Source organism: Osmerus mordax, chromosome 18 (genome assembly GCF_038355195.1).
Source record: "Osmerus mordax isolate fOsmMor3 chromosome 18, fOsmMor3.pri, whole genome shotgun sequence".
NCBI classification, from domain to species: domain Eukaryota; kingdom Metazoa; phylum Chordata; class Actinopteri; order Osmeriformes; family Osmeridae; genus Osmerus; species Osmerus mordax.
The window spans coordinates 8,143,504-8,416,356 of record NC_090067.1 but is presented as its reverse complement, the minus strand read 5'-3'; the positions used below and the strand labels follow the sequence as shown (position 1 = coordinate 8,416,356).

The window sequence follows — 272,853 nt, the reverse complement described above, 5'->3', positions numbered from 1 at the left end:
TTTATTACAGGTTGTAATAAAAGCCTTTCCTTGTGGCCAAAGGCAGCTGTATCTTTGCCCGTCGTCGTGGTAAACATTTCAGAATCATTCCCTGCAGTTTATGTTTATGGATACATTATGTATGACCATTTAGAACCAAGGAGTTAAGTTATCACAAATGTATGGTAATTCATGCATTTATTCATGTTAATTTGTGAGTTAATTCCTATTCATTGATGTACACTCATTTAAAAAATGTTACCTCCAGGAGTAAAACGCTGCTGCTTTTACACCAGAGTTTAGGAGTGACTCCCAACTCCCCGAACGGAAATGAAACTACCAGTCTCAAAATCCAGCCTATTTCATCTACCCAACGACCCATCTATCTACCCAACCAATAAGAGTTTGCTCTAAGTAGGTCAAACTACGTGAATATTGATTACCGTCCGTGAGGTGCATTTGATTTGTTTTAATTTCCCCATTTAGGAATGCACAGAACTGATCAGAGCTTCAAAAAGCCAATTGAGTGCACTTTTATGTTAATGATGACAGCGAACATTGTTATTCAAAAAGTATCAGAGAAAATTGGTTTGCGTCCCCGGAGTGCATCTCCAGTTAATGTCTGCGTCATTCATATATTAAAAACATGCCCTCAACTGGACTCTGTGTTTTTGTGTGTGTGTGTGTGTGTGTGTGTTCTTCTGAGTTCTCAAACATTTCTCTTTTCCCTCTCCTTCCTAAATAGTTCTCACTTTTCTCCCCCCACCCCTCCTCCACCCCTCCCCCACCCCTCCTCCACCCCTCCTCCACTCTTTCTCACTGGTTGGACAGGTGTAGATAATGAGAAACTTCATTCCTCCCACGCTCTCTCTCATACCCACGCACAATCTACACACACCAAGCCTCTCACAACACTTTGTAGGCATGCACACAACCACCCAGGAAGATACAATTAAATGGTTAGAATCCCTGATTTCCACACGCTTTTAGTCACACTCCTCATCCTCACACACTGTTGATATACTGCACACACTAAGAAGACAACACCATCTGGGGTTAGCGTCTTTATCCATCCCTCTTCCAAGTCAAACAGATGGAACAACAGCACACGAGACTCAGTCCTCCCAGAGAAATGCGAGTGACACACGTTTACTCTGTGAAAACGTTTTTACTTTGGAGTGCTCTGAGAAACAGGCTCGTCAGGCAGCATCCAGGGGCCCTCTCTCTCTCTTGTCGTTCTCCTTCCCTGGTGTGAAGTTGAACCCACATTTACTCTGGCAAGTTTCCAGTAATGGGTAGAGCACACAGCTGGGCAGACAGGGGTTTTTCTTAGTTCCACCAGATCAGCTGGTTGGCGAGCAGATTTTGGTACAATTATAAACATCAAGGAACTCTTCTCCACAGCACACTAACCACCCGCACAGTACAGGCCACAGCATTCTCACAGTCCGGCAATTAAGGAACGAGTTGGAGACACGAGTCCAACGCCGGTCTTCCCTGGCACACCTGGCTCGTTAGGAAACAGGGATTAGGCCTAATTAGTGTCTTATTAGTGCCTGCATCGGAGCCCCGCCCTCCACAGGTGCTGACTCCAAACAGACTCATTAGTCCCCGTGGCTCAGCAGGGCGGTAGGATAGATCAAACACACCCTAATTGACAGAAGCTTAACTTGATAAAAGCTGATAACTGGAGGGGTTGGCTGTTATATATCCCAAGACTGGAAAAGTTGGAGAGTATCTAATATAGACTTCCAGTCAAAGACAATAATGTACTACAATAATTGGGGAGTATCTATCGATCAGTGTGTTTGAAGGCCTACGGGAGACATAGAATGGGAGAGACTCAGAGAGGGAGAGAGGGAGAGAAGGAGGAGAGAAAGAGTTTGAGGTGGTGGGAGGAGAGAGTGAGAGAGAGCGAGAGAGAGAGAGAGTGAGAGAGAGAGAGAGAGAGAGAGAGAGAGAGAGAGAGAGAGAGAGAGAGAGAGAGAGAGAGAGAGAGAGAGAGAGACAGGGCAGTACTGCAGACAGCAGTACAGTACTCTATTTGGGTTTTATGGTCCATCATAAAGGCATAATGGTTCTCAGCAGGCCCGGCTGTTTGGACTGTCTGGTGTCTGGCGAGAGTTAACCCTATTCATGTCTCTGTCTACAGCCACACAAACATAGACACACACATACACACGCATACACACACACACATCCTGCCAGGAACCTGACCTGGTCCCGGACTCTATAAATGTCTAATTATAATGGTTGTCCCTTAGTTACCGGACCGTATAGAGAAGGGCAAAGTCTACTTCCTGGCATATGTCTTAAATGTCCAGCAACTAGACAAAACATTATGCTTCTTTCCATCTCTGCCTCACCTTTCCTTGGATATAATTCCTAAAGTTGAGAAATTCTATATCTGCACACACAAACAATGGCGCGAGAGCAAATAATTGATCTTTCTTGGTGCACGTTTTGTGTGTATTTACTTCCCTCACACCCGTCTGTGTAGTGTATGTTGCAACATTACAGTTCTCTATATAGGTGGATCAAGATAACCTTTGACCCCCTGGCCTCCTTCAAAAGTCATGGCTATCCTGCTCATTCCACCAGCCCTGAACTTGACACACACGCGCACACACACACACACACAGATGCATACATACACACACAGAGGCCCAGAAGGGAACACACACAGACGCGTGTGGCTAGTGGGCGATCTTAATTAAAGCATGAGATCCCCCACAAATCAGCTGGACAACCTTGAGATGAGGCAGGGACTTCTGCAAGTGCAGGCTGCCCCAGAGTGATTCGACTGTCGGGGTGAAGGCCGGGCAGCATCTACTCCTCCTCCTCCTAGTCCGATCCCCCTTCCCCACAGCATTATCCTGTTCTGATCCCTCACCCCTGCCTCCATCTCTCATCCCTAGCCTCACTTGACCTCCTGATTGAAATGGGAGTTGGAGAAAGAGACGGACAGACAGAGAGAGAGAGAGAAAGGTAAAAGAGAGAAAAAAAGAAACAGAAAATTGGTATTGAGAAATATGAGGTGGGGGTGTTGCGGGGAGTGAGGGCATAGAAAAAAGATATAACAAATAAATGAGAGGGAGGATGAAGCAAGGGAAGGGGAGAGAGAGAGAGAGAGAGAGAGAGAGAGAGAGAGAGAGAGAGAGAGAGAGGGGGGGGGGGGGGGGGGGGTGGATGGGGGGAGAAGAGAGACAGGGCACCGCAGACAGTGTAAAGAGATGGAAGGTAAAAACCCAAGGTGCGTTTCTTTGAAGCAGTGAGCTTGGACCATGGTGTTCAGCAACAGACAACTTTTCTCTCCGAAGCTCATCTAAGTGGTGCAGAGCCGCAGTGAACACCATGAGAGTTGTACAAGACTACTGAGACCAGGCCCAGAACCCCAGCCTGGCCTGGCCCAATCAGAACCAGCTCCAAACACCTGCACAAAAGTACAAGTCTCTTCCTCTCCTCTTCCCATCCTCCCTTTGCACTTTTCAACCCAATCAATTTCCATCTCCATATCACCCCCTCTCAATATCACTCTGCACCGAGCCCGGCGTATTGAGATTGATTTTGAAAAGAGATGAAATTGGAATTGAATGACATTTTGGGCTCAGAGGATGGGGGTGCAGGGTGGGGCGTGAGAGAGGAGGGAGTGGGGAGGGAAATCAATGAAGATGTAGGGAAAGTGCCCCACTTATGAGATTAATTAACAAATTAACTGATTGACGATAGGTTTGGGAAGGAGAAAGGGATAGGAGAGGAGACGAGACGAGAGAGAGAGATGAAGGCAGAGGGAAGTTCGGCTACCCTGTTTCAGGGTGTTTTTTGTTATGTGTGTGTTGACCGTCCTCCTGTCTCAAGGGTGCGGGGAATGCAGGTGAAGAAAAAGAAAGAGAGAGAGAAGGGGAAGGAATAGCTTAGTGGTTAGACTGCAGATCAAGAAGCCAAAGGTTCCGGTCCTTCGTGCTCCATGTCACTTTGGATAAACGCTTCTGCTAAATGAATAATTTTTTATGAGAGAGATAGGGGGGAGATAACGGCGTGTTTGAAGGAGGTCAGGTGATAGCAGATGTCCTCTGAGGTCGATGTAGCTGTGGGATTGTGGCTTGTGATGTTTGTGTGAATTCATGGTGAATGCTGGTGTGTGTGTTGGGGGGGAGGGGTGGGGATTGACTACTGCCAGATTTATACCTTAATCTTCTCTTAAGCTGACCTCCATGTCTGCTTCTCCTCCCTAAAAAACAAGTTGGAGGCCACCACACACACACACACACAAACACACACACACACACTTAGACAGGAAAACCCGGGCACGTGTACAACCCACATGCATGTTAGGGGAAGAAGAGAATGATAGCAAAATGGATAAGACAAAAAAGAGGGGAGGGAAGGAGGAAAAGAGTGGAGGAGGGAGGGAGGGATGACAGCTGCAGCGGGGGAAGGAAAGAACGAGATAGACAAAGAAAAAGAGAGACAGAGGGAGATAGGGAGATGGACAGAGGGAGATAGGGAGATGGACAGAGGGAGATAGAGAAGAGATAATGGATGGGGCTCATGGAGGGCGAAGTGAGCAAGGGAGAGCGGAGAGAGGGAACAGATAAAGGGGGGAAGGAGGATGGACTGATGAAGACATTGAAAGAGACAGGCGGCAGATTGGTATTCCTCTCACGTTGCCGCACTGTTTGACTTTAGGAGAGGAAGCAGATGTAGATTTCCCACGCACTGTAGCTCAGGGGTGGAGAACTATATGGAAACCAGGCCGCTATTCTGCTACATAAGTAGCTCATGTCCTGGGACACACACACACACACACACTTGGATAACAGGCACTTCACCATGGGTGGCTAACGCAGCGAGACATCATTACAGCAGGTAGGCTCACTAGCTACATAGCACACTGCACCATGTGTAGCGGACACGCATAGAGATAACCAATAGAGCAGAGATACAGTGTCCTAGAAATGCAACATTCTAGAGATGTAACATCCTAGAAATACATTGTAGAGACACCACACTCATACAAATCCTAGAGATACAATATCCTAGAGGTACACCTGATATGAAATGGACTGTAAAGTTTTTTGAATATTGGTTTCCAGCTATGCTAGCAGGAAGAGCATGCTGTCCACCAGCCAGCTACCTGGCTGATACTGCTACAGCCTGAACCCACCTCAACACCAGCCTGCTGACTCACCAACATCTGCTCTCACTTCAGGAGGGATGGGATGATGGAGGGAGGGAGGGGAGGGAGGGAGGGAGGGAGGGAGGGAGGGAGGGAGGGAGGGAGGGAGGGAGGGAGGGAGGGAGGGAGGGAGGGAGGGAGGGAGGGAGGGAGGGAGGGAGGGAGGGAGGGGAGGGAGGGAGGGAGGGAGGGAGGGAGGGAGAATCTTGCACTATAAATTCAGAATGGAGAAGTGGCAAATAAGTCAAACATGAAGGAAAATGACATATTGCCTTCCCTCCATCCACATCCCTCTTTCCCTCTGCCCTTCTCCATCTCTCACTTTTTTCTCTCTTTCTCTCTCTCTGATTCTCACTCTCTCACCGCCCTCCTCTTCCCCCACGTGCCCCTCATTCAATCAACTTAAAAAAAAAGTTAGACTGTGTGTGTGGCCTGGATCCCCTACACAAACACAACATAGTGTTACACACACCCAGGGGGGCCCAGCTTACAGGCCCCCTCTACTGGCAACATGGTGTGATGCTCTACTTCTCCATCCATAATACACGAACAAACACTTTCCTCATACTGCAGTAAGCGTGGAGAAAGAGCGGAGCGAGAGAGAGAGAAATATTGCAGTAATGGAGGGAGAAAGAGAGAGAGAAAGAGAGAGAAATATTACAGTAAGAAAAGGAGAGGGCTATACAGACAGAAAAAGTGAGGGAGAGAAAGAGAGGAGACAGAGAGAAACATTGCGGTAAGAGAGATAGTTAGAGATGGAGAGAGAGGAAGAAGAAGAAGAGAGAAAGATTGCAGTAAGGGTTTGAGAGAGGGGGAGGGATAGAGAGGGGTGAACTCTCTCCCAGCTTACAGATATTGAATGACACACAGCTCAGCTTCCCCAGAAGTGCCTTAATGTTGATGTTCAGTGGAACTGTCAGCCACAAACACTCCCTCTGCAGCAGATACCACACATACGCACACATGCACATACACACACGCACACACACACACACACACACACATACACATACATGCAAGCACATAGCCAAGCACACACACAAATAGCAGGTGAATGCACACACACGCATTAATACACATGCAAGCACACAGACATGTGTGTGCGCGCACATTAACGCGTACACACACTCACACCCATTCGACCACACAGATGAGCGCAGCCACTCTCATGCACATGAACACACACACAGAAGAGAGAGAGTTGATTTCACGAGACTGTGTAAAGGGTTTTCTTCCCACTCTGGAAAACAACAGTAAAACACGGTCATCTGCTGTGTGTGAGGTGGACGTGTGTGTGCGTGTGTCTGTGTGCACGTGTGTGGGTGTGTGTGTGTGTGTGTGGGTGTGTGGGGGGGGGGGGGGGGGGAGGGGTGAGGGAACCAAACCGTTTTCATGCTCAGCAGAAGGGCACATTACTCCCACAGTGATTGGGAAGAAGAGGACATTAGTGAGAGAAAACAAGCCCCTCCACGGTTCTCTCCGTTCCCTTGCCCTCTCTCTCCCCTCTATCTTTCCCGCTCTTCCCTCCTTTTCCGTGAAACCAAGGCGAAGACACGCCGCTCCCCCCCCCTCCCCCCCCTCCCCCGCCCCTCCCCAACATCTACCTCCCAGAACCAATTTACTGTCTCTGCATGCCCCGTCCGTAAACACACATACTCACACACGCACACACACACTCACACACTCACACACGCACACTCACACACGCACACACACGCTCGCACACAAATACACACACATACTCACGCACACACACACATACACACGCACACACACACACGCTCACACACGCACACACACAAATACACACACATACTCACGCACACACACACATACACACACATACTCACACACACACAGTCCGCATGTATCCCCAAGCTAACATATCATCTGGGAACAACTGTTTATTCCCATTAACAGGATCATTCCCCTCTCTCTCCCTCTCGCTTTCTCTCTCACACACACACATATACTAAGACACACATACAAAGACACACGGAAACACAAATAACTGTTGTACACTTCCCCTTAATGCCACCACCCCCCATTTACACAGACACACACGCAGACAAACACATCTGTATTCAGGAACATGCATGCCACATATTGCAGCTTCTGATACAGACCATCACAGAAGATAGGTAACATCTCCCAGCCTCTGTAATAACACAGCACACACACAGGGCACAGACCTGGGAGAAGTAGAAATGCTGTGTGTGTGAGAGTGTGTGTGTGTGTGTGAGAGTGAGATGAGAGAGAGAGAGAAAGAGAGAGAGAGAGAGAGAGATTAAGGTACGAAGTAAGGAGAAGAAAGGACAGTCCTGACTTCCAGTCTGTCTCAGACTTTTTCCTAGACTAGACAGCTGGACAGACTGCTTATGCAGCAATACCCTTCCATGTCTGCTTTCTCCCTGTCTCCACCCTCTCCTCCCTGCATCCCTCTCCTCCCCCTCCCCCCTCCCCCTCTCTCTATCCCCTCCCTGGCCTGTCTCCTCCTCTCTCCTCCCTGCATCCCTCCCCCTCCCCCTCTCTCTATCCCTCCCTGGCCTGTCTCCTCCTCTCCTCCCTGCATCCCTCCCCTCCCCCTCTCTCTATCCCTCCCTGGCCTGTCTCCTCCTCTCCTCCCTGCATCCCTCTCCTCCCCCTCCCCCTCTCTCTATCCCTCCCTGGCCTGTCTCCTCCTCTCCTCCCTGCATCCCTCTCCTCCCCTCCCCCTCATCTCTATCCCTCCCCTGGCCTGTCTCCTCCTCTCCTCCCTGCATCCCTCTCCTCCCCCTCCCCCTCTCTCTATCCCTCCCTGGCCTGTCTCCTCCTCTCCTCCCCGCATCCCTCTCCTCCCCCTCCCCCTCCCCCTCTCTCTATCCCTCCCTGGCCTGTCTCCTCCCTGGCTGGCTGTGTCCTCCCCGTCTCCCTGTGGTCCTCTACACAACTCACCTGTCTGACCACATTATATCACAGAGGGAGAGAGAGGACACACACACACCACACAAGACAAGATGCACACACACCAGACAAGACAAGACACATACCAGACAACACACTCAAATCCTTCACAGATCATGGTGGGGCTAACATAATTATTGGTGTGGCTGTAGTAAAAAAGTTTCCAAAGGTTTTAAAAATGTTTTGAGAAACAAAAAAACTCTACTGTACTCTATTGTACTCTGCTCTGCTTTACTCAACTCTGTTTTAGGCTTCTCTGTTCTCCACTCCCCTCTCCTCCTCTCTCCTCTCCTTTCACTTTCTTTTTCCCAAAAAAGTTTTGAAAGGTTGAAAAATATTTTATACAAAAGAAATTCTACAAGAGAGCCTACGTAATATACATTAGCCAACTTTCAAACAGTGTCAGAGCGGGGCATGTTCAGACAGCTTTACTATGAAGCAGCACAGTCCCTGGTCACAGAGCCTCTCCATTTTGAAATATGGCTTTGTTTATGAGTTATTACTTTTACTGGTCTGTAAACATGCCCACCCAGGTAAGAGTAGAGTTATTTTCAATTTTCTTCATTCAGGTCCTTCTCTATCTCTTCCTCTGTCTCTCTATCTATCTCCCCTCCTCTCTCTCTCTCTCTCTTACTTTCTCTTTCTCTACTCCCCCACTCTTTCTTTTTTGAAAAAAATCTGGTGTGGTGAGAGTTCACCCAAGGGAACGCTTGTTTGGAGGTAATTATGTGTTACAGCTGGCAGAGAGGAGGAAGGAGATGTGTAGAGTGGAAAAGAGAGGAAGGAGGAGGAAAAGTAGTGAAGAATATGACGAGGAAGAGGAGGGAAGGGAAGGAGTAAGGGATGGAAAAGAAGAGAAGCGAAAAGAAGAGAGTAGAGCAGAGGAGAGGAGAGGCAAACAAAAGGCGTGGAGGCGGGCAAGCAGTGAAGATCTTTTCGAGTAACAGCAAACATGTAACTCCTCATGAAAGATGAACAGTGTAAGATGCTGCATAGCAAAAACACAAACATTGTGTTCAGAGTCAAGCATGTACAGTATATAACTGCGATGGCATAGTAGCTCTGTCCAATTACTCTCCAAGCTCAACCAGACAGCACTGATTCAAACATCAAATGCCTTGTGTTCTATTTGCTTGAGAAGCCATGTTTCATTCTATATCCTGCCTGTAATAGGAGGTGATTCACTACATCTGCAGATGTAGAGCTCCTTCCCCAGTATGGTATGCACACACACACACACACACACGCACACGCTCACGCACACGCACACACACACCAGTCTTCCTTCTGATGCAATAGGATGCCAATAACAAGTCAGACATCCCCCCTGTGTCTCAGCCTTCCCTCTCTTTATGCCTTCTCTTCGTCCCTCTCTTCCTCCCCACCTCCCTTCCTCCATCGGTCCTTTGTGGCCCCTTGAACGCTGACAAAGCCTCCCAAGACCCTTCAGGTGAGATCACTCACCTTCCTGCTCCTCCCACCTACACACACCCCTTCAAAGGCAAGATGGGGAGGAGGGAGGAAAGGGAGAGGCAGAAGGGAAGGAAGAGAGGGTTGAAAGGAGAGAGAAGAACAAGCACGGCGTGAAAAGGGAGAGAGTGCGCGGGAGGGAGAGAGAGAGAGTGCGGATAGGGCACTGATGAAGAGGCTGCCTATAGAGATCACACACGCACCCCACTCCGTGAGCAGGGGTAAATGTGGTGGGCATGATGTTGGCTGTGCTGTCTTGTCTGTCCTCCTCACAGCAGAGGGGGAGAGAGAGGGAGAGGGGGAGTAAGACAGAGGGAGAGAGAGGGAGAGGGGGAGTAAGACAGAGGGAGAGAGAGAGGGAGAGGGGGAGTAAGACAGAGGGAGAGAGAGAGGAAGGAGTAGAAAGATAGAATGGGGTGGGGGGGGGGGGGTAATTTACGACATGCTAGTCACATGCCTAAGAGGCATCCATAAATTAATCTCATCACTGCTAAAGCAAGGGGCACACCAAGGCTGAGAGGAGAGAAGAAGAACCAAACAAACTGAATAGAAAAAGAAAGCAAACATAAGAAAAGACCAGCAGAGCGGGCTGGGATAAACTCAATCATGACGAGCAGCCAGGAGCTGGATGAGTGGATTATCAGAACATTATCAGTGGAGATCTGTTTAAGTGATAGTTCAACATGCCTCCCCTTTGGCAATGACTTGTATTACTTCTGATCCCACCAACACAGCATAACACAAACACTGGTGAACATGAGTCCATCACAGGGCACACGGCACAGCAGTATACTCTACAGCCCCGGACCCCACTTTTTAAATTATAACATTTTAAAAATGGTGCTGTATCATTAAAGAGTGAAAAAAAATATAATAAAATACAGATGGGTGACAATTTGCACCCATAAAATAAGCATATTGTGTCCATTTAAGAGCACAATAATTATGCTGAATGGGTGTTACAAGAATGTGGGGGGGGGGGGGGGGGGGGGGGGGGGGGGGGGGGCAGTCCTTGGAAAAATGTTTTCCTCTGTAAGGGGTCCCTGGCCCCAAAAAGGTTTGAGAACCCCTGCTCGACAGACTATAAGGTTTTGTGTGGATTTGGTCTTGTGGCACTACAATTTGTTTAAACAGGAAAAAAGTTCAGAGTAATCAACAGGATAAAGATTAATTTTCAAATGTAGTTAAAAAAAATAAATAAAACATGCCTGTGGGATTTAAACTTGTGTGGATTTGGTCTTGTGGCACTACAATTTGTTTAACAGGAAAAAGTTCAGAGTAATCAACAGATAAAGATTAATTTTCAAATGTAGTTAAAAAAATAAATAAAACATGCCTGTGGGATTTAACTTTGCCCTCCCCTTCCTGTGAAGCTGGGTAGACATAATTGCATATACTGAATGCAGGCCTGTATGGAACTAGCTAGGGATAGCATGGACACTGCTAGCATCACTGGCTAAAAGCTTAGCTAATCCGTGGGCTAATTTACCTCTGAGATAGTACATGCAAAGAAAGTGCAAATTTAGTCATTTAGCAGACGCTCTTATCCAGAGCGACTTACAGTAAGTACAGGGACATTCCCCGAGGCAAGTAGGGTGAAGTGCTTTGCCCAAGGACACAACGTCATTTTGCACAGCCGGGAATCGAACTGGCAACCTTCTGATTACTAGCCCGATTCCCTAACCGCTCAGCCACCTGACTCCCAAATGAAATCTACAGCATCTTCCACCCGATCCACTGTGTTCCCACTAGACCAGCTCTCCTGAAAGCATCTCTCCACGATCTGGAGCACATTACTGAAGGGCGCTTGATTTAAATTGCATGTCTTTCACATGCCGGCACACACACATGCACATACTGACTCGTCATTTGCATTTTCCCATGTGTCTAAATAGGAGATCCTAATGAAAAGGAGAACAATAAATGACTGGGATTTAGAGACCAAACCGTCTGCTGTCAGTTTTCTCTCCTGTGGTGTTAACATGCTTTATCACATCTTCCATTAATTCCACTGCTGTTAGGCCTATGTAAAGGACACCTACCCTAACGCCTATCCTAATTCACTTAGAAAAGGGACATACATTCAGACAACTCTAGATTTTTACAGTTGTGAACTGATGAGAACTGATAGGGTGTGAGAGCTTATTCACGTTCACATGCATAATTGCCAGGGTATCAGATATATTTCAAGGATGATTGACACTTGTAAGGACTGAGAGCTAGGGCCTGGGAAACGGTCATACGTGCGATGGCCGTCAGACTTCTGTAAAGGTTGGTTGTGATTGGTGGACAGACTGGGTGGTGATAAATTAAAGTGGCCTATGATGAGGATACTCATGCCCTCACACACACAGACACACACACACACTCTTTCTGCAACATTGGGCTCAGTGCTCTCCTATGGTGAATGATAGGGCGAGGGGAGGGCCTCATTTGACAAAGTCGTGGTGTGGACTGATTGCACCTTGATGATGAATGTGTGATAGAGGGACTCGCCAGGGGGCCGAAAAGACAATTAGAGCCCATGTTGATCTCCCCCACCTACCCTCTCTCAATCTCTCTGTCTCTCTTTTGCACCCTCTGAAGCACACACATTCACTCAGTCTTTTTACCTCTCTTTTTCTCAGTCTCTCTCTCTCTCGCTCTCGCTGTGCTTCCCTCTCTCCCTCACTGTCTCTCACCCACTCTGCTCCTCCTCTCCTGCTCTCTCCGGTAGGCTTGGTGTAAATGAGTCCAATGATTGTGGTCCTTAGCACCATTAGTATTAATAAGTGACGATGAGAGGAGAGAAGAGGAGAGGAAAAGAGAAGGATACATGAATAAATGAGAAAGTAAAGAACAAAGGGATGAGCTTGCTCGACAAGAACACAATGAAGTGTCTGTCCTCCACAATACTGCTGTCATTAGTATTAATATGGCACACTGACAAGGAGAGAAGGGATGAATACGCAGAGGTAAAGATGAAGAGACGAGGCCACGTGCAACAAGGGAGAGGAGAGTTGGAGTGTGTGCTTGTGTGCTCGTGCATGTGTTTGCTTGACAACGAGGTCAGAGTGATGAATGACCACGCCTCCCAGGGGCCTGGCCAGGGGAATCTGTTTGTGTCTCCGGGCCCTTGGCGACATGATGACACCGCCAGTGGCCATAGCGGCCCTGTGTGGTAATTAAGTGACGTGCCGTTGATACATCCTGGACCCCAGTCATCCATCACCAGGCTGGGGATGACACTAGCAGGGTAGGGTGAGCTAGCAACACATGCAGGGGAAGGGTGTGAGGGTGAGGATAGGATGAGATGACAAGCAGACAGACAGACAGAGACAGGCATACAGACAGACAGACAGACAGACAGGCAGGCAGGCAGGCAGGCAGGCAGGCAGGCAGGCAGGCAGGCAGGCAGGCAGTAGAGACAAACCCGCAGCAGAGACTGACAGACAGACAGACAGACAGACAGACAGAGGTAGAGGATCAACAGACAGAATGGTGTTGCGTGCTGATAGCATACTGACAGTGTGCACTAATTCCTCCCACTCCACTGGTTCATTTGGTGCCATTCAGCAGTCCCACGCATTGCTTGAAGAGAGCAGAGGATGTATTTAACCTAATTCCACAGAGTGAGAAGAGAGGGGGAAGGCAGACACAGACAGACATTGGTGGAAGATTTTCAACTTGAGTTTCATTTGTATTATCTTAAAACCACTCATTACACAAATCATTTCTCTCCTTCATTTCATCCTGTTCATTTCCTTAAAGTGCAATATCGTTAAATGAATCTGCTGTCACTTTTTTGTGCCGTCTTTAGAAAAGCTCAGTTTCCTCTGAGACACCCAGACATCAGGCAGCTATCTCAGACACACCCGGCTTCAGATGGTCTTCAATCAACCCTCGGATTATTAAAACCATCTCTGAAGCCGTTCTCCTCCATATTAAACACAAACCACTCAGTATTCAACTCAAACCCTAAACAATTAAATGAAGCATTCTGGGCTGGCAAACTTCAGACCGATACTCATCAACAAAATGGTGGTCACTCAAAATATTGATAATCATCTCATCAAGATGGATCTCGTATTCATGGATGCCTCCCCATCTCCTTGTCCTTCAGAGGAGTTGAGATTGTCTGCTCACTGTGAGGAAACAATAACGAGGTTGACTAGGAGTTGGTGTGTGTGAGTCGGCCGTGAAGCCGCTTTGCAACACTCAGTATATCCTTGTGTGTGTTAATAGTTGATACAGGGAACATTGTCCCACACTGAGGCGTGATATCCTGCCGCAGCCGACAGACAGCGATAGAGAGACAAAGAGCGAACCAGGCTCTCCCTTCTAGAACTCTCTTATCAGATCTGGGAGCTTATCACAGGCCTACACAGTGACATTAGCATCGTGCTAGCGTGCTCCACTGGCTTCTGTCAAGTAAGCCTTGATAACATCAGACACACACACACATTACATTTTCCTCACTGTTTGGCTGGCTGAACAGTTTATACATTAAAAAGGATAAAAACCTAGTAAGAAGAGAGGGAGAACATTTGGCTCCATAAGACAAAGACGAGTACGGAATGAAGAAGTAGAGGAACGCGTTAGAAGAGTTCACTTTCAAAATCTAGACCGAACATCAAACCACAGAAGAAGACACTTGGCCACAGGATGTTGCTAGTCAGAGGGAGAGAGGGAGAGAGATAGAAAGAGAAGACAAAGAGACATACGGGAGAGGAAGAGACAGAGGATAGATTTATACTCCCGTTGTCATCTCATGTCTTTACAAAAACAACTCAGGGTGCTTCTGGTGATAGAGAGAGTGTGTACGTGTGTGTTGGGGGGAGTTGAGGAGGCGTGCAGGTTGGGGTGGGGGGTATAATGGAGTTTCCAGGTGACCATTGCATGATGGTGGCAGACACCATGTCCCTGGACACCACGGGAAGTGTGAAGACCTCATTCACTCTCCACGCCACAACCGGCGGAATATACACACTGACACACACACACACACAGTGTGCGTGCTCACACACACGTACACAAAACACTTCAAAGTGAGCAAAAAGTTGCTCAATTCACAACAGCCCTGATACACACTCACACACATAGTTTCACACATCCACTCTCCTCACACACACACACACACACACAGTTAACCACACACACACACAAACACCTAATACACCCCACATTGCAGTGACAAGAGTTCATTTGGAGGTGCCCTGAGGGAGGCACAGTGGAGACATCACCTGGTAGATGAGCTACAGAGGAGATGGAATTCTAACAACACAGACCGGACGAGAACCAGAGGAGAACAGCTCTCTTACTCTCTCCTTCCACTCTTCTCACTCTCTCTCTCTCTCTCTCTCTCTCTCTCTCTCTCTCTCTCTCTCTCTCTCTCTCTCTCTCTCTCTCTCTCTACTCTCTCTCTCTCTCTCTCTCTCTCTCTCTCTCTTGCTCTTGCTCTCTCTCTGTCTTTTCCCCTTTTTTCTCTCTGTCTTTTCCCTTTTTTCTCTTTCTTTTCCCCTGCCCCTTTCACTCTCTCTTTCCCCTCATCTGTCTCCTGTCTTTGCCATGTTCCCTCTCTCTTTTTTCCCCCTCTCACGTTCTGTCTCTCTCATCCTCTCTTTCTCTCATGTTCTCTCTCTCTCTCTCCTCTCGTTATACATACATTCAGCATCTTTTTGAGGCAGTACATGTAATCAATTGCTCCAGCGTCTCACTCACTCACATCCACACACTCTTCATCTCTCTCCCTCTCCTCCCTCTCTTCCTCTTCTGGTTTCGCTCTTCATACAACGGGTTATGTAATCCACCGTGGTTTTTTTGTGTTCTGCAGGAGGCGCTCTGAATGAACCATGTTCTCTTCTAGAAACATCACGTCTAACTCTGACAATTTGAATCCTTGGTGAACACACATGCCCTCTTTCTCATAGCAATTTTCTAATTTTCACAAATAGCAGGATGATAAAAGCTCCTGTAATCTTTCTTGTGTGTGACACCTCACGATCTCTCGTGAAAGGAGGACTAAAGACAAACACACACACAAATGTACACTTATGCATGCACAAATGCAAACCATACAACCATACAACCACACAACCGCACAAACACGCAGACTAATGTCTCTGTAGTCTCACAGCCTGGCTGTCCAGCCTTTGTGTGTTAGCTGTCTGTCCCTGTTACAAGGAGTAGGAGGAGTACAGCAGGCCATCACAGAATGGGGGGGGGGGGGGGGGCAGATGAAGAGATGGAGGGAGGGAGCGGTGGAGAGGGGGGAGGGGTAGAGAGGGAGAGACGGGGAGAGTTGGACAAGGAGGAAGGTTTTGATGGAGAAGGTGTCACACCCTGGTGAACCCATTGTGTTATGGATGCTTCCTCTCTCGGTCCAGGGGACTGATGGTTCCTGGCTACATCCGACTCCTCATCCGTCTGTCCAGGTTGAGACACACACACGCACGCACACACACTTGCAGTAACACACACATACAAGAGGGCACCCACACTTATCACTGAGACAAAGGCACAAAGAGGCACATGCACAAACACACACACACAGAGTCATGGATGAAGGCAGGTACAGGAACATGATAATGTGATTTCACCCTGATTAAAATCGCTTGTATTCTGATTAAAATCGCTTGTATTAAATCTGTCGTAGAAGGCCATGTCAAAGAAGAGGTAATGAAATTAGGACATGGGGGCAAGATGAACGACAAGACTCGAGCAAGGGGGGGTTGAGAGCGAGAGACGACGAGAGAGAGGACAAAGAGAGACACACAGACAGACAGACAGACAGACACAGGCAAGGCTGTCAAGACAGCGTAAATCATTACTAGCAGTGATGAATGTGTTCCAGTCTAGCATGTCTCCCACATGTGTGACCTAGCAGTCTCCCCGACAACAACTTAGAGACAAACCATGTTTGACAACTCACCCATGCTCCATCATGTGACTGTATGTTGCCCTATGTGTGCATCTTTTGCCATGACATCTCTGTCTCCATCACGACAGGCACTCACCGATGACACTGTCTCTGTGTGTACACTGTGTATGGTATATTTACTAAACAACTCCACTCAACAGTGCCTTGCCCACATCCAACCCACACTGGAACAGATGTGAGGTGCGCAGTGTAAATATTCTGACCATGAAGGAAGAGAGTCCAGGGCGAGGAGACAGAAGGAAGGAAGGAAGGAAGGAAGGAAGGAAGGAAGGAAGGAAGGAAGGAAGGAAGCGAAAAAGAGACACAAAACAGGCACAATTGAGTGAGAGTAAAAAATGAAAAAATAATGAGAGAAATAAACAGAGAGAAAAAGAGGGAGGGAAGAGAGAAAGAGAAAGAGAGAGAGAGAGAGAGAGAGAGAGAGAGAGAGAGAGAGAGAGAGAGAGAGAGAAAGAGAAAGAGAAAGAGAAAGAAAGAGAGAGAGAGAGAGAGAGAGAGAGAGAGAGAGAGAGAGAGAGAGAGAGAGAGAGAGAGAGAGAGAGAAGCAGTAAATGACAACGGCCTATGAAGCGAGGAGTGTATGATGAAAAGCAGGCTGCTGCTGAAGGCTGCTCTGAGCAGGTAGACTGGACACACATGGCCGGGCTGCCATCCACCCTTCCAACACTCCCTTATTCACCTCCTCCACTCCTTCATTCCTCCCCTCCTCGATCCCTCGATCCCTCCACTGCTATTCAGAGTTCTAGGGGAAGAAAACACCCAATCTCACCTGGAGAGAAAGGGAAAAAGAAAATTGAAAGGAAATGGAGAGAAGAAAGCGAGTAAATGGTTATGGCCTGAGAAACAAATAGAGAACGAGGAGAGAAAGAAAATGTGATGGCAAAGAAATAGCGGATCACACAGAGAGAGAGAGAGAGAGAGAGAGAGAGAGAGAGAGAGAGAGAGAGAGGAGAGAGAGAGAGAGAGAGAGAGAGAGAGAGAGAGAGAGAGAGAGAGAGAGAGAGAGAGAGAGAGAGAGAGACGGCTGAGGAGGTGAGTTAGAGGAATAAAATAAAAAGGACTATGGAGAAGAAAATAGGACTGAGAACGAAGTATGATTCCTGCAATCTGAGTAGTCCTAAATGGAGCCAGACAGAGAGTAGTGAGCGACTGTTGGGTTCGGTCTACTCTCTACACCACATGCATGGCCACATTAGCAAAGTTAGCATCTCTCCCACGCTCCACTGGGCTGAAGCACTGCAGCGGCAGCCCAAAACCTCAGCACCTTTTTCTCCCTGTCTCTGGTTCTCTCTCTCTCCCTCCCTCCATCTAAGAAGCTCTGTGTCTGTTTAGCCCAGGGCTATGCCACTTCACCTCTTCCCTAAAACATGTAAGGTATCATCCCTCTTTCTCTCTCTCCCTCTCTCCAGCTCTCCCACTCCCTCTCTCTCTCCCTCCCTTTCTCTCTCTCCTCTCTCTCATTCCATCTAAGAAGCTCTGAGTCTGTTTAGCTCAGGGCTATACCACTTCACCTCTTCACTTAAAAATGTAAAGTATCACCCCCCCCCCCTCTCTCTCTTTCTCTCTCTTTCTCTACCTGATGACTAGCACTTGCATAAGCAAGCTCAGATGTTCAGATGTCCATTAAAAGGCTGACATCACAGTGAAGGAGGTATCATCATCGTTGACGTGTTGTCTTGGGGATGTTGATAGGGGGGTCGTGACTGGAAACGTTGTAGGAACATGGGACAAATGTTCAGAAAAGGTTCAGATGAGATCTGCGACTTTGTTTTTTAGGGGAATGGTTGATGAGAAGGCTGTTAGCAACAGAATAGTCTCTCTCTCCCTTCCAGGCAGGAGTACGTGTGCATGTGACCGAGTGTGTGCGTGTGTGTGTTTTTAGGTGTGTGTGTATGTCACTGGTTGTGTATGATATTTATGCAGCACAACAGGGTCATCCGTCAAAGGAAAATTGGCTAATTACCAACCCTGTCTAAATGTGTGATTTGTCCTCTCTGCGGACACTCTCCCTTCTCTCCCCCTGCCCAATTTACTCTGTGTACAAATGTCGTCTGCATCTCCATCACATCCAGCCAGGCCAGGCGGGCCCTCAGAACCACCCCAACACCCAGCCAGAGGATCCCATAGCTGGGCAGCTTCTCCCGACACACCACAGTGGACCGCTGCTGCTCATGATGGATTCAACCCCCTTTCTGTGTGTGCATCGTGGTCATCAAATCTTAAAGCATGTACTTGGGGGATTGACCCCGCGGTAGTTAGCTCGTCAAGGGCCGTTGCCATTAGACAAACAGAACAACCTTGAAGATCATGAGGGAGGGAAATTTGGGCTGTTCCAGTCCTCCATGCCTTGTTAAACAGCAGATGTCTCCTCTCACCAAGGCCAAGCAACCATGATTATAGGTAATAGGTAACCATGATTAAAGAGTTATTACTTCTCATTTGTCTGAATAAATCAAAAGAACTCATATTTAGAGTATATACGTGCACACACACACACACACAGACACACGCAGGCTCACTAATAGAGATGGACATGATGTGCCTTATTACTCATTCATCCATTCGGTCTCATTTGAAAGCTATTTTAGGAACAGAGAGTCCTTCGACTAATCTCTAAGACTCGACATCTTCTACAGCGTCCGTGGACCTCTCCATGAGAGGGATAGGTGTGTGTGCATGTGTGTACGTGCGTGTTTGTGTTTAGACTGGTGCACAGTATATAGCCGGAGTGTGTTCAGTGACAGTCTGTGACAGTGTCCTGCATGGACTGGAGAAGGTGGCCCTCTATGGGCAGAGTGAACAGATGCACTTACACTGTGAGACATCTTCTGGTTCTGGAGGTTAACCCAATGGAGAGATGGAACACGGATGAGGAAGGGAATAAAAGAAGGATAACATGATGATATGTAAAAAAAGAAAACACAAAGGTCTGAGACCACATTCAACATTTAGTCATTTAGCAGATATTTAATGGAACCTTTAATGGACATTTAATGTGACTTTCATTTTGGAATATCTTTGGAACATGGTCAAGTCATGCTGGGATGACGTGGGTCATCAGGTGTTGCACCCACGTGGGGAGCATTGAAGCAACAAAGAGGGGCGATTATATTTTGACATTTATGTACATTTTCAGGTATTCCACTTTTCATTCCAATTGTTGAGCTGCAGTTATCATTTTTTATGAAAACATTAGTATAACGTTTGAAACAAATGCTAAATAAAAGCTGACTTGTGGACCCTACTGTGTGTGAAAGATAAAGAGAGCGAGAGGTACAGTAAGAAGAAGAAGGAAAGACATGCTAAAGGTTTAAGTGGATAGATTATCTCTACAATTAAAGGGGGGTGTACTGGGGAGGGAGAGAAAGAGAGAGAGAGACAGAAACAGAGAGAGAGAGAGACACACACACAGAGAGAGAAAGAGAGAGAGAGAGTGAGACAGCCAGATTCGACTCGTCTCGGGGGCTTGCTTTCCCCCCCCCCTCTACAGATAAACTTGACCCCTCCAGGTCTGAGAGGGTCTGTCTCTTGTTAGGGTATTGCCCGCCATGAACAACCACCCCCCATGGAAGACACTCTCTCTGTGAGCTGTAAGCTGTGTGTGTGTGTGTGTGTGTCTGTGTGTGTGAGTGTGTGTGTGTGTGTGTGTGTCTGTGTGTGTGTGTGTGTGTGTGTTCTGAGGTGTTGCACTTCTAAGTCTCAGTGGAAAGAGCCAGGAGGCCCCTGCTGATATCACTTTGGCTCTCTCTGGCTTCTTATTTCACATCAAATACATTGGATATCACACCAACAGGACACAAAACCCACACACACACACACATTCCCCCTATTTCACACGCTCTCTCTTCTCCTCATTCAAAGCGCCAAGCCCTCTCCACATCCTTTCTTCACAATAATACATTCACACAAAACCTTTACTGAACTGAGCTTCGAATGTGCTCTCTCTCTCTCTGTCTCAGGTTTGGTGTGAAGATGGGGCCTGTGACCACCAGGATGGGGGAAGGGGAGGGGATCAATTATCCAATGGGAGCCATCGACCATCTGTCAAGCAAGGCCAATTAGTTAACAGTGAGTCATTGACAACTCAGAGGATTCCCAGAGTTTGAGTGTTCCCAACTGAGCTTTTGTGAAGAGAAACGTTTCAATAAAGTTTGATTGAAGGTTGTCTGTATTACATATGTGGAGCATGCGAGTGAGATGAATGGCTGCTAACGATCTTCACAATAGACGGTAACGAGCGGCACCTCGACTGTCTCTGAGACAACCACAGTGATCACAGGGGATCACACAGTCGAACACGCCTGTGGAGAGTTGATGGAACTCCATAGGCCCCCCAGCTTAAATGGAACGAGGACAATCAAAAGTTTTATAGACTGAGGGAAGTTTGTGTGTGTAAGTGTGTGTGTTTGTGTGAGCTGGAAAGCCAGACGGAGGAAATCCCCACCCAGCTGGGTTTTACCACAATAACATATCCCGTCTGTGTCAGCCCGGTCAGACAGGTTCAGGCCCTCCTCCTCTCCTCTTCTTCTCCTCTACCTCTCTCCCACTACACCGCTCGGTCCTTTTCTCAGCCTTCATCATTCTTTCTATACCTCCTCTGAACCCTGCTGTCTCTCCAGCTTTCTCCCTGCCCTGCTACCCTCTCGCCACTCTCTCTCTCTTCCTCTCCTCTGCTTCTTTCTCCCTTCCTTCTGTCACCCTCTGAGCCCGTTACGTAGGAGAACAGAGGTATGTCTCTCTCCTCCCATCTTATTTCCGTCTCTCTAGGTTTTTGAGTGAGCAGAGGAAGGGTAGCGACTTCCTCTGCTTCCAAACTGAGCATGTTTACTTCTGCTCTAGGCAGAGTTCACACAAACACACTCACACGCCCCGTCTTCCGACCTATTCTCATCAGGGAGGATCTGATCAGTGGACCTCCACCAGCGCTCTCACATCCCCTTGAAAGACGGCAAACCATAACTGTTTGGATCTTTCCGCTCTGCCTTGCTCGTTGCAAATAATGTGGTACGGTGGTTTTGACCTCTGTTAAGTTTGCACTAAGTCAACAAATCTGCAACTCTCTGTGTCTCTAGCACGTTTTTTTCATTCACTCTCATTCACTGCTATCCCCGCCCACACAATTCAGTAATTGCCATTTTCTGAGTGATTTATTGGAGGAGACAGAGTGGGAGAGAAGGTGAGAGCAAATGAAGACTAGGAGGGAGAGAGAGAGCAAAAGAGAGAGATTAAAGAATAACGTCAATAGACTGCTGCGTACTTCAGTAAGGTCAGGTTGATCTGTTGACAATTGCTGAGCTATCACAGTATTGAGAATACACACGTTCTGAGATGTCCACCTCGCACCATGTTGACCAAACAACATGCACATGATAATCATAATCAGACACACACCTCCACACACACACATCCAGACGCACAGACAATCGCACACCACCAACACACGCAGACAATCGCACACCACCAACACACGCAGACAATCGCACACCACCAACACACACAGACAATCGCACACCACCAACACACACGACACACACACACCCACTACACACTGTTAACACAGACCTCATCCAGCAGTGACAAACATCTGCACGTTCACCAGTTCCCAGACATCACCAATATTTTGCCTACAAGCCATCAATCACCACCAGGCACCACCAACACAGGATCAAAGAAAAACAAAGCCAAAGACACATGTACACACCAGTGTTGCAGTCAAGACCACCTAAATCGAGACCAAGTCATGACCAAAACCAGAGTATATCAAGACCGAGTCAAGACCAAGACCAAGGCAGGGCAATACCGAGTCAAGACCAAGGCAGAGCGAGACCGGGATCAGACCACTCAAAACACACAAGCAGTAGGGTTTGACAAGGTCAAAAGTTAGATTTGATCTGTAACTGTGTATTTGAACTCAAAATCAGCACTCTTAAAGTAGTGCCGTGTGCTGTGCTTAGGCAACGCAGCCTATTTAATGTCTGTTTTTTCTTCGAAGTAGTGGAGCCGTATTACTACTCGGTCTCCACTCTGTCTCTGGTTTCACATCTCTCTCTCACCCAAGTGAAGGAGCGAGGTACCGCAGCGTTTAACTCAACTCTTAAGACGGAAGAGGTATGCAGCTGTAACGTTGATGTAACATAACTTTATATTCATCATAAGCTACATAGCTTCATGTGGCCTGGCTCGTTATCACAAACTAAATCTGGCAAGCAACTGAAACTATCGCCCAGAAACATACAGTATAACATTATATAGGCAGCTACTCGCTAAATCTCTTTGTGTAAAGGGGGTAGAGATTTATGCATAGTTTTGGGACAGGGGCAGATTGCCAACGTTAGGTAGTTGCTTTCAAACCCTACTTCCATGCCAAGCCTACCCGACAACTTTCATTTTCAGCGCCACTTACTAATTCAATTACTTCAGCAATAAATTCAACAGACACACTGACTTTGCAATGAACCCCCCCACCCCCAAACACCATTACCACCCTCGCTGGCGAAAAAAGGCCCACATTGATTCTAAACCAGACGATTGGTAAAACACCTAATTCTGTAATTCTGACGGCGTGTTTTACAGAAGATCGGTTTTCTGCAAGTCTACTTTTAAGGCGAGATCAGAAACAGAAGCTACGATGAAGCCTCTTCATCTGAAGCCAGAATCAGCTATGACGAGGGTGTCTGAAGCTTCAGTCATTCCCAGTCTTTGAGCAGACAGCACCCGGGACATAAGATTCAATACCAGGCTTCTGAGGAGACATTTAAGACACATGCTTGCTCACAGGCTGATGCATATGCTTTGCCAGCATGCGGACAGAAGAGGGATGGAGGGATGGAGGGATGGAGGGTGATGAAGGGAGGAGAGCTGCTAATGGCTTCCAGCCTTTTTAGCGGGCATGTTCAGATGAGCCCCTCCCCCCCTCCACTACACACACACACACAAACACGCACACAGAAACACACACGCGAGCCTGCCGCTCCCTAAGCGCTCCTCCCCACCTTCACGTGCATTTTCTCCCTGTTCCTGTCAGGTGTACAGCATGATGAAGAACGAGAGAGGAGAGGGAGAGAGAGAGAGAGAGAGAGAGAGAGAGAGAGAGAGAGAGAGGGAGAGCAAGAGAGAGAAGAGGGAGAGAGCAGTGACTGACAGGCGGAGTAATACACTTGCAAAGATGACCAGACGGAATGATGCAAGGCGGGCTATCAGAGAAGCAGCTGCATGTCTAGGAAAGAGATCTAACGCTGCCCTCTCCCTTGGCCTGCCTCTCCCCACACACCCCCAGCCCCATGTGACGCACACATGCACACATGCACACATACACACGCATACACCCACCATGTTTTTATGATCTCAAAAGCGTTCTCTTACATTGTATGCAATTGGTGGCTTTCCTGATTGCCTATGATTATGACTTAAAGATGAGACCACACCCTAAATCTATCTCCTTTCTTCTGGCACTTCCTAACACCTTCTCCCTCTCTCCTATTCTCTCGCTCTCTCCTGCGTTGTGCGTGTCTGTGTTTGGCTACACTTGACTGATGACGAGGAAGCCTCGCCAAGGACAGGAGGCTTGTTAGAGCCAGACGAGGACATCCACACTGGCTGGCTGAGAGGGACAAGACATAGGGGAGCGGGAGGGTGAAGAGGGGAGTAGGCCGAGGGAGGGACGGAGGAGAGGAAAAGAAGAAACTGTGGAGATAGTTATCTTCAGAGCCCAAGTCTCAGCCCCCAGGCCCCTTAGCATCTCTCTGCTGAGAGAGGAGACCCTGTCACTGGTACCTGGAGAGGGAATTCAAAGGAGTCTGGGGGAAGTGGGGGGTTAGGTGAGCCCTCTGGGGGGGCTGAGGTGTTGTGGAGGCTGAGCCAGCCCCCAGACAGACGGTTAGGGGCTGATTAATGAGGTGGAGGCTGTGGTATTCATCACTGGCCCCCCACCACATACACACACAAACACAGTCTTACACACACACACCTCTCCATCTCTCTGGGACTAGCCCTGGCAAAGGTTTTTGCTGATAGATTTTTTCTGTTTTTCTGACTGACTTAAGGCGGCGGGGGGCTTTGAGATGGTAGAAGGAAGAAGGTAAGGAGGGAGGGAGGGAGGGAGGGAGGGAGGGAGGGAGGGAGGGAGGGAGGGAGGGAGGGAGGGAGGGAGGGAGGGAGGGAGGGAGGGAGGGAGGGAGGGAGGGAGGGAGGGAGGGAGGGAGGGAGGGAGGGAGGGAGGGAGGGAGGGAGGGAGGGAGGGAGGGAGGGAGGGAGGGAGGGAGGGGAGTAGAGAGATTAGAGGCAGAAAGCTGAGTGCAACTGAGGGACCATCTTTGTGAAACATTCTAAAGCAATGCAAAGACCTTGAAAAATTATAAGTTCATAATATGATATGGTGTCTCTTGTGGTAAACCTAAAATACTTCTTAAAATATTTAGGAACTGTTAGCTATCTGCAAAAAATGTAAATAGCTGTAAGTGGGACTTACACAGTGTCTAAACACCTGATTAAAGCTGCAGTGTATATATGCAACACTGACTGTTATTTCTGTGTCTCCATAGACACATACACATTCACACACACCCATTAGGGGCTATTGTGCCCTTCTGCATATGGTTATCATCTCTCTCTCTCTCTCTCTCTCTCTCTCTCTCTCTCTCTCTCTCTCTCTCTCTCTCTCTCTCTCACTCTCTCGCTCTTTCTATCTATCCCTCCTTTTCCTTTTCTCCTCGTAGGGGTGTAGGAGCTCATAAGATTGAAAATCCCTTTGATGAGTAGAAGCCTGTGTGGATCTCATCAGTCAGGCTCTCAAAACACACTCTAATAATGAGTGTGAGAGCTGCTTTAGCTGCCCGGTTCACCAACCAACATAACTGCTTTAATCCTGACCTCCCACACAGCCCAAACACACACACACCCAAGGCTCATGCACACACATACAGTACATGTAGCATGAGAGACAGCACACACATACAAACCCACTAACACACGCAGATTCATCCAGAAATCAAAGCTGGGTCTGTCTTAATTGAAGTCCACATGCTTCCCCTGCCCTGTAGCAGTCTCGTTCTCAGTCCAGCTCAAAGAGCCCCTATTTACTTACATGAATAACTTTGACATCTCAATCAGTAACAAGAACGGAAGTGACCCTCTGCATGCTCTACGCCCCTCCAGAGGATTTAAATGGCTGTGCACACTGTTTGAATGGCCTTTGAATACACACTGTTGCTGGAGAAACACAAACGTGTTAGGCAAAAAGAGAGGTTCGACTATAGCAATAAAGTGGTATAGCGTGACCAGAGAGATCCCAGCAGTGCAGCTAAGGACTGATGGACCTTGTACGAGGACATTCTTCTGAGAGGAGCACGCGTGATAGCGTGGGAAGGAGAAAGGAGATGATTCTGAGGGCAGCAGTGTAGAAATGTGTTAATAAGTGAAGACGGCCTGATTTTTTACGAATCTGTTGAAGGCCTAGGATGTGTCTCAGAGCGAGTTGGTGACGTCTGTGGCGGTGAGACGGTGAGAAACAGACCCAAGCAGATTGCGTAGTTCATATTTAAGAAACTCTTTTAATATTTTAGCCTTTTGATTATTTTCAATTGACCGCTTTAAGGAAACGGCTGGTTTCCTTTGTCTCCGATCAGCCTTTTTCACAATTCACCACTTAAGTCATTTCAGCATAGCTCATAGGCTATTAGACTATCCTTCCAGAAAGCATTAATATTGGATAAAGTGAATATTGTAATATTCCATGCCCTCCACAGTAATCCTACTTTAGTCTGGTTCTCTCATCTCTATCAATGGAACAAACCAAACAAGGGATAGTCTATTACAGTAATTGCACATTGTCTTCAGGTTGGTTTCTTAGCCTACTGTGAGCGCACTCTTTCCCATAATTTTTCTCTCCATTTTACACAACCACACACATTCTCCCTTCCGTTATCTTTGTGGTTCTCACTCTTTCACTTATCTTTCTCTACGTCGGGATGTTTTACTGTTACATGCCTTTCAGTTAATGCGTGTCCATACTGAAGGACAGAAAAAAGGAAAGATCGAGAGAAGGGAGCAAAAGGGTGGAGGGAAAGAGAGAATAAAAGAGACTGATTTCCAGCAGTTAGACTCTGTCACATTCTGGCCATTCTCATTAAAAAGGCATTAACTCCCAGTCCCAGGTCCCAGCAGAGAGTGTCTGCCTTTTCGCCAGGGGGTGTAAGTGGGGGGCGGGTGGGCTGCTGATGTTTAAACTGCCATCAGGTGTAAGAGATGGTGAGGTGGCGGGATGGAGACGGAGCTAACTAGCCCCACCTGTCCCCACAGAGTTCAGGTGTCAGCTTTTAATTGATACTGGCCAATTAGATAGACTCTTCTGACCTTGGCGAGGTCATGCAGGAGGGGGTGATAGGGGTTTGAAATGGAAGGTGAGAAGTCCATTGGGGACGGTTGGTGTTGTTGAGAGACTGGTTATAATGCGGGGTGGTGGGCAGAGGGGGGACAATGAGAGGGGGGAGGAGAGGGGAAGAGTATGAAAAAACTGGAGTAAGCGTTTACTGTAGATCATTAGTAAATAAAGCCTGTTAGTGGGGAGGTATGTGTGTTGTGTGTGTGTGTGTGTGTGTGTGTGTGTGTGTTGGGGGACCTGCCCTCCGGTGGAGAAGGAACTGCTGCAGGTGGACTGGAGGAAGAGAGGGGGTGGCAGAAGAGGGAGGAGAGAGGGAGGTTGAGAGGAGAAAGACAAAGGAAGGAGAGACTGGCATAATGACAGTGGAGAAGAGAGAACAGTAACGGGCCCTGGATGATGGAAGGATAGACATGCACAGAGAAGGATGGGTGGGTGGACATGAGGAGGAAGGGAAGTGAGGGGGTGAGACATGAAGATGGCATAATGGGGGGGGGGAGGCCTGAAATGTAAGACAGGCGAGATAAGTTGACGTAGGTGTGTAGAGCAGTCGTGTCCTTAATTAGCTCTGCACCTTCTAACATCAAGACACTACCCAAACAGAGACTGGGGGGAAAGAAGAGAGAAGAGGGGATGACTCAAATAAACGAGTGGATACCTGTCACCGTGGGCAAGGGGCGTCTGTCAGGGTTTGACAGGCTGGAGAGTTAGTGAGCTGTGTGTGGAGACAGGGTCAGCTGGATGAAAGAGGACAGGGTCAGAGCTCTCTTTTTTCCTCCCCTACTCTTCTCTGCTATCCTGTCTTCTCCCTTCCTCTCCTCTCCTCTCCTACCCAGCCCTTTGCTCTCCCAGACAGACTCAGCTGTTTCCTTTGAGTTGCTAGATGAATGGGCTACGTTCTCAACAGGAAGATGAAACAGAGAGCAGATTCAGTAGGCAGGCCCACCCACGGAAAGCAGGCGGCCCTCAGGAAGAAGGAAGGGCAGACTGGAAGGCTGGATCGAGTTGTACAGAGTGTGTCAGTAGTCCTTTCCTGTCCTGACAGCAGGAGGTCGCTAGAGGCTGAATGGTCCTACAGCCTGCTGACAGTGTGAAGCTAAAGGCTGAATAGGCCTTTAATGTACTGAACTGACAGTCAGCGTGAGACCAGGGATGTTCTGAGAGAAGAGCCCAGGTAGAAAACGCCCTGCATAAGCATCTCTCTCCTGGACTTCCACAATTGAGGAGCAGAGAAAGGATGAGAAGGCGAGAGGAGAGGGGAGGGTATAGTCCACACACCCTCCTCTCCTCTGGATCTGTGGGAATAACGGCCTCTACCAGCAGACACCAGGAAGATGCTGAATAAGTGGATGGTAATAAGATGACAGAAGCACCTTTTGCTGACTCCTAGGAAAACCTAATTTCCCTTCCACTTAATTAATACCCACCTTTTCTTTCTTCCCCATCATCATTCCATCTCTCCTTTCTTTTTCTGATGATGTTTCTGTTCATTTCTTGCTAGGGGGAAAGAAGAGTCCTTTGAGGATTTCCACAGACACCATATAAAGGTGAAAGGTCATGAACCCTGAGCTCAGTCTTTAAGTGATGATTGACTAACTGTATATGTATATAGTCTGGAACCCTGGGTATGATGGCATGGGAACATTTGACAGATTAAAGGTCACAAATGCAGGCTGAGTAACCACTTAGGGTCTTTGACATGGGCTGTGTGTGCGTGAGTGTGTGTCTATTTGTAGAGGCTAATTTTAAAGTATGAGTGTGGTGGGAGGGGGGACTTGAGATGACCTCTTACCTGGGGGTCATTGCGTGGAGGAGTGTTGGTGGATCAGTAAGATACTGCATGTTGTTGACTGACATAAACTGGTATGTTAACTATGACTCTTCTGGTTCACAACAAACCCTCCCCATCCATTAAATCTGCTATAAAGATGGTATATGGGAAATACGACATAATGAAGGTGAGGTTATAGAGATAACGTCAAATCACACGCAACCTAATATCAAATTATTAGACCCATGTGCACATTTGTTATCGTTTTATTCTGTGACCACAAATACATAGCCTTTCTATTGATTCCCTTTCTGACAAAGAGGCCAAAACAGGTTTACTAAACCTAAGCTGATGATCCATAATAACAAATATGGTTGTTGCAGTAACATGGGCGATAACAATGGGTGTTTATGTGTTGCAGTAGAATCTATGTCCGCCATGGGAAAATGATTCCCTGTGTTTGACTCCGGAGCTCTGTAACATGGTTAAGCCTATAAATCATAGCTCTGATAGATCAGACCCCTCGGGAACCTCCTCCTGCCCTTGAAGCAAGGTTAGCGGCAGTTGCTAATGTTCTTTGTCTGCCTCTTTTATTAGTAGAGGATCTTTTACATGAAGGACAGGAGATGAAATGTCAGTGTTTTGGTCTGGAGTTGGAGAGAGGATGATATTCATCTGAAGTACACAGAGGGCAGAAAACAGCCATTTGTTTTGAGCAAAGAACACACTTTCCTAGGATTGAAAGATCTGTTCCAACACAGCTATATCTGCAAAAAAATGCTTGACATAATCCTCATATAATTCTAGAAATCTCTGAGTGTCTGTCTGTGTGTCTGTGGCTCGATTATCTCAAGAACCGGACACTGTATGAAGTTGCAAGTCAACTGGTGTTTTGCTCAGCACCCCAGGATGTGCAGTGGCGTGTGTGGAGTTGTATGGATGTGCTGTTTGCATTTGCAATAAATAGTCGATGAATATCTTAACGTGCCACCACCATTTTATATGAACGGGCACAAACTCTGCATCATAGCCATGGGCATCACGGGCACTGCACTAGTGATCTTAATTTTCCCAAAAAAGGATCTGCTAAGATCCGGTTAAAAGGATTAACTCATGGCTTCTTTTACAGTAACATTACATATTTATGGAACACAACTGGTATCATATTCAAATTAGAAGGGGTTGCAGGCTTGATGAAAACACACCTGAATGAGTTTATGTTCATGTTTTTTTTTGGCATGTTGTTGGAAATATAATTTAACACTTTGTAGAGTGCAGTTATTTCATCTGGAAGGAAATAAAGGTGTTACTTATACCTTTCACAAGCCACTTGACCATATGAGATCAACCCTCAGGCACTATACAGGAACTCTAAGGCACCTAAAAATGCCAGTAAAACAAGGCCATAATCATAATACATATTGGAGGGGACACATCCCCCAAGAATGTACAGGTAGTGTAGTTTTGGGGGGGCTTAGATAAGAGTAAATAAAGCCTTTATTGCTTTGATTTCTGGGAAGATAGATTCAGCTGGGTAATATAGCAAGTCTTATCAGAATGGAAGTGTAGATGGAGAGAGGGAGGGACAAAAAAATAGCTTTTCATCAACCCAACTGAGAAAAGACACACCTTGGATGAAAAGTAGTTTCTGATCATATAAATTGTGACAGTTCATAACACATGTATTCATTGTACTCATTGTTTGTGCATTTTTTGTTTGTCATGTTGGCAGCATGGAGTGAAGCCACATGGAACTCTCAGGTCAGTCTCACACACTGTGTATTAGCTACCTTTTACTCCAATCCTCCTGGCCAACATGTGGCTGGTGTCTCTCATTATTTTTTTTCTCAATCTCTCTTTCTCTTTCCCTCTCTTTCATACATGAATATGTACATGAATATGTATGAAAGAGACGATATGATATGAAATCGCCGCCCGCTATGCTGACACGTGCCTAATGAGAACAGAGTGAGTGATTGAGACACAGTCATCCAACAGCAGGACGGAAGTGATGCTGGATTGGCCTCAATCCAAAATGGTTGCCCTTCGCCGGCCATGTCTCGCCCACTTTCCCTGGGTAAGGAGGAGAAGAGCAGAAACTGAGAAACAGGGAGGCAGGCGGGCAGATGGTGTGAGAGATGGAGGGCTCCCTGGGTAGCCAGCAGGTCTTTTAGCTGGGCCTGAGCCTCAGACTCGGACCGCCGTCTGACCCCTCCCCTCTCCAGACTCAAGCTGGTGAGCCTTCTGTGGTCCTCCCATCCCAGGTCACATGACCATTCGAACACGCCAGGTTGGTGCATGTTCAGACTAATGATGTGCAGTCACCTGCTGTAGGTGTTGACAGGTGAGTCTCTAGCTAGTTTGGGTTGGTTCAAGACCGCACTATGGCTGAAAACAGATAGAGAGATGTTATAGAGAGAGCAAAAAGGATTCATGTACCATCAATTTACAAAGGAGTCATTTGCCATCAATTACTCATTCATGTGCCACCAATTACACCAATTGAAATCTGTTGTAGTACACAGTTTTCATGTTTTAATCAAGCACATTGTGCCTTGTTCTGCCTTGAGAGGGATGAGGGAGTCCTGATCATGCCTGGAGGTTCTTTCCAGTTGAGGTCATGACTTTTGTACAACCTTGACAGTGCATGATCTTTGTGATGAATTTACATTTTAAGTGGATTATGTGTACCTGTCTACCTATTGTAAATCACAATAGCACCACAAGGAGCCCAACCAAAGTAAATACAATGGTAGAGATGAGTCGTTGTATGAACTGGATGCTTGAATGCACACAGGTCTGCTCTCTCCTAACCTTCACCTGCCATGGTCACACCACATTCACAATGTCACCGCAACTGTTTAATCTCACTGACTTACTACGCATAGGTCAAAAGGGACCACCAAATAAGGAAATCCACTTGAACAATATCGAGAAATGTCACCCATGCAAAACAACACGTACTTTTTACTATTAATGATAAAAGTTGATAGAAGATTCAATCTATGACGGTAGTCTCAACAGGGGTGTGTTTCTGCTGAGGAGAGGAGGGTTGAAGAGAGGAGCAGGCACTTGGACACTCCTAACACGTCTCCGGGCTGACCAGTCGGGCACAGGGGTCTCAAGGTTGACAGGTCTCTGATGCATGACAGTGAAACAGGCCTTCCGTCTGCGTTGGGAACAGCAAGGTCAGCACTTCTGCCCACACACACTCATACACACGTCAACTCCTGTTCTGGTTTCCTGCTCCTGGAACACAGAGACAGCCACACTGATGGACTGTCTGTTGCAGCAAACCTCTGTGCGTGTGTGTGTTGGGTGTTGTGTGGCGAAGGAGGGGTACTTGTTTACCACCCATCTCCTCTGACCTCTCCCATGCAGACTCCAACCATCACGAATAATAACACTCCTATCTCGTCAGAATCTACCATCTCCAACTACCTTCTCCATCTCTCAAGGACTGTTTAAGAGTTATTGAATGAACACTGTGGATAGTCTCATGGAAAAAAAGTATTGAAGTATTTCAGAGTATAGAGTCTTGCACATACACATGGCAAGAAATTCAACTTGAATTATTCTATTGAAGGTGAATCAGCATATATTGTATATATATATATATATATGTATATATAAATTGTATTATTTCAATACCATTGAGATGACCATGAAAACAGAATCCTCCATGCCTCTCTCTCAGTGCTTGTCCCTGATCCAAGCATTAGCCCAATGAAAGGCAAGGATGTGGGTTGGACTGAGGCTCAATTTGGTGTGTTTAGTTCTTCTTTAAATGAAAAATGATCTTTTATGTCTTCTTATGTTTTTTTCCTTTCGTTTTCAGTTATTTCCATGTATTTAATATTATACATACATCCCATACATATTGTGCATATTGTGGCCACGATTTAGTTGTAGTCGTAAATCATGACGAGGTCTACATTTCACACTGAATATCAGTTTAAAACATGGCAACAAGGTTAGAGTTGTCTCTCTCCAAGCCCCCCAAACTCTGATTTACCTCAGATGCCATATAGAAAGAGAACCTAGTCTTGTCTCTGCCGTCTCCTAATGAATTGGTTTTAGCCTGTTTTGGAGCAAATTACCCTTCCCTCCCCTCCTAATTTTCCAATTTGCTATGTCATTTATATGTAATTGAGGATCGCATTGGACTGTATTACTCCCACAAATAGGGTGATATACTTTATTGAAGTGCTGCTTTATAAGAAGGTGCTGATAAACCAAACATCAATTGTGGACCGAGAAGTAGACCAGGGGCCGTCCCTGCAGAATGGGCGGAGATTGTAAGAGCCACTAATTGTTTCTCAAAGCAATCCAAGATAGCACATCAGCCATTTTGGCCCCTTTATTTTTCAATGGATGCAATAACTCACTTTGTTTCTTTATTCCTGCTGAGTCGCCCTTGCAAGTGTTTGCATCTCATATTCTTAAACAAATAGGAAAAGCTTGTTTTCACCTGCAGGGGCCTGGGAGAGCATAGGCATGGAGGCTTGAGCGTCAGTGTGTTCACACATCAGAGTCCTGAGCACGCACAGAGCGTTCCCTTGCTGTTAAGGAAATGTAACTTTGTGCCCTTGAGGCTCAGCTGTTCCCAAACTTAAAACAACAAGACACAAACTCGGCTCTGTCTCGGCCCAAAACCACTTTTAAAACATTCAGTCGGGGGTAATGTACCTTCCCCTTTGTTTGTGAATCACACCAAGCCTTGTCTTTGTCTGTCTTTCTTTCAATGTGTCCAATCAGAGACAAGGTTAACCTCCCGCCTTCAGACAAGCTGGTGGTTAGTTTCTAACGGAGGACTCTCTGGCGGCAAATGTTCCTCTCCGCTGGTTGACAGGGCTCCTTGGCAACAGAGGGGGATGCCCATCAAAACTCCATCATGCTCCGGCTGCACATGCACACTTCCACACCACAGACACCACCGCCAGACGAGAGTGTGCCCAGACTACATTAACTGAAGCTAACTTAAGCGGAGTTGATGCCGGGTCCGTGCCAGTCATTTCCGCCCCCAATTCTCACCCCATGTTCTATCCATCACCCGGACAAATACCTCCACAACAACTACATTATGAGAATGTTTGTTTTGCTTGTATGTTTTTTCTTTAGTATTGCACCTCAACGCTGCAGACCCAGACAACCGGTAGGTTTGGGCCCTTGGCTCGAAGCTGAGCCGAGGTGAGGGGCAACGACGGCAGGCGGACAGACGGCGAGGGAGTCTGCTGTGAATAAATCGATTAGGGAGCGTTTGACGGATGGGCTGTATAGGGGAGCACGACACACCAGAGAATTAATTTGGCTGGGTGAAAAAGGCCCTGCCAGGCCCATTCATCTTGGCACAAATTTGGCAATTTCCTGGGTCTGGGGGCTCAATTAGAGAGTGTTTCCAACAGTTTGGGGGGATGGGGAAGGTGTGTTGAGAAATACATGGCACTGATGTGTCAGACACATGTTAATGATGAGGGATTTAAGGAGTATGGAATGAGATAGGGGGAGGGAGGTGTAGGGAGGAGGGACAGGAGGGAGGAAGAATAGAGGTATAGAAGATTAGGACAGGAGATTAACTAAGAGCTTTCGAAACCCAACAGTTGTTGATAGAGTTGATAGTGTTGTTAAGCATGACTCCTAAACTACCAAGAAAGTGGCCTTCCGTGTAATAACACCGAAATGGAGTTTCCTCCTGAAGCTCCCTGTTCCCCTGAACCCCACAGCTGTACAGGAGCTTGAGCCTCTCCTCCCTGTCACCTCCCCCGCCTCATTGCCAGTGCCACAGCCAGTCTCTCTGTGTGATTTATGTACCAGGACCACGGTGTGACCTCCAAACACGCCCCATCCATGCAGCACCTGTCTCCACTCAGCAACCTCCTCTTACACGCCACTTGCTGAAGACCAAGCCATGCGTGCAAAATGGCAATTTTTTAAAAATAATTCTAGCCAATCTGGCGAACGGGGGGGCGTTTGAAAGTGGGGAGGAGGGAGTAGGAATCTGCGCAGAGTAAAACAGGTGTGTGGGCTCTGGGCTTCACTAACGAGGGAGCTGAACTGCACGCGTGGCTGACCGCAACATCTGCCGTGCCTCTGAATTAGATTCTACCACTGGCACAGTTTCCACAGCAAGAAGCCACAATGGGGGGTTTAAATGGGATACAAATGCAGAGGGCTGAATGGGCAGGGTGAGCCCCCCCCCCCCAACACAGGGGATATATGATGATGAAGGAAGGGGGGAGTTGAGGTGTGTGTGTGTGTGGGGGGGGGGGGGTCGGAGTGGCATTTCCATGACCGTCAGTGCTGCTCTGACCCCGCCCTCCTTCCTCTGGAGCTCCTAATGAGCACATCAGGCTTAACGAGTTCTTAATTGGACGTAGACGTGTCCCTGAAGGCTGGAGGGCAGGGTCCAGTGACAGAGGAGGGACACCTTGCAACTTCCTGCCAGAGAAGGCCACATGACCTAAACCACTTATAAAGTCAGAAGGACAAAGAGGAAGTTACATAAGAACATTGCGGTGGAGTGTCCATTTGTTCAATCTTGGAAAACAGGTTCATGGCTACCAGTTTATTTTCCGACTGAATAGAATGGGATTTTGAATGCCCCCCCCCCCCATTTAGCACCATGATGAAAGGCAGGAGCCAATTCTCATTTCTTGAACAGAGTAGACAAAACCTTGACACACGTGGCACTCAAAACAAGCTTTACAAACTTCAGTTGGGTTATTTTTGAGTTAGCCACCAATCCACTTTTATACACACACATTTACAGCCACTACACTTAAGAACCTGGGAATTGGTCCATTTATGCCAAACGCTACTGGGCTATAGTGTTAAGATGACAACAGAGAAAGAGACATTGTGCACATGTTCGGGTCTGAAGTGGGTATTTCTGTTGAGAGTCATCATCGCTCATCAGCGATGTGAGAGAAAACGGGACACAAAAGGTTCCACACAAGTACTGGGTTTTATGGTGCTGTTAAGTGGTGACACATTGCCATCTAGTGGAGAAAACAGGTACTAACTTACTTTCTCTGGAAGCTAAACCAGACCTCAACAGTAAGCATGTCAGGTCCAGAGGTTACCCAATACTTACAAACCATGGTTACAATATATGGCTTATGACACTTGTTATAATATACACATGAGAATATAATGATATATTCTCATGTATAAATATCTGTGTATGGTGTAAAGGAAGAAAGGCATTCTTTCAATATAAAAAGACAGCCAGGCCAGGTCCAACAAAATGTATTAAACTATAAGGAATATTTACAGAAAACAGGGAACAAATTGTGTCTTGACAAAGACCAGGACCAAGATTAGAAGGCTTTGCCATGAACGTAGTACGGTAAATATTCTAGAGCATGACTGAAAAACTCCCAAGTACAGCTTTCCATGTGACCAACCAATAAAAGTACTTTATAGTCTTACTGTAACTTGACTCTTAGCTGAGATGTGATTGAGATTTATTTACAAAAGTACATCTAAAGAGAATAAAAGCGTCACCATAAAGAAGACTGAAGTTCTTTTTCCGCATGCAGTTGCCAAGTGACTTAAATCTGTCAGTGTCTCCCACAGACAAAATCATCTAGACGAGTAAAACTATTTACCTGTGTTCTAAAAAGTCTTACAAACCACAGTCCCTTTCACTGCAACAGCATAAGAACAAATACAACATCATGATGCAGGTCAGACATCTACAAATGTAACTTAAGAATTACATGAGATACAAGATAGGAAATATGTATATGGAAAAGAACGTGAAGGATTAAAAAATCTCGGGGGGGGGGGGGGGGGGGGGAGGTGGGGGGGGGGGGGGGGATTAAAATCTTCAACCAATAAGGCTTGTATAAAAGCAACCGGGGCAGCTGGATGGTTACACAGAGGGTCCACACAGTGATGTGAGGCGGTTCTGGAAAGAAGAACAAGAAAAAGATGAGCCTGATGACGTCAGAATTTAACCTACAGTCAAAGAACCCATGTGCGAGCTCACTTGAGACATCACTGAACATGAAGAACTGTCCTGCATAAACATATAAAGGGTGTACCTGCAGCAGACGGATACTGTGTATGGCTGTCTCATCCAGCTGACTCAGATCTACTGTGTCCATCTGACTGGCCAGAAGCTGAATAGACTGGACACACACACACACACACACACACAGACAGACAGAGTCATGGAACAGGTCATGATGACGCTCTGTGGGCTGGAAGTGTTCCGGTGCATGTGCTGATAAGCTGGGCTCGGCTGAACTTATGTCCAGAGTGCAGGACGCTCACCTCTCCGTTCCCGATTGGGACGTTAATGACGATTTCCTCGCCGCCCGCGGCGACGGGCGAGCCGTTGACAGAGATGCTGTACACCCTCTCCTTGTGGCGGGGGATCCGCACTGCCGGGGTTTTGGGCAACCTGGACGGCAACGGAAAGTCCTCTTACACAAGGTGCTAATCTTGGCCAACAGGAATCAAGCCACGGTTGAGTCCTCTAGACCCCACATAACTTGTTAGTATTTAAATGACACATTAAGGCTTGACGGGCCTTATCCTTGACCATTAGGGATACCTATTAGAACGTTTACACGAGGATGGAAGCAATACTGGCGAGCGACGCGGTGACTGCAGAAGCAGCTTTACCTGGGGTCGAAGCGTGGGGTGACGAGAGGGGTGGGGCCCATGAGAGAACAGTCCAGCATGTTCCTAGCAGGCGTGACGAGAGGCCGCCTGCTGGACCTTAACACAGAGAGAGACACATTAGCACGTAACTTTGTAGCGCTGAATTAGGGGGTACCTAATTCACTGGCCCATGGATTGCCAGACTTTGCATCTTTATTCATAATGCTGATGGGGGAGGGGCTACTAAGGCTACTCCATAGCTACCATAGACTACCAATACTAAGGCTACTCCAATACCCTTAGTAGTGAACTGCCATGGTGAACATGCTTACATTGGGATTAAAGGGAACAGTAAAACAGTCAAAGGGAGTTAGATAATGAGTTGATTGCAAACAGTCCTCCAGTTGGGGATGAGCAAACCCAAGTGTCGCTGGCCTTGCAACATTCTAGGATTCAAAATAGCAAAGAGGTTGGATACGGTGTCCAGACTAGAACAATACAGAACAGATAGGTCATGTCAAATGAAATGTGAATCCAGGTGAGCTTTGAAGGAGGTCTTACCTTGTGACGGAGGTGTTGTGCTTGCTGGCCGACAGAGCTTTGGCCTTCTTGGACGTAGTGGGGGGCTTCTTGGCTCTTCCCTGTAACAGAAGAAAAGAGTTAACGTTATTTCTTGTTTTGTTGAATGTTGGATTGTAAGGAGGAGGTACAGTACATTCAACACATGCGGAGAGTGATGTCTCTCTCTCATGCTGATATCTCAGGGTTTCCATACTTCAGGTCATGTATGAGCTAGGTAAGACTTACCCTCTTTACAGTGCTGGGAACTGTGTTCTCCTCGTCCTCTGAGCTCATCCCACCCTTCTTCTTGGAGGCTGAAAAGACGGAATAGAGAAGAAAGAGAAGAGGTAAAAAAAGAAGAGATGGTATGACATTAGTGGAGATGGGATACGTTTAGAATAAAGACTTTTTAGGATTGTAACTTTATGTACTGTACTATATCGCTTTGAGTGCAAGAAAGGCGCATTACAATTATTATTATTTTTGGAATTGGTAATGAACACAGAGTGCGCTGGGCCGACTGACTTACACTTCTTGACCGTTTTGGTGGCAAGGGTGTGGACCTCAGCCAGGACACTCTCCACCTTGGCAGCCACTTCCTCTTTCTGTGGGACGGGACAAGACGTGAGAACTGGGAGTGATACTGAGGTGAGGTCAAGTGCACTCGCTATGAAGCCATGGGAGCAGGAATGTGTGTGCAATGACATGAATAAGAATTCTGAGAAAGCCTACCTTTGACTCCTCTATGACTGGGGATTTGGGCTTATCCATTTCTAAAAGCACCCAGGAGAAAACATGAGGTTAAAAGATTTTCAATACTCCTGTGTGAAAGAAATTGAACTCAATTACTGCTTTCATTCCCTCTATACATTTCACTGAGCAGTGACCACAATGGCAGCTACTTAAATCATCTGTCTTACTGGTTTATAACTTACTGCAATGTTCCAACCAGTTCATTCGCCTCACAGCTGTAGGTAGCTTGATCAGGGCCATGTTGTAGCAGTTGTCTGCATCTTTAAGCAGGTGGTTTCTTTTCTCCTTCAGTCTCTCGACAACCGTTTTCACTGTAAACAATTACAACATTTAGTTGCAGCAAGTTTCATTCTTAAAAATGTATAGACAAGTCACACAGCTGTAGTACTAAGCACTAGCTAGTGTAAGTTATCAAGAAGGATTTGTTTTGTGCCGTACTGACTTGAATTCAACTGGCAAAGATATGTAATGAAGGCAGCATATTTTACAGTTACAACATTAAACTTCACTAAACAAATTGAGTCTAACATCAGTGCACTGAGCTGTATACATCACTATTTATAAATAAAAATACAAAATATTACATTTACATTTAGTCATTTAGCAGACGCTCTTATCCAGAGTGACTTACAGTAAGTGCAGGGACATTCCCCGAGGCAAGTAGGGGTGAAGTGCCTTGCCCAAGGACACAACGTCATTTGCACGGCCGGGATCGAACCAACAACCTTGTGATTAATAGCTCGACTCCCTAACCGCTCAGCCATCTGACCTCCCCATCTGATTACTCATAACTTACAATAGCAAAATGTACATGAAATGCTAATGCTTTTTATACCGCAGCCTATAGAAAAGATAATTACTGACATGACCAACAAGGGAGACGAGTGCTTGGGAATAGTTGAAAGGAGATTCCCACATGCCATTTCCAAGCTTACATTGGGCTGCTGATACTTGCTGGGGCATGCAAAGTCAATGAGGCAAATTCTATCATGGGACCTATTTTGTTCATCATTAACCTCTCATAATCTAATAATATATTGCTGTTCTGTTCATCATATTTATATATTTATGTGCCCTTTTAAACTAAAACAATTTCAACATTGTAGCACTAAATCATTGTAAATTAAATGTGGTCTAAGGTACATCAAACATTAAAGTATTTATACTCGTTATGGATGAATAATAAATTACCTAGCGGATCAATTGTTTGACTTTGAACACAATACCAGTAAGAGGGTTAATCAGACATTTTTTTATGGAACTCAGTAATCAAACCATGAAGCAATGCCTTCCATTTACAAAAGCAATGTAAAATGTATATTGCGTATTCAAGCACTTTCCAGGTTCATGTAAAGTTTTCAAAAACTTCCAATGACGTATTTTACCTTTCTAGATTTCACACATTTTAAAAGACTTTCAAAGCCCGTGGGAGGGAACTCTGGACCAGCAACATATACAACTGTTTCATACCCTCGCAGTCGAAATCCTCGAGGAAAGCTTCCAACTTGTCCATTTTCGGGTTGTTTTTGCGTTGTTTCGAGGTCTTTTTTCTTGGTGCCATGGTGGCTGAGAATAGAAAGCCAACAAAAGATTAACGCTATAGCTAACTTGCTACAGTATTAGCTGGAACCATTTGATGAACAGTGGCGAGATTGTCTTGTCTAGCTATCTCGCTACTAGTACAGCTAGGGCTAGCTAGCTCGCCATTCTTGACTGACAACTCGTCGTTAGACTAAAAACGATGGCTAACGGGTTTTCGATTTTGGCTTCTGAGCTGTTCTTGCATGCATTTATAAAGAAAATACAATGTTAGTACACGTTATTTGGATAAATGAATTACCTGATTATTTTTATTCCGAGTTAGCTGGACAGCTTAATCTGTTGTTCTCCCTCTCTTTCCACAAAGTATTTTCAAATTTACACCGTCGGAAGAGAAATCAGCCAATGAGGACACTGGTTTTCCCAACGTCACTACGAAACGCACAGTAGCCAATAGTTCCACTAAACGTCAAAATGTGTGGCCGGAAATCAAGCTCAATTCTATGGGAACCTCGAGGAACGCAGAACAATGTGTAGAAATTTGTGATTATAACCAAGTTTTTGCAGTTTTGATGTCAAATTCAAGTTTGTATAAGACGACACAAATATAGCGTTGTAACATAATCATTCCAATAAATGATTCTTGTACTGGAGGATCGTTTTAATCATGTCGAAGCCTGCACTGTTATCACTTCAGCAAGTATTGAAAAAGTGTTTTCAAAGCTTGCAGAACAATCAGAAAATATTGAACTCCGTGCTGTATGAATGCACTCCTTTGATGGTTTCACTCGGTAACTTAACAGAACAACTGCGGGCTCTCCAAAATATCAACATCGCCAACACAACTCTTCACAACTTCCCTGACCTGCAAGAGCGTCTGCATTATAAACTCGTACAGGCAGTGGATATCGTTTTGGGGAAACTGTCTGAGAAAATGTAAGATGCATGCTGACCATTGTTGATTCAGCAGAATCTATGGACTTATTTCACATCAAGCTCGCTTAAGTTCTACGCATCATGTGATTGTTTTTTTGGTTTTGATTTTTGTTATAGGTCTCTGCTCCAGTCTGTGAGAGATTCTTTCAGTAACCAGGTATCTGGTGCTTTCCAGTTGTACGAGCAGAACTCAGACAGTCTGGACATAGCTACCTGCTGCCAGAGATCGGCTACAGCTCCATCCATCTGTGATATGCTGGAGTGGCTGCAGGATGCCGAACGCTACTATCGCCAGCAGTATCCTTTCAGTGTCTACTGTCAGTTACGGTTCACAGACACAATGGCTATTCATCTGTAACTCAACTTCATTTGTATTCACACACTCATGCATTCACACACAAATGTAAAATTTGAGAGTAGTCTTTCTTCAGCAATGCGTACAGATTCCTGAGGAGGAAGGTTCTGTTACAGACGCTTAAACCAAATCAATTCGCTCTTCTGGAAACTGCTGCTAAGAGATGGGAGTCTTTAGACTCACCCCGTGGACAAGACAACATATCAGGTGAGACAGTCTACCTGTAAGAGCCCCACATCCAGGATTTTTACTCATTCTCTTTATACTCTCAATAATAGGCCTTGCCTCAAAGTGTATTCTCATTGTTTTCTGTCTCCTTTACAGATACATTGTTTAAAGTATCCTTCTTTGTTGAAGCCCAATGAGAAGAGGACTTGAGTGGAAATTAACTATATTGGACAATTGGGAATACAGTTTATGGGATGGCCAACTGGTCTACAGCAAATGGACAGTGTGTACATCTATTGGACCCAATGAGCAAAGAACAAAATGAAACAACAAATTAAGATTTTTCAGGACAAAATCATGACAACGTATTTATTAAAGCATCCTTTTACAAATCAGTTTATTTGTTTACAATTGTGTGAACATATTCAAACCCAAACATGAAATGGTTATATGAGGACAATTGTGCAAGAACACCACTCCTCACCACAAAGTCACACGTATTCAGTGTGTCTGTTGACAGACCTAGAGTGCATGGAGGCTCTCGTCAAAGGCTTGTCAAAGAACTGAGGAATTCTTAGAAATATTCAACTCAGGCACTACCACTATATTTTAGTGCATTAAATACAATCAGAAAAAGATATATATACATACAAACAATAACTTACATTGAATAAATACATCCAGCATAAACGTCAATCTAAATCCATCAAACCAAGAGAGTAACTGAGAGAAGAATTCTATATCTCTTGCTTCACTTCAAGCCCTTCAAGTCACCGCTTCCTCTACCCTCCCACCCTCCTTACATACATACACAGTTCTGTCAGTCTTCCTATACAAGTCTTTTTCATGAGTCACCCCATCTTCGCTGTGTGTAACATTCCCGCCACATCACCCCCACTCAGCAGTCTACACATACTCCTTCAGGGGAAGGCTGTTTGAGGAGATGGGCTTAGGAGGCTCCGGCGCCGAGGGCCGTGAGTTAGCAAAGCTCCGGCCCATGTACCCCCGGTGGTAGCCCCCCGCTCCCCTCTCCATGTGGGGGCAGGTGCTGCTCAGCACCGCCCCGCTGATCATAAGGATGACCGCCGACGCCCAGCCCAGGTAGATGGCCTGGCCAAGCTCTCGCTTGTGCATAGTGGGCACGTTGGGGTTGTAAAAGTCCTGGACCACCGTGTTGGCGGTCCAGGAGACGGGCACTAGGACACACAGGCCTGTGACGATGAACAGGACTCCGCCGGACAGCGCGATGCCCGCCTTGGCGCGACGGTCGTCGCCTGCGCAGGTCGTGCACTTCATGCCACAGCAGGACACGGTACAGGACAGCCAGCCGAGGAAGATGGCCACGCACATCAGGGCGCGCGCGGCCTGGATGTCTGGAGGCAGGGCCAGCATGGAGTCGTAGGTCTTACACTGCATGTGGCCCGTGGTCTGGTAGATGCAGTTCATCCAGATGCCCTCCCACTTGATCTCTGATGTCAGAATGTTGCTGCCAATGAAGGCCGAGACCTTCCACTGGGGCAACGCCGTCACAGCGATGGCCATGATCCAGCCTGTCACCGCACATGTGAAGCTTATCAGCTGCATACCTGTGTTGACCATGGCTGCGGTTGTCTTTGGACTAAGGAAGCACCCGGATCAGATTCGATTCAATTCGATTCTTCCTCTCCTCAGTGTCCTGTTTTTTTGTTTTCCTCTGTTAGGATCACCCGTCTGTCTTCAACCACCTTCTCTTCTCAAGCGTCTTTTGGATTAGTTTTTCTCTTCAACATCTAGTGCTGTGTTTTCAACTTTACAGATTTTCCAGTCCTAGTCTTTCTCCCTTTTCCAAAGATCCTCCTTTTTTCTCCTCTCAACATCCGTCGCTCCTCGTCTCACTTACTTTCTCCCCTTCTCTCTCTCCGCATTGAACTTGTGAATAATTGAGTAGCCAATAGCAGGGCAGCCACTTGTGGCAGCGCACCAATCCTGGATTGATTAATTAGCTTCAGAAAGGCACCAATCGGTCCAGTGGGTTGGGATGGAACGGTCTAGGTCCTTGGTTCTGATCCTGAACTCAGTCTCTGAAGGGCTGATTACGACTTAGCTGGTCTCTATTACTCTCCAGGATGGGTGTAGTCTTACTTAGATGTGTGAGGCCAGTACAACCTGATACTGCCTGTCAGGGCAGCTAGTGAAGCTGTGTCCTCCTGTCACTTTAAGGCAGCAAAAACATAAACATAACAGTCTACAGTAGACGATGTGGGGATAAAGAAGTCCACATCACATAAATAAAGCCAAAAAAAATAAAGAATGTTTACGTCAAGCCAATAAATATATCGAATGAAGGAAATGAAATCCTGTCTTTGTTCAGCTCAGCTCCAAAAAAATATGCAAAATAAATGATTTTCCTGCCGTTGCCCGGCCACACAGTCAGCAATCACGTTTTTCTTATAACTGTTGTGTTTTTAAAGAGATATTTCTCTCCCTCAGTCCAGCAAAACGTAGAAAAAAAGAGGTAAACCTCGTCAAACGCTGGAGCGCGGTGAAGTGTCTCCTTGTTACGCCCAGCAACAATGGGCCCTGATCCTAAGGAAGGCCACTTCAGGCTCAGCACAGGATCTGCCCTCCCCCCGTCTCTTACGCAAACCCCAAATAGGTCAGTCCACTTCTTTTTAGAGTATAAATGGTAGGCAAGGCCTCTTAGTCAGACCAGGCGGTAAGCAGTCGACCGCCCATCATCAGTTTAAAGAACAACCTGTGTGAGCTCAGCGGCGCCGGGCTTGAAAAGAGTGAACAAGAGATGGGGAGAGGATGAGAACAGAGGTGGGAGGGAGGGTGCTGGGTGTGAGAGTGGTGTCTGTAGATGGACCTGCTAACACAAAGACCATCTAGGGGGCCTCTACAATGGGCCTTTAGACCCTGCTTCACACCAATGTTAAAAATGAGCGTTACAAAAATTCACCTTTCATCCTTTTTGTCTGGGGTCTGTGTTGAAAGAGAGACACTGTTTAAAAAAAGAGGGGCTATATGGAGTGACTTTTGTTTGTGGGGAGTTGGGGTTAGCAGAATGACCTCTGGCAACAAAGCTGAACACCATGCACAAATACAGACCAGGTACTTTCAAGCCCACTTCCATTGTAAGAGGTTATGAAGAACAGTGCCACGCCAATAACAGATTTTTTTTTAAAGAAATCGGGTAATAATAAATGTTAGACCATGAGATGTTTGTCCAAACTCAATGTCAATATTTAGGGGAAAACAGTCATGGCTAAATTATTCCATTTACTTCTTTGCCTTCAACAGTCACTTGAACCATTAGTGGAATCAATTTACTGTGGGTTTCTGTGGGATGAATAAAAATGTGTCCTGTTAATATCCAGAATGTTTCACTTGAACCTCCCAGTCGTCTTTCAGTCCTTGTCGGTCACATCTCATTCAGCCTTAGTGCATGTGTGCTGATGAATTAAATATTATGGCAACAGGATCTCCAGTTTGAGTTTCCTTTCTCATGTGGCCTCCTCTCCCTAGCAACGGTGGTCATGGCAACAGGACGGGACACAGGAAACGGGAGAGGAGCTGGAGATGATCCACAAAGAGAGAAGGGGGTGGGGGAGTCACAGAAGGTAATGATGGCTGCCCATTGTAAGTGAACAGAAAATATTTGACACATGGAAAACACTGCCATGTAAGGGAATTGTGCAAGAATAGAAGATAATAAAAAGATTAGAAATGTTGATAGAAATGTTAATACCCAGATACCAGATAATTCAGCCAACAGGTCAGGGTAGGACAGCGGGTCTACAGCCTTATTCATTGTTTTGTTTTTAGCACAACCCCCTTCACCCAGGCCTGTAGTATAGATACTGTCACAGAAGACCAGACAAACATACGTCATGCTGGTCAATAATTCACCCATGAGGACATCCCTGATTTACTGGATTTGTTTCTGACGGCCAGCTATATCAGCTGACCATTTGACCTGTTTTGTCTGGTCACACCAGACAAACACCACCAACAGTCAAGTCAGAACAGTTACTCTTAACATGAGGGGAATGGGGACCTTTCTCACAAACTAGATTAGACTAATTGCTGATCTTAACTGAATAAGTATAGATGAACGTCTTGAGGGAGTCTACCTGCCCCGCTATTGTGCCCCAGTTGATCTGCGAGCTGACCTGTGTTTCCTGTAAACAATGCTACGCCACCTAGTGCCCCAGACAGGTAAAGTTGAGGCACTGATGAGTGAAGTATTTCCTTTACATGGTGTACTGGAAAGCCCACAAGGCAATAATAAAAACGAAATAAAGAGAACACACCAACAGTTTATGATATAGGCATAAAATACCAATTTATTACTTTGCACAATAACACAAATATTCCCTGCAGGCTAAAAAAAAGAAAAGGACAAAAAAATACAAATATTTTTAACATGTCGCATAGCAATACAGCGAGTGATTGGGCACCCCTTGTAGGAGGAGCCAGACCACGAGGTCCCGCCCCTCCCCAGCAGGTCTGACAGGCTACCATTCTATTGCTATTGGACAGTAACACACAGCTCAGAACACTAGCAAAGGAAAAAAAAACGGCAGAGCTACACACCGGAAAAAGGAACCAAAAAAATTAACTTACACTGTCAAATAACAAATCTGTAGAGATATAATATCAAAGCGGAATTAAAAAATAAATCATGCTCGCTTTCAATCGGGGCACGGAAAAAGAATGGATCTTTTAAAAAGGTTAAAAAGAGGTAATCCCGTTGCCGTGGACGCCTTGGGCCAAAGGCCGCCTCACAGAGAGGAAGTGCGCTTGTGAGTGGCCACCTAGGCGGCACCACGGACGGGACAGCCCCGAGAGGCTTGGCAGGGGCACAAGCCAGGCGTTAAACTCCTAAGTGGACGTTACGACTGGCCTGGGCGGGAACTAAAGGTCGGGTCTTGACGGGTCCACATTTGAAGAAAGTACCTCGTTTGAGCTTGGGAACACTGTCAAGACTTAACCTCTCCGCCTCCGCCAGCTTATGCCTCCGGGTTTTACTGACATTTGTGTAGGAATCTTTAAAATATGTCTAGAGAGACTGGTACAATATTGCTAGCCTAAAAACAGTCTTACTAAATTCATATACATTGACCAAGAAAACTGACTTAATTTTTTTTTTCTCTTTCTCTCTCTTTAATAAATATGATTCTAACAAGTTTTTAGGACAATACTCTGGCATGCAGACGAGCAAAGTCAAAAATTATTTTAACTATAAAAAAAGACCCTAAAGAGCCAAGTCCACCAAATGCACATTCCCACTGATTGATACAAGCAAAAAAACAAGTACAGGAATACAAACGGTAGCAATAGCAAGAGCAGACCAACAGCCACATCAACAAGAAGAATTATAGCTTTTTTCCGCATTCGAAAACTGGATTTGGGTTAATATTGCTTTGCAATGTTAATATGTTCAAAACTGGAGTCATCAATACTTGCCCCCTAGTTAGGACCCCCACGCAGACAGCATTCCGTTGGAAAAAGTTGCTCCTCATGTGAACAGTTTTCCTTTTCATTCATTCTTCACGGATTTCAATAGTCTGTAAATTGTTACCACCTTGATATTTGCACCAAACTAATCCCACAGCTCTTATGAAGTAAAGAGTGAACAAGGGGACATGGAAAGGAACCCCTTCCTGTAACAGAGCGCTAGTCTAGCCAAACCCCTCCAGAAGGGGAAACGGGGCCCGAGCACCTAGCCAACCACTTCCTTTTCTCAGCTTTGATCCGAAACGTATTGCATGCTAAGCCTGGATCCTACCCCCCTTATCCCCACAGCCCATGCATCTCTGTGATAGGCCGGTGCTCACCCCTAAAGACCAACCCTCTCCCCATACTTCTCCGCTACTGGCTGTTACCTATTCCATGCTTTCCTCTCATAGGCTGGTGGCCTCGCACTGCTCGTCTCCTACAGGCCAGCGCCCACGCCCTCGGCAGGCAGGTGGGCTCAAACTCGTTCATAGCAAACCTGCTGCTTTACGGGTGGTTTATTACAAACGGGTTTTTCGCTGAGCTTTCCATCCTGCAGGGGCGTGCACGTCGCCCACCCATCCCTGTCACCCCCCCCCCCTCCCCCCCCCCAGCCTATAACCGCAACGAGAAGAGGTACAAGGTAACCCTGCCTGCACTACCGTAACCATAAAAAAAACAATCATAACAGTGGTGATAACCGCACCGATGATGGGACCTGGCCAGATGACCGGTAGTTCCAGACGGGGGCAGTGCTTATGCTTACTGTTAATTCATGTCTTGTTTGAATCCTTTCCTCTTAGATTAATAAAAAAACACTATAAGTAGAGATAGGTATACTTATTCAAATACACACAAACAGTTATAGAAATTTTTGTAGGTAAAAAAAAGAAATCATTGCCTATTGCATACCTCTGAAGCATTCAACTCCCTCAAATCCCAGTTTTCTACCAGCTTAGACTGTCAACAGCTTTCTCCTCAAACCGACACCCCGATGCCAACACTGCCCATTACATGGGTGCGCTGGCAAACATCTGCTTGACCAGTCGGGGTACCGTCCTGGAGAACACGATCAAGCCTTCCCACTAACACCAGATCTCACTACGGAACAACTGAGGAGGATGAGGGAGTTCAAACCTGACACACCTTGGGGCCCAAACCATGGCCAGAATGCTACCAAGTCCAGGAATCTCCGAACCCTGAACCCTCTCCTGCAGCTCCAAAACCTAGCCCTGATCTCCTTCCAACCTTCAGGTCCGCTGCCTTTCTGATAAACATAAAAAAATTACCATCATAGTACTAACAACAACTTCAACAACAACAACGATAAGAACGTCAACAACGGTAAAGTACTGCTCTAAACAAGTTTTAAGATCGCCACAGAACATTATTTTATATTAAACTCTTACAAATCTGTTTTGATGATTCTTATGTATAAATGCATAAAGGTTCGAGAGAGAGTGCCCTCTGTTGCTTCGCCTGGTGTGCTGGGTCAGTGCAATGAATTGGCCGGTGTGGCAAAGGAGACCTCAAAAAACGGACCTCGTGTTTCCTAACCCCCCCCCCCCCCCCACCCCCCACCCCACCCCCCCACTGAAAACCAGACGACTAGCGCCTTACAAAGAAAAATTAAAAATACAAAAACAAAAAGCTACTGCTACTCCCCACTCCCCTAACCAGGATCATTGCCACCTCCTCACACCAACAGAGGGTTAAGGATGGACCAAGCAGATCCGCTCTTTCCCCTCACACAGACGTCAAGGCCAGTTAGACGGCGCCCTGTCTGTGCAAAGCTCTCGGCCATTCAACAGGTTCCAATGCCTGGCCAAACACACAGGCCAGACCACGGTTACTACTGCTACACATACACCCACCAGCCTCGGAGAGAGGCCTGGAGAGTTCATCTGTTGCTTTTATAGATGTAAATATTTATATGTATATTATATATGTAATGTGTGAATATAAAAACATCAAATCTGAGGCATTTACAGCAGTTATCTCCTTGATTTCCCTTTACAATTCAGTGGCCTGCCATGACACACACACACACACACACACACGTATATACACAAAACAAACGCACCACACACACACACACTTATTCTTTCGCTAAAATGGGAGAAGAAGAGTAATGGGCGTGGACACCCAGGTCACCTCGCTTGTAAAAGACCGAAAAAGAGAAAAGGTTAAAACACGGTCATAAAAAGAAAAAAAATCTAAAAAGGTCACTGCCCCTTTTCCCGCCCCCCCCCCCACCCCAACTTCATCCTCATGCAGTGCCCCAACACCCCAACCCAAGACCTTGTGACAGATTTCGCCCCAAAAGGGCTTTGAGGTAAAGTAGAGTCCTGCTTAGCTGGGAGAGCTAAAGAGCTGCCCTGGCGGTTAGCGCCAGTCCGCCCCGCGCTCAGTGTATATTACAAAAACAAACAAAAATAGACATTCAAAACCGAAATAAATGATCGATAACTCAATAGAAATGGCTCAACTGTGTAAGTGTGGGGATTTTACTCTGCGCAGTGGCGACCCAGGCGGGTCCTGTACTGCCTGCTTTTGCTGGTAGAAGGCGACTTGATTGTGGGAACGCCAAACGTTGTTTGTTTCCCACCCCCGAGTGGGAAGTGGGGAGGACAACGAGGCCGAATTCCACTGGCTTCTCGTCGCTCAGGTGCAGATCAAGACGCAAGGAAGAGAGAGAGAGAGAGACTGGCAAAAAAACAGAGACAGAGAGAGAGAGGATAGAGAGGAAGTTGCGCTGTCCCTGCTGGTGTGGTTCAAGCGAAGTACATGGTGTGCTGGGTGTCATAGTGAATCTGGACAGCCTTGGCCAGGGCCTGGGGATCCCGGCCGTTACTCTGCCCTGACACATGGCTGCCCTCCGCACTGGAGGGGGGGGGGGGAGACAGAAAGAGAGGGGATGGTTTTAAACTCAGTCGACACCAAGAAACAGACACCAAAATGAACAACCCTACCCAAGACATTCGGCCTATGGTGTCGTTACATTCCCGTGTGTTGAGGAAAACGTTCCCTCTGAGACCTCGTCTCGACCGCTCACCTGTCGTGGTCTTTGTCCACCAGGTGGTAGCGGGCGCGGAAGGCCACCAGGCGGGCGTAGTAGGCTGGCGCAGGGATGGAGACGGAGCGTGTGCAGCGGACGTAGGTGTGGCACAGCTGGTAGGTCAGCAGCTGGAGCTCGTCTGCCGTGAAGCAGTTGTCGTCCCACAGGACGTGGTAGTGGGAGGGCCGACTGGTGCCCTGTGTGTGTGTGTGTGTGGGGGGGGGGGGAGATTTCAACAATTTCTTGACTGCCACATGATTGAAATCAGTCATCTGTAAGCGGTGTGCATGTGCCCACACATTGTGTGTGTGTGTGTGTGTGTTTGTGAATGTGTGCGTGTGCGTGGCTTGCACTCACCTGGATCCCAGCATGGCTGCACAGGTAGAAGTCAAACTCAGAGGGATGTGTGATGGTGCTGTCCACTGTGGTGCCGGCCGGAACGTTGCCACTCTTGCCCACCTGCAGGGGGCGATAGATGTTCAGACCCGCTCTTACAACAAAAACAACACGAGCCTGGGACCAGTAGCCATTTGAGACCAATGGGACACCAGTACTTACTCTCTCAGCCTTGTCGGAGCAGAAGAGGCGGGTGTGGTGGCGTTTCTGCACCACGATGTAGGTGATGCCCGGTCTGTAGTCCTCCTCCAGACTGATACACGCCTTCCTGATGGCTATCAGCTCTGGCCAAGCCACCTGGACACAGGCAATGAATCACAGTTTAGCGTTCACCAACTGCTCACCAACTGCTCAGCCAATGAAGCCAGATGAGGAGAATTCAAATGAAACAGTTCAATTCTCCAACTGAAGAGCAGGGTGGTAGTGCTCCCGCCAGAACTGAACTCCCGGGTGGCCCACCTGTTTCATCTGGCCCTCCGACACTCCTCCTCGGTAGTAAATGATCCGTGTGGGCTTGAAGCGGGTGGACTTGTAGAACTGAATGAGCAGCTCTCTCACCATGTTGGTCAGGTCCTGGATCACCTGGTATGGACATGGGGACTGTCAACATGTAGGCGTGCACGCATTCATGTTGACCCCTGGCCATGGGCCAGAGTGTGACGCATGTCTTAATTCCACCTGTGCCCCCAAAATCAAAAGAAAAATTCTACCAATGAACTCCTAAGCCAATCGGATAATGAACTAATCAATCAGCCTACTTCCTGGCTGTAAAGCTGCTCCTGGGACAGGTCCTGGCGGGAGGTTTGCACCCGCACGGTGGCACAGTAGCGGCTGGGATGGCCATCCATGCTGCCCACCACCGCTGCGATGGACGGCTTCTTACCGTCACCCGCCGGGGGGTGGGTAACGTCAGCGCCCAGGAAGATGACGGGCTGCTGGAACACGGAGGGCCTGGGGGAAGGAGTGGGCGGATGGATACAGTTCAAAGGATGGTGAGGGAGAGAGAGAGGGAGGGAGGGAGAGTTGGAGAAAAAGTGGAGGGGGAAGATGGATGTGTGGAGGTGGATATAAAAATTTAAGCGTAGCCTCAGTTGGTTCCTTCAAGATTCGTACAACTAGACCCCCCCCCCCCCCCCCCCCCCTCCCGCGCAAAAAACTGAAGGCCCCCCCCTCACCTCTGATGGGGAACGAGGACGTTGTTGATGCCCCCCAGTTTGGCGTTGATCTTGAGGCAGAGGTTGGAGAGGGTCTGGGGGGAGGTCTTCACCACATTCTTCACCTGGACACACTGGGTGGCCATGCCCAGCAGAGTGTCTCCTACACGCTTCACCTCCGCTGGAGAAAGAGAAACACACACAGGTCGCGTTCATTTCTAATCAATTAAGTGATCATTAATTGAAGCTGAAGTATCATAGAACCACAACAATGAAACTGATGAAAGCCAAGCAGAAACAAACAGTCCTTTTCTCTTACCGTAGACAGGCGTTTTGCCGGGCAGGATGACCACAATGAGCTGTAGGCCAACATAGGACATCTTGAGGTGTTTGAACATGGGCTCCACGCTGTCTGCCCCCTGGGCATACTTGCAGAAGCAGGGCTGGCCCTGGATGGGCATGCCAGCGTCCTTAGAGATCTTACGCAGCTGATCTGTGAAACTCCTTGGAGAGAGGGTGAGGGCGGGGGGGGGGGGGGGGGGGGTTAAGAGAAACTTTAAAAGCCTTTTCTTAACCATCGACATCTGGAGATCAAGTCACCATTCTTCAATCTTCAATCGAAGGATCTCAAAAAGACCAGAAGAGAGGGCATTGAGACGCGCCCGACAGAACAGATCAGAGAATGCTGTACCGGCATGAAAGGACGTGGACAGCTAGGTTAGAGAGACTCACTTGAGCAGGTCTTCTCTGCACTGTTTCTGCGGGGCGAAGCAGGCCACAGCCCACACCTTGATCTCGATGCCGGCGTAGAACTGCTTCCCCCTCATGTCCCACACGCCCTGGTTGGGCGTGGCCACCGTCTTATTCTGCGGAGAGAGTCCCTACACTCTTAGTGAACCCCCCGGTTTGACCAGCCGACACAGTAGATACTAGATAGTACCATACACACCCTCCTTGTACATCCCAATGCGTACGTTTCTGCTGTTAAAGACCGTATCACGTCATTTTGAGTAGGAACACATGATTTGAATCTTCAGGGGCCATTTTGACGGCCTGTGACTATGTCATGATGGCAATAAACATTCATCTTGAAGAATATGGCCTTTGTCTTTAGCCATATATTAAAAGAATCATGCGTATGAATATATGATATACAGCATGAACACAGTGCAGGATGGCATATCTGAGATCGTATGTATTAAATACAAAAACTAAATTGAGAGCTGCTTTTCTCCTGGGGCTGTAATTCACAAATACAGCCCTAGATCTCACCAAATGATTATCATTATCATCGTGTGCACAGATGCTTTCTCTTCCCCCCCCCCCGCATTTCAGAGGACAACAATAATACTCCACTTCCCAGCATGCAACAAACACTCAAGATATACTTCTTTCAGATAAAAGTTCAAAAGATTCCTACTTGGTGTTTATGTATACTTATGGTGACAGAGGATCTAATCCTCGTGTTAGCTGGACAGCTCATCGTTTGGCCATCTTAAGAACATTGTAAATCCCAAACTGATCCCCAACCCCTAACCCATGAGCGAGTGCACATCCCAGGATTGGAAGAATCAGCATGGTTGCCAGTAGGGCATGAGGCAGTCAGCTTCACCTATGCTTAGATCAGGTGGGATTTTCTCCGGTCCATCCAATCACTTTTGGGCCTGTATTCATCGTGCTTCTCAGATTAAGACTACTAATCTGGCATGAGGTCCGTTTAATTTAATTTGAAAAGAAACAAGATCATTCCTAGTACACTCCTACGTTGAGACAATGAGGGACACAGGTCCTGGTGTACTCTTGAGGGTGATTAGCACTAGCTAGGAGATGATTTGGCACTAAGGGGTTGAATCTCAACGGTCTTTCAACGCTTACTCCTCTACTTTGCTTTATTCTTAAAAGACAAGGAAGGCTAATTGACTTAAAGCTACTACAACACGAGGAACGAAGGATGCTAAGAACGGCTCTAAGCATTACCACTAACACACACACACACACACACACACACACACACACACACGGCTTCCGTACCTAGCCAGTCCCCCTGGTACTCACCCTGCCACAGTCCCTTCCGGTGTCGGTGCTGACCCGGCCCCCATACTGCAGCATGGGTGCTGGGAGCACACGGCCTGTCACCTCCGTCATGTCGTTGTGGACCACGATGCCAAACTCCTTCAGGTAGGGGTCCGGACCACCCACCATGCTGTTGCTTTTGACCTGGGGGACAGAGATTGGTGGTTAGACGTCGGACAGTTCCGAAATATTTTTTTTCTTTAATTATTTTTATTTATTTTTTAAAGGTCGAGAGCATCCTAGACTGTTCATTTTTTTTTTTTACTTATGTTGCAGTTACACACCGGCTTTTAGAGGCCACTCTCACTCACCAGTCGGCTGATTTCTTCCTGTCTGTCGGGAGCGGAGCGAGCGGTGGCTTTGATCATGGTGGACGTCTGGTTGTCTGTTAGTTTCTTGATGCAGCGCTGCCCTGCCACAATATTACAAACCTGGAAGAAAGGGACATTGCATGACTAATATGCCACAGCTGTCATAACAAGGATACCTTTCCAAACTTGTTAGATATGACGGTAACTGAGTGTGTTGCATTCTGGGCATGCACGTTTCCGTCTCGTGTCTGGATGAGTGTGTTTATGTTTTTATGTGGAAGTGTGTGTGTGTTCCTGGCCTACACCCCACCCCACCCTCACCTCCAGGGGCAGATAAGTGTGCTTCTGTTCTTGCCCTACTTGCAGACAGGGTAGGTGGGGGTATTTGAGCTGCAGACTGTACTTCTGCTTGAAGTACTGCGCTACAGTGCACTCCATGGCTTGGCCGTTCTCTAGCTGCAGAGGGAACCTGCACATGGGGGAAAAAGATGCCATTCACCCAAAATACATGACTATATTGATAAGGCCCCAATCTTTAAAAGACAAACCTGCAGTATTGGAAACTACTTGTGGATTTCTTCAACAAGGTGTCCATTTATATTTTAGGGCTAGTAGGTTAAATATTCAGTAAGCTTGTGAGGAATTGAAGTTGTTTAAAACGGAGAGAGAACTTACGTTTGGTGGCTGGCAGGGCGACGTGTGACATTGCACACACGGTATTTCCTCTTCATCTGGCCACAGTGTGTGACCTCTACCTTCAGACCTGCTCACACACACGCGTACGTACACACACACACACACACACAGAAACATATTTCACAACGGGGGGGGTCGCATACACGTGAAACAGACATCTTGTGCATTATGAATGAAAACTGCTGCACCAGAACATCACTGTAACCATGCAGCATTTGCTCATTGACAATCCATCCTTCAGTAAGTGTTGTGTGCGTGTGCATGTGTATGTGTGTCTGTGTAGAAGCATGGCTTAAACATTGGTCTGACCTGCAGGTCCCCACCCACCTCGGATCTCCTTGGTGAACTTGACGCGTTGGGAGTCGGTGAGTGGCTTTGTCTGCTCGTTGATGTTTTGGATATCCAGGACCTCGCACATGAACTCTATGACTGGCTGGGCTCGGTAAAACGCTGTGGCTGAAACTGCAGGGAGGAGGTGGAAAAGAGCATGCATGTCACGACCACACAACATCAGCCAATCAGTATCAACCATCACTAGCATACACAACATATGGCTATGGGAATGCCCCCAAACCCGTTTGCATCCTCACAAACACACGCGCGCGCTCGTCTTACCATCGATGTTGAGCATCATGTTCCACATGGCAGGACGGACGGACTGGTGGAAGCCGAACCACACCTCCCGGCCTCCGCCCAGGGGGTGGTAGTAGCCCTCTGGGGGGGAAAAGAAGGAGCGGCCCACTGGGGTGTACCTGGAGGGAGAGAGACGTGCCGGGGACGCAAGTTAGACAACACAGCCTCTCAGAGCAGGTGTCCAAATGTACAGAGCGGAAGTCCAATACATCACTGGCTGACTAGAATTTCTGGGCCGGATCCAATTAATGATTCAGGTCTGAGTTCTGAAGCTGTATTGTCCAGTGGTCACTCAACTAAGCCGTCTGGTGTTTGTGTGAGCAACACACTGCTGGCTGGCTCGCCTATGCCGGCTTCATGGCCATTTAGCAATTCCACCAGTGCATTTAACTGCCAGCTCAAATGAGAGTTCAACAAAAACGGTTACACTGTCTGCATATGAAAGCCAGGCACAGAATAACACCAAGGACGCCTTGCATTTGAGGGTTCATATCACTGCTTGGGGCTCGTTCCGTACACAGACCACTGATGGAGCATGTATACTCGAGCTACGTATAAAATTGACATGTGGTGAAACCTCCCGGGCACGCGTGTTGGTACCTCATGGAAGGCAGGTGGCGTGTGATGACGTCCAGGGCCTGCACGGAGTCCTCAGGGACCTCGTTCAGGTGTCCAGACAGGGCATCCAAGAGCATCTGCAGGCTCACCACTGACACCCACTGCAGAGACACTTTGAACGTCTGGTCCTTCCCCTCCCCAGGGAGGGTCACTTCCAGGTCCACCTGGGGGAGAGAGAGAAAGGGAGGGAGGGAGAGGAAGACAGGATGTCCTGATGTCAGATGAAAGTGGTTCTTTCTTGGAGATTTTTTTTTTTTTTTTTTTACATACAAACTAGTTTTCCCAAACTAGGACAGGATTTCAAGTGTGAAATTGGTTCCTCCTTCAGGGCTCTACGCCAACTTTTTTTTGCTGGAGCACATGTGCCCCCAAGTGAAAAAATGTAGGGGCACAGTCAGCTTCTGTTTAAACATTACATCATTATTACATTACATTTGCATTTAGTCATTTAGCAGACGCTCTTATTCAGAGCGAGCCACCTGACTCCACCTGACCTGACTTTTATTAGACTATTGAATGAATTACATAAAATTGACTGGAAACAGGATTGGTTATTTATTTATTCATTACATATTCATTTATTACTTTTTTGTATTCATTGTAACATTGTTTCAAACTGACTGGCTTGGCCAGGCTTTGTAGCATGGGAGTCTTGATCTTTTTTCAGCTGACAGCAAGTTTTCAGCACATTTAGAGGCATCAAACACTTCCACTGCCTCTATACTGATCCGAATGAGGTCATCTGTGGTGGATGGGTTCAAACTACTCATTAAACGGAAATGTAGTTTTTATGTTGTATTCGCACCGGTGTTCATGTGGGGTCGCAACTGCGCTCTTGGTTTTCAGCATTGCTTGCGGTAGGACAAAAGGGGACTCAGTTGGGGGGTTGATTTTGTTGACGGAAGCATTGTTTAAGTTTCTATTGTTGAACTTGTGTTTATTTTGGTATGTGTAGTGTTGGACGTTAGTTTGCCTAGTTCGATTGTTCACACTGAGTGTGAAGGTTAGCTAGCTAGATCGCTAGCCAGGCTGTTACAGCGCAGGACAGATGCAGTAGGCTATCGCAGGACAGATGCAGTAGGCTATCGCAGGACGCAGCCTATAAGGTTTATCCAAGTCACGATTAGTAGTTGAAATCTCTCTCAAAAAAAGAGGAATAGACGTTTCCCGTTGCAAATAATGGTTTGAGCATTTTCGGGTTCCTTCATCTCTTTTCACGTAACTGACAGCTGCAATAGGTTAAAAACATAGACTGTATGTCTATGGTTAAAACTCGCTCGCACCCGTGCGCCCAAATACTTTTCCATGCTTGCACACATCTATTTTTACTTGCATAAGCGAGTAGAATGGGCGCACTGTAGAGCCCTGTCCTTGTGTTGATGTAGTGTTGAGTCAATGGTGTGTGAGCGCTGGAGGTGTGCGCTCACCCTGTCTCTCCCTATGGGCAGGGGGTGAGCCGTGTACATGTTCCTCTTCCCATCATAGCCCGGCTGGCGGTCTCCAAAGATCTGCATCTTGAAGTGCCGTACCATGGTGTCCACCACCTCCCTGTGGAGGGCCAGAGAAGTATTGGTGAGAGACACTTCTAAATTGTAACATTTGAACAAGCAAGTTTATGCCAGCCAATAAGTGTCTTACCGGTTGACCCTCCGAGGTCGTTTCTCAGGCTTGATGTCGATATCGTAGTGGTAGACATCAATCTTGGGAATCTGCACCTGGAAGTGGTTGGCCAGGAGGCGGATGGGCTTCCCCACCGTGCCCATGCCGGGTCGACGGGGAGGCTGGAAGAGGGAGGTGGGGGCAGGGGGGCCTGCAACAGTGAGAGAAACATTAGTTATGTTTAGGTGACAAGAGTGGATGAGAAACAGAAAAAAAATATTGCCGGTGTGTCATGTTTATTTTATTTTTTTATAATCAGTGGCTAAGCTAGCTAGATGAGGAAATCAATACAGGACAGATTTCAATACAAATAGATCTGATGGTTATCTGTCCAATCACACTGCGCCGCCTTCCCGCGTTAATTTAGAGGCCTCTATCATTTTGCCCAGTGACCCACAAAGGGTCAAGGGGGCAAGCAAAACAATGACCCTCAATTACCCGCCTCTCCACCCCTAACTCCACCCACGAGTATATTGGGGTGCACCCAGACAAAGGCCAGCATGAAGGAGACAGACAGCAGCAGGACCCGATACAGCGAGTGGGAGGGGGGGGGGGGCAGAGGAGACACTAGGATTACCATTACACACACACACACTTATAGCTACTATGCCCCACCCCATCTTTACAGTAATCCACTGATATCAATGATTTCTACAGTATATTTATTTTCTACATACACCCTCTCGTTCTCTGTCTCTCACTGAGGAACCTTATCTGTGAAGTCACAGATAAAAGAGACCTATCCTGTCTGTTAACTGACAAGCTACTACTTGAGGAACATTAGCAAACATAGATTTAAATTACACCAAAAAAAAGTACCCTGGCACATTTATGCAAGATATTGTAGAAACTAAGAGAAGGGAAGTCCTTGGCGCTTCATGATGACAGGGTAAATGATGGAAGGAGGGAGGGAGGGGGGATGCACACTGCTTTTGTCAATTGACAAGGGGGCTGCGGGGGTCCTGAACCCGATGCACCAACACGCTCCAGTTAGCAAACAACGTGGAAAAGAAGGACAACCGGGACCCTCCCTGCTTCTTAAAAACATGTTCCTCGCTTGCCCTCATCCACCCCTTGACAACCCAACCCCCACCGCCCCTTGTTCTCACCCCCTGTGAAGTACAACGACAGGACCTATGACAACAGCCCGGGGGTCCCCCACGAGCGTTTACGCATGTATGAGTTACAGGTTGGGTTCGGGAGACTCAACTCACAAGGAGCACAGTGAGGTTTGGTCACCCACTTTCACCAAAAACAGAGTGGGGAGGGTTCCAAATATAGCTCTCTCAGCTGCTACACTAGTAAGGTGGTGAGCGACTGAGTGGAGAGACGCAGAGAGAGAGCAACAGAGAGGGAGAGATAGAGAGAAGAGTGTAAGTGTGTGTCACCATGTGGAATGCCAGGACCCCTCCCTTTCCCACAAACCAGCACGTACCCCTCCTCCTCCTCTCCAACCCCCATTGAGGGGGTCTAGCGTGTCCAACTGGTACCTCTCAACTTGAGGTTAAAAAAGATGACATGCAACCCCACCCAGGTAAACCTGTGGCCCCCATTGACCCACTGTCTACTCACCCTCTTGTTCTTCTGAAATGGGCTGTGTCCATTCCCCTACATGACATAACATAAAACCCATTTTTATTTTCTACCAAGACATCTTTGTGAGGCATCAAAGAAGGCCAAAGAACGTTACAAACTAACTGGGCGACTTTAGCGCCTCGAATGGACACACAATACATTGTCGCCCAGATTGGGGAAATTCTATTTTGTCCATTTAAATTAGTTTGGTGAAAAATGGCCAAGAGGATTTGGCAGTTACATGAAGAACCAGTTGTAGTTCACAGGCTGCTGGAGTCAGGTGGCTGAGCGGTGAGGGAATCGGGCTAGTAATCCGAAGGTTGCCAGTTCGATTCCCGGTCATGCCAACTGACGTTGTGTCCTTGGGCAAGGCACTTCACCCTACTTGCCTCGGGGGAATGTCCCTGTACTGTGTCCCTGTAATGTAAGTCGCTCTGGATAAGAGCGTCTGCTAAATGACTAAATGTAATGTAATGTTGCATGGCTGCTTACCAAAACCTGCCATAAAAAACAAGGATGCTACAGGCCTATTTAGGTTGTTAAAATTGGCTTCTTCAACTCAGCCACAAAAAGATACTAGTTGTTGTCAAAGAAAGCATTTTACTTGTTTTCAAAAAGGAAGTGCAATCAATTAGTAGAGGATTTGAGGTTGTGTTATGCACACAAAGCTGTGGCCGATTCTGTCGCCACAATACATTATATATTTTATTCATTTATCAGATGCTTAATCCAAAGCAACGCACGAATAGTGCATTTGACCATTTATATATGAACTGGTGTAAAACCTCCTGGCATTTGAGATGTGGATTTCACCTAAGCATGTGTTATAAGGTCAAGTTTGTTTCTATCTGTTGGAGGGGGGAGAGAGAACTGCTATTGGCTACCATAGCTTGTGTACAATGGCATGATTTGGGGGATTAAGATGAAGAGAAGATGGAATGGGAGATTAGTCAATTATGACATTGAGACATGAGACTGGTTTTGTGATTTACAGGTGACTATTGCCCAATCAATGGATGATTGTACTGATGTTGAGTACAATATACTTCCAAAGCAAATGTAAACGTAATTCGCAGTGCAAGTTTTTTTTTGTCTGCAAATTGTGTCACTCGGTTTGCCAGCAAAAGCTCTGATTTAGAGCAGAGCTGTATATCTAAACTGCATCTGTGTAATTCTTTTTAATATATATATATACACACACACACATTACTGCTTTTGTGTTTATATCGAGTGAGGATGGACGCATCAGCTATAGCTTGCAAGACAGATCGATAAAAATACATTACATTCAAATGGCAGGCCAAGCTCCATTCTGTGCATGCACGAGCGCGTGTTGTCTGTTCTACTTCACAGGCAAAGCAACAAGGAATCAGTGGCGCGTAAAAATAATAGGTTAACACTGGAACGGTGATGGTTTGGTGTTCATCAGTCAAAACATAGTTGTTTGTTGTCAAAAAAATAAAATGTGACGTTTGTACAGCTATATTTTTTTCTTAGCCTGTTCGCTAGTTACATCGCTAGGATAGGGAAGCGAGCTCTCGAATGTCCGTAGACGAGTCAGTTAGCTTGCAACGTTAGCAGCTTCAGACTTCCACGTTATTTCATTGTATTAGTTTCTGATGTAGGCGACTTGTTATTCGTATCGGTGGCACTAATTCAATAAGAAATATACTTTTCTGATACAAAAAAAAACCTCGATAACGGAGTATAACAGACGTGATCAGCGTAAACACACGACACGGAAGAAACGTCCTGGTTAAATCCCCCCACACAATGCCGTCCAACCCTCTCAGCACGAGCACGGACATCAGAAAGAAAACAACTGTAAAAATGAACCAATTAGATTACCCTTATTTGTGTTTTCACGTAGCATACGCTTATTACACGGTACAATTACGGACATAATGTCTTAATTGTATTAATGTGTCAAACGGACTGGGCCCTGATATGATCGTTTGTTTTTCTGTGTCGTCGAGGCCTAGCAGGTTACAACCACGGCCCCCAGTAAAGCAATGCATTTGCGCATACACACTCCCAACACGGGCTATTTGTTTCATCCTCTTACCGGGTCCGAGCGCTTCCATGGCCGAGGGCTCTCTCTCCGTCTCTGTCCCGGCCTGGCGGCTCCGTACCGACACTGAAATTGGGGGCGGTATCTCGAAGCTTAGAGAGGCTAATTTAAGAAAGGGAATATATTCTTCGCTGTCCGGCTGTCTTGAGGATGCGTTGTCTTCTGAGTGATTTAAGGCAGATCCTGGGGATTTGTAAGTGAGCATGCGCGGGGAGGCGCAATTAAAGTGACAGACCAGTGTAATTCCATTGCTCAAGATGTGCCCCGACTTCAAGTTGAAACAGTATGCAATAATAGAAAATAATTTGAAGCAACGTCAAGTAAGTGCACATATGTGTATTTAGAGAATTGGTGCGCAAAGTCACCATGTTGGAAACATAAATAATGACATTCTTCATACGCTACAAACAAGTGTAGGCCTAATGCATGCAAAATGGCTTGGCAATATGTCAAAAAGAATGTAAACACATGTATTCATGTTTTGTATTGTCTTTGTGGCGGTGAGCTGATGGGCAGATTATAACAGTTTTGGGCATAAATAGGAGACTACACCTTTAATTCCGTTGCGCCTGCGTAACCAGACATGACAGCAGTGACAAAATGCACTCATCCCACCTCCTTGACTTTCCCATACATATGACAAAGCCATATACACAGTACACAGAAGAAATCCTATACTTTCTATGTTATATTGATGTCGGTGAAAATGGCGGTCTGTGACTTTTATGTAGTATCAGCCAATTAAAGATCTACTGGCACCACTACATTGATTTTTATATCAAATCAATGGGCTTTAGATAGGGTAATAAGGGATTTAATATTCTGTATTGAATTCCCACACTGCACCATTAAAATACAGCATTTAAGTTAACTTAGTTGTAGATTACGTGCAGTTAAATACATGCAGATATATGCACCTATCTGTCAATGGTTACGACATTTGACAGTTATCTGTACTAACAATTACTTTCCTCTGCAGCAGTGGCAGTGGTGATAGATGCTGATAAACTAAAAACATGACAACATCTTTTTTTTTACAATGTTGTTAATGTTGACATTTTAAGTAAGTTAAACAATGTCTGTGATATCAGGGGATGGTATTAAAAAACGTTTTACTGAAAATTCACAAAAAACGCTATAGTTTTCTGAATGACAAATACTTCATCGAAAGCACTTGCTGTCGATTATGTGTCATGTGAATAGACCAATCAAATGTTGTTACTTTATTTGAAGGCGGATTCTATTTAGCTTTTCAATCCAATAGAAAACCAGAACTAAACTGACTGACATTGGCAAGGATGTACCATCTGTGTCAGCGCGCGAATTATCAAAATTCCTTTCTGTGTTCTTCTGACACTGTTATAGAAGGAGCGGGAGGAAAATAAACCAATCGATAGTTATTTTAATATATAGAAATATTACCACAAGATACGTTTTTACGCATGTTATGTTTGGGAAGATTTAAGCCAACACGTCCTTGTCTCACCGTTTAAGAAAGATTTCGTTCTGCGTGTTCAAATCAGGCGGTCGAAGATGAGTCTCGTCTCCCAACCTGTAAGTTTTGCTAGCTTGCTAATCAAAGTTAATGTATGTGTATGTCAATGTATTTAAAACGGTTAATTAAACATTTTACAACAATCTCTTCCATAATCAGTACCGTGAAATGTTGATTGGACTTGCAAGTTAGCCTGCCTTAGTCTTGGAGTACTCTGATTAGAACAGGCGGGAGGCTAAGCTTGCGGCATCATTTTAATGCTACACAGCACAGCTGGTTGTTGATTGTGTTGGTTCTTTATTGAACGTTAATATGTATTTAAGCACAGTGATATGTTAAATGTACTGAGTTGTTGGCTAAATTTACGTCAAGAAAAATATACCGCAGGTTGGTTAATATTGAAGTATTTAGGAGCTAGTTTTTTGAGTGCCGCGCTAGCTAGCTAGCTAACAAAGTTCATTGTGTGTAGGCGCCACCATTTGGCAACCTAAACAACCAGCTAACCAGCCACTTTACAAGCAACTACTGTTTTACTAGCAATTAACAAGGGCCAAACAAATGCAAGCCTTGGTTTAAACAACTGACTGAACTTTTGATTCTAGTTGTCGTTGTCTGTTTAGTCTCGTCCTTCCAAACCATAGCAGCCTCGTAATAGGTTATCAATATCTAAACCCGAGCTAAACATAGTTAATCATGATGCTCCATCGAAATACTTTTTTTTCCCCCCCCAACAGGTTGTGGATCTCCCAGTGGTAGGCCAAATCGCAGAGAGTGACTCAGACAGTGGAATGGGCTCCCCAGTGGAGGAGATGATGGTGAAAGAAATGACTGAAAATATAAATTCTCTCCAAGGTGAAGGCACATGACAATAGTGCATTCTAAACTAAATACAGTCGAATAATGATATGTCAATTATGTTTTTAAACCCTAGCTGACTGTCAATGCAGGACTTAAAAGTTAGTTTACTGAATATATAATGATGTGCAAGTTCACTGCTGGCTAACCTAATCTATCTGCAATGTGTTATTGGTATGACCTTGTTACAGACGTCACTACATATGTATACCATTTCCCAATCGCATGTTTCTCAGATTCAGATGATGAGGTCACCATAAAACGACGGCCTCATTGTCGGAAGGCGCTAAGAGACAGTGACAGCGAGGAGGGGGAGGAGGAGCACGGAGCCGGGATGGTCGACGCTCTCATCCTATCAGCATCCAGTGGAGAAGACGTGCCTCCTGGGGAGGAAGAGGAGGAGGACAAAAGGGTCAAGAAAGGAGAGGTTAAGAGCAAGAGGATATCCCGGGCCCCCGTGGACAGTGATGAGAGCGAACCAGAAAAAGAGAGTAAGGAGGATACACCAAAGAGGGTGTTGAAAAAGAAAGGGAAGAAGAGAGAGAAGAGTCAGCGACACAAAGCAAAGGAAAAGAAGCACAGCAAGGCCGTGGAGCTTCTGAAGAAAAAAGAGAAAGCTGAGGTGAGTCGGCAATATAAAATGCTGGTCAAATAAATGTTTCAATACCAACCCAGTTGTTTGTTGATGGAATATATTTCCAATTTTATAGCACACTGAGTTCCACTGATGTACCGTCTTTGAAAGGTTTGTGTGGACTCGCCTCGTTCTGATTGCAGGAGGCCCCCATGCCCCGGGTGCTGAACGACAGCGGCTGTCTCCTTGGCGACCCTGACCTGTTTGACACGGGTCTGGAGGAGGAAGAGTCTCTGGATGCCATCAGAGCAGCGGTGAAGCAGAAGGTCAAAAAGCACAAGGTGAGTAGCAACTTGTGGTTGAAGGTAAAGATGTTCTTTAGGTAGGGAAGGAAGTGTGGTTGTTGGGGAGGTAGTATTCGGGGAGGTAATATTCAAATAGGACCATGATGGTTGAACACCTGATTTTCTCATTATTTTTTTAATATGTTGTCAGAAATTGTAATCTATCAAGCATTGCACAGTCAGTCGGTGAAGAAGTTAAGAAAGCTTTATTACTTGTGGCCAGCCCACAAGGAGACAAAACATCACACGCCATGGTGATACAAAGTTTGTCTGGTTCCCAAGTCGTCATGTACGACTATTTAAACATGTTGGTGAGAAGTCCCCTCCCCTGCATATCAGCTGTCAATGTGATTGATCCCAGAGGTAGAGTGTGCATAGGTCATGTGGGGAGAGGGTTCTCTGCTGACAAGAAATGCTAAGCCACCAGTATTTTCAGAAAATAACTAAATTTCTCCGACGTGATTAAATCTTTTTACCTTTCCTCAGGAAGCTCTTCTGGACGATGAACCAGAGAGTGGGGATGAAAAGGATGAACCCAAACCACAGAGACAAGTATGGCGTACATGTCTTTTAAAAAAAACTTTAATTTACTCCTCCCTTTTCTTACCGCATATCCAGATGAATGTATACATCTGACTTAAAGCTAATGCTGTCCTCCTGCCTCCTGTGTTTGGTGCTCTCAGGAGAGAAAGGCGGCAAGAGCCAGCAGGGAGGCCATAATGCTGCTCCACAGTGAGACCCAACGTCTAGTCAGAGGTTAGTCGTGTATTCTCCTCCTTCAAGTGAGACCCTTCAGTATTACAAGATTGGGGCCTGTTTAATGTACTTTTTTTTTGCCATTTCACAAGTCTGTATATCGTACATAATGCATTGTATCCTGTTCCTAGTTTAGTAATACGTGTGTGAGACATGTCTGTGCTCTCCTTCCTGGCAGAGTCGTCCCTGGGACTGCCCTACCACATGCCCGAGCCCAAGAGTCTCGACCAGTTCTTCAAGAGGAGAACCCGGCCAGAAGGACCCGCCATGGCGCTGCTGAAGTAAATATGCTCACTCAAGTTGATCCCCATCACAAACTGCTAGTATACACATTCAACTCTTCAAACTGCTCAAAACAGTTAAGACATTAACTGTTTCCTCTTTCTTTTGTATTTCTCAGATCTACCAAGTACCAGGATATGATACTGGAGACCACGCCAGCCCCTCCACCTTCCAACCCACCCAATGAGCCCCAACATGACCCTGCAGAGGATAACACCGTCCCCTCCTTCACCCAGGTCCAGACCCTACCTCAGCCATCTGCCACCTCCTCCCCACAGCAGGAGCACCATCCAAGGACAGGCGAGCCTGAGACGGGGGCCCCTGTCCTGGAAGTGGCGGAGATGCCCAAGACATCCCAGGTGGATCATACCAAGCCTGAATCCACAGAGACGGAGGCTGGGCTTCCAGTGCCAGGCCAGGTGGAAGCATCTCGTTCCCCGGCCAGGCTGGTGGAGACCGGGGCTGGGGATGTAGCGATGCCTGCTGCTGGTGCCATTGTGGAGGCTGTAGCTCAAGGTCACCACAGGTCCAGGAAGGACAGACTGGCCAGGCTGAGAGAGCTGGGGCTGGACCCACCACCCATCCCCAAACTGTGTCCAGACGAGGGGGCCTTTGTTAACCTGCTTGAGCCCCCCCAGCCAGTCAACCCAGGTAAGACTGAGAGCAGCCTTTATACTGAAGTATTAGGATTGGAATGATCAGGATAACATCCCAACCACAATTGGGGAAATTGGACAGTGGGAACAATTTCATTTCGAAGCGTACACCCTGTTCCTCAGTGGTTGATCTGTGTGTCCCCCATCCAGGTGTTGAGGCGTTGAAGGAGCGCTATTTCCGACACGTGCATCCTGTGGCCCGGCCTAAGGGAGAGCGCACCGTGCAGGTTGGTCTCATCCGCAAAGAGAGCACCCCCGCTGGCCAGGAGGAGCTGCGCTCGGATTCTGTCAGCGTCACCATCAAAGAGGAGGAGGAAGAGGCTGGGAAGGGTGCGTTCGATTAAGGGCCAAATGCCTCATGGGTGCATCATACGGGTGTACAGGGCTAACTTACGGAGGCTACCATGATTGGATGATCAGAGGCACTATACGAGCCAGGTTTGATGGAGCTGTTATCCTAAGCCCAGTCTCTCCTGCTTGTGTGTGCAGGTGAGAAGCTGGTGAGTCTGCAGTCTCGGCTGTGGAAGGCCATGGCCGTGAGAAGGCAGGAAGAGCGCACTCGCAAAGCCGCCCTCCGTCGCCTAGACAACGAGGAATGCGGCGAAGAGGAGGAGGAGGAAGAGATGACCGAGTCTGAGGGCGAAGAGGTAAGGGAGCGACTTTATGACTTATGAAGTGACGTACAGGTCGTGCATATAGAAAGCACAGCAGGAGCTCTGGGGTCAGAAGTATATAGTACTAACAATATTCCGATGGTCAGTGTCAAGGAACTGTGCGTGTTTACTAGCCACATTGCAAAGTAACTGCATCTCAGCTACCAGGCACGGTGATCAAAAAGAATACAGTACAACCATAACATCTCAATTACAGTAGCTAGGTAATTAAGGCATGGTGAACTAAACAAGAATACTATACAGCGCTCAATATCTCAATATGTAGGTGTTTTGTCCTGTGGGGTGATGCAGCTTCTGTCCTCTGTTCCCAGGGTGTGGATGAGCTGCTAGCGGGTGACGATGGTGAGGAGGAGCAGAGGCATGAAGATGAAGAGGGCGGGGCCAGGGATGTGAGAAGCCCCTCCCCGGGACTGAAAGGCCGCTCCCCTTTCCCCGAGCTGCACAACATGGACGGAACCCTCATGCTGTTCGCCGGCAGCTCCTGCTCTCGTACCGGGTCAGTGTGTATGTGTGTGTGAGCGAGAGACGGAGAGAGAGCTATATGTAAGTTGTAGATTTAGTAATAGGATTATACCATAATGTCTTGCACATCTTTCAAAGGAACAAGTCTTGCATCTACAACATTCAGAAAGTGTGTCCTTGGTGGGGCCTGTGATGAGCTGGGGGTTATTAATGTTGACCTGTGTTTCCTCTGATCCCAGGGATGGTGTGAGGAGGATGGGGTCTGGAGGTCAGGAGAGCGACACTAAGACGGGTCAGTAGACTGGCCTGGATCTGCTCTTTGACCCTTTCTGAAAGAAGGTCCCAAACCCAACTCGGATAGGAACTGATCCATGTTGAGAATCTCTGCCTTGCCAGCCGACAGCTTTCTGAATTGGTTCTCATCAGTGTCTCTGCTGCCGCCCCTTCCAGAGGAGGACGACTCTCTGTCTCTGGCCAAGGACAACAGCCACAACAGCAGCTTCGAGCTGGCCAGCTCCATGCTTCCGTCCTACCAGCCAGTCAGCCGGACCACGGCCCGAGGCGTCTCCGGCTACGCCACCTTCCGCTCCCCTTCGCCATGCCTCTTCAGACCCAGCTTCCTAGGCTCCGCCTCCAAGGTGAGCAGAACGCCAGTCCCAGAGCTGCTGTTAGCAGCGGCATAATCCAAATGTTTACATGTGTCCAATCGACTAAAACGCTAACCACTGCACCCCCCACCACAACCACTCCCCCCAGAGTTCAAGCAAGCTGTCTGAGCCCTCCCTGTCCATGCCCGTGGAGGACTCCCAGGACCTGTACGCGCCCCCGTCCCCTGGCGAGTCGGGCCCCCAGGGCCGCTTCTCCCTGGAGGAGGACACCCAGTCCCAGCTGCTGGACGCCGATGGCTTCCTCAACGTGGGGCCTCGGCACGGCGCGCCGCGCTCACACAAGCGCCAGCTCATACTGGACAGCCTGGACGAGAACGCCATGGACGCCAACATGGGCGAGCTGCTGGGCCTGTGCTCCGGGGGGTTCGGGGGGGGCAGTGGGAGGGCGGCGCTGGGGGGGGCGTCCCAGGAGAATGAGCTGCTGGGCCTGTGCTCCGGGGGGTTCGGGGGGGGCAGTGGGAGGGCGGCGCTGGGGGGGGCGTCCCAGGAGAATGAGCTGCTGGGCCTGTGCTCCGGGGGGTTCCCCACACAAGCTGGGGAAGAAGAGATGGAGGAGAGGAGGAAAGGAGCAGGGGAGGAGGAGATGGATCGAGAAATGGATCAACTGTTAGGGCTGTGCTCTGGGAGGTTTAACAGTCCAGGTGAGTGTGTGTGTGTGTGTAAACTCCCACGTCTGATTGACATAGGCAAAACGTTGTTGTGTTCACACATTTTCCTCCTTGTCTAGGTATGTCCCCTTTCAGACCTGTCTCCAGTCCTGCCAAGCTCACCTTTACAGCCGAGGACAGGTAGTCAAACCCAGTCCACAAACATGTAATCCAGCACCTGATTTGTCACATATAGCAATGTCTTAAACATATTTTTTACATAGATTTTTTAAAATATATTTATATCATGTTTTAGTGAGAAGAAGCTTGTTGATGAGGAGGAGGAGGAGGAAGATTGTGAGTTTCATCTGCTGTCTGATATGGAGAGCCAGAGTGAGCAGGTAAGACGGGTGTGTGTGCGGGGGGGGGGGGGGGGGGGGTAGAATTTCCATGAACACCAGGTAACCTGTTTTCCTTCAGGAGGACAGCGAGGATGAGGAGAAAGGAGAGGATGAGGAGAACGAGGTGGAGGAGGAAGAGAGGCAGGCTGTGTTTGCACCTCACAGAGTCAAAAAGAAGAAAATGTAAGTGAAACTGGAACTCTGACGGCACACGCGCACCTAGAGGCACTGTGCACTTCTGGTCCGTCTGGTTTTTGGCAGTTTTATATGTGCATTTATTTGCATGTCGCTTTGGAGAAAAGAGTCTGCTTAATCAAATGCAATGAAAGGGACGTCCTGTCGCTGGAAGGCCACCGTGGTGACACTTGGTTGTCCGTCCCCCCCCTCTCCCCAGTCGCATGGCAGAGTTTGTGGACTCTGAGGCGGAGCTGTCCGGCAGCGACGTGGGCAGTGACGACGAGGACGGGGCAGGAGGGAGCGAGTACGAGGAGGACGAGCTGCTGGACGAGCTGCCCTCTGATGAGGAGCTGCAAGACCAGGTCAACAAGATCCACATGTGAGTACCCACCCACAACACCCATGCTACTCACTTTACAACTGATGAACGCCATGTTTATTTACTGACTAGTTCTGTATCAGAATGGTTTGAGGATAGGCTCCACTGGTGGGATGGTAAGGGGTGCAGAGTTGTGCCTCCCCACAGGACATTAAGCCCCTCCTCCCCCTACAGGAAGCAGGTTCTTGATGATGACAAGCGGCGCCTGCGGCTGTACCAGGAGCGTTACCTCGCCGACGGCGACCTGCATTCAGACGGCCCCGGCCGAGCGCGCCGCTTCCGCTGGAAAAACATTGGTTAGTGTGTGTGTGTGTGTGTGTCGCGCATGTTCCAAACGTGCCATTTTGAAAAGCTGAATGCTGACCTCTCTGGGTGTCTCCTGTTCCAGATGAGGGTTTTGACTTGAGCGGGATGGGAGAGGAGGGGGAGGAAGAGGAGGATGAGGACGACGTGGACCAGGCAGAGCTGCAGAGGAGGAAGGAGAGGGTGGAGAGAGAGCAGTGGCTGAGAGAGCAGGTGTGCGCCTGTATGTGTGCGTGTGTGTATTTAGCATAAGAGTCAATCCCTCACTAATCTCAGTCCACTTTAACAGTCCAAGGTCAAGAAAGGAAGGGCATCCTGTGATGCTCATAACGATGAAGAGGACAACGAGGAGGAGGAGGAGATGGGAGAGGAGGACAGCCAGTTCATGAAGGTGGCCAAAAAGCTGACGGCCAAAAAACTACAGAAGAAAGGTGAGCATTGGTAGAACATGTAGCGTCTCCCATGAGGACGTAATCCTTGATCTCTCTCTAATCACCCCTCCACGGTGTTCCAGACATGCCTCTGGTCCCCCCGGCTGAGAAGAGTGCTCTGCTGTTGAATCCCTTCCAGAGGCCCTCCCAGCCCGCCCTGGTCAGTAGCCCTTCTCACGCCACAGACTCCACACAAACGCCCTCCATTCGCTCTGCGTCTAAAAAGCTCAGATTTCCTTCTCAGAAATGGATTGGCCTTCTCCGGGCGATTCTAATTTCAAGGCTGGAACTAACCTGGGTCATGGGTCTGTGTATGCTACAGCACCCCAAGACCGTGACTGTGCAGCCATGACCAAGCAAAATAACACATCCAGATTGAAAAGCGTTTGACCGTAAACCCTCCTGGCCTGTGCACCTCTAGATACGAGCTGTGTTAGTATCGGCGTCACCTTAACGTGGTCTGTTACCTGACCCTTGACCCCCCCCCCCTGTCGTCCATCCCAGGTGAGGAGGGGTTCGCTGCTGAGCCAGCCCCGCTCTGTGCTCCAGAAACTGGCTTCCATCTCCGAGGGGAACCCCATGGCCCCCCGCAGCACCAGGGGCTTCCTCTTCCAGACGCTGTCCCCCGAGAAGGAGGCCAGCTCTGACGCACCCAAGAAACAGGTGAGACACTAATAACCAGCTAATAACTCAACCATTAGTCCCTGAATAATATGAAAAATAATAAAGGCCTGGAAGTGCAGCAATTTTCCTTTCGCTGTTCGACAACAAGTAGCCTAAATATAGCCTGTGCCGTGTATGTCATGTGATGACAAAAGTGCAGAAACGCTCAGGACCGGCATGGGAAATGTGCTTCTAGTGGAAACAGCATTGTGTCCAAATGTAAACGTTGTGTAGCTTCACAGCCAGTGTGTCCTTGCCGTAAGGTGGTTGTATGTACTTGTACAAGCATTTCAGACCGTAAGGCACCGTTAGGCCACTAGGTGGTGCCAAAGATCCAGATCAGAGTCTCTTTCTTTGTCAGAAGCTCCATTTGGTGAGATGCTCCAGTCAGCCTTTTGTTTTTCGTCTTAAATCTTAATTGTATTTCTGATTTGATCTTCATAATACAAGGCAAATTGAGTTATAATTTTAATCGGATAGCCAAATTATTATTCTGAACCCATGACAGAGTTGCACACTTTTTCAGACAGATCCATTAAAATAACTAGGGATTTTTGTTATCAACAGTCTGTGACACACATGTAGTTTTTAAAGGTACCCTAACTGGGTCTTGTCTCCCTCACCCCAGGTGAAGAAGCGAGGGCCAGTAGAGAACCTGACCCCGGCAGCCAAGCGTCCCTGCAGAGGGATCCCAGCCCTGCAGCAGGCCAAACCTCCCAGGAGCATCTTCTCCTTCCTGGAGAACTAAGCTTCTTTGCTGTGACACACACACACACACACACCCAGGTGCCAATAACCACTGCTGGATCATCTTTCACTCACACTAGTATACCACACACATTCTGTCACAAACAGGCAATGTCTAGTGTGTATTCATTCATCATATCTGTTGAGTTTGAAATTGGCAGTTCATTCGCAGGCATCATCTGGGTTTTTTTTAACTCAAATTGAATATTTGATACATATCCAGGAAATGTTTCATCATGTAAATAGAATTGTTGAAGATTTTTTTTATACAGTGTATATATATATATATATATAATTGATTTTGAATGTATTTGTAAATTAAAGTGTATTTTAAGATTTATTTATTTATTTTTTTTATGTATTTTAAGGCTACAGAGCAAACCGATGTAGCCTTGTGATGGTATTCTGCTCTCATCTTGAATCAGGGATAATTGCCTAAATTAGCCTAAAGGATTTTATTCCACTACCAAATTTGAGTTCACTTATCCAGAGTTGGACTTGGAGCCTTTTGTTACCAAAGCTACTTGATAAGATTTCTCTTTGCTCCTTGGGGTTCTTCCTCCATAGAATAATAAAATAACATGGTTAAGGTTATAATAAGCTTTCCTTAAGATAATCTGATATTATTCCCTTGATTTGTAATACCAGCCCTGAGATTTGGCTGCGGGTACTAAAAATGTAGTCCTCATTAATTTAAGACCAATTATTGCAGTATTAGCTTATAGCGCCTTTGATTTTGGACTTGCCCACCAACCTGTGTGAGCCTGTTCTGTTCTTGGTACACAATATGAAGCTTCCACCTTCTGACCACTACCTGGCGCATGACTCTCCACTCCTTGGTTATCATTTATAATTGCTGTTTAGACTAATGCATTGATAAGTGGCTAATAATAATGGCTCATTAGGGATACTTGTAATGACCCCTTTTATCTCCCCATCTCATTAAGCTGAGGTGATTAGGAGCAGGTCCTGGGGTTACCAGGGGCACCAGGCCTCATTATACTTCATTAGGAGGCAGGGACCAGGGCTGGAATGAACCCCATGGTTAGCCTTCTCTAGCTTTAGGCACAGACACACACACTGACTTAATCCTTGCTTTGTTTATTCAATCATAACATTCCCCAACTCCCAATGCACTGTTTTCCCCCACCCCCCATGCACTTGAAAGCAAGCGTGAAGGTTACGCATTTTGGCAATGGACTGACCACCAAATATCTAGAGGACAAACGCTATTTTTTTTTTTATTCCAACGATCGGAGGCTAGAATAATTGAGCATGGATACACGAACTCTTGTGCTTCTCTATAATACACCCGAAGGGAGAGTGTGTGAGAGAAAGGTATAAGAAGGGGATTTGTTTTTTATTTAGCATGTCTGGGCCGATTTGACTGTTGCTGAGAGAGAAGGGCTTGAGGTCCACTTTAGTTTTCTTTACAGTGCATGCCGCTATGCATCTCTGCGTGGTGGCTTGACAGTCTAGCCATGGGTTAGCTGCCCTCAGCCACTGTCACAGTTAGACCTGGTGCAGGGTGAGACGTGAAGCTGAACTGAGAGAAGTGGGTCATAACTGCAGGCTGTGTAAAAATCTAACAAGGTCTCATTCACAAGGTAAGTCGTGCTCTTTTTTAATGTCTTTGAGAAGAGGGTGGTTCGGAGTTGGAAGAAGCCTACACATATCTTTTTTTATTTTTTTTACACCCTTAGGGATCCTCGTGGATGACCGTGGGTGTCTGAACATCATCTCCATCTGTGTCTGTCTTAGTCCCTCTGTGAATGTGCCTTTTTGTGCACGCGGGCCTTCTCGGTGGTAGCCTATCGTGCTCCGTATCAATGTCCTCAACGCGGTTCTTGTTCGGGTTGGAAGATGGAGATGATTTTGCATGTGACGGGGCCGCAGGCGGCCGCAGTGTTTGATGTATTTTTCATGTGCTTAGGCTACTATTGAACGATGGGGAGGAGGCGGGAAACAGCCTCGAGGTGCGGCACTTGAATGGGGATGTTGTTGAAGTGGAAAGGAGAGATGAGGAGGGAGCGAGGGGCGGAGGAGACGAGGGGGACGCGCGCATTTCACCCGCCAGCGACTAGGATGTCAGGGGATGGGGAGGGAGTACACTTGTAAAGTCTGTCTGATGTACCACACACACACACACACCTCCCACCCGAAACACAGAGCAACAGTTTTATCATAACTAATAATACTAATAAGCAGCCATCTTAAAGCACCCTTTCCCACGCAAGAACTTGTCTCACTTGAAACTAGGCCCTCTATGTGCATTGGTAGGGAATCCTACAATCGAGTTATGTGCTTACCCTTTAAAGTTAGGATGAAACACACTGAGACTATTTTTCCTTCACGCGCATTGTTTCTTCTCACCTCTGCCGTTTCCCGTTCTACCGTCCCTGCCCGTTTTAGGAAGTGAGTCATTCGGAAGGCTAGTAGTCCGTTCTATCAGCGCGCCAGTGCAAGAGTGGATGGGAGGGAGGGAGCGCGAGCGGGGAGGTTTTGTAGAAGATAGACATCACATAGGAGGGTCGACCGGAGGAGGGGAAAATAGGGAGGGCGCTGAATATTGTTTTTTCACCGAATATTGACTACAACGGTAAGACAAGACCCATTGTCTCCGATCCTATTCACTATTGTTTTCTTCAATCAGTGATTTATGTAACCAGCGAATAAAATCAAGGATGACTTGGTATTATTTGAATTAGAGGGCATAGAGGTTCGGTTGTCGGCCGAGAGAAGAAAACGGATATGGGGTGAGCCTGATAGCGCCGCTGACTTACGTAACGCGCAATGGATGATAAAATAGCTTTATATATTTGAACCATTTTAACAAATCCCGGGTTCCATTTGTTATGATTCTGCTAAAATATTTCTCCGCTGTTTATCTATGATTAGGCTGAAATGCAACTAACCTATCAAAGGTCGTAGATAATCATCGTTTGGCGTTTTCTATCTCACGTTAACGCTTTTTAATGTCATTATTTGGCAACCTAGGCCTATAGTTTCATTTTGACTTATATAGTCAGCTGTGGAACTATGGAATATGGTGCCTTTAGCGAAAACTCATTGATCCAAAGCCTTTACATCAAACAAACAACCAAAGCTTCAATGTAGGCTATATAGGCTAACATAAATTCAAAACAGGCTATCACAGCGCAAATTATCACATTTGGTCCAAATGTTGGAGCTTTTATTAATTTGTGGATGTACAACTTTTGACGTGCACCAATTGAGCGTTAGTAAATTTTCAGCAGTCATTCTTGCGCGACCCCTAGACAGTTGGTCGCTGTCCTTCAGCACCACGTGGCTGCGCGGGGATGAGTGACAGTACCCCGAAGTCAGGATTAGAAAAATTTCCATTCTGAGGAGACATGGTAATATTTGATGTTAATATGAGTGGAGGGCACCGACCAGCACGTAGTTACCAGATTACTGACAGAAAAAAATATGATTGGGGTTAGAGGAGGAAGAATGGTTTAAAATAAACACGTTTACAAATGAGTGAAAGTCTCCACCTTATTCTAATGAGAATTTTGGATATGGATATTTGAGGATTCTCAATAGACCTGATCGTTTGATCGGCTTTTCTCCGTTTGATGTACCGTCTTCTGCTCTCTCTTTCTCTCTCTGTCTGTCTTTCTCACACATTTTATCTCTTTATCCAGTGAATCTCAGTCCAAGCCCAGAATGCTTCACCAGGATCGACCTGCAAACTCCAACTACGGAGGTCAGGGGGGCGGAGTTGGAGGCGGTAGTTCCTCCTCTCTGCGTCTTCTTAGCAACTGCCAGCAGCAAACTAACAGGAAATGTGAGAAGGATGGCAACTTCAACTTCCTGGGTCGAGAGGATGAGGTCCTGACGGGAGACGAGAACCGCAATCAGGTTCGACCCCGGAGCCTCGGCCCGCTGGGCCGGGACCCGCCCCTGCCTCCCCCCACCATCCACTATCATGGGCCAGGCCTGTTATCGCCCCTCTCCCGCCTGCCCTGTTGGAGCCCCCTGGAGCCCCTGCCCGAGATCGAGAGTGGGGACGATGGCTACGGGAGAGTGCCCCCTGACGGCGCCGAGGAGGGCAAGATGGAGGAGGAGACAGGAAGAATGAGTGATGATGACAAGGACAGAGAGCCACGGGCCATCCAGGGAGGAAGGAAAGAGGGAGTGGAGCTGGAGGGGGAGGAGGGAGGGGAGGGGGAGGAGAGAGTGGAGGAGGAGGACGGGGAGGAGTGGGGAGACAGTGGCTCAGAGTTCGAGTTCAGCTACAGGTCCAGCGGCAGCCTGTCCTCCCTGAACATGGAGAGTGGCGGCGAGGGGGCTCTGATGGGGGGGTGGGACCGCATCGGCGTGGGAGAACCCCGTTCGGACCTCCAGGGGACAGATGGCCCCCCAGGCACTGACGACCCCCTTTCCGACCCCACCAAGAAATGTGAGAAAGACGCAGAGGGGAGGAGGTGGGGCAGGAAGACCCTGGCGGCCTCGGCGATGGGGTCAAGCCTCCCTGATGACGACGAAGAAGAAGAAGAGCAGGAGGAGAGGGGGGGGCACTCCTCGGATTCAGACACGGACCCGTGCGGGGAGCTTCCGGAGCTGCTGGACGCGGTCTGGACCCTGAGGGACCGCGAGCGCTTCAAGGCCCAGGAGATGGAGAAGCATCAGGTTCAGCTGACCATGTACCGGCGCCTGGCACTGATCCGCTGGGTCCGCACCCTCCAAGGGCGTGTCCAGGAGCAGCAGAACCGCCTGCAGTCCAGCTTCGACGTCATCCTCACCCATAGGAAGGAACTGCTGCGCATGGGCGCCTCTACCGCAGCAAACACCACTGCAAGCCAATCTTAGAGAGACATAACCAGGAAGTGGTCTACAGAAGCCAGCCTATGACTGCAGAGAGATAACAAGGCAAAGGTCTGATTGGATAGGATCCTACCTTGTTGTGTCCCAGACTTTCCTGATTATAAGACAATCTCCAAGAATCCTCTGAGGTTGAACTCAGATGTGGCGCAATGTTATAATTTCTCCTTCTACCTAACCATACCAAGTAAAGTGCTGAAATGTTTTTTCAAAGCTATTAACTTAGGTAAAGGAGACAATTGTATTTTGCTGTATTGCTGACCTACCCAATGCTTGTCCAAATAGATCCTAAACATTTTCTTGAGAGCAAGCTGTAGTCACCTTATAAGACTGAGTATTAAAATGTTAAACATAAGAGTTATATCAAGAGTATAATACTTTTTTATATAAGGTTCTATAGAAAGCCATGTATAGTGATTATGTGATCTATAATGGCCATATCCTATGTCAATCCATTTGTCTTGTGATGAGAAAAACTTAATACAACACTAAATGTTTGTGAACAAAAATATCTGTACATGTATGAAAATAAGATATACAAAGAAGGTGATTTATATCTTGGAATTAAATTGTATATGTAAATCATATCAAGTTAAATGAAATAAAAAAGACTGGCTGACATGTGCGTTTGATTAAGTTAATTCATAATTAAATGTGAATGTTCTCAAACACACATAAGTTTGTTTATTCTCTAAACGTTTGCTAAATGCATAAATGTAAACGTGTGGAACGAGAACAAGCTTGCTCTTAGAACAAGCGCTTGGAGATTTCTGGGTCTTCACAGTGTGTTTATTAAGCTCTTATGGATATATTGAGGAAGGCTTGGTTCAAATAGGACTAATTTAAGATTTGTAAAGATTTGAGGTTACAAACATGGATTTTATCCTCGAGAAATATGACCTTCCACTTACAATTGGCTCTTTATCAGTGGAACAAAGATTGTTTGTATCGCTCTATCACACGGTCGAGTGTTCTGTGTAGGGTGTGATAGCCGTGTGAGGAACAAGCATCAATCTTAGAAGAATGGTTACAGCGACTTGACAGCCTGCGGGCCGAAAGAGAACGTCCATGTGTGTGTGTGTGTTTGTGCGGGTGCGTGCGTGCCTGCGCCTGCATGTGTGTGTGTGTGCAGAGATACCAGCCTTTGCCACCCTAATCTTCAGTCTGAGTTGAGCTGGTCCTGCAGGGTCCAAGTCCCCGGGGGAATTTGTCAGTTTGCGCCCCGGGGCCCGCGAAGTCCTATCCAGCCCGGTGAGCAGCCGCCGGTCCAATCGCGCAATAGCGCCAAACCCCGGGGCAAGTTTGGGATAATCCTCGGTTATTCCTCCGAACTCCATACGCGCAGGCTTATGTTTAAGCTTATCGCCCCTTTTGGACGCAGGCATGACAGTAAAAGTGTGAGAAAATTAACATATTGATCTGTTGTTTATTGGCGTTAGCTGGATGTAGGCTATGTGGGGCATCATGTGAGGAAGCGGGTGGGATAACACTGTTATTATTGTCCTTGCTGTAGAACCGTGTACTGGCAACCATTTCCTCAAAAATGTTTCAATAAACGGCAGACATTGAAAGAACCAAATCGTCTTTCTGAATTGAAAATTGCCAAGATGTAATTATGGAGTTTGCACATGAATCATAAAACGGTAGCAAAAAGAAAAAAGAAACTTAGAAAGGAATGAGTTTTGAAAACTAAAAGTTTAGGCTTCAATTCACTTTCTGTTTTTGTCATTGTTCCATAAGCCTTTAGTAGGCCAATGCCTTGGTCTATTCATGGAAAAACACAATCTCAATTCCATGTACTCTTTCTCTCTCTCGTTAGAACACATCACTTCGTCTCAGCAACACTGTATAATAGGCGCACTAGCACGGCGGGGCACGAGGCAGAGTGTGACGGGGACCCTGCTGGGCGCGAACAGCGGTAACGTTCAAAGAGCACCGAGCCCGGGGAGACGCGCATACGGGAGGGCTGCGGGACGCGCCACTGTCTCTCTCCTCGAGCAGAGTTGCTAATGCAGTAGGTTATGCGAGCTAAGAGAACGTTTGTAAATCCGTTACAGGCGACTTTCCCCCAAATTAACACGAGCGATGCGGGAGGGGAAGAGAGGTGTGCACAGCTGGGCCTTGTGGCGCCCAATTCGGTGCCAAGTGGCACTGAGGTCTGACTGTGACCCTGTGATATTCGCGATACCTGCTCATTAGTTTCCAACAATACACATTAAAAATGATAGGCGCTTGGTGTTAGACCCAAGTTATATGCCTACCTCAAGCATAAAGCAAAACTTTAATGTGCGCATTGTTTCCTGTGCAATAAAATCCTATATTTATTTTAGCTTTTCTATTTGGGTCTAAATCCCTTCATGAAGTAAAAAACTTAAATAGTAGCCTATACAATGTTTTTAGAGCTTGGTTATCCACATGTTAAAACATGGTTTATGAAGTTCCCACAAGACTGTGGGCCAGCGGAGGCCCAAGAGATGAAAGGCGTTTGAATCCAGTAGAGGGCGACACTCCATCACTCAGCAATGACGTTTTCGGTCGCTTTTCATGAAGCTCTATGGGCCTGCAATTGCATATTTGGAACGCGAGGGGGCTGTCGTTTGCACAGACCAACTAAGTAGCTGCTGTATTCACTGTTTTCCTGGTAGGACATATACCCCAGTTCTGTGTGATGAGTCCGAAGAGCAGACTCTCTCTCTCCCCTCTCTTCTTTCTCTCCCTTTCTTCCCTCTGCCTGATGTAGTGTGACAGTGCACTAGCCCCCAGCACTCTGTTGGCGTGGAAACAATCAGCTTTGACAGAAAGGGGGTGGTGGGGGATTCAGGGGAGGGAGGAAGGGGGGGTTGCGGCCTGCGGCCTGTGTATGATGAACTGGATAGAAAGACCTGTCGCCAGAGAAAAAGTGAAAACATACAGTATAGGAAAAAAATAGATAGACAGACAGACAGATAGACAGATAGACATATAGACAGTAGATAGATAGATAGATAGATAGATAGATAGATAGATAGATAGATAGGGAGATAGATAGCAAATTAAGACGTATTTTGTCAATCAATTTGTATGTGAAAACAGTTGCACGGAATTAAGCTTATGTATAAAACCTCAAGACGGCTAAATTGTTACCTGCACTTCATTTAGATTATACCATCACCATCTTATTGCAGGTCTAACTTGTTGACCGATTTTTGATCCACAAAACTGTAACTGTAAACAGTGGGGTAAACTCAACCAGTAATTCAATAAAGTTGCGTCTTGAGGACCTAAATCACTTGTAAATCTGCTGTCTAGTTGGAGTCAATCCGATGGGAGTTGCTGAATGTGGGCGTCCAAGCTGTTGGTGGATAGGGTTCAGCTGCCTCGGCTGCTTTAACCAGCTAATAAATATGAAAACAGCGGGTTAAAACTTTTATTCGTTCTCTGCTTGAAAGGATTATACCCTTCTATAGAGTCCCATGTAAATCCCGAAACCTCATAATGCCCAATATTGTCCCATAAAACTGTGTTGGACAATAGAAAGAGAATAGGGGCTTTTTCACGCATAAGGGGTTTTCTCAAGAGCACATTGAGAGCAGCCAGTTCGCGACACGCCCATGGATTATCTCGCTGTCGGTGAAAGCGCGGCTGGGAGCGGCAGGTGCGTGTGCCAGGCACGGGGGTCGCGAGGCCGGCGACCGTAGGAGCTGACTATGTCGAATGCGCACAGCTGCCGGCAGGAATTTTTTCAGAGATTGTCAGTTCCATTTAACTTGCTCTTTTTTACCCTCTTGGGATGAAGTGGTCTCTCGTGCCCAGGTTTCCCCGACGTTCTCAGTTCAGAAACTAAAAGGGCCGCTAAACGGTGACACCCAGTCAACAAAAACGAATGGGGGCGCAACCCATCTCGCAAAACACCGTGAAATTTGGGGATTAGGCCGATAAACACGGACACTGACACCAACCCTAAATTTCTTTAAGAAACAAGACTGAAAGCAAAATTGCAGAAGGCAAGATATAACAAATTATTTTAACCAGACCTTATCAGTCTACTCCCTCCATCTACACTCCATTTATCTACTTATGAAATCACATGCTCCTATTGGTTTGTCTGAGCTTCGTGAAATGGGTCTACAATTGTCAATAATTAAATCAATACCATAGACAGCAATCTTGTCAGTGAAAGACCACGCTCCAAACTCATGTCGCCTAAACTCACAAAGGAACTGTGAAGATATTATCTCTTTCCGTCTCAAGCATTGTAGCCTAGGCCTACCTTCTATCCTTGACTGGATTTATCTTTAAACATTAACATCGAGAGCTGCTTTTATTTACCGATGCGCTGGAAAGTCTCTTACATTACGCTGTTCCACTAGGCCCACAAATGACCTGCACCACCTTGATCCCTAATCTCCACCGTTAAAATCGTCCCTCTCCAAAAACACTCCCCTAGGGCTATGGGTGCACGCATAATCTTCAAATCCAACCCCATGTCCCACTGGGGTTTGGCTAAAGTGCTACGTGTCTGTCAAAGCACAGCAACTGCTTTTTCACACCATCTCTGGCTAAACAGGATTAATAGTCTTCCTCCATATAAATACCCATGAGAATAAACTGGTTTTAGTATGAAAGTCTGGTAAGAATTTTGGGAAGATACATGTTTACAAGACAGAGGTGTAAAAAAGGACACTGTTAAAAATCTTAATGGGCTACAGACATTTCATCTTGTGCAGCTTCAACACTGAATCATACATTTTTGTATCTACAGCTGCCAAAATGGACAGTGTAGCACAAGAATATAAAATGAATGACTCAATATGAAATAGTGTGATAAACTGGTAGATAATCATCTTTCCATTAAACTTTCATCCCAGGCAACTTAAATATTCAAGAGCCCAATTACATAGCTTGTATCTTTTCTCTCTAACCAGAGCAGTCAGGGAGAGTGTATCTGGCTTAAGGGTTCAGTGAGAGCATCATTATGGGATGGTCACCGGGGAGATGACCCATCTCTCATCTGCAGGGGAGAAACTAGACCGTGATAGAAGAAGAGAGATAGAGAGAAAGAGAGGGGGGCAGAGAGAGTAAAAGAGAGAGAGAGAGGTAACAGACTGATGGGTGTCTAAATAAAGGATAGACAGAGCGAATGAGGTGTATAGATTTTCCAGGCGGATAGTGGAACGATGTGTGCATCATGATGTGTGCCACAAACTGTGTGCATGTACGGCTCTCTTGTCTGCCTCTGCGCGTGTGTGTTAGAGTGTGTGTGTGTGTGTATGTGTGTGAGTGTATTAGCAGTCAGAGCACTGAAGCCCAGGGGCGATTCCTGTGTGTGCTTGTGATAAAGGGAAAAGGGAGGAAGTATATGGGGGGTGAGGGGGGGTGGGGCAGGGGGAGCGAGAGAGGAGGGGAGGAAGTTGGTTGGAGGGGGGTTGTGCAGAGAAAGAGAGAGGAGGGAGAGAAAGAGTGAGAGGGAGGGAGGAGGAAGCAGAGCAGGGACCTTCCCATGCTGTCAGGGCTCCTGGATCATGTCCCCATTGGGCTCTTTCTCTCTTTTTCTCTCTCCCTCTTTCCCCTTCTCTCTCTCTCTCTCTGTCTCTGTCTCTCTCTCTCTCGTGCTCTCTCTCTCTCACACACACACACTCTCTCACAGACACACACACTTACACACATTCACCCTGCACTCTCTCCTTCCATCTTTCCTTTTCTCCCTCCCCTCTCCCTCTTTTTCTCTCATGAAAAGAGGAGAAGAGTGTCTTGGCAGGGTAATTAAGAATGGCCTCTAAACACAGGAGTATGGCAGCAACGCTCCAGATGAAAGTAAATGATTAAAATAATTACAGGCTGAGAGCTGACGAGCCGGAGTGTGGGCTGGCCGCCGGACATTTGTCTGTAATTAGATAATTAATCTGAATGCAAATGATGAGCCCTAACGAAGCAGTCAAGCTGAACCAGCGACAACTGCCGAGAGTAAAATGGGGGTGGGGTGGGGGGGGGGGGGGGGTGGCGAGAGAGGAAATATGAAAATGAGAGTGGAATATCCAGCTTTCAATGCTACCCCTGCTGCCAACACCAAAGCAAAAGACAACACACATCAGAATTGTAAATCAATAACTTCAGCACCCAGTTTCACTGCAGCTGGTTCTTCTCTGTTTCACTGTTATTCAGCTGTGATTTTCACTCCCTGTGACAAGTTGACATGAATAACTTGTTCAAAATACACAAGTCTACCCTAATTTGGCTGCCATAGTCTGACACTGAACTTTACATATTGTAAATTGTATACAAGGTGCAAGTCAAAACTAGAACCCTACAGGGACTGTATGTGGTATTTTTATAACACTGTTACCCTGTACACACAAACACATGACAAATAGTTGATTTGTGTCTGAAAGAGTTTGACCTCATTAGGAGATTAGGAAACCATAGCTCCCACTACATCACACTGCATTAATACTGCTTATATCTACCTAACTGTTTAACACTTTTCCTTCTCTTTCCTGTAACTCTATATAGGGGTAGGGGGTATGCGTGTGTGTCCCTTTTCATGAGATATGAAAATCTTCTCATTAGGTCTCACTATTAATTTTAAGGAAAATACATCAACTGTGCTTTGGTTTAGCTTGCTGCTGTGTACCCTAATCACATGGGAAGGAAAAGAGCCTCACATACTTTGACGTCAACATCCTGCGACGCTTACTCTAAACTTTTGCTGTGTAATCTGACTGAACGAGCGGTGGTGAATTGACAGTCGACAAAAACTGAACATTTGTACTTAAATACACAATACATAATGGAGTACTTGATCGGGATTCAGGGAACAGATTTTGTCTTGGTTGCTGCAGATAATGTTGCAGCCAGCAGCATCATTCAGATGAAACACGGTACGACATTGCTGTTTTAGCACGTTAGCTAGCCTAGCTTGCTAGCCTTTTGAGCCGCTCGTTTGGTAGCCAGCTAGCTCTAGCTAACTAACTAGCTTGCTAGCTGAAATGGTCGTCTGTACTTAGTTATGCTGGAAAGCATAGTTAGCTCTATCTAGTTAAATAATAAGCTATGTAGTGGTTTTTAATGACGTCATTTATATTACAATGATGAATTAAATTAACACATATCCAGCTATTTCCGATGCTACATTAACTCCTGGAAACCCTGAGCTACCGACAACATGAAGCTATTGAGCTGGTGAAAGTGAAAGTACAGTATGTGGAGTCAACATGACTTGCATTGTTTTTACCTACAGCCAAGTTTCCTTAAGCGTCCTTAAGTATCACTAGTATTACATATGCATATGTATGTTTTCCCTTAGCATGGGATAACGCTGTTGTGTCAATTCCTTAATGAATTTATTTTTGTTCTCCAGATTACGACAAAATGTTCAAACTGAGTGAGAAGATCCTGTTGCTATGCGTTGGAGAGGCAGGAGACACTGTGCAGTTTGCCGAGTACATCCAGAAGAACGTTCAGCTTTACAAAATGAGAAACGGTAAGGAAGAGTCTCTTACACATTTTCAGTCAACCGGTAGTCTTCGTTGCAGAGCTAGGCCATGCTTGGTTCGATTCTGCTCCACCTCAGGCCAATTTGCTATAAGTGGAAGACATTGACCTTCTGCTTTTTGTGACCCCTTCCTTTGTCTCTAGGTTATGAGCTCAGTCCATCAGCAGCAGCCAACTTCACACGGAAGAATCTGGCAGACTACCTTCGTAGCAGGGTAATGAGACTGAAGAGAATCCTGAAACCTCACCATGCCTAGAATTTACATACAATCTCAGCATTCTCACAGTGGTCTGTCATTTTAGTCTTTATATGTTTGAGAAGAGGTACCAAAGCATTTCCACACTAAGGGTGGAACGGTACACTGAAGTCACGGTTCGGTTCATACCACGGTTCAGACATCACGGTTCGGTACGAGTTCGGTACAACGGAGGGAAAAGCAAAACAAACCAGGTCCCTTTACGAGTGAATACGGGCGCATTGAAGATGACATGTAAATTCTGATTGCGTCAGTTATTGGCCCTATTTGTATGTGTATCTAAAGGCTGGTTAAGCACTGTAGGGAGGAGAAGTTGGACAGTTTTTTGGGGGTCTCGTTCCACTGATTGGCACACCTGGGTGATGGCGTCAAATATTTTGAGTCATTTAGCACATGCGCTTATCCAGATGCGTTATATGCGTTAGCATGTTAGATGTATTTCCACTCACATACCCCACAACTGCTGAACAACACCGACACACAGTGCTCGTCTTATCCACAGTCTCGCCTGTACTACTGTAACTGAAGTCTGAGTCAGGTGGCTGAGCGGTTAGGGAATCGGGCTAGTAATCAGAAGATTGCTGGTTCGATCCCCGGCTCTGCCGAATGATGTTGTGTCCTTGGGCAAGGCACTTCACCCTACTTGCCTCGGGGGAATGTCCCTGTACTTACTGTATGTCGCTCTGGATAAGAGCGTCTGCTAAATTACTTAATGTAATGTAAATGTAAACTGAATGGGAAACCGAAGTTTTCCCAAACTTGCAATCTTAAAGAGGCCGGCGGGTCCTCTATCTATACTCGTCCTTAGTGCTGCTAGCTATCTCTGACTCACGGCGGCGCCAATCAGAGCTTCAGAGCTAAAGCGGGGCAACAGATTAGGTATCCCTAAAGAACACGAGTATCTAACAGTAGTTCCGCATTACATTAATTAATTTGCATGCGAGTGTAATTTCATGCCCCGAACCGTGACGCCCGTACCGTTTCGGTTCAATACGAATACATTTACCGTTCCACCCCTATTCCACACTTAAAATCATCAACAGTATATACAAACTCATTTCAAGGGTATACTCTTTGAAGAGCAAATTTCCCATTCAATGTCAAGGTCAAGTCCTTCACCTGACATCTGTAGTTAACCTCCCTGCCTAAATGTTATGCTTGTGATTCCCTGAACAGTTGTCCACTTAACAAATCGGAATGGGAATTCATTCATTTCCCATAGTAAGTAACAGTGTTTGAGAGATCTCTTATGGAGTCCAGTGGTCTTATTGTGACTGAGTCATGTACACGTATTTTATATGTTGTGAAGGCTCAGAACTGTCTTTGTAGTCTCCCGGGAGGAGAAACACCTGTGCCACACACCGTTCTCAGTTCACCAAGTCCCTTGTGTGTGTTGAGTATGTGTTGGTTAGTGACGTGTGTGAGTTAGTAAGTGAGTGAGAGAGGGAGGGTGGGTGTGTGTGTGTGGGAGGGTTTGCATGTTTGTGTGTGAGCAAATGAGTCAGTCAGTCAGTCTGCCTCTATGTATCCACCCTTTGAATCTCATCTGTTTGCGGCAAGTTAATTTGTTAAGAAGAGTGCAGCCGCTGCCTGTCACAATAGCAGAAGGGTGAAAATAATTACAAAAAACAATTAGTGGGACTGAGCAGGGAATGTGGGACACAAGGGGGGAGGGGGGTGAGATGTAGGGGGGCAGGGGGGTGAGACTGGGAGGGTGGGGGGGAGGGGGGGTTGTCCCAGGGGCTTAAAGACAGGCCCAGAAGTCAACATTGCACAGACGAGTGTAAAAATGAACGAGGGAGCTAGCAGAAGTCAGGGTTAGATATGAGACTAGTAGGATCTACGTAGGCTCTGAAATGCGAAGAACGCAATATTTAGGAATTCATTACTGCCATAAACAGGATGACTATTATTTTACCCCTCAGGCTATAGTCTTTGTTTATGTATACAGATACTTTTTAATGCTTTCTCCCAAAAGAGTTGGTAGCTAGTTAAAGCAGTTTCTCCAGTGCTGCTACTACCCACACCTTTCTTCAGAAACCCACACCGACCCCAAAATCCAGGAATACTGTAATCTCTCGCCAGATGGATTCATTTATAGTGAATAAATCTTGACAACATTCAGTAGCGATAGGTGAAGGATTTTCCGTCTTTGTGTGTAAGAAGTACCGTTCACCTCCACCTTAATGCTGGTGAGCGCCTTCGTGGAGCCCCCACCCCCTCCTCTCCTCTCTCTCCCCCAGGGCCCGGAGCCCATGGGTGGGGAAGCAGCACAGCAGGAGCAGACAGGGGGGTGGGGGGCAGCATGTATTGTGTACCTACCAGCAGTCCAAAACAACAACTGGGTCCACAGAGAACCCCAGGAGTAACTGCAAATTCTCAGCTTCACAGAGATGTGTAAGATAGAGAGATAGAGATAAGGGGAGAGAGTGAGAGGGGTGGAGTTGGACGGGTGGGAGAAAAAGAGAGAAACAAAGAGAAAACTGGCAAGCAGAAACACCTGAGGCCCTGAATGTGCTGCATGAATTTGAGAAATCATGCACACAGACAATGCACTGTCCGACTGTTCACGGCTCCATGGATCTGTGTATAGCCTCTTCTGCAACAATACCTACAGTGTTAGGGAAATGATCTCTGTTGATTAATTTCAAAGGCGCATGACCATTTGAGCACAATCCCTTATTTGTGCACAAGACCCCCCCCCCCCCCATTTAGTTCTGGTCTCTCCCAGACTTTCCCCAGAGAGCTCTAGAACCATAACCATGTTCACCAGTTCTAGAACACTAGTTAGCTTCTTCAGAGATGAGATGGAAGCATAAAGGCTCCAGCAACAGTTTGTCTCGTGTGTTGGTGGCCACATATGGGGCTTTCTTCTTTTTTTAGACCAACACGGGTACAAATAATTACGAGTGCCATATTGCATACGACTCCCCTGCTCCAGCACAGATGAACAATTAATACAGCAGATTGAGGAGAAATGCCAATAAAGAGGACATGTCCCGGGGCAAGGAGCCGAGAGAGGAGGGGAGGTGGGGGGGAGGGGGAGCACTGGAACATGGAATGGCTTGAGCTCATGTAATATACCATTTTTAACCTTCCTCCCCTAGCGCTTAACGTGGCGGATTAGCTGTAAGTTGATGCGTTATTGTGTCTGCCTGCGTAACGTCGCAAGAGTGTTGTCTGCTCTGAAATACACGCGTGTGCGTTCAGGGCGTTCAGGCGGCAGCTTTAACAAGCGGCGCTGCCAGGTGGCCTCTGTGGTCACATGGTAAAACGGGGCTTATTTTGATGCCAAGACTGTATTGTTACATTGTAACCAGTGGGACAGGTGTCGAGGGGGTGGGGGTGATGCCTCAGAGGGGTTCCCGATGAGACCCCTCTCTCTCACACGCGCGCACACACAGCCCCTCTCTACAGGGAGCATGACAAGATTCAGCTTCCCCCCCCCCCCCCCCCGTGGCAGATATCTCACACACACACAAATACACAAATTGATTTGAGGGCAGGTGTTCAGATTGCAGAAGGTGTTTTTAGCTCAGGTGATGCATTTCTGCTCACTCTTCAAGTCAAACACCTACTGTCCTGGTTTGAACATTGCAGTATTTCTCTTCCAAGTTTGGTCAATAATGGTGTTAGTGTTGGAACTTCAATCTAGGGCATCTACAGGCACCGCTGCTATGAACGGAACTGCAAACCTTAGTTTTTCTGGTTAGTGGGACACTTAAAATAACAGGGGGAGAGAGGGAAAGGAGATGGATAACTGGTGGCAAAGGAGAGCCGTTTGTTGCTGTAAAGGCTCATTGGAACGAGAGGCTTGGAGCGTTATTGAAGTCATTTGATGGAGGGATGGATGCAGGGAAGGAGGGAAAGACGACTTCAGAAGTTTTTAATGAGCCCTGGCGGTACTCCAGGGCACAGGGTGAAAGGAGGGAGGGGAGGGGGGGGGTGGAGGAGAAGGAGGCAGGGAGCGGTGGGGGTGCTGCCTCCTAGCAGATGTCACACTGCCGGTGACACTGCCCCCCTACCCCCCTCCGTCCTCTGACACCCCCAGACACCCCCCCCCCACCATGTCACGGCAGCTTCACACCCCTCCCAGTCTTCTCCTGTCGTTGTTGTTGTTGTTGTCATCCCCCCCTGTTTAGTTCAGTTCAAACTTCAAGCTGATAATGAGGAGTGCAGATTTGGGGCCCCAGAGTCGAAGAAGGAAACTATTACTGTTACTTTTATTTCGCTCCATCTGCTGGCACTTGGCACAGCCTGGCGCTCGTTCGGTGCACGCATCCAGGCCACGCATCGGTTGTGTGTGTGTGTTCAGGAGCAGCAAGAAGACGGTCAGATGGACACATTATCAGCCGCAGCGTTCGCTAAGACAGTTGTGAAATATTCGGCTGAATAGCTGTTCGCTTCGTCAGAGTTTATTTCCTGATGCGCTGCCACATTTCCTGAGAACTCTTGGTCCAGTATGTGGTGCTAATGGTGGTCTAATGGTTCTAAGCTGTATCTCTGTCCCTCCTCCTCTAGACCCCCTACCATGTCAACCTGTTGCTAGCAGGGTATGACGAGTCAGACGGCCCGGGCCTGTTCTACATGGACCACCTGTCTGCCCTAGCCAAGGCTCCCTTCGCTGCCCATGGCTACGGCGCCTTCCTCACCCTGTCCATCCTGGACCGCTACTACCGACCCGGTACCTGCCACACCACCACCACGGGCTAGATTAGGACTCTCTGACACCTTTCAATAGTCAATCTGGCATCCGAATATATCACTAACCATCTCTAACCCCCCCTGCCCCCCCCCCCCGTGTCTACAGAGCTGACTCGTGATGAAGCTGTGGACCTGCTGAAGAAGTGCGTTGAGGAGGTGAGATCCTTAAAGACAGACAAGACTTCAGTTTGCCTAGTCCTGATGAGGATGGCGATTATGATGGTGATGTTTGTTTTGGTTGGCACACAAGCTAATATTATCATCTTCTTTTCTCCATTCCCTTCAAAATCTCTTCCCCATCCCATCCCTCCCTATTTTTCTTTCCTCCAGCTGAACAAGCGCTTCATCCTGAACCTCCCCTCCTTCAGCGTGCGTTTGATTGACAAGGAGGGCATCCATGACCTGGAGAAGATCACCGTGGGACACAAGTGACCGCACGCCGCTCTCCCTCAACACCCCGCCTTTTTTTTGTACCGTAGACTCCCCTTCTTTATGTTCCAATAAAACGTGACACACTGTTGACATATGTCTTTGTCCTCTGATGCTTTCTCCGTGTCCCCTCCCAAAAACAGAACAGCCTTCTGGCTGTGTGTGCGTGCACATGCACAAAGCCATTTCATCACGCATTGCGGTTTAATTTCAGTTAGCATTGAAGCCTGTCTGTTTTGTCGGTCTGTGTGAGAAAAGAATAAAGATGGAGATAAATAGATGAAGAAAAAAAACTATATCGCTCTTGTATATCTTGTTCTCAACCTATTCACATCTGACATTTTGTCAGAATTAAGGCTAATTAGCCTGTAGTCATAACATTTATCACATATCATTTCTCTGTATGACAGTAAAGCTGGGATAGCAACATCAACCCATATGTGTGTTTCAGTCTCCCTCTCTCAACCAGACAGGTGATTAATAAACATTAAACAATCCCTCCTCTCCCAAACACTCCAGAATCTGACGGGAAGAATAGCATATGTTTGCCTGAAGGCACAGGGAGCGATGGAGAACAACCCTACAGAGTGTGAGATACAGGGGGGGGGGGCAGGTCACAGGGAGATGGAGGGAGGGGTGGGGGAGGAAAGGTGGGGAGAGGCAGGTGAGGTGTAGAGAAGCAAAGATGGTGTAACTGTAGCAGATGGGGAGGATGTTTGCTGTGCACTAGGGTCATGGTGGTCTCCCAGGAAAAGAGTGGCGCGGTGACGGTTACCAGCACGGCCGGGCTGGGGACGAGGAGCTCTCACCTGATCACGCAGGCGTGGACAAGCTCCCTGAATTCAGAGCGGTCTCTGGGGTGCACACTGGCATCAGTAATTATTATTTTGTGTGTGCGGGCGAGTGTGTATGAGGGAACGTGTAGAATGAAGGAGTTGATGAGTCTGTGACTATACTTTTATAACTGTTTAATTTGAAAGGAATTAAGCCTCTCTTTAATGTGAATTTTTATATTTGTCCCTAAAGGTTTTATCTTACACTACTCTCATATTGAATAAATCTGGAATCAATTTAAAACAATTTGAACTTGTTTGGTTCACACTGTAATAATAAAGTCTGCTTCAACACAAACACATGGCCATGTAGCTCCACACTACATTTACAGAGGTGTGCGATAAAACAAACCACACACATCAGTTATTCTTTCATAATATATTACATTTATGCCGTAATACAATAATAATAACAGTAATAACATTAATAATAAACATACACAGAAAGTACAAAATGATTTGTGTCATTTTCTTAATTTACCAACATTTACCCTCCCCTCATAAAAAGAAAAGTATCTCCCTTAGCTGCCTTTGACACGTCTCCCGCCCATGCCCACCCAAAAAAGTCAATTACCCATCATCACCCAGAATCCTACAGAATCCACCCCTCCTATTGAAGCAACTTGAGAAGTTTAAAAGTTCATATGAGGAAGAGCAGGGTAGAGGATGGGTTGTAGTTCTGGATATGGCTTCTTGTGTGCAGCAATGTTTCCATGGTTGGGTCTGGTCCCGACAGTCAGGTGGGTCGTATCATTTGCAGAGCCAGTGGTTGGGAGGGAGAATCGAGGTGAGAAATGCAGTTGGGGGAGGTTGAACGTCATAAATAACAGGAACACATTGTCAGATAAGAACCTTTCTATACTGGCAGCAGGACGTTTGATGTGCTAGAAACCAGGGAGAAAAATCGCTGGCAGGAGTCCGTGTGTCGTGCACCAGGTGGCGTGTTATGATGTGGTGGACACACATACAGTACAAACGCCGCCACAACCTCCCTCTGCCAAACAGAGTGGAGGTTCAGTCTTGGGCCTCTTTTCATAAATAGATTGAAGGAAAAAAGGGTAGGGGGATTCAGCCAGCAATTCAGCTGGCAAGTTAGCCCGCCGGTCGACCAGTATACTAGTCAGCCAACCAGCTAATCAGCAAACTGGTCAACCAACCATCCAATCAGTCAGCAAGCCAGCCGTCTCTATTGTCCTCCATCCCTCTACTTGCGGTGCTTCATCTCCTTGTCATGGTGGCTCTTCCCTCCTCCCTCTCCCTTGTCCAGCATCTTGACGGCCTCCGCCAGGTAGCTCTGGAAGGCTGACAGAGCGGCGCAGATGGCCGGCGTGCCGAAGCCATGGGTCAGCAGGCTGAAGTGGGTGAGGCTGCCCTGCACCCCCGGCTCCAGGCAGGGGTTGGGCCGTCCCGCCCCCAGAGGAGAACGGTCCTGGGACATCAGGTCCACAAACTCCTTACAGATCTCCCTGAGGAAAGAGGAGAGTAGGGGTCAGCAGGGAAGCACGTGTGCTAATACGGCTAGCTTTATACAGTCCGATCCTCACTGTGTATAAACTGAACGTAGGATGTAGTGGGATCTAGAGGGATGTAGTAGGATGTAGATGGATGTAGTGGGATGCATGGTGCATAGTAGAGGTATTAAGGCCACAGGCTGCAGGTTTTTCCTTCACAGATCATGGACAAATGTGAGGTGAGATGGTGTTCTCTGAAGTATATATGTTGGTATGACAGGACAGGGACAGGAGAGATAAAGGCGCCAGACAGAGAGCTCTCACTCACTTGGTGGCCAGCAGCATGCTGCGTCGAGTCGGGAGCTGCTCTGGTTCACTCTGCCGACACAGATACTCTGCTGTGGCTCTGGCAGGGAACTCAGTCTCACAGACGTACCCAAAGTCCCGCGCCAGGTGAACCGCCTCACCTACGAACAGAGAGGTGGATAAATCAATTTTCAAGTAACAAACTAAAAGAAGTGTTTTAAAAAAGGTTAATTTATAGTTGCTTGCTAGATCATTTTTCCCCCATGTTCATTTGCTGTGTGTGTCACTGTAGGCCTCTTACCCTCTACAAGGGCCGTCAGAAGAGTGACGTTGGCTGCCTTGCGTCGCCCGGCGGGCAGATTGAGCCCAATCTTCTCCAAACGCTCTCTCAGACAGCGGCCACCATTCTTTGACTTTGCCCTGAGGGAGGAGAAAAGTGGAGAGAGAGAGAGGGAGGAGAGGAGAGAGGGGGAAGGGGTTGAGAGAGCAGCTTAGAACCTGTCTGTGTGGTGCCATTACAAATCACTGATCCTCTATGGCTGCTTGCCTGCCCTCCTGTCTGGTTGGTTGGCTGTGTAGAAGAAATCAGGGATTTCTTATGTTTTTATGTTGATCACAATCAGTAGCTCAGCTATTATCTGTTTATATATTCTGTCTATATGTATTCCTTCATTCATAGTAGAAAGGGAAAAACTAAGATAATAAACAGGTGTTTGTTATTCAATCAGGCAGATAAATACATCATGGACCTGTGACTATCATCAGAACATAATATAGGTTACAGTAGGGCTGCATAGGTATAAATGAATAATAAGACAGGATACATGAACAGATAATAAGGCAATAGCTCAACTACTGATTGTGATTAACATAAGCACAATCACAGAAATCACAGAACATTAAACACAGAAATCCCTGATTCCTACAGCTACAGGCTAATACTCAGTCCTACATCTTTAGATTCATCCTTGCGTATCTATGTTTTAGGATTTAAAGATTCACCCCTCACCAACAACCCTCACCCCCAGTTACCTGCGCAGGACTCCGCCCAGCAGGGAGGCGTTGAGGCACTCGGGCGGGGCTAGCCGCCGCTGCACCTCCCCCACCGTCACCTTGTATTTGGAGGTGGAGCTGAGCAGGGAGAGACGCCCGGGCACGGAGCAGAACACCTCCCCTGGGTTGGACACGGAGCCCATCCCCAGACCCTCCTTACTGAGGGACAACGCTGACAGGGACGAGCCATTCAGCTTGGATGGCATGGGGACTAAGGACAGAGGGAGGGAGGGGGAGAGAAACAGAAATGTGAGATGGATGACGAGAAGTTGAAGAATGTGATCAAAAATGTTCAGACCATAAATGCCACTATAACACTGTCCCTGAAACCATGAGGGTTGTTAAGTTACACAAGTAAAACATTCAGTGACAAAATGTGTTCGGTCTCACGCTGTTATAATCCTAGCACATTGTTGTTGTTGATTTTAGAACAGCAGGTGGCTTTAAGTAACAGATCTCTTTTATAGACGATCTTCTCACCTCTATTTGTTCATAGTCACTACCCCTCAACCCCCTCCCCAATTTAAATTAAATCTCAAGAATACAATTCAGATATAAACAGTCAGAGTTCTTGTCCTTAAGGTTTGCTTTGGACTGTGTGAAACATTGTATTGTAGAAACAAAGCACATGACATCAGTTAAATCTGTATGGTTTTACCTTCACTTGGTAAATGGCTTTGCGTTCAGGGAAAGCAATCCTTTCGAAAATGATTAAGAATTAAACTGCCAGTCAGTTCCTAATAATGATTTGCATTGACATGGAAAACAGAGTCTCTCTGGCTTTTTTAATTTGTGCTTGAGCATCTTTGTTACATCATCTTTTAAAACCGTTAATTTGTTTTCATGAGATTAGCTGGTGTTGCCCACTAATCATACAATGACTGCTGCCAATGATGTGTGGGCTGGAATTTTCATCTGAATTGAGAGGATTGAATGAACTCCTTCCCTATTCCTGTGTGTGTGTGTGTGTGTGTGTGTGTGTGCGTGTGTGTGTGTGTGTAAACAAGAGAGAGTATGATCCATGCACAAATCTGTCTGTTTTAGAAAACCTATGCTACCTCTTTTTCTCTGTCTCTCTCTCTCTCTGTCTCTCTCTCTCTCTCTCTCTCTCTCTCTCTCTATCTGTACGCCTGCCATAGAATCTTGGCTATGTGTGTTCCCTCAGTAACAGCACCACTGTAGCAGTGTTATTATCTCTCCTCCTGTCAGGCCTGTGATGCCTCTGTGATGCCGGCTCTCCCCGGCGCTCCGTGGGCGGCGTGCGCCCCGCTGTGCAGCACCAATTCCCGGACAGAACAGAGCTCCCACAATCCTCCATTCAGAGCCAGACAGCCTGGCCATGGAGCAGGGGCCTCTAAGCTCTCTCTCCCTCTTTCCTCTTACTATTCTTCTTTTTCTCTCTCTCCCGTATCCCTATCTCTCTCTCTTTACCTCTATGTTCACCACATCTCTCTCATTTCTCTCTCGTTCATTCTTTCTCTCTCTCTTTCTAGATCCTCCAATTCACATGGGCTTTAGGTTCATTCGGTTCTCTCTGATCCAGGTCCGTGAGGACACGCTGTAATTGATACCTTCTCAATCCTGGCAAATGATCGCAATGAGCGTCACTCACTCCAAACACGACGGCAGCATGTACATTAGTAATCATCCTCCTTCATGTAGGGATTCTTTGTTGTAACTGGGAGCTGTGTTTCACAGTTCTGAACTGTGTCTTGTAAGGACGCCTCACTCAAACTTGGTAATGTTACAGTGATCATATGCTGACTTTTCCCCCAAAACTCCTCTTTTATCATGCATTACTCCTTCCCTCCGACTTTCTTTGCCCCACTTCTCTCTCTCTCTCTCTCTACCTCACTCTAATCCCCCCTCTTCCCTCGCTCATATGACCATGAACAGTTCATTAAGAATGACTGCCTTTAGGGTGAAGTCTGCAGCCGAGTATTAGAGGACTTCTTGACTTCAAATGAAATGGCAAAACAGAATTATTTTTAGTGTGTGCGTGTGTGATGCGTGTGTGTGTGTGTGGGTGTGTGTGGGTGTGTGAGATGTCTCTCTATCTCACACACGAACACACACACACATATATTTCCAGAGCTCTTCCATCTCTTACCTTTCTTAATGACAGAGTGGTCGAGGATGCCCAAGGCTGATCCCTCCTCCATTCCCTGTGTTGGGTAGATACAACGGACAATCATCATCACTTATCACCGGGGCCTCACCCATCGCTTCACCAGCCACCTCACCCGCCGCCTCGCCCACTCCCTTCTCTCTATGACCCTGTCAGGGCCAAGCACATTAACACCCACCCTACAGCACCAATGAGTATAGAAGTAGCCTATGATAACAACTGTATCCATAATAGAAAATACAACTTCATATTTAAACGTATTTTGTTGAAGCGAGTTGCTAGGCATCGATGAATGTTGACTGTCTTGATAGTGTATTTACCTCTATATATTGTAACAAACATTTTATAGGAACAGTATAACAAATGTAACATTTTACTGATTAAAAGTATTCCCCAATAATTGACACTTCAAATTGATCATGTTCAAAATATTTTACTAGTGCTTAATGTACTTAATGTATTCAATTGAAATAAATTACAAATTATTACTAACATTTTGTTTTTAGATTGATGTAGGGCTACATTTCAATTGAGTAGTGTAAACCTTATAAAGGCTTCTGTTTAACAAATGTGATAAGACATGGCAAACGTACAGCTCAATAAACATTTAAACAACTTTGTTGCATGCATTAGATCTGTGCTACATGTGTCGGACGATAGCATTCTCATGCAATGAATAGCCTACCTCTATTGTGGAGGAATTATTGCGCAGTTCAAACGTATAGAATTTAATCCATTTATCAAATAAACGTTCTGTCAAGAGCCAGCATTTAACACCAACATGCCCGCGATGACTCCTTGGCTGCAGCTTGAGTAAGTGTTTCTTTTGTATTAATGACCGCGGAAATCAATTGGTTGCGCCTCGATTTTCTGAAGGAGGCAGGATGCTTTGAACAAACACGTCTGCTTCTGCACCTGCTTGCGCGTGGTTGACTACTCAATATTCCATAGCAACAATTATTTTCTCTAAATTACAAGGCAAAGAATACCTTAACATGGCACAATGTGCTCATTTTACAATATAAACGTGGATACGCCTTGGTTGAGCTTGCTTCTTAAATGAAAATGCTGGCAGTTATTTCTGTCATAATTTTTATATAATACCCTAGTAGGCCAATAAAATGGGTAGCCTACGGTTAATGTGATCTTCTGATTCTATTTCATTGTTGCAATAGGATACATTTAGCCTTTTATCTTAAATTTAGCTATCTTAAAATTTTAATAGGAGAATCTTTGATTTTAGGTATTCACTTCGTATAGCCTAAACTACGCATTTTTATCCATTCGTTTGTGCCCTGCATAAAAGGATTTGTGTTCACAAAAAAAGCCAGAAAATATGATAGCTAAATTAATCCGCAGCTTCCTGTAATGTAGGCTATCACGTCGAGGATTATCGCACCACAGAAGTAGGCTAAACTCATTTATAAACTAACAAGACATACAAGCCCTTGTCATTTTGGAGCAGAAATTCTGTTTAACATGATTAAGCCTGTATATCCATCAAGGCAATAATTGCCACTTTGACCGTTTTGAAGTGCCACTGGGGAAAGATGCACAAGACCGTGGAAAATTAGATCGAAGAATTAGGCTCAATTTTAGATAATAATTGTTGTCCCTTTTTATGTTATAGTAGCCTATTTATTTATTTAGGCCTATTAATTTAGCAAATTGATCGGTGAAATTTCATGGAGAAGACTAATTGTGCACAATCATGTTTAAAATGTTCTCCAAGAGAACATGTTGGGCTCTACACGGACTTTTCTGGTATCTTAATATTAAACTTGAAATAAATTGTTATCGAATGATATTCATATTTAACATCAACTTGAAACCTGCTTTAAGCAGGTGCTCGCTAAGACTCATACGGACAGGACTTTTACACACAATCTCAGATCGAGCTGGAAACGAAAAAAACCCACCTGAATGTCTTCCAAACCATGATGTCCGATGTGCATTCCGAGAGGACCGTCTCCTAGTGCAGCTGCACCCTCCCCCAATCCGTGGAGAAGACGGGGAACACCGGGGTATTCCCGTCGAGGGTCAAGGCTCAGAGCCCGGTGTGACTGTGACAAGAGCCCCCCCTCATCTGACCGTGACCGCTGTGAGTGCCATGCCGCTTGCTGGTGTTGATGGATGGAATTGATGGAAGGGTAGGGGTCCGATAAGTGGGAATATGAGTCCTGACTCTGGGAGTATGAGAGTGAAGACTGGGGATATGGAGGAGGAAAGTAAGGGGGCTGGAAGTCGGAGGCCGGCGTGTGACAGAGCGGTGGTGCCGTTGAATATGCTGCCTGATTCAGCGAGGAGAGTTGCGATAGACGGCCACTCGGCGAGGAGCCGGTCAGTCCGTCTGCGCGGTCCTGCGTATTCGACAAAAAAGTTGCGTTAGTCCAACTCTACCTTAATGTCTAAAACAATTCAAACGTTCACGTAATTTGTTGGACAGCTGATCTCAGACTCCAAATAACCACTGTACAGTTAGGAAATCTTTCAAACTTATTATCATTTTGTATCAAGTATATAGGCCTATCGTAAAATAGCCGATATATATTTAGCCTACTAAAAAACTAAAAAGTAGCATATTCAGCTTCAAAAATGCAAGAATTCTATGACTGTGAATCACAGAATCTAAAGGCGTAATCTCATGCGTAATGGCAGAGCCTAGCAGGTGCCCCTGGCATCGCGAGTGGCAGTGTCACCAAGGTCATGACCTACAGGAGCCCATAGAGAACAAAGGACAGGTATAGCTAATATGCGGGACGTCTAGTCCCCCAAGGGCTATAGTAGTAAATTAGCCTATCTATCCCAAAAGTGTTCATTTACAATAGCCTAATAAACTGTGACTAAACTTTTCCAAAGCAGATTGAATTTGAGAGTTTCGTTTTACAATCAACTTTTTGCGAAAATACTTTCGTGATCTAGGATTGTTTTTCCCAGTATCTCCACATGATCCAGGCTGCATTCTCACTGTCTATTTAAGTTCGATTTTCTGAAGCTGGGTCACCGATCAATTTAGTTGTGTTGCAACATTGTCCCTTATTCTCAACGAATGAGCGCCCATTTAAAAGTAACCATCGCTTTGTTATATATATATTTTTTTTTTTATGATTATTAACAATAATAGTAATAAAAATAATAATATATGTGGGCTACAAATGAATAACACATTAATTAGCCACCAAAATAGACTGAACATGCCTTTATTTATTTCAAACAGTTCTCGTTTTTGATTATCCTCAACATTTATAAAGCAAACGGGCATCTTCTAAATAATTATGGTTTGTCATCTCAGTGTCAGAGTGTTTTAGCTGGCCCTCTTGAATCATCATTAGGCTGCAGTGGACACTTTGATGCCTTTGGATTTCCCTCTGTCTGACATTCCGCATACCCAGGCGATCTAACTGGACAGCTGATTGTGACTGCGAGCGCCGCGAGTGCGAACTCAACGTCACATATCTGTGCGCTCTACTCAAGAGAAAGTTAAATCTAATATGACAAGACTTTACGAGAGCTAAATGTAGCAGGATATTGCATAGTAAACGGATGTTCCGACACTCACCATAGCCGAATAAGTGTGGACTAGCATCTGGACTGCTGGTTACCCAAATTCGAATATTGGATGTGGATGCTGTCAACGTCTAAACGATGTCACCAAAGGGTTATAATCCAGGCTATTTTCATCTGTCTACTCGATCCATAAAGGAAAACGGCTAAAATGTTGCTGTTGTTCTGTTATTTGGAACGTCTCCCTTTGTCAAGATCTCGCACGTGCAGTTACGGTCTTTACTGTTGCGCTCAGTCAGAAAGTGTCCTAAATATTCTCCATGCGCGCACTACTTATAGGTTTCTGAACGCGTTCAACAGAATAAGGGGAGGGGTCGGGGGGTGGAGGGGTTCACTTCTTAAAGAGATACATTCATTCAGTCATTCTTACACTCATTCATTCACCAATTCTACATTTGTTTAACTACTATAACGTTAGCATAAACTAACAAACCTGAGCTTTGAAAATTATATTTTTTCTAAATACAGATATACTATTCTATATAACAGCTTCTGATTCATTTCTCTGAATGATCTCACATCCTATTTTTTACTATGATAAAAAAAAGAATCCGTTTACGCATTATGAGATCAAATGTCACTTGTTAAAAATTTTGAAAAGATTTTTCGTATAGGCTACATTTGACATAGACTTTTTTGATGCACTGTATGCTTTCAATTTTTAGTTTCTTTAAAAAAAAACAAAGACATTTGCTGGCTTATGTTTGGAGTGAAGGAACCTATATTTTTTCTGTTTCTAAATCAATTGTAGTTTCACTAATTAGTGTTATTTAGCCTATCGCATTTAATTATTCCAACAAGTTATATATCATTATCATGAGCCTACATCACAAGAGTAATAGATAGCCTACACTCATTAAGTTTAATAAATGATAGCCAATGAATTAACAGTATCGATTTCAACAGTTGTCCATTATTGTTACCTGCAGGCTGTAAGGTTCAGTCTTGTTTCGAGACTTCCAAAGCATGATGATGATAACGGTGAAGCAGGCCGTCCGGGTCACTGGATCAACACAGGATAAAGGGATGGAGGCAAGCTGAAGGTAGCGTGAGAAGTGAGTTAGTTTTAAAGACGATGCTGGAGTTTTGTGGATCAGTCACAATGAAAGAAAGACGAGAGTTAGGGGAGGGGTGCGAGGGTAGGGTGCGATCATTCAATAGACAGCTATGTTTGGAATATTAATAACTATGAATTCATATTAGCGACACTTTGTACCGTTGTCTGTTAATTAGCCTAATCGATTGAGACCTATAAGTCAATAATTTATGATAAAATCATTACAAGCAACTGATATAAATAATGTTTGAAATGTTACATTATTTTCAATAAGGTAGACTTAGGCTATGATTTTCAATTAATCGAAATGAAAGTGTATTCAAACCTGTAAAAACTGTTGAAACCTATAGGACATTTTGGAAAAATGACTGGATTGTCGAAGAAAGGCCTAAATGTGCAAAACTGAAAAAAAAAACAAAGAACGCCTTCTGATTTTAGCAGAGGTGTTAAAACATGTACGACTTTTCATGTTTGTCATGCAAAGGCTTACAATGTAATAAAATAAAAGACAACATTTTAGATGTCTGCAAATTCTGTATAAAATTCAGTGCCAACCATTTGTCCTTTGACATAATGGTCACCAGCAGACAGTCTGAAGTCAGAGTGACATCTTGTGGTGGAAAAGAAGCACTCTCAAAACGTGTTGATTTAATGTAAATAGTTATAAACGAATGAACTACAAATTACTCTTTATTATGCTTCAAATTATTTTCTTTATACAAATGTAAAACAGCTGTGTTCATCCATTCAGAAATCGTTATATAAACAATGATCAGAGAAATACTGGTGCTAAAAAGTTTCTTTGTGTTATCTTGCATTCAGTCATCCTTGTCGATCTCCAAAAGACAATGTTGGCAATTTTTGTTTCATTTTGTCTCCATCAATTTCCTCAGGTTTCCCATTGAACTCAGGGCCCCATTGGCATTACCCTTCATATGGCCACTGATTTCCTTCAGACACAGTGGGCATTGGTCCACCATGGCACACAGCGCCTCCTCTAGCGCCCCTTGTGTGTGGGGGTCAGGCAGTGCTCTGCAAGTGACCAGCAGAGTCAGGATGTGGTGGAGCCATCCCTCCTCTCTAACCAGGGAGGTAATCCAGGGCTGGGCCCTCACACAGCCACCCAGGGCCTGCATACCCAGTCTCCACAGTTCCCCAGCCTCCTCCCACCACTCCTCCCAGGCAGGGCTCACTCTTACTGGGCCAGGGCTGGATCGTGAGTCCAGGGCACCACGGAGGAACTGCAATGCAGAGGAGATAAACCGCCTCTGATCTGCTCCCACTGAGCCTGATGGTGCAGGTTTTAGCCTGCCAATCATAAGCCCAAGTGTGCAGCAATTGGCTGCTAGGACTAAGAGACGGGGTTTATACAGCAAGATAGGAAGTGCTTCACTTAACAGCGACTCTAGAGTTCTAAAACACGAGTCCTTCCTGTAAATGGAGAGGATTAGAAGAGCATTAGGAGCTGTTTTAGTCCACAAAATGAGTGTGTGCGTTTGAGAACGCATGTGAGAGTGAGAGAGAAGTTTGTGTGTGTGTCTTACTTGACTCTCTCTGGCTCTGTTACAGCAAAGTTGAGCAGGGCGGAGCAGGCTGTTTCCATGCTGGGGTCCCGGGCTGAGGACATCCCAGCCTTCCCTCTCAGGATACTCCAGCCCTGGGACAGATAGGCCACCAGTAGGGCTGGGGTGTCCAGGGTCAGAAGCACCTTCCTGGGACCTTCCTCTGCTGAGAGATGACAAAGAGCTGGGAGCAGATACCTGGTGGAAAAAGTGGGATATAGGTGTTGGTTGAATGACTGAACATACAAGGCTCATAAATATGATCCATACATAGGTTAATCTACCTTAGAGGATCTTTGCCCGTCCAGGCTCCTCCCTGTGAGCTATCACTAACAGCCATTTCTGACATCCAACTGGACAGACCCTCATCCTGGCCCTCCCGTTGGCAGTGACTTTTGGCATAGCCAATCAGAAAGGGCAATAGAGCAGTCACTTCCTCCTTCAGACAGGAAGTCTCCTCAGCGAGCCATGAACAAAGGGAACGGAACGTGCCAAAAACAAAGGGGTCACCATAGCGACTTTCATCTACCTGGAGGTAAGATAAATGAATTGTCATAACATTGTCAAGAAATTCTTTGAAATATACTGAACAGTATTCTGATGCTTTCCATGACCTCTCACCTGTTGCAGGTGATAGATGACTGCAGAGAAGGCTTCCTCCAGCACTTTCAGGACCTGCCTACTCTGCTGCAGACTGAGCCCAGTGATGGCACTCTGAGGCTGGGCTTCGATCTGGGAGACTCCCTGGCTGCAGGCCTGCTCCATGGCGGCCTCCATGATGCGATAGCAGGCAGTGAGGGTGTGCTGCAGCTCTGTGCTTAGCTCTGTGCCCGGGGGCTCCTCCAGGCCCATCCTCACCTCCACACAGGCCCGGTTCACCAGCAGGCAGCAGAACTTAGGCGGGCCCACCGGCTCCCACCCATACAAGTCTAACAGACACCCACAGAGGATTAGAACCAGGCCCAACTGGGCCGGACTTAGTTTAGCCTGTATCATAGGTCTAAGGGTTGCCCACAAACTGACCACCAGGCTCTTCAGCTCCCCGCTCTCCGGGGTTCTTGAAACTGGGGGAAGGAACTGGGTTAGCTGGGCACACATGTCCAGCTGGGTTTGGTCTGTGGCTTGGCAGAAGACTTTGGAGACCTTAAACAGCAGGGAGAGAAGTTCCTTGGGATATTTGCTCCAGGCTTTCTCCTTGATTCTACCGGAGAGGAGGCACCCCAGGAGAGGAAGCCCCTTCTCATGGCTCATGGTCTGGTCCCGGTCCAGGGCTTGACACAGAGCTGGGATAGCCCCCCTGGCCAGGAGCTGTTCTGGGCCCCGGGGTAGAGCACACACAGTGGTGAGGACCTGGTAGCAGTCTGCAGCCAGGGCCTTATCCAGCTTCGATGGAGAAGAGCTCTGAGGTGATGGAGCCCCATTGTCAGCAGCCTCTTCAGTCTTCACATCTCCAGATGCACTCTGCTCTGGTTGATCCCCGCTGTCAGTAGATGCAGATGTCCTCTTAGAGTCAGATTCTTTGGTGATGTCTGAGGTTTGTGTAGAGTTTGTCTGGGCCTTTTCTTCACTCTGCCTTCCCTGGTCTGGTTCTGGTATGTTGGAGGTTTGGGCTTGTTTCTGGGGGCTCCAGTTAGGCCCTTCTGCCAGCAGACCCAAAAGCAGAGGGATGGTGGTAAGGAGCTGGGGGTGGGCTGCCATATCTGGGTCTGTGCTGAGGGCTGCCAGCAGAGCTGTACCCAGGGACAGCAGCTCCTCTCGGGGCAAGCCTGAGCTGTCACTACCCCCAACAGCTGTCACCAAAAGGCGGGCTGGAAGATTTAGCCCCACCGCTTCAAAGATGTGCCTAAGAGTTGTGCTGTCTAGTTGGCCGGCTGGACACAATCTTGTAATCTACAGAGACAAGTGGAAAGATTTTGCACAATTATTATTTACTATTTCTCAGGAGGAGTTTTGCATCGATGCATTTCTGCTTTGTTTTGGAGAGTAGTCACAAACAGGTGGTTGTAACTCTTACCAGAAGGAGAGCGGCCAGAGTGTGGCTGTCATTTTTGGCATGGGTGAGAGCGTGCAGACAGCGATCGAGGACTTCTTTCTGTGCTGCAGACAGCCTGCTCGTTCCCGGCTTCCCTTCATCCTCTTCGCCTTCCCCACCTCCTTTTTCGATTGGTGATTGCCGCTCACTGGCATTTTTGTCTGAACACATTACTTGGGTACCCTCCGCCATCACCACAGCTAACCTGTTTCATAGATGCGTAGAATGATTTGAAAGATGAGTTAGTTATTAGTTAAACTTGAAAGTGTGCTACCTTTCCCAAGTTTCAGTCCAGGGTATACTAGCAATAGCCTGTCTAGGCTAGATAGCCTAATACCTGTGACATGTGAAGCCAATCTGATCTCCGATATAGCACAGTGTGGATTACATAAATAGGTAGCTACATATGTATAGCTAGCTATTTAATATTACTAATGATAGTAAGTAACATAATATTTCACTTACGTACGCTTTTTTTTCTGAAGATCTCGTTCTTACAACTCGTCGCCTTGCTCACGCTTTTCTCGGAATTCAGTTGTCAAAACAGCTGGCGTGGCAACCAATCAACACGGTCCAAATTTAATCCTAAACCAATCATCATAAACGTCTTTGCAGAGTGACCGCGCCATGTTGTTTTGTGTGCTGTGAACGTTCATGTTTTCTGGTGGCAAAACAAAAGTCACATTACTAACAGTAAATTTAAACTTTTATCATGGTGGTTGTATGCAGTGATTATGAAAATGATAGGGTGGCTATAAGTATTGCAAGACCATAACGACAGACTGGTCGATGGTGAGCAGAGTGAAAACAGCCTCTGTAAGGAGTCACATTTCCGGTTGATTGCTTCCAAATATTTCAAAATAAAAGGTGTGTGGGGGGGGGGGGGCAGTTGTACCAAAGAGTATAGAAGAATATAAGTTATTTGAGTGTACTGTTAGAGGGGGCAGTTACATTGAACATTATTGTGGTAAGATGTTTGGAGGCATTAACAGGCAAAATACCATGTTTATAATTATTCAGACTACATTTAGGGGGGCCACAAGGCAATCCAAGATTGTTGTCACAAGGGCACTGGCCCCCTTTAGACTTTTTTATTTTTATGTAATGTTAATACCCTCCACGACTTATAATTGCAACAGGGTCTCGGGGACTCGTTTTAAGAGAATAAACCATTTTTTCAATGAAGAAATGTAACCTTTATTGTTTGTTTTACCCGTGTCACACCGACCCGTGTCTTTTTTTATCATATCATTAACATATTTAATTCAGACACTGTGTTTGTGTCGTATTCTGAAGTTATATTGAAGTCTTATTCTGACAATATTGATCTTGGTTTATTAAGTAGCCTAAAGGTCCCATTTCTAAAATTGCAACAAAATAAGGCCACGTGTCGAAAGTATTATATTCTGCTACTGAAGGCTCAGGCCACGCTCTTATTATGAAGGATAATTTGCAAAACCGGATATTCATTTCAGGGCTACCATGGCAAGGTGCACAGAGTTGCAGCGAGGGGGAGTAAACGGAAGTGATCGGATTAAATACGCTCAGGACGTTCGTTTCCGAGGGAAGGTGTAATCAAAGCAAGCAGTGCAAGGCAGGCAAGTAAAGAAAGCAATGACCCAAATAGTGAACAGAAAACTGCGACAATTTATTCATAGCATACAATGGGATTGGAACAAGGACAAGTGACACGACATTGATAAGGTAATCATCTGCAACTCAATGTTCCATGTCATTAAAACGACGACGTTTCGCAAAAGGTTTCGAGATGATTAGCTAGCTTTATGCACTGATCAGTGCAGTTGTCGCAGGTTGTCGGGGAAGATGAACAGCTGTTAGCTGCACCACTGTTGCGCTTGGGAAACACCCATATAAAATACATATTTTCTTAACCTGTCATGCAGAATGTCACTGACATATGGGTCTATTGCAACTGATAACTCAAAATCAATTTCTTAAATCGTCATTGTTGACATATGTCTTGTTGGGGACTGCGTAATCCTGATAACTGAAAGACGACTGGCATTAGTAGGCTAATACGTATTGGCTGGCTATAGCTGTGGTCCTGTATCCCTTGAGAGAGCAAAACATATTTCTAGTTCTTTTTTAGTATAGCCTATTACATAAGTAGACCACCATCTTGTAAATGTCTGTATTGCATAGGTATTTTCGTGTTTTTGTAGTATTTGTAATGTAATCTCGATTTAAAGAATACATTCACGTATACCATTTTATTGTCTTGTTACGTAGACTGGCAGGGTGGTTCACTGAATTAGTTATGATGCTGTCTTTTTTTGCAAGATTTCGAATGGATGTCTTGATGTGAAATGATCAGAAGCTGTACAGAGCCAGAAACTAAATTGTGTAATTCTGAGTGCGCTCCAACCGAGGACTGACAAGTCTGTATTATTGCCGCTGCTGCGAGGGAGAGGACGAGAAGGAAAAAGGGGGACTTTATCATCCCGGATCTACTTTGCAATCAAGGAAAACGTTTTTGTGTTTTTTCTCATGGGAAGTTAGCGTTTCTGAAACGCCGGGTACCGTGGTGACAATTCAGGTCGAAATCCTGGATGAGTCATTGGACCGAGCGCACCTGTGCGGCTGGGAGCTGACAGTGACACCACGTCACGACATATCTTTAGGAGCTTTGTAAAATGCAAATTGCTTTTAAAAAGCGTTATAATAAACGCCCAGTGAAGTAGGTTTAAACGGTGGCGTTTGTCCTACAAAAACTCAACCCATACATAAGGGAGAAAATAACTTGTTGGAGGTTAGTTCTTCGCTGTGCCAAGAGCTGCTGTTACAGCTGTCAGTTTTTGGAAGTGATCAGAGTCGGATGGAAAAAGGCCATCTGCGTTCAGGAATGCGGATCCTGAGAATGACCCCTATCAACCAGGTTGGTTTATAATTTGTCATTGTTTACACAAGCCTGATTCGAACCACAGGTCAGCTGTAGTCATATTCTTGAGAGTAGAATTTTCTCAGTGTGTAAAAATGAGAGAGAAGAGGGGAGGGACCAGAATAATGTTCTACCTTCTGAACAAAATGTTCTAAAGCTTGTATTTTTGTTCTGTCCTTCCTGCATAAACGTGCTCAGGAATTGTCAGCATGAAAAAAATAACGGCCACATTTCTGCATGTGAGGGCCATTCAACCATACACAACAGTTTTACGATGATGATGCACTTGGAAGCTCAAACAATTACATAAAATCTGAAGGATTCTGTTTGGACATTTCAAACAAGGATTTGTACTTTCCTGACAAGCCTAGTTTCATGACAGAGGTCACACTGCTCTGTTTTGATAAGCACATCATCATTCACATGTCAGAAGTATTGTGCCATTTTCAATGTCTTCCATAAAGTGCATCATTATGGAAATGAGTGTTGAAATGATTTGGCCGACAGAAGCACTGATTTGACAGCTGAGCTCTGAGAAGGAAGCTCATGATGAATCAGAGGTTTAAAATACTCCTTTTGCTAGCTCAAAATGTGAATGAGCCTATTGATCCTGTTATAATTCCCACAGAACTGCCTGGGGCCTGCACGGTTGACTAACCGGCTGATACAAAAGTTAACTTTCGCCTGCATAAACATGCACTACTAATTTAGGTGTGCAATGTAGGCAAAAGGGAAGGCAACCAATCCACTCTCACCTTTCCCATTAAAACGGTTTCAAAGAACACTGCTTGCTTGACATTGAACGCTCGGGGTAATTCAATAAGGATAGCACTAGGTTGACCATTCTAGAAATAAAACATAAACGAGGCATCAGTCAGACTGATCTTGCAAAGCTGTCTTTTTTTTTAACAGAATCCTTTTCTCTTCTTCCCTCTAATAGTGTCTTCCTCTCTAAGCAGCTTGAAGGAGCTGTAAAGCGTTAGAGAGAGAGATGTTGAAGCTCCTATATAAAGTGCTGGTGTTCACCTGTCTTCACCTTTTACCTCGCTGCACCTCTCTCCCCACATAAATCCACGCCCTCTGACATCATCCACCACGTCTCACCCTACAGAAAGGTAAATACATCCACCGCTCTATAAGAGCTGTAATCACCTCAGCACCCCTGTGTGTTTATCTTCCGATAGGCCAAGCTATGTTTGGTGATGTGTGACGGAGAGGGTTACAACCTACAATGTGAACATTAGCTTTAGCTCCTGTGATGTGTTGTTATGGTATTGTTCCATGTCATTGAGCTTGTATTGTATGATGCTTTACAAGTCTGACGACAGGGATTCCTCTCATCAGGTCCCTGGTCCTGGTAGAAGATGTTCTATGTGAACCACAACCTGTTCATTTGGAGCCTTCCTCCTCGATGGACATCCCCACATCAACTCCTCGTCCTAATACTGGGCTACCTGTGTTGCTTAGCCCCTCTCACAGGTAAAACTACCCATTAGATAATGGCATAACAGATAACGTGCCATGCTTTTACACAAGCTCCCTTGCTAAAATATCATCAAGCATCAAATTATTTTAGGAAAATAATATAAAGAAATAAATTTGTGAGTTTTCACTGAGAATATGCATTAAAAAAAGACAAATGATGAAATGAGTAAACCATCTGACAGCTCCATTGACTGAGCTCTTTAAATACCATGGGAGGTGTATTGTGTCTGATTAGCATTAGACTGCATGTGTCTATATGTTTTTATGGAACTGTTTATACCGCCTGTTTGCGTCCTAGGTGTGTATATGTGTGTAAACTACATTTACATTTAGTCATTTAGCAGACGCTCTTATCCAGAGCGACTCACAGTAAGTGCAGGGACATTCCCCCCGAGGCAAGTAGGGTGAAGTGCCTTGCCAAAGGACACAACGTAATTTTTCAAGTCCAGGAATCGAACCGACAACCTTCTGAGTAATAGCCCGATTCCCTAACCGCTCAGTCATCTGACTCCCTAACTGTGGCCTCACACCGCTAGGGCCTGTTTTTACAGTCTTAGTGACTGAAATGAAAGACATAATGGAAGGTGGCACAATGGGGTCTCTGTGAGTCAGTGGATGTCAGTTTGACAGGGGGAGGAGGAGGGGGAGATGACTGAACAAGAGCCGAAAGGGTCCTTTCTTCCTCTAGAAGAAACCAAGGGGGCTCCGTTCTTTGGAGGCTTGCGTTACATGCCACACCATCCCATAATATCTGGAACTTTGTAGGAGTGATGGGCATGGGTGTAGCAGCCTTACTGTTTGTTTGTGTCTGTGTCTGAGACATAGATGGTGCTCTCCAGACTCATGAATCCTGTGTTTTGTTTATCTTTTTGTGGGCCATAACAACGGATATCTCTTGTTGACGTTGTACACCATCCTGCTGGCCTGTTCACCTTCCAACTGATATGACCTGAGTCTGACTGTTATAATGTTATAGTTTTAATCAGTGTGTTGTTTAAACAACTAGCTTCCCTTCATTCTCGACTTTGTAGATGTGAAAAGTTGATAATCATGGAATAATAAAGAGTAACCTTTTTAAAGACTCTTCTTCAACAGCTTGTGGGGAAAAATCGAATAGATTGACGTTGTGTTCCCTTTCTCCCCTCATTCCCCCAGGTGTGTCAGGTGAGATCTGCAGGGTGACGGGCGGAGTGTTGGGGATTCACTGGACCAGCGTCCTTGGCCTGGGATGGCGGCCCCTGGCTTCTGGGAGGGGCGGTGCGACTTGCTGGGAGTCCTGCTGTCTGAAGCCCACCTGCAGTGCCGTGTGGAGCCTGGGCGGGCGCTGCGTGCTGCTAAGCTGCTCCCAGGTGGGGGGCTGCTCCATCGCCTACCTCCCCCAGCCCTACCTGGAGTCCCTGGGCCTCCTCCAGCAGCTCTCAAAAAGCACCTCCTCCTCAGCCCGACGCAGGAGGCCCAGGAGGGTGCAGACAGGAAGAGGAAGTGCTGGCCAGCGTCATGCGCAAGTTCATCACACCAGTACGGTGAGTAAGCAAAATGTGGTTTGTTTAGTCTTGGGTGCATTCTTCTCTCCCTCCAATCCGCTCTCCTTCCTTCCTTTTATTCTTTGAGTTTTTCCTTTCTTGATTAAACGGGTTCAGTGATAAAGTGCAAGAAAGGTTTTGCAATACTGGAGAGAAGGAAGATGAAACACTTTAGTGTTCCCATTGTAGAATAGTACCAACACCAATGTCAGAGTAGAAGGGAGACTTTAAATCTTTGTACTCCTGTCTGAAGTTGTTTACACAACTCTGTGTGCAGGGAGGTTTCAAGCCCGCCAGCCACTTGATTCCAACCATCGCCAGCACCATCGCGCTTCATCAAACACCCAATCAAAACACCAGCCAGCCGACCAATGGGAGGGGAGAATCCCCGTCACCGCCCCAGGAGAACTCCACATCAGAGGACGCTGGATCGTCCAATAGCAGCACAGAACAGACTTTTTTTGCTGTCACCACAGTTCCTACCATCACCACGTCGCCAACCCAGGCTGGTAAAGGTCACACGGCCAACACAGACAGCTAACATTAAGAAACAGTCAAGTTTTGTAAGGTGTTTGTCAGAGGCAGTTTTGTCTTAGTCTCTTTTGACTTCTGAATATTTGTTTCAACATATGACAACATTGACTGGCATGTCACCTCCCAGTTGGCAACCTTCTAATAGCAATATACCGTAGATATGTCAAGGCGTGTGGCCAGGTCTAACTAATAATTATTATTGTTAGTGTTAAGTTGAATTGGCAGTATCAGGTATATTAGCATGCAGTCATCATCCAGCTATGTGGGTGAACCACTATGCCATGTCCTCGGTTTAACCTCTGTCAATCATGTGGTTGCTATAACAGTGCGGGAGCTGGTGGTGTCAGCGGGAGAGAGTGTGGAAGTCACGTTACCACGCAACGAGGTGGAGCTAAACGCCTTTGTGTTGTCACCACCCCAGCAAGGTACTCACTGCAGCTGGAAAACTGGCGTCTTCATCATCTTCTACATCATCCTGAGCATTTCACCAGTGTAAAGATTGAGCCTCTTCATGAACTATACCAAATCCAACCAAACTCTGAATCTGTATGTTCTCTCTCACTCTCTTCCACTTCTCTTTCTGTCTTTCTCTCCTCTCTTTCTAAAGGGACCAGCTATAAGTTTGACTGGCGCCTGAAAACTCATCCCAAAGACTACAGCGGAGAGATGGAGGGGAAGCACAGCAGTACTCTGAAACTGAGCAAGGTACAGCACGCTGGATCACTTTCACTTGAATAGCGAATGTTTGTGTTTTTCATTTCTCTTGTTGGGAAAAGAATTGAAGAAACAAGCTGGCTGGATTTGAGTTTTTGACTGAAACTGCCATAAATTGTACACACTTTACTTCACCATTTTTTTCTCTGTTACTCCACCCCTGTTTTACTTTCTTTTCCCAGCTCACACTGGGCCTCTATGAGTTTGAGATAACGGTGGATGGAGATGGGGCACATGGAGAGGGCTATGTCAACGTCACAGTCAAACCAGGTGACCGTCCAAAGCATCAACATTACGTTTGTCTTCTACCTTTTAATAGACCAGAGAACAGGACACAGAAAGCCTTGTACTGGACTAGCATATACAACCTCAGATTGTCCATGATAAGGGCTTCAGGGCTGACACTAGGTTGAGTATTTGTTCTGTAAACTGGTCCTGACTTCTATATAAATGTTTACAGAGAACCTGGCTAAATTGCTGCTTGATTTACTGTATACACTGTTGATGTTGCGACACACAAGAAATTGCACTCTCTCTCTCTCTCTCTCTGTCTCTCTCTGTGTCTCTCTGTGTGTGTGCCTTCTGTTTTATAGCTCTGACGCTGCCTGTGTAGCCAGCCTTTTGGCTCCCAGCGATTAACCTTGTCTTTCTGCCTCACAGAGCCCCGCGTCAACAAGCGGCCCATTGCCGTTGTTTCACCAAAGTTCCAGGAGATCTCCTTGCCAACCAGCTCCACTGTGATCGACGGCAGCCGTGAGTGCCTCCGAGCTCTGTGGTCGTGTTAGAAACACAGATCATGTTTGTGTACAAGGCTGGCCGGTCTAAAGCAGTTTATAGAGGGGACTGTCCAGATGTTACTTTTCTCACACAGGCAGCTAGATGCTAGTGAAGAGTTGATAGGTTTAATCATAGCTGAGCCTCTCAACGCTAAAGCAGAATAGCTTTCCATCAGGGTTTTTTGTAGTCTTTATTCCTATTGTTTTGGTAAATATAGGTGGAAGGCTAGTATATCCAGTTTAGATATAGTTGACCACTTTCTTCACTTCTCTTCCTCTCTTCTCTCTCCCTTGCCCCTGGCCAGAGAGCACAGATGATGACAAGGTAGTGGCTTGGCACTGGGAGGAGGTGAAGGGGCCGCTGCGGGAGGAGAAAGTGTCTGAAGACACACCCATCCTCACCCTCAACAACCTGGTCCCAGGGAACTATACTTTCAAGTACGGCCCCCCACCCACCGTTACCCTGTTACCCCGTGCTCTTTGCCTCTCTAGGTGTAACACCCAAAGCTCTCAGATTACACTGCTGTCATCTACTTCCTCAAACTTTTTTGACACATTCTGTTCCTTCCAACCACCTCCATTCCAGAGGCCTAGCTTGATTATCAGTTATCATCTGAACGGTTTGACAATATTCCACTTCCTTCTTCCTTCTGATCTCTATCTTATCCTCCTACCTCCTAGTCTGACCGTGACAGACTCCGACAAGACCCAGGCCTTCACCCTGGCCACCCTGGTGGTGAACAAGGCCACGGACTACCGTCCGGTCGCCAACGCTGGGCCCAACCAAGTCCTCACTTTGCCACGCAACTCCATCACACTGCACGGCAACCAGAGCACGGATGACCACGAGCCGCTGGCCTATGAGTGGTCCATCACCCTGGAGAGCAAGGACAAGGTGATGGAGATGCAGGTGAGACCCCCCCCTCTCTCTCGGATCTCAGAGCATCTGTCTGAGGGCATCCTGGTGCTGCTCTGCCCCCAGGAGCCATGTCTGGTACTGACCTGAGTGTCCCCCCCCCCCCCAGGGAGTGCGAACCCCCACCCTCCAGCTCTCTGCCCTCCAGGAAGGAGACTACACCTTCCAGCTGACCGTCACAGACACCTCTGGACAGCAGGACACGGCAAAGGTCACCGTTATCGTCCAGCCAGGTAAAAAAAAAAAAACATTCCTGCATGGCCAGCTACCTATTAACTTCACACTGGAAGTGTATGTGTGTACAAGCACCTAAATGCTAACAGCGCTACCAATACCAATGGCATAATAGCCAAGGGTAAGTCACTTGCAAGTGTATGGTAAATATGCAGTCACAGGCTCACATGTAGGAAGTGTTTGCACTGTGTGTCAACACCAAGTCAGCCCCTAATGTAGCTTGTCTGGTTTGTTGGTTTAGCCTTGGTGTGAATGGATGGATTCACAATGTAGACGGAGAGGCTGACCAAGTACTGCAGAGGAACACATGCTGTCACATGAGGAACACATGATGTCACACAAGCTATATACTCACACGACCACTGACCCCCCCCCCCCCCAGAGAACAACAAGCCACCCGTAGCAGACGCTGGGCCAGAGAAGGAGCTGACCCTGCCGGTGGACCGCACCACCCTGGACGGAAGCAAGAGCTCTGACGACCAGAAGATAGCCACCTACCACTGGATACAGAGCAGGTGAGTAGACACACACAGTTCTCATATCCATGCTCATATGATTTGCCTGTGTCTTCTGGCATGCAGACTCTCTTTCTGTCACCCATATGCACGCCAGCACATGCAAACAGGTTCTCTCTCTCACCGTCCTGTGAAGTTGATACAGTCTGGTTCTCCTTCACAAGGAGTTTGGAGTTTCCATCTGAAAGAAGCATTATCTCCCCGTGCCATCTTTCCTGTAGCGAGGCCAGGATCACAGCAGGTTTTTCACAGTGCTCTACTGTTCCTCCTGCCTGACTGAGCCACACCTCTCTCCCTCTCACTCTCTCTCCCTCTCACTCTCTCTCCCTCTCTCTTTCTCTCTCTCACCCTCCTTTCAGTGGTCCGGATGGTGTGAAAATCGAGAACGCCGACAGTGCTGTTGCCACAGTGACAGGGCTGCAGGTGGGCACCTACGGGTTCAGCCTGACCGTGACTGATGAGCGTTTGTTGCAGAACTCCGACACGGTCACCGTCATTGTCCGAGAAGGTCAGTGAGTGTGTGCATGCATGCATATATATACCTCCTTCTGCAAAAGGTTGACAGTCACACAGTGTTTGAGGCAGCCCGTCTCAACACGCTGGGAGAGATCTCTGACTAGGGCCTTGCCGCTCTGCAACTTAAGCAAGGCTGAATTGCTCACCTCAAACCTTTTTTTCACTTGAAAAACGACATTCATTATTAATGCTGGACCTTTGTGAAGCTATAAATAATGAAGTTTCCACCTTTTCTCCTATTTTCATAGTTTGTCGCTGTGTTGAGAAAGTTTCCTGAATCTTGAATTTCACTTCCATCCCAGAGTTGGACCAGCCCCCGCAGGCGAGGGTCCAGTCCAGCCCGGCCATCTCCCTGCCGCTCCGGACCGCCTCATTGGATGGCTCGCACTCCACAGACGACAAGGGTGGAGTCAACTACCTGTGGACGCGTGATGGCAGCAGCCCCGCGGCCGGGGTGAGAGTTTGACACGACTACATCAGCAACGCCACATTAGTATGTCCCAAAGTCAGACACACTTCAGGCGTAGTCCACGTCATGAGGAGCATATCTGGTACCGTGTTTTCTGCTAAGACTTTCACAATGTTGCTCATTATAGGCGGACAATACATTGCAAGAAACTCTAGTTTGCTCTTCATACTGAACAGAGGTTAGTGTGAGAGTCAGTCAGAGTTCCCCTTCCTCCTCCGCCCTCCTTGTCCCACCAGAATTAAGAGGAAAACAAGTGGATAACTACCAAAGAAATGTGGCGTGACACGTTCGGCCTGTCTGTAACCAGTCCGTCCACTTGTCTCTGATCAACATGTCACCAACGGTCACGGCACTACACAGATTACTGGAGTATTATGAACTTGGTAAACTTGGTTATTTAAAAGTTCCTCCCTGCACCCTCCCACAGGATGTACTGAACAACTCTGACCACCAGGCGGTGCTGTTTCTCAGCAATCTGGTGGAGGGCAAGTACAGCTTCACGCTCACAGTGACGGACAGCAAGGGCCAGGCCAGCACTGACAAGGGCATGGTGGAGGTCAGACCTGGTTAGTATACGCGCACACTCACATTTCCAGAAACACACTGTACATCCATTCACTAACTTAAACCAGACAAAACAACAACCCAATCGTCACAATAACCATATATATTCTCTTTTCTTCTTTTCCCAAGTCCAGTCCAGTCGTTATTGTTTGCAATTAAATCCTCCTCCCGTTCTCCTGTCCCCCTCTCTGTTTCTTTTCACCCCCTCCCCGTATCCCTCGCTCACTCAGACATGCTGGAGCGTGACCTGGTGGAGCTGGTGCTGGAGGTGTCCGTATCCCAGGTGTCCCACCGCCAGAAGGACATGCTGCTGAGACAGGTGGGCGTGCTACTGGGCGTGCTGGACAGTGACATCATCGTCCGCGATCTCAGCGCCTTCAACGAGCACAGGTTTGTTTTCTTTTTTTTCCTTCTCCTTCCCTTCCTTTCTTTTTCCCCTTTGCCTTTGCTGTGTTGTTCAGGTTTACCCTAAATTCATTAAGCTTGAGTGAGGTTTGTATTATGTGTTACCTTCTAGTATGGTATTTCAGGAGTTCATTCATTTCCTTTCTGTTCTCAGCACGCGGCTGGTGTTCCTGGTGTCTGGAGGACCAGGACGCCCCCCGCTGGCCGGCCGCAGCGTTGCCATGGGGCTGCGGAACAAGTTACGGAAACAGAAGAACGACTTTCTCATCTTTAAAGCGAGGCGGGTCGACACAATCAGTAAGTACGCTCTGCGCGCATATGTACGTGTGTCTTACTCGTCTGCATTGGATAAAGTGGTTCCTTCTCCTCCTGCAGTCTGCCAGTTGAACTGCTCCAGCCACGGAGACTGCGACACGTTCACACGGAGCTGCGTCTGCCACCCCTTCTGGATGGAGAACTTGATCAGGACGCAGCTGGGCGATGGCGAGAGCAACTGTGGTGAGATGCTCAGATGAAGACTTGCTATTGGCCTGTTCACTGTGTAGCCCCCCCCCCCCCCCCAGGAGTTTGCCATTGAGTGAAAACTATTGTTGCCAATCTAGAGTCACACACTGTGTTTATGAATACGTCGTGGACAGCATGTTTATAGTATTATATTTAAATGTAGCCATCAGTCAGACACCATGATCCTGTGACGATCTTTGTGTATCTCTCTCCTCTGTCAGAGTGGAGTGTTCTCTACGTAACCATAGCATCCTTCATGATTGTGGTTGCCATAGGAACGTTCATCTGGGGTACCGTGTGTTGTTGTCGCAGGTAAGAGTGACTAACATCCAGGTTGCATTGCATCCCGTTAAATACTATGCGTGCTTGCTGATGAATAAATGAGCACACTAACAGGAGTTGGTTTTCTTCAACAGACGCAAAGGCCGAGCACGCCGGAAAAGCCGCTACAAGATGTTAGAGGCTGAGGAGCAGGACAGTCTGGAGCTGCAGGCACCCAGACCTGGTAGGACTTCCATTTACTCCTCCCATGCACTCCTCCCATGTACTCCTCCCACGCATTCCTCCCACACCCCAGTCTCACTTCATCATCTCTGAACCTCTTGCAATTAACTTCAAAAAAACACTTTCACAAATATCTTTCCTTCCCCACCCCTCAGGGCGTATGAAACCCGCCCCACCCCCTTCCTCTTCAGCCCTCATGCACTCGGACTCGGACCTGGACAGCGATGACGGGCAGGGCGGCGTCCCGTGGACCGACCGCGAGCGCGGCCACCTCCTCCGGCCCCAGAACGGTTCCCTTAGAAATGGCCAGGGGCCCCCGAGGACCAAGAAGCAGAGAGATGAGCTGCTATAGCAACAGGGCAGGGGGAACACCCCTTCCACCCTCAAATAACTAAGGAAAACACACAAACTTCACACCTCTCCCCAGATGCTTCTCTGATATATTATGGGTTGTCGAGTAATAAGGAGAGAAACCCCTGCTGGACAACAGAAGGTGCAGCCCCCCCAAAAAAATAGCACATGTATTTTTATTTTTTTTACTTCCCTACATCCACACTGAGCCAGAAAGGGGGAATCCAACCAAGGACAAGACTGTGGCATTTTACTTAAAAAATGGGAAGTTGACTTAAGAAGGAATTAAATGTTTAGAGCCCTGTGCACCACCCCCAGACACGGAGAATGTACTCCTCCGCACTCTCCCAGGGCAACCCTGATGGAGCCTCCACACCACTATTACACAAACCATAGAACTGATCTTTTCTTAAACAAGCTCTACAAACTCAAACACGTACATATGCACACACACACCCACACTCATACCTCTTCTCAGGCAGCCACATGTCAACAAACACTGCCAGACCAAAGACAACCAATGGTCAACTATGTCCCAATAAATAGGTGACAATATGGCTGACGGTGACAAGTGACACTGGAAAAGAAATACTTCCAATGGCCCTGACATGGTTGTCTGTGCATGACACACGGCTGCAGTTTTAGTATGTGTTCAAGTTAGAATGATTGTCTGCATGTGACATGTATGCAATTGAAGGTGTGAATTTGTAGTCTCACCTGAACATCTTAACTTTCTTAGGCCATGGTTTCAAAACATCCGGCTTGAGTTATTTCGAGTGTTTGTAGTCCACTACATGCCAGCAATGAGAAAAGTGACTGTTGTCAGACATGTTGATCAAAGGCAGATGATTTGTGGTACATTTGTGTTTTTCTAAAACGTACGCCACATTGAATACTCACTGGATAACACACTGGATTACACAAAACCGATGCCCTTCACCACTGTGACCATGTTGGATGAGGAGGAAGAAGTGGAACCATTGAGAAACGAAAAGGAAGGAGTGAAAAGGAAGGCGTTACTGAAAATGAAGGCGTTAATGCTCACCACTCACCTCAAGACAAGTTATTGATTGCACCTGGAAGACCACTTTAAAGGCTGTTTTAAAGCATTGTTTTAGTCATTTGAGTCGGATGCACTTTGTTATACATGTGACTCTGTCTGTCTGCATCTACACTCTATTCTCACTGCTTGATAAGGGATTGAACTGATCAACACTTGGTCCCGTTGGGAGGATCTAATTCCACACAACTTTAACCTCCTCCTAAGTGTAGTACCTTCATTTTGCATGCAGCCTGTAAATCTGGCCTCAGTTTTACTTTTAAGTCTCTTTTTATTGGATGTTGAAAGGGTAAAGGTCTGATCCAAGCAGATATCCTACCTGTGAAATAAGCAATCATTCAAAGGAGTGTATCTTACTGCAAGGTCATCTCAAACTGCATTGCACTATGTATTTTCCATTCTAAAACACATTGCTTGGTGTAATGCATTGTGGAATTTTGGGAGTCCACTGTGAAGGCAGGCAGACCGTAGCCTCAAAATGAAGGGATTTTGTCTGTTCATTTAACTGCTTAAATCTAGTGAAGGATTCCCCTCGCAATGTGACCATGAACCTGATGCAACTGGATTATCTGTAAATTAAAATCAAATATGTTTACTTTAGTCCTTTTTTGATTTGTGACTTTTGGGGGGTTGGTCAAGGGGCCTTGATTCGAGTCTTCAGGCCCGTTGGCCCCCATGTCTCGGACTACAACTGAAGCGTGGCATTGACACCCGTTATCTGTCACCGCTTCATTAACTCGTTGTCTTTTATGATCCTACACCTCACTTGTGTCTAATAGACACCCATAAAACTAAACATTAATGTTTCCCCATAAGTGTTTCTCCTCCTTCATACTGCTAACATACTGTATGTACCATATTCATCTCAGTGGACACCAGTGTGTGCGATGCTGTTGTAACACCTCCATGGTGTGGCAACTCCATCACCACCACATCCTCAGAGATGATGGCCACCTGTGTCTTAACGTGATCTCGGCCAGTTGGCCTTGATGTCCTGACAGAGGGGCAGAAGGGTGTAAGTCTGTAATCACCTTGCCTCATGATCTTACCGTATGTGTTGGTGGAGACTGAAGAGACCTAATTGCTTTGAATCTCACCCCCCTCTTCCCACCCATAATGAGATTGAGACCAATTGAATCTTCTTACTCTCCTCAGAGATCACTAGACTAGACGGACAAACAACGCCTCATCTGGGTGAGTGTGTTTATTTGTGGTCACAGCCTCAACAGGATTGTTCAGGCCATAAGATTCCTCAACTTCTAGAGTTGAGCAAGTTGTGACATGTATTTAAATTGTCATGCCACAACATTTTGAGGAGGAAATGTAATTGTAAGAATTTTCAATCTTCAACATTTGTATCACTCAGGTTGTTTCAAACATTAAGTTTGAATATAGACTTAAAGGAACTATAAATAAGTATAGGCTACTGCTTACTTTAAATACTTGATGAAAAAGAGGGAGGCTGCTGCCCGTATGCTGCCTGTGACAGATAAGTGCATTTCACATGATAATTTAAGTCAGAGAAAGGAAGGATGTTGTATACTTTCTTGCGTTTATGCACTGACTGTATCTCTTCTCCTTATATGGGAAAGGAATGGTTGCGCGAACAAGGGCGGAAACGTCGCGCGGTGACAGCTGGGAAGCTCTACTCATACAGGAAGAAAAGCAAGCGGTCTGCAAGCCACCTACACTGCATAGTCCCACAGAAAATTTACGGTGATTAAAGACCAAATCACTGCTTGAACAATTTAGCAGGTAAGGAGCTTGTCTTATCATATTTGATACCATATTTTTATATTTCAGCACAGCTTCGTAATAATGCCAAAATGAACTAACAATGCGCTGCCGCTCCCCCTTTGGCATTGCATAAATCCATTGAGAAATTGTTATTCAATTTCGGCATGAATGATGAGATGCTAGCCGCCTGGCTGAATCGAGGAATTCATATGCAGATCATGTATTCTGTGCAACATTATATCTAACTGTAAATGGCATTGTATTTAATTATTAATGTTGGCAAACCAGCCACCGAATAGAGATTAATAGGAAGTTATTTTTGCAGGCTAGTTCAACATGGCTAGGGAGTGGTAGCGTTTGCATGAAAATACAGGAAATGCCGAAACAGAGCTTGTGCGAGGGGAGAATTGCAACATTTGAATGTGTGGTGGTGAAGTTATGTTGCGTGTATTTAAAATGTATATATGTATACATGTGTGTGTGAATATTATCTGATACTTAGCTTAGCTTTTACGAGTAGGTATGTGTGCAGCCGGTGTAACACCGGTATCACTTTATCGCTAAACGGCTAACGTGCTTGCTAGCATGTATTTAGTCTATTTCCACTGCCAATCCCATTAACACTTAGCTCAAAGTGTTTGACAAGTGTGTAGTAATTTTGTGTTTAGTAACGCTAAACGCTACGTTTTTTGCTGGAAGGGTACAGCGCCGCTCGTTGTTTTGCCCTAGCCTACTTCTTTCTATACTGGCGAGCTAAGTAAAGTAGCAGACATGACCCGTATATTATCCCGTACAAAGCGGACTGCGCCGTTCGTCTGAACTCCTACCAGAAGCTGTTTCGAAACCATCAACCTGCTTTAAATGTCGCTCACTGACAGAAGGCCTGATGTTGTTGACAGTAGTACAAATCAAGAAGCATACTGCGATTGTTTGGTTACACGGGTGAATATTACAGGTTGTCTTAGTGAGAATAAAGTTGACAGTGAGTGCTCAGCATTTGGAATTGCTCCAGTACAGAAGTCTCTAGCTCTGCTGCACTGCGGAAAAGGAGTTTAGTTAAAGATATGTGTACCCTTCATGCTTTTCACCTGGAGACCCAACCCATCAGGTTGGAGTCAGTAATCTACACTTGTGGCACAATACACTGAATACCATACCTTAACAAGCTATTGCTGCAATTTTATCCAGGGCCTAGTCCTATAGGCTACATTTAGGTCAAGGGTAGTCAATGTGTATTTTTGAGACCTAGTTTAATCTCTAAAAGGTGTCATGTTTACAGTTTGTAAAAGCTGTATCTGTGCCACTTTTAGTGTTTGCCATTTGACAAAACATAGTTTTAAGCAGATTTATAGTCAGTTTTAAGCAGATTTATAGTCAGTATTCATTTTGGTATACAAACAACATTCTTATTGTCAACCACTTTCTACAATGTGTGACAAAGCATGCAAAGTGTTTATCAGATATAGGCAATGTGGGTCTTGAAGAGAAGCCATTCCATTCTTTTAATATTACAAGGTGGTCTCTGTTTTAAAACAATGATAGTTTTACTTGTGAACCCTGTGGGAATATCAGCCACGCCTACTGAATGTGTGTAAAGTGTTTCGCCCTTTGTTTACCTGTGAAAGAGAGAGTAGAAGAGCTGGTCCTGGGAGAATAGAACTCTGTGGTCGTTAGTGAAGCTTGTTCTGTGTTTTCATTCAGTATCAGTCTGGTGAAAATACCTGGGAGGCCTGGTCACACAGGTGAGGGCAGTTTCAGGTTTCTGTTCGTCTATGTTAGCTTGAAGTTGTGCATGTATGGATGCATCATGCATTTTGCACGGTGTGCGTACACTAACAAACGTATGTTTTCACATAAATGATATAGGAAGATATAAGTGTTGAAAAACTATATTCTATGTGAGTGAAATGTAAATTGGCCTGAAGGTAGAATAATCATTGGGGCAGCAGCGTAGACAAACAGCCTGATCCCTAGCATACCTGTAACCAGCAGGTCTTGACTTGACTCTCTTACCGCTTCATTCCAGTCATCTCTCTCTGTCTCCTCCACCCTCCCTCTGTAACCAGGAAGTTGACTGTCTTTTTCAGGCTACAGTATCCAGTGTTGCAAAAATCATCAAAAGTTTGCAAATTGGCACCAAATTCTCAATTTCTGGAAAATCGCATGAATGTATTCATTTTCATTCAGCAGACCTATATTCAGCTGTCCTATTCTACTTGACCAGTGGCCTCTGCTGATGTAATCATTCTCTTTCACACTGTCCCTCATTTACTCCATTCCTCATCTTTCTCCCCCTCCTCTGTGTCCTTTTGCTGCTGCTCCTCCTCCTCTGTCCCTCTCCCCAGGAATGGCAGAGTTGGCAAGTCTGGTGCAGAGGCTGGAGGTGGCAGTTGGGCGGCTGGAGTCTGTGTCTGGAGGTGGGGGGGGAGGCTCGACTGCTGGTTCTGGGGGTAGGTATCAGTCTCACACAGACGACCTGTACTGTGAGCAAAAAAACAGCTTGAGACAGGGTAAATGTTTGTTTCCAAGCCATTTCAAATATTTATGTAGGAATAAGAAGCCCTGTGAATAGAAGTGTGACCTGTATAGCGAGTCCTACCTTCTGACCAGTGTTCCAGGTTACACAGATTAGTTTCGCTCTGGCTCTAGCAGTAGTGAGTGAGTCATTATCCAATGGTCACCAAGCCCTGTGTTTACCAGCTCAGTAACATGTAGGCTTACAGCCTGGACTAGTGAAGGAGTTGAAGAGGAATCACCATGTTAGGAAGCCTGTTAAAGCTAAGCACAAGCACTGATATCCAACGTTGCGTGTGTCTGATAACAAACCTATAAATAAAACCTGACTAATTGTTTCAGTAAACAAAACTCCAGAACACTGGTATCTTCAACACATTTCCTTGTTTTTACGTCCTGGTAGCTGTGTCGGCGTACGTGGAGGCCTATGATGTCATCCTGTCTGGCTCTGTTGCTCAGTACACCTCCCTCAGCCAGCAGATAGGGGGCGATGTCCAAAAACATGTAAGTGTTTCCTACAATTGTTTACCCCTGACGTATGAGGTCAGATGATGAGGATGATTTGATGGATGTCAGGTGGCTGAGCGGTGAGGGAATCGGGCTAGTAATCCGAAGGTTGCCAGTTCGATTCCCGGTCATGACAACTGACGTTGTGTCCCTGGGCAAGGCACTTCACCCTACTTGCCTCGGGGGAATGTCCCTGTACTTACTGTAAGTCGCTCTGGATAAGAGCGTCTGCTAAATGACTAAATGTAAATGATTTGAGCAAAATAATAATATAAATAAATAATTCTCTACTTCTGTCCTCCTTTCTTCTCCTTTATCTTTCCTCCTCCCCTCTCAGGCGGACATGATGAAACAGGCGTTCTCATGTCAGAGGCAGCTACTGGGCACGTCGTCCTGCTCCCAGCAGCCCTCTGATGTGAGTCTAGTGTCTCTATTCACCTTGTATGGCTGTGTGCAGTACTTTCGAATTGAACACAGACAATAGTTTTGCGATCCGTAAAGTTTTGTTGGCATTTTGCCAGTGGAGCAATTGGGTCAAGCCATTCAAATAGCATGACACACATGCACACAATTCTATCATCTTGCCATGGAAAGGGAGGCCAACCCCGTTGTGGAACATGTATTTTTCAATGCAAGTGGATGATGGTTATATTGCAGCTTTATTAACTGCGTTGGACTAAAGTGTTTGTGATACATTGGTCTTAATCACACAATCCCAACAGCTCAGTTCTTTTGTAGCATGTCGTGTTAGTATTGTAGTTGGGTATGCATTGACGATGTATCTCCTTCCTGTCTGTGCCCTGCAGGCAGGCCTGACCGGTCTCCTCGCCCCTGTATCCAAGGTGATCCAGCAGGTGCAGGCGTTCCGCGAGCAGAACCGCTCCTCGCCCCTCTTCAACCACCTATCCGCCGTCAGTGAGAGTGTGCCTGCCCTTGGCTGGGTTGCCATGGTGAGGAGGGGACAGGCCATATGGGAAGGGCTTGGCGTCAAGGCCCGAGTTGGACTTGTAGTCGTGTGTGTGCGTGTGGCCTGTTTATTGTGTGTGTGTGTGTGTGTGAGAGGAAGATGGGTGTGTGTTGAAACAGGAGTTTAATTGCCAGGAAACAGGACTCTCTTTCATTCCGTTGCTTCTCTCTGACAGACCGCTCTTTTGCCTGGGATAATGAATTCTTACCAGGCCTGCTCCTGACCTCAGATATAATAATGTCTTATGTTTTAAGGATAAATGAACAAAGCACAGATTTAAATTTTACTGTAATGTGTCGGTTGTTGTTACTGATGCAAATTGAAGAATACGCGAATGGGGGGGGTGTGTGAAAAGTTAATTTTCTATGAAGTCAGCCTTTTCACGGGTTCTCTGCCGTCGTTATCATTATCAGATGTTCAGCCCACTACACCTGCTATGTGTACACTGTAACCATCAGGGATGTCCCCTGTCCCCCAGGCTCCCAAGCCTGGCCCCTATGTAAAGGAGATGCAGGATGCTGCCATGTTCTACACCAACCGTGTCCTCAAGGACTACAAGGACAAGTAAGGAGTCTGCTGCTTCCTCACACTCGCTCCCCTTGTCTCTTTTTTTTTTCTTTTCGTCTCTCTGGCCACATCTCTGCTAATGTTTTCCTCCTTACCTCAGGGACAAGGTGCATGTGGACTGGGTGAAGGCGTACCTCTCCATCTGGACTGAGTTGCAGAACTACATCAAACAGTACCATACTACCGGCCTGGCTTGGAGCAAGAGTGTGAGTCACACTTTTACTGGCTGCTTCCTGTCAAATGGTCACCCTCAGTCTCTCTCTACCTCTCCTTTCTTTCTCTCCTTTCTCTCTCTCTATTCCTCTTTCTCTCTCTCTCCTTCTTTCTCTCTCTCCATCTTCTTCTTTCTCTCTACATCTCACTTCCCGTCATAAAAGACTGGCTTTAATTAACTCTTTTGAGACCTGCAGAGGTAAACTAATGGTTACCATACATGATTAGACAGGTTTAGGAGTGAGCCATGAACTTAAGAGAATTTGTATTGAAAGCCTATGTGTGTGTGTGTGTGTGTGTGTGCCTCTCAGGGCCCCGTAGCCTCAGCATCCGCTGCTCCCCCAAGAGCTCCTGGTGGGGCTCCTCCCCCCCCTCCCCCCGGACCTCCCCCTCCTCCAATGGACTTCAGCCAGACAGGCAAAGACCAGCCTGCCGAAAATCACAACGCCCTTTTTGCCTCTATCAACAAGGGATCTGACATCACCAAGGGTAAGTGACCAATAAGTGTAGTAGTTTATATGAAAATAACTGATTGAATACTGATTTTAGATCCTCCCTCCCAGTTCCACCATCACCAGAGGTCTGTTATTGCTCCTCATTACCTTCTCTCAGGACTGAAGCACGTATCTGACAAAGAGAAGACCCACAAGAACCCCTCTCTGAAGACCCAGTGTGGCCCGGTCCGCACAGGGCCCAAACCCTTCTCCTCCCCTCAGCCTACTGGCTCCACCGCCCCCGCCCGCTCACTGCCCCCCGTTCTCGAGCTCGATGGCAAGAAGTGGAAAGTGGTGAGCTATTTGCTACGGTGGAGAACATGCTTGTGGCTTTGTTGATTATCTGTGAAAATAAGTACATTTTCTTCCCAGTACAAACTGTCGTCAGGTGAACATGCTTAAGATTATCCTAAAAGTCAGCACTTTAGTGTTGTTTATCAAGGGGGTCATGGGAATTTCAACATTTTGGAAACGGCTGCTTTTATAGTACAGGCCCTTTTTATGGTCAGTCCAGGGTTTCCACTCCTTTTTAAACTCTTCTGTCCATCTTCCTGTATCGTTCTCTTATTTTCCATTTGATTTGTTTATCTCCCTTTCTCTTTGACCATCTCTCGCTCTCCTGTCTTAATCTCCCTCTCTGTGCCTCTGTCGCCCCCTGCAGGAGAACCAGGAAGGAGCCCAGGGCCTGGTCATCAGTGACACTGAGCTGAAACAGGTGGTCTATGCCTTCAAGTGCAACCACAGCACCCTGCAGGTCAAGGGCAAGATCAACTCCATCATTATCGGTAAGGGTCTGTCTTCTGTTCCCCAGCCACTGCTGCTGCCACAAGGTGCTGTTCCAATACTTACATTTACATTTAGTCATTTAGCAGACGCTCTTATCCAGAGCGACTTACAGTAAGTACAGGGACATTCCCCCGAGGCAAGTAGGGTGAAGTGCCTTGCCCAAGGACACAACGTCAGTTGGCATGACCGGGAATCGAACTGGCAACCTTCGGATTACTAGCCCGATTCCCTCACCGCTCAGCCACCTGACTCCCTGCATCCTACTTCATGCATCCTTTCTCACTTCCTTTGGGGCTCTTTTTTACTTCCCTTTTTTAACTAAAATACATCCCTTTAGGACTTGATATTCTTAAACACAGATGGTATGATAAGGACAGCTGTTCTAGGCAGCTGTTCTAGTACAAGGGCGAGAGAAGGTTAGCAGACATTAGCACAAGCATTAGCCTAACTTGTCTTCCCCTTTTCCTTTGTCTTAGACAACTGTAAGAAGCTGGGTCTGGTGTTTGACGACGTTGTCGGGATTGTGGAGGTGATCAACTGCAGGGACGTCAAGATCCAGGTGTGTGTTGATCATTACCAACAGCATGAGCTTCGTGTCAAAAACGCAATGACACACAGACTGAACCATTACATTTTGAGTAAATATACAGGACGTTGATCTATTGGTCAACTTAGCATAATATAATGTTTCTTAATCACTTTTCATCTCCTTTTCTGAACCTTTCCGTCCAGGTTCTGGGCAAGGTGCCCACTATCTCCATCAACAAGACAGACGGTTGCCACGTCTACCTGAGTGCTGACTCACTGGCATGCGAGATCGTCAGCGCCAAAAGCTCTGAGATGAACGTCCTGGTACCCGGAAAAGACGGAGACTTTGTGAGTAACGAGCACCATCTGGAGTTAATACTGACCAACGCAAGATAAAAGGGGCTAATAGGCTCATTTGGTTAGCTACAGTAGTAGTGTCCACTCTGTTTATTGCCTATATGTATAATACATTTGTACATACTACTAAATAATAATACATATGTCTGTATGACTATATGATAGCAAAATTGTAGTGTTTTTTTTGTAAGGATGAGTAAATAAGTGTTTTTCCTCCTAGACTGAGATGCCAGTTCCTGAGCAGTTTAAGACTATCTGGGATGGCAAGAAGCTGGTCACCACGGCAACAGAGATTGCTGGATAGAGAGGGTCTTCACACCCCCACCCACCTTCTCTTCTCACTCCCCCTCCACGCCCCTATTCAAATGCCTACCTGACTGATCCACCAACCAACCAACGAGCTAACCCACACGGTAGACCGAGATGCCAACCTCAGTTCGTTTTTTTGTTTTTGCCCCTTTGTCAGCCAATCACAGCTTTAGCTGTGTCTTCCTAAAGCCAATGGGAGGACTGCTTGCTTTATCTGGAACGTTCTTTCAGCCAATAGCAGGGAGCAGCTTGTCATTCCATTAGGCCCTTAAGTGTTCCAGCAAGCGTGTTCTCATGTTTGCCAACAAGCAAAGGGGATGTTCTTTGTTATCGATTTGTACATACCCAAAGTACATTTGTAATGTCTAAATTGACCATATAGATGAGCCAAAATGGGACAAGCCTATCACAACTCATCAATAGTCCTGTCCCTCTCCTAACCAATCAGGTCATGCTATCTAGTTATTTTAACAAATCACAAGTCTTAATAATTTCTCTGGTCAGCAGGTGTTTCAAAGGAGTTCTACCAATTTCGGTTTCATTTATGCAATCCAACCATGAAGCAAGTCAGTAGAACTGTGGTAATCGACAGACAACAATACAATATATCATTTCCAGTGTTTGATGTTCTAAACATTCATGAGATAAATGTAACGTGTGTCATCTACACTCTCATAGTAGAGACAACATAGAGACTAGAACTTAAAAGGGTAACTTAAATGGCTTTTTCATCATAACACTGAAGGTTAGTGATATTGGAAATTTACATAATTGAAAAGAAATCATAAATTAATCATTGAATGTATGTTGACTCAAACCCACATGGCACATTCCTTGAATCATTTAAAATGAACATTCCATGCTGAGAAGAGAATAAAAGAATGAGTTGAGAGCAAGGGATCATGAAAAGGGGAAGAGATTTCTGCAGTGTGGCTCCTATTTATGGCACAAACCGGAATTGAAAGCCACAGAGAGAAGATGGAAAATGCTGATACATTGATCACTTTGTTGCCACTCACTGTTTCTTTCCCTAGTTGAAGCACCTGCTGTAGCGATCTGTATAAATTGTGCTTACTGAGTGGTTGTAGCTTTACCACCATCATTCCATCCTCCTCCTCACTCCCTGTTCTGTGGTTTACCCTGTCCTGAGCCTCCCAGCTCTAAGGTACAGTTTTTGTATCGTCTTTTTTGATTTTCTTTTACCTCTTGGTCCAGAATACAAAATTCTGTACATTAGTACCAGAGGAGTAATCATTGGAAAAACAAGTTGCAATAAAATAAATTCTAATAAATTCTTTGTTTGTGATTGTGACTTCAAAGGTTAATCAAAGAATGAACATTCATGGGTCCATGTGAAAATATTAGTCAACATTGATTAATTTCCAGGACTGATTGCAAATGGAAAGGATTCAAATTTTTAGTACTTAATTTTATTCAAAAATACAGCATACACCTAACCACCTTGCATATCGTTAACATTGCTTCATAGAGCTGTCACCTCAAAATAAAAGAAAGTAAAAGTTACCTGTTTCATATTGTTGTTTTGACTCAAGTCATACAAGGTTCTAAAGTCATAAAAGGTCATACGTTACAGACCAGGAGTAAAATATGGACCATGACAGGAAGCATCAGTGCATTAGAACAGTAGTAGGCCTATAACTTTGTCAACATCAAGCTAAAGTACCCAAGCAGACAGGCTGGGGTGAGTCAGGATTGCACAGGGCCCTTCCAGACTGGAATGTTACAAACAACTGATCTGAGTTCCATTAGTAGTCCAATTGCTTTGTAACATCGCTGAACTATCCTACTAGCCCACTGAAAAGTGTAATTTTAGAGGCTGTGTTATGGGCATGCTGCAGGCTGACTAGCGCAGGTAAGGCAGCAGTTTGGTGTTGAACCACTCTCTGGTGAACTGAAGGTGGTCTCCTTCTGAGGCCAAGAAGACCAGCTTCCCTGCCTGGTCCATGGCTGCCAGCCCCAGTCGGTCCTGAGGAAGACAGACATGAAATGTTTGATCTTGTCTTTCATTGTCTGTTGGCTCTGTGTGTGGTTTCATGACATGTTCATGTGCCTGGCTCGGCATGTGTGTTCAGTGATCAGTAGTCTATCATGGAGAAGTGTTACCTCTTTGTAAAGCACACTCTCTTGAAGGGTCTCAGTCTCCTTTGCCTGGCCAGTTTTCAGAAATCCAAACCACTGCAGGACACAAAGTTAGTCTTAATGGAAATACAAATATAAAATTACGCCTGGAACAATAAATATGCTGAAAAACACTAATATTTAGATAAGAGTAATAAATGAGTGAGAATGTACCTCAGTGTCGACTGGATCTACAACAGTGTCCTGCAGAAATTTGACCAACACAAACTTTTCCAGCAATTGTAGGTTCTTCTTGTAGGTCTCGTTTACTACCTGGGGGGGGGGGGGACATTAGAGACCAATTTAACTTAAAGATGAGGTTGGCTTTAGTTTTTAAACAGTTGTGTGTGTGTTACACTAACCCTCTCCTGATTGATGTCGGCCAGGAAGAGGCTGTGTTTTTTGTATAGGTCGTCGTTCAGAGGGTCATGCCAATACTGAGCCTGCACCAAGCTGATAGAAACAATTTCTAGTGACTTACAACAACCAGATTATTACCAAAAACACAATTATTCCTATCTCTGATCGTTGGTAAAGCATTTCCCATACAATTGCCCTCTCACGCTCACACACACACACTCACTGTTTTTGCACGAGATCGCTGTATGCCCCTGAGTTGAGTTCCTTACGTATCCAGTCACAGATGTGGGAGCTCTCGCCAGGACACCTGGGTAATCCATACACACCTGTGCACAAACAGAGTGACGTCTTATAACCTCTGACATGCAGAACACTGACACGTATACTGGAAGGCTGTGGACAAAGGGGATGACTTCATCAAACAGGAAATGATGTCACTGTTGTCACAGCGCTGTTACCTTGGTGCTGTCCGCCAACGGATATCAGTGTTTTCATTGGAGGAGAAGGACAGCGCTGTGCAACTGCCCTCCTAAGAAAGAAAGAGACAAAATCAAAGAATAGGGAAAAACATCTTTATCATCCTTTGATAAAGAAATACCTCTTCTGAAATGCATCCTCTTTATCTGCCCTCAATTGATCTGAGCTGACTGGATGTGCAAAAGCCAGCACTGTGCAATACTGCTGCTCCTATCCAGCCATGTCAGATAAGTAAATACACAAACAAAATGTTTTTGTTCCAAATAATATTTGAAAAATAGCACAAATCTATATGTGTTTTACATTTAGACCAAACCCTGATTATGCTGAGTTACTCACAGAAACTGCCCCCCCTGGGAGAAACCCATGGCATTATAGCCATCCTTCAGCCTGGTATCCTGGGCCAGCTGGCTGCACACCATGGAAACCTGTGTATTCACGTCCAGAAAGAAACCATTCTCTGTGTCCTGGAGAGGGACAAAGAGGCAATGTTAGGACGTGTCTTTTCTTTTACAACTGTTGGGAAAGTGTAAGAGGCTTTTGCTAATACATACACTCTACTCTATGCCAGGAAATGTAGTCTCTGGTTTCATATGAGTCATACGTGCAAGTCAGTTTGTTTAGACAGCCAGACACAACAGAGCTTTGGGCAGATACCCATTGCAAGAGAATGAAAAGAAACAGGAAAGATAAGTAGACTGATCCAGGAGAAGGGGTAATCACCTGTATAACGTTGTTTCCAATCATTAAAGACTGGACATCAATCCCAGGGATGTCCTCCTCAATCATCTTCTTGATAGCTCCCATGCTGAGAGGGTTACAGCAGCTGTCTCCTGTCAAGAAACAGTATCAGGTTTCAAAACTCAACGAAGGACTAGGCAGGAGTGAGGAGGTAGGATGTGGGGAATCCAACCTTAAAGAGATAGACAAGTGCAGTAGCAAATTACAGGAAGTACTGTATTTACGTCCTTGTCAACTTCACCCCTTAATAAATAAAGCAGCACATGATGTGAATCAAAAGTATAAACACACATTTATATCTGCCGCACTGTTTAACTCCAGACCTGTAAATCCGATTACATTCATAGGGTTGTGGTTGCTTACCCATCCCGTGCCACAAAACCAGAGGCAAAGTGCCGTTGCCAGGCTCGTGCACAGGCCCTGCATGTACAGGACCAAGGACATTAAACATCAAGGCTAACGCCCCGAGGATAAGGTGTAGAAGCCTTGTCATGGTGGGCACTAATCTGAAGAGACAGACAAAAGATAGGGATGAAGTTTCTCAAAGATTATTTGGGGACAGGCCACGTTCTTGACATGCAAAACGTGTAAAGCAAGGTACAATAAACGACAAATAAACGACTTTAGACTTCTACTCTCGCAAAGAACTGCTCAACGACTCTGATGTTAACTCGGTCTGGCTAAACTGGCTACAACCAAAATGACCAACGTTAGCCGGAGAAATCGGTAAATAGAAAACAGAATTATCATATTGGACGTTGGAAGGGATAGCACGAAAACACTAAATTGATAGAAAACACTTGCACTTTTTTCATCCACTGAAACACGTCGCTAAAATAAGTAATTGTTAACACGTACCCTTTCTGAAGCAAGCCACTTAACATTGAAACAGAGAATATGCAGTTGAGCTAGTTTATCACATGATCGAGCTCAACCCAACGCGGAAGATCGGTGTATACTGAGTTATAAACAATGCGGAACAACCTATTGTGTGTTATACCAACGCGATATATCCATCTTTCTGTTGTCGACTTAGGAATTTGAAATCACGTGACTATAGTCTCTTGGTAAAAGGAAATTGTAAACACAAACGTTTCAATTGCTCTGGTTTCAATACAAAACCTCTCAGTTCTGTTTTTGCCATGCCAGTAAGAAGAGTTATGCGTTTACACCTTTCATACATTTTATAACTGGAAGAAACACTTTTGATCCGGACTGTTTTAGGTATGTCATACATTATGTATTCACTATTTGAGCAACATATTCTTTTTCAACATTATTTTTCATTTGTTATAAATGTATTGCGTTGTCCGTGGGTTGTTATAATTGTAGACTACATTATATACTGTGCTCACTCTATAGCCTATGTTAATTATGAATATCAATACAATGTCCATGGATTCACAGTATCAGAGGTTAAGATCGTGGAAAGCAATACCTGAAAAGAAAAAGTAGGCCTACTAGTTTGGAGAAATTACTTTACTCATTAATTTCGCTTTAATCCATCTCTATCATCAGATGATGCCGACTCAGGGTAGCCAGTCTTTAAGAGAGTGTGTGACAACGGTCAGCAGTTTGGTGATGCTCACATCTGCTTTCAGTCACACCATATGCCTCAAAGAAACAACTTCCCACTTATACAGGATTCCAAGTGGGGGAGGGAGAGGCAGACAAATCTATTCATTGTGAGTTTATAATTTATTATATAAAACTAAAATGATCTAGTATGAAGTTTTCAAATAATAAATTTAGCTGTGTGGCAGACCCAATCCAGTTAATCCCTACCACATACTTGTTTGTAATTCACCTTATGTCACATTGTGTGCGTGTGTCAGTGTGTGTGTGTGTGTGTGTGTGTGTGTTTGTGCGTATGTTCCTCCGGGACATTATGGTTCCATGACATGGTTCTAGGCTAAACCTGATTTTCTTGCGTTGTCAGCTGACTGGATTCTATGGCTCTTCAAAATGGATACTCCATCAATGCTGCCCTTTCGGACGAGAGTGGAGATACCAAACCCCTCCTGGAAGATGATGCGGTTGAGGGGGTGGAATCTGGTCTGTGCCTCTTCTACTTGCTTTTATTGGCATAATATTTCCAGAAGTCCATGTGCTTGAATCCCAATGTTATCTTTTCCATCCATTGATCATATGAAGCACTGTTGCTGACTTGCGCAGTTCTAAAAGTGATCAAGGTTATAGTGCAAACTGTCATTGCTAGTTACACAGTAGCTACAAGTAGTGCAGTTATCATGGTGTAGGAAAGTATAACCACACATGACTTTATGAGGTTTCGAGTCAAGTGCAAGCTTACAGTTTGTGTTTGCGGAAGCATGCTGCTGTGTGCGATAGTGTGTAGTAGTGCTGTGTGTGTCTGAGACAATGTAGCTGCTGTCATCTTGTGTAACCACAGTACATCCCCAATGCTGCTCCACCCGCCTCAACCTCGCCGTCATGATGTTCTTCGGCTTCTCCGTCGTCTACGGTCTCCGCGTCAACCTCAGCGTTGCCATGGTAGCCATGGTGAACGAAACCCGTAGCCAACCGACACTCAACGGCACGGCAAGACACGAGTGTCCGGTGCCTTCCCACAGCTTCTCCAACAGTAGTCCGAGCCCAGATCAACCAGTTGGGGTGAGGAAACAAAAATGGAGTCAACCATACAAATGTGTATTTAGACCAACACTTCATATCCATAATTAGATTTGGATTTGGTGCATGGAGATAGTGACAGAGAACTTAGACATGAAACATAGTGACCATTCATTTTCATTTTTTTCTCCCCTCATCACACACACACTTCCCACCCTTACAACGTCTTTCTATCCCTCCACACTTCCATATCCTCCTTTTTTCCCTATCCATCACTCACTACATTCCTCTCTCCGCCATCCTCCACGCCCTCTCCTCCATGTCTCAACCTGTCTTACCCTCCTCCTCCCTCGCTTCATCCCCCTTTCTGTTTCTCCTCCCTCCCTCCCCCAGATTCCCCAGTACTCCTGGGACTCAGGGACTCAGGGGTGGCTGCTGGGAGCCTTCTTCTTCGGCTACCTGTTCACCCAGATCCCTGGGGGCTACCTGGCGGGCCACTACGGCGGCAGCAAGTTTCTGGGAGGAGGGGTGCTGGGCACCGCCGCCCTCACCCTCCTTACCCCCCTGGCCGCCCAGATGGGGGCCTCCTGGTTGTTTGCCCTTCGGGCTCTGGAAGGCTTTGGAGAGGTAAAAAGTCATCATGTGGGGCTACAATAGACTACAAAACAATAACTAATTTTATTGACCTGTTGGCCTTAGGGTTTTCTTATAAGACACTGCACACAGTTAAGTTCTAAACTGTTAAGTTAACAGTTAAGTTCTAAACTGTGTGTGTTCCTTCTGCAGGGTGTGACGTTCCCCGCCATGATGGCCATGTGGGCTTGTTGGGCACCGCCATTGGAGAGGTCGCGCCTGATTACCCTGTCGGGGGCAGGGGCTAACTTTGGGGCCTTTGTTGCTTTGCCCCTAACAGGCTTTATCTGCCACAGCCTGGGGTGGCCTGCTGTATTCTACATATGTGGTGAGAGAGGCACTAACCTGGTTTGATAGAGGTTCTGATCTCTAATCTCTAATATACAAAGCCACACACACTCTTTATGTTCTCCTCTCTTTCTGTTGTTCAGGAGGAGCAGGTTGTCTCTGGGCAGTCGCCTGGTTCATCCTGGTATCAGACAAGCCTCATACTCACCCACGAATCAGCAAACAGGAACAGGATTACATAATCAACACTATAGGCCCCCAGGTAGCAAACAGAACGTTATTTGATGCTCACAGCTTAGGTTTGGCAATTTGTATTTAACAACGCTCTCTTTCACTCTTTTACAATCCTTCCTACTCTTTTCCCCCTCCCTCCCTCCCCTCCCACATCTTATTTAACCCTTTTGTCTCTGTATTTGTCTCTCTTTGCGATCCCCAGGGAGGTGCCCACGGCTGGTCTGTGCCTCTGCTGCCCCTGCTGCTGTCTGGACCCCTGTGGGCCATCATTCTGTCCCAGATGTGTGCCAACTGGTCGTACTACACCCTGCTCACCTCCCTTCCCACCTACATGGACACCGTACTGCACTTTGACCTCCGACAGGTGACACATGCACAGGAGACCAGAGATGTAGAGAAAAGGAGAGAGACTGAGTGTCCCATAACATTTTTTCTTTCTTCCATTAAGTTTCCACTTGTCCACTCCCATATATACATTCAAGTATTAATACGCAAATAATTACACAAAAAGATCAGACCAAAATAATCGAGCCTGTCAAACTTCCACAAATAATAAAAAATAATCATCTCTCACTCAATATCTCTCTTTCTTATCAACACAGAATTCCTTTCTGTCTGCCCTGCCATACCTGGGTGCTTGGCTCTTCTCTCTGCTCTCAGGCGTTGTAGCAGACAGTCTCCTGGAGAAGGAGCTATTGAGCACCACTGCTGTTCGCAAGATCTTTACTATTACAGGCAAGGAGACCTTTATTGTGAAAGGGGTATGACAGTGGTTATAAAAGCAGTATTACAAAAAACAATGGGCTGTATAAGTCTAGGCCTCACCCAGACTCTAAAACTGAAAGAGTGTGCTGTTATCTTGCATCCTCCTTTTGCATATCAATTTATTCCTCTGTGTTGTTTTGAGATCCATAACCTATAAATTTGCATCTGTGGTTGGGACAGTGTTTATTATATAGCACTCAAGTTCAACTATTCTCCCTTTGTCTTTTGTCTCTCACCCTCCATTTCTCTCTCTTTCTCTCCTTTTCTCTCCTTTTAATTGTCACTCCAGGTCTGCTGTTACCAGCAGGGTTCCTGGTGGCATTGGGCTTCTCAGGGTGCAGTGGAACACTAGCTGTGACCTTCCTCACCCTCTCTACCACTATTGGGGGAACTAGTGCTGCGGGGGTATTCATCAACCAGATAGACATCGCTCCACGGTGGGTGTCTCTGGACGCATCTCCATCTGAATCTCCATCTCTGGTTATTTTCTTAGTCCCGAAAGTTTTGTCAATTTTTATTTTTAATCCCTGTTGTGTTATTGTTTCCTTTATCCATCACTGAATTACACTTGTTCACTCACTCTCACCTAAACATACACAAACACATGCTTAAACATCCCCTGGACATCCAACAGCTCTCTGAATGTCTACACCTCCCTTCTACAGGTACGCCGGAGTGCTCCTGGGAATCACCAACACTTTCGGGACCATCCCAGGGGTTGTGGCACCTATTGCTGTGGGTTACCTTACCAAAGATGTAAGCTTAACATCACACCTAATAATTAATCTGTAAGATTAGCAGGTTGTCAAAATAATTGGAGATAGATAAATATCATAAAACTATGTCTCCTTTACCCCCCCCCCTTCCTCCCTGCCCCCACTCCTGGTCTCTCTTCCCAGCACACTGTGGCGGGCTGGAGGAGTGTGTTTTGCGTAGCCGCCGGCATCAGTGCCATCGGGGCGCTCATCTTCACCCTGTTTGGAAGCGGAGAGATCCAGAAGTGGGCTCTGCCTGAAGAAGAGAAGGCCATCGTTGAGGCGGACGCAGGCTCAGTCTCAACATGACCTCGTAGGCTGAACTATGCATACATTTCCCAAAAGATCTCTGTGGATGTAGGCCTAATGGGTCATTCTCTGCCAGCTGATTTGTCGGAGCTGAGAATGTGTCAGGGTAAGATGATATAATCTGCTGGAGAACTTCAAGCAAGCTTATCTGAAGCCTGGACTTTTATATGGGGGAAACAAGAAGCTCATGTGCCATTCACACAACTCTTATATTGTGTACTTTTTTATAATAAAATTTTAAAAATCCTTTTTACAAAGTGGCCACAATAAGATGATGTGATCCTACAGTATCAGTATGCAATTTGATTTAAAATATTTGATGCTGTGTCTAATTGGAGTGTGACATACGATAATGTGATTCATCTTTTAATTTACGTATAATTGAGTCTATGTTTTGGTCATTGTTTTGTCCCGCGATAGTAATGAAAGTAACCGTCTGGGCGCCTCAAGGAGGCAGAAATTCGCATATTTTTCCAATTCCTTGAGAATCATCATTAGAAAGTACTGTTTTTCTGCCACTAGGGGGCACTGAATAATGACTTTTTCTCTGCTTTTGGCTTTCCGTTTTGCTTGGATCTTGCATCAGACTTTTGTTGGTGATCCGGATGTAAATGTTGAGGGGGCGGGGCAGCGCAGACTATGCCGGTGGAGACAACCACAGCCATGAAAAGACTACCTCCTGCCTTTGCATGGAAACCTGCCGGCGCTAGGCGTTTTATGTGCGTTTTTGTCCTTTTAGAGAGAAACATATCAAACAAAATGTCTTCTCATAACACTTGAAAGTGTAATTAACCTATTTATAATTAGATTAATCTAAAGTTCACAATATTTAATGTAAACTTCTGCCCAATTATATGTTGTAATACTACTATTTGTATTTTCAACTTCAGGAATCTGTTATTTCAAGGATGAAAACATAGAAAACAAAACTACAAAAAAGTCTCAGAGGAGCCTATTGGGATTTGTCCATTCAAAATTATAAATTGACGAGTAGGAGACCTTGAGACCCAACACACACACAACATTCCAGCAGCCAAGACTATGGTGTCATTTTTGCTATTGTCTGTTTTACCACCAATTAATTATATGTTGAGTCTCAATTCCTCACACAGAATTTGGTTTCTGGAGACAACTAGACTCATGTGGCTCAAGGCCATATGCATGTGTTAAAACGTCTCCTCCCTCCACAACCCGTCTCGGAACAATCCAAAGAATAGGCCGACCAAATGGGCTGAATTAGCAAGTGTGAAACCCAAGCCCTGGCTTCCTGCTGTTCTCAGAGGGAGGGAAGGCACTGTGATGCGAGCGCATACATTTAAATGTTCTCAGCACTGAGATGGGGAAACTTGCATATTTAAGTGATCTCAGATAGAAAGATAAGAACTTTAAAACAAATCCGGATTTTAATTGGGTAATAATATAATTCTATGTTCAGTAGTGACAGTAGCTTTCGTGTTTGGATCTCATTTTAGATCCCTGGAAGACACTCGGAAAGAGAAGCAGGGTTGCGTGTCAGTCTCGGTGATTTCAATTCAGACTCTCACTTTCAGACCCGATTCCAGACTTCTGAGTCTAAGCCTATGTAAGAAGAGGGAGGAAGGCTTAGTGCTGATGGAACATAGCTCCCTGTATACAGGCAGAGGCAACTGTGTGTGTGAAGGAGAAAGAGAGAGACTGAGCAGGGAGCTGTTGGTAGCTGACGAGCACAAGCCAAGCCTGTGAGTCAACACTGACACTCCAGCCAGGAAGTCGCTCCGTTCACAAGGAGCACCGCCCACCCTCTCCTGTTCTAGTCTGCCTGTGAAATAAGATCCCAGCTGTTGCGCTAAACTGTAGCTTGACCATGTTAAATCACATCAAAACTCGAGAGCATGTATGAAGATCCCTGTCTGATTTCCCTCCAGCCCTGCAACATTGCAGTACTGTGAGTGTGTTCTCTCACTGGGGCACCAGTCATGTGTTTCTCATCAATTGTGCCAGTGACAGCGATTTAGCACCGAACAAAGGTTGTGTGAGCTTCATAGGCCAGTGTGAGCCAACTAACTAACTAATTGGTGAGCCAAAGTATGTATCTAAGAGGAGGGGCAGAGGGGAAAGTGTGTGTGTTTGGGAGGCCTGGCCAGACATGAGGACAGCTACATTCTCTTCATCTGTCTCCAATCTCCCTCTTAGCCAGAGCAGGTCAAGTTCCTTGCTGCTCTTAATGTGTGTGTGTGTGTGTGTGTGTGTGTGTGTGTGTGTGTGTGTGTGTGTGTTTGGGTGTCAACCTAAGAGCTGAGCTCAACTTGGGTTCATGCCAATGCAGTCGTCTCCATGCCTCTGAGTTAGCGGCACATACCTCTGTATCTTTGCTTCCTCTTCTTGCTCGGTCTCTGCCGTGTTTCTCCATCTTCTCCCATTTCTCTATCTTACTAACCACCCTCTGGGACTCACCTCCTGACTTTCACTCTCTCCCCCTGTTTCTTTTATTTTTTCTTCATATCACTCCATATTGAAACACTTGTCCTAAACACTTGTCTGCATTCCACATGCGCTCTTCTGTAGATGGAAGTCAGGTGTTTCTACCATACAGGCAGTTTGATGTGATTGGTTTTAAAGTTTTACGTGAAACAAATACAATCCTAAAATCCACGTTTTCTGCACAACAATAATGTTGTTTGGTCAGACATCAGCAAACTGCCATTAGAGCAAATGAAGACTAAAGAAAGTAAATCCTGCTTATCTAGTTTCTGTGCTACACCCTTTCCTGACTAACACGTACCTTTGCGTTTTGAAGCTGTGTTCCCACTGTGTTTCTTCATCATACCCCTGAAGAACATTTAGAAATGTTTTTGCTGGACACAAATGAACCTTAACCATAACTCTTGAAAGGGAAAAGGGCAGCAACCCTGTCTCCCCTCCCCCTAAAATGCCCAACAGCTGAAACTTATATACAGTTTAGTGAGGATCAGAGAGGCTTGTCCTTTGGAGGTAAACTTTATTTTGAAGAAGAAGAAGATTTCACGTCTGTCAAAACCGGCGGCCTTGAGGATAGTAGAAAACAGTTGCCGTGATTGGTTGTCTGTGGACATAAGCTTTGGCCTTCGAATCTGTCATAGGAATGTGGTTTCCATCTGTCTGGCAGAATCCTAAAGTATCTATATTTTTACTATTGTACTGTTGTACACATGCTTTCATTTCCTGATACTACTAGTGTACCCTTCTCTCCCTTACACCCCCCGCTCTCTCTCTCCTTCGTTCCCTCTATAATATACTAAGCTGTAGCTTGATTGAAAGCAGCAGCTGCCAGCCGACCAAGTGGCTATTACCTGAGCTGGGGAGAGGACGAGTGAGGCTGTCGGGAGGGGAAGGGGGACAAGAGAGGCATATGGGAGAGGGAGGGAGGGGAGGACGAGAAAGGCAATCGTATGGGGGGGGGGGGGGCACAGTCCAGTCGGGGAGAGCTGCAGAGAGATGCCAGCTGTTCTAAACTAGGCATGTGGCAGAGATGAAGGTCTGCCACCAGACGCTGACTCTGACCCTATGACCTCGCCATCAGCAACTAACATTTTTAGATGTTGCATCCACAATTGGACTTTATAGTCAAATAAACTTGACCTCCAGCAAGTGATTGATTCTTTTGCTTTTGTTTTCCTGGCAAGACAACAAATTCCCTTTGGAATACAGTAGGCCTATATGTGCTTACCCCACTGACTTTATTCAATCAGCTTCCCCTTGTTTACATTTGAATGTGGGTGTGGGGTAGAGGTGTCCTCAAGGCTTTTCTAACAATGAGTCTGGGTCCTACCTGGTCAGTACACTGTTCTGGTGTAAATCACATAATTTGAATAATCCTGTTATGTTGACAGGACTATCTAGGGTAAATACTGATTGTGATTGTGATTAGACTATGCTCCTGTGGATAAACTAGCCTATCTGAGTAGTAATTATAGGAAAATCCTATGAATGTACCTTTTTGATAGTATGTCACCTGGTCACTGGGTATTAAACCTAAAGACAAGAAAATAAAATCACTTGTTGTGATGGATTGTTGTGATAAACATGGTTTTAAAATGACAACATTATCAATTGATTTGAAGGTTATGTGAATCTAATGACTTATTTTGGTGACAAGACAGAATGTAGCATCCTATGCTAGCTATTTTCGAAAGAAAGCACTAACTACATTGTTTGATCATTGAAATACTTAAATGGTTCATTGGGTTAATTGTTCCCAACATTAAAGCCTGGTGAATTGCATGTATTTAAACACCATGACGAAAGGTCATGGCGACAATGCAATAAAATGTGTTTATTGACGTATTCATTGCAGAACGTTGGAAAACACAGTATTTCCATCTTTAATTTTTTAAGAAAATGTTGAAAACGAATGACAATGTATGAATCCAGACCTGTCGTAGACAATCCCAAGCCATCACTTAGCAATGATTAAGTCAACGTACAGGTTTCTTACGACAACATGACGTATTACGACAGGCGGGCATAACTTTTCGCTGAAATGTGTGATTTGCGGGTTCGATTAGGGAGGGGTATAGGAAGTGGGGGGTGCAGCGCACCGAGGCCGCCTCCCCTTGTATAAAAACTCAAACTCAACCGTCATTTCTTTCTCTTTCTGTTACCTGACTGGGGGCAGCTGCAGTGGCCGTGTGATCTAATAACACCGGTAGGTGCGCTTATTTTAAAAGTTGGCTTAAATGTAATGTGTTATTTCATTGTTTAGTAGCTGTATGTGGAGTTGAATGTCGTTTATTCATGTTTTCTAGTAACTTGGGCGAAATGGATGGTGAACTATTGATGGTTGATTATGTAATTGGTCAACCTGTAGATTTGATTGGAGAGCCTTCTATGGCGTGTAGCTGATATCTCAAGTTTTAATATACTCTGATGTTCCAATTAAGATGGCTTGTCCACATAAGTTTGTCCGAACTTGCTGGAATTGTGGAAAATCTGACTTGAATTGGGGGAGGGGGAAACCGAGGAAAAGGAACAAAGGATGCTTTGCAATCGGATAAACGATGGAGAGGGCAATTTATTTTCATTTTCAACGACTGCCAAGTCTCCGACAACAGGTGTTGAGTCGGGGGCTGATTCCATTTGGATATTTCGGAATCTTTCTGACACTTAACACTACGTGGCCCAGCAACAACACGTGTCGCGTCTGGCTGATGGCCGACTGAGGCCTAGTAGATAATGACTCATTCACCTTACTAAATTGGATGAGTGATTCATGACCGGAATACCGACAGAGAATGCACATTGTCCCAGGATTTTAAATGAAATGTATTAACTATTATTACAATTATTATTGGTTGGCTCTAGCTCTAGCGGGTCTTCCCAGCGAACTAGCCACCGTTGAGTTGGACGTCTCGTGACCGACGACTAGATAAGTTGCCCGTTAAGGAGCGTCGTTTTAATGTTAGTTTTCTCACATTTCAGAAACTAAAACAATGGGAAAGGAAAAGATCCACATCAACATCGTGGTCATTGGCCATGTCGACTCCGGGAAGTCGACCACCACCGGTCATCTGATCTACAAATGCGGGGGCATCGACAAGAGGACCATCGAGAAATTCGAGAAGGAAGCCGCTGAGGTAAGCGGATTTTAGTCCATCGGTGTCTTTGTGAAGTTCGCGGCTCGCTGGATTAAAGATGGCGCCTCTAGCATGCCTTTCTGAACTCTTGAAGCCGGTAGGGTGTGGGCATCGAGTGCGCGCTCTAGTGGGGTGTGGCTTGCTAGCTCTTGCATATGAATGGAAATGACTGTGCAGTTTGTTTTAATAGAACTCATGCACTACCATGCATGATTGGCATAAAAATTAACATGTTTGGAAAACTGTCAAATATATGAAGGCCAGTTATCCGTGCTGGATACAATTTTTTTTATTTTTCACCCTTAGATGGGCAAGGGCTCCTTCAAGTATGCCTGGGTGCTGGACAAGCTGAAGGCAGAGCGTGAGCGTGGTATTACCATTGATATCGCCCTGTGGAAGTTTGAGACTGGCAAGTTCTACGTCACCATCATTGATGCTCCTGGACACAGGGACTTCATCAAGAACATGATCACCGGTACCTCACAGGTAAAGATGTTGCTGAGAACTTCTTGAAGTAATCCAGATTTGTCAAGTTAGTTCTTACTTAATCCTATATTTTCTCCTTCGCAGGCTGACTGTGCTGTGCTCATCGTTGCTGGTGGTGTGGGTGAGTTTGAGGCTGGTATCTCCAAGAACGGCCAGACTCGTGAGCACGCTCTCCTGGCTTTCACCCTGGGAGTGAAGCAGCTCATTGTTGGCGTCAATAAGATGGACTCCACCGAGCCCCCCTACAGCCAGAAGCGTTACGATGAGATCACCAAGGAGGTCTCCACCTACATCAAGAAGATCGGCTACAACCCCGCCACTGTCGCCTTTGTGCCCATCTCTGGGTGGCACGGAGACAACATGCTGGAGCCCTCCAGCAACGTAAGCTTCCACCCTGCCAAATATGACCCGTGTCCAACTGGCCATGGCAATAGTTATGCAGCGCTCATCGATGGTATCTTAATTCAATTTGTCCTGCCTGAATACAGATGCCCTGGTTCAAGGGGTGGAAGGTTGAGCGCAAGGAGGGTAATGCCAGTGGAGTTACTCTGCTGGAGTCCCTCGATGCCATCCTGCCCCCATCCCGCCCCACCGACAAGCCCCTCCGTCTCCCCCTGCAGGACGTCTACAAAATTGGCGGTAAGAATTGGGAGACATGAATCATTTGAATTGGAGCTGTTGCAGTGTAAGCCTGAGTTGCATTTCTACATTGAGAAACGCTTGTTTCCTTTCTAGGTATTGGAACAGTGCCCGTGGGCCGTGTGGAGACTGGTACCCTGAAGCCCGGTATGGTCGTCACCTTCGCCCCCGCCAACGTGACCACTGAGGTCAAGTCTGTGGAGATGCACCACGAGACCCTGACCGAGGCTATGCCCGGTGACAACGTTGGCTTCAACGTCAAGAACGTGTCCGTCAAAGATATCCGTCGTGGTAACGTGGCTGGAGACAGCAAGAACGACCCTCCCATGGCTGCTGGCACCTTCACTGCCCAGGTAGGCATCGTTTTTAGATGGCTTTTAAACCATTTGATTGCAGGAAGCATTTCACTGAATTGAGTGCTGATTATGAATCATGTCCTTCCAGGTCATCATCCTGAACCACCCTGGACAGATCTCCCAGGGCTATGCCCCCGTTCTGGATTGCCACACAGCTCACATCGCCTGCAAGTTCAGTGAGCTCAAGGAGAAGATCGACCGTCGTTCCGGCAAGAAGCTTGAGGACAACCCCAAGGCCCTCAAGTCCGGAGACGCAGCTATTGTTGAGATGATCCCAGGGAAGCCCATGTGTGTCGAGAGCTTCTCTGACTACCCTCCCCTTGGTGAGTTCTTCTGCCTGTTGTCCTCTTATATGCACACTCGAATATGAGTGGCTCTCATTCCCTTTGCTGTGCCATGATGCTGACTACTTTTTTCTGTTACAGGTCGCTTTGCCGTGCGTGACATGAGGCAGACCGTTGCCGTCGGCGTCATCAAGGCTGTTGACAAGAAGACCGCAGCTGGTGGCAAGGTCACCAAGTCTGCACAGAAGGCCGGTGGTAAAAAGTGAATTCTGCTGCCACAGGTTGCCCCTCAGGTCGCGGGCTCTGCTGCCCAACATTCTGCAGAACCTAAGCACCTGAATTCTGTACTAAAGGACTGGTTAATGCTGATTAAAACCCATCGCAAAAGTTTTCGCAGGAAAAGAACCCAACACGGATAAAAACCTTGTGGTGTTGTCGCTAGAATGACAGTGCCTCTTTCATTTGTTAAAATTTGAGTTGGTAATGGTTTAGAACTGCGCCTGTTGATGCCACAAAGTAATTGGCAAGAAAGCTGCTGGTAACTAATAAAGGTCTTTTGAATTTCTTGACCAACACTTTCTCGTTGTTCCTGACTAGGGGTAGAGGGGGGAATGCCTGCAAGTACATCGTTCTTGCAGCTGTTTAGACACATGTTTTTGAGACTGCTGCTGACGCAGTGTCCAGTGATGGATTTCTCTGCCCAATAGCTGCAGTGGGGTTACTCTAGCAACCAATGGTATATCTTTTGCGAGACAGCAGGGTGGCAGAATTTGCTCTTCTCCCGCCCCCCCTGTCACTGGTATAAAAAGCCATGTGAGATCATATTCTGTCCTTTTTCTCCGGTCTTAATCAGGATACTCGGAACTGTCTCAGGTTGGTGAAATGTATTTCCTTAAATAGAGCTTGATTAAAGCGGTCACTTCTCAGTTAATGTATAATGAATGTGATTATAGCTTATGTATGGTCTGATGGCTAGTCATACATGCTGTACTATAATGACAATCCTTAAGTGACATTCCTAACTTGGTTGAAATGAATCGACTAAAATAAAGGCATTATTAAGCAGACCTTCAGATACGGGTCTAAATGACAGCTGTCTTAAAATAAAGAAATAAAAGCGCATTGAGACAATCGGATCTGCTTTGAACTTGGAAATAAAGTCATCATAGCGAGCTTTGCTGTAGCGCGTTAACCTAGTATGTATCACTAGACAGTAATTGCATGCACGCGCATTTACCCGGCTTCACGGTCATAGAGCGCGTGTCATTAGACAACATGGCGGTCTTACTTCCAGACCGACTTAACATGGAGGCCCGAGTACAGGCAGCATGTGAGAATGCATGAGTCAGTGGATATGTTCAGACGCAGTATCGAGAATGGCTAGAAGTGGCACCCTCCACCACTTTGTCCTCCTGCGTCACCCTCCTATCCCCCAAAAGTCAGAATTTTTATCAAATTTTACATTATTTTCTTATCAGTAAATCATCATGGGAAAGGAAAAGATACACATCAACATTGTGGTCATTGGCCATGTCGATTCCGGAAAGTCCACCACCACCGGTCATCTGATTTACAAATGCGGGGGCATCGACAAGAGAACCATCGAGAAGTTCGAAAAGGAAGCCGCTGAGGTACATACATTCAGTATCCCTGCCTATTGTCATACTGGTATATGTATATATATAACAGTATAAACCATGAATAAGCATGAACATGTCGCAGTTTGTGACGGGCGTGGTTACCTGATAGCTTTGACAATAGCGTCATCTACTGTCCAAATGGGTCAACAGCAATTGTGCATCAAACCATTATATTTTAAATGTTTTGTAATTGAGTATTTTTTCAGTGTTTTTCCTGAGAAATATAAACTATGGGTTCAGATTAATTAAGGGATTGTTAAAGTGTACATTCTACTCTTTAAAGGCCTCAGAAAAAACGTCTGTAAAAACTCACTATTCTGCAGTTGCTCATAATGTCAGGAATATTATGATTATTTTGAATTAATTTTTGTAAATTTTATGAGCATGCACACAGTAACCAACTAATCCACCTAAACTAAGAAGGATCAGCTCCATTTTTGTATTTAATTATTTGTGTGTATAGATGGGCAAGGGTTCCTTCAAGTATGCCTGGGTGCTTGACAAGCTGAAGGCAGAGCGTGAGCGTGGTATTACTATCGACATCTCCCTCTGGAAGTTTGAAACCAGCAAGTACTATGTCACCATCATTGATGCTCCTGGACACAGGGACTTCATCAAGAACATGATTACTGGTACCTCTCAGGTAAATATGCTTTCTGAAGCCTGTGGCTTCTTCGGTTTCCTAATAGAGAATAGGTTCTGTAATCTGCGTTATCCTTCCATGAGATTGATGCACAGTTACACCTTTTAATTTATTTAGCAAATAATTTTATCCAAACAACAGACCAAAAGTGCACATAGTAAGTGAGCTAGATAATCAAGGACTAGAAGTGTAGTTCTTCAAAAAAACGAAAACAAATATTTAGGGCATTTTCTGCTTTAATGGGGACAAATAAAATGAAGAGAGACAGGAAATGTAAGGAAGAGAGAGGGAAGGCTAGGTAGGTAATGGCCTGCACTGGATTAAAACTCAGCCTGTGTTTTAACCAGTTGGGTAAACCTCATGATTTCAACCCCCTCTAGGCCGACTGTGCTGTGCTCATCGTTGCTGGTGGTGTAGGTGAGTTTGAGGCTGGCATCTCCAAGAACGGCCAGACTCGTGAGCACGCTCTCCTGGCTTACACCCTGGGTGTGAAGCAGCTCATCGTCGGCATTAACAAAATGGACTCCACCGAGCCCCCCTACAGCCAGAAGCGTTACGATGAGATCACCAAGGAAGTGAGCGCCTACATCAAGAAGATCGGCTACAACCCCGCCACTGTCGCCTTTGTGCCCATCTCTGGGTGGCACGGAGACAACATGCTGGAGCCCTCCAGCAATGTAAGTAACCTCAACCACCAACATGCAGTGTGGAGCAGACAAATCCTTTTAAAACATAGGATGAGAACCTAAAAAATAAACAGTTTACTATCACCACTTTGGTTGAGGGGTTTTCCCTTATTTGAGAGTAGCCAATGACTTGCGACCCTCTCCTCCCTTTTCCCAGATGACCTGGTTTAAGGGGTGGAAGGTTGAGCGCAAAGAGGGAAGTGCCAGCGGTGTTACTCTGCTGGAAGCCCTCGACTCCATCCTGCCCCCATCCCGCCCCACCGACAAGGCCCTCCGTCTCCCCCTGCAGGACGTCTACAAAATTGGCGGTAAGAACCAAAGGCAGTCAAGCATTGTGACAGTTCACACTCTGGAGCATTCCTAAAGACTAATATTGGGCTTATATTGCTCTTGTATAACAGTTCTCTGAAATTCTCCCTCCCTATGTTTCACCAGGTATTGGAACAGTGCCCGTGGGCCGTGTGGAGACTGGTACCCTGAAGGCCGGTATGATCGTCACCTTCGCCCCCGCCAACGTGACCACTGAGGTCAAGTCTGTGGAGATGCACCACGAGACCCTGACCGAGGCTCTGCCTGGCGACAACGTCGGCTTCAACGTCAAGAACGTGTCCGTCAAAGATATCCGTCGTGGTAACGTTGCTGGAGACAGCAAGAACGACCCTCCCATGGAGGCCGACACCTTCACTGCCCAGGTATGGTCTTTGTTTTGTCTTACCGATACAATACATGTTAGAAAGTGTCCATATGACAAGGACCTATTCACAGAAATGTGACCCCAGCTAAATACATTTCACTTTGAAGGTATTACTTCAACAGTTACTATACTTAGTCATGTATAAGTGAAACATCAGATAAACAATAGCCAATATAAATAATCTTAATTTCCTGGGATTTCAGATTAGCCAATACCTACCTGTGTTAATTATTTTATTATGATCAGTAATGAATTTCTGTCTTATTCTCACATGCCCCCTTTCTCTTTCCCTTTCTTTCTCCTTCCAGGTCATCATCTTGAACCACCCTGGACAGATCTCCCAGGGCTATGCCCCCGTTCTGGATTGCCACACAGCTCACATCGCCTGCAAATTCAGTGAGCTCAAGGAGAAGATCGACCGTCGTTCCGGCAAGAAACTTGAGGACAACCCCAAGGCCCTCAAGTCCGGAGATGCCGCCATCATTGTCATGGTGCCAGGGAAGCCCATGTGTGTGGAGAGCTTCTCCGCATACCCTCCCCTTGGTAAGCATCCAGCATCCAAACCAACACCATAGTGGATCATCGGTCCTATAGAATGTCAGTGCTGAAGCGTTCTCAGAACACACATCAAAGCTACACAAGCTCTCAGCACACTTACACTGACAGTGACCATCAATCACAGACACCATTCCTCCTCTACCCTCACAGGTCGCTTTGCCGTGCGTGACATGAGGCAGACCGTTGCCGTCGGTGTCATCAAGGCTGTTGACAAGAAGACCGCCGGGGGTGGCAAGGTCACCAAGTCTGCACAGAAGGCCCAGAAGGGCAAATGAATCCTTGCTCCAGACGTCCAGCCGGGCGCATGGTCCCCGCGGGCATTACCCCCCCATCTTGCAGAGTCTCACAACCAGAGCTCTATACTTAAGGACTGGCTAATGCTGATAAAAACTCATCGCAAAAGTTTTCGCAGGAAAGGAAGGAAAATGTTCCAACAAACAGCTTTAGGAAATATGATAATGGTGATGATGACACCAAAAATAAAAACTTGACCATTGATTGCCAACGACGTTATTGTGTTTTGTAAATTGATTAGAAGTGTGTGATACTGTGATGGTATTTCAGTATTTGGTGTATTTGTTATATTTTTTTGCCATCATTTCAGAATAATTACAAAATGTATGTTGAGCCTGTTTTGGGAGTGCTTGTCAGATGCTGTGAAGCCTATCCTGAATATGGTGTACTTTACACAGGTGAAATCTGTGGTAGGTTTGTTTTAGGTTCTGTATTGTATTGTAGTTGTAACTCAACCATAGAGGAGCTAATGAAGGTATAAATCAGGGGCGTAGCCACGGGTAGGCTTGGGTAGGTACAGGCCTATCCTGACTAGAACATAATTCTATTGGAGTGGATTTAGCTCAATATAATCCAGTGGTTAATACAGTTGAGTTTTGCTTTCAGTAAAATCCCTTTATTCATCTTAAGAAAGCTAGGAAGCCTGGAACTGAGGCCTGTTGCTCCAGTTGGCTCAGAAACAGCGTCTTCCCCTCAGCTGTTCACCAGTTGAATCTTGGACTCAAACCTTGACCCCACTCTCTAGCCTTCCACCCCACCTCCCAGCTGTGCCTCAAGATAAAACCTTCAGATTCTTGCCCAATCTAGCACGTACATTCATTGCATCACACTGTTTTGCACTGTATATCTGTGTAATGCCCCACATCTTATTGCACTGCAGTATAACCCAAGGTAATTCTGAACAATTACATTCTTAGGACATGACAAGCAACAGCTACGTACGCATATAAAATATTAGTAGGCAATAAAAAAATGTTTTGGAGGAAAGTTACAGGGCATGAATAGAAGAAATACCAATAAACACTAGCAGCAGGTCCAGAGCCAGTACTATGGGGAATAAACCATAGAAAGCTACAACAGAGAATTAAATATAAAAAATATAATCAGATGGACTACCGTAATGTTGCTGTTTGATAAGCTTGATGGCCTGGGTGAAAAAACACCCAGTGAGTCTGGTAGTCTGTGCTTGGATGCTCTGGTACTGTTTACCAGATAGCTGCAGTGAGAAAAAATCTGTAGGCTGGGTGACAGTTCTGACTGCCGCGTCTGATTAGCTGGACCAGGAGAGCTCAACACAAACACAAACAGAACACCAACACAGTAGAGGTTGGGGAGTTTAGGAAGGATATTATGAAAATGGTTAGTTGAAGAGTATTGGTGAATGGCTTGTCCGGCTAGGCAAGCAGACAGACAGACAGACAGACAGACAGGCAGGCAGGCAGGCAGGCAGGCACGCACAAGAGCACAAGAGCACAAGAGCAAACTAGAGAAGTCCAAAGCATTTGAGTACCACTGTGCTGAAGCAGACGACAAGGAGTGGATAAATAACCGGGGTTGTTATTCTGCAGAGTAGATGAGGTCATGGAATGCAGGCAGGTTGAATAAAATCCTATCTAGAGGACGGCTTCCTCTACTGCTGTGTTTACAGGAAATTTCTTCAGGAAACAGAAAGAAGGCAGGGCACCTGGACACTCCTCCAGGTACTCGCAGTAACTCTTTATCAGGAAATGAAAGTGAAAGGCAAAGGTTGGATGTGACCGGGAGCAGCAGATTGTTGATGAACAAGTGTGTGTAATCTTGTCCATTAATCTGGGTTTTGATTGAACACAGGTGAGAGTTTTACTCATTATAACTGTGGCAGAATGTTTAGAAGGTGTTGATTGTTAGACAAATTGTTTACAAATATCGGAGTTATTGAGTTTAGTCATGTAACTGAGAGACACGTGTGTTTTTGTGTGTATGCAGGAGGATGAAGAGAAATTGTTCTCAGAGGCGGTCAGTAAAAACAACAGAAAACACTGCTTCCTCCACTCCTACTCCTCCATACAGACCTATCAACGGGACATCTTTATGCCCACCTGACCAGCACCCAAGCCTGGTAATGGAGGCAGGCGAGGGTGAATGTCAGGAAGGGGAAGTCGGAAGCAGCAACAAAGAGGCATCATTAGAGCTGAATGAAAACTCCACTCCTCCACCGACACCTACATCAAAGCCCAGGCAGAGGCCACAACAGACGAGTAAAAGAACAGTAGACATTTTCTGTTCCTGTTTCACATTATTGTTGACTGTCTGCATTTAGGGTGTATTATTGTCAATGCTTTGTGATGCATTGTGTTTACTTAGGTTCGCTATACTTGTGTTCTATCTATCAATCCATTCACCACAGTTCAGCTGCCCACAATACAGAAGGACACGCCTACCTCCCAAGAACTGCTTCACCGGATCAAACTCAGAGTCCGGGATCTAGTCATACCCCAGAGCAACCGCAAGTGGGCAGTGGAGCTCGTCAATGATCTTCGTGACAACCTGCTTGATTTCCTGAAGAACAATGATGAGCAACCTTTCTTCCAGTCAGCTGATTGGCTGACAAGTGGCAGCTATTATGAGACGGTGAAGGTGGGACCATCCAATAGTATTTCTTCTGTTATATCAATATCATGTACTGTGTTTAACTGCACAGAGGAACAGTGTGACTGTGTGGAACAGAAGGGATGGGGCTTTGACACTGTAATATCTGATTTGGGTCCATTCTGACAAGAAAATGTTTACATTGTTTAACATCAAAATATTGGTTGGGCATGACATTACTTGTGGGTTCTGTCAATGGAAAAATTCAGTCGTAAGTAACTCTCACCAATCAGTAAATATTAAAAAAGTTGTATCTACTATCTTACTATGTTGAATGTATGCTTGCAGATAGACAATCCAAATGAGTTTGATATGATGGTGAAGCTTCAGTCTCCCTCTCGGCTCAACTGGACTGAACTTGACCAATACCAAGGCCTGTTTTACGAAGTGGCCCTATCTAGGCCCACGCGCAGCAACATACGGCCATTTCTATTAGAGAACAGCCCAGACGGGCTCACTATATCAAGCAGCAAGATCCTGAGTGAAATGCATCGGTTGGTTCGGAAGTTCATCTGCACCTATAAAGGTGTGTGGTGTGTCATTCATTTTATCTATAATATTAAGAAAGAGAGTAAAGTTAAAGTGAATGTGGAGCTATCACATGATATCAGACTATTATATATTTCATGATCACACATGATTCATGACTAATTTGGGCTGTTTAATGATGTGGCTTTTATATACTGACTGTTCTTTATACTTCCCTTAAATACTGCACTCCTTGGTCCATTGCTGTACTTTCTATATGTAAAAACGTTTCCTCTATGCGATTGCCAGTTCCTGGAGGAAATTTCCGTTGGGTTGTCAACAAAAAGAAGGTCTACTGCCCAGCAGTAACACTATCCCTTTCGGCGACACATGATGAGGAAGAGTTGCTGTCGGTGGACGTGGTTCCAGCGCTGGAGGCCCACCCATCTCAGAAATGGCCTCAACCTGCTCGCAACGGTCTCAATGTGGATAACTGGCTGGGCAAGAAGACCAGACAGACCCTGACCAGCAAGACCTTCTACTTTGTGCCCAAGAGACCCAAAGGACGCAACCTCAGCCCTGCTGCCAAAGGTTTGAGATGTACACAAAAACAACACAACACACATAGAAAACTGACACACAAACAGTAGATTGTAAACAGCACAAAAAAAACTTTGAACAACTGACATCATTTGAAAATATTATGATGATGTATAGATCAGAAGTGGCCTGACTTGTGGGTACTGATCAGCTCAGTGTAAATGAAGTAGTTTCCTGTCTATTGCTTTTCTCTCTAACTTATAGAAAGCTGGAGGATCTCATTTTCCCACATTGAAAAGGAAATAATCAAGCTTCATGGCAACAAAAAAACCTGCTGCGAGACGACTGCCACCAAATGCTGCCGGTCAGATTCCATAGGCTACTAACCACTGTGACTTCTAAGACGTGTATTCCTAACTTGTAATTTTCTGTTGGCTCTTTGATGGGATGTCCATTCTAATTCCAAACAGTAACAAATTCTACATTTGAATTGCCTCTCACCCCTGCAGTAAAACCAGCTTCAGGCTCCTAAAATGTCTGATTGAGGCACTGAAGAGGCGCTTCCCTCAGGAGCTGGACTCCCTGTGCTCCTATCATGGGAAGACCGCCTTCTTCCACATCCTCTCCCTCCGGGGCCAGGATACCCAGTGGCTTCCTCAGCAGCTGCCCAGCTGCTTCATGCACCTCTTTGGGGCTTTCGAAGACCACGCCCGGAGTGGGATACTGCCTCACTTTTTCATCCCAGCCTGCAACCTTTTCTCTCCCCCAGCTTTCCCTCGCAAAGCTTTGTCCTTCCTTACCAGTGCGCTGGAGGAGCAGAAAAGGTTGAACCTGCCCTTGTTCATGCCCCAAGCTCCTTCCACACCCCTGGCCCTTCATGTGAGCCCTGACAACCCTGACAGACCTGACCTCATCCCCTTACAGTCCCAACTTCCACCAACTCCTCCTCGAGTCCTCTCTTTTGAGGTCACAGTGAAAATAATTTTGGCTGTAATCTTGGGGACTGTTTCCGCCATTTATATATTGTGAATGTGCATCCCTGTTGACTTTATACAGTGTATAGGGTGTAGTTGGGGATACTAAAATGCAGATGTTGTGACACACATGCTCACACATCATGCGTTGATATGTACTTGCAAATTGTACAATTGCTGCCACCCTCCCCAGCTCTGCCCCACTGTCTTCTGTATTGTCTGTACAATATGTTGTTAGTGCCATGTGAAGCCTTTTGACCTGCTTGTTAAAAAAGTTAATTTTAAGTTTGAAATGATTCCTGTCCACCGAGGGATCTTATTTCCCTACCTTGTTATTGTATGTACTTGTGCCTTTTTTCCCCACATCATTCTATATAATTTGTCATAAAGTGTGTGTGAGAATGTTTATTTGTGTGGCTCCTGCACTACATAATATCAATAGCCTACTCAATAAATATGTAGATAAAAAAATGTACAGCCTACGTGATTATTACACGACTTTGTTGAATACTCGATTCTGATCGGTCAATTAAGGCATTCAACGTTCTGTTCTGAATTACAGATCAAATACCGCAGCTATGGACGGTAAATAAATATGTTTGCATTATTTTTGTGCGTAAACGGAACGTTGTGAATTTCCAACAAGTTACCTTAGAGCACGCTTTCGTGAACACGCAGGTATAAATAGTCTGCGCCGGAAATGTGACGTCCTCTTCTAGTGATCAAACATGGCGGTGAGTATAGCATGAACACTTATGATGGCGAAATGTAACAACTTGACGCTTAAATCCACAATCATCAGAGCTGTAATTCGTTAAAACGTGTAGTGGGATACATAAATATGAGTATATGCATGTGACGTATGAAGATAATAGCCTATTTTGTTAAAATAATAATGGGCTGTCTAAGAAATTACAGAATTACCAATGCTAATGACTTGGCTGTTAGCTACGTTCAACCCCGAGCTATGCTTCGACCATTTAATAAGTAAACACTGTTATAGAGGTATAAATGACCCTTTCGGCGCATGATGGTTATGAAGTTGGCTTAAACGCAACTTAACGTAAACATCGTTTTGTCTTGAATTGCTATAAATCCCAAAAACATGAGCGTAACGTTCAACATCCGCCGGGATATGCACAGGCATGTCTGAGCAGCAGACATGGAAACTTGCGTGTTAACTCGTTTGAAACTGCTACGTGCGTCTTGAATTCTATTTATTGGTCCAATGTAGCTTTGGCATGGGTTTCTGTGAACGTTCACATGATACCGCCTATAATGGAATTCTGAGAATTGATTTTGGCTAGTTACATCCTCGAAGCTAGCAAGTTACCCTTTCAGAGCTTGCCAGACTTAGACAGACATCTATGCAGTAGTAGTGAAGGCAAATAATATTGCCTGTTAATATTCCTTCAAGAATGCTAATTTGTTTTCCTAAATTTCTCTGTCAACAGGAACAGGGTGAGAAAAAGGAGAACCCCATGAAAGAGCTGCGTATTCGCAAGCTCTGCCTAAACATCTGCGTGGGTGAGAGTGGTGACAGGCTGACCCGTGCCGCCAAGGTGCTTGAGCAGCTCACAGGCCAGACTCCTGTGTTCTCCAAGGGTAAGCCTTTCCTATTTATATTTGTAACCCTTTTGACAATCTTGTCAGTTTCACAATGAAGATTTGGATGAATATTTGAACTGAAGCTTGGCCTGCTCAACTATATACGCATCAATAGTGTAAAGAACTGTGGAATGTAGTCAACGGCCCTGCTTTTGTTAGAACTGATGCATTGCATCGCAGACTTGAATCTTGATTGGTTTACCATCAGTTTTTTCTGTCAACCATGAATAGCTATTTTCTCAACTGGGGTTTGACGTGGAAAACCCAAGTGAATGTCATGTAGTCATATCCTCCTACCTTTCTCCACAGCCCGCTACACTGTGCGATCCTTCGGCATCCGCAGAAATGAAAAGATTGCTGTCCACTGTACTGTCCGTGGAGCCAAGGCAGAGGAAATCCTGGAGAAAGGACTCAAGGTCTGGATCTTGATGCCCTAATGATTTTACTGAGATTTTCCCACTCCTGGGAAATGACATTTGTAATGTGTTTTTGGTTTGACTCATTTCCCTGTGACCTGCAATGGAATACTTAATTTATACCGATTTCTTTGGTTGATTTATAGTCTGTAGAATATTAGCTTGCATTGCTCTCTGTGGATTGGCCACATAATGGATGTAGTACATACTGAAAAGTGATTTATTTTAAAACAAATCTTGTCCTTACCACAGGTGCGTGAGTATGAGTTGAGGAAGAACAACTTCTCAGACACCGGGAACTTCGGTTTTGGTATCCAGGAACACATTGACCTGGGCATCAAGTATGACCCTAGCATTGGAATCTATGGACTGGACTTCTACGTGGTGAGTGGAAAGGACTTGCATGTGGGATATTCATGCCTCGCCTGTGTCTTAAACAACTGTCTGCCCATGTAGTCAGGTATGCAGGCAGTGTTAATGAGTAATTCAAGGGAAGGTTTGGAACCAGTCTACCCGATGACAGATTCTGGATATATTCGGCCCTGTGCCTCACTATGGCACTGTCATGCCCTCTAACCTCCCCTCCCCTCTGTCAGGTCCTGGGCAGACCCGGCTTCAGCATTGCTGACAAGAAGCAGAAGACTGGCCGCATCGGATACAAGCACCGCATCCGCAAAGAGGAGTCCATGCGCTGGTTCCAGCAGAAGGTAAGGCTTTATGTTCCCCTCCTGAGGACGATGGGGTCTTGCACAGTAAAGCCCACACAACCCCTGCTTTTAACCCTTGTGTTATCTTCGGGTCATTCTGACCCATTGGTCATTGTGACCCACCGTCATATTGCGACAAATTTACCACATACCAAAAAAAAAAAACGTTTTAACCGTTGGGCTGTCTCAGACCCCCCACATTGCAAAGGTTAAAAGAGAATTATTTTTATTTGTTTTTGTATTGGGTAAACGCAACGATGGTTCGTTATGAACCTTTGGGTCATGTGACCTGAAGGCAGCACAAGGGTTAAGGGTCAACAGTTTGTTTTCTAATGTAGGTGGGACAGCATTTATTTTTTGTATAGCCGAAAATGCGATTGATTTATAACTTAATAAAGGGATAGGGGCAGATTTGCAGTTTTCAAAACATTTAATCTGCGCTCCTGCTTTGAACCTATAATTTGAACATCACTATCTTCTGAGGACATTACTCCATGTTGACAAAGGGATGAATATGTATATAAATTCTTATTGCATTCTCAGTTGTCATTTTCATTAACAGACCCCATTCATGGTCATGTTCAGTGAACCCCAGTCATGAGGATTTTACAGAGCATTGCACTGATGTCTTTCTCTGTCCTCTACAGTATGATGGCATCATTCTCCCTGGAAAGTAAAGGACCACCAGCAAGACCTTGTTTATAATAAACTAATAAAATTGAAAAATGCCACTTTGTTTTTCTGTGTTCCTTGAATGAAATTACGAGTAAGGCTTGTGCTTGAACCACCAGAGGGCAGATATCCTCCATGACTTGTGCTGTGAAAAGGCTTCTTCAATTGATGGTATAGTTTTTTTTTGGAGTACTCAAGTTGCATTTGATTGCAAGAGTTACAACAACACTACTCATTCGTTTGAAATTCAAAAGACCTAGTGAGTGTAGACTGCTGCTTTTAACTTCTGACCAACAGTAGTGTGAAGCCGGTCACTGCAAATTCTATTCAATGGTCTGTGGTGTTGGATTGTGACTTTCCATCTTCATCGTTCATGTTTGTGAGGAGAAATACAGGAATGAAGTGTATTGAAACCAAGAAGGTATTAAATTTGATTAGATTGTCTTTATTAAATGAAACCTCAGAGATACATGATGCCACTGGCACCTCTAGAGACCCATAAAAACAAGGCATGATGTCCTCAGTGAGGCATCAATTCAGTGATTTTTCTAATGAGCCTAATTAACATCAAATGAAGTCCTCATTGACTATGCATAGCTGAGTCTTTTTGACCACTACAACTATCAGGCAGATGTCCCCAGTTTCTGTTAGATAACATATGATGGTATCAGAAGGGAGAGATGTCTGGGAGTGACTGCTTCAAATCCCTTTGAGAATGATATAACTGGACTTTCTAAAACAGGATTCCTGAAAGATCTACTTCAGTCCTGTCTGCGTCAGCAATGTCAGATGCTTGGGAGTACTTTCGAAGGGACCATTACAAACATCAGTTATTTTATGGGTCTGGTATGTTGCTGCTCACCATCTCATGCTGTGATTGGGCGGGGCTGTGACGTGTCTGGGGGCCTACAGGCAGGTCCAGAGGCGTGACAGTGGACAACAGGCTAACAGCTGCGTAGCTACATCTGACACAGCAGTAGGTATGCCTATGGCTGCATGGTGCCACATCCTCCCCAGACTGGTACAGGTGGCCATCCACACACATCCTACCACACTTCTGTAGTTACTATCGCATCTTTCTCATACTTCATTAATAAATACTATGCTTTTGTTATGAAACAAACAAAATAAATATTGAATTATGTTACATATGTTATTAATATTTGAATATATAACTACCACTTTATGACAAAAGTTGTGACTTGGATTAGTCTTATTGCAGTAATGGCTGAAAGATGTAATGGCTCAATTTTTTGTATCTACACACCCATACTGTAGGTCCTATAAACGCACGTACGCACACACATTCCTAGATACACATTTAAACTCTTGCACACACACGCACACAGACACACACGCTGATACACAATAATTTCCTCACAGTTATAACATACTTCATCTATGTAACTGCAATAAGTACTGGTTACAAAGCCAACTGCAAATAGATTTACTTTCAACTTAACATTAACCACATACAGCCCTTTCCAGTTAACTTTGTAAATCTACATCATTACGCCAATTTGAGCTAAGCAAGACATCCTCCTCTTCATCTTTCATCTACCTTGGTCACCTTTCTTTCCTCCACACATTGCTCGACCCTCCCTCTCATCCTTTCTCCTCACTTCCATCCTCTTTCTCCATCTTTCCCTCTTAGACGATGGTGGGCTGTGGGGCTGCAATGACCTCCCGCACCGGCCCTTCCTCATGAGCCGGCATGTTGCGGTGTTGCTGCCTGCGCGGTGCATGGCGAGGTGGGAGGGCCAAAGCACAGCACGACACGCCCACTGTCGGCTCGGACAGATCCTCCGCCATTGACCAGCTGTCTGTGGCGGGGTTGTACTTCTGGACCGCAGCCTTATAGCGCTTCTCGGCCTCGTTCCATCCCCCCAGGAGGTACAGCTGCTCCCCGAGGGGCGACAGACCTGCCGTGCTCACCCCCACGGGCAGGGGGGCGGCGTGGCTCCACACCTTGCTCTCCGGGGAGAACACCTCCATGGACAGGACGTCCACGCGCTCGCCGCTGGGCCCCAGCTGGCTGCCGCCCACCACGTACACCTTCCCCCCGAGGATGGAGGAGCAGTGCCAGCCGCGCGGGGTGTCCAGAGCCGCCGCCTCGCTCCACGTGTCGGTCTTAATGTTGTAGCAGGCCACAGAGCGAGAGTAGGCACAGTTGATGTAGCCTCCCGTCACCAGGATGTCGCCCGAGGGCAAGGCTGAGCTGGCGTGGCAGCAGCGTGGCACCTCCATGGGTGTGCGGAGCTGCCAGGCGTTGGCAGAGGGCAGGTAGCTTTCGGTGGTGGCCAGCAGGCCCTCCACGTTGCGGCCACCGATGGCGTACAGGCGCCCGCCAGTGGCCACGAGGCTGAAGTGAGTGCGGCGCTGGCGCATGCTGGCCAGGTGCAGCCAGGTGTTGAAGCGTGGGTCATACCTAGAGAGCGCAGGCACAGACAGGTTTATTATCTTCTATTGTCATATTTTGTGGTCAACTGGCCCTTTAAGACTCAGAAGACCTCATGACTGGAATGTCTTTGTGCACTCACCTGCTGAGGGTGCTGACAGCGTGCTTGGCCTGGTTGCGAGCATCGTTCTGGTCCTCTCCTCCGGCTACATACAGGAAACCGTCCATCACGGCCACACATTGGTTGAAGCTCTTGGCGGGGAGCTGGGACAGGTGGCGCCAGGTGGCCATGCCCTCACGGGGGTCTCTCCATTGTACCTGGGGTGTAGCATTGGTTATCAAAGTCAACACTCTAACACACAGTCACAAAGTACACCTAAAATGGCTCACCTCTCGACTGAGGGCGCGTTCTGTGATGGCGGGGCGCCCCCCGACGGTCAGCAGGGTCGTCTGGGCGCCACGGACCTGCGTGCGGCGGGACTGCAGCGTGTTCTGCTGGTAGGGCAGCAGGTGGTAGTTCATGGCGTCCACAAGCAGGCGGTGACATTGAGAGTCCATCATCATCCTGGCCACAGGCTGCACCTGGCTCACCAGCTCGCTGGCGGGGATCGTCTCGAAACGCACGTGGGAGAGGATCTCAGTGGCGTGCAGCTGGCGCTGAGGGTCAAAGTCCAGCCACTTCATGGCCAACTGTGGCAAGAGATAAAGGAAATGCGGCTATAGTTAGATGGGCTAAATTCACATCTGGTGTAATTTATAAATACTGTACGTTCCTCTTCCTTAACATCCTATGCGAGTCTAAACTTGTGTATTTATAGCTGTGTGATACTGTTTTCAAGGATGGGGGGTTCTCTTCAGATATGAAAAGGGTGAGTGATGTTACTGAGTTGATCTATGTTTGTCACAGCCTTAACAGATGGCCTAAAGCCTGTTTTTAGGTTTGACTGAAAATAGCCAGTGGTTTAGTTCACAGGTCCAGCTGGTCCTGGATGAGCTTCTATGGGCAGTAGGATACAGTAGCAAAGGAGATCATGAGAGATGGTCAAATACAACCAAGGAATGTGGATCTGTTGTCTAGCAACATTAAACAGATGTAAGATGAGCCGTTCAGATCTTAACTGTGGATGTTTGCGCTTGGTCAACATTTCATTGACAGTTAACCAGTGTGTAGATGCTATGGTTAGCTGAGTTGACCTCTGACCTGGAAGGCTGTGATCTCGGAGGGCAGGATGAGGCCGTCATCCTGGAGGAACGCGGAGATCTGCTCCAGGGTCAGCTGCTGGAAGAGCACGGTCTCTGAGAACTGGACGAAGTTCTCCAGGATGAAGCGGCGGGAGGCGTCTCGGACAGGCAGCAGCCCGTAGGCAGCGGCCATGTTCCAGATGTACACACAGGTCTGCACGTTGAGCTCGGCCAGCAGGAAGTCCATACACATCTTGAGCAGTTGTGGGATCTGCAGCGTGGCGGCGGCGGAGACAGTGCAGCCGATGGTGTACAGGGACATGTGGACACGGCCCAAGTAGGCGAAGGTGATCACGTTGGCCAGGCCTGGGGATGGAGGATGGAGCACACAGGTAAACACAAGGATGGATGTGTAGAATATGCCACCGCGGATGCATGGCTGAGCGGTTAGGGAATCAGACTATTAATCAGAAGGTTTCCGGTTCAATTCCCAGCCATGATAAATGATTTTGTGTCCTTGGGCAAGGCACTTCACCCTACTTGCCTCGGGGAGAATGTCCCTGTACTTACTGTAAGTCGCTCTGGATAAGAGCATCTGCTATGTAAATGTAATGGATGGATGGACCATGAAGATGGTCCTCTACTCTCAACTTAGTAACACTGATCATCCCACCCCCAAATATGGTGTCACCTAGGTACAGTATGTGTCTATAAATAACCCTGAGTGACAATACTTTAGTCCAAAGTGATGGGCACAAGGCCTACCTAAAGATGGCTGACACCTGGAGGGTTCATTGTAGGTTAAGACCTACCAAGTGGGGAGAGAGAAGGCAGCTCCAGTCGCTTCATGCCAGGGTCCTTGGCCAGGATCTCTCTGAAGTACTGGCTGATGGAGGAGATGACCAGCTTGTGGACGTCAAAGGCCTTGGTCTTACAGGCCAGCTCCAGGTCAGTCAGGAATCTCTCCTGCCTCATCTTACTCAGCTCCTCCAGGAGTGCGTTCCCGTGCAGGGGACGGGTCAGCTCACTGCCCAGGCCCAAGCCCTTCTCCCCGGGCTTGATGATGGGCGGAGGCAAGGGGATGTACTTGAGGTTGATCTGAGCGATGTCCAAAGCGGCCACCTGCTCAATCTTCTTCACGCCCTCCACAACCACCACCTCGGCACTGCTCACCTCCAACTGGGCAGTCTCCAGTGTCATCTTCTTTTGACGCACTGCCTTCTTCTTAGGGGCCATGGTGTTGAGGTTTAGCCTAACTGGTTACTTTTAACGTCTTCGGAATCAACAGGTTTCTCTTAACCTAACTTAATTTTGGACAAGCACACTGACTTACGTGCTGACTAACCCAAATCAATGTAACTTCCCACACTGACAGTCACACCGAAACACTGAAAGGACAACAGGCAGACTAGATTTTCTAATCTGTTCTGGTTAGGGGGTACGAGACAAACAGGTGTGTGTCGGTCAGTTTCAATGCAGCAGCATACAGCACCTGAAAAAAGAGAAATAAGCACATTAGTATTACAGTCTAAGGTCGGAGATAATTAAAAACGTATTTTTGAAGTGTAGCCTTGTTTCTTATAACAGATTTCATAGCTAAATCAAAAAGGCCCAATTAATTATCAGTACTCTTTTATTTATTTATTTCTCACCCACAGAGCCTGAAAAAGACGGGGGCCAGGGGTATGATTGACATGTGCATGTGTCTGGTGATAGAGGGAGTTCCCTTGCACAAATGGAGTGTCAGGGTCAGATTTAAGCTTCATAGCAGTCATACATACATACGCTTGTACATATATATACACACACACACACACACACACACACACTCACTCACTCACTCACATGCTTACACACAAGCAGTGTTTACCACTGACCATTGGTAATGACATACCAAACATTGATTGAACACTTCCAAACATTGTAAAACTGGTTCATTTAATGCTTTCTTTACATTGCACACTTCTACCACAGCTAAAAACATTCCACTTTCACTAACTATCGGACACACAAGGCAACTCAAGTCACCTTCTAAAAATAAAAATAAGGACACAGTTAACATACCATGTACTCTGTTGCTTGAACCTCTCCCCCCCTTTCCATACACATCCTCAAGAGAATATCCAAGAAAATTGATTTTGCACTTCAATTTCATTTATTTTGTATCAGTTTTTGCTAACAAACATTGAGTGTATGCCTTATAGTTGGTTTTCCTCTGAATATCCAGCCTCTAGTGGATGTCTTGTCTCCTTTTCACAGCCTTCGTTAATCTTTATTGGAATTATTGACCAAAGACTGAAATATAAGTGAACACAATGTTCATGTTCTGTTGGCCTGTGTACTATATGTATCAATGTGTTCAAACTGTGTTTCACTCTGCTGAGGAACAATTCTAGACTGTCTAGATTAGAACATTCTGGAAGCCAAAGGTGACTGTCAAATGACAAGCTGGGTGAGGTTTCTCCCATCACTCAGAACTTGTAAGAGAGAGTATCTCTCCTTTACTCAGCCACAGCTGCAGATGTCAGGTGGCTGAGCGGTGAGGGAGTCGGGCTAGTAATCTGAAGGTTGCCAGTTCGATTCCCAGCCGTGCCAAATGACGTTGTGTCCTTGGGCAAGGCACTTCACCCTACTTGCTTCGGGGAGAATGTCCCTGTACTTACTGTAAGTCTCTCTGGATAAGAGTGTCTGCTAAAAAAAATGACTACATGTAAATGTCAGCTCAGGTGTTTGGATGGTGTGTTTAGATCAGCCCAGGCCGCTGTGCAGAGATGCTGGCGAGTAAGTCACTCTGAGATCTTGTTTCTGTTCAGACAGCTCTTTAAAGCTTACCTACAGTTTATGACGGAGGGATATGTGGTTCACTTCACACCAGTTCAATGTTGTGTGTTGTGCTGTTGTTGTGTTTCTGGACAACATGTAATGTAACTGTTTTTATCTGCCTATGGTTATCAGTGTATGGGATAAAACTATATCTTCGCCAACATTCTGCCAGAGAGATTATTAAGGGCAAATGTGCCATGTCAAGGTTATTTTCATGTGACTGAATCAGGGAGTCACATTGCCAGACACAATGCCATCCACGGACTATCTGCAGGCTCTTGGTGAACAGGGGTCAGATGGCTGAGCGGTTCGGTAATCGGGCTTTTAATCAGAAGGTTGCCGGTTCGATTCAAGCCGTGGAAAATTAAGTTGTGTCCTTGGGCAAAGCAGATCACCCTACTTGCCTCGGGGGGAATGTCCCTGTGCTTACTGTAAGTTGCTCTGGATAAGAGCGTGGATAAGACTAAATGTAACAGAACTATCGGTCTGGTCCTACTGATGACAGTTATAGCACAAAATACTCTTCTGAATTTAAAAAGACTAGGCTCTTGAAAACATAATGCAGCATCTCTGCTCAACTTGTTTACATTTCTGGCAGGGATGCTTTACTCATCATCTTTTGCTGTCTTCACATGGGTGCTGAATGATCACTTTGCCCTGTCGTTCCATAGGCTCCCAGCGAGGCAGTGTCAATAACGCTTAGCACTGGCGGTTTGTGGTCGTTGGTGTTTCTCCGCTGTTTGGGGTGTTGCGACATCTTACTAGGTGGCCGTAACAAAAACCTCACTCACCCAACAGCCTCCAACCTCCAGTTTCAGCTCTATCTCATCTCATGTGACAGCAACAACAGCTGCTGTCGCCTCTGTCCATGTGTGGAAAAGGCCCTGTCACAAGATTCCCAGTTCAATGGAGAGAGGCTATTTTAAACCCCAAGTTCAGGGACAAGGATAGGGAGACGGAGGAGAAAGAACTGTGGCACATGTATGCAAAAAACCATACACAGGATTTGCGGCGTGGTCAGTGGTTTATAACCTAAGGGTTGTGGCTTTTTTATACTAAACAAATAACATGACAATTTGAGAGAATTTTGTTTTAGAAAAACATCAAACAAATGCAGTGAAGAGCCTCAAGGATAGAAAGCTGAGGGGGGCTTGGTGGAATGAATGCCATTTGAAGCAAGTAAATGGGAGTGACAGGTCTGGAGAGTTGGCGAGGTGGTGGACAAACAAACCTGCAGCTCGAGAGAACAACAGTATTCCTGGGCTCCACCATCAGCTGCTGTTGTTTACCATTGTTGATTTAACTGCTTGACCTGGCGTTGCATAGCAGTCCACCCTCCCTCACATACACACATCCTGCATCCTCCCCTCCATAAATTCCTTTGCCTATCTCCTGAGAGTATAAATAGATACATAGCAAAATGGAGATGGTGTGTGTGTGTGTGTGTGTGTTAGGGTGTGTGTGTGTGTGTGTGTGGGGGGGGGGGGTCTGGTGGCTAGAGAGAAGACCACCTCCAGGGTACAGGCACTATCACTACCATCATGAATACCAATGGCGACTACCAATCTTAATTTCCACTCGTAGTTTCATCAGTCTCTGTGATTTAAATTAAGACATGTTAGATGTCTGTATGTGTTGGTGTGTTTGTTCTGCAGCGAAGGTATATAATCAAAATGTGAAAGAACATTGACGTGTGAATATGGTTTACACAGACAAAAATGCAACTTTTAAAATCCTATTGGCTGATGTTAGTAGTAAATGCAAGTATGTTACACATATTTCAAACATACAACAAAGTAATATAAACCTCTTAGGGAATGATTTATACTGATGTTTTTATGCTTGCATTTTTATCTAGGCTTCCAAGAATGTATGAAGTTTAAAACGTTCTAATGGCAAACTTGCTCTGTATGTTCTTTTAGATCAAAACTAAATCTGCATGTCCTTTTCTCACAAAACGGACATGACGACTAACAGGCATACAAGCAGAATAAGAAAAGCACAGGCAATGCTTTACCTCTCTCTTCGCTAACTTCTGCTCGCAATCTTCTTTCTTCCTTATCTTTTCTGAGTTTCTCTCTCTTGGCTTCCTTCTGTGTTGTTGATGTATCTCTTGCAGGTTGCTTTCGCTCTCTTCTTCCTCCTTTCTCTCTCCCTCTGTCCCTCTGTTCTCTGACTGTCAGTGTGCTCTTGTGGCTAGTGTTGAAGAAAGCCATGGGTCCCAACAAGGGCTATGAATGTGACACCCACCCCCTGCCCCCCATCCCTCTGCCCTCACCAATCCATTCCTGATTTCCAACATCCATGTCTCCACCTACAGCACCAAATACAGAAACCCCCTCACTCCCTCCCTCCCCCACCAGAAATACTCCATATGAGGCCTGCCTGCACTTTGAGTACTCTATCCCTTCCTGCTAGAACTGCACTGAGCAGACTGGAGAGGCGCTATTTGCTCTGTTGCTGTGTTCCAATATCCTGTGGTCAACTTTCTGTCATTGAATGTTTGTCTCCATCTGTGGTCTCGTGTTTCTGTGTGTGAGTTTTTTTTAACTTGAAAACCAACCATGGCAACAATGAAAGTATGCTAATTCATATTGTCGAATATAAGAGTGTGATTTCATATGAATTGCATATGGTACCATAGTTGACACAACAAATACAGTACATATACAATACATATACAAATTTCATGAAGACTTTTAATGTTATTATAACTAAAAAGATGACACCTGTCTTAAATATAAATCTTCTCGTCATAAACATAATCCTTTGTCAGCTGTTCTGTGACGTAGTTCCGTCATTCTCCATGTCCATTGCAGGCTAAAGCAGAGGTAGACAAGAAAAGGGCCGACCTATTCCTGCATAGATGAAGCAGTTTCCGGGAACAGGGTACCAGTAATAAATATGGCGGAGGAGCTGCGGGAAGCGGTGGAGAGACTTCAGTCTCGGCTATTGGAGAACCTGGACTCTCGTAAGGTAATATTCGAACGGCCCGGGATGGAACAACACAAAAATGTTTGGAACGGCTCGCGACTTCACTAGTAACGGTGATTTCAGGCCAAGTATGTCGCGTGGCAGGTGGTTTCGTGAATATAGCTACTGCTTTTTTAAGATCACGTCACGGAAATGTGGCTTATATACATTGCAAGACGACTGTTATAACAGAAGTTTAAATTCCCGGCCATAGTCAGTGATCACCTGCCAAGTCCCTTGAGCAATCTCCTCGACATAATGGAAACATTATAGCTTCTCATTCCAAGTTGGCTACAGTGCAGCCTGTCCGCTAGCTAGCTAATGTTGCAGAAATGACAACCACAGCGATTCTAAAAGCACGACCGAGTGACATCAACAGCAGCTAGCTAGCCTAGGCCTCGGTTAATATTGTCGCACAGTCGACTGAACAGTGGGCCTATGTGTCTGTCCAAGTTTATGTAATGTATTTGTGTTGTTCACACTCATGCTAACTATCAAGCTACGTGCCTGGTGAAATGAGGGCATTTCACTGTGTTGTATTGAACAAAGCAATCGCCGTTTTACACCAAGTAGCAGTACATTTCTCAGTTGATCAACAATAAACACGACCCCCTCTTCAGATACGGGTAGCCCTAGAGTTCATCACACAGGCCACGACAACGGATAATCTTGATGTAACTGAAGCCATGTCAGTGTGACGTTTAGATGTTAAGGCCCGTGTATTGTTTTACACTACTAATGAATTGAACACGAATGACATTCGAAGCACTATACACCCCTACTGAGATATGGGCTTTGGCTATGTGCACAATCCACCAAGTCTTCATATTTGTGCAGTTTTGTCATAGTATACAACCAAGTTGTTTTTGTGCTTGTGAGCAGAACCAGTGTCTAAGTGTCTATTCAGCTCTAAACTGAGAAAACCAGTAAATTTTTGCAGAGAAGTAGTAGGAGGGGGGGGGGGGGGGGAGGAGGAAACACGCAGAGAGAAATGATTCCTGCACTATTGTGTAGTTGCTCATCACTTTCTGTTTCATCAACATTTTGAAATCACTGTTCATAACACATGATCCTCCCCTCCAGCTGATGAAGACCCTCCGAAGACTGGGGGAGCTTCCTATGACTGTGGATATCCTGGTGGTAAGATTGGGATTCTTATGCTTGGGAGCAATATGTACTGGATGTAATGTCAATGGTATGTGGTATGGAGACAATGGTAATGATTCCATAATTGCATTGTGGTGCTGTCGTTTTTGAACTTGTGTCGTTCATTTCATTGTGAGCTTTGAGCTTCTGTTCAAGGTATTTCCAACTCTCATTGTACAAATTACGGTAAATGCATTGTTAATTTGTGTATTGTGCTAGGTGTGCCGCAACCAACTAACTAGATTCAGGCGATCTATTAAACACATTGCAAACTGAAGACATTGCTACATATCTGCAGTTGTTTAGACTTGTCAAGTAAACATGGACATGCAGGTGAAGCCTCCTTTTTTGTATTGTATATGTATTAAGTTTTTTGGGCTTATACAGGAAACTGGAGTTGGAAAAACTGTGAATTCCCTGAGGAAACATGACCAGGCTGGTGATGTAGCAAAAACTCTGGTGGCCAAATGGAAGAAACTGGTTCCACAGGCTACAGACAGGTAGGATACCTGCTTACTGTTGGATCAAGGAACTAAAGGAGTGTGGTATGGAATGATGGACAAAATATCCTGTTGGCCACACATGAACGGCATGATTAAGTAATCTGTCTATCCTCAGTGCTAACGTGATCCTCTTCTTCCTCACAGACCCAGTAACACCAAAGAAGCTCGGACACATGGCCACTCTCGCAGTGACATAGGAAGCGACGGGAGCCGCAAGCGAGCTCGCGATCCGTCCCCAGAGCAGGCGCCTCATGAAGGAGAGGAAGAGGAGGAAGAGGAGGAGGAGGAGAGAGGCTACAATACCAACTACTCCCCATCTCCACCCCGACACCATTACAGCCCCCCTCAGCTATCCCATGGGGGGGGCCAGAGAGGGGGGTACCAGTCCGAGGGCTACGAGAGCCCTACCGAAGAGGACCCTGAGCTTGAGCCCAGCCCTCCTCCTCGTAAAGAGACACGACACATTAAACCTCACAAAGAAACGAGCAGGAACCACCATGCTGGCGGTTCCCATGGCGATCGGGACGAAGAGAGGCGACATCGTCATGTTCAGATGGGTGCAGGTGGAAGTGGAGGAGGCGCTGGCCGCAGTGAAGGCAGAAAGCGAAGCGCGGAGCGGGAGGCACAGCCCAGCGACGTTCACAAGGCCTCAAAGCACAGTCGCCACTCCACCCCACATGACAGCAGGAAGGAGAAGAAAGGAGGAAGTGATGGTGAGTCGGCCGGACTGCTGAGTCATTGTGATCACCCATCTCTGTGAGACTCTGTAAATCTGTGACTTTTTAAACAGTATGCAGTGTTCAGATTCTCTACGGGTTCTGTACCGCTATGTTACCATTGCATAACTCATGGTAAAAAATGGATTGTGCCCCCATTTATTGTATCCCATAAAATGTCTGTGTAACCAGGGAGACCGCGGGAGCACAGGGACCCACTGGTGGCAGAGGAAGAGAATGAGGAGCAGTTTGATGCCCCGACCATGTCATTTGAGTCCTTCCTCACGTACGATGCCCCTACGCCTACAAAGAAGAAAAAGAAGCCCCCTAGTAGCAGCCGGCCACCACACGCCTCAACGCTGACGCCAGTCCCCGTGTCCTCCTCCTCCTCTTCCTCATCCAAACCCAGCAAGGCCAATGGGTCCCGCAGTAAGAGGCCCGAGCCCAGCCCATCTCCAATGGCATTAACCCCAGTACCAGAGAAACGACGAAAGGTAAGAACATACTTGTTATCTCCATCGTTGTTGACAATCAGTTGTTGTCCTCTTTGTCAATCGAGCACTCGGGTGCTCTTGGGTTAAGACTTTTTTTTCTGTCTGCGTTGTGAATGTCCAGGTGGTCGAGGTTGTGGCCGCCCTGCCGGACATCACTCTGCCGGCCATCAAGCCTAACTACCGACCCCTTCCTTCCATCGACCTCCTCACACCCCTGTCCCCACAGAGGCGCAAAGGTGGGCTTGCTCTTTGACACTCTCAGCTCAGTTTTATGAAGTTACAGTATGCAACCTTTGCAAGTTTTGTTTTTGGGGATGCTATTTTACCATTTAGTCCCAATGGTTGCCAACTTGGTCCAAATTGATCTTCCTCCTCTCCCATAGTTCCTGTGTCAAATGACGAGGAGGATGCTGGCTTCACTGGGAGACGTTTCAATTCTAAGATGGTGGTCTACTCCGGCTCCAAGACAGCTTATCTACCCAAGATGATGAGTCTGTATGACCAGTGCATCAGAGTGCTGCAAAACAACATAGACTGTAAGTATTTAATGTTGACACACACACACACGGAGTATATAAGTGCATAATGACGTCCTCTGTTTCTCCAGCGATTGATGAGGTGGGAGGTGTGCCCTTTGAGATTCTGGAGCCAGTCCTGGAGCGTTGTACTCCTGAACAGCTGTACCGCATAGAGGAGTGCAATCAGGTAACACACACAATCACACACACACACACACACACACACAATCACATACACACACACACAGGGAGCCAATCTATACTGAACAGTTGAATATCTTCCAAACTCATCTTGGTTTGGATATTGAACGAATGAAGAATGGTACATGAATACTGTTGAAAGCTTCATGAAGTGCATCCAAAATAGTATGTATCTCTCGCTGTTCTCTCTCTCAGTGCTTCATGGAGGACTCCGATGAGTTGTGGATGCGTCACTGTCAGCGGGACTTCAAACGAGCGGCGCCCCAGGAATACGAGTCATGGCGGGAGATGTACCTGCGCCTCCACGATGAGCGTGAGGAACGCTTGCGGATGCTGACGCAGAACATCAGCTCCGCCCATGCCAACAAACCCAAAGGTGGCATTTAAACAGTGTTTTTGTTTGAAACCGGAACGCATCCAATTGTGTGTCCTGTGCACTTGGGCTGCTGATTGCTATAACAAATTAATGTTAATTGATTGTTGTCATGGCCTTGCCCTTTAGGACGACAGGTGAAGATGGCATTTGTAAACTCGGTCGCCAAACCGCCGCGCGATGTCCGGCGGCGACAGGAAAAGTTTGGCACCACCAGTTCCTCCACAGCCAGCTCCACTGCTGCAGCTGCCCCAATCAAGTGAGTCCTCATGGGGGCGTGAGACTGTCATGCTCAACACTGTTTAACCTGCAATGTATTCTACCCCGATCTACTTCTGTGTTTCAGGATCAGGCCTGCTGCATTGTACAGTTCTCACTCTACTGATCCCCCAAGTTCCTCCTCCTCCCACTACAGCCCCCCCCAGGCTTCCCGCTCCTCAGGATCCAGTGGAGGGGGTGCAAACACACAGAAAGACAAGACACAAGTCAAAAGTGAGTATCGAGGAAGCTGTGTTTCGAGAAAGAGAAAAGAAAGAAAAAAACACTTCCTTTGAGATTTTGTGTCCTCTTCTGCTGTTAATTTTCTTGCCTTTTCTTTTTTACAGAAATTGCCCCTATGATGGCCAAAACTATCAAAGCTTTCAAAAACAGATTCTCCCGCCGATAGGTTTAGAGACTGAATGTAATGTATGGAGTGAGTGAGAGGAAAGGAAGAGAGATTGTAGGAGCCAAGCTCTTTTTTTTATTCAAGGAAATATGGGAGTTTATCAGACCCCTGTTTAATGCTATACAAATGCGATACTTGATGTTTTTCATCATTTTAGTTTATATTTAACACACACACACATACATTTTCCTTTTGTCACACGGGCATACACACACAAAGAAAAAGCAAACATTGCAAAAGGAAAAAATTGTAATTTGTTACAAGTTCATATGTGCATCTGCAACAAACACTACAGTGAGACTCTTGCAGAGATATGTTTTTATGGTACGCATCACATATGAGGACATAAACAATGTAATATTTGTGCTGCTGTCCCTGACAGCTTTCAAAAAACGTGTACATGTACAATCCCTAATAGGCTTATTTTACTCCAGGGCATCCGCAACATGTATTCCTGCTGTGTTCTGTGCTGAACGACATGTGCATCCCTACTTTTATCTGGTTCACTGTGATGACTGAGAAGCGCAGGGAGAGGAAAACACAAAAAGGGAGAGAAGGGAGTGAGGAAGATATATTGATAGGACCCTGCAGCCTCACTCAATGATGTATTTATTTTCAACTTGGGGACCTGGATCCCCTGAACTTTCTGGACCCAAATGAAAGTGGATCAAAATAGTAATTTTAATAGATTTTAATAAATGTTATATGGACATTTTTAATAAAAATTGACTTTTTGCCCATGATAAGATCCTTACTGTGTCTTGTTTATTTCCGTATTGTTTCTATTCAGTTTGTGTTGATTGTATGGCAAACATTTAAATTGAAACATTCAAATTACTCTGTAAAAAACCCTAGTTAAAATCAAAACCTATTTGCACAGTTTAATTTCGTCACGTCAATTTTTTTGCAACTATGAGCTGGCCATTTTGGTCTATTTGTCTTATTTTGCGATAGGCTGTGCTGGTTAAAGGTCAGACCAATCGCAGCGCACGTCGATGCCGTGCCTCCGATGGTCCTTTCTGATTGGTTCTGGCTCACATGACTTTCTCTTCTTCCTGCTCTCCAAACATGTTTTGAAGAAGTTAAAATAGCTGTGCTCACTTGGCAGCGTCCTGGCAGGGGTCTTACTACCTACTTGTGGGATAGACAGCTTCATATTAATCTAGCCTAGTCTTGTTTAGTGTCTGCGATGTCCGGCCACGGTCATAGTCACGGTGGTGGTGGGAATGGCTGCGGCTGTGAAGGGGAGCACGAGCCCGCGGAGAGGGGCCTGGAGTACGCACTATATCAACGCATTGACATCGAGAAACTGCAGTGTCTCAACGAGAGCAGAGATGGGGATGGGAAACTCGTTTTCAAACCTTGGGATCAGCGGACGGACCGTGAAAAGGTAGCAGTACCGTGTCTTCCACTGAATTCCGCTGCAACTTGTTCATGCCAGCTCATATTTGTGCAACAGCGGCACAGAGACCAGAATACCCTTCCGAATAAAACCAGTCCGTGTAGATTCAGAGACAGACTCTTCATTACTTGACATACTGCTGAAGCTGTACATTTAGTCGTCAATAAAGTATTACTTGCACATCTCAATATTAATGTATAATCGTTCACCTGTATGCTGACATGCAGTGTATGGAGCGATGTAGTTGACAGCAAGGTGACGCCCTGACTAAGCTTACTTTCATCGCAGCTAGTGTCAGGTGTCCCAGTGTAGCATAGCGAAATGATATTGAACTGCATTGAAATCGACTCCTTCTTACTTTCTGTCTTCAGTTTGTGGAGAGTGATGCTGACGAGGAACTCCTGTTCAACATACCGTAAGGACATGATCCGCTTGAATGCTGCTCCTAATTCACATAAACAGTACACTGTCTTCTCATCACCCGAATTCTCATAAACTGTCTTATTCACCAACTTCAACTAATTAGACTTTTCTCAGGTTTACTGGCAGTGTCAAACTGAAAGGCATCATAATTGCTGGTGAAGATGATGATTCACACCCTGCAGAAATAAGACTGTGAGTGACCATAGCGGGCTATTCTGGATGTAAAACCACCTAGTACTGTACTGCGTGTAATGTGAGAGGGGAAAACCTGTGCCTTAGTCCCAACTGGGATTGATTGCCTGTGTCTGGAATAGAGCTATATTTCGTTCCATATAGTGGTGTCGTTTTGTGGATTGGTGTTTATTGCATGTTGTTGTTGATGTTGTTTAAGTTACAAGAACATTCCCCAAATGTCCTTTGATGACACGGGCAGAGAGCCAGAGCAAGCTTTCCGCCTCAACAGGGACCCGCTTGCAGAGCTAGAGTACCCCACCAAGTGAGTACCTTATCTATCACCTCAACGCTGCTGTGAACCTGACACTGACCTCCTATCTGCCCTTCACACACTGTATAGGATACTGCCATCAGCACACACCTAGTAAAACCTAGTCAGTGATTTCTCCAAGTAGTTCACTTGTAATATTTTTCAGGATTGCCCGTTTCTCCAATGTGGAACATCTGTCTATCCATATATCAAAGAACTTTGGTTCAGAGTCCACCAGGGTCTTCTACATAGGGCTAAGAGGAGAGTACACAGAGGTGAGTGAAATGACATGCTCAGTCTACAAGTGTACTGTCTCTTAACCTCTGACGGAACACTCAATACTCTCTCACCCTTGCTCTCTTTCAGGCTCACAGACACGAAGTCACCATCTGCACCTACGAGGCCTCTGCGAACCCTGCTGACCACAAAGTTGAATCTCTCATCCCACAAACCAATTTCATATCCTGAACAATGGAAGGTGGAGAGATATGGAGCCATGGAGGAGATATGTGAGACTCACACTGTCTGACACGGGTTAAAGAAATGTTTGGCTGTGCATGGTGCACAGGGCGGGTAAACAGTGAGTTACTCAATGCCTGGTTTGGGTATGGCTACGGGTGTGTATGTTTGACACTGGATATCTGATGGTTTCTCCTCCGGATGTGCCTAGTTTGCTTCCTCTTTGTTTATATCAATAAAAATAATGGGTGACAGACTTGTCTTTGTTTGGTAAATTAAAACACATCTTATACATATTAGTGTTAAAGCTAACAAAGCAGGTACCCTTAGAGTGTGTGTTCAGTGTGTTGCTCATAGGCTGCACCTGAACTCTTTGTGCTGCCTAGTGGTGTGTTGAACTTGTCATTAAAAACAAGCTGACATGCAAGTATAATATTTTCTCGATTGCTTGCATTCTGTCTTCTTTCCTCCTCCTACCTTTTTGTATCAACATCTGATGAGAGGGTTTGATTCTCCTCTTCGGCCCACTGCTTCCAGTTTTGAAAGTGAGGGAAAAGAGAGGAAGCAAAAAACAGAGCTATTGAGATCAAACCTTGGAATGACTCCAAGGTCCCCTGCAATGCTGTTTTCTATCTGAACACACAATTATATATTTGGTCCACAGCAGCTTGGCTGAAATCAAGTTTTCCATTAGATTATATTTACTTCATATATTCTGAGCGGACTTGGGAACATCTAAGTTTGTCATGACCTTTTTCCTTTACAGGGCTATTAATGATTTATTTTCATTACCGATGTAGTGTCACACTGCGGTCTGCGACAGTAAGCCTAGTGGCAGTAGGTGAATGTGCAAGATATGTGTTGTGTCTCGGCTATTGTGAAGATTATTGTAGCAAGCATAATGTTTTATTTAAAGTTCCAGGTATAGATATTAATATTAGAAAAATAAATAAAAATGAATACATTGGAATGGTTACAATCATGCCATGGAGTGTACATATTATTTCTAGGCTATACCAATGGAGTAAAAATTATTTCAACCATTTATTTAGTTTCAGCAATTAATACTAAAACAATTTAATTCTCCAAAAGAGAATTTATGATGACAAGTTGATTGAATTTAGTGGTGCATTGTCCACCTTGAAGCAAGTGCGAGAACGGGCGTGGATATGACGATGACGTCACACAGATGAAACCCGCCCCACTTTATGCCAATAGCGGAAGTTCCGTTGAGATTTGGGACAGCAAGCGGTGAGTGAATGAATCTATGATAGAGGGCCGCGGTATAATAATTTTGATTTAACCGGTCTCAGCTGCCGCAGACATACATGGGTTTTGGTTACAGTAATGCTTAAAGAAATTGGGAATCTATATAGATACAGAGATATCCCTTCGAATTAAAGCCACTGCGCCGTGAACCAAGCCCAGTTAGCTGGCTAGGTAACGTCGTTAGTCAGTCAGGCTGAGAGAGCGGGGTGCCGTGTACTGAGACAATAGTACAGTACGCTGTTGTTTCGTTAGCTAGCAGCCACTCATTGTGATAAGTACCCAGAAAAACAGGATTACGCCAGCTGGTTGCAATGATGTAGCCAGCAAGCCTATCCGCTTTTTAAGCAATCTAAAGGCTTTGCTCTTATCCTGCGCTGAATTCCATCACACCTGCCTAGGTTGCACAAGTAGTTAAGTCTCGATCTAGCTAGCTAGCTAGCTAAGCTGCTTCCTCTCTGCCCCATTGACTTTGCAATGTACTATTGTTTCCCAATCCACCGCTTCCTCTCACTAGCTAGCTATTAGCTTTCAGTTGAACTAGTTTGATTTGGGTAAAAGCAAATAGATATCGAGCTAAATTGGGACATGGCCATTTAGCTAACTAACATTGTTTGGTCTTGTAAATTTACTAACTGATATAGACTAGTCTGTTAGAGCGTATAGCAAGCAGCTTGTTTAAACACTAGCATGTGGTATTCTGTTCATTCACCATGGTGGTGCTGTAATTGTAGTTGATTTTAGCACACAAAATAATGTATCCGTCACAATTCCCATACAGCCTATAAAGTGTAGTTATTGCAGTTCATCTCTGTAGTTCATCTCTTTTATGTCAACTAATAGTCTATTACGTGAAGCTGCAATTATTGTGTCAGCCAGTTTAATGCGAGTCAGATGGAAACTCGTGATGTTGACACCGACGTGGTCGTTCATAGACGGCGGCATTGTTTGTGTCCGCCACAGAAGGATAGCCGTGAGGTGACCGTGAAATCAGTACAGTTTCATCCCGGCTTAGCTATTTGCCATTGCTGGCAAGGGATCATGGAAAATCAATGCACGAGAGCCGCGCAGTTTGTGTGGCCTTCCTGTGCGTGTGATCTGGGGAACTAGGGGATGAGGATGTCTGCCTTCCTCGTTTGAAACACAATTACTGCCTGCTGTTAAGTCATCGCGTAAAGTCAAAGATCAGTTAAACATAGACATGTAATAGTAAAGCCATAACCCAGCTAGTTTGTCTAATTGATGCTGTGGTCTTGGGGTGCTATGTAGGCTACATAGGAGAGGTAACCTCAACGATGGGGAAACATTCATAGATACAGGCCTTTGGGGAATGTATTTTTCTTATGTATTGAAACAATAAAAAGCATTGTGGTTGGAAATGCTTTAACTTAGTCCATACACAAGTGGGCTTTTCATTGCTGGACAGTAGAGTGAATAACATTCAGCTTTATACACACTGTACGCATCCGCTCCCTTTTCTCTTCATCTCTTTCCCCATTGAACCTGTCATTCCCCTGATTGTGCTTTTTTCTCTGTCTCTTCTTTCACTCACCACTGTTTGGTTTGGTCATTATGTGGGTGGAATTTAAACTCTGTAAGCCTCAAGGTTTATACATTAGCCCTACATCTGTCCATTTTTGTTTCTCTATCCATCTCTACCTCACCTTTTTGTCAAACCCATTCTAGCTGATAGTAGATTATATGTTACACAGATCACAGAACTAGTCTCTGTTGGTGTTTCAGGTCTGAAAAATAAGAAACATCTCTATGTCCAGATAGTCTATGTTGAAATCAAGACTGTTGCTTTGACAGACCACTGGTGTTTTAACAGTTAATAATGTAATTGCTGTTAGGGGGCCACATTTAGTTAATGAGTTCCCAGGCGCTGACTAAACAGATTCCTTTCTCAGCACTTATCACTTTTTGCTTCAGAGCAGCATCCATAAAGTGTGGTATGTTCACTTCTTTTGTGCTCCGCGGCCCCACTATGGGTGTCCCGCAGGACATAAAGAAACAGTCCACTGTGAAGACTGAATAGCAGTTGTGTTGATAAACCTCTGCACTCGTGTCATTGATATGCATCTCTTTTGTATGTCCCCCCCCCCCCACAGCATCCCTTCCAGTGTATGTGTGGCAACAACATGTCAGTGCCGCTGCTTGCCGAGGCCGTGACGGTGTCAGGGACGGAGAAGGAGACCGCTGCGGTGAGATGGAGAGCCAAACCACGCCGGCGCCGTGATTAGATAATGTCTATATGCCTAGCAGATGCTTTTATCCTAATTGATTTACAGTCAAGTGATACGTTAAGTGCATACAGTTACTAAGTGCATACATTTTCATTGAGAATTTAGCCCCAATACATGAGTTGTGTAACCGCCATCCAGCGACTCTACACATTTGTTGAGGCTGGTAGCCTGGTGGGCACCTGTAGCATGGAGTCAGAACAAGCCCCTGGAGAGCAGTCATACCTAAATGAGAGGTGTATTCACATTGGTATAGGATGATATTATATTTACATCCCTGTTACATCTCCTAATTTAACTCTTCAATTGGCCTCCACTTAACAGGCATCATCATTACTAGGCCTATATGTGTCACATGACCTACACATGATCTAACTCCAGAAGCATAGCGACTCATCTGTAGTTAAGATGAAAGAAAAAAATGGTTCTGAGTTTTGAAAAGACAGATTGTAAGCCTTGGGAGAGAGGCTATTTTAGCAAGACAAATTCCAGTTATTTTCTCTGGAGTTGGCAGCTAGAAAGTCGTCTTGGCAACAGTAATGGTTTGGTATACTGTTTTTTATATTACCAGAGTCCCATAAATTTAAGACGAACATGGTGTGAAAATTCAAATACATAAACTGTCATATTTACAGACATTCTACTTGGCTCACAATACACAGAATAAATCATTACTGACGAAATAGGTAGTCTGGATTGGGAATATAACAGGTCTTGTTTTATCTTTGTCAGGTAATCTTCCTCCATGGGTTGGGTGATTCAGGGTATGTCTTTTTTCATTTTTGTGCGTCCCTAGTTTTGTCAGTCTTTGTACTTCCTGCTCTGAGGATATCTTTGACTAACTAATTTGTCTGTGTCTCTTACCTTGCAGGCATGGTTGGGCAGATGCCATGACTGCTATCCGACTGCCACATGTGAAGTATATTTGCCCCCATGCGTAAGTCTCACTTTATTAGGCTGTCTATCTTTATGCTCGGCTATCTTTCTGTCAGTCAGTCATGCTGGCATAATTTTTAGTCAACATTCTAATATAAAAATGTATTTTCCAATCTGGTGCCCCTCTAAGTGTCTGATTCCCTGTATATAATTTTGTCAAGGACATTTAGCCTCTTGCGCTCGCTCTCTCTCCCTCTCCCACCAGTATAGTTTTTGTAATGTACTCGTACAGTGTACTAGCATTATAATAGGTACTTGACTTACCTAGTGTACTCGCCGTGATTCGCACTCACCTTGTGGATTTCTACCTTTTTGTCCATAGGCCCAGAATTCCCGTCACTCTTAACATGAAGATGACAATGCCCTCGTGGTGAGTTTGCCCACCAAGCGTCTGTGTGACAGCTGTGTTAAGGCGTCTGATCTGATTGATATGGTTTGTACACATTTGTGTACACACAGTATTTCCTTATATCTTGTGTGTCTGTTCAGGTTTGATCTGATGGGATTGAGCCCAGACTCCCCAGAGGACGAGGCTGGGATCAAGAGGGCAGCAGAGAATAGTGAGTCTCAGGCCGATTTTAATACAACCCCTCTTGAGAAATAAAACCACTGTTACCATGGTGATTATCAGTGGTGTGGATCTGAGGTCTACCACCTCAGTGTTGGTTAAAGCACAGCTCTATTACCTATTATATTCTCATGCACACAGTCTTATGGTTTTCTTCTCCATCTCCTCCACAGTTAAGGCCATAATTGACCATGAGGCTAAGAACGGGATCCCTCCGAACCGTGTGCTTCTTGGAGGCTTTTCTCAGGTGAGAACATCATTCTAGTTTTCTATTAAATCTCTCCCAGAGGTTGTTATAAGTGGTAATGTACAGAGTTGCTTTAACTTGTCAAACCAACATCTCTCTCTCTCTCTCTTGCTCTCTCAGGGTGGGGCTCTGTCCCTGTATACAGCCCTTACCTGCCAGCAACAGTTGGCTGGGGTTGTGGCTCTCAGTTGCTGGCTCCCGCTCCACAAGACCTTTCCACAGGTAAAGCACAGCTCTCACATATCCAGGGCTTTTTAAACCAGCAAGCTTAACAGTTCCCATCAGCTGGGCATGGTGGACCCCTATTGGGGACAAGAAGTTGTGTTCACACAGGTGCCGAAACCTGGTCTTTTAACTTATAGGATGATAAATAGCTTAATGATAATCACTTAGGAAACTTTCCTATGAAGCTGACCTTTTAAACTTTAGGGACAGAGGACTTAAATATGAGAGATTTGGAGCTGAGATTGCAGTGTTTGTTGGCGGCAGTTGTAAAGTTGTAATGTAACTTCCGGTTTGGTTGGTCAGGCGGCGAGCGCTAGCGCCAACAAGAACATCCCCATCCTACAGTGCCACGGGGAGATGGACCAGATGATACCCGTGCAGTTCGGGGCCATGACTGCAGAGAAGCTCAAGACCATTGTCAGCCCCACAAAAATCACCTTTAAATCCTACCCAGGACTTCAGCACAGCTCCTGTCCTCAGGTACAAAAAAAGTAGATGTGAATGTGTTTTGTTCGGTGTGTGCGTGTGTTAATGCGTGTGTCAGCATAGAACAGATGAGAGTGAGTGACGGTTGTGTGGTTTTCTCAGGACATCATTGAATACAGTCCATTGAAGCTTTGTTTGTATAACTCTCTGTCTAACTTGAATTTGGCAGGAGATGGAGGCTGTAAAGGAATTCATTGAGAAGCAGTTGCCCCGGATTTGACCTCACCATGACCCCACTGTGACCTTTAGACACTGACCTCTCACCTCTGACCTGCCATTCTCCCACAGGAAACAGCCATGAGCACCCCCTACACACACTAACACATACACATGCACACACGCATATTCAAGCATTAATATACTCACTTTCACAACACATTTATACAACTCATGCCTCATTAATGCAAATAAAAAACAAAGTTCATGCTAGGTATAAACAGTTTGCAAACGCCCATTGTTTACACTGAAGTGTGAACACATTCTTAAAGTCTTATTTTCAAGGGAGAATCACTGACTAAAACAGTACATTACCCATTATAATCTTACCTCCCCTCCCCTCTGTTTTTCATCCTTTCTTTATCTCATACAGTACATGCCATCCCTCTATCCTGCACCCTCCCATGTGATGCTGTGTGTGTCAGTAAGTGAGTCATGTAGTGAGTCCAGTGAACTAGCCGCTGGGCTATTGCTAACCCTCCTCTTAGATGCCAGTTTGGTGTTTGAGAGCCCAGCTAACCCAGGTCGAGGGCTGATGAGTGGGCAGGCCCAGCAGCCTGGGGTCCTGGTCCTGAGTAAGGCCCCAATGTCAGATGCCGTCTGGAGTGACTGGTGCCGCTAATGCTCGTGACCCTCTATCCCGACCTAACCTCTGCATGCTGTTTACCTCCCAGGATGCACCTTGACTGGTGGTATACCTGATCCTGTCCCACTGACTAATGGGAGTCCCCTGCTCATGCTGCAATAACCTGCCATTCTATTAAGATACCCCTATTGAAATAAAAAGAAACCAACTGATCATTAACTATTGAAACCATGTTCTGTTCTTTATCACAGTCTGAGGGCTATTATTGTCACTGTTTATCATAGATTTTAAAAGAATAATTCTTTCGTTCAATTTAAATATTGAACGAAAGAAATTAGGTTAATCGTTTAGGATTTTTTGTAGGTTTCTTTTTGCCCTAGGAAAATAAAGTATTATTTAAATTTGGTAGAAATCACTTGTTATTGTTTATTAAAGGTATTTAAACAGTAACATACAAATCCCCATCTGTATTACGTTATACTTGATTTGTAGAAAAAAAGTTTTTAGCTAATTCTACAGACAAATACACTTTATTATCTCACAGCATCAGTGATGTTTCACTCCAGATGGGGCCAGTTCCAGAAGACACACTCATGACTCATTTAACTGTTCTTCCCAGCCATCTCCTTTTGACTTTTCACCGGTCAGTCATTTCTCTTTCCCTATCTTTTTATACAAGTCAGTTCTAGATCCTCATGGTGATAGGAAACATACTTGTCAGGAAGCAAACTATTCACTTGACAACTGACTTACTGGCATTCTGAAGGTCAGAGAACATCTTTACCCAGCACTATTGTAATTAGCCTGATAAAAAAGGCTTAACACAGGGAAGGCTTTGGCATTAAGCTGTTCCTGTTATTAACTAAAGGGTAATTTTTAAAAGTAATTAATATTGATCATATAGATCCTTGGGAGCAGGAGCAATGCCCAGAGGAGTAGGTGTGCTCAAATCAGGTGTTCTGTATTTTCCTTTTGTGAATGTTTTACCATCCTCATTATTACATGTTCTGTACTACCAAAACCTAATTTGAAATGGTGGACAGGAGAAAAAGATTCTGTATTGATTGTTATTTGCTATTTAATGAATGTCTCTCTTAATATTTTTCCCCCCTTGCTACTGCAACTTCTCATAATCTTGAGTTTTTATTAATTCTGCTAAGTTTTGGTTAGTTGTATTGGTGTGATCTTTCTGTTGTAGGCTTGTATTTCAATACAATCTTCAATTTCCAATCCTCTGTTATCTCTTGGTTTCATCACTGTTGTTCAGGACGGTTGGAGTCTCGCGCATGTTCTCTTGAGTTGTAATTTGTCAATGGTCGAATTTTTACAGTTCTCATCATGTTTGTCATCTCATCCGCTTTGTGTTGGTTCATACTACAAGCAAAACATGTTGAGGAGGACTCTTATCGGTCCTTATTGTTTATTTTATTTCCCAAGACACCTGTATGTTGAATAAATGATACAAATAACTGTCAACTTCAGACTAACGTTTTTTTTTGGTGTGGTTACATGATTTCGACTTCGGCATGTTAATAGTTTTGTCCTCAAACATGAACATGATATTGTCCAAATGTATTAAAGAAATGAGACAAGCTTAAGCACATTTTTAGGCTTGATAACTTTATTTTAAAAAAATAAAAATGAATATTATCAAAATATATACTGCAACTTCACAGTTATTTTTAATCTTTTAGTGGCTTGCCAATAATAGTAGTAGGCCACATCCCCTCACCTGAAAATACAGGTAAATATATATTTAATGCCTTAACATTTATTTGTCAATGCTTCAACTTTGAACTTTTCTTAAACACACAGAAAACATTGCACACTTATACACACACTATCATATTTACTGAATAATTATGACACACTAAATGATTTATAATTTTATAAAACAAACTATTTGTGAGGTATGGAGATCCGATCACAAGTTCTCATCCTCCTCTTCTTCTCTTACTCCACAGCAGCGACTGCAGCAGAAGCAACAACAGAGGTGCCAAATCCTCCATAGCACCTCAGGTAATCCCTCCAGAGCTCCTCCTGGTCTCACCTGAGTCTTTGTGCTCAACGCTCCTTCCTCAGCATGACCTTGACCTTTGAACTCCAGATTAGATCTGTCAAAGTCCCCTGTGGTTTCTTCTCTCCCAGATGTTTTGAGAAGAATGATCTCTGATAGATCCTCCTCTCTCACTCTCTTGGTTGATCTCTCATGTGCAAGGACCAGGTCCTCCTCTGAAGTTTGCATACCTATATCTGTCATTAATAGTGATTGTGACATGCTCTCCATGCTGACCTGGAGTCTTTCAATCTGTTTTAGCATCTCCACTTTTATCATATCCAGTTCTTTATCTTTCTCCTCGAGTTTCCTCTTGTCTCTATCCCATTCTCTGCTCAGAGTTTGGTTACTTATTTTGAGCTCTGCCTTCATCTTCTCAAGCTCCTCTTTCTCTCTTTGTAGTCGTGCTCTCTGAACCAGCTCGTGTTTTTGGATCACCTCCAGTCTTCTCTCCAGGAGTTCTCTCATCTCCTGAACTCGATGTTTCATCCTCTCGATCTCTTTCCTCTCAGTTTTGGCCTCCAGACAGATTTTCTTCAGATGATCTATCTTTGAGAGTGTCTCCTCTGACCTCTGGTCTAGGAGCACCTGCTCAGTTGTTGATGTCCATGCAAGTTCCTCCTGTTCAGTGGATTGAGAGGAATCTCCAAGCTGCCTTTGTCTCTCAGTCTCCACCAGCATCAGCTTCTGCCCCTGAATAAGACTTGTTCCCTCTTCCAGATCTGTGTCGCTTCTCCTCTTCTTCAGCTCCTCTTTGGCTATTTGTATCTCAGCTTTGATGTTCTCCAACTTGTTCTTCGCTCTCTCTATTTCCACCTTGTTGTTTTCCATGGCTTCCTTTTGGTTGTCAATCTGAACCATTGTGAGGACCAGTTCATTTTCTTTCTCCCAATTTCTTACTCTCTTTAGTTTCATATGTTCCTCTTCTTTTGCATGTCCTCCTTTCATCTCTGGTGAAGATGTCTGTGTTGCCATATCCACCTGTTCTGTACCTTTCTCCATCGTGAACACCTGGGTTTGTGTTTCTGCATCGACCTGTTCCTTTGAGTCTTTTGTCTCGATTTGTTGATTTTGTATATCAATCTTCATAGATTTCAGCTCATCTCCTCGTTTATTTATTGTAATTTCTAGATTTTCTAAATGTAGTTTGTCTAGTTCTGACTCTTCACTAGATATCTCATCTCTCTGTGTATCCATCTGTATAGTGCTTGCTTCCAGTTCATTCTTTTTTATGTTTAATTCTCCCGGGGTCATTTCTACGTCATCTCTCTGTTGTTGTATTTCAGCCGTGATCTGTTCAAGGTTGTTTCTCATCTTGTTGATCCTCTCCTTAATATCTTGCTCTTCCTCTTTCAATTCAGCCATGTGCTTTTCTACTTCTTTTTTCTCTTTTTCCATTTCAGCCTTCCTTTCTTCCAGCACATTCATATCTTCTTTCATTTTGCTGTTCAGGTTGTTAAAATCTTTCTTTTCTGCTTCCATCTCAACCTTGACTTGTTCAATTTCTTCTCTGTCATTTGATAGCATCTTCTTGATGTTTTCAATTCCTTGTTTCTCTGACTCAACTTCAGCTTTCATTGCCTCAAGAACCTGTGTTCTATTCTTGACATCTTCCATTTGTTTTGTAATATCCTCTCTTTCCTTTTGAATCTGGCCAAAAATCTCTTCAAGTCCCTCCTTTTCTCGTTTGGTCATGTCCATGAGTTGATCTAGATTCTCCGACCTTTCTTGTAACTCAGTCTTGATCTGTTCCAGTTCAGCCTTTTCACCTTGAATGTTTTGTTTGTCTTGTTCCATCCCGATCTTTTCATTTGACATCTCATGTCTCTGTTTATTCACCTCTATAGAGCTTACTTGCAGTTCATTCTTTTTGATGTTTACTTCTCCCATTGCCCTGTCTACATCATCTCTCTGTTGTTGTATTTCAGCTGTGATCTGCTCAAGGTTGTCTCTCATCTTGTTGATACTCTCCTTAATGTCTTGCTCTTCCTTTTTCAATTCAGTCATGTGCTTTTCTACTTCTTTTTTCTCTTTTTCCATTTCAGCCTTCCTTTCTTCCAGCACATTCATATCTTCTTTCATTTTGCTGTTCAGGTTGTTAAAATCTTTCTTTTCTGCTTCCATCTCAACCTTGACTTGTTCAATTTCTTCTCTGTCATTTGATAGCATCTTCTTGATGTTTTCGATTCCTTGTTTCTCTGACTCAACTTCAGCTTTCATTGCCTCAAGAACCTGTGTTGTATTCTTGACATCTTCCGTTTGTTTTGTAATATCCTCTCTTTCCTTCTGAATCTGGCCAGAAATCTCTTCAAGGCCCTCCTTTTCTCGTTTTGTCATTTCCATGAGTTGATCTAGATTCACCGACCTTTCTTGCAACTCAGTCTTGATCCGTTCCAGTTCAGCCTTTTCACCTTGAATGTTTTGTTTGTCTCGTTCCATCTTGCTCTTTTCATTTGACGACTCATCTCTCTGTCTATTCATCTCTGATGTGCTTCCTTCTAATTCAATCTTTTTAATATTTTGTTCACCCAGTGTCATCTCTAAGTCATCTCTCTGTTGTTGTATTTCAGCTGTGATCTGCTCAAGGTTGTCTCTCATCTTGTTGATACTCTCCTTAATGTCTTGCTCTTCCTTTTTCAATTCAGCCATGTGCTTTTCTGCTTCTTTTTTCTCTTTTTCCATTTCAGCCTTCGTCTCTTCCAGCTCTTCCATTGCCAGTCTAATCCTACCCTTGGTGTTGTCAATGTCTAGGTTTTGGCTTTCCAACTCAATCTTCATGTGTTTTAGGTCATCTCTTTCATCTGACAGCATCTTCTTGATGTTTTCAATTCCTTGTTTCTCTGACTCAACTTCAGCTTTCATTGCCTCAAGAACCTGTGTTGTATTCTTGACATCTTCCGTTTGTTTTGTAATATACTCTCTTTCCTTCTGAATCTGGCCAGAAATACCTTCAAGGCCCTCCTTTTCTCGTTTTGTCATGTCCATGAGTTGATCTAGATTCTCCGACCTTTCTTGTAACTCAGTCTTGATCCGTTCCAGTTCATCCTTTTCACCTTGAATGTTTTGTTTGTCTTGTTCCATCCTGATCTTTTCATTTGACATCTCATGTCTCTGTTTATTCACCTCTATAAAGCTTACTTGCAGTTCATTCTTTTTGATGTTTACTTCTCCCATTGCCCTGTTTACATCATCTCTCTGTTGTTGTATTTCAGCTGTGATCTGCTCAAGGTTGTCTCTCATCTTGTTGATACTCTCCTTAATGTCTTGCTCTTCCTTTTTCAATTCAGCCATGTGCTTTTCTGCTTCTTTTTTCTCTTTTTCCATTTCAGCCTTCGTCTCTTCCAGCTCTTCCATTGCCAGTCTAATCCTACCCTTGGTGTTGTCAATGTCTAGGTTTTGGCTTTCCAACTCAATCTTCATCTGTTTTAGGTCATCTCTTTCATCTGACAGCATCTTCTTGATGTTTTCAATTCCTTGTTTCTCTGACTCAACTTCAGCTTTCATTGCCTCAAGAACCTGTGTTGTATTCTTGACATCTTCCGTTTGTTTTGTAATATCCTCTCTTTCCTTCTGAATCTGGCCAGAAATCACTTCAAGGCCCTCCTTTTCTCGTTTTGTCATGTCCATGAGTTGATCTAGACTGTCCGACCTTTCTTGTAACTCAGTCTTGATCCATTCCAGTTCTGCCTTTTCACCTTGAATGTTTTGTTTGTCTTGTTCCATTCTGATCTTTTCATTTGACATCTCATGTCTCTGTTTATTCACCTCTATAAAGCTTACTTGCAGTTCATTCTTTTTGATGTTTACTTCTCCCATTGCCCTGTTTACATCATCTCTCTGTTGTTGTATTTCAGCTGTGATCTGCTCAAGGTTGTCTCTCATCTTGTTGATACTCTCCTTAATGTCTTGCTCTTCCTTTTTCAATTCAGCCATGTGCTTTTCTGCTTCTTTTTTCTCTTTTTCCATTTCAGCCTTCGTCTCTTCCAGCTCTTCCATTGCCAGTCTAATCCTACCCTTGGTGTTGTCAATGTCTAGGTTTTGGCTTTCCAACTCAATCTTCATCTGTTTTAGGTCATCTCTTTCATCTGACAGCATCTTCTTGATGTTTTCAATTCCTTGTTTCTCTGACTCAACTTCAGCTTTCATTGCCTCAAGAACCTGTGTTGTATTCTTGACATCTTCCGTTTGTTTTGTAATATCCTCTCTTTCCTTCTGAATCTGGCCAGAAATCACTTCAAGGCCCTCCTTTTCTCGTTTTGTCATGTCCATGAGTTGATCTAGACTGTCCGACCTTTCTTGTAACTCAGTCTTGATCCATTCCAGTTCTGCCTTTTCACCTTGAATGTTTTGTTTGTCTTGTTCCATCCTGATCTTTTCATTTGCCATCTCATGTCTCTGTTTATCCACCTCTATAGAGCTTACTTGCAGTTCATTCTTTTTGATGTTTAATTCTCCCATTGCCCTGTCTACATCATCTCTCTGTTGTTGTATTTCAGCTGTGATCTGCTCAAGGTTGTCTCTCATCTTGTTGATACTCTCCTTAATGTCTTGCTCTTCCTTTTTCAATTCAGCCATGTGCTTTTCTGCTTCTTTTTTCTCTTTTTCCATTTCAGCCTTCGTCTCTTCCAGCTCTTCCATTGCCAGTCTAATCCTACCCTTGGTGTTGTCAATGTCTAGGTTTTGGCTTTCCAACTCAATCTTCATCTGTTTTAGGTCATCTCTTTCATCTGACAGCATCTTCTTGATGTTTTCAATTCCTTGTTTCTCTGACTCAACTTCAGCTTTCATTGCCTCAAGAACCTGTGTTGTATTCTTGACATCTTCCGTTTGTTTTGTAATATCCTCTCTTTCCTTCTGAATCTGGCCAGAAATCACTTCAAGGCCCTCCTTTTCTCGTTTTGTCATGTCCATGAGTTGATCTAGATTCTCCGACCTTTCTTGTAACTCAGTCTTGATCTGTTCCAGTTCATCCTTTTCACCTTGAATGTTTTGTTTGTCTTGTTCCATCCTGATCTTTTCATTTGACATCTCATGTCTCTGTTTATTCACCTCTATAGAGCTTACTTGCAGTTCATTCTTTTTGATGTTTAATTCTCCCATTGCCCTGTCTACATCATCTCTCTGTTGTTGTATTTCAGCTGTGATCTGCTCAAGGTTGTCTCTCATCTTGTTGATACTCTCCTTAATGTCTTGCTCTTCCTTTTTCAATTCAGCCATGTGCTTTTCTGCTTCTTTTTTCTCTTTTTCCATTTCAGCCTTCGTCTCTTCCAGCTCATCCATTGCCAGTCTAATCCTACCCTTGGTGTTGTCAATGTCTAGGTTTTGGCTTTCCAACTCAATCTTCATCTGTTTTAGGTCATCTCTTTCATCTGACAGCATCTTCTTGATGTTTTCAATTCCTTGTTTCTCTGACTCAACTTCAGCTTTCATTGCCTCAAGAACCTTTGTTGTATTCTTGACATCTTCCGTTTGTTTTGTAATATCCTCTCTTTCCTTCTGAATCTGGCCAGAAATCACTTCAAGGCCCTCCTTTTCTCGTTTTGTCATGTCCATGAGTTGATCTAGATTCTCCGACCTTTCTTGTAACTCAGTCTTGATCCGTTTCAGTTCAGCCTTTTCACCTTGAATGTTTTGTTTGTCTTGTTCCATCCTGATCTTTTCATTTGACATCTCATGTCTCTGTTTATTCACCTCTATAGAGCTTACTTGCAGTTCATTCTTTTTGATGTTTACTTCTCCCATTGCCCTGTCTACATCATCTCTCTGTTGTTGTATTTCAGCTGTGATCTGCTCAAGGTTGTCTCTCATCTTGTTGATACTCTCCTTAATGTCTTGCTCTTCCTTTTTCAATTCAGCCATGTGCTTTTCTGCTTCTTTTTTCTCTTTTTCCATTTCAGCCTTCGTCTCTTCCAGCTCATCCATTGCCAGTCTAATCCTACCCTTGGTGTTGTCAATGTCTAGGTTTTGGCTTTCCAACTCAATCTTCATCTGTTTTAGGTCATCTCTTTCATCTGACAGCATCTTCTTGATGTTTTCAATTCCTTGTTTCTCTGACTCAACTTCAGCTTTCATTGCCTCAAGAACCTGTGTTGTATTCTTGACATCTTCCGTTTGTTTTGTAATATCCTCTCTTTCCTTCTGAATCTGGCCAGAAATCACTTCAAGGCCCTCCTTTTCTCGTTTTGTCATGTCCATGAGTTGATCTAGATTCTCCGACCTTTCTTGTAACTCAGTCTTGATCCGTTCCAGTTCTGCCTTTTCACCTTGAATGTTTTGTTTGTCTTGTTCCATCCTGATCTTTTCATTTGACATCTCATGTCTCTGTTTATTCACCTCTATAGAGCTTACTTGCAGTTCATTCTTTTTGATGTTTAATTCTCCCATTGCCCTGTCTACATCATCTCTCTGTTGTTGTATTTCAGCTGTGATCTGCTCAAGGTTGTCTCTCATCTTGTTGATACTCTCCTTAATGTCTTGCTCTTCCTTTTTCAATTCAGCCATGTGCTTTTCTGCTTCTTTTTTCTCTTTTTCCATTTCAGCCTTCGTCTCTTCCAGCTCATCCATTGCCAGTCTAATCCTACCCTTGGTGTTGTCAATGTCTAGGTTTTGGCTTTCCAACTCAATCTTCATCTGTTTTAGGTCATCTCTTTCATCTGACAGCATCTTCTTGATGTTTTCAATTCCTTGTTTCTCTGACTCAACTTGAGCTTTCATTGCCTCAAGAACCTGTGTTGTATTCTTGACATCTTCCGTTTGTTTTGTAATATCCTCTCTTTCGTTCTGAATCTGGCCAGAAATCACTTCAAGGCCCTCCTTTTCTCGTTTTGTCATGTCCATGAGTTGATCTAGACTGTCCGACCTTTCTTGTAACTCAGTCTTGATCCATTCCAGTTCTGCCTTTTCACCTTGAATGTTTTGTTTGTCTTGTTCCATCCTGATCTTTTCATTTGCCATCTCATGTCTCTGTTTATCCACCTCTATAGAGCTTACATGCAGTTCATTCTTTTTGATGTTTAATTCTCCCATTGCCCTGTCTACATCATCTCTCTGTTGTTGTATTTCAGCTGTGATCTGCTCAAGGTTGTCTCTCATCTTGTTGATACTCTCCTTAATGTCTTGCTCTTCCTTTTTCAATTCAGCCATGTGCTTTTCTGCTTCTTTTTTCTCTTTTTCCATTTCAGCCTTCGTCTCTTCCAGCTCATCCATTGCCAGTCTAATCCTACCCTTGGTGTTGTCAATGTCTAGGTTTTGGCTTTCCAACTCAATCTTCATCTGTTTTAGGTCATCTCTTTCATCTGACAGCATCTTCTTGATGTTTTCAATTCCTTGTTTCTCTGACTCAACTTCAGCTTTCATTGCCTCAAGAACCTTTGTTGTATTCTTGACATCTTCCGTTTGTTTTGTAATATCCTCTCTTTCCTTCTGAATCTGGCCAGAAATCACTTCAAGGCCCTCCTTTTCTCGTTTTGTCATGTCCATGAGTTGATCTAGATTCTCCGACCTTTCTTGTAACTCAGTCTTGATCCGTTTCAGTTCAGCCTTTTCACCTTGAATGTTTTGTTTGTCTTGTTCCATCCTGATCTTTTCATTTGACATCTCATGTCTCTGTTTATTCACCTCTATAGAGCTTACTTGCAGTTCATTCTTTTTGATGTTTAATTCTCCCATTGCCCTGTCTACATCATCTCTCTGTTGTTGTATTTCAGCTGTGATCTGCTCAAGGTTGTCTCTCATCTTGTTGATACTCTCCTTAATGTCTTGCTCTTCCTTTTTCAATTCAGCCATGTGCTTTTCTGCTTCTTTTTTCTCTTTTTCCATTTCAGCCTTCGTCTCTTCCAGCTCATCCATTGCCAGTCTAATCCTACCCTTGGTGTTGTCAATGTCTAGGTTTTGGCTTTCCAACTCAATCTTCATCTGTTTTAGGTCATCTCTTTCATCTGACAGCATCTTCTTGATGTTTTCAATTCCTTGTTTCTCTGACTCAACTTGAGCTTTCATTGCCTCAAGAACCTGTGTTGTATTCTTGACATCTTCCGTTTGTTTTGTAATATCCTCTCTTTCGTTCTGAATCTGGCCAGAAATCACTTCAAGGCCCTCCTTTTCTCGTTTTGTCATGTCCATGAGTTGATCTAGACTGTCCGACCTTTCTTGTAACTCAGTCTTGATCCATTCCAGTTCTGCCTTTTCACCTTGAATGTTTTGTTTGTCTTGTTCCATCCTGATCTTTTCATTTGCCATCTCATGTCTCTGTTTATCCACCTCTATAGAGCTTACATGCAGTTCATTCTTTTTGATGTTTAATTCTCCCATTGCCCTGTCTACATCATCTCTCTGTTGTTGTATTTCAGCTGTGATCTGCTCAAGGTTGTCTCTCATCTTGTTGATACTCTCCTTAATGTCTTGCTCTTCCTTTTTCAATTCAGCCATGTGCTTTTCTGCTTCTTTTTTCTCTTTTTCCATTTCAGCCTTCGTCTCTTCCAGCTCATCCATTGCCAGTCTAATCCTACCCTTGGTGTTGTCAATGTCTAGGTTTTGGCTTTCCAACTCAATCTTCATCTGTTTTAGGTCATCTCTTTCATCTGACAGCATCTTCTTGATGTTTTCAATTCCTTGTTTCTCTGACTCAACTTCAGCTTTCATTGCCTCAAGAACCTGTGTTGTATTCTTGACATCTTCCGTTTGTTTTGTAATATCCTCTCTTTCCTTCTGAATCTGGCCAGAAATCACTTCAAGGCCCTCCTTTTCTCGTTTTGTCATGTCCATGAGTTGATCTAGATTCTCCGACCTTTCTTGTAACTCAGTCTTGATCCGTTCCAGTTCTGCCTTTTCACCTTGAATGTTTTGTTTGTCTTGTTCCATCCTGATCTTTTCATTTGACATCTCATGTCTCTGTTTATTCACCTCTATAGAGCTTACTTGCAGTTCATTCTTTTTGATGTTTAATTCTCCCATTGCCCTGTCTACATCATCTCTCTGTTGTTGTATTTCAGCTGTGATCTGCTCAAGGTTGTCTCTCATCTTGTTGATACTCTCCTTAATGTCTTGCTCTTCCTTTTTCAATTCAGCCATGTGCTTTTCTGCTTCTTTTTTCTCTTTTTCCATTTCAGCCTTCGTCTCTTCCAGCTCATCCATTGCCAGTCTAATCCTACCCTTGGTGTTGTCAATGTCTAGGTTTTGGCTTTCCAACTCAATCTTCATCTGTTTTAGGTCATCTCTTTCATCTGACAGCATCTTCTTGATGTTTTCAATTCCTTGTTTCTCTGACTCAACTTGAGCTTTCATTGCCTCAAGAACCTGTGTTGTATTCTTGACATCTTCCGTTTGTTTTGTAATATCCTCTCTTTCGTTCTGAATCTGGCCAGAAATCACTTCAAGGCCCTCCTTTTCTCGTTTTGTCATGTCCATGAGTTGATCTAGACTGTCCGACCTTTCTTGTAACTCAGTCTTGATCCATTCCAGTTCTGCCTTTTCACCTTGAATGTTTTGTTTGTCTTGTTCCATCCTGATCTTTTCATTTGCCATCTCATGTCTCTGTTTATCCACCTCTATAGAGCTTACTTGCAGTTCATTCTTTTTGATGTTTAATTCTCCCATTGCCCTGTCTACATCATCTCTCTGTTGTTGTATTTCAGCTGTGATCTGCTCAAGGTTGTCTCTCATCTTGTTGATACTCTCCTTAATGTCTTGCTCTTCCTTTTTCAATTCAGCCATGTGCTTTTCTGCTTCTTTTTTCTCTTTTTCCATTTCAGCCTTCGTCTCTTCCAGCTCATCCATTGCCAGTCTAATCCTACCCTTGGTGTTGTCAATGTCTAGGTTTTGGCTTTCCAACTCAATCTTCATCTGTTTTAGGTCATCTCTTTCATCTGACAGCATCTTCTTGATGTTTTCAATTCCTTGTTTCTCTGACTCAACTTCAGCTTTCATTGCCTCAAGAACCTGTGTTGTATTCTTGACATCTTCCGTTTGTTTTGTAATATCTTCTCTTTCCTTCTGAATCTGGCCAGAAATCACTTCAAGGCCCTCCTTTTCTCGTTTTGTCATGTCCATGAGTTGATCTAGATTCTCCGACCTTTCTTGTAACTCAGTCTTGATCCGTTCCAGTTCTGCCTTTTCACCTTGAATGTTTTGTTTGTCTTGTTCCATCCTGATCTTTTCATTTGACATCTCCTGTCTCTGTTTATTCACCTCTATAGAGCTTACTTGCAGTTCATTCTTTTTGATGTTTAATTCTCCCATTGCCCTGTCTACATCATCTCTCTGTTGTTGTATTTCAGCTGTGATCTGCTCAAGGTTGTCTCTCATCTTGTTGATACTCTCCTTAATGTCTTGCTCTTCCTTTTTCAATTCAGCCATGTGCTTTTCTGCTTCTTTTTTCTCTTTTTCCATTTCAGCCTTCGTCTCTTCCAGCTCATCCATTGCCAGTCTAATCCTACCCTTGGTGTTGTCAATGTCTAGGTTTTGGCTTTCCAACTCAATCTTCATCTGTTTTAGGTCATCTCTTTCATCTGACAGCATCTTCTTGATGTTTTCAATTCCTTGTTTCTCTGACTCAACTTCAGCTTTCATTGCCTCAAGAACCTGTGTTGTATTCTTGACATCTTCCGTTTGTTTTGTAATATCCTCTCTTTCCTTCTGAATCTGGCCAGAAATCACTTCAAGGCCCTCCTTTTCTCGTTTTGTCATGTCCATGAGTTGATCTAGATTCTCCGACCTTTCTTGTAACTCAGTCTTGATCCGTTCCAGTTCTGCCTTTTCACCTTGAATGTTTTGTTTGTCTTGTTCCATCCTGATCTTTTCATTTGCCATCTCATGTCTCTGTTTATTCACCTCTATAGAGCTTACTTGCAGTTCATTCTTTTTGATGTTTAATTCTCCCATTGCCCTGTCTACATCATCTCTCTGTTGTTGTATTTCAGCTGTGATCTGCTCAAGGTTGTCTCTCATCTTGTTGATACTCTTCTTAATGTCTTGCTCTTCCTTTTTCAATTCAGCCATGTGCTTTTCTGCTTCTTTTTTCTCTTTTTCCATTTCAGCCTTCGTCTCTTCCAGCTCATCCATTGCCAGTCTAATCCTACCCTTGGTGTTGTCAATGTCTAGGTTTTGGCTTTCCAACTCAATCTTCATCTGTTTTAGGTCATCTCTTTCATCTGACAGCATCTTCTTGATGTTTTCAATTCCTTGTTTCTCTGACTCAACTTGAGCTTTCATTGCCTCAAGAACCTGTGTTGTATTCTTGACATCTTCCGTTTGTTTTGTAATATCCTCTCTTTCGTTCTGAATCTGGCCAGAAATCACTTCAAGGCCCTCCTTTTCTCGTTTTGTCATGTCCATGAGTTGATCTAGACTGTCCGACCTTTCTTGTAACTCAGTCTTGATCCATTCCAGTTCTGCCTTTTCACCTTGAATGTTTTGTTTGTCTTGTTCCATCCTGATCTTTTCATTTGCCATCTCATGTCTCTGTTTATCCACCTCTATAGAGCTTACTTGCAGTTCATTCTTTTTGATGTTTAATTCTCCCATTGCCCTGTCTACATCATCTCTCTGTTGTTGTATTTCAGCTGTGATCTGCTCAAGGTTGTCTCTCATCTTGTTGATACTCTCCTTAATGTCTTGCTCTTCCTTTTTCAATTCAGCCATGTGCTTTTCTGCTTCTTTTTTCTCTTTTTCCATTTCAGCCTTCGTCTCTTCCAGCTCATCCATTGCCAGTCTAATCCTACCCTTGGTGTTGTCAATGTCTAGGTTTTGGCTTTCCAACTCAATCTTCATCTGTTTTAGGTCATCTCTTTCATCTGACAGCATCTTCTTGATGTTTTCAATTCCTTGTTTCTCTGACTCAACTTCAGCTTTCATTGCCTCAAGAACCTGTGTTGTATTCTTGACATCTTCCGTTTGTTTTGTAATATCTTCTCTTTCCTTCTGAATCTGGCCAGAAATCACTTCAAGGCCCTCCTTTTCTCGTTTTGTCATGTCCATGAGTTGATCTAGATTCTCCGACCTTTCTTGTAACTCAGTCTTGATCCGTTCCAGTTCTGCCTTTTCACCTTGAATGTTTTGTTTGTCTTGTTCCATCCTGATCTTTTCATTTGCCATCTCATGTCTCTGTTTATTCACCTCTATAGAGCTTACTTGCAGTTCATTCTTTTTGATGTTTAATTCTCCCATTGCCCTGTCTACATCATCTCTCTGTTGTTGTATTTCAGCTGTGATCTGCTCAAGGTTGTCTCTCATCTTGTTGATACTCTCCTTAATGTCTTGCTCTTCCTTTTTCAATTCAGCCATGTGCTTTTCTGCTTCTTTTTTCTCTTTTTCCATTTCAGCCTTCGTCTCTTCCAGCTCATCCATTGCCAGTCTAATCCTACCCTTGGTGTTGTCAATGTCTAGGTTTTGGCTTTCCAACTCAATCTTCATCTGTTTTAGGTCATCTCTTTCATCTGACAGCATCTTCTTGATGTTTTCAATTCCTTGTTTCTCTGACTCAACTTCAGCTTTCATTGCCTCAAGAACCTGTGTTGTATTCTTGACATCTTCCGTTTGTTTTGTAATATCCTCTCTTTCGTTCTGAATCTGGCCAGAAATCACTTCAAGGCCCTCCTTTTCTCGTTTTGTCATGTCCATGAGTTGATCTAGACTGTCCGACCTTTCTTGTAACTCAGTCTTGATCCATTCCAGTTCTGCCTTTTCACCTTGAATGTTTTGTTTGTCTTGTTCCATCCTGATCTTTTCATTTGCCATCTCATGTCTCTGTTTATCCACCTCTATAGAGCTTACTTGCAGTTCATTCTTTTTGATGTTTAATTCTCCCATTGCCCTGTCTACATCATCTCTCTGTTGTTGTATTTCAGCTGTGATCTGCTCAAGGTTGTCTCTCATCTTGTTGATACTCTCCTTAATGTCTTGCTCTTCCTTTTTCAATTCAGCCATGTGCTTTTCTGCTTCTTTTTTCTCTTTTTCCATTTCAGCCTTCGTCTCTTCCAGCTCATCCATTGCCAGTCTAATCCTACCCTTGGTGTTGTCAATGTCTAGGTTTTGGCTTTCCAACTCAATCTTCATCTGTTTTAGGTCATCTCTTTCATCTGACAGCATCTTCTTGATGTTTTCAATTCCTTGTTTCTCTGACTCAACTTCAGCTTTCATTGCCTCAAGAACCTGTGTTGTATTCTTGACATCTTCCGTTTGTTTTGTAATATCCTCTCTTTCCTTCTGAATCTGGCCAGAAATCACTTCAAGGCCCTCCTTTTCTCGTTTTGTCATGTCCATGAGTTGATCTAGATTCTCCGACCTTTCTTGTAACTCAGTCTTGATCCATTCCAGTTCTGCCTTTTCACCTTGAATGTTTTGTTTGTCTTGTTCCATCCTGATCTTTTCATTTGCCATCTCATGTCTCTGTTTATCCACCTCTATAGAGCTTACTTGCAGTTCATTCTTTTTGATGTTTAATTCTCCCATTGCCCTGTCTACATCATCTCTCTGTTGTTGTATTTCAGCTGTGATCTGCTCAAGGTTGTCTCTCATCTTGTTGATACTCTCCTTAATGTCTTGCTCTTCCTTTTTCAATTCAGCCATGTGCTTTTCTGCTTCTTTTTTCTCTTTTTCCATTTCAGCCTTCGTCTCTTCCAGCTCATCCATTGCCAGTCTAATCCTACCCTTGGTGTTGTCAATGTCTAGGTTTTGGCTTTCCAACTCAATCTTCATCTGTTTTAGGTCATCTCTTTCATCTGACAGCATCTTCTTGATGTTTTCAATTCCTTGTTTCTCTGACTCAACTTCAGCTTTCATTGCCTCAAGAACCTGTGTTGTATTCTTGACATCTTCCGTTTGTTTTGTAATATCCTCTCTTTCCTTCTGAATCTGGCCAGAAATCACTTCAAGGCCCTCCTTTTCTCGTTTTGTCATGTCCATGAGTTGATCTAGACTGTCCGACCTTTCTTGTAACTCAGTCTTGATCCATTCCAGTTCTGCCTTTTCACCTTGAATGTTTTGTTTGTCTTGTTCCATCCTGATCTTTTCATTTGCCATCTCATGTCTCTGTTTATCCACCTCTATAGAGCTTACTTGCAGTTCATTCTTTTTGATGTTTAATTCTCCCATTGCCCTGTCTACATCATCTCTCTGTTGTTGTATTTCAGCTGTGATCTGCTCAAGGTTGTCTCTCATCTTGTTGATACTCTCCTTAATGTCTTGCTCTTCCTTTTTCAATTCAGCCATGTGCTTTTCTGCTTCTTTTTTCTCTTTTTCTATTTCAGCCTTCGTCTCTTCCAGCTCATCCATTGCCAGTCTAATCCTACCCTTGGTGTTGTCAATGTCTAGGTTTTGGCTTTCCAACTCAATCTTCATCTGTTTTAGGTCATCTCTTTCATCTGACAGCATCTTCTTGATGTTTTCAATTCCTTGTTTCTCTGACTCAACTTCAGCTTTCATTGCCTCAAGAACCTGTGTTGTATTCTTGACATCTTCCGTTTGTTTTGTAATATCCTCTCTTTCCTTCTGAATCTGGCCAGAAATCACTTCAAGGCCCTCCTTTTCTCGTTTTGTCATGTCCATGAGTTGATCTAGATTCTCCGACCTTTCTTGTAACTCAGTCTTGATCCGTTCCAGTTCTGCCTTTTCACCTTGAATGTTTTGTTTGTCTTGTTCCATCCTGATCTTTTCATTTGACATCTCATGTCTCTGTTTATTCACCTCTATAGAGCTTACTTGCAGTTCATTCTTTTTGATGTTTAATTCTCCCATTGCCCTGTCTACATCATCTCTCTGTTGTTGTATTTCAGCTGTGATCTGCTCAAGGTTGTCTCTCATCTTGTTGATACTCTCCTTAATGTCTTGCTCTTCCTTTTTCAATTCAGCCATGTGCTTTTCTGCTTCTTTTTTCTCTTTTTCCATTTCAGCCTTCGTCTCTTCCAGCTCATCCATTGCCAGTCTAATCCTACCCTTGGTGTTGTCAATGTCTAGGTTTTGGCTTTCCAACTCAATCTTCATCTGTTTTAGGTCATCTCTTTCATCTGACAGCATCTTCTTGATGTTTTCAATTCCTTGTTTCTCTGACTCAACTTCAGCTTTCATTGCCTCAAGAACCTGTGTTGTATTCTTGACATCTTCCGTTTGTTTTGTAATATCCTCTCTTTCCTTCTGAATCTGGCCAGAAATCACTTCAAGGCCCTCCTTTTCTCGTTTTGTCATGTCCATGAGTTGATCTAGATTCTCCGACCTTTCTTGTAACTCAGTCTTGATCCGTTCCAGTTCTGCCTTTTCACCTTGAATGTTTTGTTTGTCTTGTTCCATCCTGATCTTTTCATTTGCCATCTCATGTCTCTGTTTATTCACCTCTATAGAGCTTACTTGCAGTTCATTCTTTTTTATGTTTAATTCTCCCATTGCCCTGTCTACATCATCTCTCTGTTGTTGTATTTCAGCTGTGATCTGCTCAAGGTTGTCTCTCATCTTGTTGATACTCTCCTTAATGTCTTGCTCTTCCTTTTTCAATTCAGCCATGTGCTTTTCTGCTTCTTTTTTCTCTTTTTCCATTTCAGCCTTCGTCTCTTCCAGCTCATCCATTGCCAGTCTAATCCTACCCTTGGTGTTGTCAATGTCTAGGTTTTGGCTTTCCAACTCAATCTTCATCTGTTTTAGGTCATCTCTTTCATCTGACAGCATCTTCTTGATGTTTTCAATTCCTTGTTTCTCTGACTCAACTTCAGCTTTCATTGCCTCAAGAACCTGTGTTGTATTCTTGACATCTTCCGTTTGTTTTGTAATATCCTCTCTTTCCTTCTGAATCTGGCCAGAAATCACTTCAAGGCCCTCCTTTTCTCGTTTTGTCATGTCCATGAGTTGATCTAGATTCTCCGACCTTTCTTGTAACTCAGTCTTGATCCGTTCCAGTTCTGCCTTTTCACCTTGAATGTTTTGTTTGTCTTGTTCCATCCTGATCTTTTCATTTGCCATCTCATGTCTCTGTTTATTCACCTCTATAGAGCTTACTTGCAGTTCATTCTTTTTTATGTTTAATTCTCCCATTGCCCTGTCTACATCATCTCTCTGTTGTTGTATTTCAGCTGTGATCTGCTCAAGGTTGTCTCTCATCTTGTTGATACTCTCCTTAATGTCTTGCTCTTCCTTTTTCAATTCAGCCATGTGCTTTTCTGCTTCTTTTTTCTCTTTTTCCATTTCAGCCTTCGTCTCTTCCAGCTCATCCATTGCCAGTCTAATCCTACCCTTGGTGTTGTCAATGTCTAGGTTTTGGCTTTCCAACTCAATCTTCATCTGTTTTAGGTCATCTCTTTCATCTGACAGCATCTTCTTGATGTTTTCAATTCCTTGTTTCTCTGACTCAACTTGAGCTTTCATTGCCTCAAGAACCTGTGTTGTATTCTTGACATCTTCCGTTTGTTTTGTAATATCCTCTCTTTCCTTCTGAATCTGGCCAGAAATCACTTCAAGGCCCTCCTTTTCTCGTTTTGTCATGTCCATGAGTTGATCTAGACTGTCCGACCTTTCTTGTAACTCAGTCTTGATCCATTCCAGTTCTGCCTTTTCACCTTGAATGTTTTGTTTGTCTTGTTCCATCCTGATCTTTTCATTTGCCATCTCATGTCTCTGTTTATCCACCTCTATAGAGCTTACTTGCAGTTCATTCTTTTTGATGTTTAATTCTCCCATTGCCCTGTCTACATCATCTCTCTGTTGTTGTATTTCAGCTGTGATCTGCTCAAGGTTGTCTCTCATCTTGTTGATACTCTCCTTAATGTCTTGCTCTTCCTTTTTCAATTCAGCCATGTGCTTTTCTGCTTCTTTTTTCTCTTTTTCCATTTCAGCCTTCGTCTCTTCCAGCTCATCCATTGCCAGTCTAATCCTACCCTTGGTGTTGTCAATGTCTAGGTTTTGGCTTTCCAACTCATTCTTCATCTGTTTTAGGTCATCTCTTTCATCTGACAGCATCTTCTTGATGTTTTCAATTCCTTGTTTCTCTGACTCAACTTCAGCTTTCATTGCCTCAAGAACCTGTGTTGTATTCTTGACATCTTCCGTTTGTTTTGTAATATCCTCTCTTTCCTTCTGAATCTGGCCAGAAATCACTTCAAGGCCCTCCTTTTCTCGTTTTGTCATGTCCATGAGTTGATCTAGATTCTCCGACCTTTCTTGTAACTCAGTCTTGATCCGTTCCAGTTCTGCCTTTTCACCTTGAATGTTTTGTTTGTCTTGTTCCATCCTGATCTTTTCATTTGACATCTCATGTCTCTGTTTATTCACCTCTATAGAGCTTACTTGCAGTTCATTCTTTTTGATGTTTAATTCTCCCATTGCCCTGTCTACATCATCTCTCTGTTGTTGTATTTCAGCTGTGATCTGCTCAAGGTTGTCTCTCATCTTGTTGATACTCTCCTTAATGTCTTGCTCTTCCTTTTTCAATTCAGCCATGTGCTTTTCTGCTTCTTTTTTCTCTTTTTCCATTTCAGCCTTCGTCTCTTCCAGCTCATCCATTGCCAGTCTAATCCTACCCTTGGTGTTGTCAATGTCTAGGTTTTGGCTTTCCAACTCAATCTTCATCTGTTTTAGGTCATCTCTTTCATCTGACAGCATCTTCTTGATGTTTTCAATTCCTTGTTTCTCTGACTCAACTTGAGCTTTCATTGCCTCAAGAACCTGTGTTGTATTCTTGACATCTTCCGTTTGTTTTGTAATATCCTCTCTTTCGTTCTGAATCTGGCCAGAAATCACTTCAAGGCCCTCCTTTTCTCGTTTTGTCATGTCCATGAGTTGATCTAGACTGTCCGACCTTTCTTGTAACTCAGTCTTGATCCATTCCAGTTCTGCCTTTTCACCTTGAATGTTTTGTTTGTCTTGTTCCATCCTGATCTTTTCATTTGCCATCTCATGTCTCTGTTTATCCACCTCTATAGAGCTTACTTGCAGTTCATTCTTTTTGATGTTTAATTCTCCCATTGCCCTGTCTACATCATCTCTCTGTTGTTGTATTTCAGCTGTGATCTGCTCAAGGTTGTCTCTCATCTTGTTGATACTCTCCTTAATGTCTTGCTCTTCCTTTTTCAATTCAGCCATGTGCTTTTCTGCTTCTTTTTTCTCTTTTTCCATTTCAGCCTTCGTCTCTTCCAGCTCATCCATTGCCAGTCTAATCCTACCCTTGGTGTTGTCAATGTCTAGGTTTTGGCTTTCCAACTCAATCTTCATCTGTTTTAGGTCATCTCTTTCATCTGACAGCATCTTCTTGATGTTTTCAATTCCTTGTTTCTCTGACTCAACTTCAGCTTTCATTGCCTCAAGAACCTGTGTTGTATTCTTGACATCTTCCGTTTGTTTTGTAATATCCTCTCTTTCCTTCTGAATCTGGCCAGAAATCACTTCAAGGCCCTCCTTTTCTCGTTTTGTCATGTCCATGAGTTGATCTAGATTCTCCGACCTTTCTTGTAACTCAGTCTTGATCCGTTCCAGTTCTGCCTTTACACCTTGAATGTTTTGTTTGTCTTGTTCCATCCTGATCTTTTCATTTGACATCTCATGTCTCTGTTTATTCACCTCTATAGAGCTTACTTGCAGTTCATTCTTTTTGATGTTTAATTCTCCCATTGCCCTGTCTACATCATCTCTCTGTTGTTGTATTTCAGCTGTGATCTGCTCAAGGTTGTCTCTCATCTTGTTGATACTCTCCTTAATGTCTTGCTCTTCCTTTTTCAATTCAGCCATGTGCTTTTCTGCTTCTTTTTTCTCTTTTTCCATTTCAGCCTTCGTCTCTTCCAGCTCATCCATTGCCAGTCTAATCCTACCCTTGGTGTTGTCAATGTCTAGGTTTTGGCTTTCCAACTCAATCTTCATCTGTTTTAGGTCATCTCTTTCATCTGACAGCATCTTCTTGATGTTTTCAATTCCTTGTTTCTCTGACTCAACTTGAGCTTTCATTGCCTCAAGAACCTGTGTTGTATTCTTGACATCTTCCGTTTGTTTTGTAATATCCTCTCTTTCGTTCTGAATCTGGCCAGAAATCACTTCAAGGCCCTCCTTTTCTCGTTTTGTCATGTCCATGAGTTGATCTAGACTGTCCGACCTTTCTTGTAACTCAGTCTTGATCCATTCCAGTTCTGCCTTTTCACCTTGAATGTTTTGTTTGTCTTGTTCCATCCTGATCTTTTCATTTGCCATCTCATGTCTCTGTTTATCCACCTCTATAGAGCTTACTTGCAGTTCATTCTTTTTGATGTTTAATTCTCCCATTGCCCTGTCTACATCATCTCTCTGTTGTTGTATTTCAGCTGTGATCTGCTCAAGGTTGTCTCTCATCTTGTTGATACTCTCCTTAATGTCTTGCTCTTCCTTTTTCAATTCAGCCATGTGCTTTTCTGCTTCTTTTTTCTCTTTTTCCATTTCAGCCTTCGTCTCTTCCAGCTCATCCATTGCCAGTCTAATCCTACCCTTGGTGTTGTCAATGTCTAGGTTTTGGCTTTCCAACTCAATCTTCATCTGTTTTAGGTCATCTCTTTCATCTGACAGCATCTTCTTGATGTTTTCAATTCCTTGTTTCTCTGACTCAACTTCAGCTTTCATTGCCTCAAGAACCTGTGTTGTATTCTTGACATCTTCCGTTTGTTTTGTAATATCCTCTCTTTCCTTCTGAATCTGGCCAGAAATCACTTCAAGGCCCTCCTTTTCTCGTTTTGTCATGTCCATGAGTTGATCTAGATTCTCCGACCTTTCTTGTAACTCAGTCTTGATCCGTTCCAGTTCTGCCTTTACACCTTGAATGTTTTGTTTGTCTTGTTCCATCCTGATCTTTTCATTTGACATCTCATGTCTCTGTTTATTCACCTCTATAGAGCTTACTTGCAGTTCATTCTTTTTGATGTTTAATTCTCCCATTGCCCTGTCTACATCATCTCTCTGTTGTTGTATTTCAGCTGTGATCTGCTCAAGGTTGTCTCTCATCTTGTTGATACTCTCCTTAATGTCTTGCTCTTCCTTTTTCAATTCAGCCATGTGCTTTTCTGCTTCTTTTTTCTCTTTTTCCATTTCAGCCTTCGTCTCTTCCAGCTCATCCATTGCCAGTCTAATCCTACCCTTGGTGTTGTCAATGTCTAGGTTTTGGCTTTCCAACTCAATCTTCATCTGTTTTAGGTCATCTCTTTCATCTGACAGCATCTTCTTGATGTTTTCAATTCCTTGTTTCTCTGACTCAACTTGAGCTTTCATTGCCTCAAGAACCTGTGTTGTATTCTTGACATCTTCCGTTTGTTTTGTAATATCCTCTCTTTCGTTCTGAATCTGGCCAGAAATCACTTCAAGGCCCTCCTTTTCTCGTTTTGTCATGTCCATGAGTTGATCTAGACTGTCCGACCTTTCTTGTAACTCAGTCTTGATCCATTCCAGTTCTGCCTTTTCACCTTGAATGTTTTGTTTGTCTTGTTCCATCCTGATCTTTTCATTTGCCATCTCATGTCTCTGTTTATCCACCTCTATAGAGCTTACTTGCAGTTCATTCTTTTTGATGTTTAATTCTCCCATTGCCCTGTCTACATCATCTCTCTGTTGTTGTATTTCAGCTGTGATCTGCTCAAGGTTGTCTCTCATCTTGTTGATACTCTCCTTAATGTCTTGCTCTTCCTTTTTCAATTCAGCCATGTGCTTTTCTGCTTCTTTTTTCTCTTTTTCCATTTCAGCCTTCGTCTCTTCCAGCTCATCCATTGCCAGTCTAATCCTACCCTTGGTGTTGTCAATGTCTAGGTTTTGGCTTTCCAACTCAATCTTCATCTGTTTTAGGTCATCTCTTTCATCTGACAGCATCTTCTTGATGTTTTCAATTCCTTGTTTCTCTGACTCAACTTCAGCTTTCATTGCCTCAAGAACCTGTGTTGTATTCTTGACATCTTCCGTTTGTTTTGTAATATCCTCTCTTTCCTTCTGAATCTGGCCAGAAATCACTTCAAGGCCCTCCTTTTCTCGTTTTGTCATGTCCATGAGTTGATCTAGATTCTCCGACCTTTCTTGTAACTCAGTCTTGATCCGTTCCAGTTCTGCCTTTACACCTTGAATGTTTTGTTTGTCTTGTTCCATCCTGATCTTTTCATTTGACATCTCATGTCTCTGTTTATTCACCTCTATAGAGCTTACTTGCAGTTCATTCTTTTTGATGTTTAATTCTCCCATTGCCCTGTCTACATCATCTCTCTGTTGTTGTATTTCAGCTGTGATCTGCTCAAGGTTGTCTCTCATCTTGTTGATACTCTCCTTAATGTCTTGCTCTTCCTTTTTCAATTCAGCCATGTGCTTTTCTGCTTCTTTTTTCTCTTTTTCCATTTCAGCCTTCGTCTCTTCCAGCTCATCCATTGCCAGTCTAATCCTACCCTTGGTGTTGTCAATGTCTAGGTTTTGGCTTTCCAACTCAATCTTCATCTGTTTTAGGTCATCTCTTTCATTTGACAGCATCTTCTTGATGTTTTCAATTCCTTGTTTCTCTGACTCAACTTCAGCTTTCATTGCCTCAAGAACCTGTGTTGTATTCTTGACATCTTCCGTTTGTTTTGTAATATCTTCTCTTTCCTTCTGAATCTGGCCAGAAATCACTTCAAGGCCCTCCTTTTCTCGTTTTGTCATGTCCATGAGTTGATCTAGATTCTCCGACCTTTCTTGTAACTCAGTCTTGATCCGTTCCAGTTCTGCCTTTTCACCTTGAATGTTTTGTTTGTCTTGTTCCATCCTGATCTTTTCATTTGACATCTCATGTCTCTGTTTATTCACCTCTATAGAGCTTACTTGCAGTTCATTCTTTTTGATGTTTAATTCTCCCATTGCCCTGTCTACATCACCTCTCTGTTGTTGTATTTCAGCTGTGATCTGCTCAAGGTTGTCTCTCATCTTGTTGATACTCTCCTTAATGTCTTGCTCTTCCTTTTTCAATTCAGCCATGTGCTTTTCTGCTTCTTTTTTCTCTTTTTCCATTTCAGCCTTCGTCTCTTCCAGCTCATCCATTGCCAGTCTAATCCTACCCTTAATGTTGTCAATGTCTAGGTTTTGGCTTTCCAACTCAATCTTCATCTGTTTTAGGTCATCTCTTTCATCTGACAGCATCTTCTTGATGTTTTCAATTCCTTGTTTCTCTGACTCAACTTCAGCTTTCATTGCCTCAAGAACCTGTGTTGTATTCTTGACATCTTCCGTTTGTTTTGTAATATCCTCTCTTTCCTTCTGAATCTGGCCAGAAATCACTTCAAGGCCCTCCTTTTCTCGTTTTGTCATGTCCATGAGTTGATCTAGATTCTCCGACCTTTCTTGTAACTCAGTCTTGATCCGTTCCAGTTCTGCCTTTTCACCTTGAATGTTTTGTTTGTCTTGTTCCATCCTGATCTTTTCATTTGACATCTCATGTCTCTGTTTATTCACCTCTATAGAGCTTACTTGCAGTTCATTCTTTTTGATGTTTAATTCTCCCATTGCCCTGTCTACATCATCTCTCTGTTGTTGTATTTCAGCTGTGATCTGCTCAAGGTTGTCTCTCATCTTGTTGATACTCTCCTTAATGTCTTGCTCTTCCTTTTTCAATTCAGCCATGTGCTTTTCTGCTTCTTTTTTCTCTTTTTCCATTTCAGCCTTCGTCTCTTCCAGCTCATCCATTGCCAGTCTAATCCTACCCTTGGTGTTGTCAATGTCTAGGTTTTGGCTTTCCAACTCAATCTTCATCTGTTTTAGGTCATCTCTTTCATCTGACAGCATCTTCTTGATGTTTTCAATTCCTTGTTTCTCTGACTCAACTTGAGCTTTCATTGCCTCAAGAACCTGTGTTGTATTCTTGACATCTTCCGTTTGTTTTGTAATATCCTCTCTTTCGTTCTGAATCTGGCCAGAAATCACTTCAAGGCCCTCCTTTTCTCGTTTTGTCATGTCCATGAGTTGATCTAGATTCTCCGACCTTTCTTGTAACTCAGTCTTGATCCGTTCCAGTTCTGCCTTTTCACCTTGAATGTTTTGTTTGTCTTGTTCCATCCTGATCTTTTCATTTGACATCTCATGTCTCTGTTTATTCACCTCTATAGAGCTTACTTGCAGTTCATTCTTTTTGATGTTTAATTCTCCCATTGCCCTGTCTACATCATCTCTCTGTTGTTGTATTTCAGCTGTGATCTGCTCAAGGTTGTCTCTCATCTTGTTGATACTCTCCTTAATGTCTTGCTCTTCCTTTTTCAATTCAGCCATGTGCTTTTCTGCTTCTTTTTTCTCTTTTTCCATTTCAGCCTTCGTCTCTTCCAGCTCATCCATTGCCAGTCTAATCCTACCCTTGGTGTTGTCAATGTCTAGGTTTTGGCTTTCCAACTCAATCTTCATCTGTTTTAGGTCATCTCTTTCATCTGACAGCATCTTCTTGATGTTTTCAATTCCTTGTTTCTCTGACTCAACTTGAGCTTTCATTGCCTCAAGAACCTGTGTTGTATTCTTGACATCTTCCGTTTGTTTTGTAATATCCTCTCTTTCGTTCTGAATCTGGCCAGAAATCACTTCAAGGCCCTCCTTTTCTCGTTTTGTCATGTCCATGAGTTGATCTAGATTCTCCGACCTTTCTTGTAACTCAGTCTTGATCCGTTCCAGTTCTGCCTTTTCACCTTGAATGTTTTGTTTGTCTTGTTCCATCCTGATCTTTTCATTTGCCATCTCATGTCTCTGTTTATTCACCTCTATAGAGCTTACTTGCAGTTCATTCTTTTTGATGTTTAATTCTCCCATTGCCCTGTCTACATCATCTCTCTGTTGTTGTATTTCAGCTGTGATCTGCTCAAGGTTGTCTCTCATCTTGTTGATACTCTTCTTAATGTCTTGCTCTTCCTTTTTCAATTCAGCCATGTGCTTTTCTGCTTCTTTTTTCTCTTTTTCCATTTCAGCCTTCGTCTCTTCCAGCTCATCCATTGCCAGTCTAATCCTACCCTTGGTGTTGTCAATGTCTAGGTTTTGGCTTTCCAACTCAATCTTCATCTGTTTTAGGTCATCTCTTTCATCTGACAGCATCTTCTTGATGTTTTCAATTCCTTGTTTCTCTGACTCAACTTGAGCTTTCATTGCCTCAAGAACCTGTGTTGTATTCTTGACATCTTCCGTTTGTTTTGTAATATCCTCTCTTTCGTTCTGAATCTGGCCAGAAATCACTTCAAGGCCCTCCTTTTCTCGTTTTGTCATGTCCATGAGTTGATCTAGACTGTCCGACCTTTCTTGTAACTCAGTCTTGATCCATTCCAGTTCTGCCTTTTCACCTTGAATGTTTTGTTTGTCTTGTTCCATCCTGATCTTTTCATTTGCCATCTCATGTCTCTGTTTATCCACCTCTATAGAGCTTACTTGCAGTTCATTCTTTTTGATGTTTAATTCTCCCATTGCCCTGTCTGCATCATCTCTCTGTTGTTGTATTTCAGCTGTGATCTGCTCAAGGTTGTCTCTCATCTTGTTGATACTCTCCTTAATGTCTTGCTCTTCCTTTTTCAATTCAGCCATGTGCTTTTCTGCTTCTTTTTTCTCTTTTTCCATTTCAGCCTTCGTCTCTTCCAGCTCATCCATTGCCAGTCTAATCCTACCCTTGGTGTTGTCAATGTCTAGGTTTTGGCTTTCCAACTCAATCTTCATCTGTTTTAGGTCATCTCTTTCATCTGACAGCATCTTCTTGATGTTTTCAATTCCTTGTTTCTCTGACTCAACTTCAGCTTTCATTGCCTCAAGAACCTGTGTTGTATTCTTGACATCTTCCGTTTGTTTTGTAATATCTTCTCTTTCCTTCTGAATCTGGCCAGAAATCACTTCAAGGCCCTCCTTTTCTCGTTTTGTCATGTCCATGAGTTGATCTAGATTCTCCGACCTTTCTTGTAACTCAGTCTTGATCCGTTCCAGTTCTGCCTTTTCACCTTGAATGTTTTGTTTGTCTTGTTCCATCCTGATCTTTTCATTTGCCATCTCATGTCTCTGTTTATTCACCTCTATAGAGCTTACTTGCAGTTCATTCTTTTTGATGTTTAATTCTCCCATTGCCCTGTCTACATCATCTCTCTGTTGTTGTATTTCAGCTGTGATCTGCTCAAGGTTGTCTCTCATCTTGTTGATACTCTCCTTAATGTCTTGCTCTTCCTTTTTCAATTCAGCCATGTGCTTTTCTGCTTCTTTTTTCTCTTTTTCCATTTCAGCCTTCGTCTCTTCCAGCTCATCCATTGCCAGTCTAATCCTACCCTTGGTGTTGTCAATGTCTAGGTTTTGGCTTTCCAACTCAATCTTCATCTGTTTTAGGTCATCTCTTTCATCTGACAGCATCTTCTTGATGTTTTCAATTCCTTGTTTCTCTGACTCAACTTGAGCTTTCATTGCCTCAAGAACCTGTGTTGTATTCTTGACATCTTCCGTTTGTTTTGTAATATCCTCTCTTTCGTTCTGAATCTGGCCAGAAATCACTTCAAGGCCCTCCTTTTCTCGTTTTGTCATGTCCATGAGTTGATCTAGACTGTCCGACCTTTCTTGTAACTCAGTCTTGATCCATTCCAGTTCTGCCTTTTCACCTTGAATGTTTTGTTTGTCTTGTTCCATCCTGATCTTTTCATTTGCCATCTCATGTCTCTGTTTATCCACCTCTATAGAGCTTACTTGCAGTTCATTCTTTTTGATGTTTAATTCTCCCATTGCCCTGTCTACATCATCTCTCTGTTGTTGTATTTCAGCTGTGATCTGCTCAAGGTTGTCTCTCATCTTGTTGATACTCTCCTTAATGTCTTGCTCTTCCTTTTTCAATTCAGCCATGTGCTTTTCTGCTTCTTTTTTCTCTTTTTCCATTTCAGCCTTCGTCTCTTCCAGCTCATCCATTGCCAGTCTAATCCTACCCTTGGTGTTGTCAATGTCTAGGTTTTGGCTTTCCAACTCAATCTTCATCTGTTTTAGGTCATCTCTTTCATCTGACAGCATCTTCTTGATGTTTTCAATTCCTTGTTTCTCTGACTCAACTTCAGCTTTCATTGCCTCAAGAACCTGTGTTGTATTCTTGACATCTTCCGTTTGTTTTGTAATATCCTCTCTTTCCTTCTGAATCTGGCCAGAAATCACTTCAAGGCCCTCCTTTTCTCGTTTTGTCATGTCCATGAGTTGATCTAGATTCTCCGACCTTTCTTGTAACTCAGTCTTGATCCATTCCAGTTCTGCCTTTTCACCTTGAATGTTTTGTTTGTCTTGTTCCATCCTGATCTTTTCATTTGCCATCTCATGTCTCTGTTTATCCACCTCTATAGAGCTTACTTGCAGTTCATTCTTTTTGATGTTTAATTCTCCCATTGCCCTGTCTACATCATCTCTCTGTTGTTGTATTTCAGCTGTGATCTGCTCAAGGTTGTCTCTCATCTTGTTGATACTCTCCTTAATGTCTTGCTCTTCCTTTTTCAATTCAGCCATGTGCTTTTCTGCTTCTTTTTTCTCTTTTTCCATTTCAGCCTTCGTCTCTTCCAGCTCATCCATTGCCAGTCTAATCCTACCCTTGGTGTTGTCAATGTCTAGGTTTTGGCTTTCCAACTCATTCTTCATCTGTTTTAGGTCATCTCTTTCATCTGACAGCATCTTCTTGATGTTTTCAATTCCTTGTTTCTCTGACTCAACTTCAGCTTTCATTGCCTCAAGAACCTGTGTTGTATTCTTGACATCTTCCGTTTGTTTTGTAATATCCTCTCTTTCCTTCTGAATCTGGCCAGAAATCACTTCAAGGCCCTCCTTTTCTCGTTTTTTCATGTCCATGAGTTGATCTAGATTCTCCGACCTTTCTTGTAACTCAGTCTTGATCCGTTCCAGTTCTGCCTTTTCACCTTGAATGTTTTGTTTGTCTTGTTCCATCCTGATCTTTTCATTTGCCATCTCATGTCTCTGTTTATTCACCTCTATAGAGCTTACTTGCAGTTCATTCTTTTTGATGTTTAATTCTCCCATTGCCCTGTCTACATCATCTCTCTGTTGTTGTATTTCAGCTGTGATCTGCTCAAGGTTGTCTCTCATCTTGTTGATACTCTTCTTAATGTCTTGCTCTTCCTTTTTCAATTCAGCCATGTGCTTTTCTGCTTCTTTTTTCTCTTTTTCCATTTCAGCCTTCGTCTCTTCCAGCTCATCCATTGCCAGTCTAATCCTACCCTTGGTGTTGTCAATGTCTAGGTTTTGGCTTTCCAACTCAATCTTCATCTGTTTTAGGTCATCTCTTTCATCTGACAGCATCTTCTTGATGTTTTCAATTCCTTGTTTCTCTGACTCAACTTCAGCTTTCATTGCCTCAAGAACCTGTGTTGTATTCTTGACATCTTCCGTTTGTTTTGTAATATCCTCTCTTTCCTTCTGAATCTGGCCAGAAATCACTTCAAGGCCCTCCTTTTCTCGTTTTTTCATGTCCATGAGTTGATCTAGATTCTCCGACCTTTCTTGTAACTCAGTCTTGATCCGTTCCAGTTCTGCCTTTTCACCTTGAATGTTTTGTTTGTCTTGTTCCATCCTGATCTTTTCATTTGCCATCTCATGTCTCTGTTTATTCACCTCTATAGAGCTTACTTGCAGTTCATTCTTTTTGATGTTTAATTCTCCCATTGCCCTGTCTACATCATCTCTCTGTTGTTGTATTTCAGCTGTGATCTGCTCAAGGTTGTCTCTCATCTTGTTGATACTCTTCTTAATGTCTTGCTCTTCCTTTTTCAATTCAGCCATGTGCTTTTCTGCTTCTTTTTTCTCTTTTTCCATTTCAGCCTTCGTCTCTTCCAGCTCATCCATTGCCAGTCTAATCCTACCCTTGGTGTTGTCAATGTCTAGGTTTTGGCTTTCCAACTCATTCTTCATCTGTTTTAGGTCATCTCTTTCATCTGACAGCATCTTCTTGATGTTTTCAATTCCTTGTTTCTCTGACTCAACTTCAGCTTTCATTGCCTCAAGAACCTGTGTTGTATTCTTGACATCTTCCGTTTGTTTTGTAATATCCTCTCTTTCCTTCTGAATCTGGCCAGAAATCACTTCAAGGCCCTCCTTTTCTCGTTTTTTCATGTCCATGAGTTGATCTAGATTCTCCGACCTTTCTTGTAACTCAGTCTTGATCCGTTCCAGTTCTGCCTTTTCACCTTGAATGTTTTGTTTGTCTTGTTCCATCCTGATCTTTTCATTTGCCATCTCATGTCTCTGTTTATTCACCTCTATAGAGCTTACTTGCAGTTCATTCTTTTTGATGTTTAATTCTCCCATTGCCCTGTCTACATCATCTCTCTGTTGTTGTATTTCAGCTGTGATCTGCTCAAGGTTGTCTCTCATCTTGTTGATACTCTTCTTAATGTCTTGCTCTTCCTTTTTCAATTCAGCCATGTGCTTTTCTGCTTCTTTTTTCTCTTTTTCCATTTCAGCCTTCGTCTCTTCCAGCTCATCCATTGCCAGTCTAATCCTACCCTTGGTGTTGTCAATGTCTAGGTTTTGGCTTTCCAACTCAATCTTCATCTGTTTTAGGTCATCTCTTTCATCTGACAGCATCTTCTTGATGTTTTCAATTCCTTGTTTCTCTGACTCAACTTCAGCTTTCATTGCCTCAAGAACCTGTGTTGTATTCTTGACATCTTCCGTTTGTTTTGTAATATCCTCTCTTTCCTTCTGAATCTGGCCAGAAATCACTTCAAGGCCCTCCTTTTCTCGTTTTGTCATGTCCATGAGTTGATCTAGATTCTCCGACCTTTCTTGTAACTCAGTCTTGATCCGTTCCAGTTCTGCCTTTTCACCTTGAATGTTTTGTTTGTCTTGTTCCATCCTGATCTTTTCATTTGACATCTCATGTCTCTGTTTATTCACCTCTATAGAGCTTACTTGCAGTTCATTCTTTTTGATGTTTAATTCTCCCATTGCCCTGTCTACATCATCTCTCTGTTGTTGTATTTCAGCTGTGATCTGCTCAAGGTTGTCTCTCATCTTGTTGATACTCTCCTTAATGTCTTGCTCTTCCTTTTTCAATTCAGCCATGTGCTTTTCTGCTTCTTTTTTCTCTTTTTCCATTTCAGCCTTCGTCTCTTCCAGCTCATCCATTGCCAGTCTAATCCTACCCTTGGTGTTGTCAATGTCTAGGTTTTGGCTTTCCAACTCAATCTTCATCTGTTTTAGGTCATCTCTTTCATCTGACAGCATCTTCTTGATGTTTTCAATTCCTTGTTTCTCTGACTCAACTTGAGCTTTCATTGCCTCAAGAACCTGTGTTGTATTCTTGACATCTTCCGTTTGTTTTGTAATATCCTCTCTTTCCTTCTGAATCTGGCCAGAAATCACTTCAAGGCCCTCCTTTTCTCGTTTTGTCATGTCCATGAGTTGATCTAGATTCTCCGACCTTTCTTGTAACTCAGTCTTGATCCGTTCCAGTTCTGCCTTTTCACCTTGAATGTTTTGTTTGTCTTGTTCCATCCTGATCTTTTCATTTGCCATCTCATGTCTCTGTTTATTCACCTCTATAGAGCTTACTTGCAGTTCATTCTTTTTGATGTTTAATTCTCCCATTGCCCTGTCTACATCATCTCTCTGTTGTTGTATTTCAGCTGTGATCTGCTCAAGGTTGTCTCTCATCTTGTTGATACTCTTCTTAATGTCTTGCTCTTCCTTTTTCAATTCAGCCATGTGCTTTTCTGCTTCTTTTTTCTCTTTTTCCATTTCAGCCTTCGTCTCTTCCAGCTCATCCATTGCCAGTCTAATCCTACCCTTGGTGTTGTCAATGTCTAGGTTTTGGCTTTCCAACTCAATCTTCATCTGTTTTAGGTCATCTCTTTCATCTGACAGCATCTTCTTGATGTTTTCAATTCCTTGTTTCTCTGACTCAACTTGAGCTTTCATTGCCTCAAGAACCTGTGTTGTATTCTTGACATCTTCCGTTTGTTTTGTAATATCCTCTCTTTCGTTCTGAATCTGGCCAGAAATCACTTCAAGGCCCTCCTTTTCTCGTTTTGTCATGTCCATGAGTTGATCTAGACTGTCCGACCTTTCTTGTAACTCAGTCTTGATCCATTCCAGTTCTGCCTTTTCACCTTGAATGTTTTGTTTGTCTTGTTCCATCCTGATCTTTTCATTTGCCATCTCATGTCTCTGTTTATCCACCTCTATAGAGCTTACTTGCAGTTCATTCTTTTTGATGTTTAATTCTCCCATTGCCCTGTCTACATCATCTCTCTGTTGTTGTATTTCAGCTGTGATCTGCTCAAGGTTGTCTCTCATCTTGTTGATACTCTCCTTAATGTCTTGCTCTTCCTTTTTCAATTCAGCCATGTGCTTTTCTGCTTCTTTTTTCTCTTTTTCCATTTCAGCCTTCGTCTCTTCCAGCTCATCCATTGCCAGTCTAATCCTACCCTTGGTGTTGTCAATGTCTAGGTTTTGGCTTTCCAACTCAATCTTCATCTGTTTTAGGTCATCTCTTTCATCTGACAGCATCTTCTTGATGTTTTCAATTCCTTGTTTCTCTGACTCAACTTCAGCTTTCATTGCCTCAAGAACCTGTGTTGTATTCTTGACATCTTCCGTTTGTTTTGTAATATCTTCTCTTTCCTTCTGAATCTGGCCAGAAATCACTTCAAGGCCCTCCTTTTCTCGTTTTGTCATGTCCATGAGTTGATCTAGATTCTCCGACCTTTCTTGTAACTCAGTCTTGATCCGTTCCAGTTCTGCCTTTTCACCTTGAATGTTTTGTTTGTCTTGTTCCATCCTGATCTTTTCATTTGCCATCTCATGTCTCTGTTTATTCACCTCTATAGAGCTTACTTGCAGTTCATTCTTTTTGATGTTTAATTCTCCCATTGCCCTGTCTACATCATCTCTCTGTTGTTGTATTTCAGCTGTGATCTGCTCAAGGTTGTCTCTCATCTTGTTGATACTCTCCTTAATGTCTTGCTCTTCCTTTTTCAATTCAGCCATGTGCTTTTCTGCTTCTTTTTTCTCTTTTTCCATTTCAGCCTTCGTCTCTTCCAGCTCATCCATTGCCAGTCTAATCCTACCCTTGGTGTTGTCAATGTCTAGGTTTTGGCTTTCCAACTCAATCTTCATCTGTTTTAGGTCATCTCTTTCATCTGACAGCATCTTCTTGATGTTTTCAATTCCTTGTTTCTCTGACTCAACTTGAGCTTTCATTGCCTCAAGAACCTGTGTTGTATTCTTGACATCTTCCGTTTGTTTTGTAATATCCTCTCTTTCGTTCTGAATCTGGCCAGAAATCACTTCAAGGCCCTCCTTTTCTCGTTTTGTCATGTCCATGAGTTGATCTAGACTGTCCGACCTTTCTTGTAACTCAGTCTTGATCCATTCCAGTTCTGCCTTTTCACCTTGAATGTTTTGTTTGTCTTGTTCCATCCTGATCTTTTCATTTGCCATCTCATGTCTCTGTTTATCCACCTCTATAGAGCTTACTTGCAGTTCATTCTTTTTGATGTTTAATTCTCCCATTGCCCTGTCTACATCATCTCTCTGTTGTTGTATTTCAGCTGTGATCTGCTCAAGGTTGTCTCTCATCTTGTTGATACTCTCCTTAATGTCTTGCTCTTCCTTTTTCAATTCAGCCATGTGCTTTTCTGCTTCTTTTTTCTCTTTTTCCATTTCAGCCTTCGTCTCTTCCAGCTCATCCATTGCCAGTCTAATCCTACCCTTGGTGTTGTCAATGTCTAGGTTTTGGCTTTCCAACTCAATCTTCATCTGTTTTAGGTCATCTCTTTCATCTGACAGCATCTTCTTGATGTTTTCAATTCCTTGTTTCTCTGACTCAACTTCAGCTTTCATTGCCTCAAGAACCTGTGTTGTATTCTTGACATCTTCCGTTTGTTTTGTAATATCCTCTCTTTCCTTCTGAATCTGGCCAGAAATCACTTCAAGGCCCTCCTTTTCTCGTTTTGTCATGTCCATGAGTTGATCTAGACTGTCCGACCTTTCTTGTAACTCAGTCTTGATCCATTCCAGTTCTGCCTTTTCACCTTGAATGTTTTGTTTGTCTTGTTCCATCCTGATCTTTTCATTTGCCATCTCATGTCTCTGTTTATCCACCTCTATAGAGCTTACTTGCAGTTCATTCTTTTTGATGTTTAATTCTCCCATTGCCCTGTCTACATCATCTCTCTGTTGTTGTATTTCAGCTGTGATCTGCTCAAGGTTGTCTCTCAAATTGTTGATACTCTCCTTAATGTCTTGCTCTTCCTTTTTCAATTCAGCCATGTGCTTTTCTGCTTCTTTTTTCTCTTTTTCCATTTCAGCCTTCGTCTCTTCCAGCTCATCCATTGCCAGTCTAATCCTACCCTTGGTGTTGTCAATGTCTAGGTTTTGGCTTTCCAACTCATTCTTCATCTGTTTTAGGTCATCTCTTTCATCTGACAGCATCTTCTTGATGTTTTCAATTCCTTGTTTCTCTGACTCAACTTCAGCTTTCATTGCCTCAAGAACCTGTGTTGTATTCTTGACATCTTCCGTTTGTTTTGTAATATCCTCTCTTTCCTTCTGAATCTGGCCAGAAATCACTTCAAGGCCCTCCTTTTCTCGTTTTGTCATGTCCATGAGTTGATCTAGATTCTCCGACCTTTCTTGTAACTCAGTCTTGATCCGTTCCAGTTCTGCCTTTTCACCTTGAATGTTTTGTTTGTCTTGTTCCATCCTGATCTTTTCATTTGCCATCTCATGTCTCTGTTTATTCACCTCTATAGAGCTTACTTGCAGTTCATTCTTTTTGATGTTTAATTCTCCCATTGCCCTGTCTACATCATCTCTCTGTTGTTGTATTTCAGCTGTGATCTGCTCAAGGTTGTCTCTCATCTTGTTGATACTCTTCTTAATGTCTTGCTCTTCCTTTTTCAATTCAGCCATGTGCTTTTCTGCTTCTTTTTTCTCTTTTTCCATTTCAGCCTTCGTCTCTTCCAGCTCATCCATTGCCAGTCTAATCCTACCCTTGGTGTTGTCAATGTCTAGGTTTTGGCTTTCCAACTCAATCTTCATCTGTTTTAGGTCATCTCTTTCATCTGACAGCATCTTCTTGATGTTTTCAATTCCTTGTTTCTCTGACTCAACTTCAGCTTTCATTGCCTCAAGAACCTGTGTTGTATTCCTGACATCTTCCGTTTGTTTTGTAATATCCTCTCTTTCCTTCTGAATCTGGCCAGAAATCACTTCAAGGCCCTCCTTTTCTCGTTTTGTCATGTCCATGAGTTGATCTAGATTCTCCGACCTTTCTTGTAACTCAGTCTTGATCCGTTCCAGTTCTGCCTTTTCACCTTGAATGTTTTGTTTGTCTTGTTCCATCCTGATCTTTTCATTTGCCATCTCATGTCTCTGTTTATTCACCTCTATAGAGCTTACTTGCAGTTCATTCTTTTTGATGTTTAATTCTCCCATTGCCCTGTCTACATCATCTCTCTGTTGTTGTATTTCAGCTGTGATCTGCTCAAGGTTGTCTCTCATCTTGTTGATACTCTCCTTAATGTCTTGCTCTTCCTTTTTCAATTCAGCCATGTGCTTTTCTGCTTCTTTTTTCTCTTTTTCCATTTCAGCCTTCGTCTCTTCCAGCTCATCCATTGCCAGTCTAATCCTACCCTTGGTGTTGTCAATGTCTAGGTTTTGGCTTTCCAACTCAATCTTCATCTGTTTTAGGTCATCTCTTTCATCTGACAGCATCTTCTTGATGTTTTCAATTCCTTGTTTCTCTGACTCAACTTGAGCTTTCATTGCCTCAAGAACCTGTGTTGTATTCTTGACATCTTCCGTTTGTTTTGTAATATCCTCTCTTTCGTTCTGAATCTGGCCAGAAATCACTTCAAGGCCCTCCTTTTCTCGTTTTGTCATGTCCATGAGTTGATCTAGACTGTCCGACCTTTCTTGTAACTCAGTCTTGATCCATTCCAGTTCTGCCTTTTCACCTTGAATGTTTTGTTTGTCTTGTTCCATCCTGATCTTTTCATTTGCCATCTCATGTCTCTGTTTATCCACCTCTATAGAGCTTACTTGCAGTTCATTCTTTTTGATGTTTAATTCTCCCATTGCCCTGTCTACATCATCTCTCTGTTGTTGTATTTCAGCTGTGATCTGCTCAAGGTTGTCTCTCATCTTGTTGATACTCTCCTTAATGTCTTGCTCTTCCTTTTTCAATTCAGCCATGTGCTTTTCTGCTTCTTTTTTCTCTTTTTCCATTTCAGCCTTCGTCTCTTCCAGCTCATCCATTGCCAGTCTAATCCTACCCTTGGTGTTGTCAATGTCTAGGTTTTGGCTTTCCAACTCAATCTTCATCTGTTTTAGGTCATCTCTTTCATCTGACAGCATCTTCTTGATGTTTTCAATTCCTTGTTTCTCTGACTCAACTTCAGCTTTCATTGCCTCAAGAACCTGTGTTGTATTCTTGACATCTTCCGTTTGTTTTGTAATATCCTCTCTTTCCTTCTGAATCTGGCCAGAAATCACTTCAAGGCCCTCCTTTTCTCGTTTTGTCATGTCCATGAGTTGATCTAGATTCTCCGACCTTTCTTGTAACTCAGTCTTGATCCGTTCCAGTTCTGCCTTTTCACCTTGAATGTTTTGTTTGTCTTGTTCCATCCTGATCTTTTCATTTGCCATCTCATGTCTCTGTTTATTCACCTCTATAGAGCTTACTTGCAGTTCATTCTTTTTGATGTTTAATTCTCCCATTGCCCTGTCTACATCATCTCTCTGTTGTTGTATTTCAGCTGTGATCTGCTCAAGGTTGTCTCTCATCTTGTTGATACTCTTCTTAATGTCTTGCTCTTCCTTTTTCAATTCAGCCATGTGCTTTTCTGCTTCTTTTTTCTCTTTTTCCATTTCAGCCTTCGTCTCTTCCAGCTCATCCATTGCCAGTCTAATCCTACCCTTGGTGTTGTCAATGTCTAGGTTTTGGCTTTCCAACTCAATCTTCATCTGTTTTAGGTCATCTCTTTCATCTGACAGCATCTTCTTGATGTTTTCAATTCCTTGTTTCTCTGACTCAACTTCAGCTTTCATTGCCTCAAGAACCTGTGTTGTATTCCTGACATCTTCCGTTTGTTTTGTAATATCCTCTCTTTCCTTCTGAATCTGGCCAGAAATCACTTCAAGGCCCTCCTTTTCTCGTTTTGTCATGTCCATGAGTTGATCTAGATTCTCCGACCTTTCTTGTAACTCAGTCTTGATCCGTTCCAGTTCTGCCTTTTCACCTTGAATGTTTTGTTTGTCTTGTTCCATCCTGATCTTTTCATTTGCCATCTCATGTCTCTGTTTATTCACCTCTATAGAGCTTACTTGCAGTTCATTCTTTTTGATGTTTAATTCTCCCATTGCCCTGTCTACATCATCTCTCTGTTGTTGTATTTCAGCTGTGATCTGCTCAAGGTTGTCTCTCATCTTGTTGATACTCTCCTTAATGTCTTGCTCTTCCTTTTTCAATTCAGCCATGTGCTTTTCTGCTTCTTTTTTCTCTTTTTCCATTTCAGCCTTCGTCTCTTCCAGCTCATCCATTGCCAGTCTAATCCTACCCTTGGTGTTGTCAATGTCTAGGTTTTGGCTTTCCAACTCAATCTTCATCTGTTTTAGGTCATCTCTTTCATCTGACAGCATCTTCTTGATGTTTTCAATTCCTTGTTTCTCTGACTCAACTTGAGCTTTCATTGCCTCAAGAACCTGTGTTGTATTCTTGACATCTTCCGTTTGTTTTGTAATATCCTCTCTTTCGTTCTGAATCTGGCCAGAAATCACTTCAAGGCCCTCCTTTTCTCGTTTTGTCATGTCCATGAGTTGATCTAGACTGTCCGACCTTTCTTGTAACTCAGTCTTGATCCATTCCAGTTCTGCCTTTTCACCTTGAATGTTTTGTTTGTCTTGTTCCATCCTGATCTTTTCATTTGCCATCTCATGTCTCTGTTTATCCACCTCTATAGAGCTTACTTGCAGTTCATTCTTTTTGATGTTTAATTCTCCCATTGCCCTGTCTACATCATCTCTCTGTTGTTGTATTTCAGCTGTGATCTGCTCAAGGTTGTCTCTCATCTTGTTGATACTCTCCTTAATGTCTTGCTCTTCCTTTTTCAATTCAGCCATGTGCTTTTCTGCTTCTTTTTTCTCTTTTTCCATTTCAGCCTTCGTCTCTTCCAGCTCATCCATTGCCAGTCTAATCCTACCCTTGGTGTTGTCAATGTCTAGGTTTTGGCTTTCCAACTCAATCTTCATCTGTTTTAGGTCATCTCTTTCATCTGACAGCATCTTCTTGATGTTTTCAATTCCTTGTTTCTCTGACTCAACTTCAGCTTTCATTGCCTCAAGAACCTGTGTTGTATTCTTGACATCTTCCGTTTGTTTTGTAATATCCTCTCTTTCCTTCTGAATCTGGCCAGAAATCACTTCAAGGCCCTCCTTTTCTCGTTTTGTCATGTCCATGAGTTGATCTAGATTCTCCGACCTTTCTTGTAACTCAGTCTTGATCCGTTCCAGTTCTGCCTTTACACCTTGAATGTTTTGTTTGTCTTGTTCCATCCTGATCTTTTCATTTGACATCTCATGTCTCTGTTTATTCACCTCTATAGAGCTTACTTGCAGTTCATTCTTTTTGATGTTTAATTCTCCCATTGCCCTGTCTACATCATCTCTCTGTTGTTGTATTTCAGCTGTGATCTGCTCAAGGTTGTCTCTCATCTTGTTGATACTCTCCTTAATGTCTTGCTCTTCCTTTTTCAATTCAGCCATGTGCTTTTCTACTTCTTTTTTCTCTTTTTCCATTTCACCCTTCCTTTCTTCCAGCACATTCATATCTTCTTTCATTTTGCTGTTCAGGTTGTTAAAATCTTTTTTTTCTGCTTCCATCTCAACCTTGACTTGTTCAATTTCTTCTCTGTCATTTGATAGCTTCTTTTTTATGTTTTCGATTCCTTTTTTCTCTGACTCAACTTCAGCTTTCATTGCCTCAAGAACCTGTGTTGTATTCCTGACATCTTCCGTTTGTTTTGTAATATCCTCTCTTTCCTTCTGAATCTGGCCAGAAATCACTTCAAGGCCCTCCTTTTCTCGTTTTGTCATGTCCATGAGTTGATCTAGATTCTCCGACCTTTCTTGTAACTCAGTCTTGATCCGTTCCAGTTCTGCCTTTTCACCTTGAATGTTTTGTTTGTCTTGTTCCATCCTGATCTTTTCATTTGCCATCTCATGTCTCTGTTTATTCACCTCTATAGAGCTTACTTGCAGTTCATTCTTTTTGATGTTTAATTCTCCCATTGCCCTGTCTACATCATCTCTCTGTTGTTGTATTTCAGCTGTGATCTGCTCAAGGTTGTCTCTCATCTTGTTGATACTCTCCTTAATGTCTTGCTCTTCCTTTTTCAATTCAGCCATGTGCTTTTCTGCTTCTTTTTTCTCTTTTTCCATTTCAGCCTTCGTCTCTTCCAGCTCATCCATTGCCAGTCTAATCCTACCCTTGGTGTTGTCAATGTCTAGGTTTTGGCTTTCCAACTCAATCTTCATCTGTTTTAGGTCATCTCTTTCATCTGACAGCATCTTCTTGATGTTTTCAATTCCTTGTTTCTCTGACTCAACTTGAGCTTTCATTGCCTCAAGAACCTGTGTTGTATTCTTGACATCTTCCGTTTGTTTTGTAATATCCTCTCTTTCGTTCTGAATCTGGCCAGAAATCACTTCAAGGCCCTCCTTTTCTCGTTTTGTCATGTCCATGAGTTGATCTAGACTGTCCGACCTTTCTTGTAACTCAGTCTTGATCCATTCCAGTTCTGCCTTTTCACCTTGAATGTTTTGTTTGTCTTGTTCCATCCTGATCTTTTCATTTGCCATCTCATGTCTCTGTTTATCCACCTCTATAGAGCTTACTTGCAGTTCATTCTTTTTGATGTTTAATTCTCCCATTGCCCTGTCTACATCATCTCTCTGTTGTTGTATTTCAGCTGTGATCTGCTCAAGGTTGTCTCTCATCTTGTTGATACTCTCCTTAATGTCTTGCTCTTCCTTTTTCAATTCAGCCATGTGCTTTTCTGCTTCTTTTTTCTCTTTTTCCATTTCAGCCTTCGTCTCTTCCAGCTCATCCATTGCCAGTCTAATCCTACCCTTGGTGTTGTCAATGTCTAGGTTTTGGCTTTCCAACTCAATCTTCATCTGTTTTAGGTCATCTCTTTCATCTGACAGCATCTTCTTGATGTTTTCAATTCCTTGTTTCTCTGACTCAACTTCAGCTTTCATTGCCTCAAGAACCTGTGTTGTATTCTTGACATCTTCCGTTTGTTTTGTAATATCCTCTCTTTCCTTCTGAATCTGGCCAGAAATCACTTCAAGGCCCTCCTTTTCTCGTTTTGTCATGTCCATGAGTTGATCTAGATTCTCCGACCTTTCTTGTAACTCAGTCTTGATCCGTTCCAGTTCTGCCTTTACACCTTGAATGTTTTGTTTGTCTTGTTCCATCCTGATCTTTTCATTTGACATCTCATGTCTCTGTTTATTCACCTCTATAGAGCTTACTTGCAGTTCATTCTTTTTGATGTTTAATTCTCCCATTGCCCTGTCTACATCATCTCTCTGTTGTTGTATTTCAGCTGTGATCTGCTCAAGGTTGTCTCTCATCTTGTTGATACTCTCCTTAATGTCTTGCTCTTCCTTTTTCAATTCAGCCATGTGCTTTTCTACTTCTTTTTTCTCTTTTTCCATTTCACCCTTCCTTTCTTCCAGCACATTCATATCTTCTTTCATTTTGCTGTTCAGGTTGTTAAAATCTTTTTTTTCTGCTTCCATCTCAACCTTGACTTGTTCAATTTCTTCTCTGTCATTTGATAGCTTCTTTTTTATGTTTTCGATTCCTTTTTTCTCTGACTCAACTTCAGCTTTCATTGCCTCCAGATCCTGTGTTCTATTCTTGACATCTTCCATTTGTCTTTTAATATCCTCTCTTTCCTTCTGAATCTGTCCAGAAATCTCTTCAAGGCCCTCCTTTTCTCGTTTTGTCACGTCCATGAGTTGATCTAGATTCACCGACCTTTCTTGTAACTCAGCCCTGATGCGTTCCAGTTCAGCCTTTTCATCTTGTATATTTTGTTGTTCTTGTTCCATCTTGATCTTTTCATTGGACATCTCATCTCTCTGTGTATTCACCTCTATAGAGCTTAGTTCCAGTTCATTCTTTTTGATGTTTACTTCTCCCATTGCCCTGTCTACATCATCTCTCTGTTGTTGTATTTCAGCCGTGATCTGCTCAAGGTTGTCTCTCATCTTGCTGATACTTTCTTCAATGTTTTGTTCTTCCTCTTTCATTTCAGCCACTTGCTTTACTGATTCATGTTGAAATGTCTTCATTGCAATACTACTGTCCCCCCGCACATCCATGTAATTGGTTCTCTTGGTTTTTGTTTTTACAATATCTTGTCTCACTTTATCTATCTCAATTGTTTTTATTTGCAGATATTCCTTTTCTCTCTCTATCATTTCCTTTACGTTGTCCATATGTTTTCTCTCGTTGTCAATCTCAGCTTTCATTAATTCTAGACCACGTTCTCTTGTCCTCATGTCTTCAGCAACCTTTTCAGTGTCTGTTGTCTTTTTTAGCATTTGGCCTGTCATTTCCTCAAGGCTGCTCTTCAAGACAGTCTGGACTTTGTCAGCGTGAAATTTCCTTGCTACTTCTTCAGTTTCCATGGTTTTCATCTTTTTTGTGTGTGATTCAATTTGTCTATGAGATTGCTGTTTTTGTAGATCACCTTTCAGCTTTACAACCATAGCTCTCTCTTCCAATGTTATATTCTGCATGTTATCCAATTCTTCTTTCTGTCTGTTGTTTACATCAATTTCCCATGACAAGTTAGCCATTTTTACATTAAACTCTTCCTTTTGGATTTCCATTTCCTCTTTTTGCTCTTGAATATGAGCAGCCATCTGCTCAACTTTTTGTTTCTCCATCTTGGTATTATGCATGAAAGCCTCTAAGTCCTTAGAATATCTCTGCAGTTCAGCTTCTTTCTCTTTTAGTCTGTTTTTTTCTATCTTAATATACTGTAAGTCTTTAAGAACTTGCTCTCTTTCTCTCTTTATGGACGACCATTTTTTAACCAACTCACTTCCCTTCTCTAAACCTGTTGCTTGCTCACATGCTGATTGCTCGTATGTCACTTCTATTTCAGCCTTATTTTTAATCAGATCCTGCTTTTCCTGGGTTATCTTTTCAAATATGGAATCAATGTCTATTTTCCATTTTTCAACTTCCACCTCTTTCTCAGTCAGTTCAGCCTCACGGTTAACCAGCTCATCTCTCTCCTTTTTTATTATGTCACGACTGTTGGTTATGTCTTGTTGATCCAGATTAATCTCCTCTCGTATGCATTCCAGGTCCTTCTGCTTTCTCAGTACTTCTGCCTCTCTTAGCTGAAGTTTAGTAATGTCACTGTTCATTCTGTCCTTCTCATCAAACATATTCTTTCTCTCTCTGTCAATCTCAGTTTTCATTTGTTCCAGATACCCCCTTTCCTTCTGTATGTTGTCTATAGCAAATGTAATCTCTTCTTCCTTATGCATGATTAAGTTATTTAATTTTTCCAACTCATTTCTGTCTTTTGTTATCATGTTACAACTGTCATTTATATCTTGCTTCTGTCTTAGAAGATCAGCCTTTTCACATTCCAGACTTATCTCAAATTCATTTCTCTGTTTAAAAAAATTTATTTCCCTGGCTTCAATTTCCCCCCTCTTGACCTCTAGTTCTTGTCGCTCATGTTCCAGCTCAGTCTTGTGGACACTGCATTCTTGTACATCTGTGTCTGTTTCCTTGTTCTGGTCTGCTTCAATCTGATTAACCTCTGCAGCTGCTCTCTGTATCTCATCTGTTATCAACTCCATCTTCAGTTTTTCTGTCATTTGATTTTGCATAAGTTCTTCCAGTTCGTCCTTTTGTCTCTTTACCTTGGAATTCAGTATTTCCAGCTCATCTCTTTCTCGCATGGTCTTTTCCATTCTCTGGTCTAGATCCCTTCTTTTCCTCAGAATATCTCTATTCATTTGTTTGATTTGATCCTTTTCCTCCTTTAACTCTGCTTTTCCTTTTTCAATTTCATCTTTCTCTCTGTCCATAACCTCCCTTCTTTGTTCCATCTCTTCTTCATGTTTGTAAATATCAGCCCACATGTTGTCAATTTCGTCCTTCTTTCTATTGGTCTTCCTCATGGTTTGTTCTAGATCCCTTTTTCTTATTTCCATTTCAGCCTTAAGTATTTCCATCTCTCTCATATCTCTTTTGGATTTTTGTAACTTGTCTTCAAGGTCATTCCTTTCTTTCTGAATGTCTTCTTTCATCAATCTCATCTCACCCATATCTGCTCTCACCTGTTGCATTTTACTTTCATTTTCCTCTTTCTCCATCTGTATCTCAGATTTCAAGCTTTCCAGTACATCTCTCTCTATCATGTCCTTTGCCATCTTTTTTTCTGTGTCTTGGTTTTGTCTCTGTATTTTAGCCATAGTCTCCTCTAGACTGTCCATCTCCTTCTTTGCCTGGTCAATATGAGCTTCAATTTCAATTTTCTGTGTCGTTAGCTCATCAATTTCCCCTTTCAATCTCTGTGTTTCTTGACGTTTTACCTCCAAGCCCTCCATATGGTTTTTTATATCCTTTATCAATTTCTCTTTAACCTCTTTAAATTCTGCAATCTGTTGCTCTATGCAACCCTTTTCTATCACCAGTTCTGTTATTCTCAGTGTCAACCCACCCACATCCATTTCCTTTCTGCTTTGCTCATCAAGTGTTTGTCTGTCTCTGTCTATATCTACCTTCATTTGGTCCAGATCGCTTTTCCTTTTCCTGATATCATCTAAAGCCAACTGAATCTCCTCTCTCTTCTCTATGAGGTGATTCCTCAATTTTTCTATCTCATCTCTTTCTTCTGCAATCTCTTTAGCTATCACGGCCTTCGTGTTATGGATGTCTTGTCTCTCTCTGTTAAGGTAATCACTTATGCATTCTTGCTTTGATTCCAACTCATCTCTCCATCTCAACATGTCTTTTCCCCTGGCCTCAATTTCCCTTTCCTTTACATCTAGTTCTTTTTGTTGATTTTCCAGTCCAATCTTTTGGTTGACGAGTTGATGTTGCATACACTCCAAGTCTTTGTTGTCATCCTCAACCTTCTTTTGGCATTTCTTTATCTCGTCTCTTACCACTTCCATTCTTTGACTTTCTCTCATCACGTCCTCCATCTTCTGTTCCATCTCTTCCCTTTGTCTTTGTATTTTTATCTTCAGTATTTCTAACTCATCCCTCTCACGGACATTCTTCTCCAATCGCTGGTCTAGCTCTCTTCTCTTTCTCTGCATTTCGTTCTTCATCAGTTTTATTTGGTCTTTTTCCTCTTTCAACCTCTCCTCTCGTTTAATGTCATCTCTATCTGCCTGTTCCCCTGTTTGTTCCAACACTTCTTTAGCTCTCTCTAGCTCAGCCCATGCATTCTGAAGTTCATCTTTCTTTCTTGTGGTCTTCCTAATTGTCTGTTCAAGGTCCCTCTTCTTTATTTCCATTTCAGCCTTCAGTATTTCCATTTCTGCCATCTCTCTTTTTGTGTTTTGCATCTTGTCATTGAGTTCTTGTTTTTCTCTCTGAATGTCCTCCTTCATAGATCTCATATCATCCATCTCTGCTTTTGCTTGTTTCGTTTTGATTTCCATTTCTTCTTTCTGTATCTGTAGTTCAGATTTAATTATTTCCAGATCATCTCTCTCAGCCTTGGTCTTTGCCATCTTGTTTTCAATGTCATCTTTTTGTTTCTGCATCTCAGGCCTTGCCTGCTCTATCCGTACTTCAGCTCCCTGTTTCTCTACGTTTTCTACAATCTTTTTCACCTCACTATTAGATTTCTGGACGATCAAATCATAATTTTCCATCTTTGGTATTTCCAAGATGACATCAGTCTCATCTTTCTGTTTTTCTATGTCATCCTCCCCAACACCCCTTTCTAAACTTGAACTTGTTTCCTTGTAAACAAATTTCTCATTTGATATCCTGTCCTCTCCCATGTCTTTGTCTTCTTCTCCTTCAGATGTCTCAGCTATTGCAGCTTCAAGGTATTTCTTATCAGTTACATCCTGATGTTTCTTCACAAAGGTCTGAACTTGTATTTTCTTTTCCAATCTGTTTTCCTGTTTTTGTCTTACAAGCTCAGTTTTCAAAGTATCCATAAGATCCTTCCAAAATTAAAGAATTGTTTCATGGTGTTTAGAATGTGTCACTAAAGCTGGAATTACCAACAAGAACCAAAAAAACATTGCACTACAGTACAACTTACTTTACACCTTACAACTTCCATTGCAACTTACCTTTTGGAACATTTATACAGTATAGCATTTGTATTAGATAGTATTATCATGATACCCACAATCTTAAGAAAACAAATACTCTACATACCTTATCTCTTTGCAGGTTTGCTTTGTCTTCCTCCATTCTCTTTTGGGATTTTTGAATCTCCTCTCTTGCCCGGTTGACTTCTGTAGTTTCTCTCTGTATCTCTTCTCTCATCATTTCCATCTTGTTATTCTCTCTAGTTATATGTTCCCTTATTTGTTCCAGATTTTCTCTCTGTCTCTGTATCTTTATCTTCAGTATCTCTAACTCATCCCTCTCATGCATATTCTTTTCTAGTCGCTGGTCTACTTCCTTAATTTTTTTCTTAATCTCCGTCTTCATCTGTTTGATGCTGTCCTTTTCCTCTTTCAGAATATCTTTGTTTTGATCAGTTTCATCTTTGACCCTTCTTAACACTTCTCTAATTTCTTCCATCTCAAGAATCAATCTTTGAATTTCAGCATTCACTCTGTTCTTATCGTCCATGTTCATGTTGCTTTTTTCCATTTGATTTTCCATCTGCCCTTTTATTTGATGCACCATCTCTCTGGTTCTGTCCACATCTTCAATCAGCTTGAGTAACTCAGCATTTATTAGTCCCCCCTCATTAATATCACCAAAGCTTTCATCCATTTGTATCTCCAGCTCTTGTTTTGCCCTCTCTACGTCAGCCTGGGCCCTTTCAATTTCAAATTTTTCTCTCTGCGTCTCTCTCATCTTCTGGTCCATCTCCTCTTTAGCTTTCTCAATCTCAGCTCTCATCCTTTCCGTCTCTTCTTTTTTTCTCATGGTCTTTCTCATTCTGTGATCAACATCCTTTTTCTTCCACTCTATCTCACTTTTGATCAGTTCAGTCTCTCTCATCTCTCTCCTTGTCTTTTGCAGCCTGTCATCAAGCTCTTGTTTTTGTCTCTGGATGTCCTCCTTCATAGATCTCATCTCATCTATCTCTGCTCTTGCTTGTTGCATTTTGATTTCAATGTCATCCCTCTGGATATCCATCTCAGACTTCATTCTTTCCAACTCATCTCTCTCAGACTTAGTCTTTGCCATCTTGTTTTCAATGTCCACTTTTTCTCTCTGCATCTCAGTCTTTGTTTTTTCCAGTTTGTCTAGTTCTATAATAACCCGCTCCATTTTAGCATCAATCTCTTCCCTCTGATGCTGAAGGTCATCTTTCAGCGTTTGAATTTTTCCAATCTCATTCTTGATCTCTTCCAATCGCTTCTTCAACTCTTCATTTTCACTTTTGAGTGTTATCTTTTTTTCATGTTCCTCCCTCTCTACCTCATCCCACAGTTTTTCCATCTCTTCTTTGACCCTGTTCAAGTCATTCTTGACCTTTTCATATGGCTCTTTCTCTCTCCTGGCCTGGTCCATTATTCTTTCCAAAAGTTCCTTTTCTCTCTCAATCTCGGCTTTCATCCTCTCCATCAGATCTTTAGCTTGCATTGTCTTCTGAATGGTTCTGTTCATTTCTTCTTCCTGGTTCTTCATTTTGATTTTCATTTGTTCTGCCTGGTCTCTATCCTGCTTTATCACATCTCTGTCATGTTGCATTTCTTTTTTCTCCTTCTCTATTTGAATTTCAAATTCCTCATTTACTCTCTCAAATGCAGCTTTCTGCTCTATTCCTTCTTGGATGGTTGCATCCTTTTGATTCTCAATCTTTAGTTTTTCGTTTAGTGTCTCACTACGCAGAAGATCCAAGTCCTCTCGTTCTCTTGCGGCTTCTAGATGTTTTGTTTGAAGAAGTGCCCTTTCATCTAGAATCTCAGATTTGATTTGCTCAAGCATCTCTTTATCCTGCTGTGCGTCATACACGTTTAGCTTCAAATCCCTTCTTTCTTTTTCCAGCTGCTGTGCCTTTTCCAACTCCTCTTTAGCTCTTTTAATCTCATCTCTCAAGTTCTCCAACATCTCTCTTTCCTTTTGCAATCCTGCTTGTTGTTTAACTGTTTCATATCTTTGTCGCTCCCTATCCACCTTAACTATTGCCATTTCATTTCTGTGTTTCTCCAGGACAGCCCTTTCCTGATCCACCTGCTCTCTGGCTCTGTTCGTTTCCTCCATATGATCCTTCATTTCTCTCATTTGTCTCTGAAGCGTAACCTTCATCTGTGAGACATTGTCTTTGTCTTGCAATGTGATGAGTTTGATTCTCTCCATCTCTTGCATTTCATCTTGTATCTTGTGCTCCATCTCTGTCATGCTGTCACTCTTCGCTTTGGCTTCCTTGATTTTTCTGTCCACACTGTCCCTCTCGTGTTTTAAGCTGGCCTTCATGTTTTCAATGTTGTCTCTATCTTTCTCAGCCTCCATCTTTTCTCTGTCTAGTTCGTCTTTCGCTTTTTGAACGTCGTCCTTCAGCTGTTCCTGTGCTTCTTTCTCTTGGCTGGCTTTTGCTCTCTGTTCCATTTCTTCTTTCTCAGTCTCGCACCATTTCCTCTCAATTTCTTCTTTTACTTGAATTATCTCAAGTTTGATACCTTCATAGTGGTCTATCTCTTTCCTGACCTTTTCCCTTCTCGCCTCCAGATCATTACGTTCTCTTTGTATCTCCATTTTCATTTCTTCCATTTTGTCCTTGGCTTGCCTGGTCTCAGCAATTTTCTCTTCTATGTCATCAATCTGTTTCTGTATATTGACCTTCATTTGAACCATCTTTGCTTTCTCTTGTTTTGTGATTTCCTGGCTTTGCTCCAACTCTTCTTTCACTTTCATTGTCTCAAAATGTACCCTCTCCAAATCTTGTCTCTCCCTCTCCGTCTCCTGCTGTTTTCTTTCCAAGTTGTCTTTTTCTATCAGAAACTCAGCTCTCATTTGCTCAATTTCTTGTTTCTCACGCCTTCTTTCATCTTTCCACAGCCTGGCCTCCTCTCTCTCTCTGCCTTGTCTGATTCTCTCCATGTCTTTGTGTTTCATCAAGTCAAGCTTCATACTTTCAACTTCCTCCCTCTCCCTCTGTATTTCAGCCCTTTGATCCAGACCCTCTTTTACAATCTCATACCTTCTTCTCTCCAGCTCTTCCCTCATTCTTCTAGTGTCATCCTGCTTTTTTTCTAGTGCCTGATTTTGTCCTTGGATTTCAGCTTTCATATTTTCCATAACGCTATTTGCTTTCTTGGTCTTTTCCATTTGTTTCTCAATCTCTTGCATTTGTCTCTGAAGGTCAACTTCTGTCTGTTCCAATCTCTCTCTTACTTTTTGTGACATTTCCCTGGTTTGCTCTATTTCTTCTTGGTCCATTTTAATTTTAAGCATTGCCTGTTCCAATTCTTTCTGTTTCCTCAATATCGCTTGTCTGTCCTTTTCTACTGAATCCTTCTCAATAAGTATCTGTGTTTTCAGGTTGTTCACATAGTCTTTCTCTCTCTTGGTTTCTTTCCTGTTTTCCTCAATGTCCTCCTCTGCTCTCTGCATTTCAGTTCGCATATTCTCCAGGTCTTCTTTCTCTTTTTGGATCCTGGCCCTCTGTTCAAGTTCCTCTCTTTCTATTTCAGACCACCTTCGTTCTATCTCTTCTTTAACTTTGTTGAGCTCCTTTTTAATCTGCTCAAATTGCTCTTTCTGATTCTTGATGTCATCTTGTTTTTTCTCAAGGTCATCTCTTTCCCTGTGCACTTGATCCCTGATGTCTTCCATCTGCTCTTTTGCTTGTTTTGTGTCCCTCATTCTCCTCTCAATGTCTGTTATCTGTGCTTGAATATCAGCCTTTATCTTTTCCATGTTCTCCTGCTCACGTTTTGTGATCGCTTTACTCTGCTCTATCTCTTCCTTTGCTTTCAACGTCTCGTGCTTGATCAACAGCAAACTGTGTCTCTCGTTGATTATCTCACTCCTCCGTCCCTCCAAGATGTCCCTCTCTGTCTGTAAATCGGCCCACATTTGCTGGATTCTCTCTTTCTCCTGGTTTATTTCCTCCTTGTTCTTTTCCAGCTTCACATTCACGCTCTCTATCTCCCTCCTCATCTCTTCCATGTTCACGCTCTGCTCTTCTTTCTCTTTCACCAACCTGTCAATCTCTTCTAGCTGTTGCTGAATCCTGGCCTTCATCATGTCCGTTTCATCTCTCTCTCTTTTGCTCCCTTCCCAAAGTCTCTCAATCTCCTCGATGGCTCGCATCGTTTCAAGTCTTCGTCTTTTCAGATTGTCTTTCTTTATCTGTATGTTAGCTTTTGGTCCAGTTTTATCTTCATTTTTTTTCCTTCCTCCTTCATATGCTTGTTCTGATTCTGTCTGTGTTGTCTTACTATTTCTTTGCCTATGCTCTATTGGGATTGGAAATGAATAACATATTTTATGAGAACATGTTTTATATGCATTTAGTTTTGTCTTAACATTCAAACTACAATGTCAGTAGTTTCACTCACCTAGTTCAGCCATGAGTTCAGGCTCTTTCAGTGTCAGTAATAGGTGGAAGCCAACTCTATTTTGCGGTGACGCTGACTCAATTGCATCAAACAGTGCCCTCATCTGGCCATTTAGGGTCAGGGCGTCCCTGACTGCAGGCACTTGATCCTCTGTAATTAGTTGTTGTGATATTACAGCCTCCACTATGGACCCAGCTGACCGCACCCCAGATGAGATCTCTTCCCTGAATTCCTCCAGGAATTTCCCAACTAGAAATGAAGTGAATTGAGTGAATTATGTTTAGATGACACTATAGCTAATGCATTATTTGTGCGAAAGCATGCTAAGTAACTATTGATATTATGCTGAAATAAAACAATATACTGAATATAGTGGTTTATTCAATCATTTAAAACAACAGTGTGATTTTATTTAGCACTACGTAGATGCAGCCTAATTTATCGATATTCAATTTCAAAGATAGGTGTGGAATTGAGAGAATGTGTAATAGTACTGTTCCATAAAAAACAATACAGACCGTGGTCTCTTGATTCTGCCATGACTCCTGGTGTTGTCAGCTGGATCACTGATCTGGTTTAAGAAATTAGATGGCTTGATGTGAGCATTCAGATTTTACTCTTTAAGGTAAGATCTTTGCATGAACCAAAATGTTATCTAAAAATTATACACAAAATCTTGTCACATAAGTGATATTGGGTGAAGATCAACAACAAAAAAACATAAACAAATCATAATAGTGTTCTTTTTTCTTCCATTTAAATATAAGCTCAATGGGGTGCATGATGTTATGACCTTTGCAATTAAAGTTGACAGTATACCATAGTCTTGATAAAGAAGCCAACACATAAATCAACACATACATTTGTATTTTAGTTTTTAACTACTGTCATGGAATGCATAAAAAATATTTTGTGAAACCCCTACCTTTGAAGAGAGTGATTTGCAAGAATAGCTTTTTCAGTTTTCTGGTCTGTTTAACGGGTCCAGGCTTACCAGATCATGGGTGTGAAGTCGATACTAAATTCTTGCAAAACCTTTTTATACCACCCTATCACTGTCCATTTAAATTGAGTTACATGGGTGCAATACCAAGTAATAGAAGAAAGTTGGGTGACAGAATGTTTTTTACTGCTTTCATCATCCGCCTGCCTTTCTCTGATAAGGGTGGGGTTGATGTCTGTCCCTTGTCTGGCATGCTGCCTGGGACACCTAAGCATGCATGGCATATGTAATCACATGTGAACAGATACACACTCTGTTCATCTGTTTATCACCCTCCCACCCCCCAAACACAAACGCACACACATACGTCACAAACATAATTTCTCAGTCTCACACAGGTCCAAAAAACTTCAAGATTGATCTGTATTTCAAGACAAGTGTTCAGATTAAATTGTTTTGAAATGAAAGCTGTTTTGCCAATACTTTTGTTCTAGACTAATTCAATGCACTCAAGCATATTAAACAGCTGTTCAACCAAAGCCTTTGGAGTTCAGTTAACCACAATCAAAGTATAGACATGCCCAGAGCATGGAAAGCCCTACTGAAATAGTGAATTAATAGGAATTAATATTGAAAGGATTACTGAACATGGGTGAGAGACCAGAGTCCATCCAGGATACAATGTAGTTTAGCATGTGTGTGTATGGATGTTTTTAGGGTTAAGGTTTGGGGGATTTATATTGCAATTCTATTGTGTCATCCACACTTCGGTGCAGGTGGCAGTAAAGCGCCAATAAACTGAATGCCAAACGCTGTAAAACAACAACAAGAAGAAGATGACTAGAAATTGACCAATGAATGTAGTAGGGCGTATACAAACTACGCGTTCCTCCCCCTTCGGGCAAATCACGTAGAGCATCCAAATCAAAAACTCAATCGCCATCTTGTGTGAGAAGAGGCAGGTCCTTTGGACAATAGAAAGATTGCGTTAGAAACATTAGATAGATACATTATTGACACATACTTTAAGCCGTAATAGTACTCAAACGACATGTCTAGGGACAGGTTTAACAGAAATCGTGGCGGTGGAGGATTTCAAAGAGGCGGACGAGGCAACGGCCTTGGACCTGGGGCTATGCGAGGTGGAATGGGCAACCCGAACTTCAGAAATCAAAATCAGCTCCCATTTCAAAACCGTGGACCACAGCTTGGAAATAACTTTGGGAAGCCACCCAACCAGGTTCCACAGTTAACCCACCAGAAGCCACAGCAACCTCCAAGTCTGGCTCAGCAGCTGAATCGGCCACCGCCGACCCCTGGACCTGCACTAACCATGAAAGGCCCGGCACAGATACAGCAGCAGGCCGCTGCAGCACAACAGCAGCAGCAGGCCGCACAGCAACAATCCGCTGCCGCACAGCAACAACAGGCCGCTGCCGCACAGCAACAACAGGCCGCTGCCGCACAGCAACAGCAGGCCGCTGCGGCACAACCAAAGATGCAGTCTCCTCCACCTAAACCTGTATTATCGTCGCCCCCGCCGAAGCCTGTAATCCCATCACCTCAACCTAACCAAATGAACAAGAATCTGCAAAAACCAGGAGTTGGAAACGGTCAGAAAGCATCGCCATCGACGGTTAGGTCCAAGCAAGAACCTCAAAAACGGAAGATAGACCGAGTTGAAGAAAACAGTGCACCCAAGGTAGAGCTAAGGCTATCCTAAATCAAATAATGGTATTAAACTGGTGTCTATTTAGAGCTAGATGTTTTAAACGATTAAATGTATTGCACACATGTTTATAGATGGTTGGACCTTTAGATTGGTGTTCAAAATAACAAAAAAATAAGGATTTGTCGTCGTGAATCGCGTGAACAATGCAGCTACAGCAACACTTGGCTAACTAATTACTGCAAGCGTTGGTGCTCTTTTCTTGCTATGGCATAGTATGGGAAATGAGGCCTATCCGCCATTTTGTGTTAGCCAGCTACGTTGTGTCAAAGCTAGCTTGTGATTTCAAATGCGCACAGTAGCTATCGGAGGGTGGGTAGCTAGCTAGCTTAACATCCAACTCCCTTTGTCGCTAGATGTATTGAGCCTTAGCATTGCCACATTGGCTGGATTAGCATTTTTATTTGTTGATTCATTTATTGTCGTTGTGGTGGGAGAGTTGTTGCCAGCTGACTAACGAAACAACAATATTGAGCTGACTATTATCCCGTTTCTTTATCTACAGGAGTTCAAAGCTACGTTATCCTTACTGTTGAAACCTGGTGAGAAAACCTACACACAACGTTGTCGACTTTTCATCGGAAATTTGACCAACGATATCTCAGACGATGAATTCAAGAAGCTGTTTGCTAAATATGGGGAGCCCAGTGAGATATTCCTCAACAAAAGTAAAGGATTTGGTTTCATCCGGCTGGTAAGATCACAATGCTATGTTGACTTGTTGAGTGCCCCTTGAATATACTAGCTTTAAGTAATTTTGTACGTAACAATGTAAAATAACTCAAAATATCTGTTTTAGGAGTCCCGTGCACTGGCAGAGATAGCAAAAGCTGAGCTGGATGATGTCCCCATGAGGGGCCGTCAGCTTCGTGTGCGCTTTGCAACACACCCTGCTGCTCTGTCCGTGAAGAACCTGTCACCGTATGTTTCCAACGAACTCCTTGAAGAGGCCTTTTCTCAGTTCGGATTGGTTGAGAGAGCAGTGGTCATTGTAGATGACCGCGGTCGTTCTTCTGGCAAGGGCATCGTTGAGTTTGCTTCAAAACCCGCAGCCCGCAAGGCCCTGGACCGTTGCAATGATGGAATCTTTTTGCTTACCACGTAAGAATAAAGTACATGACTGTCCATCCTATTTATAACTAAAATATGCATCATACTGATTAATTTATATATCTTTCAATCTGCTCAGGTCACCTCGTCCAATTGTTGTGGAGCCTCTTGAACAGTATGATGATGAAGATGGCCTACCTGAGAAACTGGCACAAAAGAACCCCAATTATCAAAAGTAAGGCACGGTCTTTACCACAACATTGACTGCTTTACATGGCTAACTAATGTATTTGTTTTAATTGCACCACCCCTATTTGATGGTGGATTGGCTTAACACAAAAAATGTTTGATCAGTATTGAATGTTGCTTGGCTTCTCATTGTGATGCTAAAGACCTAAATCAGTGGTGCTCAGCAGATGATCTGAGATGTGGTGGGGGAGGGGTGGTTCATTTCACAGCTGTCAAATCCATTTGTCTGATGAATTAATTAACTCAAAACACTGATTCATCCTCAAGATTTTCTTTCAGAAATACTATTTATAGAGATACTATTTCTATAATTTCGTTAGCAAATTTTCCGTTACCAAATACATGTTACTTCACCCACCCCTGTTGCTCACTCTTCAGAGAGAGAGAGGAGCCGCCCCGCTTTGCCCGGCCCGGCACATTCGAGTTTGAGTACTCGAAACGCTGGAAGTCCCTGGATGAGATGGAGAAGCAGCAGAGACAGCAGGTGGAGAAGAATATAAGAGAGGCCAGGGAGAAGCTGGAGGGAGAGATGGACGATGCCTTCCATGAGCACCAGGCTAACATGCTCCGCCAAGGCAAGTGTAGTATGCCTACTCAGTCCTGCCCAATAATTACTGCTATTATTATTTTAGGATAAGTGTTTTGGTTGGTGTTTGATGTGGCTGACTTGTTTTTCCTTGTTTACCCAGACCTGCTTCGACGTCAGGAGGAGCTACGCCGCATGGAGGAGATGCACAGTCAGGAGATGCAGAAAAGGAAAGAGATGCAGATCAGGTACTACTTGGTTCCTACCCCACTGTCATTCACATGGCAAACTTCCTGTTATCCTAATTAAAACCCTCCTTTTTTTTTTTTTTTACATCTTGTAGACATCTTGTTACCAATTAACACTATCTAGTTGGGGACTTGAAGTGTGTGAGGTAAAATATTTTGTGTTGGATTGCAGACAAGAAGAGGAGCGTCGCAGGCGAGAGGAGGAGATGCTTCGCCAGAGGGAGATGGAGGAGCAGATGAGGCGGCAGCGAGAGGAGAACTACAGAATGGGAAACTTCATGGACAATGTAAGTGCAGGTAGCCTGGCATCGCAAATAAAACGTAAGCAGAAGTGCTGCAGTGCTTTAAAAAACTGTATTTGTACTTTGATTCAAGAACTTCTAATACTGTGAAACAACCATGGGTGATTTACCATGCCCTACTTTAATGCAGAGCTCTGGTGACCTTAGATCTACCTAACCAATACTGTAAAGCCTGGGTTGGCTATTGTGTATATTCTGATGGTTTTTCTGTCACAGAGGGAGAGAGAGATGAGGATGAATGCTGGTGGAGCCATGGGAGGCATGGCAGGTTAGTTTTTCATTTCCAATTAGTTTCCTCTGCAAACCAATTGTGCTCGATATCTGGAATGAACTTAAATATGAAATAATCAATAATAAATAAAATATTGATGATTTAATTGTATTTCTAAACCTTGACACATATTGAGAGTTCTGATGACATGCCCTTATGGGTGTCCCCCATAAGGGCATGCATAAGGGACACCTTATCTTTGTGTGCGTGTGACATTTAGTCCTTTTGTCCCTGTTAGAAATGCCTTTTGGCAGCCCCAACCAAAAGTTCCCAATGGGTGGGATGGGCTTCGAGGGACATCAGGGCAGGGGCGGCCCTGCAGGAGGTGCCATGGGGAACGAAATGGTAATGTATCCTCACTAAGAGAACAGTGTTCGGTGTTCGGCCTAGTCTATGCTGCCGGTGTAGCACCAATTGTGAGAGTGGCAACTGAAGATATGTGAGAGGCTTGGCTTAAGCCTGTGTCTGACCTATCTCACTTCTCACTCGGGAAACTTAGTTAGGAATGAAAAGTGTTTGTCTTCCTGATTTATCTTGGGGATAAATCGAACTCTGCACTCAATGAGTAGCCACCAACAGCTTGCCCCCTCAGTTCCTCCACTTACATTGTCTTCTTTGTCTGAAAAGAGTCAACCTGCACTAAACCTAATAAATTGCGACAATCCCCAGAACTCTGTGATTCACGTGTAACAGACCTCCATTGCAAGCCCTGTCTTGTGTGAGCCCGACAGGCACATTTTCTCAGCAACGAGATGTGAACAGGCAGCATTTTTCTTATGTTTTTGCGGGGAATGGGTTGCTGCTATTTAGTGGTCACACCACTTAACCATACCAAGCCAGTAAACTTTAGCTACCAAACATGAGTGGAATCATGTGGCATGGGAAGAACCCTGTGAATGTTTGAGTGGGCGGCAGTGCGATGAGTTTGAGAACATCCTGCTTTCGCGTGGCATGGATCAGCTACGTAGTTGTCATGTTTGCCCAGCCATGTTTTTGGAGCCAAGCAATTCAGTTGAAGTGGTTTAGTGCTGGTTGACTTCTTTTAAGCATAATTCTTAAAAAAAAAAACCTAATCAGTGAAACATTTGGTGGAAATTGCTGACCTCAATGGTCATGAACTGAGGGATGGAGGCAGGCTTGGCCTTTTGACAGGTTTGCATACTTGGATGTACGCTGGGGTGCACATACCCTGTTTCAGCCATTGCTAGGATGTAAAAAGGTAGGCTATTGTAGATGTCATTGGATTGCAGAAGCAAGCAGTGAACAAAACCGTTAAGCCACCATGCAATTTTTTTTATTAGTTTTGATTTCAATTTTTTTGGTACTTTGGACCATGCATAAAGGTTTTTTTTTTTTTTTTACCTGTGTCTTCAGAATCTGTATTTGCCGGTTTCTGATGCAAGTTTATTGGAAATCAATGATTATTAAGGGGCCATGTTGGCTATTTAGCGTATGCATGATATGCAAGTGGACACTTGGTAGTTTGCATTTCTATAACTTGTGATTGAGAATTTAATGGAACTCTACAGCTTCAACAGGGTTTTGTCACTATGGTACATGACTAAAGTTGTGTTCTTAGTCAACATTTGCCTACGCTGTAATTGCAAACCCTATGGTCTTACATGTTATAACAAGCTCTACATCAGGAACATTTACATTTAGGAAAAGGGTGTATAATAACTGGATGAATTTTTTCAAACATGGTTGTATTTCATATTGCTCAGTAATACCACATTTTTTTAACTCGCATCTAGCAAGGTGCAATGAAATTACACGCAACCGCTCACATATCCTGGATGTGCAATTTGGTCAGACCCCGAAGGGCTGGTTGCACTAGCTGAGTGGAAGACAGAATCATTTTGGGTTCTGAATCTTTACTTGGTGACGACCACTTTTGGATTACAACACAAACAAAATGTTGATGTAACAATGTGTAAAATAAACAATGAAACTAGCTTAGTAGCTTAAGTCTATAACCTAACACGATTAACGGGATATGTGGACACGGTCTCTCTGGACTATAGTATCAATTAGTCTATGAAATAAGTATAAGATCAGGAACAACCCCCTCCGTGTACATCTGTAGTAGTAATTTATTTCCACACTAAGAATAAATTGATTGTGATATTTTTATTAGGCTATAGTAAGGTAAAACGACAACTTATAACTTGGCTACATTAGTTATCTGCCCAGTCTTAAACCAGACATAAGCTATGCCCCAGAAAATAAGCATACAGAATGCTTTACTGACCTACTAAATAAGTTTATAGAATGTTCAGGCACCACAGTGAACCTGTTCATGTGCAACAAAAATAAAGGCATACCCGACAACAAGAGTAAGGGAGGTATCCATATATTGGACCAATTTCCTTGGCACAACAGTTTTGGAGAACTGGTGCATAAATAATTGTCCGTTCATAGTTTGTAATCAACCCAGTGTTAAGTACTAATAGTAATTTATTTACTGGGGAATATTGGAATCAGTAGGCTTGTACATTCCCAAATATTAGGGCACTCGTGTGTGCAAGTAGTGGCTTGGAATAAAAAGGCCATTGGTGGTGTAGGTTAGCTCAGCCATTAGCATGCATCACCAGTCTAGGACAGGCACTGACTAACGAAAACATTACCCTTTCTTCCTTCTCCGTATGTTACCTGTGGCACCCGTGGATCTTCATATTGGAACTATTTCAACGAACGTTACCTACGGATGTGTCTCCGGCTGGTTACTTTTTTTGTAAAATCTCTTTACGCTCCAACTATCTATATCTACACCCCCTTACACCTCTCCCCTGCATATGGGGGCATATGGACCTGAACTGTGTGCCATTGCACTGGCCTATTGCCTCATCCCTCCTACCTTCCAAACGGCTATTGTTGCTTTTAACTTTGATCCACACAGCGCAATGAGCGTTTCCCCCAAGGTGGTCCTAGGGGAATGGGCCCCAATAACCAAGGGTTTGGCAGGGTCCGTGAGGAGTTTGATGGGCCGGCCAAGAAGCCTCGTTTTTAAAAGTTTAGTGTCATTCTCAAAGCAGCGCTTTTGTGTAGAGATTCTCTGAATACCTTGAATCATTATTGTATTTAAGTTGAAAGTGTTCCTGCATTTTAGCCTGAAGACTTATACATTTTATGGCAAGTTTAGGTAGTTTATCCTTTTATTTTGTATTTAGAGTAGTATAAAAAAAATTGTTGGACCACCTTCTGTGATCCAGTTAGCGCTCATCCATGTATTATTTCTTATCCAGGTGTATCATGCTCTGTGACTCGTGTCGTAAGTGGTGATAATTGTAACGTTTTCTCACCTTTCTATGGCTGTGTTTTGTGCCATTTCAAATTTTGGAAGTTAAACATGTAATACAATAAAAACTACAAATTGGTTCTCTCCAAATTCTCTGCAAATATCATTTTGACCTATTTCTGGTTCCGAACCCAAATTCCTAGTTCTAGGAGTTAAGTTGTCTTGAAGTATGGATACTTGCTAAATTAAGATATATTCAGTTTTAATGGACATTTATAATTCCATGTGGATTATGGAACAAACCGGCAGTATAAGGGGTGCCTCGATAAAACCTTGGAGCCTTAGATTGTAGTCTTGGCACAGCAGACAGTGGCTTTTTTTGGCAACAGAAATCTTGGCGCTTGTTGGTTGTTTCCTGGACAGGTTGAGGTTGCAGGTTGACAACCTACACCAACTTAATTTGAAGGCACACATACTTGGGAGTTTGAGTTTTGATGCAACTTGTAAAAAATTTTGGTGTGTTGAATGCCGAATTACATGAATTGACAATTGTGCTGTGGTTTCTGTTGACAAAATTACACTTCTGTCAAATTGTTTTCCATTCATGTTACTTGGCTACACATTTACTATATTACACAACTCATTATTGGGCGTTTAGATTGTTGCCCATTTGATTTAAATTTCATTTAATCGCTGCCATAAAATGTATCAAATCTACAAAACAGTAGTTAATGCTCAGAACCGCAACATATCCTGATGTAGACTTTCCAAGGTAAAATGGCTCAGGCATAAATGCTGGAAATCATCTGTTCACTTGAAGGGGCCTGTGACTGATACTTTGGCCTTACTTCATTTGATGACACTTCTCATTTTTTCCGACATCACAGTATTCATATCGTCAATCCATCCATCTGGAGATTGTCAGGTCTTTGGAGACCAGCTCATGCAAACCTGAACACTTGTAATGCTATTTCTGTGTGTTGGTTCTCTGTACATTTCTTTTAACAGGTGTCCATCTGAGAGGTCATTGCAGGCTGTAAGAGAGACCAAGAACCCACAGTTTAGTCCTGTAAATTCTTTCTTACATCTCATAGGATTTGTAATGGACCATTGGGTAAAAAAAAAAAAAAAAGAAAACTTTAAATGGCAAAACGACACTGTTGGAGAACTGAACTCAAGATATCCCTTGAATGCATAGTAATGTTTCATTTACTTTGACTGTCATCTAGCCTGGCCTTGTAACATGACCAGTAGTTAGATCTGGCATCCCATCTTAGGAGATATTAATGATTCCTTTGTTTTTAGGTATACTGTCCTTCAGCTAGCAAAATCTGGACATTCCTCTAAGATGACATGGCTATACTAAACTCAACTCTGCCAACTGTTTTAGGTCTTAGTTGAAGTATTGTATTGCCTGGGTTCACATACCTTAAAATGAGTATTGTGGTCTTTGTAGCCAACCAAGTGAAAGCTTACCCTTAAGCAACTAGGCATGTCAGAGTGCAACAAAGAGGAGATGGAAAAAGAGTAGTCTATAAAGTGAACAAAAGTACTTTGGCAAAAGTGTCTGACCGTTATCATTTAAGCGTACTCCAGTTTGCTTTGCAGTGAACTAGTTTACCAACAAAAAAAGAATGAACAACACTTAGTTCAATATTTGGTTTGTAGAATCTTGTCCTGGTTTGGAAAAGGGTATCATTCCCAGAACCATTGTAGTGGAACTGCTGGAACTCTCCGGCGGGCCTTCCCCTCCCATATACCTTCGTTCTTCATCCTTCAGAAGCAAGAGACCTGTGGTACTGAGTTGTGGGGAGCGAATGGCTTGTCTCTTGTCTGTGTCATGTGTCTTGAGTGCATGGGGGTGCAGTAGCTGTGCAGTAGAGGCAAAAACCACAGCCCAGACTGCCCCATTCCACAGTTGAGGCTCCGGCAGTTGGTTACGTTGAGGATGATGAGTAGTACTGCAGAAGTCAGTGGACAGTAGAGCCTGGACTTGTTTGCAGCAAGAGGTATGCTAACAGATCTGCTGAAAAGGTAAGTGTCCCATGTTTATGATTTAAAAAAAATATTGGAAAATATACCCAAACTTAACTTCTATCTCTCTCTGCCACCCCACTGTTTTTTGGGGAAAGACTCTACAGGGCTTCTGGCATCACACTCCTGAAGAATGGATTCACAGTGCAGTACTCCTCTGCCCCCAGCCCTCATGTCTGTGGACTCATGGCGATATGTGTGTGTGTTTTAGCGCGTGCAGTTTTGTGGCACTCCTCCTCTCACTTCAACTGGTCTCTGTACTAAAGCAAGCGTTTATGTGGGTGGCTGTGTCACTGGCTCGTCGAGTAATGTAGGTTTGTATAACTGCAGACTGACACCAACATATTTGAGATGCATGCAAATCCATTCAGTGTATTGAGGCAGCAAATACTTCTGAGAGGATCAGAACAGGTAGGAGGTGCTCAAACACCTTTTGGCATGTAGACGTGAGTCTCTACGAAGGTATAGCTTGTTGATTTCATTGCGGTTGTATGTACTTCATACTTGGATGCTCTTAGGCCTTGTACCAGTTGAGCTGGATGTTTCATTGGGCTTGCTCTCATCACCCTGTAGTACCAGTTTAACCTATATTATAGAATTGGTGAGAGGCATATTAGGTCTGTCTCTTAATGCAGACACTTCCAGTTGTAAGAAGGTTAAAACATTTTTTATTTTTTTTGGCAGGTTCACAGAAGATGCATATTCAGTGATTTCCAGTTATCGCTTTTATGGTACATCTGGTCTTACACCAGGTTTTCAGAGATTTGGAATGAAGTGGGTTAACTCAGTTTTTGTGGTAGTTTGTGTGAATAACTGAGTCTTTATACTCAGTCTTTAATAAGGCATGTATGGGCCTCTTTTGATTACCAGTGACTTGAGTACTACATGTTTGTGTGTGACATCCTTCTTCACTTACTGTTAGGAACTCTATTCAGCTGTACAATATTCATCGCAATCAACAATTTTCTGCTATAAACACGTTGAATTTCCTGTACCATACTGCTACATAAGACGCAAAACTCAAGCTATTTTAGGCCAGCAATCCTGATCACTGCTATATTGTCGTTCTGAAACCTATATGTGTATGTCAGAATTATCTGACAACTGGGTGTTTTTTGTAAAGATTTTTCAGCCATTAAGAGATGGAAGTGATGGCCATCGTCGGTTGTGGGTGGTGGGGGGGTGGATGGATGGTACAGGGGATGGGTGTGGGACAGTTGGCTCCAGTCTTTTCATACTTGTTCAACTATGTGGCTACTCGCTTATAATGCGACCAGGGTGTATTTTGCTCTATCCATTTGGACTTCTTTCCTGACACCTATTTTTATCCTGTTTATATTTTTTTTTTGTACTTCTATAATTGCTTCTAAGCCAGTGACCGGCCAGCCAATTTGTAATGTTTCACCAGAACTTTTGACAAACTTTCCGTGTGACTTGTATGTGAACTGTTGTCTGGAGCTTAAAAAGTGTGTATTGAGTCTGTAGCAGCTGGTCTTAAGGACAAAATCTTATGTGTACATCGAGCACTGTGAGCAATCAATGCAGCCCCCAGTGGGCAGCCAACTGTGTCTGCACTGTGATCCATTCCCCCATCCGTAGCCTTCACTTCTTTGAGCGGTATGGCAGCTTCTCCTTACTCCAGAGTCAGAGTGTGGTGCCAGAACTACCCTCCAGGCCCCTTGGCCTCCACCGCTGGGCCGATGCCCACCCCCCACACGGCTACCCCCCCTCCTGTCCCTAAACGCGTTCTGCCAGAGTGATCCATCGACTCCGCAAATAGCCATCCTGATGTTTTAAGGTGAAATGGCTCTGATGTAACTCCTAAACCCTTTCAGGGTTTTTGCAGTAACAGCATTTCTGAAGTGTCTCAGTCCATCAAGTCAAGCTTACCTTCACCTCTAGTTCTCTTACCTCTCTTTCACCTCTCAAACACTTATTTATTTTTTCACGTGACTGAAGGTTACCCTGAACCATTTTTACCCTTCAGCAGTTTCTTGAAAGAATTTAATTCATTTTGTAGTATACAATTTTGTTAAATTGTTATTCATTGACACATTCACTGAATCCCTCTCTTTTCTACTTTATTTATGGTAGTCCAGTCTAGATATGCATATCCTAAACATTCAACTCGAATGACTACATTTGTAGGTTAGCCATCCAACATGCACACACACACACTGAAGTAGAATCTTAGGAGTTTTGTAGACCTTGTTCATGCTCCACTCTCATTGTGTGTGTCTTACCACAGGAGACTCAAGTGATAGAGGGAGGCTGAGAAGTGACTGCCTGTCTCTCACATGGTAAGTTGCCTTCAACAACCCAGTAGTTCATGTAGTCTCCCTTGTCTATGATCCAGATCATATACTAGATAGCAAAACCGACCACATAAATCAGTTATTGGGCATGTTCTCTGTTCAACCTGGCTGTAGTGTAAATTGATCTATTGTTCTTTCAATGCAGAATAACTGAAGACTGATGTCTGTATAAACCTAAGCAGAGGGCACCACGATGACTCTTCGTAGCCCAATGGCTGGACGGATGCTGAACGGTAGGTGAGATTTCTCAGCTGGAATGTTATGTTGCAGGTGTAGGACATCAAAATGGACCACAAACAAGTGCTTACATTTGGTAACATTTGTTCATGTGCCAGTCATGTATCTATTTTGTAATTCCTATATTTTCCTGATTTACTCTCCAGAGTCCTGATGTGCAGGTGGAGCTCCAGAGTACTAGAGAAGGTGTTCTTTCAATGGTGTGACACCTAATTGAAGCTTGTTTTCTGCAGTTTCGCAATAAAAAAAATTAAACTGGGATTGGTCTTTTTATTGTCTCAAATGTATTTTAGACTAATTAGTATTTTCTTAGGCATAGGACATGAGTCACGTGTATTAGCAATATTCAGCTGTTGGTAGCCTAATCATCCAAGAGTTGTCAAGCCATCAAACTACATATAAATAACCTGTAGATATACTTTCAACTCTCAGCCTGTTGTACATCTGGCTGGCACACCTTGGTTGAAGTATAGTCCAGTTACAGTGAAGGCCAAGGTGCCTTGTTTCCCAGGGCCCAGATCACATCTGCATCCTGTGGGTTGGCTGTCAACCCTGGAGAAGTTCCAGGTTTGTGGTCAGGGAGGCTGCAAGCTGAGACAGCCAGGCCCATGAAGACAGCCAGAATGTGGGTCGGTTTTGTTTGGGCTGACCTGTTGCACCCTGGCACTCTCCTTTGTGTGGCTTTTGTTACAGATGGGTAGAGCGTCTGTATAAGCATGAGTCTTGTGGTATTTGTTCCAGAAAAAGATTTTAGCTTATTAATTGATGAGGGGACCTAATGCCATAAAGGAGTTGAGTTAATGATCTTAGACACAGTGGTTAAGGCTGGTACTGAAAGATTTACGAGGGGTAATGTAACTGAAATATTTATCGGTAATTACTGTACAAATATGAGCCTTTTCTTACTGTAAAGATGCATTTAAATTTTGGGGGCATAGCATTCATCAAATAATTTCAATTGTAAGGTATTTAAATATTGCATATTTTAAATTAAACATTCCAGCTTTGAACAGCGGAAGAATATTGATGAACATGATTTGGGCAAACAACGCACAGAACCCTCCCAGACTTGATACTTGCATATTTATTTAGGAATAAATGCTACATAGTGTTATCTATAGCAGATGCACAATGTCATCAGATTTCCTGAAGGTCCCATATCCACTTGCCCCTGTCCATCTATGTACCACCTGGCTTTGTAAGCTGACCTCAGAAACAGGAAAAGGGAGGGAGGGGGGGTAACGTATGTAGGTAGTGGTGTCTCAACGGCCTAGAGAGACCAGCCTCTCTGATGCATCTTTCATGTGCATGCATCATTGATAACCCCAACTGGCCGCATGCAGGCCCCCAGGGGCGCCAGTGCACTCAGTGTCTGAGAGCAGACGGAGTTTAAGTGTGTGTGAGAGAGAGTGCGTGTGTGTGTGATCAGTCTCTAAAGTCTGGTTCTGTGGAGGGGAGATATGAGCTCGGCGCCTGGTGCCCCTCCGGGCCTAGGCACCGGCGGACTGTGGCACCACAAGGCCATGCAGAGGAGCCGTGCCCTGGTCCGGACCTACCTCCTGTCCAGCTCCGTGCCACCCCTGCTCTCGGTCACAGAAGCCCGACCCAGGGACCCTCTCAGACTGCCTTCTTTGGCTGCAGGCAAGCCCCCCCGCAGGCAGACCACCGTCACTCCACTCAGGTAAAGTGATACTGCTCCACAAAGACATGCACTATGTCTCTACAGCACCACGGTATAAAGATAAAGAGATGAAGTGGTGCTTCAGGGTAAGAGAATGGACGATGGAATAAACTTTTATTGTCAGTTATTGCAGAACATTATTGTCAGTTACTGTAAATTCTGTAAGGAACAGGAATTGGCTTTTAGAATCCCTCAATTGGAGGATGGGAATAGTTTTATTTTGTAGTCAATTAAAGGTTTAGTTGGCTGAACTTGACTAATCTAAAATCCAGGAAATTAGATTGAGTTTTTTGCAGTCAATGACACTGCTCGGGTCCTTCCTTTCAGCCCCTCAAACATACCTCTTGTCACTAGAACACTACTTCCCTGGAGTTTGTTTTGACTACAGAGCAGCCTCCCAGCCATAAATCTCAGGTGAGGGAAGACGATCTGCTTCTATTCACAACAGTAACCATGTAGTGTGATGCTGAGTTTCCTTGGTTATACAGACTAGTGTTTCTGAAAGGAGGGTTAGAGCAGGAAGGAGAAACCTGAGCGTGGCACTCATTCGCTCCCACGCCTCATGTATGGAAACACACCACACCTTCCTTCCTCTCTATCTGTCAGTCTATCAGATGGCATGACCTTAACCTGGCACAGCAGGGTTTTGAATGACCAGCTAACTGTCAGAATGTTGTCCAGCTGAAGGAAGTGCAAGGAAATGGAGGCGTTCAACATATCCATGTCAAGCAGAGTTGTTTGAGGAGGTGGTCAAGATAACTAGATCTCCCCACATCTCTGCCTCCTTCCACCTACCTCTCTGCTCCTATCTACCAATTTACCCCATTCTCCAACCTCCCCTCAATCTCTGTGCTCTCTTTATCTCCACACAGCATTAGCGAGCCTTCTCTCTTCACCCCGGGAGAACGAGCAGTATTCGAGGGCTTCTCCCGCAACTGCCGTCCACCTCTACGCAGACGGCCCTCTCCCCTGCCTCTCTGCAGGTCATGTGACCCCGGAGGTCAAAGCCAGAGCCAGATTCACAACAAGGCACCAAACCCGACCCAGAGCTGCAGACCCGTCTACACCCACTTTTCCCAGCCCATCAGACCTAACCCCAAGCTGGTGGTAAAGCCTGGCTCCCAGAGCCTCACCTTGACTTCAGAGCAGAGCGAACTCCGGCCCCTGATCCTGCAGTACCGACAATCTTCACAAGGGCAGGCTCTGTCTGTCAGGGGGAAGCCTTGTCTCCCCAGCAGCCAGCAGCCCCCACCGTCCCGCATTGCCCCTGCTCCAGTGCGAACACAGCTTCACATATTCCTTCCCATAGAAGGAGCTGGGGAGGAAGAAGTGGACAGTGAATCAGTGGATGAAGGGTTTATGGATGAGCTGGACAGTAAGATCACTTCCTTAAAAATCCAGCAGAGGGTGACCTTGTCTAAACCCCAAGCACCATGACTACAACTCAAATGAACTGTATATACTGTCTTATCAGATTCACTGGGGATTGAACATCAATTAAGTCATATTAATATAATACTAAATGGCACAGGGAAAGTGGCATTTAGTTAATCAACACTTGATGTGATGTTAGTGTTATGGAAATTTGTGTTATAAAGGCACCCATGACACAAAAATCATTTTGTATCTCATATTAATGTTGTAAACTCCCTACACTTATGTATTTAGTAGCAGCTGTAACATGTTTGTTTAATAAAACAACTAGTAGAATTAATCTCTCTCTTAGTCTTTTTTTTGTATCTCTAACATGCAACACACACAAGGACACAAAAATGTTGGGTTGAGTTACAGGGTACCTAATTCACTGACCCATGGATTCCCAGATTTATAAAATAAAATCAACGATCGATGCAGGGTGCCAAATTGCAAATGCAATAGACCAGAGCATGTCTAAGGAGAGCCTGTTCACTCCCTATTAAGCAGTACCACCAGAGGTCCACTGGTGCTGATCGCGAGCGAGTGAATGCTGAATGGGAGTCTATGGAGCTAAACTAAATTTGTCTCTTTTGCCTGATTGTCGTTGAGAAATCTCAGATTTGGTTGTAGTTTTTGAATGTTCAACATGGATTATAGGTCGAAAGTTGAATGCACGAGTACTTCTGTCCTTTCGATTTCTTACAGGATGAGTATTTTGCCCATAACACGCTAGCATTCTGCTAATGAATGCTGATTGGTTAGTAAAGGTCTGACTACGACCAGAGATCCCGCTCAGGGGCGGTCCTAGCACATTTGGCGCCCCGGGCAAGTTTTTCCCTTTCAGAACCCGGAAGTTTTCCCGAGAGTGGCAGCAGCATTTCAGAGAATGTCTAATATATCCTTAAACAGGCTCTGAGCATTCGCTGGTGACAGTTATCCCCATATTAGACATTCTCTGAATAGACCAATTATCACCCTACGTTACACGACGTCACGCAGGTTCAACTGCGCATGTCGGCTGCAAAAGACGACCGGAAAAATGTCGTGTTGTGCTGTGGGATGCCAGAATCGGAAATCTGTGAACAGTGGTCTTACGTTTTACCGAATACCCTCAACTCACACTCCTTTTAATGCAAACCGCAGACGACTTTGGTTACAAGCCCTCAGAAGAGCCGATTGGAACGAGGATCAAATTAAAAATGCCCGGCTCTGCAGTTCACACTTCATATCAGGTAAGTTAACATTACACCAAATCAGACACATCAATCGGTTTGGCTTACAACAACAAAATAACGTACTAGCTAACTTACCTTCAATTGTGTTACATTGTTATAGCAGCGTTGTTATATAGCATAGCAAACTCAAGTTTTCTATAACTTGAGTTAGCTGTTACACTATCGTACTGCCAATCACTAGAATACTCTGTTTTTGTACAGGAGAGGTATCTATGGACTTCAATAATCCCGACTTTGTCCCTTCTGTCTTTTCCGACTCAAACCAGTGTGAAATAAACGAAGGCGATGCAAAACTTGAGAGGTAAATATTGTCACTTTATCCTTAATTAGTTGCTAACTGGGATCACATTGCATGCATCCAAATGCAGAGAATGTGAACCCTGCTGGGGTATGCTATGTAATTTACACTTGACTGGTTTTGGTACCTGATAACCTCTATGATCTACCAAGCCACGAAACTGTTTTGGACTGACTGTTTGCTTTCATCTCGGAGTATCAGATTTAAGAAAAAAAGAAAAAAGGAAGAAACCACCCACAGACCACCAGATAATGTACAGCAGTCCAAAGAAGTTAGTGATGAGGTTGCATCAGAATCTTCAGGAGCTTACCTGTCCTCAGATGACTGCAGAATGGAGCCTGGTGCTGGTCCTTGCACTGGTAAGAACGTCTTAACTAATGTAGGGCAGTCATTATTACGGTGAATCAGGTACTGTTTATATATTGTTCAATACAGCAGAACTGTGTTGTGAATTAAGTAGAACATTATTCAGTTCCACCAAGATCCACTTTGCTTCAAGTCAAGCAGCCAGGGCTGGGTCAGAGAATGTCTAATATAGGGAGAACTCTCGGGAAATTTACGGGTTCTGAACTGGTTGCAGTTCCACTCTAGTTCCATATGAGGGCACTAACGAGTGAGTACAGAATGAATAGAGGTCTATGGAGCTATACCCCTCATAATCCACTTTTCTCAGGATATAATTTTTTGTCTAGTAATTTGAATTCTGAATTCGAAATGGGAGGCAACAAAAATATACACTGCTGGGTGTTAGATTTTTTTAAAGTTGCCTTTCTGTTACAAAAAGCCTTTCAAAATGTCAATGACGTCATACACATTGTACGACCAGAGATACTGCTTTACGGCAAGCAATGGTCACTTCCTTTTTTCTCTCGAGGCATCGACAACACAGCTGACAGGTTAGGCTCTCCCTGTCAATACACATGCTAGAAAGAGTTTTGGCTTGCTAATGTTGTTGCTAATGCTCTGACATTCTGGTTCTGCTTCGGATGCCATCAAGCGGGATCTCTGGTCGTAGTCAGTCCTTCACTAACCAATCAGCATTCATTAGCAGAATGCTAGCGTGTTATGGGCAACAACGATTCACCCTGTAAGAAATCAAAAGGACATAAATACACGTTCATTCAACTTTCGACCTATAATCCATGTTGAACATGCAAAAACTACAATCACATCTGAGATTTCTCCACGACAATCAGGCAAAAGAGACAAATTTAGCCGTTTAGCTCCATAGACTCCCATTCATTTTGCACTCGCTTACGATCACCCCCAGTGGAACTCTGGTGGAACTGCAACCAAATTCGGTACAATGGGGCTTAATAGGGAGTGGACAGGCTCTCCTTAAACAAAAGTCGCTCTGGATAAGAGCGTCTGCTAAAAATGACTAAATGTAAATGTAAACAGGCTCGGGTTGGGTGCTTGGCCTCAATGCGCCGCTACGGTGGCCCTGAAGTGCCAAACACACTCACTAATACATCCCCCAAATAAAAACACTCCCCCCAAATACGAGTAAACTCCAGACTCCCACCCCTCGCCCCTTGCCTTGAGGCAACGGCCCCGGTAGATGTAGGTGGTATTGCATTTCCGGTTAGGCACCTGGCTCGCCCGGTCGTTTTTCTTCTGTTAACTCCAGTTAACATATCCAAAACTATCTCCCCCAATAATGTTTGTTCAATTCTCGAACCTGGCTCATACTACTAACTTTTTCATAGAATAATTTTTCCAACCAATCCGAAAGGGGTAAACTAGCACCCCATTTATTTGCTTACGTCAAGAAAAGTTCCCTGCAAATGTGCTCGCAGATACGAACAGGGCACAAGCACAAAAGGGAACATTATTTGTTATTTTACATGATTTACCTGAAGCTGAATGAGCACAAGGAGAAAAGGCTTGATAATCTACAGTTGCCTGCCTTTGCTGTAGCCAGTTTTACAAATGGTTGCACACATACATGACAGTTGTTTGTAGTTTATTTACGGTATTTTAAAGCAGATTTAACCACAAAGCAAAAAGAACAACGTATATTTGGTGAGTCTGAGTCGTATGTGGAATGTATGTCCATTTAGAATAGGCCTATATTTCAAAAAACCAAGTGAAAGGAATACTACACAGTACTAATAACATTAATTTTCGTAAAGTTCACATGATGTATCTGCTTCTTGATCGGACCTGTACCCCATTCTGCTACTGCAATGCCTTAGCACACACGCTCGCGACCAACTTCTTATTTCTTGTTAGTTACTGCTAGCCTGGCTCTGCCCTCCTACGTACTTCCGCTCAATTTAGATTTGGCTTCTGTACTGTGTCTTGGCTTGAGGGACGTAAGTCAGATGTCTTCGGTTAACTTTCTACCTGTCCAATCAGCTAACAGAGGGAGTGGCTGAGAACGATGACGTTGATATTTTATTGTATAGTTTATTTTAATCTAATTCCATTGCTAGTTATGTACCCTTAGTTTGCTAGTTATGTACCCTTAGTCATCCACTTTCGTAGCTGATTGGATGCCCAATTGCCCAATCACCTTTTAAAGAGCCCGGAGAGAAACGAATTGCACTGCGACAAGAAAATAAGAACACTAAATGTTGCAAGCATGTATTGCCCTTACTGTGGCAAGCATTTTGCTGATCTGCCGAATTCTTGTAGTGTTTGTGGCAAGAGATTTCACATTTTAAAAGAGACCAGCAAGCCTAAAGACAGGACTGAAACAATGAACGGACCATCGTCAGGTAACGTTTATGAAGCTAGCCAGCTGGCTATTTAGCTAAATTAGCTTGGCTCGGGTATACTTAGCTTAGCTATCATTCTAACTACTTCGGTCATTTAAACGATGACAACCTTTTTTTTATGTTGCTTTAACAGTGTTACTGAACCCAACGTTGCACCAGTTCATGCCACCTAGAGGCAGGAAGCGCAAGAAAAAATCGAAAGATAGATCAAACTTTTCCTTCCTTTTCCTTGGAGGGAAAAAGCCACAGAAGAAAGTACAGGTGAGCAAATATAGGAGTGTTCAGTTAATACAGCTGAGTATGAATCAGTTATAATCATACGATGCAGTGGCTGCCAAAGTGCTTTGTATTTATTTATTATTTGTTTATATTGTTTTTCTTTAAGATAAATGTTGGAGTCATGTCAATGCTGAATGGGGTGTTTACGCCAGTACGTGGGAAAACCGTTGTATTGCCCACCCATACGGAAATCACAGGACCACAACTCCTCACGCAAGCTGTGAAACAAATACAGGATTTCAACAAAGACGTGGATGAAGGGCCGTACGTCCTTCTATATCCAGACGGATCACAAGTCATTACTCTCCCAGGGACACAAAAACCTTTTATACTAAAGGAATATAAAGAAAAAATAGGCAAGGCCTATCAACGACTTAACTTTTTTATATGTTATGAAAAAGAATTTAAAGGTCAGAGACAAATTTAGCCAGTACTTATAATTTTTTTATTACACAGCCTATAATCAACACAATTATTTACATACCTACGCATTTGGTCTTGTGTTTTGCAGATCATGAATACCTCTCAGAGAGTTCAGAATCTGACAATGAGGTTGTCATTAGAAGAAGGAATTCTGCTGAGTTGGATCATGCTGACACGTTGGTGAGTGTCATCACATGTTAAACATTTAGGTGATGCTTTTCTAAAATACAGCTCAATACATTTCACAATACAGCGAATACAAAACATATATTAAAAAGTTACATTTGAATATGTATCATGTGATTCCAACTATGGATTCACCACGTTCAGTCATTTGAACCTCAGCATGAAAGCACTTCAAATGTGACAGTGATTCTTGGGAGTGCATTACCAAAAGTAGTCATTTATTATTTGAGCTTACAGGTCTGACAGCAAACATGGTAGAATGTGCAGTTCCTGGATGTAAACCGGACTCTTACAGACATCGGCCTCTCACGCCAACAAACTTGGTTAGACTGCGTATCTGCAGTGGTCATTTAAGCAAGGCGTGTTTCCAAAATCAAATGCAAAAGTCAATGGGGTTTCTAAAGAAATTACGGTTAAAGGTCCCATGGCATGAACATTTTGCATGCTTTTATATAGGCCTTAGTGGTCCCCTAATACTGTATCTGAAGTCTCTTTCCTGAAGTTCAGCCTTGTTGCAGAATTACAGCCACTATGAGCCAGTCCCACAATGAGCTTTCCTTAGGACGTGCCATTTCTGTGTCTGTAGCTTTAAATGCTAATGAGGATGAGAGAGGTGGGGCAAACTAGATAACCATATACAGTAAAGAAACAAAATGATATAGCGTTAGTTAGGGGTGGAACAATATATGTATTCGTACCGAACCGTTGGGTACGGGCGTCAGGGTTCGGTGGATGTCATTAGACGGAGAATACACGGTATACAAATAAATAAAACTTGCGTGCAAATTAATTAATGTAATGCGGAAACTACTATTAGATACTCGTGTTCTTTCGAGACATCTAATCTGAAGCTCTGATTGGCGCTGCCGTGAGTCAGAGATAGGCTAGCTAGCAGCACTAAGGACGAGAATGGCGAGTGGTGGCGACCCACGAGAGATAGAGGACCCGCCGGCCGTTTTAAGATTGCAAGTTTGGGAAAACTTCAGTTTCCCATTCAGTTACAGTAGTACAGGCGAGAGAGTTGTGGATAAGACGAGCACTGTGTGTCGGCGTGGTTCAGCAGTTATGGGCAGTGACGGGTAAGCAAGGTAGGCACTGCCTACCCTGCCAAAATCCAAACGTAAATGTTTTTATTAAATCATTTTATTTTAATAAAAGTGGAGTCAGGTGGCTAAGCGGTTAGGGAATCGGACTAGTAATCTGAAGGTTGCCAGTTCGATTCCCGGTCGTGCAAATGACGTTGTGTCCTTGGGCAAGGCACTTCACCCTACTTGCCTCGGGGGAATGTCCCTGTACTTACTGTAAGTCGCTCTGGATAAGAGCGTCTGCTAAATTACTAAATGTAAATGTAATAAACTTGTATTTGTATTTTTACTGTTTATTCTTGTGATTTATATATGCAATATGTGTGTTATTGCAATTGTTAAGACGTTACGATGACGAATGTAGCAGTTACGCATAATCAAATACAAAAAAATTGTAGAAAAGCAGTGCTTTTACTGTCCGTTCACTACGACGACAAGCGAAAAACTCACTTGCGCACTTCGATCCTGTATTCTTCAACATGTACAGTACCAGTCAAAGGTTTCTACACATTTTCCCATTTAAGTGCCCAGCCTCTTACTGACATCACCGCACATCACTGGTTGTGGGGTATGTGACTGGAAATACATCTAACATGCTAAGCATATAACGCATCTGGCGTGTGCTAAAATATCCAACGCCATCACCCAGTTGTGCCAATCACTGGAACGAGACAAAAAATGTTTTTCAACTTCTCCTTACAGTGCTTAACCAGCCATTAGATACACATACAAATAGGGCCAAATAAATTACTGACGCAATCGGAATTTACATGTCATCATCAATGCGCCGTATTCACTCGTAGAGGAACCTGGTTTGTTTTGCTTTTCCCTCTGTTTTACCGAACTCCTACCGAACCGTGATTTATGAACCACGGTATGAACCGAACCGTGACTTCAGTGTACCGTTCCACCCCTAGCGTTAGTTCACTTACTTGTCCGAGGTTTGTAGCTGAGCCAAGGAGAGTTGGTACTGATCCAGGCTTTATTTTCAGACGTTCAGTCTGAAAATCAAGTATATATATAGCAATGCCAGCTCTGTATTGGCCCAAGTTGAGGAAACAGTTGGTGAAATGTTTGGCGCAGACATACAAAACTAGGGGAGAAAATAAAATTAACACACTGGTTCTTCAGAGGCTCGGATGAAGGAACTAAAAAAAACTTTGGTGTTCATTTGTACATCCAAACACTGAGCAACTGCCATGCTTCGCTTGTTTGCAATCCATGATGTCTCTTGTGGAAAAACCAATATCGTGCTTGCACGGTCGTGGCTCATTTTCTCATGGACGGGCCAAATTCTCTGGGAAGGCAAAGCAGAGAAAGGGGAGGTAACCTTTCCCCGTATGACGACATACAGGGAAAATTCCAGATTGGCCCATCTGAGATTTCATTTTCTCAAAGGCGGAGCAGGATACCCAGGGCTTGGTTTACACCTATCGCAATTTCTAGCCACTGGGGGACCATAGGCAGGCTAAAAAAACTCAGTGACATTTTCGTGCCATGGGACCTTTAAAGTGTGATGCCGTGTTGACTATTTATCCTGAGACTGCGACAACGAGCTGGAGTCAGCTAGTTGTATGCATGTCTTTTACTCGACCAACACTCAAGGTAAAGCTTTCTGCATGTAGGTCAATATATTTCCTTGGCGACTGAAAGCATAGCAGTAGGGTTGCCACCCGTCCCTTAAAATCCGGAATTGTTCCGTATTTGAGAATAACATAGCGCGTCCCGTTTTGAATCAATACGGGACGGGGTTTGTCCCGTATTTTCCGAGTTGTCTTCAATGCAGCGTCCCATGCAAATCATCCCACTCGCATTCTGTGAAGACTCGTCCTATTCTGCCCCTGATTGGGTAATACTCGCTGCCATAGTTGGTTTGATCAGGTTCATGGCCAATCAGAGGCAGAGGAAGGCGGGTCTCTTGGCGTAGAGTCAATTTGAAAGAATGGCGGAGGCAGGTCCAGATACCCCCCACATAATAAGAAATACACTTATAAAAGGAAGTAGACTTTACATGCCCCAATACTGCACACTACTACTTCTGGTCCACTGATGTTATCATGTTCATGGAAGATCATTTGCAAATCTCCTGCACTATATCTATTTTTTCCAGTATACTTTGAGTATCAAAGCATTTGTTTAATTTAAAGGTAATAAGTTATAGATCTGTTAATTTAATAAGTTAATAAAATATGGTTCTCACAAGTTCCTCCAAAAGCCTATTTTTTGTGGTCTCACTGTCAAACTTTGTTGGCCTATGTTTATTATCGTCATAGCTGTGTATTGTTGTAATAGAGAGAGACTGAGGGCATCTGTTCACACTGATTTCAATAGCAGATCTTTTTTATAATGTCCATGTATCAATCTTAATATTTTTATGAAAATATGTTTTAAGTTGTGTCATCGGGCCTGTGGCCCCGAGGGGTGTGGCCCTGCGGCAGGCGTCAATGGCGATAGGTGTAAACCAAGCCCTGGGTATCCTGCTCCACCTTTTGAGAAAATGAAAGCTCAGATGGGCCTTATTTTTCAGTATTGAAGGTGGCAACCCTACCTAGCCTGCCTATGGTCCCCCAGTGGCTAGAAATGGCGATAGGTGTAAACCAAGCCCTGGGTATACTGCTCCACCTTTGAGAAAATGAAAGCTCAGATGGGCCAATCTGGAATCTTCCCTGTATGTCGTCATACGGGAAAAGGTTACCTCCCTTTCTCTGCTATGCCCGCCCAGAGAATGTGGCCCGTCCACGAGAAAATGAGCTACTACAGTGCATGCACGATATAGGTTTTTCCTCGAGAGACATCATGGCTGGCAAACGAGCGAAGCATGGCAGTTGCTCAGTGTTTGGATGTATAAATGAAAACCAAAGTCTTTTTTTAGTTCCTTCATCCGAGTCTCTAAAGAACCTGTATTTTAATTTCATTTTCTCTGGAAATGCGCCGACACAACTTCCCAAAGTGTTGTATGTCTGCGCAAAACATTTCACTGACGACTGTTTCCTAAACTTGGGCCAATACAGAGCTGGCCTTGCTCAACGTCTGAAAATAAAGTCAGGATCATTACCAACTCTCCTCGGCTCAGCTACAAACCTCGGACAAGTAAGTCAACTACCGCTATATCATTTTGTTGCTTTACTGTATATGGTTACCTAGCTTGTTACCCTTAGAATGTGTAGCTCTGCAGCTAACAGCCCAGTTACTGTTGCTAATGTTAAGGTAGATAGCATCAAGTATACACTGTAACACGAGTTTGGTACACTTCTTTGTTATTTGGATAATCGTTCTGCTGTTGGTATTAATTATGGCGATATCTGCCATTCCTCTCATTGAAATGACTATGAGCAGATAATTCTCTGCTATGAGTGTGCACCTCTGCACACTAACCCCTCCTCTCCTCCTCATTAGCATTTAAAGCTACAGGCACAGAAATGGCACGTCCTAAGGAAAGCTCATTGTGGGACTGGCTCGTTTCGGGAAAGAGACTTCAGATACAGTATTAGGGGACCACTAAGGCCTATATAAAAGCATCCAAAAAGCAACATATCATAGGACTTTTTAAATACTTTTTATGTGGGAAAATCATTGTAAACAAAATATTCCTCATAGCGGAGTTATTTGTACATATACATTCATATATGAATTCTGTACCTCGCACACAATTCCTTCTTGTAGTACTGTAGTATTACCACTGACAATGTTTGTAGTTTCCCGTTTTATATTTTGTACCATTAATTTCCAGCAAAATGCAGATTTTGATTGTAAGTGCGGGTTTTTCTGGAAGTAACCTGGCAACATGGCTATTATTAAGTCGCGCGCGAGAATCTCGGACTACTTGCAAAGCAGTGCCTACATCCATTTGCTAAGGCTAGAGTTCACATTGTTTTCTGTAAAAATGGCAAAAATGCATTAGTCTCTGCACTATACAAATATATTTGCACCATTTGATAGTTAACTCTCGACTTTTGCAAGCTGTCTTTAGAGAAAGTGTCGTGCGGACGTCGTGAATGTTAGACAGGTCGGCTTTTCAGTTTGTTAGAGCTAGCTATGTTGCTAGTTCGCCTCTTTCTGTAGCACGCTATTGATTCTTCCATGTAGCTGTACCTTTAGCAGGTTATGATAGAGCCAAAGGGAACGACTCAGTTGGAGGTAATAAGCAAATTCGTCAAAAAATAGATTTTTAAGTAACGTTAGCTACTCTTTCCCATGTGTTTACGTCTATGTTAGCATGGAACTGCACCATGTTGCGATTGTTTTGGTGGTTGCAGCCAAACACTGCATGTTGTTTGCGGACTGTTGTCATTTAAGAGATAGTCAGCATGCGTTCATCATAATCATGCATCATAAGCAAGATAGTATCTGTAATCCCAATATTTATTTCCTTAACTCAAGGAACGTACAAACCAGGAAATGGAGGAACACACTGAGAAAGGTCCATTAAACAAGTTGGGCAAAACGGTGAGTTCAGACACATCGAGCCCAGAACTTTCTCAACAGACCGTGCCCAGTCTAGATGCCACAGCAACAGTCAGTGCCATGTCTGAATCGGCATTAGAAACAGACATTGCTGATCGATCACAGCCTGAAGAAAAAACAGACAGAACACTATTAGTCCAGGGTGAAGGTGAATCAAGCAGCACAGTCACCCCACCAGCTGCAGGAGAAACGGCTACCATGGTTGTCTCCCAGACTTCCAGTGTTTCAGGCAGTGCAGTGGCCTCTCAGGCTGCAAGGGAGGCACCTTGCTCAGCCGCCAGGACACCCCTGGATGCTCCCTCTCCTATGGAGACCCAAGAGGACGCTCTGGATGAGATGGAGGTGAACACCATCAAGGTGGAGGACGAACATCTGGCTGAGGTGAATGATGAGCAGAAAGAAGATGGAGAGGAGGAGTTGGAGCGGCATGGGAAGATAAATGTAGAGGATATGAAGGGCATGCCAGTAATTTGCTCAGTCATAAAGGGGAGTGTAGATTCCCTCAGTTTTTGCTCTCTGGATATGGGTGTTGACATGATTGGGGGGATGGACACAGGGACTGATGAAATTATGGACCAAGACGAAGAGCAGGAAGATGGTGAAAAGAAGATCATCGTTGAAGAAGACAGCAGTGATTCCATGCCCTCAAATGTGAAAACAGGTAAAAACACAAAATGATGTCCTCTACTCTCTTGCAATATACAAGACATATTTATAAACTTTTAATGAAATATGCAGTTACTTGCCCACGCCACAGTATTATCCATAACGCTGCAGCTGTTCTTTTTTTTGTCCATATACTTCTATGTTACACAACACTCAGTGTCCATAAGAGAAGATTCCCACCCAGACCCCCTGTTCGGCTCCACCTCCTCCAGCAAAGCTGATCCCCAATCTGACGACACTGGTGAGACGGGTCACAAATTGAACCCTTAAGTGAAGCCACCTATCCCTCTTCCTCTACATCCAAACTCTGTTAAACCCCTTATGTGATGTGGATGGTGTTACTGCTACGTTATATAAATGTACTTGTTTTGTCTTGCTTTTGCCTTCTATGGGTAAAGACTGCACCGGCGCTCTGGAGAACAAAGTTAAACTGGGACTAAGCAAACAAATGGAGAAGGTGAGTGATCACAGACTATTGAAAATAGTCTGAGTAAACTATACTACTCTTCTTAGTCATCAAATGTGAAACTTCCTTTGTCTAAACTGAGCATTTCCCCCCAGGTCAAGGTAAAGGATGAGCCTGTAGACGAGGAGTACAACGAGGCCCTTGTGCCCTACTCCACCTCAGGGCAAGTCAAGGATGAACCCGAGACTGCGGAGGTACGGTGTCCCTCACTTAGAAAAGTATAGATAACCAGGCAGGGTTCATGTTGTCGTTTTATAGATTTACTGTCAACGACTTATACACATATACTGTACTCTTTGTTGTTACCAGGACAATCTGAAAATCAGTGCCGTCTTCTCGGTGGGAGGGGCCACCTCGCCAAGTGGTGAGTCAGGGAGGAGCATGGTACAACGCGTTGCCCTAGCAACAACTACACTTCACCAACAAAACCCTTCCACTTTTATGCCTACTCATAATATTGTTTGCTTCTTCCCCTCTCTCTATCCCCCCTCCCCACTTCACTGTTTTACACTTTCCTCTTTTTTTTTTATTCCCCAGTGACCATGGCAAGCCCCGTGCCGGTGCCCATCCCCCCCAAGACAACACTTCCCTGTGCTCTGCCCCTTATCCCCCCTTCCACACGCATGGCCTGTGCAGCTTGTAAGATGGCCCTTCTGAAGGGCCAGACGGCCTACCAAAAGAAGGGTTCCTCTTCTCTCTTTTGCTCCACTGCCTGCCTCACCAGACCCTTCCCTGCTTCCCAGATCTTGCCCCCCGACAAGACAATCTGCCACTACTGCTTCAAGTGAGTCCTGGAGAGGGGGGAGAGACTTGAGCTAATTATGTTCCACCTAAAGCATTTGTTTGTCCAAGTTCACACAGTTGTTGATTACAACACACTTTAAAAATGTCTTCTTTGTTATTGAATTGATTGCCTGTTTACCAGTTTTGTTGCTTATGACTATCTTGTTTTTGTCCCATCTTGTCAGCCATATAACCAGTCTGAGGACTATGATCAAGGCTCCTGTGGACACAGCAGGAACGAGGAAGGCCTTCTGCAGCAACACATGCCTCTCTTCCTTTGAATTTAAGAGAAAAACTGCTGGACTAACCCTCTCCTCCTCCACCCCAACTCTCACCACTACCGTTGCAAAAATCGTTGAGAAGTGCAGCTATTGTAAAATCCCCCGCATTGTAAGTTGAGATTTGTGTGTCTCCCTCTTTTGCCTCACTTTTCAATAAGACCCAAAGACACTTGTAATGGTAACCCTCTGCTCTTTGCCCACACACACAGACGCAACATGAAGTGACAGTCCAGGGTGTTGTATACAAGCTGTGTGGTGACAGCTGTTTCAAGAGTTTCCGCACCTCCAAACAGCTGTGCATGACCACCTGTATGAACTGTGGAGCCTACTGCCAGGACAAGAGCCCTCAGATGAAGGTGGACAAGATCATCAATAGCTTCTGCAAGGCTGCCTGCAAGGCCACATACAAACAGGTGACCACACAGTGCTGCCTGCAAGGCCACATACAAACAGGTGACCACACAGTGCTGCCTGCAAGGCCACATACAAACAGGTGACCACACAGTGCTGCCTGCAAGGCCACATACAAACAGGTGACCACACAGTGCTGCCTGCAAGGCCACATACAAACAGGTGACCACACAGTGCTGCCTGCAAGGCCACATACAAACAGGTGACCACACAGTGCTGCCTGCAAGGCCACATACAAACAGGTGACCACACAGTGCTGCCTGCAAGGCCACATACAAACAGGTGACCACACAGTGCTTCTTGTAATCTACAGAGAAACAGGAGACTGCCAGCACAGAGGTTAACTGGTAGAGCTAATATATGGTTTGCAAGCTAAAGTCTGAAAGAATATTCTTGTAGTCTAAGGCTTCTAGAAATATCTATCTGTTACCATACTGTATCTCTTATCCGTTTGTATCTTGCAGAATTGCAAGACCCCTACCCCTTGCACTATGTGTCATACGTCCAAGCCGCTGTCAGACATGGTGGAGTCCACTGACCCGGAGGGAAAGACGGACCTCTTTTGCAACAGCACCTGTCTGACCGCACACAAGATCAAGAGTGTCAGCTCATCAGGTACACCTGACTGACTATACACACACACTTGCTGTCCACTGCTCCGGCCAACCCTGGGAGGAAGGATGGACGGGGCAGTCAAAAAGGCAGAGAAGGAATTTTTGAGATGGACGCCTCTTGCATGTGTGTGTGCGCTCCATGGCTCCCTGCACTTTTGTGTTTGTGTGTATCACAAAATGTAAGTTCCATAAACGATTTTTCTTCTTTGTCTACCCTCTTCCTTTCTCTTCTCTCCTTCCTAGGTGGGCTGGTGGAGTGCAACTACTGCAAACAGAAGTCAGTGCCAGCCTTCCACCTCGCCATGTCTGACTCCTCCATCAGGAACTTCTGCACCCTGACCTGCGTCCTCACGTTCCAGGTATGCTAGAACACGCGCACACACTAAAATACACACTTCTTTACACTTTATGCTGTGATCACATGGTTTCCTCTGATCTCTTAGGAGCAGTTCAACAAGAGCAATGAGCAGAACCCGGTGAATGTGGTACAAAATCCCACCCCACCTCCTGCACCCCCTGTCCAATCACAGACCAGCCAGACGGCGCCCGCCCCACCAAAGGGACCTGTCAAGCTAACATGCTCCCAGTGTGACCGCTTGTACACTACTAAGCCTGAGATCCTTCAATTCAAGGTTTTTCTTCCATTTGTTTCTGTACTCATTCAATTTGGGACATGCACAGACAAACACTTATTTTATGGCTAAAACTAACCGAGCAATAGACATGAATATCAAGTCCTCGCAAGTGACAGCAGTGATTGATGACAACACGTGTGAAGTTTTTAGTCCAAGTCATAATAGCACTGTCAATATGACCAAAGTGCACATCCCTAAAATCAAATGTGTTTGTTCTTTTCAGGACAAGTTTATGTTCCTATGTGGCCCTGCGTGTTCTGAGGAGTGCAAGAAGACCAACGTTGTGATGGACCGCTGTGTGTACTGCAAGATTGAGAAGGTTATTTATGAAGTCAGGAGGATCAACTCCAAGGACTGTTCCTTCTGCAGTGAAGGTAACTAACAAAACACTTGGGCTGGCCCCAACTAAGATTTTCTTTGGTCAACCAAGACTCGACTGAACACTTCTGAAAATCGACTAATCTAAATTTGAAACGTTCTTTTTCTTCTATAAATGTCACAATGTTTTTCATCAAACCATTTTGTGTGATGTTTTACCTCATTGTTTTAAGAGAAAATCTGAAAGAAATGCATACGTAAGAAGGGTGATTGACAACTAGACAAACATAAATGTTTGCTACAGCTACAATTGTGCTCATTGTGCGCATGTGCCGTGTGCAAAAAACTAAACAAAACGCATATTAACGAAAGGGAAAACAGTAACACTTTTAAATATATTTTTATTATTATATATTTTTTTGTGTTGCTTTATTTGTCTTAAATAATATAATCTACAATTTCTGTAGAACATTTCTTTAGTTCAGCAATGGTGACACAAGTGGGAATCAGATCTCACACTTCCATACGGCTGCTCGACTAAAAAATCTTAGTCGACCAAGAGCATATCGACCAAACAATCGACTAGTCGACTGAGTGGGGAAAGCCCTACAAAACACAGTATGTCTCCTGACCGGACTGTTGACTTGTCCTGTCCATTTTGTTAGTTTATCGAATTAATTTGAATATGTTCAATTAAATACGGCTTATTAGTTGCAACTGTCGATTCCTTCAGATGGTATCAGGAGACATTGGAATTGGCTTTCTCTTATAAACTCAAGCATTCCTCCTCCCCCCCCAGGCTGTAAGCTGCTGTATAACCTGGACCTGGAAAAGCTTCGGGGGCAGTACTGTCGTGTGTGCTCCTTCTGTGCCTCCACCTCCCAGAAGCTGGTTAAAGGACAGTTTGGAGGCAAGAACGAGGACTTCTGCTCTGAGTCATGCAGGTCCAAGTTCACCATGCTCTTCTGCCAAGTGAGAAGTTGTCCAGCCTGACACACACACACTCACACAGAAACACACACACATCATCACGCACACATACAGCCCACTAACTGGCAATCCTGTCTCTGACCTCCAGGTGGCAAAGTGTGACCAGTGCGGGCGCCAGGGGAAGCTGACAGAGACACTGCACATGCTGGGCGAGGTCAAACACTTCTGTGACCTCCAGTGTGTTCTGCACTTCTGCTTCCAGAAGAACCTTAGCCAGAACCAAACCAGAGGTAGGGCTAAAACACAGCAAGAGCCCCCAGTGTTCTTGTCTCATTTAGTCACATTTCTGTGATAAAATTTGAGCTATTGTTGTTAGAACAGCGAAGACGGTTGGTTTTCTGTAATCTTTTACTCCTTTCCTCTTCCTTGTTTCATTTCTCTCCTCTTCTTTCTTGAACTCTCCCCTCCTCTTTTTCCTCATTCTTTCACTCATCTCTCTTACCTCTCCTGTTCTATACTCCTCTCCCTCCGTTCTCTCTTCATCATGTTCCTCCAGTGCCTGTCTCCATTGCTCCTGTAGTAGGCACCACAGTGGCTAGCAGGTACACTCCCGTCATCGCTAATGTGGTCTCCCTCGCTAGCGCACCCACGAAGCAGCCCACAACCACAGCCAGTATTGCCCTACAAGGTACCTAATCCCAAAATACCAAGAGAACCACTGACTCAATCGCATTGTAACATTTTACCTATTGATGGCTTCATACTTCTCTCTACAGCAGCTGTTCCTGGTTCTTTCATGAAGATCGTTGGAAATGTAAGCTAGAGGCAGACAATACCTTCAAGTTGAGCTTTTCCAATTGTCTGTTAGATTTTATCCTTAGTTTTTGCAATTTATACAAGATTTAAACAACAGATTTTGGGGGGGGGGATCACAGGAATGTATTGTGACCTAAAAATCCCTTCAGTTTCCTTCAAGTAACTTTCTGGTTTGGTGTAGGCCAGCACCCAGACAGACATGGCTCGTGCCCCCCCTGCCCCGCCCCCCAGGATTCTGAAGAACAAGGCTCTGCTCTGCAAGCCCATGGTCCAGAACAAGGGAATTGTGTGTAAACCCCAAATGGTCAACTCAGAGTCTCAGACAGGTGACATACGCATGCACACATACTCCCTTTCTAACTTGGACCTTAGTTTTGGGTTTATGGTAGTGCTGGTTTGCAGTTGATTAAACATACAAACCTTCTTTAAACCGATTTGCTTTTCCACGAGCTGGAGAGACACGTCATTATGTTACTGTGTGTGTATGGCTCCACAGATGAGAGATCCCCCAAGGTGATTGTGCTGCCCATCCCAGTACCAGTGTACGTGCCCATCCCTATGAACCTCTATGCCCAGTACGCCCCCAATCCTGTGGGATTCCCCATACCGGTAAGTCCCTCCCTCATCTCTGTCACTCAACACCTCACATAGATCACTCAACACCTCTCAAAGTGTGACAGGGGGAGGGATTTGTTGGGCGCATGACAACACAGTAACCAGGAAACTCAAATGCTTACGGTGGAGATTTATTTCAACACTCTAGACAACGACACAGCGGAGGAAGGGAACTGAAACACAAATGGATAAATTAACCTACCTACTCCAAATAATTCTCACAAAAAGTACATAGTGACACCGTTCCTTCTCACTGTTCCTAACACGTACAGACACCTGAATGGAACTGGGATTGAGGGAAGACAAAGAAAGACAAACCACAACATACAACAACATGGACATATAAATATATATCAGCTATTCATAAACATTTGTCTGTAACAGATGCTCCCTTGTCTTTACAGTGACTTGGAGAGTTTGTGTGCCCAATTGTCATTTTGAGATATTGGGCACGCTGTTTTGATTCTCTTTTTTGGAAAAGACACACTTGTCTCTTATCTAAACACACAAGTACTCATGTATACAGTTTGTCGTTCAGGGATGGAACGACTTGACTTGAGCTTAGCTCCGCTACCCCCTTCATCCCTTCTTAGGTGCCCGTGCCCATGTTCCTGCCGGTTACCCTTGACAACGCGGAGAGCATCGTGAAGACCATCCTGGAGATCAAGGAGAAGATCCCCTCCAACCCGTTTGAGGCCGACATCCTCCTGATGGCTGAGATGGTGGCTGAGGACGGAGAGGAGGACAGGCCGAGGCCGACCCCTGCACCCATACAAGATGGTGAAGATTCTTTCCCCTTTGACTATTTTAGCCTCAATCTCCTCTCCCTCTTGTTGGACCCCCATCCCCACATCTCAAAGTGTTCTTGGGCTTTGTTGTTGACCAGACCGGGTGAGTAACTACAGTGAGGACCTGGACACCGACGATATCGCCACCTTCCTCAACAACTGGCAGGATGAGTGTGCCCCCAGCGGGCCCCCCTCCAATCTGCCCTTTGCTAGAGAGACGCTTCCATCAAAAGTGGACATCCCTGTCGGCCAACCAGATCCCCCTGCCCAACCACCTGTCCTGGACATCGAATCTGACTTCCCCATTGGTGAGAGAGGGGAGTTATGTTAGTCCCCAGGGCTACATGGGACATTTTCTAAAGTAATTTGTATGATAATGATACTCATAAAAAGAATAAGAAACAGTAAAGGTTTGTGTTTTCATTTGTGTGTATTTTGTTGTTGACAGAAACCCTGGAGTTGATGGCCCACTGGAGGCAGCAGGCCCAGAAGCCCCCCAGCCCTCCAGCCCCCCGCTCCCCACCACGTCAAAGACCCCGCAGGAAAGTTCAGCAGAAGAAAAAGGTACATTTGTATTGATCTCCCCTTAACCTTTGTCATACAAAGCAAAAGTAACTGCACGTGACGCATTTGTGAAAAAGTACTTGAGTACTGAGGCATTGACATGGTGACTGTCCGTTTATATGTACTGGTGGTATTGTAAGTAAGTGTGGCACATCTATGGGTTCAAACAACATCGTTAACATTTGAGAATTTAGTTTGACTGAGTACTGCAACACTTATGTCTGTTGATTGCAGACTTAAGTTTTTTTGGGCAATTAGATGTGTACAGCTTTAACCACAGTCATCAACAAAACACTTATTGTGTCACTAACCAAAAGATCTTCACTTCTGTTATTTCTCCCAGAAGGGTCATGAAACACAGACGTCTGCGGTATCACCGAGCGGGGTGCAGGAGGAGGTGGGGGTCACGGAGCCCCCCAAGCTGCAGCTTATGTACGGGGTGGACGCCTGGAAGAGATGGGTGCAATGGAGGAACTCCAGGCCAGATGTGGAGCCCGCCCCTCGGTTTGGCTGTGAGTCTGAAATACTTATGGACACACTCCCCAACTTCTGCACGCGCTGTCACACTCACTGTCCCTTGGTATAGTTGCGTAGTCATGACACTAACCTCAGGGTATCTCCAACATTGCCGCATTCAGCCCTCACAACTGCCCTTTACTTCCCCATCACTGTTCTGTCCTAGATTTGAGCTTGGTCCTATTGAGACGTAGCCTAACCATTGTGTTTGTTCTGGTCCCAGCTCGGCCCATGGTCCTGAAGGAGGACGTGCTCAAGTGCACCACGGCCGAGCTGGGCTTCGGCCTCTGTCGCTTCATCAGTGAGGTGCAGCGCCCCAATGGACAGCGCTACTCCCCAGACAGCCTGTTCTACCTGTGCCTGGGGCTGCAGCAGGTAAGACTTCACAGCACCCAGCCATGCTGCTTTGTCGTTTGTGGCCGCCGGACGATAACCCGCCCCCTCTCACTCCACAGCACCTGTTTGAAAATTCCCGCATGGAGAACATCTTCACCGATCTGTTCTACAGCAAGTTCACCATGGAGATCACGAAGCTGCTGAAGGACTTTGAACCCACCATCACAGACAGTGGTAAACACGCATAAACGCACACTTACACACATACACAATCAGCATGTCTTTTGTTGAAGAGTGCTTAACCCCACCCCACCCCCACACAGGCTACGTCCACTCTAGGGTGGAAGAGGAGTACCTGTGGGGCTGTAAGCAGCTGGGGGCCTACTCCCCCATCGTGCTGCTCAACACCCTCCTCTTCTTCTGCACCAAGTACTTCCACTTCCGCACGCCTGACCAGCATCGCCAGCTCTCCTTCGGCCACGTCATGCGCTGCACGCGCTCCAGCTTCGATGGCTCCAAAACCAACTTCTTGCGTTTCTACCCGCCCCTCTCCTTCAAGGATCCGCCCACTGGTATGAACACTACCTTTTCATTTTGTCATGATTTCCTTTCATGATGCAGCGCAACACTTATGCAACGTAAACTTGTTAAACATGGACACACGCAATGTTTATTTTGGTTTCCGTTTTATGGTGTCCTAGCATTTATGACATACCCCATATACTGTAGAACACATTAAGGGTGAATAATCCAGATGAATGTTCCAGAAGCAGAAGGAGTGACAGCAAAGAGGAAGAGGGAGGAGCAGGAGAAGATGCTGGAGATGGTCGAGAACAATGACAATCCTCTCCGCTGTCCTGTACGACTCTACGACTTCTACCTGTCAAAGTGGTGAGTGATGCAGGCACAGACACTCTCTCACTCACTCACTTCACGTTACCACACAAAGCCTGCCTTAGTTGTCGTAGTAACCACATCAACAACAGTGTCACTGTCTCTTCTCCCTCCAGTTCAGAGTCAGTGAAGCAGAGGACCAACGTGTTCTACCTCCACCCAGAACGCTCTTGCGTTCCCAACAGCCCCCTGTGGTTCTCCTCCACGCCCCTCGACGACACCACCATGGAAACCATGCTCACGCGCATCCTCACAGTCCGAGAGATGCATCTGAGGCCGGAGGAGGGAGGAGAGGGAGACAAGATGGAGGACGAGGCGTCCTCCCCTCCAGCTTTTGAGGGTGATGATGACGAAGCCTCAGACTGACCTCTGCGATGTGAGAGGACGGCATGACTGACCAGCCGCTCACACACACACACCTTGTTTACATGCAAATACACACAAATACTGTCCATGCTGTTCAGGTAGGACTGGATGGTCGACCGCTGGGGTTTTCATGTCAAGGTTTTGAAGCAGAGGGGTGTACGTGTGTCTACCACCCAGTATGAAGCTGCTGCGTAGCTAGGATATGGAGAGCGTCTTCAGCTCTCGATCTCCATGCTGCAATTGGAGGATCAGTGTGATTTTGTCAGGGCCACGGAAATAACACTAGTCTGAAAAACAAACTAACCATCAAACATTATTCAAAGGAATTGTCATAATGCTCATAATATGAAGGTTCAAAATCTTCAAAAGTGATGCACTTCATGTGATAGGAGCTGTAGTTTATGTATTGTCATTATGCAAGATGGTAGGTTGGCTGTACTTTGTAACATAACAACTGAATCCCTGACGTTTGACATGTATGATGATGTCATCTGACATTGTTAGACGTGGGAATGCAAGTGTTTATTCCTTGACATTATGTCAACACTTTGATAGTTTTATTATCAATGAGGAAAGTGAGACAATTCTCTTTAAGCTTGAGGCCATACCTGTGCTGTATGATTTATAAGTTGTTTGTTTGGACTGTTACAGTAACAAGTGTCTTTCATAATGGTCTCAACTCATAGAAGGCTCCGGGTTGTGTTTGGTTGAAAGCTTTATTATTACTCTTTTTTTAAATAAAAACCTCAAAACAGATTGGTACCTTTTGATGTTTAATTGAATCAATAAATGTTGGGATTATCTCCTACGCTTCTGTTACAGTGTATGTACACCATCACAATAACATTTGTCTTGCACAAAGGTATTTAGATGATCATTCAATCACTAACGTAGACAAAGAAACCAACTGCTACTTGAAATATTTAGAAACAATTAGGTTTTACTCAGGCATATTGTTCTATTTATGTTGACTCACATATTCTCCTTTGAGGTGTAGAACAAAATGTATCAGTCCAACAGTTTTTGATGGGTGTAACTTCCCCCATTCTAACACAGTCTTCACCTTCAAGCATGTCATTCTTTGTTCCTTTCCAGTTATCAGGCTCATTACCCCTCCAGAAACTGCATAAGAATAGAACACAGTTGGTTACAATTAATACAACCATAAGTAACACTGCATCAAAGTGAATGTTTCAAATTTATAGTACATCACACCTGCACTGTAAAAGTAAAATGTATATTTTAAGACTACGAGATTGACCAAACCTTTTATCAAGTTTGGAATTGTCCACCCATAACCAATTTCCCTCCACCTTCAGGTCAGTCAGCCCAATCCAGAACTTCTCTTCTTGTTTGTCAGGTTTTATTTTGCCAACAAATTCCTCTGTCAAGAAGTCCTAAATACAATGTCAAGATTATTTGTGCTGTGTATTTTACCACCCATGTGCAGAAGTTTTTTTAAATCATTTTAATTTGTGTTCTTGGATTTGTGCAATTCTACTGAAAGTTGTGCAGCAAGTCACATGTACCTGTGAGTTGATCTAATCACAGTCCATCCACAATCCATCATCATAGTGAGTCAATAGAAACATACCTGCTCGTCTTCACTCTCAATGATGACCAGGTCACCTCCGCTGGAGATGCAGGCATTTCTACTCTCAGCCCAGGTCTTCATATCAGAGGAGAAGTAGTAGCATTTCCCTCCAATGTACTTCCAGTCAGGGACACATTGGGGCTCCTTTCTGCCGTCTGCACACAGAATTGTGAAGTGACATTCATGGGCTGAGTAGTATGGGACAACTTCATATCCCCTCATAGTAAACTAATGACATGGAGATACAGTGAGTGTGTTGAGGGAAACATCCTGCATGAGATCTCACACATTTATTAACATCAGTTGGACGTGGTTCTTCCTTCAGCTTCAACTGACATACTTCAAATAGTTTCCCCCTTTTTATGTTGATAAGTTAACATCAATGTTTAATGCATTATAACACTGTAACATTCAGAAAACTCACAAAAATGAACTGGTGCAAAATCAACATGCATAGACTGTGGTGACCTGTGTGATTCCTCTCTATAAGGGTTTTGTTCATATTTGAAAGATGTTCGATTTGTAGATGTTCACTCTTGATTGTTGTATCTATTTCATAAAAATCAATATTAGTTAGCATTTAAAATAGGCTAAGGATAATCAGAAAACTATTTAACGCTTTCACTTTAGGTCAGGAACAATATATTTTTGTAATTTAATGGTCTGTCAAGAGTACCGTGTTAATGTTTTACTTTAAAAGACACTTATCTACAGCAATGTACAGCTCTAACCACTGAGCTATACCCTCCATATGTTCTGGTCATGCATGTAATGCATATTACAGTGCAACAGCTTTTGTGCCTGTATAAGAAAGTTCTCCCTCCTTTAATTTTTTAGGGCAGTTCTGCTTTATTGGGATGTGAAGTGAAGAATGTCAAGAAATGAAGGGGAGAGAGAGGGGAGGACATGCAGGAAAGGGCCTGGACCAGATTCTGACCCAGAACCCTGAGGTAAACCCTCAAGCGGTGGTATACACACTTAAATGTGAGCCCCTCCCCCCATCAGAATTGGGAAACATTCTATGAGACATTGTTTATGTGTGTGTGTGTGTGTCTCTCTCGCTTGCTTTCAATCAGTTCTCTGGGGAGTGATCACCAACTGGTCATGAAGGCCTCAATTATCTAAACTTTTAGCCTTCTTGCAGTGAGGGCTTCAGGGATGCCATGTCATATATATATACAGTACAAGTATTTCCTGTTCTTCTATAACCTTTGAAATGAATGAACCACTTCCAGTCCCACTCACAGACAACCACGAGAGTGATGACAGCACCCATCAGAAGAACACCGAAAACCAACAGTGCCAGTCTTACTGGGATGCGACCTCCTGGGATGACCTTTGACCCCACCTGCTGCTGGGAGGCAGCGTTACCAGCTGAGGAACACAGTATGTTTGATTATTTATACTTTGTATAAATCTAGATATGTCCCATACAGTTATGTTTACACATTATTGTACACCACAATCAACTAAGAATGCCTTATTCACTCATTTTGTCAAAAGGAAAATAGCTCATGGGGAGCCTTGCACAGAAGTGGGCCCTGGTCCACATTCATCATTTTCTGATAATTTTGTGCCTGTATTCTGTCAGGAGTATTATATACCTGAAATTTGTCCTACATAATATGAATGGGCCTGTCATGGAATTTTGAATATGAATAAAAAAAATATTTGTGAGTTAAAATGTATTTTGTGTTTTGTCTGACAGTTTTTTTAAGGTAAATTATTTTCCAATAGCTTAGTCAGTTAGTCTGTCAGTCACCTGACAGATAGCTTCCCTCAGCAAACTTGGCTCTTGTCCATATATGGGACAAGAGGATGGAGTCAGGTGGCTGAGCGGTGAGGGAATCGAGCTAGTAATCGGGCTAGTAAAGGCACTTCACCCTACTTGCCTCAGGGGGAATGTCCCTGTACATACTGTAAGTCGCTCTGGATAAGAGCGTCTGCTAAATGACTAAATGTAAATGTAAATATTTGTCACATATATGTACTTACACACATACACTCGCAAATACACTCTCACATATACAAACGCACATTAAACTTTGGGTAACTTTTCAGGTTACTCACCATTGGAGGACTGGTCTTGATCACCTCTGTTGAAATTTATCTCGGCGTATGTGGTGTCCTTACAAGTGGACAATGTATCTCCAATACAAAAGCAACCATGATGAGTCAATGAAAAACTCAAGCATTCCGTCTTATCTATGCATGTTCTATGCTGGTTAGTAAAGGAATTGGTAGATTTAGGACATGATGTGATATCTGTCTGATGTGGTCTTGACCACACACCAGTAACGTCCTTTGGAACAGACAATACATAAAAGTAGGCTTCCCATTTCAACCTAGCCTTAACATTGTGTATGGGTTGTGCAGTTCACTGTATGCAATGTAGATATCGCTCTTTGTATGTTTTCTAGGCATGTCAAATATATATTTAAACCAGAATTAATCAACAATTGAATTGAACAATTGACCATGACCACATAATGTCGCATGTGTGTTCAAATAAAATGCCACGTTTGGAGCTTACCATCATCTTCTCTCTTAGCCTTTTCTTTTTTTTGGAAATTAACATCAGCATACAATACCTCAGACATGATTTGCTTGGTTGGTCGAATGTCCAAATTAACAACACATTTTGAACAAATAAAAAGGGGAAGTGTGAAAAGAATTTCCTGTTACAAAGGTCCTTCAAATCTCACTCAAACCACTGAAACCCTTTATATGTCTCAAAATAAGCTTGTTTGACCAACACTGGCAGCAGTTCTTACTCTGAAAGCATGCATTGTCACTCATAACACCTAACACTCATGACCTAAAAAACAATAACAACAGGGAGCATTACAAAGTCTGTAATGCTCTTTGTATCTTTGTATATAGTCCTGTATACAAATGTCAAACAAATGATCAATGATAAAGTAATTGCAATAGTTACACCAATCACTCATACAGTACAGTACTGTGAGGGTTCTAGTTCTCCCTCTCCTGCATTCTGAATGTATCCCGTTTTGTCTGTTTGGATACGAGACTAAAAACTGTCCATATTGAAACTGCCCTAAAAAACATACATTGGAATTAGCAGTGTCGGAATAATCACATAAATATTCAGCTTTTTAGATATTTCTGCTGCATCAGACGCTGACAGACTACCTTGTGTGTCTCTGTGTGTCTGGTCCTTTCTGCAGAAATCTTTATTCAATAAATACTTATACAAAATACATTTTAACTCACAAAGACATTTTTATTCATATTGATTCTCAAATTTCCATGCCAGGCCCATAAATCACGATCATATATGTATTACATTTTCATGCAGGTTTCACAAGCAGTTTCCAAACAGGAAAATGTTCAGTTATACAATACTCCTTAAAGAATACAGGCACAAAATGATTACAAAATGATGAATGTGGACCAGGGCCCACTGATGTGCAGGGCTCCCCAGGTGCTATTTCATAGGTGCATTAGATTCATAAAGTGCCCAATTCTAGAAAGGAGAATCCCCCATATACCTGGCAAGGATTAACATCAATGTCTCCTTTTCTTAAATCCAATACATTATTTTGTTATAAAATTTAGAGGTGGTAAACAATAATCAAACACAATTGCATGTCAATTTGCATAACTGAAAAACTGAAAATGCTGTGGGAGATTCCACTCCATCCTATCTTTCTCATATTGAAGACTTTAGTAGGCTATTTGGCTTTTAGATTTTGAAACTCTTTGCTCTTGATTGTTGAATCTGTTGTATACAAAAAAATAGCACAAGGTCCATGCTCCTGTGCAAGAAGTGTGTTTAGACGTTAGCTCAAGCTTGGCTTGGGCTTTCTTTTTCAGTTTTGAGACTTTGGTTGTTGGTAACAAATGTATCTATACGTCTATGGGTAGAATCTGTACTGGACTTTCTGTCAACATACTACAGAATGACTACATATAATATTCCCCCGGACACAATCCTAGCATGGCAAATTTAATGTGCAAGACAAACACAACCTAATTGACCTGCCTCGCGTTCAACTCTCTATTAGACAGGGCAATTGTGTGCTGGCGCCTTCTAGTGGTAGTATTCTTCCGGGCGTTTCTTCATAGCAATACAGACGCCTTCTGTGCATCAGCACTTACTAAGCTTCTACCATGTTGACTAGGTCTATCGTTCAGTTAATACATTACAGAAAGACGAATGAAAAGGCGTTGTCCGCTCTATCAGCTGCGTTTAACTGATCTAGGATCTGTTCTTAGTTTATGTAAGGATATTGGATGAACATTGAAAAACCACGTTAGTACAGTCTTGTCTGAGTTGTGGTTGAGATGAGTGAACAGGTGAATGAGGGTGTATGGTCTACATCATTAGGGGACTACCGTTATATCAGAATTAAGCATTCCATTTGTTTAACTTTGTTGATGCCATTTTTGCCATTTGTTTATGTATTGGGATTTTAAAAAATGTGTCTATACATTTATTTGTATTTGTTTATTTTAATTTCAGTACGAATATCAAGCCAGCGTGGAAAATGATTGTTGATGTTTTTTTCTACCGTTTAGATTTTTTGACAACAAATTGACAACACCCATAATCTTTGAGCCTGTATGTATACTAAAGCCGGATGTAGTAGTACTCGTGTCGAGACATGCGTTCAAGTTTTAGCAAATCAGCGTGCAGAATTTTAGACTGAACTTGCGATGGTCAAATGAAAAGATACATCTTCTTGAGAGGGTTGGACTTTAATCCTAAAAACCCAAAGGGAGGCGGAACTTTTTCTTTCCCAGCCGAGTTAGCAGACAAGTCCTAGTGCAACTAGGAAGGACGGTAGGAAGTTTCGAACGCCCACATTCAAACTGGGAAAATGGCACCAAGCACACAAGTGAATGAAGCGGTGTCCGACGTACGGAAGGGGATTCGCGCTATCCTGCTCGGACCTCCTGGCGCTGGGAAAGGGACACAGGTGAGGTCCAGCTAACGTTAGCTGGCTAACGTGTTAGCTGCACAGTTAGCTATACTTTCAGTCTGAATTTGAAGTGCGCATGACCGATTTTTTTTTGCTAACCTTAGATTCCTATATCCTGAAGTTTGATTATCTTACCATGTATCTAACGAGTAATATGGTAGTTACTAACTACCATATTAGTTACTAACTACCATATTAGTGCGTCGTGTGCCCGGGCTGAATTTAATTTGATTACAGGTTCGCTTGCTAGTTATTTTGTGGCTAGGTGATGAACTTGAAAGTGAAAACGTGGACACTCGTTGAGCAAAATGATGTTGCATCTGGCAAAGCGACAGAGTCGATTGGTAGTGTGTGAAGGGTCAGAAGATAAAACAGAGCTCAAGATAGCCACTTCAATGTCACCTTAGGTCCAGCTGCGCTTTCACTGTTCACCTATTCTAATTTTACAGTATGAGTATTTTAATGCATGTTATCGTTTAAACCACTCCCCTCAATTCAGAATAAAGAACGTACCTCTCCCTAGCTTCAGAAAATTGTTAGCTTTACATACAGTAAGGCAATT

General features: G+C 44.3%; 26 protein-coding genes and 1 long non-coding RNA gene across 47 annotated transcripts in view; 18 read left to right on the top strand and 9 right to left on the bottom strand.

Moving 5' to 3' along the window:
- Positions 1-36,485: 36,485 nt before the first annotated feature.
- Positions 36,486-40,462, bottom strand: cdca8 (cell division cycle associated 8). 2 transcript variants are annotated; one of them, XM_067256180.1, is made up of 11 exons: positions 40,404-40,462; positions 40,034-40,129; positions 38,746-38,874; positions 38,543-38,583; positions 38,332-38,415; positions 38,057-38,113; positions 37,811-37,890; positions 37,271-37,366; positions 36,917-37,046; positions 36,685-36,771; positions 36,486-36,548 (listed from the first exon to the last, which is right to left on the bottom strand). In XM_067256180.1, exons 2-11 carry the CDS (start codon positions 40,122-40,124, stop codon positions 36,513-36,515), a joined length of 831 nt encoding a protein of 276 aa, XP_067112281.1. In that variant the 5' UTR covers positions 40,125-40,129; positions 40,404-40,462; the 3' UTR covers positions 36,486-36,512. The 2 variants fall into 2 exon arrangements, with proteins under 2 accessions (XP_067112281.1, XP_067112280.1); XM_067256179.1 differs by having other exon boundaries at positions 38,057-38,124; positions 38,340-38,415.
- A 146-nt stretch (positions 40,463-40,608) lies between these two features.
- On the top strand, positions 40,609-41,956 carry airim (AFG2 interacting ribosome maturation factor). The gene is made up of 4 exons (XM_067256075.1): positions 40,609-41,038; positions 41,156-41,335; positions 41,482-41,600; positions 41,718-41,956. Exons 1-4 carry the CDS (start codon positions 40,770-40,772, stop codon positions 41,756-41,758), a joined length of 609 nt encoding a protein of 202 aa, XP_067112176.1. The 5' UTR covers positions 40,609-40,769; the 3' UTR covers positions 41,759-41,956.
- Positions 41,957-42,467: 511 nt separating this feature from the next.
- cldn35 (claudin 35) lies at positions 42,468-43,254 on the bottom strand. The gene has a single exon (XM_067255569.1). It carries the CDS (start codon positions 43,158-43,160, stop codon positions 42,468-42,470), a length of 693 nt encoding a protein of 230 aa, XP_067111670.1. The 5' UTR covers positions 43,161-43,254.
- Positions 43,255-49,336: 6,082 nt separating this feature from the next.
- ago4 (argonaute RISC component 4) lies at positions 49,337-61,435 on the bottom strand. Of its 7 annotated transcripts, none has more exons than XM_067255306.1 (20): positions 61,281-61,435; positions 59,213-59,248; positions 57,620-57,791; positions 57,409-57,529; positions 55,964-56,145; positions 55,346-55,482; positions 55,040-55,192; positions 54,710-54,797; positions 54,356-54,503; positions 54,035-54,154; positions 53,706-53,867; positions 52,383-52,531; positions 51,970-52,154; positions 51,672-51,831; positions 51,255-51,447; positions 50,956-51,078; positions 50,659-50,793; positions 50,458-50,559; positions 50,098-50,297; positions 49,337-49,925 (listed from the first exon to the last, which is right to left on the bottom strand). In XM_067255306.1, exons 1-20 carry the CDS (start codon positions 61,297-61,299, stop codon positions 49,817-49,819), a joined length of 2,694 nt encoding a protein of 897 aa, XP_067111407.1. In that variant the 5' UTR covers positions 61,300-61,435; the 3' UTR covers positions 49,337-49,816. The 7 variants fall into 7 exon arrangements, with proteins under 7 accessions (XP_067111407.1, XP_067111408.1, XP_067111409.1 ...); XM_067255307.1 differs by having other exon boundaries at positions 52,383-52,516; XM_067255308.1 differs by having other exon boundaries at positions 55,058-55,192.
- A 1,358-nt stretch (positions 61,436-62,793) lies between these two features.
- Positions 62,794-72,010, top strand: LOC136962316 (claspin). Its single transcript, XM_067256049.1, has 25 exons — positions 62,794-62,840; positions 63,516-63,633; positions 63,873-64,258; positions 64,414-64,551; positions 65,041-65,106; positions 65,238-65,310; positions 65,489-65,591; positions 65,711-66,243; positions 66,399-66,578; positions 66,738-66,895; positions 67,234-67,418; positions 67,624-67,676; positions 67,835-68,022; positions 68,141-68,454; positions 68,515-68,693; positions 68,780-68,840; positions 68,956-69,040; positions 69,120-69,223; positions 69,435-69,596; positions 69,771-69,892; positions 69,985-70,112; positions 70,189-70,330; positions 70,414-70,490; positions 70,835-70,993; positions 71,622-72,010. Exons 1-25 carry the CDS (start codon positions 62,820-62,822, stop codon positions 71,739-71,741), a joined length of 3,855 nt encoding a protein of 1,284 aa, XP_067112150.1. The 5' UTR covers positions 62,794-62,819; the 3' UTR covers positions 71,742-72,010.
- Positions 72,011-74,356: 2,346 nt separating this feature from the next.
- LOC136962497 (UPF0500 protein C1orf216 homolog) lies at positions 74,357-77,198 on the top strand. The gene is made up of 2 exons (XM_067256287.1): positions 74,357-74,496; positions 75,409-77,198. The coding sequence occupies exons 1-2, from the start codon at positions 74,492-74,494 to the stop codon at positions 76,574-76,576; spliced, it is 1,173 nt and encodes a 390-aa protein (XP_067112388.1). The 5' UTR covers positions 74,357-74,491; the 3' UTR covers positions 76,577-77,198.
- A 6,068-nt stretch (positions 77,199-83,266) lies between these two features.
- Positions 83,267-89,545, top strand: psmb2 (proteasome 20S subunit beta 2). The gene is made up of 6 exons (XM_067256165.1): positions 83,267-83,445; positions 83,925-84,047; positions 84,203-84,273; positions 88,837-88,999; positions 89,126-89,175; positions 89,350-89,545. The coding sequence occupies exons 1-6, from the start codon at positions 83,355-83,357 to the stop codon at positions 89,449-89,451; spliced, it is 600 nt and encodes a 199-aa protein (XP_067112266.1). The 5' UTR covers positions 83,267-83,354; the 3' UTR covers positions 89,452-89,545.
- Positions 89,546-91,485: 1,940 nt separating this feature from the next.
- tfap2e (transcription factor AP-2 epsilon) lies at positions 91,486-99,751 on the bottom strand. 2 transcript variants are annotated; one of them, XM_067256154.1, is made up of 7 exons: positions 99,707-99,751; positions 97,139-97,579; positions 95,202-95,256; positions 93,071-93,302; positions 92,340-92,458; positions 92,061-92,199; positions 91,486-91,747 (listed from the first exon to the last, which is right to left on the bottom strand). In XM_067256154.1, exons 1-7 carry the CDS (start codon positions 99,749-99,751, stop codon positions 91,486-91,488), a joined length of 1,293 nt encoding a protein of 430 aa, XP_067112255.1. The 2 variants fall into 2 exon arrangements, with proteins under 2 accessions (XP_067112255.1, XP_067112256.1); XM_067256155.1 differs by lacking the exon at positions 99,707-99,751 and adding an exon at positions 98,779-98,805.
- A 775-nt stretch (positions 99,752-100,526) lies between these two features.
- Positions 100,527-103,950, bottom strand: ncdn (neurochondrin). 3 transcript variants are annotated; one of them, XM_067256139.1, is made up of 6 exons: positions 103,900-103,950; positions 103,417-103,639; positions 102,024-103,292; positions 101,687-101,931; positions 101,385-101,600; positions 100,527-101,271 (listed from the first exon to the last, which is right to left on the bottom strand). In XM_067256139.1, the coding sequence occupies exons 2-6, from the start codon at positions 103,624-103,626 to the stop codon at positions 100,707-100,709; spliced, it is 2,505 nt and encodes an 834-aa protein (XP_067112240.1). In that variant the 5' UTR covers positions 103,627-103,639; positions 103,900-103,950; the 3' UTR covers positions 100,527-100,706. The 3 variants fall into 3 exon arrangements, with proteins under 3 accessions (XP_067112240.1, XP_067112241.1, XP_067112242.1); XM_067256140.1 differs by having other exon boundaries at positions 103,417-103,634; positions 103,896-103,943; XM_067256141.1 differs by having other exon boundaries at positions 103,904-103,918.
- Positions 103,951-105,740: 1,790 nt separating this feature from the next.
- Positions 105,741-118,003, top strand: kiaa0319l (KIAA0319-like ortholog). The gene is made up of 22 exons (XM_067256138.1): positions 105,741-106,330; positions 107,274-107,448; positions 107,678-107,812; positions 108,974-109,341; positions 109,619-109,850; positions 110,202-110,300; positions 110,483-110,580; positions 110,772-110,859; positions 111,250-111,342; positions 111,671-111,803; positions 112,047-112,275; positions 112,391-112,514; positions 112,898-113,030; positions 113,390-113,538; positions 113,849-114,000; positions 114,443-114,581; positions 114,810-114,969; positions 115,139-115,281; positions 115,360-115,482; positions 115,710-115,800; positions 115,905-115,993; positions 116,148-118,003. The coding sequence occupies exons 3-22, from the start codon at positions 107,698-107,700 to the stop codon at positions 116,342-116,344; spliced, it is 2,955 nt and encodes a 984-aa protein (XP_067112239.1). The 5' UTR covers positions 105,741-106,330; positions 107,274-107,448; positions 107,678-107,697; the 3' UTR covers positions 116,345-118,003.
- A 1,043-nt stretch (positions 118,004-119,046) lies between these two features.
- On the top strand, positions 119,047-127,674 carry cap1 (CAP, adenylate cyclase-associated protein 1 (yeast)). The gene is made up of 13 exons (XM_067256153.1): positions 119,047-119,158; positions 121,486-121,590; positions 122,058-122,158; positions 122,499-122,576; positions 122,968-123,111; positions 123,607-123,692; positions 123,796-123,901; positions 124,220-124,397; positions 124,521-124,696; positions 125,064-125,187; positions 125,665-125,747; positions 125,921-126,064; positions 126,294-127,674. The coding sequence occupies exons 2-13, from the start codon at positions 121,488-121,490 to the stop codon at positions 126,375-126,377; spliced, it is 1,407 nt and encodes a 468-aa protein (XP_067112254.1). The 5' UTR covers positions 119,047-119,158; positions 121,486-121,487; the 3' UTR covers positions 126,378-127,674.
- Positions 127,675-127,790: 116 nt separating this feature from the next.
- On the bottom strand, positions 127,791-131,053 carry ppt1 (palmitoyl-protein thioesterase 1 (ceroid-lipofuscinosis, neuronal 1, infantile)). The gene is made up of 10 exons (XM_067256163.1): positions 130,958-131,053; positions 130,463-130,605; positions 130,082-130,191; positions 129,698-129,825; positions 129,340-129,410; positions 129,105-129,207; positions 128,884-128,974; positions 128,696-128,794; positions 128,507-128,578; positions 127,791-128,369 (listed from the first exon to the last, which is right to left on the bottom strand). Exons 1-10 carry the CDS (start codon positions 130,981-130,983, stop codon positions 128,247-128,249), a joined length of 966 nt encoding a protein of 321 aa, XP_067112264.1. The 5' UTR covers positions 130,984-131,053; the 3' UTR covers positions 127,791-128,246.
- A 159-nt stretch (positions 131,054-131,212) lies between these two features.
- si:ch1073-513e17.1 (sialin) lies at positions 131,213-136,431 on the top strand. 3 transcript variants are annotated; one of them, XM_067255406.1, is made up of 12 exons: positions 131,213-131,323; positions 131,618-131,784; positions 132,039-132,154; positions 132,510-132,730; positions 133,082-133,315; positions 133,475-133,649; positions 133,753-133,871; positions 134,046-134,207; positions 134,446-134,578; positions 134,898-135,045; positions 135,274-135,364; positions 135,508-136,431. In XM_067255406.1, the coding sequence occupies exons 3-12, from the start codon at positions 132,052-132,054 to the stop codon at positions 135,670-135,672; spliced, it is 1,551 nt and encodes a 516-aa protein (XP_067111507.1). In that variant the 5' UTR covers positions 131,213-131,323; positions 131,618-131,784; positions 132,039-132,051; the 3' UTR covers positions 135,673-136,431. The 3 variants fall into 3 exon arrangements, with proteins under 3 accessions (XP_067111507.1, XP_067111508.1, XP_067111509.1); XM_067255407.1 differs by having other exon boundaries at positions 131,217-131,323; positions 131,701-131,784; XM_067255408.1 differs by having other exon boundaries at positions 131,245-131,323; positions 131,743-131,784.
- Positions 136,432-140,208: 3,777 nt separating this feature from the next.
- Positions 140,209-143,603, top strand: LOC136961777 (elongation factor 1-alpha, oocyte form). The gene is made up of 8 exons (XM_067255200.1): positions 140,209-140,335; positions 141,109-141,263; positions 141,570-141,749; positions 141,834-142,130; positions 142,238-142,388; positions 142,485-142,741; positions 142,833-143,067; positions 143,170-143,603. The coding sequence occupies exons 2-8, from the start codon at positions 141,120-141,122 to the stop codon at positions 143,292-143,294; spliced, it is 1,389 nt and encodes a 462-aa protein (XP_067111301.1). The 5' UTR covers positions 140,209-140,335; positions 141,109-141,119; the 3' UTR covers positions 143,295-143,603.
- Positions 143,604-143,757: 154 nt separating this feature from the next.
- eef1a1l2 (eukaryotic translation elongation factor 1 alpha 1, like 2) lies at positions 143,758-147,754 on the top strand. The gene is made up of 8 exons (XM_067255199.1): positions 143,758-143,901; positions 144,507-144,659; positions 145,132-145,311; positions 145,692-145,988; positions 146,155-146,305; positions 146,433-146,689; positions 147,000-147,234; positions 147,400-147,754. The coding sequence occupies exons 2-8, from the start codon at positions 144,516-144,518 to the stop codon at positions 147,522-147,524; spliced, it is 1,389 nt and encodes a 462-aa protein (XP_067111300.1). The 5' UTR covers positions 143,758-143,901; positions 144,507-144,515; the 3' UTR covers positions 147,525-147,754.
- Positions 147,755-149,215: 1,461 nt separating this feature from the next.
- LOC136962661 (cyclic GMP-AMP synthase) lies at positions 149,216-152,612 on the top strand. Its single transcript, XM_067256517.1, has 7 exons — positions 149,216-149,373; positions 149,509-149,780; positions 149,930-150,159; positions 150,460-150,697; positions 150,949-151,230; positions 151,444-151,543; positions 151,689-152,612. The coding sequence occupies exons 2-7, from the start codon at positions 149,513-149,515 to the stop codon at positions 152,206-152,208; spliced, it is 1,638 nt and encodes a 545-aa protein (XP_067112618.1). The 5' UTR covers positions 149,216-149,373; positions 149,509-149,512; the 3' UTR covers positions 152,209-152,612.
- A 254-nt stretch (positions 152,613-152,866) lies between these two features.
- Positions 152,867-155,615, top strand: rpl11 (ribosomal protein L11). The gene is made up of 6 exons (XM_067256518.1): positions 152,867-152,887; positions 153,608-153,758; positions 154,071-154,177; positions 154,430-154,561; positions 154,774-154,884; positions 155,532-155,615. Exons 1-6 carry the CDS (start codon positions 152,882-152,884, stop codon positions 155,559-155,561), a joined length of 537 nt encoding a protein of 178 aa, XP_067112619.1. The 5' UTR covers positions 152,867-152,881; the 3' UTR covers positions 155,562-155,615.
- Positions 155,616-155,980: 365 nt separating this feature from the next.
- klhl43 (kelch-like family member 43) lies at positions 155,981-164,161 on the bottom strand. The gene is made up of 6 exons (XM_067256516.1): positions 163,977-164,161; positions 159,949-160,628; positions 159,156-159,502; positions 158,345-158,644; positions 158,097-158,272; positions 155,981-157,984 (listed from the first exon to the last, which is right to left on the bottom strand). Exons 2-6 carry the CDS (start codon positions 160,370-160,372, stop codon positions 157,207-157,209), a joined length of 2,025 nt encoding a protein of 674 aa, XP_067112617.1. The 5' UTR covers positions 160,373-160,628; positions 163,977-164,161; the 3' UTR covers positions 155,981-157,206.
- Positions 164,162-164,827: 666 nt separating this feature from the next.
- On the top strand, positions 164,828-170,291 carry eloa (elongin A). The gene is made up of 12 exons (XM_067256512.1): positions 164,828-164,935; positions 166,016-166,072; positions 166,466-166,578; positions 166,726-167,294; positions 167,490-167,791; positions 167,913-168,027; positions 168,175-168,327; positions 168,399-168,496; positions 168,706-168,886; positions 169,013-169,142; positions 169,230-169,375; positions 169,489-170,291. The coding sequence occupies exons 1-12, from the start codon at positions 164,864-164,866 to the stop codon at positions 169,548-169,550; spliced, it is 1,998 nt and encodes a 665-aa protein (XP_067112613.1). The 5' UTR covers positions 164,828-164,863; the 3' UTR covers positions 169,551-170,291.
- Positions 170,292-170,601: 310 nt separating this feature from the next.
- On the top strand, positions 170,602-172,572 carry pithd1 (PITH (C-terminal proteasome-interacting domain of thioredoxin-like) domain containing 1). The gene is made up of 6 exons (XM_067256025.1): positions 170,602-170,940; positions 171,324-171,367; positions 171,490-171,567; positions 171,767-171,871; positions 172,026-172,134; positions 172,226-172,572. The coding sequence occupies exons 1-6, from the start codon at positions 170,740-170,742 to the stop codon at positions 172,325-172,327; spliced, it is 639 nt and encodes a 212-aa protein (XP_067112126.1). The 5' UTR covers positions 170,602-170,739; the 3' UTR covers positions 172,328-172,572.
- Positions 172,573-173,539: 967 nt separating this feature from the next.
- lypla2 (lysophospholipase 2) lies at positions 173,540-178,655 on the top strand. Its single transcript, XM_067255696.1, has 10 exons — positions 173,540-173,569; positions 175,696-175,788; positions 176,560-176,591; positions 176,699-176,764; positions 177,086-177,133; positions 177,253-177,323; positions 177,505-177,578; positions 177,699-177,800; positions 178,107-178,283; positions 178,459-178,655. Exons 2-10 carry the CDS (start codon positions 175,711-175,713, stop codon positions 178,507-178,509), a joined length of 699 nt encoding a protein of 232 aa, XP_067111797.1. The 5' UTR covers positions 173,540-173,569; positions 175,696-175,710; the 3' UTR covers positions 178,510-178,655.
- A 41,101-nt stretch (positions 178,656-219,756) lies between these two features.
- On the bottom strand, positions 219,757-229,880 carry si:ch211-250g4.3 (trichohyalin). The gene is made up of 6 exons (XM_067256280.1): positions 229,746-229,880; positions 229,339-229,391; positions 228,821-229,069; positions 224,511-228,718; positions 219,965-224,290; positions 219,757-219,795 (listed from the first exon to the last, which is right to left on the bottom strand). The coding sequence occupies exons 2-6, from the start codon at positions 229,358-229,360 to the stop codon at positions 219,757-219,759; spliced, it is 8,844 nt and encodes a 2,947-aa protein (XP_067112381.1). The 5' UTR covers positions 229,361-229,391; positions 229,746-229,880.
- An 814-nt stretch (positions 229,881-230,694) lies between these two features.
- Positions 230,695-242,224, top strand: sfpq (splicing factor proline/glutamine-rich). Of its 3 annotated transcripts, none has more exons than XM_067255247.1 (12): positions 230,695-231,465; positions 231,998-232,186; positions 232,292-232,593; positions 232,682-232,777; positions 233,170-233,366; positions 233,481-233,565; positions 233,738-233,852; positions 234,084-234,135; positions 234,377-234,483; positions 241,659-241,710; positions 241,871-241,958; positions 242,109-242,224. In XM_067255247.1, exons 1-10 carry the CDS (start codon positions 230,815-230,817, stop codon positions 241,683-241,685), a joined length of 1,821 nt encoding a protein of 606 aa, XP_067111348.1. In that variant the 5' UTR covers positions 230,695-230,814; the 3' UTR covers positions 241,686-241,710; positions 241,871-241,958; positions 242,109-242,224. The 3 variants fall into 3 exon arrangements, with proteins under 3 accessions (XP_067111348.1, XP_067111349.1, XP_067111347.1); XM_067255248.1 differs by having other exon boundaries at positions 241,871-241,962; positions 242,109-242,223; XM_067255246.1 differs by lacking the exons at positions 241,659-241,710; positions 241,871-241,958; positions 242,109-242,224 and adding an exon at positions 237,038-238,521.
- A 4,270-nt stretch (positions 242,225-246,494) lies between these two features.
- Positions 246,495-249,825, top strand: LOC136961752 (uncharacterized). The gene is made up of 4 exons (XR_010878863.1): positions 246,495-246,595; positions 246,794-246,951; positions 249,449-249,576; positions 249,701-249,825. It is a non-coding gene; the product is annotated as an uncharacterized lncRNA (long non-coding RNA).
- A 5,540-nt stretch (positions 249,826-255,365) lies between these two features.
- On the top strand, positions 255,366-266,505 carry zmym4.1 (zinc finger MYM-type containing 4, tandem duplicate 1). Of its 3 annotated transcripts, none has more exons than XM_067255750.1 (28): positions 255,366-255,425; positions 255,669-256,413; positions 256,576-256,659; positions 256,817-256,875; positions 256,980-257,078; positions 257,194-257,248; positions 257,422-257,668; positions 257,853-258,057; positions 258,158-258,361; positions 258,824-258,974; positions 259,217-259,332; positions 259,417-259,605; positions 259,832-259,982; positions 260,726-260,898; positions 261,005-261,146; positions 261,413-261,544; positions 261,636-261,670; positions 261,854-261,998; positions 262,169-262,281; positions 262,881-263,067; positions 263,174-263,383; positions 263,524-263,639; positions 263,983-264,151; positions 264,379-264,530; positions 264,611-264,725; positions 264,815-265,063; positions 265,259-265,382; positions 265,502-266,505. In XM_067255750.1, exons 1-28 carry the CDS (start codon positions 255,393-255,395, stop codon positions 265,749-265,751), a joined length of 4,650 nt encoding a protein of 1,549 aa, XP_067111851.1. In that variant the 5' UTR covers positions 255,366-255,392; the 3' UTR covers positions 265,752-266,505. The 3 variants fall into 3 exon arrangements, with proteins under 3 accessions (XP_067111851.1, XP_067111850.1, XP_067111849.1); XM_067255749.1 differs by having other exon boundaries at positions 261,633-261,670; positions 265,262-265,382; XM_067255748.1 differs by having other exon boundaries at positions 261,633-261,670.
- On the bottom strand, positions 265,784-269,959 carry illr4 (immune-related, lectin-like receptor 4). Of its 4 annotated transcripts, none has more exons than XM_067255752.1 (7): positions 269,879-269,959; positions 269,416-269,493; positions 268,555-268,719; positions 267,814-267,894; positions 267,346-267,500; positions 267,018-267,148; positions 265,784-266,873 (listed from the first exon to the last, which is right to left on the bottom strand). In XM_067255752.1, the coding sequence occupies exons 1-7, from the start codon at positions 269,943-269,945 to the stop codon at positions 266,714-266,716; spliced, it is 837 nt and encodes a 278-aa protein (XP_067111853.1). In that variant the 5' UTR covers positions 269,946-269,959; the 3' UTR covers positions 265,784-266,713. The 4 variants fall into 4 exon arrangements, with proteins under 4 accessions (XP_067111853.1, XP_067111854.1, XP_067111855.1 ...); XM_067255753.1 differs by having other exon boundaries at positions 268,591-268,719; XM_067255754.1 differs by lacking the exon at positions 267,814-267,894.
- A 2,140-nt stretch (positions 269,960-272,099) lies between these two features.
- The window catches only part of ak2 (adenylate kinase 2), a 3,500-nt gene continuing 2,746 nt past the window's right edge, over positions 272,100-272,853 (top strand). Inside the window, exon 1 of one of the 2 annotated variants that reach the window (XM_067255708.1) lies at positions 272,100-272,288. In XM_067255708.1, the coding sequence (XP_067111809.1) occupies positions 272,190-272,288 (99 nt within the window). In that variant the 5' untranslated portion in view covers positions 272,100-272,189. The remainder of the gene's footprint in view (positions 272,289-272,853) is intronic. The other variant, XM_067255709.1, reaches the window with a different exon arrangement.

Bases quoted from the DNA above. Each gene is read 5' to 3' on its own strand.
- ppt1 (XM_067256163.1), bottom strand. From the start codon at position 130,983: ATGTTAAGTGGCTTGCTTCAGAAAGG. The intron at 130,606-130,957 runs GTACGTGTTAAC...CTGTCTCTTCAG, and splicing joins AGTGGCTTGCTTCAGAAAGG to ATTAGTGCCCACCATGACAA. The intron at 130,192-130,462 runs GTAAGCAACCAC...GTTTCTTGACAG, and splicing joins GGTTTTGTGGCACGGGATGG to GAGACAGCTGCTGTAACCCT.
- lypla2 (XM_067255696.1), top strand. From the start codon at position 175,711: ATGTGTGGCAACAACATGTCAGTGCCGCTGCTTGCCGAGGCCGTGACG. The intron at 176,592-176,698 runs GTATGTCTTTTT...CTTACCTTGCAG, and splicing joins CATGGGTTGGGTGATTCAGG to GCATGGTTGGGCAGATGCCA. The intron at 178,284-178,458 runs GTACAAAAAAAG...TGAATTTGGCAG, and splicing joins AGCACAGCTCCTGTCCTCAG to GAGATGGAGGCTGTAAAGGA.
- si:ch1073-513e17.1 (XM_067255406.1), top strand. From the start codon at position 132,052: ATGGCTCTTCAAAATGGATACTCCATCAATGCTGCCCTTTCGGACGAG. The intron at 133,872-134,045 runs GTAGCAAACAGA...TGCGATCCCCAG, and splicing joins TCAACACTATAGGCCCCCAG to GGAGGTGCCCACGGCTGGTC. The intron at 135,365-135,507 runs GTAAGCTTAACA...CTCTCTTCCCAG, and splicing joins TGGGTTACCTTACCAAAGAT to CACACTGTGGCGGGCTGGAG.
- eloa (XM_067256512.1), top strand. From the start codon at position 164,864: ATGGCGGAGGAGCTGCGGGAAGCGGTGGAGAGACTTCAGTCTCGGCTA. The intron at 166,073-166,465 runs GTAAGATTGGGA...GGGCTTATACAG, and splicing joins TGACTGTGGATATCCTGGTG to GAAACTGGAGTTGGAAAAAC. The intron at 168,887-169,012 runs GTGGCATTTAAA...CTTGCCCTTTAG, and splicing joins CCATGCCAACAAACCCAAAG to GACGACAGGTGAAGATGGCA.
- LOC136962316 (XM_067256049.1), top strand. From the start codon at position 62,820: ATGAGTCTCGTCTCCCAACCT. The intron at 63,634-63,872 runs GTGAAGGCACAT...CATGTTTCTCAG, and splicing joins AAATATAAATTCTCTCCAAG to ATTCAGATGATGAGGTCACC. The intron at 69,893-69,984 runs GTTAGTGTGTGT...CTCCTGTTCCAG, and splicing joins CTTCCGCTGGAAAAACATTG to ATGAGGGTTTTGACTTGAGC.
- psmb2 (XM_067256165.1), top strand. From the start codon at position 83,355: ATGGAGTACTTGATCGGGATTCAGGGAACAGATTTTGTCTTGGTTGCT. The intron at 84,274-88,836 runs GTAATGAGACTG...CTCCTCCTCTAG, and splicing joins CAGACTACCTTCGTAGCAGG to ACCCCCTACCATGTCAACCT. The intron at 89,176-89,349 runs GTGAGATCCTTA...TCTTTCCTCCAG, and splicing joins TGAAGAAGTGCGTTGAGGAG to CTGAACAAGCGCTTCATCCT.
- klhl43 (XM_067256516.1), bottom strand. From the start codon at position 160,372: ATGGCCCCTAAGAAGAAGGCAGTGCGTCAAAAGAAGATGACACTGGAG. The intron at 158,645-159,155 runs GTCAGAGGTCAA...CTCTTGCCACAG, and splicing joins CCGAGATCACAGCCTTCCAG to TTGGCCATGAAGTGGCTGGA. The intron at 158,273-158,344 runs GTGAGCCATTTT...GCTACACCCCAG, and splicing joins AACGCGCCCTCAGTCGAGAG to GTACAATGGAGAGACCCCCG.
- cdca8 (XM_067256179.1), bottom strand. From the start codon at position 40,124: ATGGCACCAAGAAAAAAGACCTCGAAACAACGCAAAAACAACCCGAAA. The intron at 38,416-38,542 runs GTAGGCTTTCTC...CCCGTCCCACAG, and splicing joins CAGTCATAGAGGAGTCAAAG to AAAGAGGAAGTGGCTGCCAA. The intron at 37,047-37,270 runs GTAAAGCTGCTT...GTTGCCGTCCAG, and splicing joins ACCCCACGCTTCGACCCCAG to GTTGCCCAAAACCCCGGCAG.
- eef1a1l2 (XM_067255199.1), top strand. From the start codon at position 144,516: ATGGGAAAGGAAAAGATACACATCAACATTGTGGTCATTGGCCATGTC. The intron at 146,306-146,432 runs GTAAGAACCAAA...ATGTTTCACCAG, and splicing joins GGACGTCTACAAAATTGGCG to GTATTGGAACAGTGCCCGTG. The intron at 147,235-147,399 runs GTAAGCATCCAG...CTACCCTCACAG, and splicing joins CTCCGCATACCCTCCCCTTG to GTCGCTTTGCCGTGCGTGAC.
- kiaa0319l (XM_067256138.1), top strand. From the start codon at position 107,698: ATGTTCTATGTGAACCACAACCTGTTCATTTGGAGCCTTCCTCCTCGA. The intron at 109,342-109,618 runs GTGAGTAAGCAA...CTCTGTGTGCAG, and splicing joins AAGTTCATCACACCAGTACG to GGAGGTTTCAAGCCCGCCAG. The intron at 113,031-113,389 runs GTGAGTAGACAC...CCCTCCTTTCAG, and splicing joins TACCACTGGATACAGAGCAG to TGGTCCGGATGGTGTGAAAA.
- sfpq (XM_067255246.1), top strand. From the start codon at position 230,815: ATGTCTAGGGACAGGTTTAACAGAAATCGTGGCGGTGGAGGATTTCAA. The intron at 231,466-231,997 runs GTAGAGCTAAGG...CTTTATCTACAG, and splicing joins AAGAAAACAGTGCACCCAAG to GAGTTCAAAGCTACGTTATC. The intron at 232,187-232,291 runs GTAAGATCACAA...TATCTGTTTTAG, and splicing joins GATTTGGTTTCATCCGGCTG to GAGTCCCGTGCACTGGCAGA.
- pithd1 (XM_067256025.1), top strand. From the start codon at position 170,740: ATGTCCGGCCACGGTCATAGTCACGGTGGTGGTGGGAATGGCTGCGGC. The intron at 171,872-172,025 runs GTGAGTACCTTA...AATATTTTTCAG, and splicing joins GAGCTAGAGTACCCCACCAA to GATTGCCCGTTTCTCCAATG. The intron at 172,135-172,225 runs GTGAGTGAAATG...GCTCTCTTTCAG, and splicing joins TAAGAGGAGAGTACACAGAG to GCTCACAGACACGAAGTCAC.
- LOC136961777 (XM_067255200.1), top strand. From the start codon at position 141,120: ATGGGAAAGGAAAAGATCCACATCAACATCGTGGTCATTGGCCATGTC. The intron at 142,742-142,832 runs GTAGGCATCGTT...ATGTCCTTCCAG, and splicing joins CTGGCACCTTCACTGCCCAG to GTCATCATCCTGAACCACCC. The intron at 143,068-143,169 runs GTGAGTTCTTCT...TTTCTGTTACAG, and splicing joins CTCTGACTACCCTCCCCTTG to GTCGCTTTGCCGTGCGTGAC.
- ncdn (XM_067256139.1), bottom strand. From the start codon at position 103,626: ATGGCGGAGGGTACCCAAGTAATGTGTTCAGACAAAAATGCCAGTGAG. The intron at 103,293-103,416 runs GTAAGAGTTACA...TTGTCTCTGTAG, and splicing joins CTCTGGCCGCTCTCCTTCTG to ATTACAAGATTGTGTCCAGC. The intron at 101,932-102,023 runs GTGAGAGGTCAT...TCTTACCTCCAG, and splicing joins TCATCTATCACCTGCAACAG to GTAGATGAAAGTCGCTATGG.
- tfap2e (XM_067256154.1), bottom strand. From the start codon at position 99,751: ATGCTTTGGAAGTCTCGAAACAAGACTGAACCTTACAGCCTGCAG. The intron at 95,257-97,138 runs GTGGGTTTTTTT...TACCCAACACAG, and splicing joins ATGGTTTGGAAGACATTCAG to GGAATGGAGGAGGGATCAGC. The intron at 93,303-95,201 runs GTAAGAGATGGA...CTCTGTCCTTAG, and splicing joins CCACTCTGTCATTAAGAAAG to TCCCCATGCCATCCAAGCTG.
- cap1 (XM_067256153.1), top strand. From the start codon at position 121,488: ATGGCAGAGTTGGCAAGTCTGGTGCAGAGGCTGGAGGTGGCAGTTGGG. The intron at 122,159-122,498 runs GTAAGTGTTTCC...CTCCCCTCTCAG, and splicing joins GGGGCGATGTCCAAAAACAT to GCGGACATGATGAAACAGGC. The intron at 124,697-125,063 runs GTGAGCTATTTG...CGCCCCCTGCAG, and splicing joins ATGGCAAGAAGTGGAAAGTG to GAGAACCAGGAAGGAGCCCA.
- cldn35 (XM_067255569.1), bottom strand. From the start codon at position 43,160: ATGGTCAACACAGGTATGCAGCTGATAAGCTTCACATGTGCGGTGACA.
- ago4 (XM_067255306.1), bottom strand. The intron at 56,146-57,408 runs GTGAGCGCACAC...TCTCTCCCCCAG, and splicing joins TGCCCATAGGGAGAGACAGG to GTGGACCTGGAAGTGACCCT. The intron at 51,448-51,671 runs GTGAGGGGGGGG...TCCTTCCCCCAG, and splicing joins GTCCTCGTTCCCCATCAGAG to GCCCTCCGTGTTCCAGCAGC.
- illr4 (XM_067255752.1), bottom strand. From the start codon at position 269,945: ATGTCTGAGGTATTGTATGCTGATGTTAATTTCCAAAAAAAAGAAAAG. The intron at 269,494-269,878 runs GTAAGCTCCAAA...TTTGTATTGGAG, and splicing joins GGCTAAGAGAGAAGATGATG to ATACATTGTCCACTTGTAAG. The intron at 267,149-267,345 runs GTATGTTTCTAT...CATTGTATTTAG, and splicing joins TTGAGAGTGAAGACGAGCAG to GACTTCTTGACAGAGGAATT.
- airim (XM_067256075.1), top strand. From the start codon at position 40,770: ATGTCGAAGCCTGCACTGTTATCACTTCAGCAAGTATTGAAAAAGTGT. The intron at 41,039-41,155 runs GTAAGATGCATG...TTTTTGTTATAG, and splicing joins GGGAAACTGTCTGAGAAAAT to GTCTCTGCTCCAGTCTGTGA. The intron at 41,601-41,717 runs GTGAGACAGTCT...TCTCCTTTACAG, and splicing joins TGGACAAGACAACATATCAG to ATACATTGTTTAAAGTATCC.
- zmym4.1 (XM_067255748.1), top strand. From the start codon at position 255,393: ATGATAGAGCCAAAGGGAACGACTCAGTTGGAG. The intron at 256,414-256,575 runs GTAAAAACACAA...CACAACACTCAG, and splicing joins GCCCTCAAATGTGAAAACAG to TGTCCATAAGAGAAGATTCC. The intron at 261,545-261,632 runs GTACCTAATCCC...TTCTCTCTACAG, and splicing joins AGCCAGTATTGCCCTACAAG to CAGCTGTTCCTGGTTCTTTC.
- rpl11 (XM_067256518.1), top strand. The intron at 154,178-154,429 runs GTCTGGATCTTG...TCCTTACCACAG, and splicing joins TCCTGGAGAAAGGACTCAAG to GTGCGTGAGTATGAGTTGAG. The intron at 154,885-155,531 runs GTAAGGCTTTAT...TGTCCTCTACAG, and splicing joins TGCGCTGGTTCCAGCAGAAG to TATGATGGCATCATTCTCCC.
- LOC136962661 (XM_067256517.1), top strand. From the start codon at position 149,513: ATGAAGAGAAATTGTTCTCAGAGGCGGTCAGTAAAAACAACAGAAAAC. The intron at 150,698-150,948 runs GTGTGTGGTGTG...TGCGATTGCCAG, and splicing joins GTTCATCTGCACCTATAAAG to TTCCTGGAGGAAATTTCCGT. The intron at 151,231-151,443 runs GTTTGAGATGTA...TCTAACTTATAG, and splicing joins CCTCAGCCCTGCTGCCAAAG to AAAGCTGGAGGATCTCATTT.
- si:ch211-250g4.3 (XM_067256280.1), bottom strand. From the start codon at position 229,360: ATGGCAGAATCAAGAGACCACG. The intron at 224,291-224,510 runs GTATGTAGAGTA...TAATTTTGGAAG, and splicing joins CAAACCTGCAAAGAGATAAG to GATCTTATGGATACTTTGAA. The intron at 219,796-219,964 runs GCAATGAAAGCT...ATGTGCTGGAAG, and splicing joins ATAGAACACAGGATCTGGAG to AAAGGAAGGGTGAAATGGAA.